This window comes from Protopterus annectens, chromosome 11.part0 (genome assembly GCF_019279795.1).
Source record: "Protopterus annectens isolate FY-2018-M chromosome 11.part0, PAN1.0, whole genome shotgun sequence".
In the NCBI taxonomy this organism is placed as follows: Eukaryota; Metazoa; Chordata; order Ceratodontiformes; family Protopteridae; genus Protopterus; species Protopterus annectens.
The window spans coordinates 220,300,189-220,588,546 of NC_056745.1; positions in this window are offsets into that span (position 1 = coordinate 220,300,189).

Here is a 288,358-nt window from a genome sequence, read left to right on the forward strand (position 1 = left end):
TGTAGCTGCCTACTTAATATAGCAAAACGCTTTATCAGTTATATTATTGTGTCTAAGAGATATAGCCATCTCAGTTTTAATATTTAATACTTAAACTGATATCTAGGCATACAAGAAAAGTAAAATGCTTTACCTTTCCAAACTGATATCTAGGCATACAAGAAAAGTAAAATGCTTTACCTTTCCAAGATGAAGAGCTTAGAAACTTCAGTGTCTGGAAAATGTGCTTATAATATATGATGCATCATGTTGATGATGCCAGAAGCAGACCAACAAGCAAGATAGAAAAAACAGAATGAAAGAGAATAACATTATTTTTCTTTGAATTTCTTGTTACTCTTATTTCCCTTTGTGGACTACCCATTCTTAACTACATGTCTTTTCAAGATTACTCAGACCAGCACATTTCTTCTTGCTTATTAAATAATTTATTTTTGAGAAAAGTCCAATGCTTCATCCAGTGTATTAAAATGTTTTTGTCCATCAGATAAGAAGATTCTAATTCTTGATGGGAATAAGATTTGAGTTTTTAAGTTTGATTTCTTCAGATGTTTTATTAACGGGACTCTGGCCTTCCTTTTAGCAATTACTGTGGGTATATAGTCATTGTCAAACCTGAATGTTCTCCCATTAAAGGTTATTGGAGTGTTGGACCAGGTTGTTCTCGGGACCAAATCCTTATCCTTTGTGGAAATGAATTTTAACAATTATAGATCTTGGTGGTGGTGATTTTTTTTTTTTTTTTTTTTGCGTTGTATTATATGAAAGAGATCTATGTGCCGTTTTTATCCTGAAAGAAAATGACTCGGGCAGATTCAGAGTTTTTGCAAGTGAAGTATTTAAGAAATGCAACATGTTGTTACCGTCTTTCTTCTCAGGGACACTATAGATTCTTATATTATTCCTCCTCCTTGATCTGCTATCAAGATCATCGACTTTTTCTAAAAGGAGTGCATTTTGTTTCAAAAGGAACTCAGCATTGCTCTCATTTTCAGTTAGTCTGTCATCCACATTCAATGACTCTTCCATAGAAATAATTTGGTCTGAATATTTTTAATAATTTCATTTAGCAGATCATTTTTTTCTTTTATGATATCCATTTTATTCTCCAACTTGTCTATTTTAACTAAAATGTATTGCATACTAAACACCAGAGACTGCATTTCTTTCTTCATTCCATTGTCCTGTGTGGAGGATTTCAAATGACTCATGACTTCACTTTAGCTGAAAAACTTCTGTCAGGAAATTTTTAATAAAATGTCCTCAGACTGTTTTTCTTTCTAAAAAGTCTTCGCTTCTCATTTGTTGTTATGTAATCAGTATTTTGAAGACCATTCTTTTATTAAAAAGTTAAAACTCTAGTCAAAAAAGCTGAAAAGAGGCAGAGCAAAATGTTATACTGTCAACTGCTTGGCATCTTAGCCACACCCCAAAATGAGTTTAATTCTGACAGCAAAAAGCATTACTATACTGCTACTCACAGACGCTTTATTAAAGATGGTTAGTCACTTGCCATTTATTTTCTTTTATACAGATGGTAAAGCTCTTGAACTAGTAAACTGCAGACATGACTGTCTTCTCTCCTCTAGCCAAAACATACATATGGTCACCTACAGTTGCTCAACTACCTAGCAGAGAACAAATTACTTTTCACAACACTGTATGGATTTAGACCAGGTCACAGCTCAGAAACAACATTAATAAGTTTCATAACTATTTTCATGAAAGACAAAATAGAGATGAAATGGTTGCATCCATATTTTAAGATTTATCCAAAGCATTAGATAAGGATTCCATCTTCTACTATTACTTGGACTCAATGAATTGGGCATTGCAAGCAGTGCAGACAATTTAAGAGTTACATTAGCCACCAGGTGAACAAACTGTCACCTCTTCAGCAAGTAATACTAGGTATGCTACAATGTTGTATATTGGGATCATTACTGCTTAACACATTTATAACCTCTACTTGTAGTCCAATCTGCAGATGATTCAACACTAATATATATGGCTTCTTCAGTCAAACAGTTCCAGGATGACCTATAGCACTACTTTACAAACTTTGAAAACTGTCTGGAGCAATCTAAATTATGACTAAAGCCAAATAAAATTAAACTGCTGGTATTTTCAGTCAAACTACTGCAACTTAAAAATATTATCAGGCAGTAATACTGTAGCTGATCTAGTGAAAAAATATAGTGCTATTAGGAATAGTAACTGAACATAGATTACAATATAATCAGCATAATAACCTTGATCTGACCAAGGCTTTTGATACCATTCCCCACTCAGGAATCATAGAAAAACTCACTAAGCTTGGCATCCACCCCTATATCACTAGGTGGGTTGCAAACTGGCTCACAGAAAGAACCCACAGTGTGAAAGTAGCTGACTCCAAGTCTATCTGCCAATTAGTCACGAGTGGAGTCCCACAGGGTTTGGTCTTGGGTCCTCTCCTGTTTGGTATCTACTTCTCTGAAGTCCAGGCCAACACGAAGGGACTCTGGCTGACAAAGTTCGCAGACGATTGCAAGTTGGGAGCTATTATTAACTCCCCAAGTGATGTTGACATCCTACAGAATGGCCTCACTCTGACCAATGACAGGTGTCAGAACCATGGCCTTAAGCTCAGTGCCAAAAAATGTGTTGTCATCCTCTTTGGGAAAACCCAGTTCCCATGAATTACCACATTGATGGTAGTCCATTGAACACAGAAGACGTTATAAGAGAACTGGGAACATAGGTTGACAGCAACCTCTCTTTTGATCACCAGATTGCCACTGTGGTCAGAAAGTCCTTCTATGTGGCACATCTCATTACTAAGGGTTTTGCATCCAGGAAGAAAGAGGTCATTGTCTCCCTCTACTCTTCCCTCATTAGGCCAATCATCGAGTACAATGCCCCATTTGGCATGTACCTCACTAGACACCTGCAACAACAGGCCGCAAAAGTATCTCACAAAGAGGATACTAGGCCTTAAACACTTGTCCTATATGGACAGACTCAAAAAACTCCAACTATTATCTGTCTCATATCGCCTGCTTAGAGGTGATCCCTGCTTGACTTACAAAGCCATGTCTGACCCAGCTCTATTAGAAATGCTACATCTAAAGAAATCCCAATCCCTCCACACCACATGCTCCAGAGACCTCAACCTCATTACCACAATTAACCAAACATGTTGAAGGGACAGGTTCATAACCCAGAGACTGCCCATGCTATGGAACAGACTTCCCGTACATGTCAAGCAGAGCACCTCACTGACCCTCTTCAAGAGAAATCTTGATGAGTGGATGGGAAACAGAAAACTCACCCAGAGGATAACACCAGTGGCTCTACTTGACAGAGGCACTGGGAACTAAGGTCGGGTGGCACTATGCCAGGGTAATCCTATGGCTAGGCTTGTAAAGGCCCCAGGGCCATTAGCCTCATACATACCTATGTAGATAAAAACATAAACTAGGACTTTTTTATAAAATCAAACATCTTCCTTTGGTCACAGCATGCATGTAAGAGTACATCTCTGACCTATCTCCTCCCTAATCTCCTTTATGTCTAAACAGTTTTGACAACCCTTCAATCCTCTCAGCTAGTCAAACTGGAACAGTCTTGATTAAAAAAATGCAAAGTTTGCAATTAACCACATTTACTGAGCACATCACTGTTGGCCAAAGGAGAAGAAGAGGGGAAAGGCATGCCCAAAATCAGAAAGAGAGGAGGAAGGTTAGGAGTGTAGTAGTGAGGATAGGAACTTTGAATGTTGACAGTATGACTGTTGTAGGGAGAGAGCTAGCTGATATGATGGAGAGAAGGAAGGCTGATATATTGTGTGTGCAAGAGACTAGATGGAAGGGGAGTAAGGCTAGGTGTTTAGGAAGTTGGCATGGTATGAATGGGAGGAGAAATTGGGTGGGGGTTATCCTGAAGGAACAGTATGCCAAGAGTGTTTTGGCTGTGAAAAGTGTCAGATAGAGTGATGTTTATGAAGCTGTGAATTGATGGTGTAATGATGAATGTTGTTAGTGCATACAAGTGCAAGTTGGGTGTGCGATGGATGAGAAAGAAAAATCTTGGAGTGAGTTGGATGAAGTGGTGGTGAGTGTACCCAAGGGTGAGAGACTGGTGATTGGAGCGAACTTCAGTGGGCATGTTGGTGAAGGGAACAGAGGGGATGAGGTAGTGATGGGCAGGTATGGTGTTAAGGAGAGGAATGCAGAAGGTCAAATGGTAGTGGATTTTGAGAAAAGAATGGACATGGCTGTGGTCAATATTTTAAGAAGAGAGTGGAGGATAGGGTGATGTAGAAGAGTGGAGGAAGATGCACACAGGTGGATTATATCCTATGCAGGAGGGCCAGTCTAAAGGAGATTGGAGACTGTAAAGTGGTGACAGGGGAAAGTGCAGTTAGGCCACATAGAATGGTGGTCTGTAGGATGATGTTGGTGATCTAGAAGAGGAGGACAAGTTTGACAGCAATGCCAAGGATCAAATGGTGGAAGCTGAAAAAGGGTGATTGTGGGGTGGAGTTCAGGGCAGAGTTAAAACAGGCACTGCAGGGCAGTGAAGAGTTACTGAATGGCTTGGTAACTACAGCAGAGATGGTAGGGGAGACTGCTAGAAAGATACTTGGTGTGACATCTGGACACAGGAAGGAGGACAAGGAGACCTGGTGGTGGAATGAGGAAGTACTGGAGAATATACAGAGGAAGAGGCTGGTGAAGAAGAAGTGGGATTGTCAGAGAGATGAAGAAAGTAGACAGGAGTATAAGGAGATGAGGAGCATGGCAAAGAGAGGTGGCGAAGGCTAAGGATAAGGCATATAGAGAGTTGTATGAAAGGTTGGACACTAAAGAGGGAGAAAAGGACCTGTACTGATTCCCAGCTCAGTCCCTCTGTCTAGCCAAAGATGTCCAGCAGGTAAGGGTGATAAAGGATAGTGAGGGAAACGTACTCACAAGTGAGGGGAGTGTGTTGAGCAGATGGAAAGAATACTTTGAGGGGCTGATGAATGAAGAGAATGAGAGAGAGAAAAGGTTGGATGATGTGGGGATAGTGAATCAGGAATTGAAACGGATTAGTAAGGAGGACGTAAGGGCAGCTATGAAGAGGATGAAGAATGGAAAGGCTGTTAGTCCAGATGACATACCAGCGGTAGCATGGAGGTCCTTGGGAGAAATGGCAGTGGAGTTTTTAACCAGATTGTTTAATGAAATCTTGGAAAGTCAGAGGATGCCTGAGGAGTGGAGAAAAAGTGATTTGGTACCTATTTTTAAGAATAAGGGTGATGTGCAGAGCTGTAGTAACTACAGAGGGATAAAACTGATCAGTCACAGCTTGGTTATGGGAAAGAGTAGTGGAAGCTAGGCTAAGAAGGGAGGTGATGACTGGTGATCAGCAGTATGGTTTCATGCCAGGAAAGAGCACTACAGCTGCGATGTTTGCTCTGAGAATGTTGATGGAGAAATATAGAGAAGGTCAGAAAGAGTTACATTGTGTCTTTGTGGACTTGGAGAAAGTATATGATAGGGTGCCTAGAGAGGAGTTGTGATATTGTATTAGGAAGTCAGGAGTGGCAGAGAAGTAAGTAAGTGTGGTACAGGATATGTACGAGGGTAGTGTGACAGTGGTGAAGTCTGCAGTGGGAGTGACAGATGCATTTAAGGTGGAGTTGGGATTACATCAAGGACCAGCTCTGAGCCCTTTCTTATTTGCAATGGTGCTGGACAGGTTGACAGATGAGATCAGACAGGAGGCCCCATGGACTATGATGTTTGCAGATGACATTGTGATCTGTAGTGAGAGTAGGGACCAGGTTGAGGAGACCCTGGAGAGGTGGACATATGCTCTAGAGAGGAGAGGAATGAAGGTCAGCAGGACTAAGACGGAATATATGTATGTGAATGAGAGGGAGGATAGAGGAATGGTGAGGATGCAGGGAGTAGAGTTGACAAAGGTGGATGAGTTTAAGTACTTGGGATCAACAGTGATTTGGGACAGACGGGTACCAGTAAGAGTGAAAGGGAAGATCTACAAGAGAGTCGTGAGACCAGCTATGTTATATGGGTTAGAGACAGTGGCATTGACAAAAAGGCAGGAGTCAGAGCTGGAAGTGAGAGATGTTAAAGATGTTAAGATTTGCACTGGGTGTTACAAGGATGAGCAGGATTAGGAATCAGTATATTAGAGGGTCAACTCAGGTTGGACGGTTTGGAGACAAAGTCAGAGAAGCAAGATTGCGTTGGTTTGGGCATGTGCTGAGGAGGGATGCTGGGTATATTGGGAAAAGGATGCTGAGGATGGAGCTGCCAGTAGAGGAAAAGAGGAAGGCCTAAGATAAGGTTTATGGATGTGGTGAGAGAGGACATGCAGGTGATTGGTGTGACAGAGCAAGATGCAGAGGACAGGAAGAAATGGAAACAGATGATTTGCTGTGGCGACCCCTAATGGGAACAGCCGAAAGAGAAGAAGAAGACTAAACACATCAATATGTGCCATTTCACTCTCTTATCTTGCTGGAGCAACCTAATCTATTAGCCTATACTCACATTAAGACTGCCAACAGCATGCTGCAAAGCCTGAACAGATGCCCTACCACTAGTCATCAATTAGACGGGTACTCACCCTACAGAGAATTGCATTCACCAAACTAACACTCAGTGCTTTCTAAATACTCTAATGGTGAATGCCTACACTCTGTATGCACTGCAAAACTGTCAAACTCTGTCCCAGTACACTTCTGAAGTATCCCATTTCATGTACAACTTAAAACTTCATTGAAGCTATACCTATAAGTAAAATAGTCCTGAACTTTCAACAGTTCCATTACAAAGCCCCCTTCTTCTAATCTTATCCTGGCTATAATTTAAAATCCCAGTGAAATCATACTACCAATTAAATGTTGTGCCTTTTTACCACCCCTATTACTAAGACCCCCTCCTTATCTATCCAAATCAAGTAAATATAATCAAATTCTCTTCTTTAAATGCCTCAAGGGAATAACTGGGTAAAAACAGTATGTGCATTAAAATTTCACTGTAACTATGTAAATACACTGTACAATAATGTTGAATGTTCTTTTGATGTATTTTACCATAATATGCTGTTAAAACGTCATAGTGTACTTACTGGATGATCACCTGTTAAGTTATATATGCTGTAGTTATATTTCATTGCCATGCTAAATGCCTGTGCATATTTATATAATCTGGAACTTTTCTCTTCAAACCTCTACTGGAAGAGGACTTTTTCCAGTCAGATCTTCCCAGTAATCAAAGGCAAATAATTTGACCGTCTATCCCATTTACTTGTAGCTTTTTCAAAGATAATCTAAAAGAATCAATCTAAAAGATATTCTAAAATATTTGTCACATGAGTATATATGTAGCAATCATCACATCCATCCCAGGGGTGAGGGGGTGGTCTGGTTCACTGCAAGACTGACAAGTGGTGGCAGCTGGCTGCCTTTGCATGCAGTACAGAGGACCAAGGTGGTTTGATATGACAAGCAGCTTGTCTACTGTAGCTGGATATACACGTGTGTGTGTGTGTGTGTGTGTGTGTGTGTGTGTGTGTGTGTGTGTGTGTGTGTGTGTGTGTGTGTGTGTGTGTGTGTGTGTGTGTGTGTGTATACTCAAGCGAATGCATTTGTGAGAGCGTTTGTGTATATGTGGCAGCACATACATACCAGTGGGCAAGTATCATAGGTCCTGCCTTAGTGGTCCTCTTATGAAGCTACCAAGGGAAGGTCATTTGTAAAACCTCCCGACTTTTACAAAACGACACTCATGATCACCTGCTGTTGTTTTCTGTCTCACCCATCTTCTAATGTCACTGGGAGAGAAATAAAATTGAGACAATGGGGGTGTAGATGCTTTTAGTGGTTATGGAACAACTAAAAAAAAGATGCAGCAAAAGAGATTTAACCACAATGACAGCAATCATATTTAAAAAAAGTTCTAATGTACAAATACAGATCCATGTTATTTACATCCCTGAATATGTAGCAGACATAAAACATATCCTCTCCCCTACCCTTTTTTTAAATCACAATATCAGTTTTCCAGAAGAATAAGATACGAATGAATTTATTGAAGTTTACTTACATTGTTCTAAAAGTTAAACAGCAGCTATTACTTCTTATGGGAGGAAAAGAAAACGAGCAAAATAAGGTTGTTGTCCAAAACTTTCAAACATATTTAAGTAGATAATAGCCAATCAAGCCAATGCTACTGCTATAAAAACTTTATAACCAAGTTCTGCTTAGCCAGCCTACTTACCTGTATTTTCAAGAACGTATCAGCCATTTATTCCTGCTTTATAATTCAAAAGCATTACCATGTTTGGCAGTTAATACAGAGGACTGAAGCTGTGACTTGTTAATGAGCTGACCCAAGTGACAAGGGTACTGGTTTTGAATCTTTCTACCCTCTTTGTTTATGGGATAATGATGAACAAGTCAGTTAAGCAAACAATATTTTGGGTAATTGGGTATTTGGGCTAGACGCCTCAATGGTATCCAGAACTGCATGCCTAATAACTACCTATGAGCCTATGTATCTGCCTATGCCATCCCAATGCCTTCCGAATTAATTTCACAGATTATCAGTAAATTTCATGTTTTGCGATTAGGTGAAACAATCTAAGACAGAACACATTTGATTTATTTGTTAAAAATGTCAGTAAGGCATTTAGATTATTATCTTCTATTGCTGCATAGCTTGTCTACTTATTATGTTGTAAGAAATCTTCCTGACGTAAACTGTTAAATCTTCATCACTGAATTAGTGCTGCTACAGGTTTTAGACATTTTTACATTATTTGCTTTCCCTGTTATGTGTTTCATATTATGAGTCGTGAAAGTGTAATTGAAAATGCTACAGTTCATTCTCCTGGCTGTGTAGGGCATCATTTAATCTTGCAACAACAGGGCAGAGAATTTTGATTGGGCATCTTATAACTGCTTTTAGAGATGGTTTCTTACTATCTTGTGCTTTACGCATAATGTGAAGAAATGAACGGTTTGTAACCAGAAAAGGTCAGCCTTATCTGCAGTGCTGTGGAAGAACGAAAGGCATTGATGTTTTTGAAGTATAATAGACCATGTGCTGCTATACACTGTGTGCCTTCAGTAGGTTGGCATTATGTAGTTTTATCATTATTACCTGCATTTACCATCTGTCATCTGCAGATATTTCTCTTCTTTACACTTCATAACACTCTAAAGGCTTATTGCCTGTGAAAAAGGTTCATGGCTATTCCAGTGTCTTTTTGAAGTGATTCCAGCTCTTTGTGTGTGTGTGTGTGTGTGTGTGTGTGTGTGTGTGTGTGTGTGTGTGTGTGTGTGTGTGTGTGTGTGTGTGTGTGTGTGTGTGTGTAAGGGTTCTGGGGGGGCTTTGTACTAGCTGTGAATACATTGGACCAAATTCAATTATTTGTGTCTTTCAATTATTCAATTCAATTATTCAAGTATTCAATTATTTGATACTTTTACTTAGCCATTTTTAAATCTGCTTTGAAGAATCTACTGGCAAGGAAAGGCCTTGTTTAGCCATTAAAGACATGACTGATTCTTTGCAGAGTCTGTGGAATGAAGTTGTGAATTATATCTCATTTGGTACTTTAAAATCCTATCTGAATTTGTTTATGGACAGTAAGTACTTCCAACAGATCAACAGCAAGAATTAAGACTGACGTCTAAAGCTGAATATGTGCTGTTGCCTGTAGCTTACTGTAAAATGTATCTCATTTGTTTGACCAGATGATGAACAGTTTGCCACCTTTGCCTCCCTGCACTTCATACAGTAGGAATGCACAATGGCTTAGTGTTGCGGGTCTGTTAGACCATACATACAGCAACACTTCTCTTCCTTTGCCATAGTTGACTTTCACTATCATCCATTCTGCACTGCTTAGTACTATAGCAACATTTCTCTTCCTGTAACATATTGTACTTGCTCCAACACTTCGTCTCCCCTACCATATCCAGCCTACACAGATACCACTCCCTCTCTGCAATACCACACTTGCACCACCATCATGCTTTCCTGCAATACCACACTTGCACCAGCATCACTGCTCCCTGCCATACAACACCATCACGCTTCCCTGCCATACAACACTTACACCAGCATCACTGCTCCGTGCAATACCAGATTTACACCAGCATCACGTTTCCCTGCCATACCACACTTACACCACCATCACGCTTCCCTGCCATACCACACTTACACCACCATCACGCTTCCCTGCCATACCACACTTACACCACCATCACGCTTCCCTGCCATACCACACTTACACCAGCATCACTTTTCCCTGCCATACAACACTTACACCAGCATCACTGCTCCCCTGCCATTGTTTTTCTTATATTAACTACTTGTAATTTGTATTACTATGACTTTTTCCATTTTGTATATTGTGGTGTGTTTTCATTATACTGTGTTTTAATTGTATTCTGTTTTCTACTATGCTCAACTGTCTGACTAGTTGCCCATCCTTTATGTTAATTTGACCACATGTTTCCTTCTCTCTCCTCTTTCATTGGCTGTTGTCAGTAGGAACAAAATTGTCATTTTGTGAAGTCACTCCCCTGCAGCTATTTAAATTTATTCACCCTCCCACTATATTCCATAGAGCCAGAAAACTAAGTGCCTACTACCTTCCAATCTATCTTGCTTTTTAAAATTAGTGGTTCTCTCCGTAGCTAAAGCTTGACTTACCCCTCTTTCATATCTAACTGCTTAGTGCACACTTCAAATCTTAGGATATTAAACCATTTTTTCCATCTTAACTTTAAAATCTGCAAATCATTGTAGAGTCCACATTCTGCCTTTCAGGAGTCATTTTGGAATCAGTACTTCTATTTTGCTCATGTGAGAGAAGGAGGATAGGGACATTATTTCCTGGAGGCTGCTGATCACCAGAAAGGCTGGTAACTGATTCATAGTTGTCAGCTTGGAATTTGTGCTTCTATTTTTCTCCTGATGAGCGAAAGAGCTGAGGGCATTGATTCCCGACCATCTCTAATTAGACCATGTCTGTTCTGGACCTTTCTGATTGGTCTGGTTGCTATTCAAGGCATCTCCCAGGAAAAGACTACAAAAAGCCTGCAGACCCTGCATCATCTGGGCAAGACTGCTGATTGCCAAAGAACCTGTGGCCTGCTTTTCATCTTAGGATTGGTGCTACTGCTTTGTCGTTAGTGAGTGAAAAAGCAAAGGGGCATTGCATCCCAACCATTAAGCTGTGGTAAGACCAGGTAGTAGCCAATTTGGTAAATCCCCACTAATCATCATTTCTGACAAAGCTAATTCTTTTTTCTTTTTAAGTAAGTACTGCTTGATTAGCTACTGTCTAACCTAGGTTTAGAGTGTCTCCCTAAATACTTCATAAATCATAACCTCGAGTGTTTGGCAGTGCCCTGTTTAGCTGCAGACACCTTCAGTTGACATTTTTTCTTGTAAAAACACCCTTGGAATTTCACCAATACCTAGCTGTACACAGGGCAGCTGGTTTGGAGTGACAAACACTGCAAACCAGATACCCCTGAATTTAATTTATATTATCACTGCAACCGTCTAACCAACTGAAAAGGACCTGTTGCCATAGATACTAACTTTCACAGTATCTCTGTTACCAGCTTGGTGTATACAGGCATCCTGAGGCAATGTAGTTATTTCCTCATGTACTGACAACCAGCTAATTCTCAAATGAACTAATGTATGTGAGAGACGTATTTCCACAATGTCACTGGAGGCAAAGCTCTCACATAAAAACACATCTGATGTCGGTCAGATTATCAGTAGTACATACACAGTACAAAGCAGACGCATAGACCCATGTATTGCTGAGGCAGTAGTGGTTTAGATTGTCTAACATTTGTAATATTGACCGTATGTCATACCAACAGAATTGATGGCAGAATCATTTGTCTCTGCCAGCATAACTATGTGGGAGGTAACAGAGCAGCTGGGAGTGGGGATTTGCCTTTACCCCACTGCTGTGCATTCTCAGAGTTGAAATATATATGTGTGTGTGTGTGTGTGTGTGTGTGTGTGTGTGTGTGTGTGTGTGTGTGTGTATATATACACACACACACACACACACACACATATATATATATATATATATCATTAGCAGGAGGTGTGGTGGGTGCAGAGGGGCTTGGCCCCTAAAAAAACATTAGTTGCTGTTTTATTTTTTTCAGTGTTTTGATGATTGATCTTTTTTGGATCAAGGTTTTGCAGTTTGATGTTTATACATCTGCTGAAACACTTAAATACAACTTTCCTGAACCCTAAAGACAACATAGATGAAGTACACATAACAAATGCCCTCAGCAGCCCAGAATGCACTCTTTCAAAACAACACCCCCATCAATACATACAGTCACAGCTCATGTAGCCTGCTCTTCTATGCCCACAAGGCAAATCACCACACAATCCAACTTTCTGGTCATCGGAGACTCCATTGCGCAAAGCACTGATGTCCTTCTCTTCAGGCTGAATAAGGAGAACGTCACAGTTTATTGCTTATCAGGGGCCAGGATCCACTACATTATGCACCCATTCAGGTCATTAGACCACAAGTACCAGTATAACTCCATCATACTCCATGTGGGTGTAAATGACCTGAGACATACCTCCGTAGACTGAATGAAGAGAGATATTGTAGATCTCTAAGAATGTGCTCCAGGCTGATATGAGTGTAGCACTGAGCAGCATGCTTCCTTCTCCAAAGATGATGCCACAATATGAACAGAAGATGACTGACTTTAATAACTGGCACGTTTTTGCTAGGGTTGGTCTGTACCTGTCCCCTCTAGGCTTTTGAATATTAGCTAAAACAGTGTACTCCCCCACAGTGCCTTTTTTAGTCAATGCCAAAGTGAAAATACTTCTGACACAGCAAATCAAAACCAAGAAAATCCAAAGGTGTTACTGCTCAATGCTAGGAGTCTAAAGAAGAAAATTAACTACTTGGAAGCTCTGTTCACTCTAGAGGAGATTGACATCTGTGCAGTCCCTGAGACATGGTTTAAAGCAGCGGACAGCACCCCACAGTGCAAGGCTATAATGCCTTTGACACATTTAGGCCAGGTACTACACAATAGTAGGGACTAAAGGCAGAGCTGTCTGAATATACATTAAAAATAAATATACCTCATTTTTGGTGAACTAGGACAAGTTCAACTCACAACACGCAAAATCCGATACCACTTCCTTGCGAGACATAAGTCCCCTCTATGACTCAAAAAAACACATAACATGTATTTAAGCTTACTGGAAACATGCACCATCCAACCAATACCATATTCTTGGATGACTTTAATTACTCCACTATTTACTGAGAGTCATATACGGCACTAAATGTGAAGAGACAGAGATTCCTGGATTTTGTAAACACAAACTCCCTGGACTAGATTCTGAGCAGGGGTGCAAACATACTTGATCTAGTCCTCACTAATATGGGAGTACACTGTACACCCCCTAGTATGATGTCCTCTATGGTAAGGTCAGACCACAAAACAGTCACCTAAGAAGTAAAAAAATAAAATCTGGAAACTGTGAGAACACTGCTTTCTATGCAGAACTGTATACAGAAACCCTATACAAGCATGTTAGTAGCTGCATAAAGACAGCTGTATCCAGCAAGAGCAAGTACAGAACAAACTCAAAAAACAAGCCACCCTGGTAGAATCGCAACATCAGTAGGCTGTATAACAGAAATTAGAAAATCATGGCAAAAATTAGGAGGTGTAGCACCCAGCAGGATAAAAGTGCTCTCATCAAACTAAACAAACAACTCCGTGGGCAAATAATGAGAAGATCTTTGCCTGGTATACAAGACATTGTCGGGCCCCGCCCTGATGGACTTCCTTCATCTCTTCAAAATAAATGGCACCAGAATTCCCAATTGTAAAGACTTAAAGCCTTGCTAGTGATATAAATAGGACCTGCTGAAGAGACAGGTATGTATCCCAGGCTACCCTTCTCTGGAACAGGGTCCCCATCTATGTGAAGCAGAGTTCCTCTCTAATCCAGTTCAAGTGTAACATGGACAACTGGATGGGGAACAGTAAATTCATCCCTTTTTTGGCACCTATGTCTCTAATTGACACAGGCAGTCTGTAAATGGTTTATATACCATGCTTACGTTTATAAAGGGTACCAGAACTTGTCAGAGATGTTGGATGGATGGCTAGGATTAAAAAGGTAGCAGTGATTATTAGCCTAGTGTACACTTGTGAACCTATACACAGTTGCACCAGCATCATTGTTTTCATGCCATACCATAGTCTACCCGTGTCATACCACACTTACACCAACATCAGTATTCTCCTGACATATAACAGTTAAATCAGCATCATTCTTCCTCTACCATAGCAGGTACACCAGCATCATTCTTTCCCAGCCATACCACAGTTGCACAATCACCACTCTTCACTTGTTTGTAGTAGATGGACACCGCCCTTCCCTCTGTACTACAGCATCCCTATCCTCACATGTTGTACCACATTTACACCACTCTTCCCCTCCCATGCTATAACTACGCCAACACCATACTCTCTTCTTGTACTACACTTACACCAGCACTACTCCTCTCCTCTCATAGCACACCTTATACCAATACCACTCCTTCCCTTGCATACCACATCTTACTCCAACACAACTGCTGTCCTGGAATACCGTACCTTACACCAACATGCTACCTCCCATACCACACCTACACCAACACCACTCATCTCCCATACCACACCTTACACCAGCAACTCTCTTACCTCCCATATTACACCTTGCACCAGCACCAGTTTTACCTCCTGTACCACACCTTGCACCAGCACCACTTTAACCTCCTGTACCACACCTTGCACCAGCACCACTTTAACCTCCTGTACCACACCTTGCACCAGCACCACTTTAACCTCCTGTACCACACCTTGCACCAGCACCACTTTAACCTCCTGTACCACACCTTGCACCAGCACCACTTTAACCTCCTGTACCACACCTTGCACCAGCACCACTTTAACCTCCTGTACCACACCTTGCACAAGCAGCACTCTTACCTCCCATATCACACCTTGCACCAGCACCACTTTAACCTCCTGTACCACACCTTGCACCAGCACCACTTTAACCTCCTGTACCACACCTTGCACCAGCACCACTCTTACCTCCCATACCACACCTTGCACCAGCACCACTCTTATCCCGTACTACACATTGTACCAACACCATCCCCCATCCTATATTAACACCTCAACTGACCCACTCCTCTCCAGCTGTACCACACTTGCACCAGCCTTGCCCTCCTGTATCCCTCTTGCATCAACACCAATCCTCTGTATTTCATTGTCTGAATAATGTAAGTACCTACTGACCTGGAAAAAGTAATCAGCATGTGATGTAATTGGACTATCTCTTCCATTTACAGAAGGTACACAATCCATATCCAGAATCATCTATGCTGCATTTTATAATTTACTCACCTCACCCTTCCATATACTGTCCCACTTTACCATTCCACACCTCTCTTGCTCTCTCTTGCTCTCTCTCTCTCTCTCTCTCTCTACATATGCAGTCTGTAAATCCACTAGTTTTTGAAGCAGCTAGTTTGTCTTCCTTGAGTGTTAGTCAGCTTTATGTATGGGTCTGTATTTGGATTAAGCAGTTTTGGTATGATATTCTATTTTATAGAAAGGTATCGAAATATAATCTATATCCTTTTATATGTGCATGATGCTTCACACAGCTGGAGGTTTACAGATGGTTCATACTCAGATATTGCATTTAAATAAAAGGAGCACAGAAAAGTGAGACCAAAGATGGTCTTTTTTTGGGCATGTGCTCACATCCATGCCTTTATGCAATAGCCTAGAAAAGGAAAGCCCACATTTGCTTTACTTTATTCCTTTTATTTTTTTTTTGTGTGCTCCTTTGCCTAGGTAAATAAGATTAATTCAAAATGTCTCTTTAGAGCAAGTCGCTTCTCCTATTTTTTACAGTGTTGCAGGGGCAAGAAGGACATGAAGATGGTGCTGGTTGATGCTCCTTTATACTATAAACGCATCAGCATTGTTAGGGGATGGAGTCCTTCGGGCCTGGAGGGGGAAGGTAAAAGCTCTGGTATTCTTACCAGCCATTAGCTTCTGTAGACAAGAATCCAGAGAGTCAGAACTGCAACAATGAATATACTAGAACATCTGTATTTGTGGTAAGTTACTATGCAGTTGCACTTTCCAAACAAAGTATAAGGAAAACCTGGAGGACATGGAAAAGCAAGGCCACATTCTTCCAAATGTTGGCTAGGAGTTCCAGATTCCTCAGTTCATTTAACTGGGACAAAACAAATTAATACCAGTGTGGTATATGTGTGGAAAACGGCAACAAGGAAATCTGAGGCCTGAGAGGAATGTGCAGTTGTGTTAAATCTTACTATAATAGCAGACGTCCTTCTCTTCACTGTTGCAGTATTCCTTAACAGTGATATGGAAGGACATTGTTTGATTATTTTTGTCTTTGGGCTGATGTGTGCTCTGGGAGTCTCATTGGATATCCTTCTACATCACTGTTGCAGTATTCTTCATGGAATGGATGTCCTGCCCAGGGCAGCCTGATACTCGACCAGTATGAAAAAAACTAAAAAAAAACATCTTCTGTGCGCCATACATAACGTTTATGCTCCCCACACAGAACATGGGACATAAAAGGGATATATGGATGCAACTACCTAGAACTGAATTGCCCCAGGAGACAAGTCACCACAGATCAAAGGAGTCCATGCTCATCCAGAAGGAAAAAATGCAGAACAAACAAGAGGGGGTTGGAGGGAGGAAATGAAAACTGCAACAGTGAAGAGAAGGGCATGTACTGTTATGGTAAGATTTTACACAACTGTACTATGTCCTTCTATAGGACTGTTGCAGAGTTCTTCATAGAAGGGAGAGTAAAAAAGCTCAAGAAATAGAATGGGAGGTGGAAGACTGAAAGAGCTCACAACAAATCCAAATAAAATTGTTTCAGCAAAACCTGCTCTGGCTCTATAAAGCATATACAACTTATAATGCACTGAAGACCCATGTAGCAGCTTCAAGGATGGAATTGGTTTCCAACCCTTGAAGAAGGCACCAGAAGAGGCAACAGCCCTAGTGGAATGAGCGCTAACAGAAGCAGACAGAGATTTACTGTGAAACAAATAACAGTAGGAAATCGCTTTATATATTCAGGAGGAGATTATTTGTTTAAAACTGGCCAAACCCATAGATCTGGGATGAAAGGAAACAAAACACAAATCAGACTTACAAATAGCCCTAGTTTTATCCATGTAGTACCTTAGCTATCTGTGCAAATCCAAGGTATGCAGGACCCTCTCACTACCAGACTTGTGGAGAACGGAACAAGCAAGGGAGTTGTACCAAATGATTCAAGGACAACTCATTTACTATCTTAGGCATAAAGGAAGAATTAGTATGAAGGGACAACCCTATCTCTGTGAAAAAAAAACAAAAAGGAGGAATGGCCATAAGGACTTGGAGCTCAGAAACCCTCTGAGCAGAAAAGTAAGAGCCAGAAACAAAACAGTCTTCCAGGTACAGTGCTGCAAAGATGCAGAATCTGCAGGCTCAAAAGGATCGTGAGTCAATTTTTCCAAAACAAAATGAAGGTCCTAAGGAGGAGGAATAGCTTTTCTTGGAGGCATAATATGCTAGACACCTTTAAGAAATTGTTTGCCCTCAAAACGAGAAGTCAAAGGAGGATTAAATGGCAGACTAGCAGAAATGATGGACAAATGGGCCTTCACAGATGAAATAGGCCTAGCCAGACTGGAGCAACTTACAAAATAAGAGGACCAGAGGGACCCCCACTGAAAAAGGGTCCTGGTTACAAGCATGGCACCAGACCAAAAATCTTTTCCATTTGGACATATAAAATTTTATGCTTGAGGGTTTCCTTGCCTCCTGTAAAAACCTGAGTACATCCTTAGGGTTTTGATCCCTTTCAGGCACCTCTTTTCTATCACTCACAGTGTCATTTGCAGAGTGGACAAGTGGAAATGGATAAGAGACCCCTTATCATGTGTGAGGAGAGGTGACCTCCTTACACAGGTGAGGTATATTGTGGGATTGCACCTGGCAGGATGCATTAAGAGGGGGAACCAGTGCTGTCTCGGCCAAAAGTGAGTCACTAGCAAGATTTTTGGGAAGCCCAGCTAAATCTTCTGCAGAACTCTTGAATGTAGAGGAAGGAAAGCATAAAGAAACTGCCCCTTCCTAGGAAAGGATACGCTGTCCATATTCCATGACAGATGGCATGGCACTCTGGAACAGAAAAGAGGAAGCTGCTGTTCAGAAGGGAGTCAGAAAGATCTACCTGAGGAATACCCCACCACTGGACAATGTTGAGAAACAGGTCTCTGTGAAGCATTCATTCCTGAGCCTGTGTTTTGGACCTGCTCAGAGAGTCTGCCACTAGATTGTGCTCTGAAGGAATATATACTGCCTGAAGAGTTAATTGTTAATTGAGAGCCACTTCCCAAGACTGAAGTGCCGTCCTGCAGAAGATGTAAGATGTTGTGCCCCTGCTTGTTGACATAGCACATCACCGTAGTGTTATCTGTGTATACCTTCAAGGAGCCTGTGCTCTCATCTCTTTGATGTTGATATGGTCTGACTTCTGATGGGCAGGCAAAAGACCCTGAATTTTCAGGTGAACAACAGAAGCCCCTCACCCCATAAGAAGGGACTGGAGGCTGAAAAGGACAACCTGGGTTGAGAGCAAACTGTTGAATCCATTCAAATTCCTTCTTAAGACAGGGAAGGAGAGGTACCCTGAAATCCAGAGGGTGATGATTCTGTAGCCAAACTGATTTGAGGTAACATTGAAGCTTCTGCATATGCAGTCTGGCAAGAATAAACACTGGAATAGAAGAGGCCGTGAATCTCGGGGTGGAAGAGTCTTGCCTGGCATGTCTGTAAGAGGAATAAGAGACTTGAAAGAAGGCTGTCAATACCTTTGGAGACAGAAGAGAGGCCAACATTGGCATCATCTGAATCCTGCATCCCAGATACACATGATCCGAGAGAAAGTCAGGACAGACTTTTGAAAGTTGAAAGTCGGGACAGACTTTTGAAAGTTGATAGTAAACCCAAGACTTTGAGGAAGAGAGATGGTGAACTACAGATCCTGTAACAATTGATTGGGAGGAGGTGCCTGAAGTAACAGGTCATCTAGATAAGGAAAAATCTGAATGTCTTGGAGCCTGCGGAAGGCAGTCATAGGAGCCAGGAATTTTGTGAATGCCCTTCGGGCAAAAGAGAGGCCAAAGTGCAAAGCAGAGAACTGAACATGAGAGGAAGACACAGAGGAAATGTAAAAACTTCCTGAAGAGAGCATGAGTAGGGATATGAAGGTAAACATTTTTCAGATCCAGGGACACAAGAAAAGCCTGGGATAATAAAAGAGGAAACAGAGTTTGAAGAGTAAGCATCTGAAGAGAAGTGATCTTGAGAAAGGTGTTTCACTGGGAGAGATCCAAAACAGATGTCCTGGTGCCCTCCTTTTGAGGAAACAGGAACATTGTGGAATAAAAATCCCTTCCCACTTGGGAAAGGGGGGACAGGTTGAATGGTTCCTTGGTTCTACAGGGACCCAAGAACCTCTGGGAAATGAGGAAGCTGCTCTAGAAGAGGCTGAGGAATCCCTGAAATAGGAGGAAGAGATTTCCATACCATGACAGAAAGAACCCAAGTGTCTGAAATGATGAGACACCAATTTGGAAGACAAAGGGAAAGCTGAAGGGACAAAGGAACCTAGTCTGAACAAAGCAAAGCAGGTTTATCAGGTAAAGGAGGCTTCTAGGCCACAGAAATCTGAGAAGCCATAGCAGAGGAGGCCCGCCTCCCACCTTTCCTATCCTTAGATGCTTGGCAGGGTTGCCTGTAAATAGAACTAGAAAAATAATTCCTCTGGAACTTAGGGATAGGAGAGGCAAAAATAGGTTTATGTTTAAGGTCTTGCAAGGCTTTGCCTTTCTCTTGAAGAGACTTGAACATGTCATCAGCAGCTGTCCCTTAATGTCTTCAGGTAGAGACTGGAGACAAAGCCAAGAATAATGCATCATGATAGATCCAAAAGCTGCAGCCCTAGAAGAGACATCAGCAGCATCATAGCTACAGTTAGAGTGGCGAACCACTTGAAAAGCAGAACCTAAAAAAGATGATAAGGCAGAGGGTTTGCCTTCAGATTCAGGGATGGCAGAGAGAACCTGACAAGCCTGAGTAATCAAGACCCCGAGCATACCTGGTCATGTGGGTCTGGTAATTAATAGCCGTAAAGGCCAAAGTAGAAGCAGTGTAAGCTTTCTTGCTGATCCTCTCAATTGCCCTACTGTTCTTACCAGAAGGCAAAAGGTTGGAAGGGGGGAGAAAGTTTGTCCAAAGAGACTGACACCACAGTAAGATCCAGCAGAAGGACATTTAAATAAATAACTGACCATCCTGAGTAATCTTAGAGAACATATTAGGTTTCTTTGGAGCAGAAGGCTGAGAATCAGGAGACTTGGAAGCAGCAATGAAAGTATCTAACAAGGCAGCAAACACTGGAGGTATTGCTGATGGTTTAGGAGTATCCACCTGAAGCAACTCATAATGTCTTTTCTGAATATCAGACACTTAAGAAGAATCCCACTTAAAGTACTCCATCATCCTAGCAGTTGTGTTCCTAAACAACAATTCCTCTAACGGAGACTCAAGGCTAACAGACTCCTCTTCATGTGAATCATAAGCCAAAGGTGAAGGCATCTGTGAATAACATGACAAAGACCCCTTGCCAGACACTGAATCCTTATCTGAGGAATCTGGTTCCCTAAGCAGTTTAGAAAGGGGAGAGGTCCAAGGAGGAACAGGTACTGAAACCCTTTGAGGAGGCTTTAGGGCCATTAAGGCGGAAAACAAGCCCTAAGTAAACTCTTGCCATTCCCTTTGGAGATCCATAGGATGGACTGAAATGTACTTCAGTTTTTGTCTTTTCTTAGAAAGGGCATCAGCCCTAACAAATAGTGGAGATGCCAACCCTTGGCGCGATTCAATAAGAGAACTCAGAATTTCCTCCCTGTCCAATATCTGCTGAATCCCTCTAGGAACCTCCAAAGATAGTCAACCATGGCTCCCCCTCAATGCCCAGAGCAGATGCCTGCAAAGCCTTCGAGGATGTGCAAAAGGATGGATCCATGCCAGCCTTTTGTGGGTTTGTGGCAGAGGAATCTAATGTAGATGCTGAACAACCTACAGAGCTATTGCCTGTTTATAGAGGGACATCTGATTTGAGGCCGGACAGCTGAAGAATCCATCCAAGACTTCTTGGCCTTCTTTTTACCTAGTGGGAGTATTTCTGGGTTAAAGAATTCTGCCATGGTACCCTAGGTTAACTGTTTTAACCCATTGGTTTTCAAGATAAATGGCCAGGGAAGATAAACAGCTTCAGAGTGTCTTGGGCATAAATGTCTTACAGATACTACAAGAGGTATGGTCATGGAAAGCACCCAAACAAAAAAGACACTGTGATGATCCTTATGGGGAATCTGCCTCCCACATTGACATTTTCTCTTCTTAGATGATCTGAACTCTAGGTAGTAAAATAAAAAATAAAAATAAAAAATAACCCCAATGGGACACTTATCTGGTATCCAATACAGCAACAAGGCATTCAGACCAACAGGCAAAAACAGAATTCTAGCTGGCGGCAAAAGACATTCTAGGTAGTTGTGTCAATACGTCCTTTTTATGCCCTATGTTCTGTAATGGGAGCATAACTTTCTTTAGGCTTTTTCATACTGGTCGAGCATCAGGCTGCTCTGGGCAGGACATCCCCTTCTATGAAGAATACTGCAACAGTGATGTAGAAGGACATCCAATGAGACTCCCAGAACAGGCAACAGCCCAAAGACAAAAATAATCAATGATGTCCTTCCATATCAGTGTTAAGGGATACTGCAACAGTGAAGAGAAGGACATCTGTTATGGTAAGTTCTTACACAACTGTGCAGCTGTACTGTATCAGGGATGTCACAGCCTTCTGGAGGAATGACAGCAGACTAAACCCTGAGCCTTTGTCATGGTGGAGGCATTTGGGGTTTGACTGTCCCCTTCACTTGCCAGCATGGATGTACATCACACAGGACAGGGTCATTCAGAATATGAATCAAGAAGTTATAAAATTCCCTTCCACACCCCATCTAAGTCGCACTTTATTCCCTGATGCCCAACCCCATGAAAATAGTTTAGCAACAAAAAAGAGGTCTCCAACTTGTTTTTGAAGAGACATCCAAGAATTGTCTACAGACTAAAGGGAATCTTGGTGTTAATTCCAGGTTAGTTTTGGTGTCAAAGAAAACAAAAGGCCACAGACCAATACTGCATAGTGATGATGCATGTGGTCCTTCCCTGTCTTCTCAAGGAGAAAGGTGGTGCTGTTTGGATCTACGTGATGCCTGCCTTACCAAAAGAATGGCCAAGGAGTCCAGGAGGTTTTTAAATTTCTGGGTAGGAGTCCTTTATCATCAGTTTTTGACTCTTCAGTTTTGTCTCACCTCTGCCTCCAAATGTGTGTTAGTAGTTGCAAGAGTCAAGTGTTTCCATACCTGGATGACTGCCTTCTGACCACACATTGACTTTAGTAGTGAAAACACAGGAGTCCCTTCTTCAGCTGTTTCTTACTTAGAACACAGTAAAAAGGATTAGTCCAGATAAACTCACTTTAGCTAGCAGATGTAGGAGACTCTTTCTCTCTTATGCCCTCCCGGTGGGAAGAAAACAGATGCCTTTTTGAGGTTTCAAGTGATTTATTCAGTTAAGCAGGTAGATGGACAACTGTATTTGTGTTTTTTAATCTGGACTAAGCCTTCATACTCTGTATCTTCTTAGTCCTGTCACTCTCTGGGTCACGTGTGAGATACCAGATCTGACTTGACCTTTTTTGATTACTCTTGTTTTTCTGTTTCATACTTGGGGGTATTATGGTGAACTCTGTAAAATCCCAGCAGGAATCCATCACAGAGTCTTACATTTGGTGGATGCATGCAGGACACACTATACTGTGAGGCTTGTCTTTTAGTAAACAGGATTACTCCGATGGAGTTGGCAGTGTTACAGAGCTCACCAAACAGTCCCAGCAGCACCTTGTTTCAGGCCTTATTGCAGTGGCTGTATAGGTGGAACTTCGTATATAGGTGGTGCTTCATGCCAGGTGTCACATAAGGATCCTGCAGTGAACTCTAAAGGTTCAGTGGTCTCAGCTGACCAATTCATTATCCTTTCAAGTGAGAATTTCCAAACTATGAAAAGCACACTTATCATGGTAGTTTTGGAATCCCAACATCACTTAGGGGGAATCTATTGACCTCACCCCTCCAATAATGGTCGTCACCCTGGATGTCTTTGCCCAGGGTGGAGGGGGTCATTGTTAAGAACAAGACAGTCCAAGATGCAGGATATCAGTTCAGAGGTATTCCTATCGGTTTTCTTTTCATTGAAGTAGACAGTGCATTGGTGCAATTGGAAAACTAGCCAAGACTCCTCACTGGTCTCATTGGCCGTGTACCTACTTAACTGCCTATAAACCTATGAAACTAACAAACCTAAAAATGGACATGCTTTTCAATTTGTACAACTTCCAAAGGGTTATATCCCATTTCCAATCTTTTGCCAGCTATATTTGGATACCTTTCTCAAATCCTCTGGTCCAGGTCTAAACTGCTTGCTCATTAAAGCTTACCTTGCTACCATTTCTAATATTCTTTTTCACTTGCCTCTTTAAAAGTTTTCAAAACTTTTCTCAGGACTATGTTCATGATTGCACTCCCATTCAAATGCCCTGCTCCTGCTATGAATTTATATTTCATGTCTAAAAATTTTTCTTTACTGCTTTTTGAACTTGCTTCTAAAGTGGATTTAAATAGTGCCCTGGAAGACCCCCTTACTTGCTGCAACCACTTGTGTTAGAGGAACATCTGTGTAACCCCGCCATTCCAGGATTTTCATGATAGGTTGTCATTTAGAGCAAATCTATCCTTCCTGACTAAGGTAGCCAAAGAAACACCTTTAATCGGTGCATTAATCTTCCTGTGCTTTTTTCAGTTATGCCAGAAGAGGTGAGCATCTGCTATGTTATATGGATGTAAATAATCAGCTTAGATTATATGTGGATGGAAATAATTCTGTAGGAAAGGATTCTCAATTGAATGTTCCCTTTTCATTGACTAAACTGGACTTCAGAATATCAAAGGTCACTTAGCGTAGGCGGCTTTCAGACTCTACCACATTTTCTTATGAATCACACAATAAAATATTGCCTACTGTGTGTACAGCACATGCAAACAGAGCAGTTGCTACCTGTCAGGCCTTCTTCAGGAAAGAATCCTTTGACATTTTAGCAGTTGTGTGGGATTCTCTGAATATTTTCAGAAAATGCTATCAGCTGGATGTAGTCTGTAGACCTCCATGTTCATTTGGGGTCACCGTCATCTGAGGTACCTTTGACTGATAACCACCAGGAAGATAAGCTTGGAACACTGTCGTGTTGGTTGAAGATGAAGCTGATCATGTCATGTATGAAAGTTAGGTGTGTACCATAACAATAGCTCTGAATTATTACACCCATATTTGGGGTATTCTGGTATTTAGCATTTGTTTATGTAAATTGTAATGTCCACACTCTGGGCCAGTAATCAAGGAGCCTGAATCATCACCACTGTCACTGTAGAGGGATGTTCACTTGGAACAAAAATAGATGCACACAATATTTCCAGATTCAGCTCTCTGCTTCAAATACAATTTCCATTAAGAGCACACAGGGAACACATTCAGTCCGGGCTGTTTTCTCTCTCTTTCTCTGTCTCTCCAGATCCAAAAAAAGACTGCACACTGGCACAGCTGTAGGGTTGGTTCCTCAGCCGAATCTCTCTCTCTAACACACACACACACACTTGGGGAAGTCTGGCACAGACTTGCTAGCTATGCCCCCTGCTGCCAAACACTCCAAAGCCAGCTACTCTAAGGCTCTTGCAAGTGTACCCATTTATACTGAGTGAAATTAAAATTAATATTAATACAAATGGTAGTGTTTTAACCAATGCAGTAAGGCTTTTAGGAATGTTCACAGAGTCATCAGACAAGATCTGAGTACTCTCAACGCTTAAAATATTCCCTAAAAGACCAGTCACAATGAAAACTTTCCATATATTTAATAATAATGAAAGAACATGAAAATATTAAATATCTATTTACAGTAAACACCAGAGTTTCAGACATGGGAAATATTAAAATAACACAGATGAATACATTCACACAGATACACAAAAACAGTACTTAACTAATCTCACTATATCTTCCTGACTGATCTAAAGAATTATTATCTTGCTGGAGCAAGACAAGATGGAGTAGAAGAGTGATCCTTTTATGTCAGGTTCCAAAAATAGAGTGCAATGAGACTTCAGTCTCATCTAGTATTAATCATCATTTTTGTCCTAGATTACAGAATGACATCACATGCATCTGGTCATCTGACGTCTGGTTCCCATGCTACCCCCATTGTTAGAAACTGCCAGGATTTAGCACATTTGTATATATGTATGAATAATACACACACAGAGTGTTGCTCAGATCTCTTGCAGCTTCTGGAAGTCATAAAACAACCTTCCAGAGTAGCAACAGATTTGAACAACACTCTGTGTTATTGGGTCTGTATTATATAAGCAAATGCTCAGCATTGCGAATGCTATATAATTGACCCAAATTCCACAAAAAGGCAAAATACCAAACAAACAGATCAGCAATTTTTTCCCCAAGGAAAAAAAATGCTGATCCATTAAAAAAAAAAAACACACAAAATAAAGTGGGAGGCTTTGCCCACCACCACCACCGCCCCCCTCTTAAATATACCAACTCCGAGATCGCACCACAGTGGAGGAAATGGCAAAGTCCTGAAAACAGCCCAGTGATTTTTTTTCCCCTAGGAAAAAATTGCTGTTCTGTGCTTTCATAATTTCACCATTTCACTGAAACAAGTTTGATAAAGCAGCGTTCACAATTTCAAGCGTTTGCTGACTTAATAGAAACCTGTATTATTGACACATATGTGATAAATCCTGGAGCTTGCAGATCAGGAAACTGCAGTTCAAGGCAATGTAAGTGAGTTTCAATAGAGTTGCATAGGCATAAACATTTAATTCACCAAATCTCTGCACCAAGACTGCATGCAGTGTAGGTAGTAGTCCTGGGGAGAGTTTGTGAGATTGCTGTATGACTGGTCCTGTTTTATGGTGTCATTTTTTGCCAAATCATTTAATGGGACACTAATCTTAATAAAATCTGCTGGATAGTTAATAGGTCTTTTGTCATGGTAACACCACAGTACTAATGGACGTTATCGACTTTTACCCGGGAGTGATTTGGTACTTCAGTCTTGGTTTCACTGAAGTTGAACGCCTTCATTATGTTATACTGATTCCCATTCCCTTGACATCAGACATTGTTGTGAGACTGGGGTAAAAGTGGGGGAAAGGAAGAAACTTACCATTTCACCTCCAGGCTTATTCACCATCTGAGTTAGTACATTTGGAAGGGCGGGGATATAGGGTTGCTTTTTTATGTTTAAAGATGACCTGAATGATCAGTTGGCTGTGACACATGGACACTGTACTATATCATGATAAAAGTCTCATTGATAATCCATTTTACCTCCAGCTGTAGGACTATACAGGAAGCCTGCTTACATTGACAAATGAAATTCATTTAGGCCACCTTAGGAGAAATGCTTGACAAGCTGTATATCACTGTAGAGTCTGGCATTTGCCATAGTAATCTAGTAATCATTAGATGTTTCAGAGTGTGGAAAAGAGTAAATGGGTCAACTGCTTTAAGTGTATGTATTGTACTAGACTACCAGTTCCTTGGATAAAGGAGACTGGTTGGGTGATCATTACAAATTTATATAAGCAATGACTTGTAATTATAACCTTTTGATACACCTCTGCAGTTTTTACTTGAATAGCTGGAGCATAAATGCATAATAATATATTAATATTTTTGTTCTATTTGTGTTTTATGAATCGACTGTTTTGTTAACTATAGTGCATAGACCATCACAAACATATTGAAATAAGTGGAAGTGAAAGACTGAAATTGTAAAAGCACTCTTAGTGTTAACAAAAATTATTGACAGACTTGTTCACTTTGTTGTGGTGAAATTGATGACTGGATGGTCCTGAGAATTCAGAAAAAGCCCCATTGCTTTCAGTAAGAGCTGGTTTCCCATTATGTTTTTTTAACCATGTTTCACAAACAATAACAGCATCAATCTTGTGTGAATTTGGTATATATTCCATAAAAAACTTTTACTAATGCTCATAGCAATATCAACCAGTGCAGATGCATCAAATCATGATATATGTGCATCATTAAATTTCTGGCCTGGATAAAATCCTGTTTGTTTTAGTAAAATATTGCAAACTATCTGCTGCGAAAATTATCTTCCCCTGTCTTGACAAGTGCACTCCATCCTGTCTACGTACATGTGTGAGCAGAATTAGGCTTGAATGTTTGACATACAGTGGATATAAAAACTGTACACACCCCTGTTAAAAGGCCAGGTTTTTGTGATATAAAAAATGAGACCACAATAAATCATTTCAAAACTTTTCCCACCGTTAATGTGACCTATAACCTGTACAATTCAATTGAAAAACAAACAAATCTGTTAGGGGGGGAAATATAAAAAATAAAAAACGTACAATAAGCTGGTTGCATATTAAAAAAAAAAACTTTCTAACACCAGTGTGAGCTAGGTTATCTAAGATGGCTGTAAGTTGCCTAACAGACAGTCCTTTCGAATGAGATCATGTGTACCAGCTTGAATAAAAATGCACTTGCTTAGATTAAGGCTTTCCAAGGGCGTACTCGCATCATGTATTTTTGTTCCTGGGAAACATAATACTATTCATTGCTCATTATCCTCCCTGAAAATGTAAGTATCATTTCTCTGAAAATTGACTCTCCAATTACTAGTATACAATTCTGACCAGATATGAAGAATTTCCCACTTCTAATTCAATAATGTCTGGTCTTTCATTAGTTACAAAGGAATGATCTTCATCACAATTGGTTTATTAGTCTCACTGTATTCACTGCTTATTTCATTTTCATTTGCAAGCATATAATTCTTATCCATCTGGCTTTGTATATCCACAGCTTGACCCATGTTGACAACTTATGTCTTTCTTTTCTTTTTTCTTACATTAATGTTCTTTAATCATTCCAAGGTTCAATTTTTGATTTCTTCCTTTTAGCCTGCCCTTAAGCCTTTTTTTCGACTTCCTCTGTTGGAAAATTATGTCATTTGATGTAGACATAATATTTTGAGATTGGACAATGTTATAATTATTTTTCCTCCTAATTATTTCTTTATCTATTTCTGTATTTCTTTATTATTTTTTTTAATTTTTTTATTTTCTTCTATGTGCTATGAATCCTCAATTGTATCCTGAATTCCAAAGTTGTCACTGGTAGTATCATGTTTAATAGGGGTCCAGTGATCTTTACTAGCAGTGGACACTTCCTTTCTTAAATAGGTTCTATTTGCACTTTGTCTAGCATTATTTATCTCATCAGCCCAGTCTTTGATATACGTAACAACAGTTTTCCAAGCTGCACCAATTACACAAGTGCTATCCACTTTAGTAAATCTACATCTGTAACTGGTAATAGAAAGCAAATCATCCAGCTTTTGATATGAGAAACATAAGTCTCCGGTGTTATCAGGTGCTCCCTTTATATACACACAACATTTAGTACAGTAGGTAAGATGTTTGTGCTTTAGCAAATCATTAAAGTCATGCTCATTTAAGGAATCCATTCTCAGCTGCAGATGATTAAAGAATTTTAAAAGAAAAGAAAATTAAAATAGTTGACCACAGAATTGAAATAAGTTAAAATAATTGGTGATTTGTTAATTTGCATGAGGAAATAATACAAACAATATGCAAATAAATATTAAATTCAGTACAATGAGCTAACTTTGTACAAGGGAAAGTAATTCATTGAGTAGTCACTCTGACTAGCCATACTGTGGCAGTTGCACTAAAATGATGGGTGTCCTTTATGTTGCCCACAAACGTATGCAGTAGCTTCTATTCACTATTGCAGCTCTTTATAACAGTAAAAATCAGAGTTAAAATGTTAAATAAATCTTCTCTTACCAAGCAGGTGGACAATAAATTATAAACCGATACTGGGCGTTTTCAGATGAGCTGTGGAGTATGTATGTATGAATGGATTTTGATTTTGTAGAGTGGGTTAGTCCCACTAAGGCTATCTCCTTTTATTAAATTTACTTTATTTAATTTAGTTGAGTGGGTCAATACTAGGCCTATTTCTTTATCTATTTCTGTATTTCTTTATTATTTTATTTGTTTTTGTTGAAGTGATTATTCCCATTTGACCTGTGGTCTATTTTCAGGAAACAGATGATGATGTGATGTTATTTTCTAAATTGCTTGTGTGTCAAAACAAGATAAGAAAAGCATTGGAAACTAAAGGAACTGTCAGCAAATGACTACAGTAATTAATTGTTTTAAGCTTTTTTCACCGTGTTAGGAGTAGAGCAGTGCATTTAATCAGATGATGTGTTATCTTTAATAATATGCCTAACTACTTAACTATGCAGTTCTTCTCCTTTATAATTAGGGATCTCTAAAACGTTTATATAATCTATTTTACAATATTTCTTTGTTGTTTTGCAAAATTATATTATTCTTTTTTTTCCATGCTGTATTTTTACCATTTTGTATGCTATCATATTTCTTAATAAACGGATTTTTAATTTGTCACTGTGTGTTCCATTTTTATTTAATTTCACTTGTTGAATCGCCTGTTGACTTTGTGTATGATTTATACATAGTATGTTTTTGCCATCTAACCAGGTTATAGGTAAAAGGGGTCCTTCATCTAGCCCATTTATTGGATAAATAGAACACAGAGGTGAAGTGATACCTTTTATAGAAACAGCACAAATTTTGCAGTAGATCCCACTCATATTTTCTGATGGTTCTTGAAACCGAATGGTTTTAGCAGACTATATGCTGAAATACATGTTGGTCCAAGTAAAACCTTTATATCACCTGTGTTATAGAATTTGTGGTAGTGAACAAGCTTAGCAGTTTTTTTTATATGTTTGCATTTTAAATTTAACCTTGTGAGTCCAAATTGTGGTTTAAAAGAATCTGCAAAGGATCACTTCACTTGCCTTCCTTTATAAAGTGATCCCTTTGGTCTGTGTAAGGTGCCTCCAACATTTCACAGTCTGATGGACAAACACCTTAGCCCCCCACACACACACACACACACACACACACACTCGCCAAATATGCTGCAACCTACTTGGATAATATTGTTAATATTGTCTGACAATTGGGAGAGTCATTTGCTCAAAGTCCAAACTGTTTTAAGCTCCCTATATTAAGTTGGATCGATGGCTAATACAGCTGTGTGCAAGTTATCAATATCAGAAGGCCACTACATGGGCTATGTGATAGGCCAAATGCTTGTGAAGCCACAAATGGAAAAACTGGAAGCAGTACAGAATTGGATGTCACAATTAAAAAGCAGATGAAAACCTTTATGACTCACTTCAGTAGACCTTCATAGGCTATGATAATGCCACTACACACATGTGCTTTAGCTCACTTCTCCTTGAAGACTTTGGAAAGGCCAAAACCAGAGAGAAGGTAAGAATAGCTACCCAGATGAAAGGTAACCACAAAAGTCTTCTTTAACTATGTTAGAAACCTCAGACATAATGTCCACCACTGCTTATAGCTAATAATAAATGAAACCAGCTACTGAGAGCTAGAAGATATAGCCCAACTACTTGCAGATAAATTTAGCTCAAATTTCACCTTTATCCCCCCTCCAACATTCCCAGATCACATACCTGCATCTCTCTCTTTCCGCTTTTCCCGGTTAGGGGTCGCCACAGCGGATCAGCTTGTCTGCTCATGATTGGCAGTGGAGTTTTTATGGTGTTGGGTAGCCAGCCCGGCACCCAACCTTCCACCAAAAGGCACACACATGCACTCACACCTAAGGACAATTTTAGCATGTCCAATCCACTTGCAGCATGTCTTTGGGTATGTGGGAGGAAACCGGAGCACCTGGAGGAAACCCACACAACCACCTGCATCTACACCCCTCATATCTCCCAAGAACAAGTTGTCAAGGCACAATCCAAGGCCAAGAACACTGCTTCTGTGGGGCAAGATAACCTACCAGGATGCCTACTGGTAGCCTGAAACAGGACCTGTCAAACCCACTATAGAAATGAATCGGTATCAGCCTCCAAGCAGGCTATGTGCCAAATGAATGGATGAGAGCAACGGTTATCCCCTTGTAAGGGCTGGGGTGTCAGATGACCTAGGAAATTATTGACCCGTAAGTATGGTGAGCGTCATCTGTAATACTATGGAAAAGATCTTTGTGGAATTAATAAACAAGGATATGGGTAACCCACAAATCCTTGACCCAAGGCAGTTCAGTTTTGTCAAGAACAAATCCTGCCTACCCAACCTGGTCAACTTCTTTGAGAAGGTTACCGAACCGATGGATGAGGGAAAATCAGTACACACACCACATAGCTAGATCCCGTTAAAGCATTTGATATCATCCACATTTGGGTGGTGTTAATAAATTCTCCCAGCTAAATGTCAATCTCTATTTCACTCAAGGGATTACAAATTGCCTCATAAATAAAACCCAGGAAATTAGAGTGAGTGGCTCCATCTCCTCTAAAAGACCTGTTACTAGTGGTGTACCACAGGAATCTGTCCTTGGGCCACTGCTCTTTGGCAAATACTTCTCGAAAGTCAAAGCTAATGTATAACAGTATCCTTCAGCAAGCATGATGTCCCCTGTAATTGAAACATTGATAAACTCCTGAAAATGAGTCCGGTAGATAAGGGACCTTGGAATCTATGTAGACAGTGAAATGTCCTTTGATCACTACATATCCAGTATTGTAAGAAAGTTCTTTTTCATAGCACAGTTGATTAGTAAGGGTATAATGTCCAGGTTCTGGGAGGTGATCATTCCATGGTAATCTACACTTATTAGGCCAATAATTGAGTATAATGGCACCTTTTTCACCAAAAAAATCAGTGGTCTAAATCATAAGAGCTACACTGATCATCTCAAAGCCTTGTCCCTTTTCTTGGTATCACGCAGGCTGCTAAGGCATGACCTCTGCCTCACGCACAAAGTCTCAACAGATGCGATCATATCTTGACCTGCTGCACATCCAGAAGTCCAATGGTGGCATAAAGACCCACTTAAGATCTTAATCTCATCTACAACATAAATAAATAGAACATGTCTGAAGGATAGATATGTAACACAGAGAATACCACTTATTTGGAATCCTCTTCCTCGCTGCATAAAACAAAGTACTTCTCTTATTCTATTCTAGTGTAATCTGGATAAAACTCTTCCTTGGAGTAGCACCTTTGTCCCTTATAGAAAGGGGTTGCATGTAAATGTTTCGATGCTCTGGGTTATTTAGTATTTAAATTACAAGGGCAAATACTTTATGGGCATACATGGCTAGGCTTTTAAAGAGCCTGTATGGTCAATAGCCTAACAAGAGCCAGTGATCCTATGAGTCAGATGGCATAGTGGTGAAGGGTTCATTTAACGAGATTAAAGTAGAAGCAAGCAACATCTTAAAGGTAATGAGGGGAAGCTGCATATATGAGTATTTAAAAAGCACTGCCTTAGTTCACAGTAGTAAGAGGAGGGTCTGGGAAAGGACTCTTGGTGGAGTTATGCAGACTAGAAGGAATGCGATTCAGGGGTTATCCCTCCAAGGGAAAGGGGCATGACCCTGGAGAGGAAAACACAGTTATACTCCATACTACTTTGATACAAGGTGAAGATCTTTTGTTCCTGGTTTTGGGAGGTGAGCTACTGCTGTCTAGAGGTCTTTGTAAGTACTTTTCATTTTGATAAGTACTCTCTCAGGAACAAATGAGTTTCATTCATGGTGATAGAACTGATTTTAAATAAGTTAGTTGATTTCCAAAATACTTCATTGACTGCTGAATATTTTGTCAATTAAATGTGTAGCCCTTAAACATTTTAAGAATGAAAACTAAAGTGCCTCTATTATTTGTAATACGTGGAAATTCATAAATGTATATGCCACACAGTTTCCATAATTCTTCTCATCTGTACAAGTATGCATTTAAATATTTATGGCAATATATTTCTGTTTTTATAGTAGATTACAGATCAGCACGGCTGCTGTGAGAAAGTAACTGCTGTCCAAGTGGAAGGGTCTTTAGTGGTTGCATTTGGTCTCCAGCCCCTGCCAAGAAGTTCTATTCTGCAGGGATACAATATTCTATTCTACCTTCTTCATGTTTACAGAGGACAGAAAACATGTGTATACTGCTTGGTCTTTCACTTGTGCATATAGCTCATAAATGTCACCCTGATTTAGGAATGGATAGGATTTAAGTGCCGGGGATAGAATCCACTCACTCTGCAGATTGTGTTGCACAAAAAGTTACGTTTAGTCTTCTGTTCCTGCACCGATTCCGTTTCTAATTAGCACTGTTCCATTTCATGTTGGAATCACATAAATGTCTTGCGTATGCTGTCAGCTTACTTCACTGTTTTTAAATACATGTTTAGTGAATGCTTCCTGGTTGGGTTTTTAAGGCATTGTACTTTTTTCCTCAGTTTGATCAAATGCGATGTGTTTGGTACAGTCTGACATTATTTTTGTGTTGTATTATGTTCTTATTACTTGTTCTATTGCACCAACACTCGTTTTTTGAGTTCTTTTTATTGTCATCTGACTGCCTCACCTTTGAAAACCAGTGGGGAACACATTTGATGCCTGCATTTTAATTCCTTACTTCTGTTAGATTTTCTCTGCCTGATGCCTTCCAGGAGCTGCCATGCATACTGGTTGATTAGTCATTTTTCTATTTTGAGTCTCAAGTCAGAATTACCCATGAAGATATACTTTGCTACTTTCCTGCTGTTGCCTCTGTGTAGCACTTATTTGCTCTTTCACAGTCATTTACCTTGTAGTTGGATTTAGGCCGTTTCTTTTTCCCTTGCAGCTGAAAGTGATTATCGATGCAGAGCAGCCGGAATATCTTCAGGCTTGCTTTTTCTCTTTTGGCTATCAGTGCTTTGACAGTAATGGACTGCATAAAAGTTGCACTAATAGCAGTAATTTACCACTCCAGAAACTAAGTGTTCAAAGGGTGAGCCAACAGCTTTGCTGTATGACACTATCCTTTCAGCTGTCATCGTCACAGACAAGTGATGATCGTCTGTTAGCAGAATACGTACAACGGTGAACTTCTAATTCTGCAGAAAATTGAAGACTTCATCACTTAAACTCCTCCTGCTATCCATTTTCACAGTGATTTGTACTTTCTGCAGAAACAAGATAACATAGGAGGAATGCACACCAAGACACCATTATCTTATGCTGCCACATTCACCACTGTACTTCAATAAAAGGAAGAGAGGGTGGTCCGCTTTTTATGAGCCAAGCTGTTGCTTCAGCTGCTCTAGATGTTATTAGAACATATGTGCTGTTTTATAATGCTGTCATGTTAATATAATATCTGAATATTATAGTGTAGCAGTAATGTCTGCATTTATTAAGTGCACTTTGCACCATTTTCTATGGATTTATCTCTCTGAAGTACTTGTTCGTATGCCTAGCTAACATAACCTTTGCAATAGAATAGTTGCTCCAACGTTAACAACTGGTTCTGGATTTGAAAAAAATGCATACTCTGGCTAAAGAAAAATGATCTCCTTGTTGTGAGGTCAAAAAAGTGATATTTTTCGTTAAGCCAGTTCTTGTTTCTGTTTCTTATGGGGGTGGGTTACTGATTATGATATATTGCAGTACTGAAACAAACTGTTCTTGGCATCTGTGGCAGTGAAGCAGTCATAATTTATATACTGTGAGAAGGTCTAGAGAGAAAATGAAAAACAATCCTGCTCCAGCGTAATTTTGTGACATTTGCAGGATTTCAGTTTTATCTTCTGGACAGACAACATTAGATGAAGGCACATCCACTTAATACAGAGCCTAACTGCTGATCATGCATCTAACTGGGCTACCTGTTGACAAGGGGACATATGGAGAATGCTTGCTGCCAATTGATCAGTTTATTGTTTTTTTACCGTAGCAGTAATGTATTGCTATGTTGCATCAATCATCCATTCATCACTCCAGTTCCTTTCATTGTGTTGTGTTATAATAGCAACTTCTTTTAAGAATCTTTGTCACTGTATCCTGGAAAAGAAATGCTATTAAGTGTATGCATTACATCAGTGCCATGGGTATTAATGCATTATATCAGTGCTATGGATACTAATGCATTATGTCAGTGCCACAAATATTAATGCATTATATCAGTGCCATGGGTGCTAATACATTGTCAGTGCCACGAATGTTTATGTATTATGTCAGTCTTAAAAATGTAATGCATTATATTAGTGCCATGAGTACTAATGCATTATGTCAGTGTCACAAATCTTAATGCATTACATCAGTGTCATGAGTACTAATGCATTATGTCAGTGTCATGAATCTTAGGGCATTACATAAGTGCCATGAGTACTAATGCATTATGTCAGTGCCATGAGTTTTGCCAATGCCACTAGTAGTAATTCCCTGGACCTAGAGTATGCATTTTGTCTCGCTGTCCTCCTAGGTTTCAGGTTATTGCACTATTTTGTACAATATCTCAAATTCATGATACCATATCAGATGCTAAACCGCAGTTACAATGACAGAAACAAATGGCATAATTAGCCAATGATTAACCATGGAAATGTAGTTCTTGCTGTTAACCATTGAATAATGATATAGTTAAGGCATTTTGGGTTAGTGTGTAATAACTGTCCTTTCACAGAGAAGAGCTAAAAAATACTTTGTAAAATTGCTCTACTGAGTCCAGCTTCTGACTCTGAAAATTAGAACATTAAATGTCTGTTAAATGTACTGTTATGTGACTTTCAGTATGTAAGTATGTTGTGTTAGAATTCCAGATGAGTAGCTTTCAGCCTTACTAAAAATAATTTTAAATTGTTGACTTTCTTCTGTGTCAATTTGTTGTCTTGGAGCTTTTCTCCTTAGCTGTCCTCTGACTCTGTCCAGTAGGACCTACTCATTTATCAAGTGTTGAATAAATATATTTTGTGAATGTCTCTTGTTTAGTCATAAACACCTCCGAATACTCATTTTAACAAATCATCCAGGTAGACTGCTAAGTAGGGCTACCTTGAAAGAGAGAATGTATTTTCCTGTCTCTAGAATGTAACTGATGTAAGAAGAAACAGTAGACTTGGTAGCTTAATTTGAGTCTTAGGGTGAAGTGATACCCACTGCTCAGGTAACTGTGATCTTCAGTGTGTTATGGGTGAGCTTGCTGCTAATTGTGGGGTACTTGGGAGGAAACTCAGCGCACCTTAATCAGGTGTTACTGTTCTGTGGACTGACCTTTGCAAATGATGGGGGCATCAGCTTCCTCAGTTAGAGAAGTTTAAATATTTTGAGATTGACCAGTGAATGGGTAAAGTGGTGGGAGTACTGCAAGCACTGTACCAGACTGTGGCATTAAAACAGGCACTGAGTTCAATGATACTTTCACCTTACCAGTCAGTCAGTGTCCCCAGCCTGACCTGTGGTAGTGAGGTTTGGATAGTGATCCACAGCATCAGATCATAGAGACAATGAAGAGAAATTAGGTTCTTTAACAGAGTAGCTGGACTCGCTCTCCATAAATTACTGATGACTTGGCAATCTAGAAAGATTTCAGAGTCCAGCCAGTGTTCTCCCAGCTTGAGAGGAGTCATTGATCTGGTTTGGGTACCTTGTGTGGATTACCCTTGGGTGCATCTCATATGAAGTGAACAAGGCATCGCCTGGGACATGTAAGCAGGTGGGGGTTATATATCTCTTCTACCATGGGAAAGTCTGAGGCTCACATAAGATGAATTGGAGACCAGAATTCTGGTGTGCTGTCTCAACTTGCTACCCCTATGACCCTCACCAGGAAAAGAGTTTTAGAAAAACAAATAGATGGAAGAATGGATACTCACTTCTGAAAGAACTGGTGTGCACTGAGAAGGAGTAAAGCACAGGACTGATAAAACAGCATGGATTTATGAGAGGAAAGTAATGTCTAATACATCTGGTTCTTTGTGTTGGCAGACCTGGGGGAGGTTATAGCCCTAGATTTGGATTTTCTAGATTATATAAGGCCTATAGTATAATCTTACACAAAATATGCATATGCAGGTTAAATATAGTGTATGCTTAATGTGGCAGGATGGAAATGGATGTCTGCATGTAGGATACAGAACATGTAAGTTGAGCCCATTGTACAGATTGGGGTGGTTAACGGTTGCATTCTGCAACTCATCATCTGCAGTTGTTCTTAGAAGGAATGGCTTTGCTGGTGCAGTGCAAGAAAAATGTACATCTGTTCAGAAGCATCATAGAGATTTAGCCAGGATTGATGTATGGAAGAATGGTGGAGGAGGATAAGAAAAAGTTAAGGCAAGGATGGAGGGAATGGTCAAAAATATGACAGCTTAGATTTCCCCTGAAGAATACAAAAGCAAGTGAAGGACACAAAAAATGGAAAGGTACCCTGGACACTCCTAGAATTAAAGGTGAAAAGAACAGCTGGAACATTGTTTGGCTGCATGGGGAGAAGTCATTGTAGAAAAAGAAAAAGTAAGATATCTATTCCATTGTATAGTATATATGACCATTTCTGGAGATCTAGTCCATTGTACAGTATATATGACCATTTATGGAGATCTATTCCATTGTATAGTATATATGAGCATTTCTGGAGATCTAGTCCATTGTATAGTATATATGACCATTTATGGAGATCTATTACATTGTATAGTATATATGAGCATTTCTGGAGATCTATTCCATTGTATAGTATATATGACCATTTCTGGAGATCTGTTCCATTGTATAGTATATATATGACCATTTCTGGAGAGCTATTCCATTGTATAGCATATATGACCATTTCTGGAGATCTATTCCACTGTATAGTATATATGACCATTTCTGGAGATCTATTCCATTGTATAGTATATATGACCATTTCTGGAGATCTGTTCCATTGTATAGTATATATGACCATTTTTGGAGAGCTATTCCATTGTATAGTATATATGACCATTTCTGGAGAGCTATTCCATTGTATAGTATATATGACCATTTCTGAAGATCTATTCCATTGTATAGTATATATGACCATTTCTGGAGATCTATTCCATTGTGTAGTATATATGACCATTTCTGGAGATCTATTCCATTGTATAGTATATATGACCATTTCTGGAGATCTATTCCATTGTATAGTATATATGACCATTTCTGGAGATCTATTCCATTGTATAGTATATATGACCATTTCTGGAGTACTGCATATAAGGTAAGTGACTGTTGAACAAAGATATGGACCTAGCAGAGACTTCCAGATGATTACAACTAAAATGAAAAGGGTTTATAAGAAAAACGTCAAAAAGCAACTGTGGAGTGCGCAACTATCTATAGAGAGAGGCAGATGAAGCATAGTGCAAACCTACTTGCTGGAATTACTAAAGTTCAAGAAAATAGAATCTTTCAGAAAAAGATACGCAAATAGGATAAAAAATTAGGACTGAAAAACTTTCCAAAGTAATGCAGATATTAAACCCAATCAGTAGTAAATGAAAATATAGTCACAGAATTCATGCATACTTCTTAACGGTCCCTGAATTTGCAGAATGTCCATTACGTTCCCTCATATTTTTGACCTAGCTGTCATACAATTTTGATTTTACAGTAAGTCACAAAGTTCTACAGTCTGTCAACAATACCAGACATTAATATTTTTGTGTTTTTTTGGTCAGATTTTGATGAAAAAATGTTTGATCCATTAACATTTTAAGTGAATTTCAGTAATATGTTAAAATTCTCCCTGATTTTGGGACTTTGTCTTCCCATTATTTTGGTTTTTGTCTTGATTCTTGAGCAAATAAATTGAGAGGTACAACTTCAAGCATGTACAAAGCAGTCACATGGTAGTGCCAATGAAAGGTAAGAAGTCTATTTTGTACACTTCAGTGTTTAATAAACTTAATTATATAATGCCAACTTGATTTGGCTAATTTAAGGCATCTTTGCAGAATTCTGTGGTATGATTCCATCTGTCAGACATTGCCTATTGACTTTAAACTGCATTTTTACAATCATAGATCTTTAATATAACTACTTAGCATTTAAGAGTGAAGATTTATCTGTTTAATGTAGATATGCCAAGAATTTATGCTAGGGTCAATTCAGAGTCAAGCCAAGCATCTGCCTTAGTACATTAATGGATTTGTTCATTTTCTAACCCACATGTCCTGATTACACTTGCAGTGGTAGTTTGACTTTCCAAGGCAATGTGGCAATAGGTCCAACCCCTCCCACTCATTATATTATGGAATATTATGATTATACTAGTCTTTAAAATCTTCATTGCACTGTGTTCAGTCCTCATATAAAGAGGGCAGTATTGGCTGAAATGTCTACAAGCCGGTTTAAATCTGTTATAAAGAAACAGCGTTATCCATTATTTACATTAAAGTGTACATGTAAGTAGGAGTGTGAGAGTAAAAAAAGAAGTTCACGTCTGGCTCAGTGCTGATTCTTAGTGCTGTAGTACATGAGGCATTACTGCTCTCTTTTAGGTTCATAGGTAGGTACTAGGCTATTGGCCCAAGGGCCTAAGTAAGCCTAGCCAACAGGGTTCCCTTGCTTATGCCACCCAAGAAGGTTATTTTCCTGTGCCCCCGTCGAGCAGAGCCACCAAAGTGATCCCCGGGGTGTATTTCCTATTTCACATTCACTTATCAAGATTTTTCTTGAAGAGTACTAATGAGGAACTTTGCTTGACATAGATGGGTAGCTTGTTCCAGAGTATGGGAAGTCTCTGGGACAGGAATCTGTCCCTCCAGCATGTCCTGTTTATTGTGTTGACAAGGTTTAGGTCCCTAGAGCATGTAGCTTGGAGGGATTGGGATTTCTTTAGGTGTAGCATGTCCAACAGCTCTGGGTTTGATATAGCTTTATATGTTAGGCAGAGATCACCTTGGAGTAGGCGATATGCTATGGAGTAAAGCTGGAGTTTTTTGAGACAGTCAGTGTAGGGCATCTGTTGAAGAAAATACAAAGATCAATTCACGTAAGGTTCAGCAAGGCATTCTTTATTACTTGCAGCAAGGAGACAAAGCATGTAGGTACAAGATTTGTCTGATTTTCAATAGCTCAGCCTGCTGCTTTTATACAGTTCTTTGCACGTACACAGCAGGTGCTGACCTACAAAACATTTCTCAAAATTCAGTTTGACAACTGGGCTTAACCTGTCAAACCCAGTTTCTGAGTAATGGTCCTTTAACTGTCTCTTCTTGACTCAACATTTATCTGTTGCTAGTGTGAGGCCCTAATCTCAACATTCCATAGCAAGAACAACAGACTTTCAGGCTTCAGCAGCTTTTACAGAGACCACCAGTATTTACACATTTTACATAGAATAAATGTATTAAATCTTAACCCTTTAGGTGCAGAATTGTACACTATACAATTTGTACATTTCTCTAACATTCTCCCTTTTAATACTTTATTCTTATTGTTAATGAGTCTAAAACAAGTCTATTTCATCTCTTGACCATTTCCATCCAGGTCCTTGCAGACAGAGAGTCATTCAGCTTAGGCTCAAGAAAACAATTCCTCCGCTTCCAGTTTTAGTAGTTCTTCATATTCAGTACTTTGTTGGTACAAGGTTTTTGTGACTGAGGCATCGATAGTGCTTTTTACCAGTCCACGCATGCAGGGGACGCAACAGCATCCACAAAACATCAATATCACTGCTCCAACGCAAATGGCGATCAACAAATTCATCAGGACACTGCCCCATCCCCCAAACCATCTCTGGAAAAAGTCTGTTAAAGGATTTTGACCTGGCTTGGTCAAGGCAGATACTTGCTGAATCACTTCGAGATGGCTATTTATTTCGTGTTCGTTGTCTGGAATGAATGAACAGCATTCCTCCTGGATTAAAGCGCAAGTACCTCCCTTCGCCACCAGGTTGAAATCGAGAGCCATACGATTTTGAAGCACTACTGCTCTCATAGCTGTCAGTTCATCTGTCACCAATTCTAGGGCAGAGAAGGTTGCCTTGCTCAATGTTTCAAGCAGCTTGGACAGCTTTCTCAGTTCCCAAATCGATTTTACTGCTCCATACTGAGGTATTATGCCGGCCCAAGATATGACATCACCGAGATCCATGTGCGCCAGTCCTTTGTCACTGACGTGAGCCAGGTCATGGTGATATATCCATGATGCATCTATCTGGCCTACTGGATTAGTAGGCTTTTTTACCTCTCAAACATTTCGGATCTTCCCTCGAGGTAAAGCCGTCGTATGTCTGATAGCTGGGACTAACTAACCCAGGAAGCAGCTGCCGGACCAGTTTCCCGGTAGCCATTTGTATGCTTTTCTTCCGCACACAAAATAACAATCTTTCACTTTAACAGTGATGTTGATAAACTCGAAGTGATCCCCAAAGTCCTGCAGTCCTCGGAACATTTTCCAATAGACAGTTTCCATTTCCTGGGCAAAGTTAGCTATAGAGTTTTTAACAAGTTTTCTTATAGATGAGAAATTTGCCACACAACCCGAATTGCCTGCAGTGCATTTATAAACCACTGTTTTGTTACAATGGCTCCACTCTACCCTAGTTTTACCAAGTTTTTGAAAACACACAGTTCCGTTTTGACGGAGGTACAGCTGTAAGGCGACCGCATTTGCAGACGTAATATTAGCCATGTTGTTCAACAAGCTTGTCCATGTGTCTGTAACATTTAGTGGAGATGCCATTAAAGGTAATCCTCCATGTGCAGTTGGTATAGCTGCACAGATCCAACAATTTGAAACATTAAGGGTATCTGCATATGCGTACTTGATAGCCTGATATGTGTCGAAGGCAGGATGCCATGCTGCACACTTGCTAGGTTCAGTAAATGTGGGGGAGAAGAGAAATGACCATAGCAGAAAAACAATGACCACAATAACAATTAATAAGATTACCACACAATATTTTTGTGGAGAAGGTTGTCGTTCCAGTACTCTATCTTCTCCGGTTCTCCCAAAAAGATGGAATTCAATTTTCTTCTCTGGTGCAATCATTTTCACATTTGGGATTTTTTTGATCTTATTCTCTTCCCTATAGGACCTTAGCACTGATGATTGCTTCACTGGGTTTGAGACGGATCAATTCCTATTGATCTGACCCCCCCTTTATAACCAGACTTTTGTGCTTAGGGTCCCTGTGGAGAGGTAAGATCTTTATCCAATTCGAATTTCTTCACTAACTTGCAGTGTGTCAGGTGGATCCACGAAGCTTGTTCTGCAATCTTGACTGCAGTCGGTGTCGACAGAAGCACCTGGTAGGGACCTTCCCACTTCGGTGATGCCCAGTTCTTCCTCTTTACGATTTTGATCCACACCCAGTCTCCTGGCGTCACTGTTACTTCCGGCGTCTTAGTCTGCTCTGAACCTGAAACAGAATTAGACTGCAACAGATGTTTAGAATTTAACAGTTTCTTCATATATTCAGCTAATGTAAGATCAGCTTCCTGGTCTGAAGGCATGAGAGGTTTCCACTGGGGTGTACAATATGCCCTCCAATACAGTTTCTCATATGGGGTCAGCCCTTTTGTTGAGGGAACTGTTCTCATGTTCAACAGTGCCAGGGGTAAACGGTACAGCCAGGTTTTCCCAGTTTCAGCCATTAGTTTCCTCAGTTTACTTTTAAGTATACCATTATGTATTTCGACCAACCCTACAGACTGAGGATGATAAGCACAGTGATTTTTTTAGAGAAATACCAAAAAACTTACTTAGCTGTTGTATAGTTTGGTTTACAAAGTGTGTTCCGTTGTCACTATATATTCTCTCCGGAATGCCAAACCTAGGGATAATTTCTTTCACAAGAACCTTTGCTACTGTAGCTGCATCTGGGTTCCTGGTTGGAAAAGCTTCCACCCACCTCGAGAACATATCTATAATGACAAGGCAGTACTTCTTGTTTTCACATTTATATAAAATCCATGCAAGTGGTGTGAAACGGGTATGGAGGTGTGGAGAAACTCCCTTGACTGGGCCGTACTGCTCCTTGTGCATGATATTGATTGCAAATCTGACATGCTAAACAACATTTTTTAGAGTAGTTTGAAAGTCCATATGCAGTGAACACCTGGTTCACTATCTGTACCATTCCCCCTGTTGAGACATGGCACTGCCCATGGCTCAATAATGCTGCATAACAAAAAAGATTAGATGGTAATATTGGTTTCCCTTCTTTTGAAATGTACAAACCGTCTCTGAAGACGGCCCCCTGCTTTAACCAACACCTTTTTTCTACCTGTGTGGTCAGTGATTGCATTGTTTGTAGCATGTCCAAATTTACACTTTCAGAGGGTTCTAAATCTTCTACAAGGTGTAAACAAGCTTCTGCGGCTGCTTGGTTTGCAGCAGCGTCAGCTCTTACATTACCATTTGAAATAGCATCCTGCTGTTTTGTGTGAGCTGCACATTTGCCGATAGCCAAACACTGAGGCAGTTGAATGGATTTTAAAAGATCTAATATGAGCTGTGCATGATTTATGGGTTTACCAGTTGATGTAATCATACATCGGTTTTTCCATTGCTGTGCAAACACATGCACCATGGAAAAAGCATATTGACTGTCAGTAAAAACATTTGCATGCTTACCTTTAGCTAAAATACATGCACGAGTGAGTGCAATCAATTCTGCCGCCTGTGTGGACAAATGTCATGGTAAGGGTTTTGCCTCGATAACCTCTGTGTCGGATACTACAGCATAGCCCACTAGGTTCTGTCCTGCTGGGTTCTTTTTCCATGAGCCATCTACATAATATGTTAGATCAACATCTGTCAAAGGTATATCTGTGAGTTCTTTTCTAGGTAATGTCGTCTGCTTGAGCTCCTGTGGGCAGTGATGTGTAGTATCATCTACAGGGGTAGGGAGTAGAGTTGACGGATTCAGGGTTGTGCATCGTTCGATTGTCATGTGAGGCTGGCTCAGCAAAACAGTCATGCAGGAGAGATGTCTAGCTGGGGAAAGATATGCTACCTTTTCTTGTAACAAAATAATTGCTACTGCATGAGGGACCCTAAGGGTGAGTGGATGAAACAAAACCACTGAGGCCGAAGCCTGCACTGCCATAGCAGCTGCAACAACCGCTTGAACACAATGGGGTAAGGACCATGCCACCAGATCTAACTGTGATGAATAGTAAGCAGTGGGATGTTGCTTATCCCCATGTTGTTGCATCAGGACTGATGTCATGTAGCCGTGCTTACAGTCTACAGTTTGAAAAAAGCGCTTGTGATATTTTGGTAACCCCAGGACAAAAGAGGACGCTATTAACTGTTTCAAGTTACAAAAGGCTAAATCTGCCTCCGATGTCCAAATCACCGGGTCCTGTGCTGCCATAGGCTTTCTGTATATGAGGTCAGACAAGGGTGCCACTTCCAAAGCATAGTTTGGAATCCAACTTCGACAGAAGTTAGTCGTACCCAAAAAGAACATCATTTCCTTTTTGGTAATGGGTTTTGGAGCCTGCAAAATAGCTATTTTTCTATCCTCATCCAAGGTTCTACCTCCATCAAATATTATATAGCCCAAATATCGGACCTGTTCTTTCCAAAGTTGCAATTTTTCCTTATTCACCTTGTGTCCCTCAGCAGCTAAAAATCGTAGCAATACTAGAGTGTCTTCTCGGCAAGCTTGTAAAGTGGGAGCTGCTAATAAGATATCATCTACATAAAGCAGGATTTGACTATTTTTCGGTGGGCTAAATCTTGCTAAGTTACTTGACATTTCTTGTGAGAATATCGTGGGGCTCTCACAATAACCCTGCGGTAGTCGAGTGTATGTGTATCTTTTACCCTGAAACGTAAATGCAAACCAGAATCTACTGTCCAGATGTATCGGAATTGAGAAAAATGCATTACTAATATCTACTACAGAAAAATATTTCTGACGGGGTTTTAACACATTTAAGAGTGTATGCGGATCAGGTACCGTAGGTGCCCTAGGTATTACTGCCTCATTTACAGCCTGCAGGTCTTGAACCATGTGCCACTCTCCATTTGCCTTTTTAGCTGGGAACAAAGGTGTGTTACATGGCGAATCAGAAGATTCAATTAACACACCACCTTTGTGGAGTGCAGCTATAATGGGCTTTATCCCTGCATCTGCATCTTTTCTCAGCAGGTATTGATGTTTTTAAGGTCTAAATGTTGATTTTGGTGTAATCACTACTGGTCCTGCCGTGTGAATAAGGCCTACATCTGATTTCCCTGTGGACCACAGTTTGTCTGGAATACCTTTCAGAGCATTCTCTTCCTCCTTTAACAGGAGTATTTGTCAAGTATTTTTGTGAAAATGCAGGTGTACTGCTGGCTTAGTTTGAGTTACCCAGTTCAATTTTTGTACTCCCTGCTCTGAGAGTTCCTCCCTGGTCTGTTTTTCCCATCTGGTAATCTTCCTGCCCAACTCTACCTATTTTGTGTTTCTGTCTTTAGTAAGGCTTACATGTGGTAGGAAGTCAGATTTGTAAAGTGCTATTATTTCTTTAGGCAGAGAGCAGCTGGCTGTGCTATTTCCCATTGTGTCCCAGTATAGGTTACGTAGCACTAGCCTTGCTGTGGGATATTTAAACAGCTTATCTCTGTAGTCTTCATCTGGCCCTTGTGTGTCACGAAAATACAGGGTGCAGTGCAGTAATGGCTGCTTCTTAATATCTAACAAGGGAAATTTACTAATGGCCAAATTCATTAATTCTTTGGTTACAGTCCCTGGGCCGGTAGTAACCAGGTCCTGACTGTACCAGTAAAAATATCACCTCTTGACTGCACTACGCAGGCATCATGCACTTCGCAGATGTCAGTCTGTCATTGTGCTTGCATCCCTTGTATAGTCGGAACCACCGCCATGCCAAATAACTGCATCAAGTCACTGCCTAGGAGATTTATTGGGCATTTTGCAGACACTACAATTTTGCTTCTCTATGTCAACCCTGTTACAGGATCTGTGATTACAATTTTGTGTGAGAGAGTCTCCCGGTATAGCTGCCCATTTGCAGCCTTAACAAATATGTAATCCGAAGACCGTGTACACTCCGGTAATTCGGAGGGATGTATCAGGGTCTGTGAAGCCCCAGAATCACACAAAAAGCTAACCTCTCTTCCTTCCACCAAAAGAGTGACTTCTGGCTTGGTATCTGCTAAAAAGAGTTCCAAGCACAGAAGTGCCAAGTCCAATACCTCATCACTTTTATTTTCATTGTCATCCCCTCCACCATCCTGTGCTTCCTCTATTTTTACTTCTACATTACCATTTATCCTGCTTTGTATTGGAAGCCTTCCCTGTGCTTCCTGACTATCATATAGTCAGTTATCACCTTCCTGTTCATCCGTCCTTGACCTATTATTCCTTTTGTAATCCCTTGCCATGTGACCTTTCTTCCTGCATTTAAAACATTCTCCCCTCTTTTTACATCCCTCAAAATCTTCTGACCGTTGGTCAGACCACCTACCTTCCCTATTTTTGCCCTTATTTCCAGGATGTACCATGTATACCTCAGCCCCATCTTCTAATGAAAATACCTGCATTTTCTTTTTCTTTTTGCTATTAAAGTGCCTCTCAGCATGCCTTGCATACTCAAGCAGTGGTTGCAATCTGCTTGTACGGTGATCTACCACGTGTTTTGTAATAAAACTACTAATAGGAGCCCTGCTCCCCTTCAGAAAGGCATTTTTAACTGTTGTTCATAGGGGGAGTCTGCTGCTTGGATGTCAGGGATTGGCATCCCACAATGATTATTAAAGCACTCTATGAGCCTAGCAAAATAGCAGTCAACTGATTCACCCTCTTGTTGAATACACTGGTTAATGCAGGTCCAGTCTGCCCGTTGGTCGCCACTTTTCAGAAATTCGGTTTGTAAGGTCTGTTACTTGGGCATTTAATCCTACGTCATTATGCGGAAGGGGTCTCCGCTGAGCGTCACGAGGATTCCAATTACCACAGACCGTGTGCCAGTCTGGACCTATAATTTGTCTTACCACTTTTTCTATCTCTTCTCCATTTAGGTTATAGCTTAACCTCATACCTTGCAGGCCCTCTGAGAATTTTTGAAAGTTGACCCTAGGGTGAGGAATACCCTCAGTGGCCTTCCGAATATCTTCGGGACTCCAGGGTCTATATACTAATAAAGTGGGGTCTTGGTTATCCTGACCTGCTCTGGGATTAGGTACCTCAATAAGAGGACAGAGTTCTTCTTCTCCACTAGTTGTGGCCTGGGTTTCACTAAACAATCAAAAGACTTCGAGATTTTTATCATCATCATCATCTGTGTTTTTTGTTTTTGACCTAGTCCCTATTGGACCCCTAACTTTTACTAGATTTATTTTTACGGAGTCCTCACCTCCTGTAACTACAGGATATAGAGGAGGCACTCTGTGTTGATTATTTGCCCCATATGCTGGTGGGAAAGGGGGTGCTGAAGCTAGTACTAGGTGATTATCCTCTTTATCTAAAAACATTGTTTTAGAGTTTTTTCTTTTTGGTCTCTTCGATTTGCTTCCTCCAGCCATCTGTGTGCCTGGGGAATCTCTAATTGCCGCTGTTTTTTAACTCGCCCCTTGGAATCTGCTTTTAATTGTTTTATCAGTTTGAGAAGCGAGGATTTATCTAAAATTTTCCGTCAAAATCATACTTAGTTACCCATTTTGTAAAATATCTAACATTATGTGCGCGCTGTCCCTGCATATATTTACCATCTTCTGTTAATGGTGGGTCTTTTGATGTTTTCGCACCACAGATATAATTACCCATTTGCTCACTACATAGTTACCTTTAGTAATTCTGCCCATTACCTTCAATTTTTACGTGTACCACGGATTTTGTTATAGTCTCTTCAGAATGACTGTCTAGCCTTCTACTATCCTGTTCACCCAGTCTGTGACAGAACTGCAGTTTTTCTCTGTCCCTGACTGAATAAAATACAGTCTAAGAGAAATGCATTTTCCTGTCCCTGACTAAATAAAATACAATCTACAGAAATGCATTTTCCTATCCCTGACTGAATAAAACAGAATAGCAAAAACCACCTTACCTGAGCCTACGTGATTGACCACTGATTCGCGGATACCCGTCCTTCAATCGCAGATCAGAAGGTGACTGGCCTCTTTTGATGACAATTCAGTCGGGGGTCTTTTATATTGCAGAAGAACTGATTTGGTTTCTTCCCCGTACGGTTTCAGCCACCTGGCCGTCTGATCCGAGGTGAAGAGAGGGATCCGGCTCGAAGGACCAATCTGTTATAGAAAAAGTGCTAATGAGGAACTTTGCTTGACATAGATGGTTAGCTTGTTCCAGAGTATGGGAAGTCTCTGGGACAGGAATCTACCCCTCCAGCATGTTCTGTGTATTGTGTTGACAAGGTTTAGGTCCCCCAGAGCATGTAGCTTGGAGGGATTAGGATTTCTTTAGGTGTAGCATGTCCAACAGCTCTGGGTTTGATATAGCTTTATATGTTAGGCAGAGATCACCTTGGAGTAGGCGATATGCTACGGAGTAAAGCTGGAGTTTTTTGAGACAGTCAGTGTAGGGCATCTGTTAAAGAAAATACAAAGATCAATTCCCGTAAGGTTCAGCAAGGCATTCTTTATTATTTGCAGCAAGGAGACAAAGCATGTAGGTACAAGGTTTGTCTGATTTTCAATAGCTCAGCCTGCTGCTTTTATACAGTTCTTTGCACGTACACAGCAGGTGCTTATCAGGTAGTTGCTGACCTACAAAACATTTCTCAAAATTCAGTTTGACAACTGGGCTTAACCTGTCAAACCCAGTTTCTGAGGTAATGGTCCTTTAACTGTCTCTTCTTGACACATGTATCAGTTGCTAGTGTGAGGCCCCTATCTCAACATTCCATAGCAAGAACAACAGAATTTCAGGCGTCAGCAGCTTTTACAGAGACCACCAGTATTTACACATTTTACATAGAATAAATGTATTAACTCTTAACCCTTTAGGTGCAGAATTGTACACTATACAATTTGTACATTTCTCTAACAGCATCTGTTTGAGGCCAGTAATCCTCTTTGTGAGGTACTTCTGTGGCCTTTCCAGCTGCTGCAGATATCTTGTGAGGTACATTCCAAAAAGGGCATTGTACTCTATAATGGGTCTAATGAGTATTGAGTAGAGGGGAACAATGGCCTCTTTTTATTTTCCTAGATGAGAACCCTTTTATGATGTGGTGTGCCACATAGAAGGATTTTCTGACTACTGTGGTGATGTGATTATCAAAGGAGAGATTACTGTCCACCTGGGTCCCTAGGTCACTTATCACACATTCAGCGGTAAGTAGACTGATGCATATGTGGTAGTTCATGTGTACAGAGTTTTTACCAAAGGGGATGACAGTGCACATTTTGGCATTGAGCTTGAGGCCATGGCTCTGACACCAGGCATCTGTCTCAGTGAGGCTCTTCACAACATGTAGGGGACTCAGCTATGGCTCCTAGTTTGCAGTCATCTGTGAACTTCGTTAGCCAAAGGCCTCCTGTCTTAACCTGTACTTCAGAGAAGTAGATACCAAACAGGAGAGGTCCCAGGACTGAACCCTGTGGTACTCCACTTGTCACTGGTTTGAAATCAGATTTGGAGTCTGCAACTTTTACAGTGTGGGTTCTGTCAGTGAGCCAATTGGCAACCCATCTTGTGATGTAGGAATTTATACCTAGTTTAGTGAGTTTAGCTATAATTCCAGAATGGGGGATGGTGTTGAAAGCCTTGGCAAGGTCAAGATAGGCTGTGTGAATCACCTTACCCTCATCTACAGCTTTGGTGACTGCTTCAAAGAAGTCGATCAGGTTCAGGAGGCATGATCTGCCTTTGACAAACTCAAACTGGATGGGGTCCAGAGTTTGCAGGTTACCAATGTCTTTGTTTATGAGTTCCATGATACGTTCCATGGCCTTACAGACTAGGCTCATCAGGCTAATAGGGTGATAGTTCCTGGGATCAGTGGTGGCTCCCCCTTTGTGGAGTGGGATAACTGTTGCTGTGCACCATTCAATGGGCACAAAACCTGATGTGAGACTATGATTGAACATGGTGCTTAGGTGGGGAGCCAGTTCATTCTGAAGTTGGTGTAAAGCGCAGCCTGGGATGTTGTCCGGTTCCATGGATGCTGTGTTTTTGGCTTTAGAGATTGCAGCTTTTACCTGCGTAGTTGTGATTACAGGGACTCTGCATTCTTCCTGTATAGATATGGGCCCTTTAGGGAGTGAGAGGGGAGTAAAGTTAGCACTGAACCTGTCTGCCAGGATGTTGGCAATAACAGTTGGTTCTGTAATTTTCATACCGTTGTGCTGTAACTCACAGCAGATCTGGGTGTTGCCATTAAAATTCTTGACATAGCTATAGAATGCTTTGTGGTTGTCCCTAGAATCAGTGGCAATTTTGTTTTCTTAGCTAGCTTTGGAGGATCTTATAAGGGATCTCAGCTTCTTACTGAGGCTGACCAGGAAATTGCTCCACTCATGGGATTTTAGTCCCTTTTGCAAAAGTTTCTTGCTTTTGTTGTAGAGTTTGTTTATGGCAGGGGACCACCAGATTGATTTCCATTTTTGGAGGATAGCATCTTGGTTCTGTTTGGGCTAGCATGATCCATGCACTCGTGTAACTGCTTATAGAGTGCATCTGTGTAAGATTTAGCAGTCACAACTGTATTGTCCATGTGCATGGGTGTCATGAAGTTCGCCACTTCTGTCTTAAGCATGAGGTTGGCTTTGGAGAAATTGTTTACTGTGATTTCCTTAATGGTGGTGGGGGCGGGATGTGAATATCTATGGTAAATTAGCTTATGGTTGGATCTGACCAACGAGGAGTTGACTTCAGGTGTGACACCGGTCACTCATGTTTGTAATGACTAGGTCTAGGATATTGTTGCCCCTGGTGGGGGTGTGGATAAGTTGACCCAGGGCATTGGAATTTATGAATTCCAGAAAGCGTTGAGCGAAGGAGTTGGTACATGAGTAGTTTTTCCAGTTAATGGTGGGGTAGTTGAAATTGCCCATTATTAGGGTGTTTGGTTGAACCCTAATATTTTCCAGTATATCAAAAAAAAGAGGAGTGGGAATCCTGGGGCATGGTGGTTGATCTGTAGCAAGCTACAATCTGGATTGCAGTTTTGCCCACAGTCTTTGCCAACTCATTTTCTCTAGTTAGTTGCACTTGGATAACCTCGGATGCATTATGCTGAGCAAGTAGCCTGGAGGTGTGGATATCCTTAATGAATATGGACACACCTCCACCTTTGGTGTTCCGGTCCAGGTTAGGTGGCCGAAATGTGCAGTATGAGTTATAGCATGGCAATCAAGGGGTGCTCTCTGGAGCCTTGAACCAGGTCTCAGTCACTACACAGATATTGAGGTTCTTCATTTTAAGGAGTGCCTCGAGGGAGTGCATTTTGAGGTTTAGACTTCTAGCATTGAGTAGCATTACCCTCAGTTTTTGCTTGCCTGTTCCTGTTACGGTGGTGAATTTGTCATTTGAACCCTGCCTAAAAAAGGCTATCTATAGGGGCAGCAAGAGCCTTAGCCAGTGTCCGGAATCACAGGGGTGACAGGTGCAATGAATGCAGTATCACTGACCTATGACTTTTTATGAAAGTTTTACACCCACCTAAGAAAATATTTCTGTATGTTTGCTTCGTTACTATATTTTGTAAACTATGTTGGTAACTTTATATGGTTTAAATATTCACCTTTTGTACCAGTAGACTGTTTCATGCTTGCATGTTTTAGGAATGCATTTTTGAATATCCCTTCTTGAATAATTTTATTAGTTTCCAAATGTTACTGAGTAGTACATATCTCATTTCTTTGTCTTATACCCTTCTGATTCTTCATAATACGAGTGTGAGGGTAAAAAAAGATGTTCATGTTGTGCTCTGTGCTGATTCTTAGTGCTTCTTGCAATTTTTGAACTCTTCTTTGTTACAGTCTAGTCATGTACAGTTGGAGTGACTGGTAGGTACTTGGAGTATGTTCTTTAGGTCTTCATATTTGATTTAAATGTTTCAATGGAAGGTCATGTGAGGAGTATTCCCATTTGAATGTTTGGAGGAGTTACACTGGCTAAAACCTATGATTAGCCAAATTAAGGTTTGGAATTTGATTTGTGGTATAATTTTCTCATATAGCCCTTGACTTTTGGGGAACTACATGACTTTGTGTATTCATTGGTTATTTAGAGGACAGTGAAGCACTTTGATGGATTACCCAGATGACTAATCTCACTCTGCTAGTTGCTTCATACCATAAAATCATCACTAATATATGTAGTGTCTCAGCTACTGATCCACCTTTTTAAATATTTAGTTTTAAATGTTTTTTAGTTAGAATTTGTTTTGGGAGAGAGACTGATTTGATATCTTCAACAGATTTTGTATATTTTCATTTGGGACTATAATATGAAAATTGGAAGATAGACTGATGCTACACATTTTTTTATAAAAGTAATAATATTGATGAAAAAGGGATTTACTGAAGGTATTTACATTTTGTAGCATTACTGTTTGCAGTTGGTCTATCCTTTTCCTACTGTAATCTTTTGTTTTAAGATAAACATTTCCAATACTCTCACCCTTTAAGATATTCCACTTTTGTGCTTCTGTGAGATAATTTAATTTGTCCTCCCTATATAACATTTCTCCTAGTTTGTCTGCCTGGTTGACTGCCCACATGTACAGTTTAAAGCTGGGGTAATGCCAGGCTAAATGAAGTAGTTAAAAATGTAACCCTTTTTTCTCTCTTGTGCGTATACAGATTGTTCTCATGGCTAGAAGAATGTGTGACTTCCTGTTCCTTGATATTCAGGAATACAGAAAGTGCATTATGAAGTGTTTTGGATCTCCAAACTTGCTTTCTCCTTTTATTAATGCAACAAGCAAAGATGAAAAGGAATGGTCTTTTTGCTGGGATGTATTTGCTATAATGGCTGAAGAACTTATTGGCCCTATATCATTAAATCATTAGGATGGATTCAAATAGAGGGAAACAGACATGAATATGTATTGGCAATCTTTCTATGACTAGTAAAATAATTAGCTTTACTGCTCATTTTCTCCAGCAACAAGACAATGATTTAATGGACATTGGATTGAGGAAAGACATTGTATGTAACTGTGGATACCATGCTATGCAAAAAGTGTACTAATAATTATTTTATAATATTTAGGACTAGTATTTCTGCAGTACACTCTAGCAAGGGAACACTGATACCTGGAGTTTAGTTTTTTTTGTATGCACCTCATCTGTCAATGTTCCTTTGAAGAACTTCAAAAAACTAATTAATGACCACAACAGCCTACATATATTTAATCTATATTTGCACTGTTTTATTTATTATTTAAGTAAGGTTCAGTTGTCAAGCTTTAAGGAATTGTGGCTGGCATTTAGTTATTTATTTTATTTATTTCCTTTTGTTTTATTTATTTATTGACATTTGATTACTGGGAAGGTTTGGGTAGAAGCCCATTTTCAGCAGAGGCACATGGAGAAAAGCTCAAAAATTATTACAAAACATTTTAAGAACAATACTTTTATAATCTTTAAAAATAAAACAAAAGCATCTGCAGTTTAAATAATTATAACAAATTAGACATAAAACACTGGATAAGAATTGTTACAAGTTATATGGCTGTTTTAGACAGTTTGTAGAAAAATTAAAAGTAACTTAGTCTAATACAAATAGGAATTGCAATAGGAAGTTAGAAAAAACAGGCTTATGGTATATTTAGAGAGAATGTTTGGAAAGAGAAGTAGATAGTAAGGAAATAAGTGAAGAGGGGAGAGTAAGGAGGTATAAGGATGAAAAGGTACTTGTTTATCCTGAATTATTTTTTTATTTATTATACTAATATTTATGCTTGGTTATTTATTTGAGAAGAGGGCAATGGCTATTTATACTGTTGGTTTACAAGCTGCATGGCATATGTCTCCCATTAGACTTCTAGGTCTACTACCAACAGAAGGAATATTAACTGATGTATATCATATTTGGCTTGATTTAAGAGCAAGCAAGCAACGGGAAGTCAATGGCTTTTTCCAGGAAGATGGCAGGCAGTACTACTGTGCCAGGAAGAAAGCTGTGGGGAATTGGAGAATTCTGTCAATCTTCCTACAAGTTTTGTGTGTGTGTGTGTATTTGAAAATAATACTTACTGTCAATAAAGGGGCACTGGAAGACATTGGTTCACTTGGAAAGTAATGAAGCATGGAGTGCTGGGCCTATGACTCAGCTCTGTAAGTAGCCTGTGTGCAGTCCAGGCTGAGTGTGGAATTTAGAAGCCCAAAACCTAGGACAGCAATGCATATCCCCTTTTTATGCCCTTGGGTCCAGGTTGTTGTTTGTAAATTAATTATTGAGATAACATTGAGTGTACTTTCTTTCTCTTACTTCACCCTTACTTGGCAGTGGTGAGATTCAAACCTGCCAACTGTGTGTAACATTGGTGGCTGTGATATCATTGTACCATTACATTTATTGACAGTGGTACCAGCTTAGCATCACATACAGAAGTGGAGTTCCTCAGGCAGAATTGTAGGTCAACTGTTCAAACCTTAGAAGAACTTTAATAACCACAACAATCCTTATAAGTTCTGTTTGTAATTATTAATGTAAGAAATCTGAGCTACTATGAGTATTTAATAAAAAAAATTCTTGCAGTAACATTTTTATTTAAAGTGAAATGTCATCATCAGAACACATACTCAGCAAAATGATTGGAACACTGCTATTCAAGTTAGTGAGAAATTTCTTTGATTAGATGCTGCAGATACTGTTTCAATAATCAATTTTGGCTTATGGCTTTAATTGTTAGGTAGGTGTTATCAGTGATTGACTTCCAATTAAAACTACAGTGGAAAATCTGAAATGGAGCAGTCCTGAGTCTCAACTAAATGCGTTAGTGAATGAATGAAACTGTCAGCATATGCAGCCAGCACTGTGACTTCATTTATTTTCTATCTGGTTTACTATGGCAAGCAATCATTTTCACTAGCATACAGACCTTTAACAGACCAAAATGCTTGGTTAATGATGTAAACTATTTACATTTAGGATCAGAAGGCTTATTTTTGGTTTGATACTCTTCGAAATGTTAAGGTAGATTCATTCACAGTCTAAGGGTAATTATACGCAAAAGACTTGATATAAAATAATTCTGAGGTCTTGTCATGAACTTCTAGTGTTTTCTCAATGGCTGAGCACAGCATGAGACAATTTCGGTACAACTGAATTAGTTCCCAAATTGCACTTATCTAGATACATAAGTACCAGCTTATAGATGATTCTGCAGTAGGCTGATAGCCTGTGCCGCAGCCACAGCACAAGAGTAATGTGCAAATAGTACTAGTACTCAGTACAGTGGGCATTATTGTGAAATAATGGCCTGTTAGGGGTACATAACATCAAGCCTTTTCATTCCCAGGTAGTGCCTAGCTGATTAATAATGTTCAACTGAGACTATAATATTGCCCTTAAAAACTGTCCCATACATAAATTTAATATATTTGTAATGCAGGATGAAACAAGCAACCTGAGACTCTGACAACAGACACTGGCGTTATGGGCATGGAATGTTACCTCTTTGATGAGGAAAGAATCCGAGTTGGTGTGGACGATAAAAGGTATTGCTAAATATAATTGGACTTCTGTCCACACAAATTTTGAACTATGGGGCTAATCTCAGACAGGAGTGATCCCTGTTTGTTTAGGCTGTTCTTGGTAAAGGCCTGATATGAGTATAGGTATTCTTGTGAGTCCGTGACTTAGCGATGTGCAGTTTAAGATTTCTTAGACAAGGGAATTGCCTTGTTGTGGCTGAGATGGAGTAAAACTATGAGAGTTGCTCATGGTTTGTTTTCAATAATATTTGAGAAGATGGGGCAGTGTTCAAGGGTGCACATCGTAACAGTATTGTCAACTTACTAGAAGAATTCAGTCATGGAAAATGATAGATATTTTAAGACACAATTTTTGGAATGAATGGCTTCCCAGTTCTGGACCTGAGTGGTGACTTGGGCTGCTGCTGTTTTTCTTTCGGCTTTTCCCGGTTAGGGGTCGCCACAGTGGAACTCCAGTCCACTAATGATTGGCAGTAGATTTTTTTATGAGTGCTGAAGTGCCAGCTCGACCCCAACCTTCAATGAAGGCATGCCCATTCTCACCACTCGACCACGGGGAGGACATGCAGACTCCACACAGAAGGTGCTCCAGCCGAGAATCGAACGGGAGAAACTCTTGCTGTGCAGTGACAGCGCTACCGTTGGGCTGCTGTACAAATTATGAATTGTCTGTAACAGTGTGTGTTAAAATGTAAGAATACACATGAGTATACCTGCTAACAGAATACATTTGTTTAACGGTTGATGATTGATTTTTATGGCTGTCTTATCAGAGTGAAAGCTGCATGTTTTTAACAGGCACACCAGTGAGTAGGGTTCTGTTGAAAACCTCAGCTGCTGAGAAAGCAGCAAGGAACTTTGGTCAGAGAGTGGTTAGGACTGCTGAAGACCTTAAGAAATGCTACTGATCACTTGTACTGAGAAGCTGACAAAGTGAATATGATGTTGTTCTAGGCAGTACTGTTAGAGGGCTATCCTAACTCGTATGAGGGGTACAAATAGACCAGAAAAGCCTCAGTGCAGTGATTGCTGAAGGAATACTTATTGTTTTTAGTGGCACCATAGGCAAAAAGTGTTGGGTGACTTCAAAGACATTCTAACAAATTGCAGGCACTTTAACATATTGTGCCACAGAGTCAGAGGAAATGCAGACTACTGATGGGAAGACTGACCGGATGTGGAAGAAACAGTTAATGGAACCAAACCTACTGACTGTCCTTCCTATCAGGAGGATGCTTCTGAAAACATCAAGAGGGGTAGATTCCTTTACTTGGCATGACTTACTGTGCTGCTGAGAGACCTCCATGGAGGTAAGGTTGCGGTTGTGGGTGTGATCCATCAGATCATGTTAATGCCACTGTAATTGGGGTAGTGTTGTTAATATACCTCTTTAGTGTTGCATGGAAACTTGGGACAGTATTGCTGGGATGGTGTATCTGAGATGGACCCATTTTTCAGAAAAAAGACCAAGGTGTGTTTTGCTACTTTCGGATCATCACATTTGTTAGAGAACAAGCCTTTGCTAATGTTTTGGAAAAAAGACCAGCTGATAGCAGTGCAAATGTAATCCAGGATGTGGAAAAGTGGGACAGTTCTTCAGCCCTGTGAAGAATTGTGAAATTTCTTAATTGTGAGTGCCCCAGCTGTCCTTAGCAAGAGTTTAAGTACTTAAGTAAGACATGCAAGAGAGTGATGAATGCATGATTAAAAGTGTATTTAAATACACTATTTTTTCTGTGTTGCTTTTGATAAAGATGTAGGTTATGGGGTTATATTTTTCACTGAAGGTGTAATTCTTCTAACTGGAATCTGCAGCTCAGTGATTTTGGACTTTTACATACTGATGAAGGAAATGTCTCTTTTGCCTTAAGAACATTGTTTATTCTGAACCCTACATTTGTACTTACCAGGCTGCATAAATATGTGAAGCATTCTATATGCTTTAATGCAGCGAGACTGCGGTAGCAGCTGCATCAGTTTTGTTCCTGATCATGGAGAACATTTAAGCCATTACTGAGTTTCTGCACATATGGCTGCTGGTGACACTTCAGTTCTGGCCTGTTTCCCTGGTGGACAGGAGGAGGTAGTAATGTGTAGTTACAGAAGACAGTGACAGAAAGTCTGGTGCAAGAGTCAGACTAAAGTACAGCGTATTTCATACTATATGGCACTTGGGTTATAGACTGCTGCAGGACAGGAGCATTTGTCATAAATCTGGAAGTCTTTCAGCAATTGAAAAATCAGTACTCCAGAGCATATATGATTTATTTATAGTGCATGGCCAAGTATTACAATCTGCCAGAACAGATCTGCAGTTTCACTTATTATGCAATCCTGACATCTTCATTTCCCTTGTTTTTTTTTTTCTTGTCTAGGCAGTCACTACAGTTTAACAAGGCCCATTTAACACTGCAAGTACCAATGTAACCCATGCAATACTCATGAAGCAGAGTTGCTGAACAGAAGCAGTCAGGATTTTAGTATTCGTGTTCTTTGGTTGTAAGAATCCTGTTGTTTTTTTTTTAAGTTGAAATATGTTAAAGAAGCACCTTCCTTTTATTTTGGCTAATTTTATTTTATGTTTGCTGCATTGTGTAATGTTATGCAAAGAATAATTTAATGAAACAGTGGAATCAATGTTAATTTTCTGGATGTTGCTAACATGACCATTCAAGCTTTGTTGTTGAAGTTATGATGTAAGCTATGAATCCTGCAATAGTCAGCTGTGCTCTCAGTATTCTGCCAACAATTGCCCTCTGTTTATTGAAGATACTGTATCACTGGCTAATTAGGAAGAACATACATTGACTGTTTTATTTTGTTGTGGTACAAGATGAAAGGCTCTATGGGGGCTTTCATATTCTAACATTTTTAAAGAGAGCTGAAAAATAAAAATTTTGTAGTTTGTGGTAGCTGTCCTGCTTCCAGTTCGTCTACCATTCTTGCAAGGACGATCTTGGAGCCGAAGTCAATACTCTGGGTGCTTCTTCCTGTATATGCTGAAGTCAACAGACGTCTCAGAAAAGGGAGATTATATAACGTCTTCTTACTAAACCATATGAGGCTTCAAAGCTATGCACCAGTAATCATCAGCCTTTCATAACGTATCACTGCCCTTATCAGACTTTCCTAATAAATTGCCAGAATTTCTTTTCACACCAGTAATCTTACTAGATTTTTCTTGCATTTTGTTACCCTCACCAACCTTTTCTTCCACATTATCAACCTCACCATATTTTTAGGTAACCTTCATACGCTTCCTTTCCTGTTACGGCTTTTATTATGTAATAATGTTTTCTACACTTGCATTAGTGATTTCAGTAATTATTTTTACCAAGATGTGATGTATCTAGCTGAATGTAGTCCCAGCACCTTTGTATCCCTTGCATTTTCATGTTGTCAAAACTGTCTTGTTCTGCTCATAGAAAATGTTTCTCTAATTAGTAGTAAAACTTAAATTGTTGTACATAACTCAGTCAGTGAGTAGATTCGGTAACCATATATGCTATTGTGCTGGTTGGTTTAGCAGGTACATTCCTATGAACATCATAGTTGGGACTGTAGCATCTATACAAGGGGCACTACACAGGCAGTGGGTGTCTCTCTAACTTGAATCTTGTACTGTATTCTTTCTTGTTTCTCAGCTTGTTCCTTTGTGCTAAAGCATGCATGCTGTCTAGGAAGTGAGTGCCATGTTTGTTGCACTGCATGCCATCTAGCATAACTACCATTTTCAGAAGTCACTGTTGTTTATAGTGGACAGATTAGGAACATGGTATGGAAAGTAACTGTCTTGGATGTCTTTACCCCAGAGGTTTTGCTATCATCAGTCAGTAATGTTGCTTATTTTACTGAGGGGGGATATGTCAGTAATTACCCATCTTCCTGACTGACCCCAACCTATTTCACAAAGCCAGTAGAGCAAGAGCAATAAATACAGTGCTGTGCTCCAGCTTTGATTTTTGACTATAGTTGTTATGCCTCAAAAATGTATTTTATTTATTTATTTATTTTTGTTATTTTGCATTTCCTCATGTAAGTGTGAGGAAAAAAATAGTTGCAGATTTTTGTACATCTTTCCTCTAGTCAAGTCTATTTTAATCATTCAGTTTAATGGTGTTTACAGTGCAATGTTTACATGCATGTTCACATATATGTTTGTTATTATTAGGTTTTCCCACACATTTGTCTTGGATACTGAACTTCCATAATGATTGGCTGTAGGAATCAGTACAGTACTTGCTGTAACAAATATTAAGTAAATAATTGCATTGCTATGGTTGATGTAGGTATTTATCGCTGATCGCTACACATTTAATTGAGACATAACATGACACTTAAGCAGCAGTGCCTGCTCTGTATAATAAGCAGTCAAGCTGCAGACATCACTGTCACGTTTTCTGCAACAGGACACGTGGTATACTTGGCTAATACTTTCCTGCATCACTGCCTGCATTTCACAATTTCCTGTCCACCTTTCCATGTTTCCTTTGTTGTTTCTGATAATGGTTTTCCTGGTATTTTCTTCCTTTTGTTTGCTGCGTACTTTTTTTTTTTTTTCATTCATCTCACATCTTAGACCATGTGGCCGCAGTTCCTTGGAAGGACTAAATTCCCTGATGACCATGTGACATATTATCAGAGTAGTTCCCTGCACTGAAACTCAGTAGCTATCTAGAAGAGTCAGTATTTTGAATTCTGGTTGGAAGCTTTTTTATAGCTGTCCATTGATAACTTTGTCTTTTCCATTGTGGTCTTTTCTGATGAGTCCCCTTCCCCCATATGAATGCTCATGCATTGTACCTTATGGTGTCCTGATAAGCCCCCTTCCCCCATATGAATGCTCATTCATTGTGCACCTTATGGTGTTCTGATAAGCCCCCTTCCCCATATGAATGCTCATTCATTGTGTACCTTATGGTGTTCTGATGAACCCCCTTCTGCTATATGAATGCTCATGCATTGTACTTTATGGTAAGATGGCTCATGACATAATATGGTAGTCTTGCTTACGCCGTTTCCTTTGGCCACCACAGTGACCTGTCTAATGTCCTTCCTCTATTTGCAGAGTATTTTCTGGAATGCCATGTTTGTTGCCTTTGTGTTTTTTTTTTTTTTTTCCTCTCTCCTTTTATGAAAGATATGATCACCAGGAATTTCCCTGCCCAGGGTGAGCTACAGACATGATCTCCTGAACCATTTCCTCTTTCCTCAGGAATTGGCTATGACCTATGCTCTCTTGAAAAATCAGATCATAGCATCAGCTTCACTTTCAAACATTACTGCAGAATGTACCCATCCCTGGGAAAACACTGACCTTCTGTTTGACCTAGCCAAGATTTTCAACTTCCTGTCTTTGATTTAGCAATGTAAGAGCTGCCTGACTACAGGAAAAGATTAAAGAACCCTGGGGTCAGGAGCTAAAGGATCCTGTTTTAATCTTGCTTTGTTCTTTTGAATATTTAGCATTTTATGATAAATTCTAGCCTTAATTGACCCAATGCTGATTGTCATACTAATCAAATTAACAGAACTGGCCTGTTTTTATACAGCAGCAGTCTATATACTACATGATACAGTAAATACACTGCATGGTAAATCAAAGATTTTTAAAAGCCTTATTCTCAGAGACTCACTACCACTTACAGCAGGGAAAAGGTGTTTGTAACCCTACTTTGTATGCTTTCCACAAGAGCCATAATTCTGAAATGTAATAGAGAATACGTTGGAGCAGCCCATAAGAGAAATAGCTAAAGAAAGTAACTTAAAATTGTTTTTCAGTCTCATCATGGTGTCGATTGAGGAGGTTAAATAGAATAGAAATGCCACTAAAGGGGGGAACAGCTATGCCTTGATTTAGTTATAGCTGACAACATAATGATTGTTTATAGGGAGAAAAATGCATTGTGGGATGAGAAAAGTTGTGACAAGCATGCAGCTGAGTTTAATTAGCACAGTAATGATTGAAATTAGGCATGATGGTTATGCCCTTCTTTGGCTGACATTCCATCCTTCCTTTTGTAGAACTGAACTGAGATTACGTAGGTTGCATGGCTTGTTCTTGTGTATTCTCATTTTGATGTTTGTAGCATGTAAGCAACAGTGCAGCTTTCTAAAATGAGAAAGGAAGAAAACTTGAGTTGTTAGACAAGTGGGAAGACGGAACGTCCATTATCAGTCATAACAATTGTCTCATATGTTTCACTATAATCCTGCAAACGTACCAGTTGTTGCAAATCACTGAAAGTGACAAAAAAGCTTCCCTTCTTGGGAGACCCAAAGGGTTGAAAAGTATTCCTTTTGAAATTCAGCCAAATCACCCCATCACTTCCTACTATCTACTATCAAAATGCACGTTTTGTCTTGTGTTCTACATAAAGTGTCACAATTATGCTATGTAGTATGTTCATAAAAACATTGTCTGAACTGATTTATTTTGTTGCATATGTCAGTGAAGAACAAGTTTTATTGTATCAGTTTTTTGTCTGGCTGTCTTGATGTCCATGTTTTAGATGAGATTATAGGTGACCCTAATGTACCATTGGTACCTATAGCAGAAAATGAACACTCACGCACACACACATATGCAGCTGAGTTTAATAATCATAACACTTTATGTAGCCCAGTGTATCAATGACATTTCCAGGCTTATAGTAAATCACGCCTGCATGAAGGAATAAGACAGAAGAAGAAACTGGTTTCAGTGTGCCACATGTTATGGCTGATTTTCTTTCAGTGTACTATAACAAATGTTAAATCTGTAAATTTAAGCTGCTCAAAATATCACTCGCTAGTTAAGTACAAACAGATGATTGGTAACTTGAAGAATAACCTTTCTCATTTTTGATTTTATAGCCTGATGTTAATAACTGCCATCCACTCTTTAAAAATGATCTTCAGCCTCTGTTCCATAATCATTAAGATTTCAATTCAATGGTTCTGTCTCTGTTTTTTTATCCCAAGAATTACAATTAATAAGATTGAAAGAGTTGTTTTGAATCTTGAAGCTACAATCTAGATTTATTGACCCAACCCATTAAAAAATAATTTATGTTCTGTCCATCTCCAAGATCAAGTTATCTGCATGTTTCAAAAATACTATGTAATTTGACATTGTCTTTTTTTTTTTGGCCTGAATTAAATAGTTGAGCAGTCTGCAAGAAAACTCTTTGGTAATTGTTAAGAACTGCATAATTATTTAGCCATATATTTTATTTTACTTCCATAGTAGTGTAAAATGAAATGAACTGTATGGGATTCAGTTATATGATGTAAATGTAAATGTTTCAGGCAGTCCTTATATAAACGTTTTCATAATTTTGTATTGACTTACTTGAGGCACAAGCTGTGGTTATAAACCATTTTGGATTCTTATATCTTATCTAGCTGACAAAACAAAGTTAGTCATCTTCCTGAAACTTAAGATTTCAGTTCTGACATATTTGTTTTCTGCAGATGTCTTGTGATTTCTTCTATACAGCTTACCTTCTCCACCAAGTGGAAAGTATCTTCGTTCACCTGCTTTATCAAAAACTTAGAATTCAGGTTGCAAACAATCCCATGGGTTTTGTATTTTTCTCATCAGTCTATAAATCTGCTTGTTTTCTCCTGTTTCTGTCATAATAATATTTTGCTCTGTGTTAGTTTCCTACAGCATTTCCTTTACAATGAGTTTCAGCCATCAGTACTGCAGGTGAAGTAGACAATCTCCTTTTCAACCTTCTACCCACTAGAGTTCCTGCGCTGAAGTGTCATTCCTAAACTACATAGGTTCATAGGCTAATTGGTTCTTACTAAGTTTATGGTGAAAAGAGACCATTGAAAAGCTCAGGGACAAGGTGGCAATCATCGGAGCTTTTGTGACACCTGTTCTCACAAATTTCTTCACTGTTTGTATAGGTCTTTTCCATGGATACATGCCAGTATCTTGTCGTGTGAATGTCGAGTGACATCATGTCAAAATGCAAACATCAACATCAGAATGTCGGCATGTAGGAGTAATGGAGAACCTAAAGTGTGTGATCTGGATATAGCGGGAATCAGGCAGTTGGCACCTTCTCTGCTGTAGTGTGATGTTAAGGAGAACCTAAAGTGTGTGATCTGGATATGGCAGGGATCAGGCAGTTGGCACCTTCCCTACTGTAGTGTGATCTTAAGGAGAACCTAAAGTGCGTGATCTGGATACAGCAGGGATCAGAGAGTTGGCACCTTCCCTACTGTAGTGTGATCTTAAGGAGAACCTAAAGTGTGTGATCTGGATATAGCGTGAATCAGGCAGTTGGCACCTTCTCTGCTGTAGTGTGATGTTAAGGAGAACCTAAAGTGCGTGATCTGGATATGGCAGGGATCAGGCAGTTGGCACCTTCCCTACTGTAGTGTGATCTTAAGGAGAACCTAAAGTGCGTGATCTGGATACAGCAGGGATCAGACAGTTGGCACCTTCCCTGCTGTAGTGTGATCTTAAGGAGAACCTAAAGTGTGTGATCTGGATACAGCAGGGATCAGACAGTTGGCACCTTCCCTGCTGTAGTGTGATCTTAGAGTTTTATAAATACATATATATAGTACGTGTATAAGATTTTGACACTTGGGACATCAGTGTCTTCTCAATGGACATTCCAAACGCCTGATAAAAAGTCATGAAACTCTTTTCCATGTGTCCATTTAGACTGAGGATATCAAAGACTGAACATTATATGCATTAACGCCCATTCATGCATAAATCATCTGAATTCCTGTCTTTTGTACTGCAGACCATGTCAAATATGAAAATATCAGGTACCCCCAGTCTCAAGAATATGGATGATCTTGCATTAATAATGCATGCACTTGTTACATCTGCATTCTGATTACTTCGAGGAACATGCAGTAGTAATACAGGTATGTGAGAAACATGGCTTCACTGAAATGGAACAAATGTGTATCCACTTTACACCATAGATGATACAAAACTGTTTACGGTAGAATCTCTCCCCTTTTACTGTTAGGTATGCATTGCAGATGCTACAGTTATAAATGTTCTATCTGAGTTGACACACTTGGCCAAACAATAGCACTTTACTATTCCCAGATGTGACTTGCAAACAATAGCACTTTACTATTCCCAGATGTGACTTGCATATCCTAGTAAACGTTTGTTTACTTATTTATAAACTATTCTTTTCTCAGCTTGGAACATTAAGATTTGGATAGAACTGATTTCTTCTTTCAAAGATAACGAGATTGCATTTTTTCTTTCTTTCTTTGGTGGTGATATCTGCTTTATTCATTCTTTCATTGTAATGTTTGTTAGTAACTGCATTCCTGTGTCAGAATTAGTACAATCCTAGAGCTATTTTACTTTTTCTTTTGGCATTGATAAGTTCTCAGTGCCCAAAGAGTCTCTGTTCCGTCATTCAATAACTCCTCGCACTTATCAGGTAAATATACTGCGCTCAGCATATCTGCTATTTGAAATACCTTCACTGGCTTGTGTAACATCTTTACATCATATGTAGGGTCATAGAATCATAGGAGGTTACTACACTAATGGCCCTGGGGCCCTTACAAGCCTAGCCAAGTTCCAATCCTTTTCTCCAGAGTGTCAATGTTTCAAGCCGAGCTTTTAAGTAACATTCTATGCAGTCTGAGAGGTGCATTGTACAAACACTTTCTGAACATTTCCCTACCGTTAGTCAAGCATGAAGTGGATGAAGTTACACCTTCTGTAGTACGCCTCCTTGAGCAGCAGCAGCACACTCAGCAATTGGAATCGCCATGCAGAATTACTGCCGGTGCAGTTTCCGCTGTTTGCCAGCTGTGATTCAAAACTCTAGAGCTTTCCACGTTTCTGTGCAGATGTGACTATGGAGCTAGTGTATTTATAAGTAAGGTAGGTAGAAGTCTTGCCACTGCAAAAAAATGCTGGTTTTCTTTGTTAAATACTAAATGAATCGTTGACTGTTTGGTTTTGTACAGTTATTGATTTGACTGGGTGCAGCATGAGTAGACATAGTGAATACCTTCCTGAATATGCTCTGCAAGGTTTAGTGGCCTATTTGTACCCGAACTTCTTTACCATGTGAGTGTTCAAGGAATTTCTCATATCCATGTGCTATTGTGAACAGTTTCTTTTCCACCTCAACATATGTCTTTTCTGTATGTGGAACTGCTCTCGATTTGTAAGGAAACTAGTCTTTTCTCTTGTAAAAGTCAGCCATTAAACCATTCTGATTGGTATCTGCTTGCAAAACTGATGGTTTATCTGCATCTTAATATTTTAATGTTGGAATGTCTGCTCATAGTTTATCAGCATCATCACCATCAACCCCTTTTTCCCATTTTTCTTCATGGGGTTGTCATCACCCATTGCCATCTGTCTCGATTGAGCGCCACTGTGCTACCCTTTTTGCCAGTCATGCCTGACTGTAACAGGTCTTCTCTAACACAAGCCATCCATCTATTTTCTGGATGCCTTCAGTTCCTCGTGCCTTCTGTCTGTCTGTCCTGAATCTTCTTCACCAGATTACCCTCTGCTTTCCTACATGTTTGTCTAAACCACTGTAATCTGTTCACGTTGACCTTTTCCAGAATTGGAGCTACTTCTGCTCTGAAGTCCTTATTTCTTGTTCTGTCCCAAAGTGTGCATTCTACCATCCATCTCAGGCACTTCATCTCCATCACCTCTAGCTTCTTCTACTGCACTGCCTTCATTACCCAGGTTTCTGTACATACAGTAGTACTGCTCGCACCGGTGTTTTGTACACCTTACTTTTCATCTTCCGTGGCATTCTTCTGTCGCACACTGCTGACACTCTATCATAAATTACAGAAAAGTGTAGAAGTGTAAATACAGTTTGTTGTAGTGTCATTTCTGATGAGATGATTTGCTAGGAAAGTGAGTTTAGAAGATTATGTGTGGACTGGCAGTGTCCCTGTCATGTTGCATCCCCAAATGTATTGATGTTTATATTTGTGCCTCATCACTGATTCAGTTTTCTTTTCTCCATGGTTGTGCAACTGTGAAGTGAGTATATATAATTAAGGGGGCTGTATGTTGTTATGTAGAATGTTATCTATTATTTATGATTCAGTGAAATGAGATTTCAGTCAAATGAGGCTCCATTCAAGTGGCTTATCATTGAAAGTGCTTTTTAATCAAATTGTTTCAACCGTGTGAGTTTCAATCAACTGCAGTTCTGACATCTAATAATAAACCCAGAACCAACTCTGGTAACCTACTGGTGGACAAAGACTGAACAATGTTCAACCCACTGACAATCAGAGTTTCTGCATAACAAATCCCAGTTGACAAGTGCCAGAACTGATTCACTTTTGGGACAATGTCACCCTTTCTTCCAGATGCTATGACCATGGAGTTGCCATACATAAGTTCATGGGTGTGAAGAGCTTTCCTCAAATGGAGGTGTAGGGGGTGCTTGCCTGTTTTTGACATTTTTGTTTTGTGTTTTTCTTTTTGTTTTTGTTTTTGACAACTGCAGTTTGGGACTTCCTATCCTGAGTGCATTTGCATTTGTCCACTCATAATAGAAGCCTTTAACTCATATTTTCCTGCTTTATCTAGCAGGTCCTGCAACTGCTGTCTGAGTGTACTCTTTTCTTCACTATCAAACCTGCTGTGGGCATAGGCTGAGATTATGAGTGGTGCGCTTTCTTTAAACTAAAGTCTGATTGCCCCGAGTCTGTCACAAATTCTGATGATATCCCTCACTGTCTTCTGATGACTCTCCCTTACCACAATTCCCACTCTAATCTGTTCTCCCACTGAGTAGTAAACTCTGGATCCCAAGTAGCTTTGCTGCACTGCTCTTCCACTTTTGTTTCCTGGATACAGAGGAAGTCCCTCATCCTCTTTTACATCATGGCATCCCCTTCCAAGAGATCTTTTATCAGTGAATGCATATCGAGTGTAGCAATCCTTAGTTCAGGTTTTCAATGTTTGATTAGTTTTACATTGAGTTTTCACTCAATTGAGCTATCCCAGGTAAACCAAACCAGCCAGTAGTTTATTGACCAAGAGCTGCTGGATTTTATGGCAGAAACCCACTTGCCAATAGGGGCACATAGATCTCTCCCACCATCAGTCTGGGTCCCTGACATAGGTTGGAGTAAGCTGGGTCCTCAACATGCTTATCACCAGCAAATACCCATGTCTATTTTTGATGATATTAGAAAACATGACCAGATCACCAAGACCCAGTTTTTATACTGTCGAGTGGCTAGCCCTGGTCATGTCTCCATACTTTTGACCATGAATTTAGTAAATTTACAAAAAAGGATATGGTGGATACAAGGAGCTATATTTGCCTATAACATAGAGAAAAACAGTTTCATATTCTTGTGACCATGTCTTCAGTTGTAAGTCGTGGATGATACTTTATTTTAATTAGTTTATTCAGACTTTGAGGATTAGTACACATGCAAATAGTAACCAAAGTATTCAGTCATTTATTTCACTAGTATTGCTTCTTACTGGTGGTTTTTCCAGTAGCATGGGTTCTTCTGAAAAATTAAAATTAAACATTTAACACAAGTTATATTAATAATTATAATTTAGACTTTGAATATAACCAGAAGACCTCTTTCTTTAGTACAGAAGATAATGACATCTCTACTTAATCAGCAACTAAAAATGCAGTATTTAAGAACATACATTGACTTAGCATAAGCCACTATCATTGTCAGTGTAGACAGCTCCAAAGGGAAGTTTATGTTGTTTACAAATATCAAATGGAACTTCACACTGAGATATTTAATTCTCATAGTTTCACTTTATCCCAACAAGATTATATCATTCTCGGGGAAAATCTACTCGAATCTATTGTAATACAAAACGAAACTAGCTTAATCAAGCTTTAAATGCTGTCTATAAACTTTTGTATGAAATATTGTTTCATATATCGGCCTCAGAACCTCTCCATTGACCCATCTCTGCAAAATAATGAAACATGTAGGGACTGTTGTAGCTCCTCTAACTTTCAAAGGCAAGCGCATTGCATAACTAATATATGTTATTCCTGCTTAATTAGAAAAATTTGTTTACAGCTAAAAGTCAAGTGTTTCACCTAGTACTTGAGTTCATATCTTGACTTGTAGAAATTGCAGCTTGCCTAAATCTGTAAGTATATCTGAAAAATACAGTGTCTACATTTCTTCAATTTGTTGTCCATACTACTACTGTCAGCAGTGTAAACATTGGCTCTAGGTGATTTAGTCTCATTGACTAAGCTTGATGTGACAACCCTACCCAGTGTAAAATTTGGAAAAAGGTGGGTGGGGGGGGGTGGATGACCATGGCCATAACTACACACAAAATGTTGCTTGTACATTAAGGAAAATGAGAATACAGTCAAGATTCAACTGGCAAACCATGGTGTGTGTGTGTGTGTGTGTGTGTGTGTGTGTGTGTGTGTGTGTGTGTGTGTGTGTGTGTATATATATATATATATATATATATATATATATATATATATATATATATATATAAACAAACAGAAGAGAAAATGACTACACTAACGAACACTTCTGAAATGAAAGCTGAAAAACTGACACATACTATTGAATGTAGCTTGGCGCTTTCATCCTTTAATAGTAGTAGGACTTCTTCAGAATTAAATTAAAAATAAATAATCCCACACTTTTATTAGAAACTTTAAAATCATAAACATTCTGTTAGAACTACATAAACCATTAACAACTTGTAAGTAAACTGGGTGTGGTTAAGTATACCATCGGAGTGCATATTTTATATTTTAATTTTCATTCAGACCTAGTGCGCATACATACATATATATATATATATATATATATATATATATATATATATACATACTCACTTGTTAGAAAGTATATTTAATAGTTTACTACATTCTACCAGAAATTAAGCTAAATACATCCATTCTGTATTTCTGGATCAGAGAAGCAATGTCTGCTGGCTAAATAATTGTATCATGTTTTGCTTGTATGTGATGTTCGTCTGATGGCACAATGGTGCATTGAGCAACATTGCTGCCTCATAGCAAGAGGTTCTGTAGTTTGGTTCTCGGATGGAATGCCATCTGCGTAAAGTCTGTGTGTTACCCCTGTGTCTTGGTGGAATTTCTCTGGGTACTCCAAAGACATGCAGTAGTCAGATTGGTGACTCTAAGTTGTCAGAAGGTGTGTGTGTGTGCGTGTGTGTGTGTGTGTGTGTGAGAGAGAGATATGGATGAAAGGTCTAGTAGTCTACTTCTGTTCCCTAATTAACTAGCAAACTCTTTGAAGGCAGCAGCTGTTCATAGCCTTGCTCAGCAGCATTAAATGGATGGGTATTCCGCTGGAAAACTTCCTAAGCTTGTGAATGAATTAGTTCATTTCTGCAGGACCTCATTCCTATGGCTTCAGACTGCATCTAAAATGTTGCCATGACATGCCCGAAAATATTGATTTACTTCAGGTATCACTGCTTGAAAAAACAAAGACTGAACTGTGTTACCTGATTGCTGAATAGGTTAAACAAGGTGTATATCGCTTTCTTGAGAATTTTTCCACCCTAAATCTGTAAAAGTGTTTTAAGAAAATATGTACTCTGCACCTGTACCTCATTTTCTCTGTTTTGCATTAATTCTCTATTTCTTTGCAACATCCTGACATACCAGCATAGTTCACCATCTTTCTCACATTTTCATACATCAGAGTATTGATGCCTTTCACTTCCACAACAGTTAATTTTTATATTTCTATTTGGAAGTATGCAAGTTCTTTTCATATGCTTATGTTTCATTTTATACTGCTTAAAATGCATGTCCCTAGCACTTTTTCTCCTCTTGAGTAAAAGTTGTACAGCTCTCCATGTTGTGCTTAACTTCTTTATTTTGCATATCCATTACTTTTACAACACATTTTGCCTTTATTACTCCTTTTATCTTGTTGTTTGTGTCGCATTTTATCTTGATCACCTATGCATTTTTTCTTCATTGATTGTACATTGTTTTAACTGTAAACTAATAATTTCATTTGCTCTGCACACATGCATTGTTTTTAATGACATCAGATGAGTTGGCCTTGAAAGCTTGCTCCTTATTTCATCATTTTTTTACACCACAGATTATGCTATTGCAAATTAGAGAACTATTGAGGTTACCTAATTCAATCTTTGGCTCTGTTATTTAGATCAGTAAGATGAGCATCTAAACTCTGTATTGTGCTAATGTGGAGAAAAAAACATCTAATTAATGCTAAGTTATTTCCAAGCTGGCAGTAATTAGTATTTGTTTTCCCCCTGTATGCCTCTGTTTTGTCTTTCACTTCATTAGTGAAAGTAAAATAGATACATATACCCATGTCTTCTTCCACAGCAGCATGCAAGGATGTAGCACACTGAACTGCTTCAGACATTTTGGCTAATCCACTTGAACTGCGGAATAAATTACGTTTCATGATCCAGACCTAGTTTTCAGCCAAATACTTTTGTAATGATATAAAGAGAAATAGTGGTTGATGCAAATAAGCCCTATTTCTAGTAATTATCATACAACTGTGTTTACAAACACACAAACTCTTGATAACGAGAGTATTTCATCATCTCTGCAGATTTTGTCAATTCTGGCAGAATGTTCTCCACTTTCTAAAATAATGCAGAACAAATATACTAATAGATTTGATGTAGCTTCATTGAGGTATGTATTCAGACTGATTTCTCTAGAATTTCTGTGTACCACATGACATGCAAGTCATTGTAGCAAATCCATTAACATTTAAAGCCATATACTCCATGTTCTTAATAATGCTCAGTGAACCCTTTTCACCAATGATCTGGGACAAAGGCACAGAATTATTTTTTTATAGCAGAGTATATAATTAAAAATACTAATAACCATTTCATTATAGAATATTACAAATGATGTACAAGTTTCATGTGAAACACAATATATACACTAACACGTGAATGATAATGACATTAATTGCAATGTGATGCAATAAAGTTGTTAGGAGTTTTAATGGGGGGTGTTTTGCAGGAATACAGTGTTTACATTTGGTGCGTATACTTATAACTTAAATTATAATGATATAATGTGAATAATGAATACAGCAGAAAAACTACTTTTAAATGATTTCTAGCTATTCAAAAGTGAGAAAAAAATGCTGTAAAGATTGGAAGAAGAGAAGGTACAGTACGCATTATTTTATCATATATATATATATATATATATATATGAAACAGTAAGTGGTCTCACATAGCTTCCTCAATTAGCTTGAGTCCTCATTTAAAAACATAAACTTTTTTTTGAATAAAATATATATATTTTTTTTATCACTTTTGTCCTACTCAGATGTCTAGGACTCCTTTGTAACGATTTGCTAATTAACCCTTATTAAATAAACTTTCATGGGTTACATGACTGCATATTTGAGTTTGTAATTAATAATTCTGGTGAGTTTGATTGAAACACAAAACCTCAACAAACTCACAGGTAATTACTATTAATCACCACTAAAATCATTTCAAAAAATTAATCACAAATATAAACCAATAGAGTACGTTTGCGATTATAAAAAGTAAGCTTTGTTCCCATGCCCTTCACCCCAGAAATTAAATATACTAGGTCTAGGGTCACACAAATGTGAAAAATGGGTAAAAACCCTTGAAATATATAAGTCGATATAATGAACCTTGACCATTACATAATTTGACAAACTGTACCAGTGATGGGGAAAAGCCACCATTTCATCATGCGATAAAGTGCATGCAGCAATAACCCGTATAGCACCCATGTATGTTTATGTATATATGTACATATATAAAATACTGCTAAGATTTTCTGGTAAGCAGATATAGTTATGTATATTACACAGGTGTTAGAAGGCATTACTGCAGAAATTGATAAGTACTTGTCTCCTGAAGGTATAGATTCCAGTTTGCTGAACATATTTTGCCAAACCCCTTTCCACCTTTTGCAAGGTGTGAAGAGATAGTCTAGATGCACTCAAAAACTATGCAATCAGTAAAATAAGCTAACATGAGACTGTAGTCTGGGATTCATTAATCAATTCCTGTTATCTGATTTATACTGATTACATATTGGCATTCATGTTAGCAGCTTGAAGTGCACAATACAGCGTGGAAATGTTTGTGTGTCTGCATCTTGTGAAGGACTGATGTTCCAGCCAGGAATGGTTCTGTCTGTCATGCAGTCATTAATCGGCAAGATTAGCTCCAGTTCTCCCACAAAAGCACTTTCACTGCATTCAAATATTATATTACCCTAGGTCTGCTGGCCAAAGGCAGCATGTTTTCATACCTTGACCTGATTTTTTTTCACACAACCTTTACTCCAAGCTTAAATGATTCAACCTGTGCTCACATCAGCTCTCAGTAATACCTTTTGGTCAAATAGCTTCAAAAAAGAGTCATAGGTGATGGTGACATTCACACTAAACCTAGTCCAAATAGCCATCACCCAGACAGAACAAGTACAATAAATCACATGAGCCAAACCCCAACATCTCCATACCATACTAGCTAACTATGTTGCATTACTGTTAATGCCATAGGATTGAGAAACAAAAATCACAGAGCTCCATGCATGGATTGCCCTTCAAAAACCTGGTATCCTAGCTGTAACAGAAACTTGGTTAAAACCAAACATTAGTGATACTGTGGTATATCCACTGGTCTATAATATAATAAGTAAGGTTATACCAAAAGAAAAGGCAACAGCATTACAATAACATACCCAAAGCACTATAATTTAACCCCATATAATGTTCCCACACCAGTAAGGCAGAACTCCTTTATTACCTTCCTGAAACTAAACAAACAAATATGTATTACTGTCCTGTATATTCCCCCAGGTAATAATAAACTGGACATCAACACCTATTCCACATGAAACAATAATGTTGGGGGGAGGGGGTGTTAACATAAATTTGCTTGATCTTTTATCAACTTCCTTCAAATCCAGTATAAACTTACTTGGCATTAAACAGTTCATAGAAAGTCCGATATACCATAGAAAAAATTCAAGTTCCATACTGTACTACATCTTAGCAACCCTCGTAAATTTCTCTCATCAGGTACTCTAACAAACTCTCTCGGTAGTCATCTCCCTTCCTTTACCAAGCAATGTATTCAAAACCTTCAAACAACTGCAAGTCTGTAAAACTATTTGTAGTCTATCTAACTTCACACATATTTCAGTACAATACAATACTCTATTCAATCAACTGTAATGTATCAAAAATGCTCTCCCTGGACAAAGCCGTAACAAAATTCAACTAACCTTCTTTAATATCCTAAATATTAGCACCTCCCAGAAATAAAATAATAAAAACAAATGATGTACCTGGTTAACCAACACTATAAGAAAACTCATGCAGGTTAGTGATAAAGCCTGGAAAAACTGACACAAATATAACTCCACAAAACCTCCAATAAACTTTCATAATCATGCAAAAAAAACTTTGACTAGAAAAAAAATTCTACAGTAAATTCTGGTCAACTATCACAGATGCTGCAGCCAGGATAAAAATACAGTCCCAAGCCATCCCCAAACAGTACCTCACTTGCCACTGCTATACAATGCAGAAACTGTTTTGTAGACAGTGTAGTCTCCATTACAAAGGATTTCAGTCTTTTTAATGCATGTCATGCACAACAACCAGAATCCTGTATTCCTACCTTCACCCTACAACTTCTATAAAATAACGCTCGAGCAAACTAAAAATCTGCTCCAGTACTTCAGCTGATACCGTACCTGGTGAACTTCTTAAAATGATAGCACAAGGGCTATAGTATTTACTGTGTCTATTCTTATAAATAGATGTGCTCAGGAATCCTGTGTCCCCAGATTATGGGAAAATCATACATTATCCTACTGCAGCATACATCTCACCCTGTTAGCCCAATAAATCTGGACAAAGCCTGACGTAATGGGAGTACAAAGACCCAAAGATAGGGACAGATTTTAAATATTGCTCTTATAAACTTGGAAAGTTGCTAGGATAATAGGATATGCATTAAAATGCACTTTCAAAAGGATATGAGGTCTAAAACTCAAATGTATGACATTATTTACTAATTTCATTCCTCAGATCATCCCAGTGATTTGCCAGGAAAACAAAAATTTTATGAGGAGCAGACTGAAATTTTGAGGCAAAAATCAGGACAGTTGAGAGTTATGCCCTCCATAAAGGTCGGAATTCAACAGACATTACAAATGTCAGACCAACAGCAATCCTATCCCCTCTTTCAAAAATATTACAAAAGTGCATTCATAAGCAACTTCTACATTAAATCTCTAAGGAACAACATCTAACTCATACCCAGCATGGTTCCCAGCCTTCTCATTGTACCAATATAACTCTAATAGCATTTTCTGACAGTCAATAAAACTAGAGATAGTGGTCAGTTAGTTTCTGCCTTATTCTTTGATCTATCAAAGGCCTTTAACATAGTCTGCCATTTTAAACTCTTGACACAAATGTTCTTACTTGGCTTAACTCTTGAACCCCTTAATTGGTCCAATAGTTACATCAAAGACAAATAACATTCAGTGAAAAGGTAGTCCTCATTGTATATCTTTCTTTCACTACTGGTGACACACAAGAATCAATCCTTGGTCGTCTCCTCTTTAATATTTTTACCGACCTTTCATGCACACCACGTGTTCCTCTAATACAGTATGCTGATGATGCATCACTTATATATGCATCTCTCAATGGGACACACCTTCAACAAAATACTCTGGAATATTTTATTCTACCAAAAAATGGTGGCAAAACATTCTACTCCTGCTCAAGCCCCTCCCCAAAAAAATGATTACTTTTCTTTCCCTGATCTGTATCCCATTAAGTGAGATGGTCACTGAAAAACCAATCAGTAAAAACAAAATGAAAACTCCAGCAAAGCTAGAACTTCCACTGAGTGACCTCCCAAACCTCTTGTATGAGAGGCACATGGGATATATGCAAATGACCCTTATGAACATCAGGTGTTTCAGCTAATTGGCGATTCTGAATGCCCATGACTTGTTTCGTCGTTTTAATGGACAATTTCAGGCCAATAAAGCCAAACCCCACTAGCTGTGGATATGCATATTTCAGCCTTATTATGACCTCATCAGCACACACAAGCAGAGTGTTTGACTAAGTATAAGAAACACAGGGCAGTTATACCCAGCTGATGTCCATTATCATTAGGGTCACTGCAAAAATATCCCAAACAACAAACTAAAACAATAAGTGAGAAGGTCACTGAAAAACCAGTCAGTAAAAACAAGATCTGTATCCCATGAAAAAAATAGCTTTAAAATATATTCCCATATTAACAGTGGCAAACTGACCACCCATACTAAATTATTAGGTATAGTAATTCAATGACACTCTCAGATTTGATTTCCACATACAAAATGCCATAAAAAACACTTCAAAAACTAGGTTTAATTTATAGAGCCAAAAAAATTCCTGACCTCACATCTAAAATTATCCTAGCCAATGCTTATCTCTTGCCTTCCTTTCCCCTTTCTATGGTGCTCCCATCCTCACAAAGCTCCAGACTTCACTTGCACAAAAACTTGAACAATGATATAGCAAAGTTAACAAATTTACAGCCAGTTCTCAAGACTGAACCCATCACTGTACTGTACTAAATGCGCTTAACTAGTTTGAATTACCCACTACTTAAAATACACACAGTTATTCACTGCATATGAATTTATTCATTACCCTACTTCCTGTCCTACAAATATACTCCCCTAAACACCCACTGTGATCCAATGACCAAACTCAACTCACAGCCCATAAAACACTTAAATCTGTAGGAGACTGCATATATTGCTGCTCTGTAACAAGAGCCTGGAATAGTATCCCTATAGCTATCATGACATATATTTCCCTTCAGTCTCAAAGTTTCATTAAAAGACTTCTTATTCAGCGGACAGCTCTGCTCATGCTCCACCCCATGGTAGTGATGTAATAGATATTTATTCACATTTCTAATCCTCTGTAGTATCTTCCCACTATCCTCCCTTTTATCACCACTTTATCTACACTACCTAACCTCTCACTCTTCTACTCCAATACCACCCTGTAGTATCTCCACTACTACCTCACTAGCAAATCTCTCACTTTACTTGTTTGTACAACAGTATCTCCATTGCTACTTTTATTATAAAACCTGTCACTCTGTTATTTATATTACCCTATGGTGTTTTCACTACTAACTCCCCTATTAGCTTTTATGCTATAAAATCATCAGCTTCTCAATCGTTATATTACCAGCATGATCTCTTTTCCTTGTGCTTGCTAAATGCTGCAGTTTGTGAATAAAACCAAAAGCTGCAGAGGAAGACCCATGTGTAAAAAACTTTAGTAATGAAACAAAATAACACCATTACTGAAGGAAATGCTGAGCTGATTTTATTATAGTGTGCACTTCCATCTTTCTAAAATAACCAAGACTTATTCACAGTTTGTTTCACTGTGGAAATCTTTACCTTGCTGTTTCAAATTTCTTTTACAAACATTATGAGCTGACCAGATTTGGATGATTGACTCCTATATTGTTGATGCAATTAGCAGACTCCTACTAGATGGTGTTATTTTATGTGAAATAATAAACAAAAAATCTTTAATAATTTCTGCTAACAGCTGCTTGACATTGGCATCAGCTAATTAGCTTTATGTCTTTGTGGAAAGGCACACTGCACTGCGTCATTGAAAACTAATAGCCAAATATAGCCAATTTCTTCTCCTTATTTTCCAGGATTGCAGATACCATTCTGAGGCGTGAGGGGTATCTTTGTCTTATAGAGTTATAACAGTAGAGTAGCGGACCTGTTCTAATTTTGATTTGTAGGCATTAAGAAGATGTTGCATCTGTGTACACACTCACTATACAAATCACATGTAAACAACATCACCACTGGTAATTTATGAGCAAAACTCCAATATTTTTGACTTGTACAGATCTTAAGAATTGGACTGCCTAAGTTAAAAATGCACATTTACATTTTTTTAAAACCATGTCCTATTGTACCATAGAATAGCAATGAACATCTTATCATGATAGTAGACTACAAGTGAAATATTTTCTCACACCCACATAAGAGCCACAAATATGACATACGAGATTGCAGAAGAAACTATTCCTGAGCAGTACTCCAGTTATAACAAATATAAGTACATAACAGTTTAAATGCTATACTTAGGACAAAAATGAAAGACAGCTCAATATTCTTGAAATTGTGATCAGTATTTTTAACAGCATACCACAACCTGTTTGCACATGACATAAATGTTTAAACTCAGATGCTCCTGTTTACCAGTGGCAAAAGGTTACATCATGTATTAGACAAGATAATTGTTGATGCCATTTATAAGCAACCGTCTTGTTTTCTTGCCTCTTATGTGAAACAGTCAAAAACCTAAATTGCCCAATGAGGGTAGATTTCTTCTTACCACCCCTTCTGCAGCATCGATAAATTTAGCCCAAATTGGTTAGATGGGGGCACTGCCAAATAACACATTCTGTAGTTTGCTTGGCATGGACTGTAGTACTAGAAACATTCTGAAGTTAACACTCCTCAGTCATTGAATGCTACAGTGTTGATATAGGTTCATAGGTGTGTACTAGGCTAATGGCCCTGGAACCTTTACAAGCCTAGCCCATGGGATTACCCTGGCATCATGCCACCCAACCTTAGTTCCCAGTGCTTCTGTCGAGTAAAGCCACTGGAGTGATCCCTGGGGTGAATTTTCTATTTCCCATCCACTCATCAAGATTTATGCTGAAGGGGGCCAGTGAGGTGCTCTGCTTAACATGTATGGGAAGTCTGTCCCATAGCATGGGGTTATGAACCTGTCCCTCCAGCATGTTCTGTTGATTGTGGTAATGAGGTTGAGGGCTCTGGCGCATGTGCTGCGGAGGGATAGGGATTTCTTTAGATGTAGCATTTCTAACAGAGCTGGATCAGACATGGCTTTGTAAGTCAAGCAGAGATCACTCTAAGTAGGCAATATGAGACAGAGAATAGTTGAGTTTTTTTAATCTGTCCTTTATAGGACAAATGTTTAAGGCCTAGGATCCTCTTTGTGAGGTACTTTTGTGGCCTCTCCAGTTGTTGCAGGTGTTTAGTGAGGTACATGCCAAATGGGCATTGTACTCGATGATTGGCCCAATGAGGGAAGAGTAGAGGAAGACAATGACCTCTTTCTTATAAATGAATATGCTTATACTGAGTGAAAGCTATGGGAGGGGCATATGCAAGACACCTCCCATCAAAAAATGTTTGCAGTCAAGTATAGTCTGGTACGATATTAGATGTGTTTATCCATTAAAATTTAAAGTGCATTTACAACTTTCAGTGTAGACTCAGCTTTGGTTGTTTCTTTGAAAAATATAAAAAGTAAACAACTCATTCATATGGCTGTTCTATCATAGCAGCTTATAGATACAAAACCTTCTTGAAGTGGAATGTGAAACTAACAGTTCGTAAGCTAATTATGGCTCTGATGTTGTTTTGTGACCACTTTGTGCAATAATAATAACACAATTTCAATAGCAAGTTAAAAAATCCAAGTATTAATGGATAGCCTTTAAAAAGGGATGTGTGTGGAGATTTATAAATGAAAATTATATTGAAAATGAAACGTCCTTAAATAATTGTCATGCACTTTGTTGTCATGTTTGATGAAGAAGGTGATTTAGTTGGGTTTTTTTTATGTTTTAGTTGTAAAGTAGCAATTCACTTTGTCTACCAAGAGGTGATCTCTGCTTGACTTACAAAGCCACGTCTGACCCAGTTCTGTTAGAAATGCTACATCTAAAGAAATCCTAATCCCTCCACACCACACACTCCAGAGACCTCAACCCCATTACCACAATCAACAGAACATGCTGGAGGGACAGGTTCATAACCCAGAGACTGCCCATGCTCTGGAACAGACTTCCCATACATGTCAAGCAGAGCACCTCACTGGCCCCTCTTCAAGAGAAATCTTAATGAGTGGATGGGAAATAGAATGTTCACCCCAGAGATCACTCCAGTGGCTCTACTTGATAGAGGCACTGAGAACTAACATCGGGCGGCACGATGCCAGGGCACTTATATGGGCTAAGCTTGTAAAGGCTCCAGGGCCATTAGCCTAGTACACACCTATGAACCTATGAAAAGATCTTCCATATTTCTTGTAGTTCACAGACGCAAAAGAAAATTCTGTACTTTTCAGGAGAAAAAAGGAACATACTAGGAAAAGAATTTAGTAATTTAGGATGGTACATCTCCAAAATTCTGACGAAAAGGGAAGTCAGAAATGAGACTGGGTACATTATTAGTTGTAGATCAAGAAAGTTACACATTTCAAGTAAAGGCATAGTTTAGACTGTGGGGAATTCATGAAATTAGAGAGACATACATCTATGGGTGGTCATGGTGGTGCAGCAGTTAATGTTGCCACGTCACAGCAAGAGGTTCTCTGGTTTGATCCTTGGCTGGGGTGCCTTCTGTGCGGAGTCTGCATTTCCTCCCTGTGGATGTTCATTGTGTTTCACTGTTACAGTCATTACTCTTGGGTTATCCTGCTGGCAGGCTACCCTCAGTCGGCCAGAATTCCAAAGTCTAGGTCCGGCGTCGGTTGCTGTCACCTCTTCCCTGATGTCAGTGCGCCAGGGGTATAAAAGATGCAGCCGACGCCATTTTCTTCAGTTTTTCTTGCTGAGCGGTGCCTGAAGCAAAAGCAGTTCACAAGTGCTGGTCGGCCGACTCCTGTGATTTTCAAATCCGAATTTCAGAACCGAAGTCTTCATTAAAGCCAGTTTGGGAAACTTTTTTCTTGCTCCAGACCGACGTCAGAAAAAGTTAACAATTGTATTTCTTGTGGGAAGCAAATACCTCATAAGGATTTTCACTCTTACTATATTCCTTGCCTAGGCCCTGATCACAACGTTGCTAGCTGTCGGTTTTGTGCTAGATTTAACCAACGCACTATTAAGCATTGGTTTGATTTTGCATTTCATTACTTTGGCCGAAGATTTAATTATATAATGCTGTCGGAACAGCCGACGACCGGAGTTTATAAAAAACGCAAGGACAAGGAAAAGGATAGGCATCCGAGGTCCAAACCGATGAGGCCTCTGCTAGGCCAGTCGCAGGTTCGCCGGTTCTCAGTGAGGCGCTTTCGCAGCCCCTGGCGCCCGCTGCCTCATAGCCAGAGGCCGCTTCCGACTCCCACGTGGAGCCTACTGGGCCTCTGTATACTCAAGGTATTGGACACTCAGAAATCATTACCTCAGATGGGTCTGGAGCCGCTGAGCAGGCATCGGCTTCTGAAGGTGTCTTCAGACCTACATAACTATATATTAAGCCATCTTCAGCTTCAAAGACTAAATCAGCTCTAAAGACAAAGAAACAAGTACAGCATTCTCCTACACAGTCTACCATGCCTAAAAAACAGATGCTCAAAATGGCCGAAGACATAATTACTTTGATCAGGGGCTCCCATCCCCCACCTGATAAGAGGCCTAGGCAAGAGACAGAGTATTATTCTTCTGATCAAGTTTCTATTTCCTCTGATTCCTCTTCTGAACAGGACTATTCCATGCTTCCCTATGAGGATTCTTATGCTGAAGAATCCATTCCTTCAGCCTCTCCTCCTGAGGATTATTCTTTTGGGGGAAACCCTGCATACCATGAGGGAGCATTTCCACTGGGAGAGCCAAGATTATTCTGAATCTAAGAAAAGGCTCAGAGACTTTCTGCTACTTCCTCAGCACAGACCCCTTACTATTCCACTTGTTTTAGACATTGTAGATGATGTATTTTCAGAGTCTGGCCTGTCCCCTGACTCTTTACTCCCTGCACCTGCCAAGCCAGACAGATACTACAGGGTTCTATATTCTCATAAATTCCTATATAAAAACCCTGCTGCTGATCCAGAAACTATATCTCAGGATCCCAAAGGGGTTAAAGCCTCCACTGCAAAAAACCCTGTCCCCTCTGATAGGGATTCTAGGGCTCTAGACAGATGGGGGAAAAAAGTATACACTTCTGCTACCTTGATTGTAAGGGCTTTAAATTGTCAGTATCATATGCTTAAATATCAGCAATATTTAATGTCACTGCTTAAACAGAAATTGTTGACAAATAGTGAATGTTCCGAGAACAAGGAATTTCAGGTTTTATTGCATGCAGCTGAACAAGTGGGAAAGCATACTTTGCAATGTGGTTATGATTCACTGGAGGCCTCGTGCAGGGCCGCTGTCACAGGTTCTGTTATTAGACGGCATGCTTGGTTAAAGGAACATAATCTGCCTGACCATGTTAAAGCAAAATTATTAGATGCACCATTGCAGCATGATACTTTGTCTGGTACTAAAGCAGAAGAGGTTTTGAAAAAAATAGAGGATAAAGCAAAATCCATGCAGACAGTCAAGGATTTCTTACAGGTACAGCCACCCGGGTTTAGCAGGAACTGGCCTTCTAAAAATCGGTCCTTTCCAGTGTCAGATAGACCACAAAGAGGCAGATACAGATGTCCCAGAGGCAGATCTCAGCCCCAAAGCTCATACAGGCCTAAACAATGGGGTGCTCCTACCTCCAAAAGCGGAGAAGACAAATCACAACCTTACAGGAAATGAATGGCTTTCCTCTGCCCGATCCAAGCACTTTTCTTTTGGCAGCCCCCTTACGGGGAAAACTAGCACTTTTTTCATCAAATTGGCAAATGATTACCCAAGACAAATGGGTCCTGAACATAGTGTCCTAAGGCTACAGGTTCCATTTTCACACTCTACCAAGGTCAAAAGGTATGCCAGACCTGCCGCACAATCAGTGGGCAGAGGCACAAAAACTAATTACACCCCTCATGTACATGAGGGCCATTCAGCAAGTACCACAACAAGAGCAGGGGCAAGGAATTTACTCCAGACTTTTCCTAGTACCCAGGAAGGACAGAACCTGGAGGCGAATACTGGACCTGTCTATACTAAATACGTTTCTGGAAGTTCCAAAATTCAAGATGTTGATTCTACAGCAGCTACTGCCCATGCTGGGCAAGAAGGCTTGGCTCGTAACTTTGGACCTAAAAGAGGCATACCTGCATGTCCCACTCAGACAATCTTGCAGAAGATACCGCAGATTCATAGCTGGCTCAATGCATTGCCAATTCTCTGCACTGCCCTTTGGCTTATCTACTGTGCCCTGGGTCTTCACAAAGTGCCTGGCACCAGTAATTGCATTTTGCAGACAAAGAGGAATTCAAATATATCCCTACCTGGACGACTGCCTAATTCAAGCAGAGAACAAAGACATCTGGTGTTTGTAAAAAGATTATTCATTGGCCTAGGGTACACAGTAAATGAAAAGAAATCAAAACTAGTGCCCTCTCAAGAGATAATATTCCTGGGTGCAAGCTTAAATACAACTGCCCAGATGGCTTATCTCATGCCAGACAAACAAAAGCAACTGACTTCTTACTTCAAGAAATTGGCAACAAAAACCCACTTATCTGCAAGGAAAATCCTGCAGGCCCTGGATTTCATGGCATCCTGCATTCTACTAATACCATGTGCCAGACTGCATATGAGGAAACTACAATGGTATCTGAAAAGTGTTTGGACTCAACATTGCCACAGCCTGGAGACAGTAATTGCACTCATTCCCTGCCTGCAACAGGAGTTTCGATAGTGGGCAGAAGCCTGTCACCACAACAAGGGTCTGCCATTCAGTTTACCCACAACCAGACAGACACTGACAACGGATGCATCAGATTATGCCTGGGGGGCCCATATGGCAGGAAAATGTATTCAGGGCACATGGCCTGCAAACCAGATGCATCTTCACATCAATCAAAAAGAGATGCTAGCTGTTCAAAATACCCTGACAGCTTTCAAGGACTTGCTTCATCCAGGACAACTACTGATAAAGACAGACAATACTACGGTCATGTGGTACATAAACAAACAGGGAGGTACCCATTCCTACCCTCTCTGCAGACAAGCAATGACCTTATGGGACACAGCATTGGCTTTTCAAATTCACCTGCAAGCACAATTCCTGCCAGGAAAAACAAATACTCTGGCAGACGAACTAAGCAGAAACCTCATGGATCCCCATGAATGGAAACTGGATCCACAAGTCATCAGCGTGATAATAAGGAAATGGGGATGCCCAGACATAGATCTATTTGCCTCCCCTCACAACTGCCAATTGCAGAGATTTTGCACAAGGACTTATCACAAGCAAGCATGGAAAGTGGATGCCCTATCCTTCAGCTAGAAAAATCTAACAGTATATGCCTTTCCTCCACTGCTTCTCCTTCCTCGGGTACTCCTAAAGGTCAGACAAGAGAAGCCAAAAATGATACTGATTGCACCAGACTGGCCACACCAGCACTGGTACCCAGTCCTAAAGAGCTTGTCTCGAGGTCCAGCATGGATATTGCCTCGAACTTCTCACTTGCTGACCCAATAAAACAATCAGATCCTGCACAGCCAAATCAGGACCTTAAATCTGGCAGCATGGCGGATAATGTAACCATTCAGAACACTCCTCTTTCAGAAGCTGTTATGGATGTTATCTTGGAGGCCAGGAGGTCCAGTACCAGAAAATCTTATGCAGAAAAATGGAAGAGATTCTGTGCTTGGAACCAGGAACAAGGCATTGACACGTGTGTACCAAATATACCTCAGATTTTACAATACCTAACTGAGATGCTGAACAAAGGCCTTTCTTTCTCATCAATTAAGATTCATGCCTCTGCCATTTCAGCCCATTACAATACGGAACCACCTATCTTTTCTTATCCTTTAATAAGGCAATACCTCAGAGGGGCCAAAAACATTAGGTCTCAAAGGAGAGCACCAATTCCGGCCTGGGACCTAAATTATGTTTTGGAAAAACTCACACTGCCTCCTTTCGAGCCAGCTTCAACAGCAGATGTAAAATTTTTATCCTAGAAAACAGCTCTATTCCTAGCAATCACCTCTGCAAGGCATGTCTCGGAGTTACAAGCACTCATGGCTGTGGAACCTTTTATCATTTTTCATCCAGACAGGGTTTCTCTGAGGACAAATCCTACATTCATGCCTAAGGTGGTATCCAGTATAGCCCTCAACCAAACCATTCACTTGCCTACCTTTTATCCAAATCCACAGAACAAGGGTGAGAAAATTCTGCATTCTTTGGACATACACAGGCAGTTACATTTCTACTTGGACAGAACTAAAGCTTTCAGAAAAACTGAGCAACTTTTAATGTCATATGCTGCAGGATCACAAGGAAAGGCTATCTCAAAATAGACTATAAATGGATAGGCCATTGCATCCGTTTCTGCTATTTTCAACATGGTAAATCAGTGCCTAAGGGCATTAGGCCTCATTCCACCAGAGCAGCAGCCTTCCTCAGAGGAGTACCAACCAGCCTTCCTCAGAGGAGTACGAACCAAAGATATCTTAGAGGCTGCTACTTGGAGTTCAGTGCACACTTTCACAAAGCACTACCACTTACCTCTTTACTCTAAGTCCAGAGCAGGCTTTGCCACTGCAGTTCTGCAGGGCCTCATAGCCTCTCCTAATCCTATTTAGCCCAGCCACCCATCCTCCGCTTTGGGATTCAACCCAAGAGTAATGACTGTAACAGTGAAACACGATGAACATAGTACAGTTGTGTACCTACCATAAATGTAGATGTTTGAGTGTATTCACTGTTGCAGTCCAGGTTACCCACCCACCACCTCCCTTCTCTTTGCTGGGACTTTTCTGCACTTCTCTATACTATACAACTTATTTGTTGTATTTGCTTGTAGACAAAGGGAATGTTATTTTTGTGCATGTATTTTTATTGGCATATTTTTTCAGCCTACCAATTTGGGGGCACCTGACATCTGGGGCAAGAAAAACTGAAGAAAATGGTGTCGGCTGCATCTTTTATACCCCTGGCGCACTGTCAGGGAAGAGGCGACAGCAACCATAGCCGGACCTAGACTTTGGAATTCTGGCCGACTGAGGGTAGCCTGCCAGCAGGATAACCCAAGAGTAATGACTGCAACAGTGAATACACTCGAACATCTACATTTATGGTAGATACACAACTGTACTTTGTGTGGGTTTCCTCTGGGTGCTCCAGTTTCCTCCCACGTCCCAAAGACATGTTGTAGGTGGATTGGACACTAAATTGGCCCTAGGCATGAGTGTGTGCATGTGTGTGTGCCTTCTGTGGAAGGTTGGGTGCTGGGCTGGCAACTCAACACCATAAAACTCCACTGCCAATCATGAGCGGACAGGTGATCCACTATGGTGACCCCTAACTTGGAAAAGCCAAAAGAAGAAGAAGAATCAAGTAAAAATAGGTCTTTGGAACAACAAAGATGTGTTTCACTGCACAGATATACCATAGGCTCTTTAAACATTGTGTAGTGTCCTGGGTTGTAACTTCTTTCACTGCACCACTTCCAGCTCCTATGTACATTGAGAATAATGTGATATTATCAAATGAGGACATCTGTTGCATTCAAGGTGTGCAGTAGTTTACATGTTTCAGTTATTTGCCACACATTATTAGCAAGTGTCACAGGTGTAGATTGCAGAGCAGGTGTTAAACATATTTTATAGGTTGCAGCCTTTTAATGTTGCTTCCAGATTTTAATCCAACAAAACAAAACCAAAGCGACCACCATAGCTAAGGCTTCCAATTTTAATAAAACAGAGACATCTGTATAAAAAAACATACAGAAAGATAAGCATTTTCATGTAGTTGACTATGCTTCCAGATTTTATATAAGGTTACACTGTATCTTAATGCATCTTTTATTATCAAACAATAACAAAGTACTCCCAACAGAGTTAACGCCTCACCACGGAAAATGAAGAAAGTAGTAAGTCCAACAACAGCACCACGTATGAGGCGACCAGGCTCACTTGAATTATCCGGAATACTCAGAGAGTGTATAAAAGCAAAGATCTTTTATTCACATAAATCCAACAGGTTAGAGCTTTCACGTATTGCTTCCTCAGACCTTGAAAATTCAAATGCTACAGTTGCACTCTTTAAAAACTGCAACAGTCAAGGGCGAGCCCTTCATTTAACCATTTAAAAGGAAACAGCTTAATTTTCTACCTGCTGCCAGATAAGACAATCTAAAACAATATATACTTATTGTTTTAGATTGTGTTATCTGGCAGCAGGTAGAAAATGAAGCTGTTTCCTTGTTGGATACATACAACATAATACATGTTACATATGTTGAGTGATAGTAATTATTACCGTATTATATCTAAAGAGAAGGTTGATAATATCAAGTATGGGGTTTACATGGCAGTAACTGATTTAGTTAACAGTCATTTAATATCGCCAGATATGGGTACATTTTTGGAAGTTGAACATCCTATGATTCCAGTTATTCAAGGCCTGCCAAAAATTCACAAGAATGGTGTAAACCCCCCCCCTCCCATGAGACCAATAGTCTCTGGGAGGGGTTGGTGCACAGAACCATTTTCTCTCTATGTAGAGAAGCATCTAAGACCAATAGTTAATTGTAGTAAAACTTTACTTAAAGATACTAAGCAGTTTTTGGCAGATCTTTGAGTTTAATAGGATGTATGAGTTGAAACCTTATATACTTTTTGTGACATTAGATGTTCAGTCGCTGTTCACCATTATTCCCAATAATGTGGGTATTGAATCAGTCAAGAAATATCTGGTGAAACACAGTGACTATGGAGAACATAAGATAGATCTTTTATGTTTGTTTCTAGAAATTATTCTGGAAAACAATGTATTTGTATTTGAGGACAAGTTCTTCATACAGCGTGATGGTGTGGCTATGGGCACCTCGTGTGCCAATAGCTACACCAACATCTTCTTAGCTGCTTGGGAGGAAGACATGTTATTTGTTGAGAATTGGTTCAAGAGGTGTGTACCTTTTTATTGTCGTTTTGTGGACGATGTGTTCCTCATTTGGGATGGACCCACAGATGAACTAAGTGTATAGGTTAGATGAACAATATGACTGAATATTTAAGATTCACCTTGAAGTACTCATCTCATAGGCTGGAATATTTGGATGTGTATGTAGAAAGGGTTATGGGCATGCATATAAATACTGGTGTCTAGAGGAAGGAATCTTATAAGAACACACTCCTCCATAGACACAGTATGCACCCACAGTATATTTTTAAAAATATCATAAACGGTCAAGGGATGAGGATCTCTCGCCTTAATGCCACAGATGCTGGTTTTAAATCTGAGTTGGATATGTTTAGGGATAGATTGTGAGTACGTGGGTACAAGGAGGAAGAGATAAAGGTAGGCCTTAAGGATATGGACATCTACAGATAAGAGAGAGCTGCCCCATACTTTTCTGGTAATAACAGTAATGCTAGAACCAATAGAGAAAAACAGTCTGGTATTAGGATACCGATGTATTACACAATGGACAATGGTGCCATTATAGACATTATCAACTGTCATTGGCGTGTCCTAACCACAGATTCAGTCATCAGAGAAATTGTAGGGGACACTCCGACATCACTTTAAATTTATGGTCATAGACTATGTGCAGCCCATAATTAGGGAGGGTAACATCAGGAGTAATACGGAGAGGAAGGAAACCAATTGGATAGTAAGGCTGAGAGCTGATAAAGGCTATGGCCTTAGTGAGAGAGCCTCTATCAAACCTATTTTGAGATCTAGGAGTTTGGTTGTTTCACATTAACCTTATAAATACACTGAGGGGATGTTTAGCCTTTTTCACCTTTGTCATATATATAGATTTGTGATGATATATGTGATCAGGGCGACACAATAATGTTTTAATGCAGAAGTGAGGTTGGAAATGAATGCAGCTTTGTTTTTTTAGATAGGATGAGATATGAGTTTGTGTCCATGTCTCCCTTTTGAGTCCATGACGTTTATGGATAGTGAAATATGTACATTTATGTTCTGTCTAGAAACTGTTTTGTAGGATGTATATATCCTTTGATTGCTCTGAAATTTTACATTTTTTTATATTTAGATAGAATGGCTAATATAGAATGGCTAATATAGAATGGCTAATATGTGAGCTGATTCACTCTGAATGTTTTAGGTAGAATAGTTTTAATTTTAATTTTGAATGTATACTTAATGACAGCATGTGTAGTGCTTCATTTAAGGTTTTGATTATGTATTATGTCTGTTACAATGACAGTTTTTTAGTGTCAATGTTCAGGGATAAAGTATGTATATTTATTGTTTTATATTGTGTTATCTGGTAGCAGGTAGAAAATTAAGCTGTTTCCCTTTAAATGGTTAAGTGAAGGGCTCGCCCTTGACTGTTGCAGTATTTAAGGAGTGTGACTGTAGCATTTGAATTTTCATGGTCTGAGGAAGCAATACGTGAAAGCTCTAACCTGTCAGATTTGCGTGAATAAAAGATGTTTGCTTTTATACACACACTGAGTATTCTGGATAATTCAAGTGAGCCTGGTCGCCTCATACGTGGTGCTGTTGTTGGTCTTACTAGCATCTTTTATTATATTTGGTGGACAGTTTTAACAAACAAAGTAGAGGAAGGCATTGGAGTTTTATAACTGGTATCCTTGTGTTTGTAGTTAAGTGAAAGGCATTATAGGGCAAGTTATCTGATCATTTGCCCTTAAATGATCCCCCAAAAGCCACCAGAAGCACAAAGCTGCTATATTGAGCAAGTTATGTGCAGTGGGCAGTGCATGAGGAGGAGATGATTAAGATGCATGTAGAAAATAGCCTTACGAAATTTAATACAAAGCCTCCACAATGAAATAAAAAAACAAATGAAAGAATCACAAACCAGTGACCTCCAAAAACTGTTTATTGCTCCTGACGTCTCGGCTGCAAACCTTCAAGGAAGATAAAAACATGAGCAACCTCCCATGTATATATATTGTAACTAATCATCCAATAAAACAATTAAAACATATTAAAACCCTTAAAGCAAAAGAATTTTATTTAGAGCAAAATTTTCCAGGTTAGCTCTGAATTCATACATTTAGGACTTAAGAATATCAAACTTAAGGATGTAAAGAGCTTCTTTATGAAGCAACCTACTTTTCATACAAGAATCTAGGGGAACCTTATCAATTCTTTCCAGAATTGTGCCCAGTAAACCTAAAGCAGAACTTTGATGTGAATTCTGAAAGTGTACCGCCACTGAACTAGATTCTTTGACATTAATTATGTCCCTAATATGTTTCAACAATCTTTAAAAGCTCTCTTTGATTTAATAATGCCTTTTGTATTGCATTTAAAACTACCCTTAACATTAAATCTCCTTCCATTAATGTATTCAAAACTATTGGTAACATATTTACAAGGTTTGCACTTTCCACAAACCTGAGTACCAAAACAGGGAATAATAGGGTCTAAATTAACTGGGAGCATAACAAATTTTCTTTTAACCAACATATTTTTTAAACTTCTCCCCATTTTATAAGACACTTTGAGTTGCTTAGGGAGCCATGGATGTATTTATATTTTAGACTGCAAAAAATTACAGTAATATTTTACTAAGTTGATCAAAATATCACTAAAACAACTATATACAGTTGTAAAATATATATCTGTTTCAGAATTAAGTTGTGTTTATATCGACAAGACCTGACTCTATTCCCACTCAACTTACTATTAGCTTTAAATACTGCTTTAGAAATGGTCTGTTTATTATACTCTCTACACTGAAACTTTTTGGCTGTAGATTTTTACGTGCCGTGTTGCTGGCCCTGACGCACAACCTTCAACGAAGGTACGCCCATTCATGCATATCTCCACACAGAAGATGCTCTAGCTGACAATCGAACAGGACATTGTCTTACCGTGAGGCGACAATGCTACCACAGCACTACCACCGCAACATACTACTAGTTTTCATAATTTCTTCCTTAAGTTCAGATTCAATATTACACAATCTATGAATCCGTATTATCTCACCATAGGGTAAAGCTTATATGGTGTGTGGTGGATGACAACTCGTAGCTTACAAAATTTAATAAGCTGATAGCTTAAGGAATTGAAAGAGCAACCAAATAACCTTGCATAAAGGCTACTGCACTAAAAGGACCATACCGTACTGACCATATACAGACATATACACTGCAGCAATGCCTGCACAGTCTTGGGTGAGGCAGTTTGTCAACTATTAACATGCAAGGTTTATATGGTGAAGGAAAACAGATGTTTAGAAAAATGTCTTGTATTAGATAAATGTTAGAGGGACGGGAAGTGGTTAAGTGTTTACTGCATATACCTGTTGAGTCTGTTACTCACCTTATGTTTTTGGGGATAGTAAAGCAGGACACAGAAGGAAAGGTGATACTCAAGTCATGCTTCCAGGTCTCCAGTAGTGACAAGGAATTAGGACGATAGCATGAACACATAATTACCTATATTCACTTGAATGATCTGCGTCTGCGATATCATTTTCCTTGGCATCTCCCTGCGAAATGCTAAATGCATTTTTTATATTAAAACTTCAGGTTTTCTTAACATTTCAAATCAGATTTTTCACATATCATTTCTTACTCCTCGACAGATGAAATGTGTAACTGTCTTTCTGCAATTCTGTCTAGAAATGATATTTCACAGTTGGCTAAAAAAATCGTAAAGCTACTTCAGCTTCATAGTGAAGGGTGGCTGAGCCCTAATTGCAACCCAGATGACATGAATCCATCCATTAAATAGAGGAGTTTCCCAGAGGAGAGTAGGTGCGACTGGCACATTTCAGCATGTCCATCCCAGAGGGAGCAGGGCAAACACCTGTGGAAGTGAGAGTGTATTTTTTTTATCACACACTGTTGAATACTGAGATGGGTGTGCCTGCAAATTCACCTGTGCACAGTAGCCACATTTGACCCTCTAGGGAGATATTTTGAGTTGCCTATATGCTGTGCTGCCACAGGGATGTGACAGGGATAGGTGCAATGTTATGCACACACACTGGGTGACTGCATGATGATGGCTCAGATACACACACACACACACACACACACACACACACAGACACACATACACACACACACTGGGTGACTGCATGATGGCTCAGAGTATTGATACTAATATACACACACACACACACATGTACACACACATACACACATTGGATGACTGCATGATTATGGGTCATAGTATCAGTACTAATGTATACACACACACACACACACACACACACACACACACTGGGTGACTGCATGATGGCTCAGAGTATTGATACTAATACGCACACACAAACACACACACACACACACACACACACACTGGATGACTGTATGATGATGGTTCATACTATCAATACTAATGTACACACAGACACACATACACTGGGTGACTAATGTGCACACACAACCATACGCGCACACACACACACACACACACACTGGGTGACTTCATGATGATGGCTTATAGTAGCAATACTAATGTACACACACACACATACACACTCTCTCACTCACACACGCACACATACACACTCTCTCTCTCTCACACACACATACACACTCTCACACACACACACACACACACACACACACACACACACACACACACACACACACACACACACACACACACACACACACACACACACACACACACACTGGGTGACTACATGATGATGGCTCATAGTATCAATACTAATGTATACACAAACACACACACACACACACACACACACACACACACACACACACACACACACACACACTGGGTGACTGCATGATGATGGCTCAGAGTATTGATACTAATGTGCACACACACACACACACACACACACACACACATACTGGGTGACTACATGATGATGGCTCAGAGTATCAATACTAGTAAGCTAATTTGTGATGGCTCTTGATGATCCCTCTCCTGAAGTGATGCAGCCAAAGAACAATTAGCAGGTAAGCAATGATCTGTCATTTTATTACATTTCTCAAAATGTTTGGAGATTTTAATACCATAACAGCAATGACCCAGTTTTAAGTCAGGGCATAATTCAAGTTCATGAAATCAGTGCTGTTTGAAGAGGTTGAAGGTCAACACATACAGGAAAAAAGACAAAGTTTTAAGTGTTTAATTAATTTAACAGGATATTACAAAAGTTCTGAATATGTGATCTTCTTTCACTGTATATGTATGTATACATTATGTGTGTGTATGTGTGCGCGCGTGTCTATATGTGTTTGTGTGTGTGTGTATATATATATATCTATATATATATATATATATATATATAAAATGTTTTTTGGTAGTGGGAAAGAATGTCAAAATATCAGCGATTTTATCCTTTCAAGTAAACAACTTTCTCTCTGTTTTCTTGCAGTAACTGGCAATCACTTTGAAACTGAGTTAATGTTTAACACAGTTACTGGTAGATAGTACTCTAGTCTTTATTCTAGATGGTGTAGGATTTTCTAACTTTAAGGAATGGTTCGCCAACAAGGATGATTTATACTTGATAAGATGAGACTTGATTCTATCTAGGAAGTTAGTGGTCAAAACTTTGACTTTTATTTTCCACCCAAAGAAAAGTCAAAGACCAGAATTTCATGAATGATTCTACCCATATCTCGCGGATATCCTTTCTTTTGCAGGAGATCCCTAATTTTGCTTTACATTTTTGTCTTGTCCCTCATAAAATTTTTCATTTTCTGATGAATTACTTAGGATTACAGTCTGTCAGTAATGATTGCAATATATTAGTTAGTGTGCCATAATTTTCACTGTTCTGAAACCACATGTTGATGTAAAACCAGTTGATCTGATGTCTTTTCCGTCCATTCCACAACAGATGGGTCTCTTGATCTGACCTCAAATTTGGCTTTGGCCACTTTTATATTTCAGGATGCACAGCCCAAATTAACCCGTTTTGACAAATCTTTTCTTTGCATTGTGTGCTGTCAGGCTGCCCCCTCCCCTTACCCATAATCCCCTTCTGTACATAACATTACTTCAGATGTAATTTTCTGTTCGTAGAGAACAGACGTGGTCTTTTCTGCTCAGGTTTGCTTCAGCTAAGTATTATCTTTTTCATTTTATTGCTACTACTATTGTGTTTTATCTTACACAAAAAGTTTTTTTTTTTTTTTGTGTGTGTGTGTGTAAATGGATTTTTTTCATTTTCTGGTAAATTACTGTGAATTGTACTCTGTCAGTAATGCCATATATGAGAATTCCATACTTTTTATGGTTCAGAGAACACATGTTTTAAAGTCAGTTCCCTATTAACTTTTTATGCAAATTAAAGTAATACTTAACAACTGTATCTGATTTTAGACTGTTGCCCTCCCACTACCACCACCACCACCATCACCATTATATTTAACTTTGTCCAGAATTCGTGAGCAGAGGACACATAGCCTAGGGAAAGGAGCACACCCTATCCCCCAAAGGATATACAGCTTCAAGGATAGAATATCTAAGTAACAAAGATGTTTGGGGCACAGATCCCCCATACGTGTGTTTATGAATGGGCTTGCCCTGGCAAAAAAAAAAAAACTATATATATATATATATATATATATATATATATATATATATATATAATATGCACACACACGCGCACACACACACACACATATATTATATAGACACACACACACACACACACACACACACACACACACACACACACACACACACACATATATATATATTTTCTTTCTAAGCATAAAGATTTTTCATTTTTAGCTGTTTTCCCCATCTTTAGAACAAGTCCGTGTCTTTAACTGATGATCTTAATACAATTCCAAATGATCGGATATGGGGATCATGTCTATGGATATCATGGATATCAAACTTCATCTTCAGTTTGAAGATTAAATTGCGTGTTATCAAACCAACCAGCAGCAAGAACGTATTACAAATAATATTAATTTAAACTATATGACAGAAAAACTCTAATAAAGACTGGAGACAGCAAATCTGTCCAGAGAAAACGTGCATTTCTTAAGAAGGCCACCTTTGTTGTAGCACAGTGATAGCGAACCTTTTGGGTTCACCGTGTCAAAAGCTCCTGACTCAAAATTATTCACTGCACTTCACATGAGCAACGAATGTAAAAGCAGTGTCTCTGGTAACTCAGGTGTTGGTAATCGCTGACGTGTCACCCAAAAATTCATAGCATGTGTCACCTTTGTCACGCATGTCACAGGTTCACCATCACTGTTTTAGCATTTCATATTACTGCCTTACAGCTCTCAGATTTCTTAATTTCTCAGTTTCTGCCTACTATATGCAATGTACATGTATGGGTTTTTCCAAGGTGGTGTTCGTTTCCTTTCATATGCCAAAGACATATAAAAGGTGAAAGGGTGATTGTTCATATTCCCCATGTCTGTGTTGTGTGAGCCATGTGCGAGTGAAACTAACATCTTCAAAGTATTGATTAAGTTGGTTAGTTAAGAGAGTCTAGTAGTGTGAGAAACTGAGATGGGGTGACTTTTGAAGATGTGCACCATAATGTTCTTCTTGCAAAACTTGGAAGAGTTTTGGTTACTTTTGAAGGCCTAGAAACATGTCCTTCTTGCCTTGAATAGTTGTGGTGCATGAATTACAAAGCAGCTGGTAAACTCACTGATACTGAATTATTGGATTGGTGCTATACTAGGGAAGCGGTGAATGGGTTTTCTCAAATGTGACCTCTCCATGGTTTAAAGCAGTCGGTAGAGTAAATGTTTTGAAAACTGAAAACATGGAAGATGTGGACAACAGCTAATCAGAAAATAGCTGCAAGTGTTTCTATTTCTTTTATTTGATATAAAATGTGTCATATTTATTTAATAAAATACTTTCTCTGAGGAAAGAGTTTATTTTACTGTTTTCTGAGACAGAAAAAAAAACATCAAATGTTTAGGAAGTGAGGAAATACAAGCCTGCTTTGCTTGGGACAGGAGTATGTCCCTAACTGTTATACCATCAACCTGGGTATGACCACTTTGAGGGTCAGGAAGGAGGAGTACCAAGCTGACAAGGGCTCACGTTTTCCTTTTGAGAAACAGGTAGCGTGGTTTAGGGGGCTGTCTGATGGCACCCTCCTGCAGCGAAAAGGTTTACTGAAACAAGTTAATTTAAGGCAATAGGGGAAACACAGAAAATGCTCATAGTTGAGGGATGTGTGGGATTTTTTGTAAGAGAAAGTAGGCAGAAATGAATAAACTTGTGGAATGTGTTTCATTGCTCCCTTTTAATGTTAAAACTTGAAAAGGCTGGCACATAGTATTGTTTAATGAGAAAACAGCTTTAATACAGTCGGTACTGACCCTTTATTTGTACATACGTGTATGACTATTAAAGAATGTTTTAATAAAACTGATACTGACTTTACAAAAAAAAATTATACATGTGTTACAAAAAGGAATATGATAGTGAAGTATGGTGCTGTTAGATGTAGAAATTGCAGCATATGAAAATTAGTTGTTGAAATTGATCACTACACGCCTCACAGACTGGCCGAGTATATTATATTGAAGCATAAGGCATATGTCACACTGCTAGAGTAGACTATGTTACTATGGTCACATATCATTCTTTATACTCAAGTAAAACCTTTAAAATGTATTGTGAGTATGTATTAGAATGTGGGCTTGCAGGGAGAACTTGGGATGAGACCAATACAGGAGCTAAGTATTACAAAAATAGGAAGAGAATGTATGATTTTATGCATTTTTTGTTAGAAATGGTAAAGAATCATTAGTAAAATGCTGCAGTATTCTGTTAAGCAGTAATGCTCACTAACAGATTTTTTTTTTTGCGTGTCCTGTCCCTCACAGTGAAGTCACTGCACTCCCCTAATAACCATTCATTTCTTCATACCATCATGGGCAACACCACACATCACCCTGTGGAGAGGGTCTACCCTTTCCAGGAGGATTTGTTTTATTATAGCCCTCTTGTTCATAAGCCTTCAGTAATGGCTGATAGGTAGCACGGGTCACAAATCTATCATGCATGGCAGTTGAGATTTTTTTTTTTTGCACTCTGTCATACTAACATGGCATTCTGTTTCCTAAGTGAACTCTGCAGTGCTTGTAGTCTCACTGCTTGGTGGGTGCATGCTCCTGCATGCCTGCAGCTCATCTACAGAACATGAATAGTCCTTTTCAAGCATGGCGTGCTCTCCAAGTCTCTGTTGCACTGGAGCTGCAATGGCAATGGTCTGCACAGTGGAGCTCCTTGTTGGGGGGGGGGGGTGCATATTAGTCTCTCAAGGATGGATGCACTGGCACCTGCACTTGCATACCCCTGTTCATTCTTCTAGCCATAAGGTTCACCAGCTTTTGGGCTCACTAGGCAGTCCTGGGTTCCTATCGCACATCCCCCCTTTAACTGTCTACCTGTAAGCCCCACCCTCTCATGGGCTTACTAGTCAGTTCTAGGTTCCTAGCATACTTTCTGCATTTGACTCCCCCACCTGGAAGCTCCATGACCTCTTGGGTTCACTAGTCATTCTTGGGTTCCTAGAATTACAGATGGGACTTTGTCTCAGTTTGCTATGGAATTTCCAGTGACAGACTGTGTCTGTATACCTGCCCTGAAAATGTTTTAAATGCTGTACTTCAACATAACTGAAAACAGAACTGTTAAAATTGAGTATATGTGACTATTGATTACATTTGTGGACTGGTGATTATTTGTAAACTGGTTAATACATTATTGTACTTAAGAAATTCTCATTTTAATGCTATTTGAAAAAATGATTTGATTCCCAAAATTTACCAAAATTTAGTATTTTCTTACTTTTTTATTGCAATATAAATGTGTGTTTTATATATATATATATATAATCGCTGTATGTGTGTGCATGTGTTTGTGTGTGCATATGTCTATACATATTAGATCTTTGTAGTCTAGCCCCACTCCTGGCTGCTGAGTATTCCCTGTCGGTAGCGTTTGCGTGTGCAACCCTTCTGCCAGTGCAAACCCCCCAGCTTCAGTGTCCTGCTATCTCCGTGAGGCCCAGTGATAATCCTGACTTCTGTAAAGTGTCTGATACCTCCTCCTGAGCTTGGAAAGAGTCTTGTCTTCCTTATGCTGTACTGCCTTGAGAAGCAGGAATAGTTATTTGGAAGTATGTACAAAATACTCCTACCTTCTTAACTGCAACAAACTCCTGTCTTATTTTGTTTAAGTGAATGCTCCCTGCAGGACTATCAGCAGCCATAGTCTCTTATTATATTACATCCTGCCTGCCAGAGTTAACCCCCCCCCAATTGTCTCTTATAGTCACATTCCCTATACCCTCCTTAGCCTCTCTCCTACCCCCCCTGCTTGTAAATTATATTTTATTCTTCTCACCTCTCCCATCCCCTAATCTCTCTAAACCCCCCTTTGGGTAGACTCTACTTACATTACCTGGAATGACCGTTAGAGGGCAGTAGTACTACCTTATTACCCATTAGTTACTTTGCTCCCATAATTCAGCCTTTAAACCATATTTTGTTTCCCTCTTACCTCTGTTACTCCTGTACCTATTTCTTTGCCGCTGAATCCACCCTTAGTCAGCTCTCCTTTCCCTCTGCTATTTTAGTCCTTGACCTCCTAGATACCTCACTTTGGACTTACCTCCCAACTTACTGATTATTTTCCCTCAAAACCTGTCTTCACAATTTGTCTTGTTTAGCTTTTCACCTCTTCTCTCTCTGTCCTCTCCCTTACTACCCCTCTTCTCTCGTACATCCTCCCTTCTCCTCCCCTCCCCCACTTAGTACCTATATGCACATGCCTGCCCAGCCCCTCCTCCCCTTCTTTTAACTTCCACCCCCGATCCCAAACTTATAAATCCACTCCATCTTTCAGTGCTCCATCTTTGTAGGCTAGCCCCACTCCTGGCTGCTGAGTATTCCCTCTCGGTAGCGTTTGCGGTAAGTTTTGTTTTGTACCTTTACCTCTGCCTTTGTCTCTCTATAAAACAAAGTTAACTAAGAGGGTAATTCCCTCTTTCACTTGCAGTTTTGTATTTTTGTTGATGTTGTGTTTAACTACATTTTACGGCATTAGTGCATGTGGTTTCCCTATTCCTTACAGGTTGTAAGGACGCTGTGTGTTAAATCAAAAGCAATGTTTAATAGTACTATACTGCCTGCATTGCATAAACTGAGGGATAAAAGTGTCTTGGGTCATTTTACCTCTCCTTTCCCATATATTATGACTCTAACCCATATTTAATGTCTCAGCAAGTGATAGTGCAGTAATTGCGAGTGTTCTTTTACTGTATGGTGAATGCTGACTCTGTTTTGTAACTACTTTTTATTACCTTGCTATCCCAGTATCCATTTAAGGTCATATCTGATTAGATATAGGGACTCGTTTGCGCGCTTTTCTTTACTTCGCTTGAGTGCTGAACGAGTACTGTATCTGCTTCTATTTCCCTTATTTCCTACAATTAAGATATAAATTGGCTTATTTTTAACACCATTATTCATTTATGCGGTATTTCCTAATGATGAACAAGCAGTGTTTAAGTAATGGAACAGATACTTTCACCCTAAATCTCCTAATTACTTTTGCCTTAGAACTAAATTAAATAGAAAACCAGTGCTCGTTTGTGCCCTACAATTAAATTAAATAGAAGAACAACAAGGTTTTTTTTTAACCCTTATTAGCGTTGTGCTTGAGCAACTTGTAACTCAGCACAGCAGGATCCTCGTAGGCAAGCAGTCTCCCAGCTGTTACAATATTTCTTTTAACAAGTCCTAAGAAACTCTTCCCCCTCAGCGCTTCACCCCTCAGGATATGCTGCAGTCTGGCATCTATTTTCTAATGGCTGTTTAACTGAATCGCTTCTTAGCGGTCTTGCCTAGACATGGCTGAGTTCTACTCATAATTTACAGGTTAGATTATTTAATGTTTGTCTTTATGAGCCATTGTTCTTAAATTCTGTGCTACCACTTTGTCTATCTAGACTACTGTTAAAGTGCCAGGACTTGCATATATATAGGTTATTTTGTATATTTTCACCTAGAGTATGCCTAGTTACATTATATTCTATCTGGCTTTTTGTCGCTGATAATTTAGATACTGTCTAATTGCCATTCTAAAATCTACTCAATGATTGATTATGGTTATTTAGATATTGATATTTAGATATGTTTATTTAGTTTTTGCCTAACTGCTACTCTGAAGTCTTTTGCATACAGTGTATATAACTATATCAGAGTAATACTGCTGTTGCTTTAATTATACATGGGTATCCATTGAGCAGTTTTTTTAACCTTTTCCTTTCTACTTCCTTTAAGCGTGCAACCCTCCTGCCAGTGCAAACCCCCAAGCTTCAGTGTCCTGCTATCTCCGTGAGGCCCAGTGATAATCCTGACTTCTGTAAAGTGTCTGATACCTCCTCCTGAGCTTGGAAAGAGTCTTGTCTTCCTTATGTTGTGCTGCCTTGAAAAGCAGGAATAGTTATTTGGAAGTATGTAGAAAATACTCCTACCTTCTTAACTGCAACAAACTCCTGTCTTATTTTGTTTAAGTGAATGCTCCCTGCAGGACTATCAGCAGCCATAGTCTCTTATTATATTACATCCTGCCTGCCAGAGTTAACCCCCCCCCCCAAAACTGTCTCTTATAGTCACATTCCCTATACCTTCCTTAGCCTCTCTCCTAAAACTCTCCCCCCTGCATGTAAATTATATTTTATTCTTCTCACCTCTCCCATCCCCTAATCTCTCTAAAACCCCCTTTGGGTAGACTCTACTTACATTACCTGGAATGACCGTTAGAGGGCAGTAGTACTACCTTATTACCCATTAGTTACTTTGCTCCCATAATTCAGCCTTTAAACCATATTTTGTCTCCCTCTTACCTCTGTTACTCCTGTACCTATTTATTTGTCTCTGAATCCACCCTTAGTCAGCTCTCCTTTCCTTCTGCTATTTTAGTCCTTGACCTCCTAGATACCTCACTTTGGACTTGCCTCCCAACTTACTGATTATTTTACCTCAAAACCTGTCTTCTTGTCTGAACCCACTCAATTCACCCTGCGAGCTCACTCTGCTCCCCTACCTGACCCCCAAATCTCACCCACCCCCAGTGGTCCTACACTTATACTTCCTAAACCACACCCTCTCTCCCATCTGACCAATTGCTCCAACCACTTACTCCACTTAGCTACTCCCTCCTCTTCTAACTCTCTCAAGTGTCTCTACTTAAAGTGCTTTTCCATACCTTATAGCATTAGAGTTCCCTCTCCTTAAAGTCTCTCCCACACTTACTAGTTCTTTATCTTATCCCAGCCTACCTCCATTGTATTTGTATAGGTATTCATAACAAAATGCAGACTACAACAAAAGTTATCCTAACCAACTTAATACTCTTATCCACACTTTTACCTGCCCTCATCTCAGCCTATCTCCTAACCTGTTTTGAAAAGGTGGATTGCTTCCACCTTAACTACTCTCCAAAACAAACCACCAGTCACGATATCTCCCTCACCCATATTCACATAAACATCATCTCCACTTCCTGCTATCTGCTAGCTCAATTCCATCGATGCACACATATTAAGTACAATAACCTCTTAGTAAGAAAAGTGAAACATCAAACTAGCTAGTCATACAACCCAGTTTCTAAGTTAAAGAACCCCACCTTAAAGGATTGTGACATCCACCCTAATCCCAGCCCAACCAATGCCTCTACAGTAAATATTCACTGCACCACACCCTCAAACCTTCCAACCCAGACCAGACTCTCCATCTCCTTACTAATAGGACATCTCAATATCTGCAGTATTAACAACAAAGTTGCCCATCTCCATGCCCTCCTTGATATTCACTCCTTTTACCTTACAGAAACTTGGTTAAAACCTGGACCTAAGGGTAATAAAATAATCCCCCCAGGCTGTAACATATTGAGACAAGACCGCTTAATATGTAAGGGTGGGGGAGCAGCACTCCTATTTAAAAATGGCCTACAGATCTCCTCTATAACTTATAACCCACCTCTGGGATAGTAAGGCTGAAGTACTTATCTCTAGACTTCAAATGAACCCTAACAAATCTTTTTACGTCATCTGTATCTACCTACCCCCTGGCAATAACAGCAATACAATAGAAGATATTCTTAGCTGGGTGTCCTCAACTTACCCACACGAAACAATAATACTAGGTGACCAACACTGACTGGAAAACTGTCAATACTAAAAATCCTTCCTCACATATTAATCTTTATGGCTTTATTCAAACTATCACCTCAACAACCAGAATTAACAAACCAACCAAAAAAGAGAACACCTTAGACTGGATACTTATTAATAAACATCCACAGACTTACAATGGAGGAACACTACCAGATGATCTAAGTGATCATACTCTAACTTACATTATAAGACAAAAGAATATTTCTAACACCCCTACTTATAGGATCTCACGAACCAAGAAACACTTTAACCCTGTACTATTCCAAAATGAACTAAATGCCCGTGACTGGAAACCTCTAAAAAGTCTCCCACTTGAAGAGGCTGTTAAATATTTTAACTCTAAATTTCTAGCAATCCTCGATGAGCACGCACCTAAACGATCTATTAGAATGAAGTCCAAACCAGCCCCCTGGCTTTCAAAAGAAACCAGACAGAAAATTCTACTTGGGAATAAATCATGGGCTAAGTGGAGAGCTAACAGAACTTCCCCTGAACAACAAACTTTTAGACAGTTGAGAAATATAACAAAAAAAGCTATACTCACTGACAAAAAGAACTACTATTGTAAACTACAGCAAATGCACCAAAATAATCCATAGAAATTTTGGACTAGCATAAATAAACTCCTTCACCCTGGCCACTCTAGCACACCATCCCCTCAACGTGTTGATCATAATACCCCACATCAAACTGCCGACAACTTCAACAGCTACTTCACAGAGACCATACAATCTCTAGCCAGTCAGCTTTCCACTGACAACACAAGTCTCCCTACCTCTATACCTGGATCTTTACCAGTATTCCAATTTCAACCCATCTTAAGCCTTGTACTCCTTCAGCAGACCAGTTACCTTCTGAATATTTGCAAAAAGCAGCCAAAGTAGTTGCCTTTCCTATATCCTTCCTGATAAACAGAACCATTAATGAGGGAACCATCCCAGACATCTGGAAAATCTCCCACATTATCCCCCTAAATGAAGGTGGTAAATCTAACAATTACTCTAACTACAGGCCGATAGCTCTACTATCCCCGTTAGCAAAAGTCATGGAAAAATGCATTCGCCACCAGCTATTAGACCACTTAACTAATCACAACATACTGGCTAACTGCCAGCATGGCTTTAGGCCATTTCATAGTACCACCACTGCTCTCCTATCTTTCACAGATTCCATTAATAGAAACCATAATAACAACATCCTCTCTCCATCGATCTTTCAAAAGCTTTTGATATGGTAAACCACCCCCTGCTTATAAATACACTTGAATCACTTTCTCTAGATACCCTAGCTATACGATGGTTTAAGTCCTGCCTCAACAATAGGCAACAGGCAGTTCTCTGGGAGAACAAACTATCATCCCACCTGCCAGTCACCCTTGGAGTCCTTCAGGGCTCCATTTTAGGACCTCTTCTTTTTTCATTATTCATCAATAACCTTCGTGTAGCAATCCCTCAAGCCACCAGTATACAATATGCCGATGATTCCATGCTTATATGTTCTGCCAACTCCATTTCTGAACTGCATTCACTAACTCAAAGTATTCAACTCAGTAGAAGCTTGGTTCTTGAAACGCTGCCTCCTTTTGAACGCAAAAAAACTAAGCTCCTACTCTTTACACCTACCAGTAGGTCCTCTCCTATAGACTTCTCAGTCAAATCCAACAACGGCACCCTTATATCCCCCGACTCTACCACCAAATTGTTAGGAGTCACAATCGACAATAACCTTAACTTCAACAGGCATATAAATAACACCATACAAACAGTAAATAGAAAAATGGGCTCCTTATATAGAATCAAACCCTTCTCAACTCCAACAGCTAGAACCACTGTTGCCCACTCTCATTTAATCTCAACTCTTCTTTACGCCTCAGCTGTTTACACTAACCTAAAAAAAAACAATCTTCTCAAACTAGCAAGCTCCTAGAACAACATTGCCAGATTTGCCACTGGTAATACGTTTCGAACTCACCACTGTCAGAATCGAAAGCAGCTAGATTGGCTTGAACTACAAAACATTCTGATTTTTTCCCAACTTACCATTGCCCATAAGATCATTTACCAACCAAAAAATACTCCTATACTCTCCAACCTTATTACCCCCTGTAATAATCTCAATTCTCTACACTCTTCTAGCAAACTGCTTGCTAGCATAAGCAAGTCCAATAACTTGGCAGGTGACTCCCTTTTCTCCAACACTGCTGGAAAAAACTGGAACCTTCTACCAACTGATCTAACTCTACTACCTTCACTGTCATTCTTTAAGCAAAAGCTCAAAAGACATCTTAAAACACACTGGTTATGCCCTTGCAGTAACCCTGACTAATTTTCAGCCTTCCCTGCTTCTGTCTCCACACTGCCTCTTGTTACCTAATTTTATACTGCTTACCCCTCTGTAAGCAGAAACTGTCACTAGTAAGATTAATATAACTTCCAGTATTTATTTAATCTATCAAGGTACTTTAAATTATCTCAGATATCATGTTGTAAAATGACTTGTATTATCCTTTATATCAATCTTTCTTAGTGTAAGTACTTCTCATTAAGATTCCTTTTTATGTATTTTAATTTCCTTTCTACTTTCTTTGTTATATAACTGCATATGATATTTTTTTATGCTACTTTTGGAGCTTTTCTCCCCAGGCCTCTACCGAAAGTGGAAATGTATCCAGTTAGACTAGCCTGGTAAACAAATGTAAAATAAATAAATAAATATATATATATTTGTATGTAATATCTACATACACACACACATACATTCGTATACCAAATACATATATTTGTATATAAATACATATATTTGTATATAATTATCTGTGGTGTGTTATGTACCTCTGCAGATTTTTTTACTGTGTGATTTTGAGATCTAGTTAAGTAAATCATTTGTTTTCTGTTTATTGATTTGTAACTCACTGCAGGTAGTTCAAAGGTTAGCTTTCGTGTCTCTCACTACTTGGTTCTCCAGTTTGGTTCTGTGCTGGGGTACCTTCTGTATACAAGCCTGCACACCCTTGTGTTTTTTTGCAGGTAATGTGGTTTTCTGTCACATTCCAAAAATGTTCAGTAGGATGAATTGGCAGTCTTCTAAACTACCTATAATGTGTGTGTGTGTGTGTGTGTGTGTGTGTGTGTGTGTGTGTGTGTGTGTGTGTGTGTGTGTGTGTGTGTGTGTGTGTGTGTGTGTGTTTCTACAGATGATTTTGTTCCTCATTTGTGATTGGGTTCTGTACCTTGTGTCCACTGAGTGTTCGCTCAGGCACTGCTTCCAATTACCCTGCATTACCATGAGTAAGTAATCGGAGACAGAATGAATGACATCATTATTAATACTGTGCGACACGATAGGGGATGCAGTCTTCATCATGCATACTGATTAAAAGCCCTAGAGCAGCAAAGCACAGATGCTGTCCATTAATCATGTCGTATAAACATAATATTGCTTTGCATGAATGTTCCAATAATGGAGTTTTAGTCATGGATGAGTCTTAAGATTATGAAGTGGTTATTTGTCACATTCTGTTGTATGAGCCATGCCCTCTGGTTTGCATGTAACAGAAGAACAGAGACTTGAATGCTTGTGTGCTGATCAAGTTTGTATATTATGCATGTAAATTATGTGTTCTGTTGTAGTCACTAGCCTTATTTGTATTAATTGATATATAAAATATGTACATAAAAATAGCAGAATCATTTTGTTTCTTTTGTAAGCACAGTTTTCAAGTCCACTACTGTCAGACTGCATGCATCAAACTGCTTTACATGATTTATCTAGTTGTCTCCGCTGTGTCTTTTGGTGCTATTTGCATGTCCATGAGTTTTAGGGAATGTGTATTTGGCAGTGTTGCACCATGGGAGTTTAGGCTGTGGTTATTGAGCAGTGTTGTGTGCCATGGGGCTGTAAGAATGGATTACTGGCCAGTGTTGTATGCCATGGGACTTTAGGAATGGACTACTGGGCAGTGTTGTGTGTCATGGGACTGTAGGTATGGGCTACTGAGCAGTGTTGTGTGCCATAGGACTGTAGGAATGGACTATTCAGCGGTGTTGTGTGCCATGGGACTTTAGGAATGGACTACTGGGCAGTGTTGTGTGCTATGGGCTTTAGGAATGGACTGCTGGGCAGTGTTCTGTGCCATGGAGCTTTAGGAACTGACTACTGGGCAGTGCCATGGGGCTTTAGGAATTGACTACTGGGCAGTGTTGTATGCCATATGTTTTTAGGGACTACATATAAGGCATTGTGAAGTTCTTTTAAGAGTTACTGCTTTATGATTTTACAGAGGAAATGTGTTCATTAAAGGCTTAGTATGAGATGATTGGTTTGTGGCTATTATAAAAACACAATAGTCTGTCACAAGATGAAAGCACTTAATTTGTTGGTTTAAGTTATAAAACCTTTGGACATACAGTACTTGCCCTTTGTTCTTGGTGAATATCCCTACAAGGTTTTCATAATTTTGTTTATTGGTTTTACTGTTGAAGTATAGTTCAGCACTGTATTGTGAAGTTTGCTTAAAACCTTTACTTTGTGAATTTGTTTATACTGTTCTACTTTCAGCTGTAGAATATTAGGATACAAAAATAATTTTGTTTTATTTCACTGCCATTTCTCTTTTTCCATACTTGTGTGACAGTGGAGTTAATGTACTTGCATAAAGGATGGCAGGTGCTCAGGACAGATTGTTTTGTGTGACTAGTTATGTTTGTGTTGCTCTGATATTAGTTTTTTTTTTCTGTGCACTGCATTTCTGTCCCAGAAGTCTCATTATGAACCCAAAACAGGCATCTGGCATATTGAGCAGCCTTAAAAAAATCAGTAAATCACACACACACACAGACAGACACAAAAACACTTAGAAATAATAGGATCCTTTCTGTACCATAGCAGATTAATGCCCATGGAGTAGTATGACAGTAAATACAAATCAGAAGGGAATATTCTTGCATTACTTAACATGTGTCCAGTGTTGAGGGGTAAGATTACCAGGTAGCCATGACAGCAAACAGTGGTAATGTGAGGAACAGATGGCACTAAATTATGAGCAACTTTTAATTCCCATATACAAGCTGTTCTGTTTGATTTAGAAATCTGCCATCAACAACTCAGCACATGTCAGCAGGCATTTCATTACAGGGCACTATACATATTGTCTAAAATATCATCTATTTATTCGTCTTTTAATTACTGGAAAAGTCCAACTAAGCAAAAAAAGTCCCCTTTTAATGGAGGCCTGGGGAGAAAAGTACCAGAGAGAGGAATACGATTTGAGGTCATAGAAAAGATTTTAAGTACTGTATACACATGTAGTAAAACAGTTTAAAAAAAGTAAACAGTATAACGTGACTAGTAACTACTATATACCGCTATAAAAAAAGTAAACAGTATAACGTGACTAGTAACTACTATATACCGCTATAAAAAAAGTAAACAGTATAACGTGACTAGTAACTACTATATACAGCTATAAAAAAAGTAAACAGTATAACGTGACTAGTAACTACTATATACCGCTATAAAAAAAGTAAACAGTATAACGTGACTAGTAACTACTATATACAGCTATAAAAAAGTAAACAGTATAACGTGACTAGTAACTACTATATACAGCTATAAAAAAAGTAAACAGTATAACGTGACTAGTAACTACTATATACAGCTATAATAATATGGCATTACAGTTTATCTAACGGCAGTGAGGTTGAGCAGCTTCTCTAATGAAACATGTAGCTGAAGTTTGCTATCAAGTAATAGAAGCTGGTGAAGTGAACCAAGACTGTAAAATGAGAATATTCGTTATTAGCAGCAGCAGGAAGAAAGAATTTGTGTAAAGGAAGGCATCTTGGAAAAAGACAAAGGTTAAAAGAGAGGAAAAATGACATAATTATTAGTTTAGGAAAAGAGATTAGTGTTGAGAGATTAGTGTTGGGCCTTGGGAATTTTTATCTTATTGGAGGTAGAGACAGGGAAACAGTAAGAGCAGAATGTACTAAAAAGCCGTAGGTAATGCAAAGTTGGTTATATTCTGTATAAGAAGTATGGAGTGGTGAATTGTGGTGATTATTATATTGTGTATTTATCCCAGATTTGAAAAGGAGCACCTTCTGGAGTCTGTTAAATATTGATTTAGTCCAGATTTGAATGAGGGGAAATCATCTGTTTGTCTAAGAGGAAGGTATAATGAGCTCCAAACTTTGGCCACACATCTAGAGTATAGGGAATATCCATCTGAATGTCATAATTTGTGAATATTAGAGTGATTTATGTTCTGATCACAATGGTCTTGTAGGTGGAGATATACAGAGGATGTTGGTCAAAGCAGAGTATTGAAGGGCTTCTGGATGATGGTATGGGTTGTGAGAAACTGTTCATAGATGAGATATGTAATTCATTCTAATCATTTAAGATGTATAGGGTGAGACATTGGTGTATTCTGTACAGTTTGCAGGCAGCAAATTTAGCTACTTTATTGTAGCATGCTTCAATTTTGAGTTTTAGTGTATTCTGAAGATAAGTCAAAGGCTGGCTGGGGTTGGCATACAGTAGAGAAGGTCATCGGTAGTGTCAGTGGATATTCACCTTTGGTGCAGAAGGCTGTGGGTTCTATTCCCATACCAAGTAGATCAATTGCTGACACTACTGTGCACTCTTGAGTGTGCTGTCCTTCAGATGAGATGTTAAACTGAGGCCCATCTGCCTGAGTTGATGGTAGCTCAGGTGGTTGTAAAAGATCCCACAGCAGTTATTGAAAAGAGTAGGGGAGGTTCCCTGATTCCCTAGCCAAATTTACCATAGTAGTTTAAATATCACCTTGGGTCTGTCCTGAAAAGAGGCTACCAGCCTAGTGGAGTGACCCAATCAAGAAAGAATAAATAAATGCTGGCAAGAGTTTTCAATGTTTCTGGAAAGGTAATTTTTGGCCAGTACTATATCCTCAGATTTTGGTCTATTTAATTTTGTTGTATAAGCAGGTCAAATTTTAGGTTGTCCCAAATTATCATTCCAAGTAGCCTGGTTTGGGAAATAATCCCTAATGGGGTGATGCAGGAGGAGTTTATTTTAAAATTAGCTTTGTTCTGGATGAGGGATTTGGGGAGAAATAAAGTAGTTTTGCTTTATGGGGTCCAGTATAAGCTATTTATTGTGCAGCCTAGATGCTAAGGAGTTGAACATTTCCTGGGTTATCTGGTGAGGGTGGAGAAGGTTGTCATCAGGCTTATGAGGACTGAATCGCCTATATATTGAATTAAAGAGGCATGCTAACTTGCAGTTTGAAGGTTGCTAATAATAATTTTAAAGAGAAGAGCAATGGAACCTTGAGGTACACCAGTTAAGACAGGCAAGAGATTGAGGTTTGCCACTTTATAATTGAAATGTATCTGACAGATAGCTATGGAGCCATTGTAGAAAATGCTGAAAATATTCTAATAAGGACAGCTGGCTTTTGACAAATCTAGAAACCCAGCAGCAGCAAGTTGTCCCTAGATTGGTTAATAACATTTTTAAAGGTGAGGAGGGCTGTAGTTGTACTGTGGCTAAATTTCAGCAGACAGTTCATTACAGAGCATTGTAAATCATAGCTCTCAACTGTCCAGATTTTCACAGAATGTCCAGATTTTTACTCTTTTTGGTCTGTTTGTCATAAAATTTGTGGTTTTCTGGCAAATCACTGAGGAGTGAAGTCAGTAAATAATGGCACACATTTGTGTTTCATATCTTTCAGAAAATGCATGCTAACATAAATCCTGTTATTTTAGCAGCTTTCTAAATTTATAGGTGCAATATTTAAAATCTGTCCCTATTTTTGGGAACTTTGTCCCCCCATTATTTTAGGCTTTGTCCAGATTTCTTGTCTTAAGAAGTTAAGAGTTATGCTGTAAATATTTTCTACAAGTACCTTAGTCCACTGTATGACAGATGCTCAACAGTTTAGTGCCCTGCCAACTTGTTCTCTTTGTTGATTGAGGGGGATTGATGAGAACAGCTTTCACAAACATTTCAATTAATTTTGTGTTTGTAAAATGAGCAGTCATATTAAGAGCTTATGCAAACACATAGTTAACACAATTTTTCATGAAATTCCTAGATGTTGCACCATCACATTATTAAACTTTTCTGTAAGCTTAACTTCTCCGCTAATATATAACAATGTTTTACTCAGATAAATGAAGACTTCCTAACTGTGTTGCATGTATGCTAAAAGAAAGCGAACTGCAGAGACATGCGAAAGATTAAACCCATGGCTGTCCATCAGGAAACTATTCACAAACTTCAGCAAAAAGCTTCATTAGATAATTCCTTTTTTTGGTACTTTTAAATGATTGCATGTTTAAGGTTCATAAAGCCATTGCAGAATAGGTTGACAAATGCTCATGATTACTTACAGCTTTGATACATCCAATGTTCTTCCCAGCAGAGTTGAAGCCAGTGGTCAAAGTGAACTTCATGAGTGGGCAGGGGGTGCAACTCTTTAGTACTAGATGTGCTGGTGGCCCGTTCCTGTCTGCTTTTTTCATATTCTTTACATATTTAAAAGTGATGTTTGTCAGGATCTTATAACATTCTGGCAAGTAATTTACCATATAATGCTTTGCCATATTTAAAGTTAATCTACAGCAGAAATCATAAGAAACTACACAGTAGGTTGAAGTGTATAAATAAGAATCCATTGTTTTGTGACATCCCATCTGTGAACTTAGTAAATGTAGTGATATGTAGGACATTACAAGTGTTGTACAAACTGCCATCCACGTTACATGAAATTACTACCAGCAGTATAGTAAGGCATGCTATAGTGGTTAAATAATGATGTGACTTGTAAATTAGGTAGTAGCCCAAAAATTAATTTATGTATACCTGCCTCATCCTTAACCACTTAAGTGTATGTACAGAGTCACATATTTAACCACTGAGTGTATATATCCAGTCACATGTTTAATCACTGAGTGTATGTATGCAGTCACATGTTTAACCACTGAGTGTATGTATGCAGTCACATGTTTAACCACTGAGTGTATGTATGCCGTCACATTTTTAACCAGTGAGGAGATGTATTTCTTGTCTTATTTTAACCATCAAGTGGGTGCATGTCTTTTTCCAATGACTGCATCATACCCTGCTGCATCTTTAACTTCTGAATGAATACATGCCAATGAAATCATACACCAGTCAATGGGTATATATATATAACAGGGAACTAGCAAGTTCTGCAAGCTTTTATTATGATCATAAGATGACTTCAAAGATACAGTTATGGCCTAACATCAGCAATCTTTCACCATCTTAATTCTCATGTATTCATGAAAAGCATTTATTTATTTAATTCTGTTGTATACACATTAATCAGTTGCATTACCATGAGTCCAACCTCTCAACCTGTAGACATTGAAATTAGGAACAAAGGCCCTTGAAAAGTGAAAACGTCCAACTAGAAATATTTTATTTTATTTATTTATTTTACATTTGTTGACCGGGCTAGTCCAGCTGGATATATGTCCATTTTCAGTGGAGGCCCGGGGAGAAAAGCTCCAACGAAATTTACAAATAATGCACAGTAATGGTACAAACAAGTTAAAATTAGTAAAACATTAAGACGGAACATAAAATCTTTAGAGAGAGGCAAGTTAAAACAAAGTTTTAACATATATTTGCTATACAGATTCTAAGATATAAGTTTCTAATATGGAAAAATTAGAAAAAAGTAGTAAAAAAATTTTTTTTTTTTTATTACATATCTCTCTAGTATGTTATGTGAGGAGGAGTTTAGGAGGGAAGGATACAAGACAGGTTAGTCTGGGTTGTTACAGGAGCAAAGCCAGTGCTTGTTAAGATGTGTCTTTAGCTGTTTTTTAAAGAGTGGAGGACTAGACAAAGATGAGATATCAGATGGTAGTTTGTTCCACATTTGTCCAACAGAGTTAGAAAAAAGGCTATTGCCTGCAGAGTTATTGGGTAATGTAGTATTAACCAGTAGTTTGTTTGCAGAGCGTAGCTGTTTCAAGTTATTATATGGTGTAATGAGGTTGGAGAGAACAGGTGTTTTAGCAGGCTGATAAAGAATTTTGTGAGCAGTTAAGAGCTGTTGATAAGTCAGCCTGTTAGGAAGTTGGGCATCTAATTAGCCTAAAATCTGAACACAAAATAGCACATGACTCTTCCGACTTCCAGAAGGAATGTGGGACAATACACAAACATATTTCAAAAACAGAGTGTGACAAAAATGATGGAAAAATATAAGACTACCATAGCCTTTGCAAAATCTGTAAACTTTAAAGATTAAATTTATCGCAAATTTCTACCACACAAAGGCATTTATGTTTGCCTAAGAAAAAAGGGAATGTAAGATGTGTCCCCTCTTTAGTTACGCTATTGTTGCCATTAGTGTGTTGGTCATGTAGTGTGGTCTTCTGTGTATTAGACAGCTTCAAAAATCACGTGTGATGAGAATTCGTAAAATTGAGTGAAGGGGTAAACCAAGATTGAAAATAGGGACATATCTCCAAAAATAGGTACATGGTGTGCAGGGATAAACCAGGCATTAAAACAGGAACACTCCCCCAAAAATAGGAACAGTTGAAAGAGCTGCCATGAAGCCATTTTTTACATTTGTCAAATAATCTGATCAAAACTATCATCTTAACCCAGTGATTTTTTTTCCGTCTGCCTTTTCTCCCAACTTTCTTTTCTAGCTCTGTCATTTTCCTAATGTCACTTTCTATTGGATGAGAGTCAACCTATAAACAGCTATTGGGGGTGTTTCTATTTATGATGTAACCTGTACATCTCAGGGATATGTATGCTCCACATCACTGTGGGGGAAGCACAATGGTTTTCCTGTGCCAGTGCATGCTTCTGTGTGCTAGATGGCTTCAAAAATCACATGTGGTGAGGAGGATTCAGAAACTTATGTGATGGGAATGAGGAAGGAAAGCAGTATTCCTTTAAGGAAGAAAAGCAGTATTCCTCTAAGGAAGGAAAGCAGTATTCCTCTAAGGAAGGAAAGCAGTATTCCTCTAAGGAAGGAAAGCAGTATTCCTTTAAGGAAGGAAAGCAGTATTCCTTTAAGGAAGGAAAGCAGTATTCCTCTAAGGAAGGAAAGCAGTATTCATTTAAGGAGTGTTTAACTGGTGGATAAAATGTCAATACTCAGCCTTAGAAGGCACCACCTACTTACAGAAGGCAAAACAGGTCAGACCCAGTATGAATTTATGGGCACTCATCCAGTTGTAAAGATCTGTCTTAAAAGAAGCAAGGTCTTATATGTAATGATCATTCCAGATATGCGAGAAGCAATGAGTAAAAAAAAAAAAGTGCCCCCTTCGGCATGTCTTATGTATTTGTTGATGCAGATTCATGTTTTTGAGAGTCAGTGGATCTGTAAGTGTCAGGAGATCAAAGAGGACTGGGTCCTTATTAACATGGAGTGCTAGACACAAATCACTGTGCATGACTCTATGACAGGCCGTATACATAGACAGAGCATCAGGCCTGTTTTGGTAGCGGAGGGTCTTTAGTCCAGCACTATGTTTAGTTAGGAACCTCACAGTCTTTCTAGATGAGTGATGTTTTTGGATAGATGCATACTTAAAGGGACATTAAATTCTGCAGTTAGTCTTTTCAGGGTAGAATATAAAGGAATGATAACTTTTTTTGACCTGGGTGAGATACTTTTGGTTATTAAATGAGCTAGGAAGAAGGATTTTCTGACTACTCTTTCTATGTGGTGCTCAAAGGATATGGAGTTGTGTATGAAGGTGGTAGTCTAATGACTGTATCAGTCTGGAGTGAGGTGTTGTCTACAATGTAACCTGCTGAGAATTATTTACCAAAGGTGACAATAACACTTAATTTAAGCCATTTCTAACGTACTATAAATTTGTATGGTTTAGCCCTTAATATAGTAGCACAGTATTAGATGCTGAATGAATGGCAATACCCAGCTTGCAGTCACTGGTAAATTTAGTTAGTCATATGTTTGTATGTGTGGTATGGAGATCCAAGAAGCTGTCAAATAGAAGGATCACATTAACTGAACCTTGAGGAATGCCACTAGCCTCCTTTTGCTTTCTGAGGATGCATCTGCACCTTTAATAACATGTCTTCCATTTGCCAGCTGTGTTGCCATCCATCTTATTATAGCATAACAGTTTATGTTTAGGCCTTTAAGGTTATTTACCACTCCACCATGGGGATAGTGTAAATGAACTTAGCCAGATCTGGGTACACCTTATAAACTTCATGCCTGCTACGTACAACTTTAGTAACTTTCTCAAAGAAGTTTAAATAACTGCGCTGTTATCTCCCTTTGACAAAACCATATTATTACATGTCTATGAGAATATGATTTTCTATATTGGAGCTTATGAGATCAGGTATAATATGTCATGTCTTTTGTAAGTTAGGCTTGTTAAGACTATGGATCTATAATGTATCTGAATGCCCCCTATCTCGCCTCAGAAACATGCCAGGTGGCTATACTTAAGCTGAATAGTTTTAGGAGATGTTCAGAGAGGACATGTTTCAAACAGTTGATTAAGCAGCCTAGTATACTGTCTGGTTCTATAGATGTAGTATTTTTAGTTTTAGTGAATACAGTTAGGACATGTTCTTTAATAATCTTAGGAGAAGGAAGTGAATCAGAAAATAAAGACACTTCATTGGCTGTTTCTGTTGTGAAGTTGAGAGTAAATTCATTTACTAGTATATTGATGATGTCTTTAGAGTCAGACTAGGTAATACCATTATAAATTAGATTGGGTTTGATTGAATACAATTCTAAATTGATTTGTTTGAATGCTTGTTAGCCAAGATGGTAGGCTGATCCAACATGGATACAATTTGTGTGCACGTTTTGTGTCAGAACAGTATAATGGCGATATAATACAGAAGGAGAAGCACAAGAACAAACATGTATACAAAGTACATGAACCAAGACACAGGACTGCATGATGCATTGAAACAATACATGAATAAAGGTGAGCAGGAACAGCAGTAATACTATGCAGAGCCTGGAAGGTGCAACAGCACGCCAGAACAGCAACAATGGTGAAATGTATAAAGTTAGTGCAATCTGTAGGTGATGATGTCTTTGCAACACTTTGAATGCTGAAGTATTTGACTAGAAGGCAATACTAAAGCTAAAGAATACTGGAATGTTGTTCTGCAATGCTGAGAAATCAAGAAGTGTAGTCCTTTATATAAATATCATATGGTAGCCTAGATGCTGCAGGCTATGTTAAGTTTATGCTTTTCAAGTTTATAAACGTACACAATGTCTACACTTGTATGTGTGTGTATATGCATGTGTGTGTGTATGTATGTATGTATATATATATATATATATATATATATATATATATATATATATGGGTCTACTCTTAAATTTCAAACTTTCACAAGTTCAAATTTCTTAATTTCTTATGATTAAGACCATAAAAATCAAACTTGTGAAAGTTGAAACTATTTAAACGGAGATCGACGTACAGCGAGGGACAGTATATTTACCATTTTCCTCACTGTAGTGGGATCTTGGAATTGGTATATTTAATTAGCAGGGGGTGTGGGGGTTGCACACATAACATAAAATACATTTTTTTAATTTAAATTTCTAACTTTTGCAAGTTCAATCTTATGGACTCAACCATAAGAAATTCTAACTTATGATGTTTTGAAATTTAGAAGTAGACCCATATGTAGACACACACACACACACACACACACACACACACACACACGCACGTGCACACACACATATGCACGTGCACACACATGCCCACATGCACACACATGCACACACACGCACGTGCACACACACGCACACACACACACACACACACACACACACACACACACACACACACACACAGAGTCTTTGTGCACCTACTCATACTGATTTCGTCATAATAACACTTGGAAGAATTCCTTATATTGTTGTTCATGTTAGAATGTTTGTATTTATTTTTTCTTAACCAAGTAACTTAAAATGAGTCTAAAGTCTTAGGAGGAAAGGTAATTTTAACTCCTATAAAATCTTAGGGGGAAAGGTAATTTTAACTCCAATAGTAAGAAACTATAAATCTACTTGCTAGCAAGTTTTTATTATAATTTAATACAGTCAGGATTGTAGACTACAGTTGCATATGTATCAGGTGCAAATATAACAAAACTGTCACTGTAATAATAATATCGAAGCAAAAAACAACAGATGAAAATTGGGTCATCATTTCGGACTGGTACCAGTCTTACCAGTTCAAGCCTTAACGAACTTCAGTAAAGCAGAGGTTACAAAAATAAAAACCTATTGCGCAGTACTCGGACACATCATGGATTCCGTATGGAGTTGCAGCATTAAGATCTGAAGAAGTTCATAGGTTTTGTAAGCAAGTTTGAGGGTTAGTTATAGAGAAGCCTCATATTCTGTGTCCCTACCAGTGAGAGTACAAGCTTCCCCTTTCTTAGTCTGCCTGGATGATCTCCCACCCCCATATAGGCTCTTACTTTGACAGATCTGTAGTTTGATTCCACAAAACCAGGGAATAAATGGGCCTTCATCTGCAGCTTGAGAGGCATGTTTAGTTTACAGAGAGAGTAAAAGATCCAGAAACATTGAACCCACATATCTTCTTGTGTTTTGAGTCGTTAGGCAGTGTTTTATGCAAAGAGTTTCAAATAGTAAGGGTCTCGATAATGCTTTGTATGTCAGACCTCCATCTCCTAAAAGAAGGTGATAAGTTGCAGAGAAAAGAGAAATTTGATGCAGTCGTTACTTATAAGACTGGCATTTAAGCCCTAGTAGCCTCTTTCTAAGGTTTCTTCCTACCCTTTTCAGTTGCACAGAGCAGTTTACAGCATTCTGTAACTGATTTAATAAAAGCTGTATACAGAGAGGCAGCTTCCTACCTGGCATGGCTGTCAACAGCATGACAAAGTAGTTGGGCAGTGCCATATGCTTTGCAGACATGTGCAGCTACATGGGTATCAATAAACTCCAAGGCCTTCTAATATTTTCTCAGCTTTTAGTTGTTGCTCATTAGTAATGTATAAAGCAGTTTTTTTTTATTGTCAAATCCCAGAATACTGCATTTTTTAAACATTGAAGGTGAGGCTATTTTTACTGTGCATTTCTTGTGTACTGTTAAATGCCATTTAAAGGGAAATGGTGTCACTGGAGTTTAGGACATTGCACCAAGTTTGCATTTAGCTGCATATTTGGTAAGCCAGACACTGGAGTCAGTTTTGACATCTGAAAAAAAGGTGACAAAAAGAAGTAACCCCAGGACAAAGTCTTGAGGGACTTCACTGGTGATGGGGGTTGGTGCTGGTGATAGGAGCCCTTATGTTATCTGTTGTGTATGACCATGTACCCAGTTATAGACTCAAGTTATAATAGCTTCTTTACCATTAGGTATCTGTGGGCAGAAATAAGTTGCATGGATGGATAAATCATTATTCAGGGCAGCAGTCACATTGAGTTTAAGCATACAAAAATTATGTTTCACAAAACAATTCCAAATTTAAATCATGTAGGAGGTTTAATTTGTCCATCTAAATAAGGATTTTTTTCTACTACCTTTCATAATATGCATATACAGCTGATTAGTTTTGTACTTATTGTGGGTGGCCGCAATGGTGCAGCAGTTAGCATTGCCACCTCACAGCAAGAGGTTCTCTGGTTTGATCCTCGGCTGGGGTGCCTTCTGTGTAGAGTATTATGTCCTCCCTGTCATCTCGTGGGTTTCCTCCGGGTGCTCTGGTTTCCTCCCACATCCCAAAGACATGCTGTAGGTGGATTGGACACTTTAAATTGGCCCTAAGCATGAGTGCGTGGGTGAGTGTGCCTTCTGTGGAAGGTTGGGGGCTGGGCTGGCAACTAGACGCCGTAAAACATCACTGTCAATCATGAGTGGACAGGTGATCCACTGTGGCTACCCCTAACTGGGAAAAGCCAAAAGAAGAAGAATAAGTCTTGTACTGATTGTAACTTGACAAAAATACCATAAGAAGACATATTATTGTAAGTAATAAAGTAGTAAAGAATTTTTGACAAAACATTTTAAATTGGTCACAGAATGGGGGAGTCTTCTATTAAATGCAAGGTGGCACAAATGCCCTCAGAACTAGCATGGAGATGACAATTCTGTGATCCAATCTGCAATTAAGAATTAACAATAAATTAAAGCAATATCAGCAAATCATGAAGCCAAGTTAACTGTGGTAGAAGGGCAGATAAATATTCAAAAACAAGAACTTGTTGGGCACCATTCCATTGCCAGGCAACACTCCGTGTAAATCCAAGAGCTACAGACAATCTTGTTCAGACACAAAATCAACATGGAAGACCTCAAAAACCTAGCAAGATGGTAATATAAAAATACTTAACCAAAATTTTGGTCAGAAGAGGTCATAATGTAATCAGATTTAACGATGACTATGCTGCTGAAACTTTAGAAAAATGCAGAGAATTTTGTTCAGATATCAAAGCTCATCTTTCATATTCTACTATTTCATTTTTTAGGGAAAAGAACTTTTAATACTGTACAGGAGGCAAGAAATTTTCGTTCAACCAGTGAGTTACTTCATTCTCAGGATCCTATAGATTCTTCTACAAGTAAGATGAAAAGATCACCAGAAAATTTTGAACTAAGAGTCACATCCAAGAAATAAAAAACTTAGTCTACAGATCTTTGATTGAAAAACAAAGAAGTGACTGTTATATATACTATACACTCTACACTCTATACTCTAGTCATCTTCTCTATACCTTTTTTATTATTGTTGACACTCTATACTCTAGTCATCTTCTCTATACTTTTTTTATTATTGTTGCTAATTAAACATATTTAATAACAGATAGAAGAAAGAAGAGTGAATAAATGTGCAGTTTTCTATTCATAACAACCAATCATTAAAACAGTTGTTTAAATATTAGGTAAACACTTATAGTTAAACAGACTTGAGAAGTATTGGAGCTGATTCCAATAATGCTAACCTTGCCAACCCTGTCGGTAACAAACTTTTTAGTCTTTCCTGATAAAACTTGTGTATTAATATAAACTTGAAAAATAAAAATAAAACTGTATAAGCAAGTTTCAGGTAAAATGATCTTTTAATCCAGTGAATAGGTAGGTGAGGGCATAGTTATTGTACAATACAGTGTGGGATTTTATACTTTAAGCCATTGTTAAAAGCATTCATGTTAATGTACATTTGCTAACCCTTTTTTAGGTTTGCTTCCATCTTTATTCAACCAGTAAACTGGAAAAAAAACAGTGTCAAAACACAGAAAATGACTTCTTACCAAAAAGATGAGCTGGGATGGCTAGGTGTGCCGTTGAAATGATGGGGGTGGGGGGGAAATGCGTGGGAGATAGCAGAATTTCCATATTTACAGAATTTGAACAAGGGATAACCAATGAGCGAGGAATGTGGTGTCGTGCAAGTGTGGGAGTTGCGGCAAAAGGTGGGAGGGAACATTAGTGGGAGGGATTGGTGGACCACAAAAAGTTGGCCAGTAGTAGCATGGACAATCAAGGGGCATGTAAAATTGGAGTGGGGTGGGGAGAGAAAGAAATGATTGGTGGTAGTCAGACAGAAGGGTGGACAGAAGGGTGGAATTTAAGCATGGGCGAGCGAGTGCAGAATCAAGCCTATGGTGGGAGATCCATAACCTAAAATTCAACTAACCAGAGCCAAGCTCTTGCTGTTTAACTATATGTGGGATAGAGTGTAAAAAAGTGTTTTCACTGTCTGTCTTAATTCTGTGTGGTTTTAAGCTCTTGTGAGAGGTAATTATGCCATAGTAAATCTAACTTTCAGTAGTAATTCCTGGGGAATTTTGGTTTCTCTGGGACAACGCTTTCTTTTAATGTGCTTCAATGGGTCTACCAAAAACTGCTAAAATGAACAGTAGTTAAATACAGTGAAACAGGACGATCCTGTAAACAAATTGGTAAAGTGCTTCAACAGGTGAGGCTTATCTTGGGTTTAATCAACCGGTCCTATTATGCTTCCAGTTTGAATAAAAAATATAACATAAGAGACTTCATTATGTAGATCTTAAGCAAACTTTTTTCATTAAATGTGGAGTTTCATATATTTAGGTAACATTCTATATTTTTTTTTCTAGTACGTACTATCAAAAGAAGTTCGAGTAGAGCTGGAATGGTTGTGTGCACAGTAGGAGTAAGGGGGTGGGGATGAAAAATGAAATGAAGAATTCCAGCCAATGAACGTGGATTGAGGAGTGGTTTGGGGATGTGGGAGTGGCAAGCTGGTTTGGGGTGGGGGCAGATTGGAATAGATGGTGTGATTGGAAAAGTTGAACTTGTCTACTTTTGGTAATGTGGAGTGGTGTGAAGGGCAGATTGGTCAAACTAAGGAGTGTGTGTAAGAGGGGGCGTAAATGGCTTGGAAAGTGGTGGTGCTATTTGGGCGCGAAGTGAAATAAAAGGCGAAAATGAATAACTTGTAAAAGGGATAACCTGAAATGAGCTTATAAAATACAAAATTAAGTAGGACTATATGTTAAAAACCTTTCATTGTGTGTAGCAATAAGCTCTTACTAGAAGAGATATAGTAATAGAGAGTTGTGGCTCTCATTTATGATAAGAATTAGCTTTTAGTGGGAATTTTATTGTTGAGTAAGTTAGTATACTTACTTGTGGTCAAAACTAAACTGGCGTTGGACAGAGCTACATTTCCAAATGTTTTGATTTATTTGAAGAATGATTTTTATTATTATTTTCATACTTGTGTTGTTTTTGAATGCCTATGTTACGATTGTTTTTTTCTCAAAACCTGACCCTCATATTCGGAATGCAGGTTTGATAGTTCGCATGCATTGAAGAAAATATATTTTTTACAGATAAATCTCTTCCTATTTTCTATGTTCATAACAAAATTCTGGCACTATTTGAATTCTAATGCTGGTAGTATCATTTTTACTTATTGAGTTCATAGTAAATGGAGATTGGTGAACATTATGCTTAGTTGCTTTCTTCTGAGCTAGATCTGTTGCTGCATTGTTCAGATGGTTTGTGCCGTAATGCTGAGGTTGCTGGTTGGATTTGTTCATGCACAGATTCATAGAGGTTTTGTAGTTGGGCATGCTTGCTGAAGTATGTTGTCGGCAATGTATTTTATGTGAATGATAAGTATTCATTTAGGTGATGTTGATTTTTGTGATGTACTTGCAGTGAATGTAGCTTAGGATTGATTATATTGTTTAAATGATATGGTTTAAAATGGATGTTTATATTAATCTAATTTGTGATGGTTTGCTGAGAATCCAGGGCTCTGCCACAAAGTAGTGAGGTATTGGACAACAATACAGATGTCTTTTTGTTGTTTTATAGATGAGATGAAGGTAATAATCAATTCATATTTGGATTTCTAATTAATGGAAGAATGCCATGGTACTTGTTCTATCATTTCTGTGGTTTACAAACTGGCATAGCAGTAAGAGGCACATAGCAATGACATTGTATAGGTGTTTTAATTTTACTTCCTCTCCCTGTTCTCTTAAAGATGATTTGCAATAGGGAAAATGACATAATGTACTTTTAGCTTGATGTAAAGATATTTGAATTTTGTTTATATTATATAAACAATTACATTATTAATATACTTAAATGAATGGTATAGCTTGCTGAAAACCTAGTTGTTTAGTCACATAGTTCATCTTTTAGATGCAAATTTTGATTTCGTCAGCAGAATGATGAGAAAGACAAGTGAAATAGACAGCTTTACATCTGCTGTAGTGAAGCTGTACCATTGCCAGACTTTATATAAATTAATAAGAGATGCTGACAGAATATACTGTGTTGTTGTTTCATTAATTTAATATTTATATAGTTAAACTCTAGGTTAGTGGAGATTTCATTATTTCCTATTTCAGTCCTTTTGATGACATACTGTTATCCTGTTAGAACACAGAGTGTTATGTGTGTAATGTATTATTATTATGGAGCTTTTCTCCCCGGGCCTCCACTGAAAATGGGCTTTCGGGCCCAGTGGACTTCCCCGGTTATCAAACTGGAAATAAATAAATAAATATTGGTATTTTAGTATGGAAATGCATAGAAAATTAGCATGTTTTTATAACTGAATTATAACTCTGAATCCTTTTATTATATACATATGGAGAATTGTGTGGGTTACTTAGTTTGTTGAAATAGTGTATTTGCTGGGATTGATATCCTTTTATTTCAGTGCACCGGATAGTTAATATGTGTTCACCATTTACATATCATATAAGTTATGTAAAGAAAATATATTTTTAAAATGAAGCTCTTCATGACCAGTTCAAATGGTGCAAAGATTTAGAACTTGACCATATCCCAGGAGACTTGACTTGGTTCAACAGTTTAGACTTTAGATTTAGCCAACAAGGGATGATGGACAAGCTTCTTTTAGCTTAAAGGTGAGAGAGATGGCTAATTAAATTGCTATATTTTCTAGAGGTAGGGAATATATTGCAAATGTCCATACTAGAAGTGGACTTTACTCATTTAGTAATTTGTATAGTAAAATTTTTAGAATGAAAATTTTATTTTGTTGTCTTAATGGAAATTTCATTTAGATTCCAAACATGAACACACATAGATACTATAGCATTTGGTTCATTTTTATAAATTTATTGAAAAAACTTTTCGTGTAGTTATATATGTAGCATTTTAGTTATTGTAAAACGGTTTCAATGAGTTTTATTCAGTATCTATCACCTTAAGAGATAAATAAGTTTTCTCTTCTTGGCTGTTAGAAGGGTGGTAGAAAGTATCTTAATGCTATTTAGCATGGTTAACCTGGGAATCAAATTGGATTTCATGTGGGACATATGTTATTTTTGTTTATATATGTCCTATTGTGTGCTTTAATGGTTTTATATTCTGAATGCATATTTCAATTAAAGATTATTTGTTGTTTCCTGTTAAAATAAACTTTTAGCAGGTGAACTTTAGTTTAATTGAGTTACTAGGAGAATATATTAAAATCAAACCGCTCTGGTGATCTTTATTTAAAAAAACTGATATATTTGAAGACATTATGTTTATATAGATTGAAACATTTTATCAACAAATGTCAATGGTCTTAATAATTAAAATAAGTAATATATTTAAATATAGTAACTCAAATCTAGCCCACATTGTATATCTACAGGAAATTCTTATTTTGAAAATGATAAAGAATGTTTGAGGTTTTCTCAGTTTGAAGTTTTAGCACAATCTACTTGTAAGTCTAAAAGAAGAGGTGCATCAATTTTAAAGAAAAAATATATTTATTCACAAGGTATTGTTCAAAAAGAAGAAGCAGGATGGCTTATTTACTATGGTTGTCTTGGAATTTAATAATAAAATTTGGACTATGGTTAATCTTTATGGGTTCCCAGGTATAAGAGGTAAAATACCAAATATTTTTACAATATTTTAAGTAATATGAAGGGAGTTTTTTATAATAGAATGCAGAATGTTTAATTGTACTTTAAAAAACAAGATACAAATACTAATAGACATCCTAGAATCTCTGCCTCTGCTAAAGCTCTTAAGAATAGGATGGAAACTAGCAGGTTTTGTGATACTTGTATATTAAAAGATACACATTCACTTATTTGTTTTCACTATTCAGATTTGTTTGTATTTATTCAAGAACTGATAAATTCATTATTTCACAAGAGTTAAAATCAAAAGTAAAAAATTTTAAGTTAATCTCTTGCTCTTTCTCCAGTCATAATTATTTATTTATTTAAGTTGCTATAATTCCTAAAAGTACTAACAACTCCTAGGATCCCTGCTTATTGAACCAACTTAGAAGATTAAAAAATGGTTAATAGAAGAAAATTATTTTTTCTTTGTAATTGTAAAGAAGTAAATATTTTGATGCTATAGGATTCTCTTAAAGCATACTTACATGGTAGAATAATGACTTTGTGTAAGAAAAATACATGATAAAAAGTCAATAGACTTACAAGAAAACTTGCAAATAAGGAATTTCAAAAAGGAAGCACATATATTTTTAGCTAGATAGAAAGATGGATGAAGGATATAACACGTTTATTATACAAGTCAGAAATATGATTTGAAAGATTAAATACTTCTATATATGCAATAACGAGATGTGCACAATCAATGAGCTAAACTCCATTTTAGATCTAAGCACATAAGGGAATTAAAAATAAGAGGAATGAAGTATCTAAGACTGATATTGAAGGTATATTATCTGAATGTAGAATTTATTGTAATAGTTTAAATACACTTAACAATGAAGAGAATTCAGCTACCTTTGATATTAAGAAGTATTAATTTAAAAATCTGGACATTTAATAAACTTTCAGGTGGTAATACAATTAATCTCACTAAACTAATTTCCACAGAAAAAGACAGTTGGAAATTAAAGAACTTAAAATTAAATGATTTAATACCCAAGTTGTATAAATCTTTTCCATAAAAATTTATGAAAGACAGATATTTATTTTAATTAGAAATTGAAAAAACTAAATTATGCCAACAGTTTGTAAATATTCCTTGGTTACTGCAGTATTAAAAAGTGATAAGGATCCCACAGATTGTGAAGCTTATAGACCTATTTCTTTACCACACATTGATTATATATTTTTTGTCCCTATTAGCAGATAAATTGAAATCTTATTCCATCTCTGCTAGATAAAGACTGAACCAGGTTCAGTCATTTAATACAATCACAGGATATTACTAAAATATTAACTGTAATTGACTTAGTACAATAAATATGTGGCAGCTTTGATAAGCTTAAACATGGAAAAGATTTTTGATTCTATTAAATTGCAGTATTTATTTGAATTATTTTAATTTTATAATTTTCCTCAAGAATTTATCAGATTAATTAATTAATTAAAATATTTTCCAGTAATAAAGCATGTGTAAAATTATGATTTTTAATCAGATTTTTAAGGTAAAGAAAGGAACTAAACACAATTGCCCCCTTTCTCCTTTGTTTGCTTTAGGAATTGACATATTGGCCACAATTTTTAGAGCTAAATCAGATGTTCAGAGTTTCAAGTTCTGACAGAATTATTTTTCAGAACTAATGCTATTTTCTGATGGCATATTATTAACCATATCTAATTTGGACAAGTAATTTCAGGCAATCTGGAAAAACATCAAGTTATTTGAGAACATTTCTGGTGCACATTTTAACAACAACAAAAATAAATAAATACGTTATTAAAATCTACCATTGTTAATAGGTTCATAGTTGTTTACTAGGCTAATGACCACAAGGGCCTTTTAAGCCTAGCCATACATCCCAAATCTCTGACAAGTTCTGGTACCCTTGATAAATGTAAGTAGAGACTCTGGAGGTGAAACATTTGCAAGCAAGGTCCTGGGAAATGAACAATAGTAGTCTGTGACTATTAGAGACATAGGTGTCAAACAGGGATGAATTTCCTGTTCCCCATCCAACTGTCCAAGTTACACTTGAATTGGTTTAGGGAGGAACTTTGCTTTACATGGATAGGAAGCCTGTTTCCTAGAAGAGAAAGTCTCTGGGATACATATCTCTCTCTCCAGCAGGTCCTATTTATATTACAGGCAAAGTTTACATCTTTAGAATGGGTAATTCTGGTGCTGTTTGTTTTGAAAATATACAGGAGGTCCATCAGAATGGGATCTGACAATACCTTGCATGTCAGGCATAGATCTTCCCTCAAGAGCCTGTAGGAGACAAAGTACAAGGATAAGGCCTTGAGGCAGTCTGCATAGGACATGCTCCTTATGCCCTGTATTCTTTTAGTAAGGAGGCTCTGTGGATGTTCCAGTGATGTAGGTACATACCTAAGGGGGCATTGTACTCAGTGATAGGTCTGATGAATGCTGAAAACAGTGGAACAATGACTTTCTTGGAACTTTTTCCCCAAGTTGCACAACACAAAATGATTTTGTCACTACTGTAGATACATGCTGGTCAAAGGCTAGATTACTGTCCTAGATTGCTACTTCACAATATTTTATAGAGGAAGCACATGGACTGGTTTATTTAGGAATTATTTTAAGGAAATCTTTGGAGGAAAATATAAACAGGAATTATGAAGAAATTTTAGATGAAAAAAATAAGCTAGTGCTTATATGGCATAAGCAAATTTGTTCATTTAAAGAGAGACTTTGACTCATTAAAATGGTTCTGCTTCCTAAGATACTTTGTATCATCCAAACCACTGCTCTTCCCCCATAAGAGCTCAAATCAAATCATTTAATAATATATTTTTGGAATATTTATGGTTCCCCCCCCCCAAACAAAAAAGCTAGAATAGCATATAAACATTGTATAATACTTTGGAGTAGAAAAGGAATTAAATTATCTGATTTGAAAATGTATATTAAAGCTGCTTAATTGAAGGTAATTGTACATTGGTTAGATGATGAGAGAGTTGTAGAGATGGAGGATTAATTATACAATTAGGTGGTGGTAGATGATGAGATGAAAAGGGGAACATCACAGCAGGTATCCCGGAACAAAAATTCTGCATTTAGAAATGGCAAAGGGACTGTAAAAACTGATAAGAATGTAGAAGAGCAAGTCAAGAAAGGGAATGCTAAGAAAAAATGATTTGATACGACATCCCATATGTAACAGATTGCCATAAAGGAGGCAACAGATCTCTGTGTACATGTAATAACAAACAAGACCCAGTTTACCATACCAAACCCACCTTTGCAGGAAATACCACAACTACAGCAAGCTCTGATAAGTAAAGAATGACCTGAGAATTTCTAGAACTGGTCTCGGCTGAGCATGAGGAATGATCTGTTAGTAGAGGAGGAGCCAGTGTATTGGCATAAAGGGATACAGCCCTGACTTTGTGTCTGGTGACGCAGGGTAAATTAGCAGGTAAAAATTCCATCTCTCCTTTTCTCAGCACCACTACCGGATCTATTTGGACCACTCCTGTTATAATATTCATAAACAATTTCCACTCATCTTTGCCTCAAGGATCTGTTATTCAATGCACAGATGACTCTACTATTGTCTGCTGTGCCAACTCCATCTCTGATGTACTACAACTAACTCAAAAGGCCTTCTCCCCTACTGAATTCTGGATGTACAACAACCATCTAGCTCTGAACCCAAATAAAAACAAAGTCACTCTATTCACCCGTAAGAAAACCCCCTTAAATAAAACTGAGTTCACCATCCATTCTCATAGTAAGACTATAATTGAAATCATTAACCACACAAAGCTCCTTGGAATTGCTATTGAAGGACACATGAAATTTGACCTGCATATACAACACAACATTCACAAAACACATCATAAACCTGGAATCCTCTACAGACATAATCACTTCCTAAGCCCATCCACAAACCTAACCCTAGCCACAATTTACTTATTACCCTCCATCCTCTCTGGTGCCCCTATACTCACCAACATCCAAAGCTCTTCAAAATCCAAACTTGAGACATGCTACAGTAAAATTGGAAAATTTCCAACTAATTCTAAATACTCGACCCATCATTGCACTGCTTGTAAGTCACTGAAATGGCTAGAACTACCAAACTGTCTCTTATTTGCAACTAACCACAACTCACAAAATGCTCTTTAAACCCCTAGATTGTCCTGCCCTGAGTTCTATATTAAGCTGCTACCACCCAAACAGGCCCCTTAGATCAGGGGATCAGAAGCTCTTGCAGGTTCACAAACCTAACCTCCCACCTAGTCAGCTTCTTTATTCGTGCTCTGTAGCCAAACACTGGAATGCTCTACCTCTATCAGTTAGAGCAACTCAAAATCCTGCCTCTTTCAGGACTTCCCTTCACAACCACAAACCTCAAGCTGGAAGTGTACCTGCACCAAGTCCCCTAGAATATGTATACTAGGTTTACTATCAAAAGATTGAAATTTATTTGGTCTAACGTTCATATGGTCGACAAATAAACATGAAGTAGTTCATTTGGTCGACAGACAGTGCTGTCGACCTTATGTTGACAACAGGCAAGGAATTATCCTTGTCAGCACTGTTGTGCGATCCTGGAGTTGTAATATATAAGTAGCGGGGGTGTGGGGGGTGCAAGAGCGCAGCCACCCTTCAAGACCACTAGTGTTAGTTTGAGTTGTGACATTTTGGTGTCGATATCATGACCTGTCGATGTAATGATTTCGACCAAATGAACGTCGACCAAATGAATTTCAATCTTTTGATAGTAAACCTGTATACTATGCTATTTCTTATCAAACTTATATTATGTGGTGAGAAAGTACTACTGTAGAAAAACATGATAGAGAAATTATACAATGTAAACCTTTATTTATACTAAGTGACTGTTCAGACTATACTACTCTACATTTCTCTTATGGTTTTTGCTATTTATTTTGTACATATGTTTTCTTTGTAATTCAAATTTTTGTAACTCAGTTTATTAAATGTATGTACTGTGGAGCTTTTCTCTCCGGGCCTCCATTGAAAATGGGTTCTCTATCGCCCAGTGAACTTTCCCGGTAAACAAAATGCAGATAATGAAATAAATAAGGTATTAAATGTTTTGTGCCAGCCTAATGATAACAGGTTCTATGATTTTGATATTGTTTTATAAGCCTGAAGATGGTAGATCAGTCAAACTTTTTTGTAGAATAGTTGTGAAAGTAATATTGTTTATATGAATGGAGAATGTGTGTTTTTGTTTTAAACTGTTGAAGATATGGATGAAGGTGATGTCTTTATAAACAAACAAAACTGACATTTTTGAGAACACTCGAGAACATGTAATACAACAGCATTTGAAACTTAAAAAAGTTTAGTTATTTAAAAAATGTTGTAGAACACTGAAAACTGCCCATACTACAGTAAATACTAATTAGCTGTGCTTCTGAAATGCTTTCTGGAATGGAGCCAGCACTATGGATCTTTGGCTGCAAACAGTGAAGCAAAAACAGTCTTGTGTTGCTGTTATAAAATATGCTTAGTTCATCTGTTCTCATGTTACATTTGCTGATAAACTGAAGTATGGCTATGCTGACTAAAGCAGACGACAAGGTAGAACTAGTTTTCCTTTTATTTCTCTAGCCTGTACCTGTTTCATCTTGTATTACTTGCAGTTTTTACGATTTGATATCAGTACAGTTAGTGTTCTATAGAATTTAGTATACAGTCAGGAATAGGCTTTGCATTATATAAGCAGTTGCAACAAGAAATGAAAATGTTTCCTGGCTTTGAAAAGTTTTGTCAGCAGTGTGGGGCATAGTGCTTTGTATTTTGCTGTCTCGATTTCATGAACTGCTTATGTAACCTTTGTTTCAGGTGACTGGTACCATTGTGAATGACATAGCTTTAAAGTTGTAACAAACTCTGAACAGTTGACACTTTTTCATAAGTTCTGTAGAGCATCAAGGTTAATTTGTAATCCGTTTGGCATTTGTTTGTATTAAAGTATTGAGTAGGTGGCACTTTGGGTGAAAAAACAGATATTTGAAATACCGCCCTTAAACTTAACAGTAAAACAGAGCAGTCGCCACAGGAACTTTTGACAGACATGTTATTTTGGTATTCATTTGTACATATTGTCTGCATCAGATTCATTACAGTGTCTGGAAAGTTCCATCTGTTAAAGTTGCAGACTTAAAAGTAAATCAGTGCAAATTACAAACAGTGGATAACATTGTGTTAAGAACTGGCTAAATAAAGCAGGTATCCTGCCTTGGTGTTTGCACCAGTTTTGGAGGCTGCCCTTTTGTTTCATAACTGGTTTGGATGTGTTTCTAAACAGCAGTAGAAACAGCAATAGAGAGAGTACCAGTGCTCTACACAGGAACCATTAGTTCTCTGTAATATAATACAGCTGTTGGTTTGAAAGGTCACAGCATACGTAGCGCTATGTTTAATTTGTCCCATCAGTGACTCTTTCTACTTTTGACTGTCATCCAAGAGTCTGTGTATTTTTATATCCCTATTATGGGTCCCCCAAACACAAGGAAAGTGGAACTAGGCTTTCAGTTGCCCATCTGCCATTGTTACATTATCTGTTTGTGTTCCTGACACTAGGGCACTGAGACTGATTTTTGGAGAGGATATTTTTATATAGCAAAATTTGCCGTTACTTAACATGTAACTACACTGCAATTCTACGGGATTGTACCTTTGAACTGGTGTTTGCATTCAAAAAACAACGTCTGCCACATTATGGTGTTTCTCACAAATATCACATCCAGCTCAGATAAAAGGGCCAAATTCTGTAAATGATTTTCCTCTAAGATCATTTCAGCTGATGGCAGCATGAGTTTCACCAAGTAGTGATCCCTTAAGATAAGAACCCAAGCGGATCATTTTTAACCATGCTTGAGGCATTAAGCAGAAAAAAACAAATAAACCTGGGCAGTCAGAAATGATGCATACTGTAAGTAAACATCAGTATTATTACCTTTCACTAATTAACAGTTTTCTGTGCGGTTTCACATCAGAAATAGTGTAGCATTCTAGAGGTCCCATATCACAAAGGGCTTAAAGTCCAGCCGAGCTATGTTTGACTAGTGGTATGGGCACTTGTAGGTGCAATGAATGGCAGAGAGGGTGGAAATGAGTGTCCAGTGTTGGATCAAAAGTCTTGGGGGAAGGAGGCAGCCTAAGTTTGCTGCAGTATAGCAGATCCCATTTACACCTAAGTTTGCTGTAGTATAGCAGACCCCATCTACATTGACGTTTGCTGGAGTATAGCCGATCCCATTTACACCTAGGTTTGCTGCAGTATAGCCGATCCCATTTACACCTATGTTTGCTGCAGTATAGCAGATCCCATTTACACCTAAGTTTGCTGCAGTATAGCAGAGCCCATCTACACCTAAGTCTGCTGCAGTATATGAGGGTGTATATTACAACGTCGAATGATAAAAAGAGCGAACTCTCTTTTATCGAACACTAAAAGTTGAAAGCACTTAATGCCAAGCACACGGAACAGCTATTTTTTTCCAGGGGAAAAAAAATCACTGGGCCATTTTTGGGATTTGCCATTTGTCCACTGTGGTGCAATCTCAGAGTTGGCATATTTAAGTACGGGGGTGTGGGTGGCACAACCCCCCACATGGGGTGGGGGAGTCTCCCACTTTATTTTGTGCTTGGATTTTTTTTTTTTTTTTGCAGAGCAGCAATTTTTTTCCCTGGGAAAAATCACTGTTCCATGTGTTTGACATTTATTGCTTTCAATTTTTAGTGTTTGATGTAAGAGCATTTGCTGTTTTTATTGTTTGACGCCGTGATATAGACCCATATATGTTGCTCCTTTACTGTAACTAAACTAGGGAATAATCTCCCTCAGTCAATAAGATCTATCAGCAGTGCCCCTCTCTTCAAGAAATCCCTGAAACAACTCCTCATGACTCTATGGCAATGCAACTGTACTAAGGATGTAGTTCCTATAACGTAAGCCCCCCCCCCTTTTTTTCTTCCCTCTTTCCTATCCCTGTCTTGCACTATATATCCCTATCCATGTACTCTCCCACCCTGAAAGGCTTCCCTCTTACATTTACTAGCAAAAGAAATGCTATACCTTTAGCTCTTATCACAAGACTGTGTTATTCAAATCCTAATCTTCACTTAAGGTTTAACCTCCCGGCATTTGGCGTAAACAGACTACCAACAGAGTACTATCTTACACATGGAATAGATTATACACCAAGCTCTTCCCATCTCCAACTGGACCCACTGCTCATTGGTGTTGTTACTACCCATGATCTACCTCTCTAAGGACTATTGTTGCATGTTGCTCAGATATTACTATCTCATACTCCTACAATGTATTTTGCTTTATTGAATTTGTACTTTGCTGCTCATATCTTATGTATTTGATTTGTGTATTTTGCTTTATTGAATTTGTACTTTGCTACTCAAATGTTATGCAGTGCTTTATACTAGATATATATATATATATATATATATATATATATAAATATATATAAAATGTTTATTCCATATGATTCTATATTTGTACTGTTATGCCATGTCTGGAGCTTTTCTCCCCGTGCCTCCAGTGAAAATAGGCTCACCTTAGGCAAGTGGACTATCCCGGTAAACAAATGCAAATAAATAAAGTATGGCAGACCCCATTTACAGTGGAGACCTGTGGAGAAAAAGCTCTAGATATATACAATTTACTATTAGCAGTTCAACAACATAAATCTAATCTTTATAGACACAGACATGAGTATACTCTTATAAATACATGAAATACTTTGACAATGAAGAAAAATGGCTGCATATAAACTGCAAGTTAACAATAGTTGGAAAAAGTCTATATACAATGTTTACAGTTGTATTTTTTAGTAATGGTGTGTCATTTAATGATCTAAGATGATGTAAGCAAAAAACAAGAGCAGAGCAGCATAGTGTGTTTATCAAACACCGAATATGGATTCAGGTTTGTGCTTAGGGTTACCACCTGTCCCACTTTGTGAGGGACAGTCCCTCTTTGGGCAGTTGTGTCCTGCAAAAAAATTGAAAAAATGGCAAATGTCCTGAGATTTTAGGACAAACATATTTCCTATATTTTATGTAATAGTTGCATAAAAAAGTTATTCTGTTTCTGAAACACCTAAATGTTATAAGAAACAGAATAAGCAACTAAAATGCTACAAGAATAAGCATTTATTTAGGAAAAAAGTGAAGTTCTGTCCTTTGTACTGGCCATGGGTATGTTTTGCCTTGCAAAATCTGACGTTTGTACAAAAAATGCCCCACTTTGGGCATTTGAAAAGGTGGCAACCCTATTTGTGCCACTGGTGAGCATAGACTAGCAGCCAAATGGACAGTAAACTTGATGTTCATTTTATTTTCAGTTAACAAGCAGAAGACATACAAACCAAGCCCAGAGACAGGGCAGGTGAGGTACAGGATATGTGTTAAACTAATAAATAGTGTGTATGGATATTAGATGTACCAAATGTAAGACAGAAGAGCACACAACTTGGGTGATATGGACTTCAAGCAGATTTTAATACAAAATAAATTAAAATATAAATGTTATGGTATTTCTCACTGTTTGGAAGTAACACCCAGATAAAAGGGCCAATGTTTATTTTAATTTATTTTGTATTAAAGTTTGCTTAAAGTCAGTATGGCCTAAGTTATGTGTTTATGAAAATCCTATTAGATTTGGTTACAAAGGTGGTATTAAGTTATGTAGTTGGACAGAAGAACCTCTGATTAGCTAAATTCACATTGCTAGATTCCATACTTTTAGCTATAGTGGTTATTTGTTTTAGGGATAATGCTCCACAGATGTTCATCGTGCATACAGCTGCAGTCATAACAGATGGGTTATCCTGCCGTCAGGCGGGTCTTCGGTCGGCCGAATTCCAAAGTCTAGGTCCGGCGTCGGTTGTCGTCGCTTCTTCCCTGACGTCAATGCAGCAGGGGTATAAAAGAGGCAGCTGACGCCATTTTCTTCAGTCTTTCTTGCCGCGCGGTGCCCGAAGCAGAAGCAGTTTGCAAGTGCCGGTCGGCCAGCTCCTGAGATTTACGAAAGTATTTCAGCCAAAGTCTTCTTGAAAGCTAAGTACCCCATTGGGGAAACTTTTCTTGCCTCAGACCGATGTCAGACAAAGTTAATAATTGCATTTCATGTGGGAAGCAAATACCGCATAAGGATTTCCACTCTTTCTGTATACCTTGCTTATGCCCAGACCACGACGTCTCGGCCTGCCGTTTTTGTACTAGATTCAGTAAGCGCACTATTAAGCATCAGGCGGAGTTCGCCCTTCACTTTTTTGGCAAAAAATTTAATTATATTATGTCGTCGGATACTCCGACTCCAGTTTTGAGTAAAAAACGCAAAGATAAGGACCGACATACGAGGTCCGCGCCACCTACTGAAACCACGCTAAGGCCGACTACCGGTTCTCCGGTACTCAGCGAGGCACCTACGCAGCCCCTGAGTACCGATGACAATGCATTACCAATGTCTTCAGTACCAGAGGTCGCAGGCTCCTCGGCCCCCATTCCTACTACATACTCCGACACCACTCCTGGCGGGGAAACTCAGAATTTAGACAGGCCTGCCATTTCTCAAGGGGTCTTCAGGCCTTCCTCCTTCTCTATTAAAGCCTTCACTAAATCTAAAGCAGCCATGAAAACCAAAAAACAGGTTCCTCAGACCCCCTCTCAAGGCACCATGCCTGAAAAACAGATGCTTAAAATGGCTGAGGATTTGATTACTCTTATCAGGGGTTCTCAACCCCCATCTGACAAAAGGCCCAGACTAGAGGAAGACTACCCTTTCTCAGATCAAGCTTCTATTACCTCAGAACTATCTGAGGACCAGGATTATGCCTATTCTCCATTCGAAGACTCTGATGCAGAGGAGTCTATTCCCTCGGTCTCCCCTCCTGAGGACTTCTCTTTTGGGGAAACCCTGCATACACTGAGGGAACACTTTCACTGGGAAGGCCAAGATTACTCAGATTCCAAGAAAAGGCTCAGGGAATTTCTTCTGCTCCCCCAGCATAGGCCTCTGGCTATCCCTCCTGTTTTAGATATATTGGATGATGCGTACACAGAAGCCAGCCTTAATCCAGATTCTTTGCCTCCAGCTCCTGTTAAACCAGACAGGTATTACCGGGTTCCTGATTCTCACCAGTTCCTATATAAAAGCCATACTGCTGACCCAGAAACAGTTTCACAGGGTCCCAAGGGAATTAAGGCCTCTACTGCTAAAAACCCATTGCCTTCAGAGAGAGATTCCAGAGCTTTAGAAAGGTGGGGGAAAAAGGTGTACACCTCAGCCACTTTAACCATGAGGGCATTAAACTGTCAGTTCCATATGTTAAAGTATCAACAGTTTTTGATATCTCAGCTGAAAAGCAAGATGACACAACCAGACCAACCAGATTTAAAAGAGTTGCAGGATTTGTTGCATGGTGCAGAGCAAGTGGGTAAACATACCTTGCAGTGTGGTTTTGATGCTTTAGAGGCCTCATGTAGAGCTACTGTTATGGGTTCTGTTATACGTAGGCATGCTTGGCTCGAAGAGCAAACCTTACCAGATCATGTCAAAGCTAAATTATTAGATGCACCTTTTCAAAAAGTTGTATTGTTTGGTGTTAAAGCTGAGGAGGTGCTAAAGAAAATGGAGGAAAAAGCGAAATCAATGCAAACAGTGAAAGATTTCCTGCAGGTACAGCCTCCACATTTCAGCAGAAACTGGCCTTCAAAAAATTGGTCCTTTCCAGCCACGGACAGACCTCAAAAGGGCAGATACAGGCACCCAAGGGGTAGAGGGCAACCTCAAGGATCTTTCAGAGCCAGACAGTGGCAAGCACCAACCCCAAGAGGTGGAGAAGATAGATCACAGTCTTTTAGAAAACAGACACAATGACTTCCCCCTACACCTGCCAAGCAAAGCTTTAATGGCAGCACCTTTGGGTGGAAAACTGGCATTATTCTCAAAAAATTGGCATATTGTTACAAAAGACAAATGGATTCTGGACATTATAGACAGAGGCTACAGGTTCCACTTTCACACCCTTCCAAAAATAAGAGGCATGCCAAACCTGCCACAACATCAAAGGGCAGAGGCACAAAAACAAGTTTCAGCTCTCATGGACATGAAAGCAATTCAAGAGGTACCTGCAAAAGAACAAGGTCAAGGGTTTTGTTCCAGACTATTCCTGGTACCAAGGAAAGACAGATTGGAGACGTATCTTAGACCTATCCATCCTAAACACATATCTACAGGTGCCAAAATTTAAGACGCTCACATTACAGCAGCTTCTTCCCATGCTGGGCAGGGAGTCTTGGCTGGTAACACTGGACCTCAAGGAGGCATACCTGCATGTCCCTATCAGACAAGATTGCAGAAGATACCTCAGATTTCTTGCAGGTTCAACCCATTACCAATTCTCTGCATTGCCCTTTGGCTTATCTACTGCGCCCAGAGTGTTTACGAAATGCCTGGCATCAGTAATCGCCTTCTGCAGACTACAAGGGATACAAATCTACCCATATCTGGACGACTGCCTGATCCAAGCGGACAGCAAGGACATACTACTGCAGCACCTGGCGTTTGTAATAAAACTGTTGAACTTCCTGGGATACACAGTCAACAAAAAGAAGTCAAAACTAATACCCTCTCAACAAATAATTTTCCTGGGTGCCAGCTTGGATACAACCACCCAGATGGCCTACCTCACGCCAGACAAACAAGGGCAACTGTCTCAGTACTTCAGCAAAATGGCAACTTTCACCAGGCTGACTGCAAGGAAAGTCCTGCAGGCTCTGGGATTCATGGCATCTTGCATCCTACTAATCCCATGTGCAAAGCTGCATATGAGGAAACTTCAATGGTACCTGAAAAACTTATGGTCTCAACACAGCCACAGCTTGGAAGCAATTATACCACTCATTCCATGCCTTCAAAAGGAATTTTTGTGGTGGACTCAAGCTTGCCAAAGAAACACAGGTTTTCCATTCTGTGTACCTCAAGCAACTCAAATCATCACTACAGACGCCTCAGACTATGCCTGGGGAGCACACATGACAGATCAGTGCATTCAGGGAAAATGGACCCGAAAAGAGAAGCACCTTCACATCAACCAAAAGGAAATGCTAGCCGTGCAAAAGGCCATTTTGACCTTCAAGACCTACTACATCAAGGTCAGCTATTGATAAGGACAGACAACACCACAGTGATGTGGTGCATAAACAAACAGGGGGGAACTCATTCATACCCCCTGTGCAGGCAAGCCATGACCCTATGGAACACAGCACTGGAACTGCAAATTCAAATACAGGCACAATTCCTGCCAGGGAAGGAAAACACACTGGCAGACAACCTAAGCAGAAATATGACAGATCCACACGAATGGAAGTTGTATCCTCAAGTTTTCACAAAGATAACTCCGGCATGGAGACAGCCAGACATAGATCTCTTTGCTACCCATAGAAATTGCCAGTTGAAAAAATTTTGTTCAAGGACCTACCATCCACAGGCCAGGAAAGTGGATGCACTTTCCTTCAATTGGGCAACATTGACAGTCTATGCCTTCCCACCTCTTCCTCTGCTGCCCAAAGTTCTATTAAAAGCCAGAGCAGAGAGGCCAGAAATGATTCTCATTGCTCCAGACTGGCCAAGACAACATTGGTATCCGCTCCTGAGGAGCCTGACACATTCCCCACCATGGATCCTACCTCTAGTCCCTCTTCTGTTGTCCCAGCCCAACTACAAAACCCTTCACAGCCATCTCAAAACTCTAAATCTAGCTGCATGGAGAATTCCTTGATTTCCCAACAGTTTCTCCTCTCCAAGGAGGTGCAGGATGTCATCTTGGAGGCCAGAAGACCTTCTACTAGAAAGGGCCTACTCCACCAAATGGAAACGATTTTGTGCCTGGAATCAAGAAAGGGGACAGAATCCTTGGGTAATAACTATACCTCAAATTTTACAGTACCTAGCTGAGATGTTAAACAATGGACTTTCCTTCTCCTCCATCAAGATCCACGCTTCAGCCATTTCTGCACAATACAACACAGATCCTCCTTTATTCTCTCACCCTCTCTTAAGGCAGTTCCTCAGAGGGGCAAAGAATATAAAACCCCCAAGGAAACCACCAGTCCCTGCTTGGGACCTCAACTTCGTATTGGAAAAGCTGACCCTTCCTCCCTTTGAGCCAGCTTCTTCAACAGAGTTACAGTACTTGTCATGGAAAACAGCCTTTCTTCTGGCTATCACCTCAGCACACAGGGTTTCGGAGCTACAGACCCTCATGGCTGTGCAACCATTCATCATTTTCCATCAGGACAGAGTTTCCTTATGAACCAACCCTACCTTTATGCCAAAGGTAGTATCCAGTGTAGCTTTGAATCAGACTATCCACTTTCCTACCTTTTATCCTAATCCACAAAACAAAGGGGAAAGACTACTACATTCCTTGGACATTCACAGACAACTTCGTTACTATTTGGACAGAACAAAGCCATTCAGGAAATCTGAGCAACTCTTTGTGTCCTATGCTGTAGGTGCTCAGGGAAAGGCTATTTCCAAACAGACAATTTCAAAATGGATAGCCCACTGCATACACTTTTGTTACTCATTTCATGGAAAAACTGTGCCTGCATGCATCAGATCCCACTCCACCAGAGCCACAGCTACCTCTGCAGCCTTCCTCAGGGGGGGTCCCTACCAAGGACATTTTGGAAGCAGCCACCTGGAGTTCAGTGCAGACTTTCTCCAAGCACTATCACCTCCCACTATACTCAAAATCTAGAGCGGGCTTTGCCACAGCAGTCCTGCAGGGCATCCTAGCCCCTCCTAGTTCCACTTAGTGCCTACCACCCTTACTTAGCTTTGGGATTCTACCCATCTGTTATGACTGCAGCTGTATGCACGATGAACATAGTACAGTTTTGTACCTACCATAAATGTAGATGTTCGAGTGCTCATACAGCTGCAGTCCAGGTTTCCCTCCCTCCATCCCCTCTTAGGACAGGCCTTATGACAAACACTTTTCATATAACCTTTTTGGGGTATTCTTTTATGGTGTATTTGCTTGCAACTACTGTTTTTGATTTATCAACATTGCATCTTTGCATAACATTATGTTTGCCTTCCTTCTGGGGGCACCTGACATCTGGGGCAAGAAAAACTGAAGAAAATGGCGTCGGCTGCCTCTTTTATACCCCTGCCGCATTGACGTCAGGGAAGAAGCGATGACAACCGACGCCGGACCTAGACTTTGGAATTCGGCCGACCGAGGACCCGCCTGATGGCAGGATAACCCATCTGTTATGACTGCAGCTGTATGAGCACTCGAACATCTACATTTATGGTAGGTACAAAACTGTACTGTTCTTTTCTTCCTCTAAGACTGTGGTAGTTGTAGACAGTCTTGTCCTTCACTGACTGCTTCCTCCAGTGTCAAGGATGCTAATCAAATCCCAGTTGCCTGGGTAACTGTCAGGGAAAGGGCTCCCTCTCTGTGAACTACTGAACCAAGCAAGTTGAGACATTGATGAATTGTCATTTCTTGTCAGTGCTGTCATCTGTCATTTTCTTTCTATCTTCGGCAGAGTTGATGTAACTAAGTTGATGTAACTAATATTTTGTTTTGCAATCATTTTGCAGCTTTAAGTATAATGTTTAGATCATTTTTAACAACATTTTTATTTTTTTCATAGTATGTCATTAATTATCACTTTTGGTTTTACAATGTCTTTATCCTAAAACTTAAGTATCTTTTTGATTGTTAAACCAAAAAATGGAATAACAGTGCACAGAGCCCAACCTAAAACAATGGAGGGTTCAAAGATAGTTTAAATAGTTTTAGATTATTGGGCATTCTATATGTTGTTTTAGATTCATATAGTTTAAGTAGTTAATTGTCTTAATTGCCACTTATTAAATTTCATTGATAAATTGTATTTAAATGAAGGGGAATAGTGGAAAGTGTGTTGTATCTGAGGAAGTCCCAAACGTTTATGGATGAAAAATGTGGTGATTGTTAAGCATTTAATAATATTTGATTTATTTTTTATGATGGTTTATTAAAGTTTTTTTAATTTTCTACATTTGTGGCATCTTAGTTCCTACATCTCTCTCTTTATTTTGTGTGCATCTTTTTGATTATAGTATGTCACTTTTGAACTTAATAGTTTCACTGTTGTATATATTTGGTAGTTTGATGACTCACTGTGTTTTGTTTTGCAATCCCTACCCAACCCTGTGCAGACCCTGACAGCCCTTCTGGCTTCCACTCCCACCCAACAATTGATCCCCTATTACTCCTTTCTAACTGTATACCCCATGATCTGACCCTTTGCCAGCTGGGCCTCCAGACTTCTTGGGAAGTCAGCCTTGTAATAACTCTGTATTGGCTCTGGGAAGCAAAGGATCCAAGGGTAGCTGTGTGCATGGAGTTGAAAGCCATCATAAATGTGTTAGGCTGGTCAAGGCCTCTGCCTTTGACAGTGGCTGATAAAGTGATAATAGGACATCATCAACCCCTTGTTTTAAAGTGAAATGATCTGTTGATGGTCAGCATCAGAAGTCACACTGGCATCTGGGTTCCCTTGACCCTTCCCACCCAGGATAGCAGAGCTGACAGTTAGTTAATGTTTCCTCTTCCCACCTCCACTGTCCCTACTAGCACTAGCAGCCCCAGTCCCTTCATGATCTCTTTTTGCTAGTGGCACAGATGGGAACCCTGCCTTTGTGCTATTAGATCAGGTGATTAAGTGTATTTTGTCTGGTGACATGGATGTTGGCAATCTGTGCCATGATAAGTTGTTATGCTACCTATTTAGAAGTACATTAAAATGATGTTTAGATGAGAAAATGAGAACCACTGGAAAAAGTAACTCAAACAATGGTACGCAATGCCTGAGACAGTCAAAAAAAAAAAAAAAAAGAAAAGAAAAGAATGAAAGAAAATCACAATACTGGTATTAGAAGACATGTCTACTCTCAACAATTATAATCCAATTTGCATTATTCTGAAACGTATGACAAATAGACTCATGGGTGAAATTAAAATGCATTTTATTTAAATACTTTTCAAAATAAGGTTAGTACCTCAGCAACAGCCTTCCTGGTTCAAGTAAAAGAATTTTAATCTTACCCATGGTTATATCTGTCATATGTCTGAGGTTTAAAATTAAAGCTAATTTAATTTCACACATTGTAAATGAACAGAGGGACAAAGCCACAGATTTTATTTTCTAGTGGTTGTATTCATATGGGTACACAGAGCATTCTGTGAGAAGAAACAGAATTGTATTAGCATTGCATCACCCTAAAACTGTTATGGGGTAAGCAATTAGGGAAAACTGCAAATCATTTAGACTGATGCAGTGGCATCCGAACTGCTGAGGAGCTGAAAATATGATTAAAAACCAAATCATTCCAGTTTCTGTGTACAAAAAACACTTGCTATTATATTCTGTCAGTGTGTTAAAGTTACGTTATTTAGTCTCCCTTTTAGAACATCATTCATCCATTTGCAGTACCCAGTTTATCCATTTGATAGTCACAGGGCAGTGCAGTCCCTGCTAAGAAGCAGGTAAAAGGCAGTAACCACTCCGGTTTGGGATGTCAGGACATGCACACTGACACATCTATTGCTGTTTAAACACCAGTAGTCACATTTCTTGTATCTTTCGGATGTGGGGGAACTGGTACACCTGACAAAAGGCTGCATGGATACAAAGTGGGCATGTAAACTTGGCATTCCAACTAGGAGCCAAACCAGAGAACAAAATGCTGTGAGGCGACAAAACACCATGTGGTATCTTTTGTAAATGTTAATAAGCTGAAGGTTATTTGTATGCTTGCTGGAAGCAGAGTTGTAAGACTTCTACACTGTATCACTTTTCTCATTTCATTTTGTACATGACTTCTTGGAGCATCAGTCTAGTACGTTGGTTTCGAAAAAAGTAACGCGGTAGTAGATAACCTTACCTGTGTATCCTCAACTGTGAGTTGTTAACATTTCTCTGGAGGAACTAACTACAGCACTTTGTTTTAAATTGTACTGAATAATTATTTTTTTCTTCACAAGTGTGTGGAGGGCTGTGTGCCTGGGTAAGATGGCATAAACTTGATGCAAGTAGGTTTACAGGAAAAGAAATGTGGAGTAAAATATTGTAGTGCTGGAAAGCCAAAGGCCTGTACCTTTATACCACTGTATATGGCCATAACTTTAAAGTAAACTAGTTTTACAGACACTTCATCAGATCTGCCTTGTGTCCCTGTTATATGTTGAATAGAACAAGGGAGGCTTTGTACAAATGCTTATATAAAAATCTATACTCGGAATACTGAAAACCTATGTTTATCAGTCTTCCATTTTACCCTTATAGTTGCAGCCTACAAATTACCAATATCTCTGCTTTCCTCAAAATGTGAGTTTTGTGTTTTGAGTACGAATGTTGTGCTGCACATTTTGGAATCATTATTTTATTGTCTTAGATGGTTGTTACCTGTGGGGTGATTTCTAATTACTAATATGTTGACATATTATTTTTGTGCAGTTATCTAAAAAATGTCAATAAAACAAATTCTTGACTATAAGAACATGAAATATGCAATTGTCTTAAACTGTAATGCATTTATTTGTGAGACATTTACCTGTGAAATTGAGAATTCCCATTTTTTATAACTTCTTCTTTTGGCTTTTCCTGGTTAGGGGTCGCCACAGTGGACCACCTGTCCACTCATGATAGGCAGTGGAGTTTTGCGGTGTCGAGTTGCCAGCCCAACCTTCCACAGAAAGCACACACATGCACGCATTCACGCCTAGGGCCAAAAACTGAAATACTAAAAATATCTGATTTTTCTAAGAGAAAATGTTTCATGTACTAGGTCATCCATTTGTTATACAAACGACCAAGACTTGTATTATGTTTGTTTATAATTGTTTGTTCATAAAGGGGGGCACATTGAGTGTCGCCTGTTATAACATCAGCTTAAATCTTGTGAAATCAGTTAAGTTCCCAACAATAATTTAATATAGTAACATAAGCTATTCAGTATAAGCAGTCATATTTTGTCATTAAGCTTGAAATATTTTTGCAGACTATACACTCAAAGATTTTGTATGTCAGATGCAGATCAAACTGTACTTTTGTCACCATGAAACAAGATTTTGCAGTTGTTCAGTAAAAATGCCCTTTCAACCAGAATATGAATAAAACCCCTTATTTTACACAATATATACGTGTGTGTGTGTGTGTGTGTGTGTGTGTGTGTGTGTGTGTGTGTATATATATATATATATATATATATATATATATATATATATATATATAATATGTGTGTGTTGTGTGTGTGTGCATGTATGCATACACATACAAGCTTATTATGAGAAAATATTGAAAAACAAGCAGTTGTTAAAATATAGATTACATTTGATAAGCATACCCTTGTAACTTTTGGAGACCTCTTGTTTTCAGCACATACTTATAACATACTGACACATACTTTTACATTAACCCTTGTGAGTTGCAGCTGCCTTTTCTCAAACCCATGTCATAGTTTGTTTAATTGAATTTTAGTGGTATACAGGCACAAGTAAGCATATTCTGTGTATTGTAATTAGTTGTTGTACACGTCTTATGACTCAGTGTCATCGGAAAAGCTGAGGCCTGTCACCTGCTACAGAAATAATAAGCATACAGCAGCTGTAAAATCTTTGGAAAGAGGAAATATCTCAGGGGGAACCATTCCATTTTAGGGAAATGGACTCTAGTTTTCAGGCTTTATATCTCATCAGGATATTCTGTATCTCTCTTCTTTGCATTTTATTTTACTGTGCAGCTTCAAGGCTGTGGAAAAGTGGCTGTGATACCCAGTTAACCTTTGCTTCCCAACCTTTATCCTGTTGAAGCATGTTCTGTCTCATAATGTGGTATGCGTATTTGTTTGTGTATTATTTTTATTTAACTAAGTTAGGTAGGCAAGTCCTAGGATCTGAAGCAATGATCTTAGCAAACCTGGATAAAACCAGCATTGTGAAAATATAATAATGTTACACACACGATTAAACAAACATTGGCTGATGTAATTGTATAATATGTAAAAGTCAAGTTACAAAGAAACAGTATATAAATTAAACAAGCTGTCAACAACTGTTTAGAATTAAAAAGTCACTACAATGTCAGAGAACATTTTCTTTCTCAGTGCTGGAAACAGTGTATCACAACTGTCCACAGCTTAGATGCAATACTTTTAGGATTAAATGTGTAAGGTAATCAACTAAGATATTTATAGAATATTAATAGTGATAGCCATTTTTTTGTCACAGCTTTAAATTCTGTTACTCAACAGCCACTCTGAAGAATACAATTAATTGTATATGTAACTGTTTAGTACAAGTATCCTTAATAAATGGATAAAGTAATACGCCAAGATATTTTGGAATGTGTTATCAGTGACCACATTTAAAGCTGTGACCAGAGAGCTGTTACAGAACAGTCAATATAAAGCAGAGAATTAGTTGTATGTACAACTGTTTAGTATAATCATTGCAAAAAATAAAGTTACATGATGCATTTACCAAAACAGTAGAACTTGAGTTTCAGATAAAGGTAGAACTAGCATGTACCTTCTTGTTCATCTTAGCTAGAAGCCTCAGAGTAAATATTGTAACTCATGACAGACAAATTTATAGAGTCAGTGGCAGATTAGTAATAGTGATAAATTTTTTTATAAAAAGTTGTAGGACTGAATACTGTAGTAAGTAACAAAACTGTATATACCCAAAACTCCTATACACATGGTGTGAGAACAGCATTTGCAGCTAGCTCCTTAGCATAGAGGTATGTAACTTTGACACGGCTACATCCCAGACAGCCTGGATAGTGTGTGATTATTTGTACTCCATGTAAACAAGCATGGCCCCATCAGGGAACTTACATGGTGGCATCCCAGGATTGAGATCTTGGATGGTTGCACTTCCTGGAATGACAGTAAACTCAGAAGTCCTTCCTAATCCTGTCTCAGACTGGTGTCTTTATCAACACGGAATTGATGGTCATTCCTGTCTTTGACAACCTAGATGAGTTTGCAGCAGAAAGTCAAACCAGACACCTTCCTGTATTTTTGGATGGCCACTGATATCTTCATGCAATGATTTGGTGGTCAGAGGATTTCAAGACTCACAGCGGACTGTGAGCTATCTTTGGTTGCTAAACTGCTATATTGTCATGAAGCTTTTTCTAAACTGAGATGCTTCTCATCGGATCCTGGAATGATGAGCAGTCCCTTCTTTAAGTGTGTTTCCTATTCCCACATCCAAACCCATTGCATATTCTGAAAACAAATACTGAAGTGAAGGTGTGGGGAGGTCACCTTGGTTCCTCTACTGTCCCATTATAATGGCTCCTCAATGGAAAGTAGCCCAAATGGAGCAGAAGGCAGCCTTACTGGCCCTGAAGGCCTTAGAAGGGGAAGCTATTTCTGAAGTTCTTATTAATTTCCTTTTATCTGTCTGTTCTGCAGTATGTAAACATGCCAATGGGTACATGGTCAAACAGTCATATCATCTCTGCAGAGAGCCATTGTGCATCTGGCAGTTATCCTGTCCTGCTTGCCACTTGGGAGAATTCATTACTCAAGATCTTCTGCTTACTGCATAATTATAAGGGAAGTCTGCAGTGAATACATTCTACATCCTGTGGCAAGAGAGATTCTACATACCTTCCCACCATTCCTGCTGATATTTTGTTTCATCTCAAAGTGCAAAGGTGGAAGGTCAAAACTAATTCTCATTACCCCATGGTGCCTGAGAAGCTGACATTGTAGGCTGTCTGTCCTGTACTAAAACAGGAAACGTTTCCATTTTGAGTAATGGTTGGGGGAACCCCTACATTACAAGTAGCAACTATTTCTAGGTTTGGGTTTGGATCTGATTTTAGAGCCTGTGTTACCACCAGATATTCTGACAAGGGTGATAAAAGTGACCTTGACTGCCAAGTAGCCATCTGCCTGCCAGGCTTTCTCTACCAAATGGAAAAAAAAGTTTTCTGTCTTTCCAACAGTAGTTTCTCTGCTCAATCAGTTTTTCTCTTTAACTTTGAACTCTTTTTCTGGGATCTTGTTTGGTTAATTATAATCCATTGTAATCATCTAATACTGCAGATGAATCTCTAAATTCAAACAGTGTAGCTATACTATGGGACTTCATCCAGATACCACTGAAATCCATTTAAAGCCTAACTAAAACTTCACCTTTCAAATCAATGGATCTGTTCCTGTACATCTCCAGGATAAATACCACTGTTCTCCTTAGCTTGCCATATCATCAAACCATTTCTCTTCATTCAGAATCTTTTAACCCCACAACCAGTCTTGACCAATAGCTACATAGTTTTACCACATTCCCAGATGTATACTTTTTGTGACACTGCTTACCCCAACTCTGCATTCTAATATAAACCTTATGATAGCATTATATATATATATATATATATATATATATATATATATATATATACACATATAAACACACACACACACACACACACAATTGTCTCTGAACCTGCTTTACACCCCAGAACCTGCTTTACACCCCAGAACCTGCTTTACACCCCACCTCTTAACTACGATATTAGCATTCTCTGCTCTATCTAGTTCTTTCCCTCATTTCTTTCTTTGAATTTCTAATCAGTAATCGCATCATCTTCTATCTGACAAACCCACTAATAACACCTCTACAAATGGTCAATATTCAACATCTATTAATGCATAACAATCTTTTATACTGTAATAGTTACCTCTCCTTTTATGCAAATATAATTTAATTAGCAAATGTACGTGTAATTTGTAATGCATATTAGTTAATGTCGGTTCATGTATATTGCTGAATGTCTGTTTAAAAATGTTTGTAATGTGTTGGAGAATTTCTCCCCAGGCCTTCACTGAAAAACAAAAGCAAAATAATAAATAAATAAATGGTCAGAGTACAAGTTTCAGTTGTTTCTGCCTTAGTGTGAATTTTAGAAGAAAGGATTGTGCCCAAACATTGCTTGATTAAGAGTTCCTAAAAGGACTTCTACTTGTCCATCTAGGTTTGAATAATTTCTCCTCTTAATAGGGTCTCAGTTATATGATAAACTGTTTTGCTTTTTCCTGTTCAAAGCAGATAGTTTTGAAGAATTGTAGTCTAGAAAATACTTTTCTAGTGGCCATGGCCTCTGTTCTGCAGTTGTCAGAGCTGCAGGCCAGAATGTGTTGGAATTTTATATTTTCTTTTTTTTTAATCAGGTGCCCATAGTGTCATTTCTTCCTAAAGTTAGCTTCTGAATAATCGCTGAACCAATCCATAATTTCCCTATTTTCTTTAATGAAGCAGAAATAGAGCAGAAAGAGCTCTTTATACCATAGATCTGCACCCTAGCGCAAGAATTCCTTAAAGGAGGTTCATGAATTTAAGAAGAGAGAACGTAATTTCCTTTGTTACAAGGAGAGAAGGGTTATCTGCCTCCAGACAAAGCCTTTCCAAGTAGATTGAGTGATTGATTTAACTAGTTTATTTATTAATCTATCTGAATACATAGCTATCCTTGCTGACCAGGTTAATACCTTTTCAGGGGAAACCCAAGGTAGTATTTATACTACTATGGGAAAATTTGTCCAGGGCAATGAGGAACTTCACCTATTCTTTGGAGCTGCTAGATGGCACTGGAGGGCTCCTACAACAACAAGAAAGAGGCCTAATGGAAGCAGTAGCATGGAGGAGGAGGAGAAAAAAGCTACAGAGAGTTTGGAGATGAAAAGTGAGAATCTGGAAATTATTTTTTGATATGGAGCTTCAGAATGTAAACAGATTCCTGTGTAGTGGATGTTATAAATGAGCAGAGTTTAGATGTCTCCATGGAGAAGGAAGTGAGTTTGTTAAAGTGGTGCAGATTACAGTACTGGTGTCAGGAGGGCTTGCAGATGATGACCTGTTCAAAATAATTGAACAGGATGATCCAGGTGTCAGTTACGCTGCTTCATGGGGTGAGATGGCAGATTAATGTTTTGGGAAGTGCTGAGGATGGTAATGTGGAAAAGTAACCAGGTGATGTGGCAGCAGAGAATGCAGCAGTTAAAACCTATTCAGTAGTACCATAAAGTAAAAGAAAAAAGCCGCAACAAACTGAGAAGATGCCTGGTTTTGTGGCAGCAGATAATGCAGTAACTAAAACAAATGTAGCAGTGACAGCAGGCAAAAAATGAGAGCAGCAACAAACTAAGCAAAACTGCTTTTAAAAAGAAGACCGACTGTTAGAATATGAAGAAAACCGTGACACTGTAGTGTACAGATATTGTGTATGGGACAATTTAGTAACTCATCCTGGTTTTATAGCTCAAGACATTTGGTCTTTTATACATATTGGGACAGAGGCTTTCTGTGATTTTAACATTTGAAATTGATGCTCTGATAATGAAATATGTTAAACTGTGTGACAAAAAGGACATTTATCCATGGAACAATTATTTGTTTTCTGGTAGTTACTTAAATGTGAAAAAAATGTTACTTTGCAGTATAGAACTGATGAACTGGAAGAATAAGATGATAAAATCCATGAAACTGTTGATAATATTGTGAAAGTTAGAAATGAGAGAAATATAGAATGGATGGTGGAGGTTGGAAGTTGTTTTGAAATGTGAAAAAAAGTGTTATTTTGGTGGCTAATCATAGGAGAGCATTGAGATACACTGGCCAGCCTAAATCATGTTTCTTTTGTAGGGACTTTTCTCATTTAATTAATAATTGGGATGAGGTACGATATAACCGTTTGGGTAGAAGGGACATACAGCTAGAAAGGTGTGTGCCAATATGCAGGTTGTATAAATTTGAACATTATTATTAACATTGTAAGAAGAATATGGATATATAATTATAGCTTTATATTGATATATAATTAGCAAGGAGAGAGAGAGAATGTGTTTCATCAAATATTAGATTATCTGGTGGTCTGGTGGACTTTCTTTTTATATTTTACCCTTAAAATTAAAGGGAGAGTTGTAAAAAATACATAAAGTGATAAAATGGTAAATTAGCTGAATGGAACTAAATTCGGTGGATTTACAGAAGGGGCACTTGGATCAGAAGTTGATTATTGTATATTATCAGAAGGCTTGGGGAGTAGAAAACAGTGATACAGTTGTGCCAGGTTTTCCAAACCTTTTAGCAGTATGGATGGAGGCGATGAAAGAAAGTCTGTATAGTCAAATAGGTAAGAGAATAAAAAAAAATAAATGAGAAAGTAAGGGATGAAACTGGAGAGTGGGAAGTATTGCAGTCATAAAATGAAGGACTTCTATTAAAACTGGTCTGAATGGTGGACTGAATTTAAAAAGAAGTGTAAAACGTGTTTTTTTCCAGTGGTGTAAGAAAGGATGATAAAATGAAGTTTGAGAAAATGTATGGAAATGCATTGGAGAATTTAAAGAATTAATGTAAAAGGGTGTTACGATATGAAAAAAAAATGTATAGAAAAAGATGAGAAAAAATTAAGGGGGCAGAGCCTAGATGGCTAACTGAGAGCACTGAATTTTTGAGAGTTCCATAAACTAGTATAATAATATAGAAAAATGTTATTATTTTCAAGTTTAAAACATCAGAAATATATAGATGAACTACTAAACTACATAAATATCAATTTTGGTGGAGATGTACAAATATTTTCCTGTCAAGTAACTTGGAGATATATTGAGTCACTGAATATGAACAACTCAAGGAATTCTTATCCAGATACTGCTTTGAAAAAATAACTGCAATTGATGACATCTAACTTACAGGAACTATCTTTGAAGAAGGATGGCTTTAAAAATTACTTAGAAAACCTCAAATAAAATTCTCAAAAACAGACTGATACTCTTAAGGAGCTATTAAAGCAACACCATACAAAAACAACAAATATAGAGACTTCTCTAAATGACACTGAAGGGAGACTCAAAGTGGAAGAATTCCAAAAGGAATTTATGCTTAAACAGAAAACATGGCTGCTTAACAAAATAGATGACGTAGAAAACAGGAAACGGAGAAAAAACATAAGGATCTTTGGTCTGCCTGAAAACACTGAAGGAGAAGACATTATTTCATTCTTAACAACCTGAATTCCTGAATTTTTAGACTTGAAAGAAAAAAATTAAGGTATCGCAGGAGAGAAGGGAGGAGGTATCTGCATATCTGGGTAAAATAGTAAAGGGAAATAGTATAATAAGGGAAGTAATATAAAAGGAAAGGTAAAAAGAACATGAGAAAATTGCAAGTGTTATATTGATTGTATAATACAAATGTCAGCTATAATAGCATAGAATGTAATTTCTGGTATACTGTAAGTCTTGTATATTTCTTGTATAATTTCTTGCATAAGCTTTGTATAATCTCTGTATGTACAGCTTTTCTCCCCGGAACTCCGCTGAAAATGGGTCTTATCCCAGTCTGACTTTCCCAGTAAACAAATGTAAAATAAAAATAAATAAATTATAGTACAGCATGTAGAAAATAAATAGAATAGAAAAAAAATGGAAAATTAGAAAGAATGGAAAGCAAAAAACTTCCCAGAATGTGTTAAAGAAGAATTTAAAGAATAAATTATTATTAGCGAATTATATGGAATACTTAGGAAAGTAAATATTGATTCAGTATCAGATGGTATAGAGTGTGGAATGTACAAGAAATTAATGGTTTGACAAAGAGAGTATTTTATAAATGTACTGAAAGTCGCGGTGGTACAGTGGTAGCGTTGTTGCCTCACAGCAAGAGGTTCTCCTGTTCGATTCTCGGCTGGAGTGCCTTCTGTGTGGAGTCTGCATGTCCTCCCTGTGGTTGAGTGGCCTCCGAAAGACATGCGTGAATGGGCGTGCCTTTGCTGAAAGTTGGGCGTCGGGCTGGCAGCTCGGCACCATAAAAATCTACTGCCAATCATTAGCAGACTGGAGTTCTGCTGTGGCAACCCCTAACTGGGAAAAGCCGAAAAGACAAACGACAACTACTGAATGAATGGTTGAAGGAAGGGTTTGTTTATGAAGAGTTATGTAGTGGGATATTAAAATTTATATGGGAAAAAGATGAGAAGAATGAAATAAAAAATTGGAGACCCATCACACTAGATAATGCAGATTATATTTTTATGAGAATGATGCAGAGGAGAATGGAAGGAAAGAAAAATGACTCGTATTATGAAAGAAATTATATATGGTATAAAATAGAAGGGATGTCAAGAATTGTTGCTGGTTGTGAGAGGAATTGCGGATGATATAAATAAGAGAGAGGATGTGAAACTTATGGTGGGTGATATTAGCAAGTCATTTGATTCAGTAGGAAATGATGCCTTCCAGGATGTTGTGGAGAAGTATGGAAAAGGTAACCGAAATAGGATAGTGTGTATAAGCCAGCATATCAAAATACCAGGGTAAGAGTGTTAGTGAATGGGTGGCTGACTAAAGAAATATGTAGGACGTGTGGTATATGGTATAAGACAATGTCAAATACATTGAATATCATTTGCATTGGTAACGAATGTGATAGTGAGTGAAGAGGCTTATAAAATGAAAGATGCTAGAGATGTGATGCAAAAGGAGGTGGCGATACTGGTAATTTTGACATGTGTAGACAGTTTAGTTGTAGTTGTTAAAAACAAAACATGGATGAGGGAGGTGCTGGTTTGTCTGAAGGGATGTTTAAAGGAAATGAGAATGACCTTAAATAAAGGTAAAAATAAGGGTTTGGGTGATGTGGGGAAACTGTGGATGTGTATTTTTCATTGAATGAAGCATCTTTGCTAGGGATAAATTTGGGGCAAAATGATGTGGTTATAATGCAATGGGAAGGTCCAATAAAAGAAATGAAAGAAAAATGTCTTCTGTGGAGGAGGTATAGATTAGCATTCAGGAAAAGGATTTATTTGCTGAATTCTGTATTAATGGATGAAGTAGCACATATTTCAAATGTTTATATGATCCCTGAAAAATCTGAAAAGGAAATTGCAGTTGTTATTTTCTTTCATACGAGGGTTCAAGATTAAACAAAGTGGAAAGAGATGTGTTGAAGTGTGTAAAGATGAAGGGGGTTGGAATTACTAAATCCAGTTTTTTGTTCGCTGCTTTAAACTTGTATAGAGTATTTAAGTGGGTAAAGGAAGAGAATGAGAAATTAATAGTGAGAATGTTTAAGTGCAAGTACAAAGGTTCTTGGAGATGAGAATAAGAAAAACAAATTGTAAATAAAGAAATGAAAAATTATCAACAAAAAGTACTAACATGGAAAATAAAAATTGATGATATAGAGAAAGAGACAAGTTGGCATAATGGTTAAAGTCTTCTCCTCCCATGCACAAGGTACAAGGTTTGATGCTGGTCTCTGATAATGGCTGTTTGGAGTTTGCATGTTCTCCCTTCATCTCTGTGGAGTTCCTCCTACCTCCCACCTCTGAAAAACATGTTGAGTTTTTCCATCTCAAACTCACCAATGAATGGGGCTGTGAGCAGCAATACAAACTCTACATGGTGTCCTATGGGGAAACGAGTTGTACAGACAAACTGCTTAGGGCATCTACTGTGATGCACAGTGTCCTCAGGATAGGAGAACATGAATCGCAGACTGCATGCCGTGACAGGGCTAGTCACTCACCAGTGTAAAATATGGCTGTAGGTGATTTGGTCATGTTCACTAATGTCACCAAATGGGCATGTGTATTTGCCAGTGATGTGCGTTGAGGACTCAAGCTACTCCAGTCTACACCAGGGGCCCATGCCAACAGTGAGAGGAGGGGTATGTGTCTCCCTTTAAACCCTGCAACCCTGGGCCAATAAGCTACTATCCGACCAGTGTCTAGTTGCCCATTCTGGGTTACCTTGGATAGCTCTGTTGAGTGAAAAGCTGGATATAAAATCAATCAACCTACCAAACACAAACTGAGAATTGATACACTTAATGTAGGTTCACTGACGGGATGCATCTTGGAAGTGGGTGATATGATGATACGGAGAAGGCTGGACATCCTATGTATCCAAGAGATAAGATGGAAGGGTAGTGCAGTGAAGTCACTTGGCTTGAGATCCAGAGTCTACTCTTCAGGAGGAGGACAGGATAGAAATAGTGTGGGAATTGTGGTGAGAGAGAGGCTTCAGAATGCAGTGAGGGATATCATCAGAAGTAATGACAGACTCATGGCAATCAGACTCCAGTGTAAAGATAGGTTGAGATTATGAATACGGACCTATGTCCCAGAGCAGGATTGCGATAGTGAGGAGAAGAAAGCATTCAGACAGCAGTTGCGGGGCATAGTAGATAAAGCAGGACAACATGAATTTTGGTGTTGGTAATGGGTGACTTGAATGCACATATCGGGAAAGACGGAACAGGATATGAGGATTGCGTGGGTCTACATGGATGGGGCAACAGGAAAAAGGAGAGGCCATTCTAGACTTCTGTTTGGCAAATGGCTTAATAGTGGCCAACACATGGTTCAGAAAGAGAGACAGTTACAAGATCATACACAGGAGTGGCCAACATGCAACTCTGGTAGATGTGCTCTGAATAAGGAAAGGGCACTGGGATAGAATAAGAAACTGAAACAGCTGACCCACAGCATAAACCACTGTTTGCCACAATCACCTGCAAGCAGTGGTTAAAGAAGGCTCTAAGGTCAACAGAGACCTGGCTATGGAGAAAAAAGCACATTAGTTGAAGGAATTACTCAGGGCTGTAGCACCTGAAGAAGAGGAGGATATTAAGTGGAGTTGAAGTAGAATAGTAGCTCCTCAAAACATTATGTGTGAGGACTGCAGAACAGATATGTGGCCAAGCCAAATATGGAAATAAGGTACATAAGGAAAGCTTGTGGTGTAATGCAGAAGTCAAGAAAGAAAAAAAAAGAGTGCAGGAAAAAGTGGGAGATAGAAAAGATTGACCAGGCTAGGTAGGAATACTGGTTTTCTAACAAAGAAACTAAGAAAGGAATTGCAATAGCAAAGAACAGCAAAGAACAGGACATCAGAGGCGCTCTACCAGCTTCTGGAAAGTGACTCTGTAGGTGGTACAAAGAAACTGTATCAGGTTGCAAGACATAAACAGAAAGATAAAGAAAACAGACAACCTTACAAAAGGGATGCTGGCAACAACCTGCTCAAAGGCAGATGGAAGGAGTATTTCTAGCAGCTTCTGAATAAAGAAAACTCCACAGAAGCTGTACTGCCCCAGACACAGCCTATGATGAGAGAAGAAGAGGAGCCCACCCTAGAAGAAGTAAGAACAGCACGAAGGAAGATGAAGTCAGGGAAAGCAGCAGGCTCAGATGAGGTCACAGCAGATATGACAAAGATGCTGTGTAATATGGGGAGAAAATGGGTCCTAAGGGTACTGATAGCAGTGTGGGGAGAAAGGCGTATCCCACATGACTGGTGAATAAGCATACTCATGCCAGTGTACAAGAGCAAAGGTGACCGCCACAAATGTGGGTAGTACAGAGGTATCAAACTCCTGTCACATTGCATGAAATTCTGGAGAGGGTGACTGATAATGGATATGCAGAGTAGTAGAATATAAGATAGGAGATGATCAGTTTGGATTCAGATCAGGATGTAGCACAACTGACCCATTGTTTGCAGTGAGACAGATAGTTTAGAAGAAGGTAGAGATGAGAAAAGATTCCAACTGGGCATTCCTAGACTTAGAAAAAGCATATGACAAGGTCCCAAGAAAGCTGATTTGGGCAGTACTGCAGTGGTTTGAAGTCCCAGAAACACTAGTAGAATTAGTGCAGGCTATGTACAAGGACCCACACTATTAATGAACTACATTACCAAACAGGTCAGAGGGGAGAGATTAACAACGTTACTGTATGCAGATGATGTGGCATTACAAGCAGACTCTGAGCAAGAACTTCAGCAAAGGATAGGGGAATGGAATGCAAAACTGAAGGCACGTGGAATGAAACCGAGTACAGATAAGACAGTAGTAAAGACAGCAAATTGGGGAAATCAGAAGAAGCTGAGAAATTAGATAGAAAGGAAGACAGTGGAACAGGTAAACAGCTTCAGGTATCTTGGAGGGGTGGTTGAGGAGAACGGAAGTCTGAATGAAGAGGTCAAAGCTGGAATCAGAGGGGCTGAAGAGAACTAGCATAGTTCTGTCAGGTATACCGAATGCCAAAGAAGCTGAAAGGTAAGGTGTACAAAACAGTGGTTGACCAGTGCTACTGTAGGGTACAGAAACCAGGGCAGTAAAGGCAGAGCAGATGAGGAAGCTAGGGGTGATGGAAATGAAGTGCCTGAGAATGGTGGTAGGATAGGGCGGACAGACAAAGAAGAAGAGTAGAAAGCAGAGTGGGACCATTTGCAGAAAAGATCAAAGAAAACAGATTACAGTGGTTCAGACAGGTGCAGAAAAGGTGAAGACAATGTGATGAGGAAGATTCAGGACAAAGGAAGAAAGTAAAAGTTAATGAGGATGTCCAGCAAAGAGGTAGATGGACTGCATGAGAGAAGATCTGTGACAGTAAGGCATGAGTGCTGGAGAAGACAGAAGTGTGGCATTGAATCGAGAGAGATGGCGACAGTTAACATGATACCCTGACCCCATGTAGAAAATGGGAAAAAGGAGTTTGATGATAAAGATAGAAGATGTGATGTAACAATGTGATGAAACCACATTATTATGGAAATCCATGAGAAATTTAAACAGAAGAAGTGATTACAGGCATTAAAATAAGTTAACAGTAAAGGGGAATATGCCATATAAAAAAAATTGTGGGGAGGAAGAGACAACAAAGCATGCTTTTTTTAATTTAAAAAAGTGGTGAAACTCTGGAAAATGTTGTGTAAAGGAAACTTTGAGAATATTCATAACATAAGCAATATAAATCTATATGGTTTACTATCATTACCTTGAAGTGCACTTCGTTGTTTCTTCATGCCTCCAAACTTAATTGTCGAAAGTGAAACCATTTTCACATCCCTGTGTCGAACCATGTTAATACCGATGGTTCGACATTCGTTGTTATGGAAATGTGGCCATTGGATTTCATGTGCCATTCAATGGTCGGTGATGCTGGTTCACTGCATTGCCATTCAAGTTTTAACTTCACTGTACCACCAGTCGGCAAAGTGCACTTCAAGGTAATGATTATATATATATATATATATATATATATATATATATATAGAGAGAGAGAGAGAGAGAGATGTGTATGTATATATATATATATATATATATATATATATATATATATATATATATATGTATATATACTATGAATATGATCATGCATGGATATTAAAAGAACAGGAAAGAATATGTGAGAAGGGTAGATAAGAACTTATTTTATGTAATATTGGTTATTTGGAATGAAAGAATGAATGAAATGTTTAATGGGAAATGGATTTTGGCAGATATATTGCAAAAATTAGATTACGGTTGTGGAAGAAGGAGTAGGGATTGATTATGATATAATAGCAGTGAGGATAATATAAGACAATGATAAATGGTAAAAAAATAGGTGTGTGTGTATATATGTGCCTGTACATGTGTACATTTTGTAAAAATTCAAATATGTAATTAATGTTTTTATGTTGTGTTAAAGAACCCCTACCTCTTTTCTACAGGTTTTGTGATGTCTTCCACATTTGTCTGAGATACCACCAACTCAAGAAAATGTGGCATTGGTTTAACACCTCATCCAAAAGGTGACACACTCAGGAGTGCATTGCAGTGTCAGCAATTGATATGCCAGGTGTGGGAACAGAACCCACAGATTTCTGCTCCAAAGGCAAATGTGCTACCTGCTGTGCCACTGACACTGGATAGACAGCAGTCTTGTCTTTTGTCATCAGACCACTATTCAACCACTGGAAAGTGCTGTTACTAAAGGCTGCTCAACAATTGGCATGTTTTTGCTGTTTACTTCAAGAATGGCTCCTTTGTAGACATCAGTACAACACAGCCACTTGTCCCTCAGCTCCTATATTTGCCAAGAAATATTGGCATGATTGCAGTTTTAGGGGTTACAGCTTTTTTTTGTACTTTAGACCTCATCTTTCTGAGCTTTTGTATTTATGAGCTTTTGCCCCTTTGACTGCTGCCCAGCTGCTTCCACTCTGGTGAATTTCCTACTTGGACATCATCTCAGTTATAAACTTACCATATCTCATATCTTACCATATCAGTTGATCTATGATAAGACCCTCCATTATGCAGCTAAAATACATTCATTCATCCTCTTGTACTTGGACAGTAAGTTAATCCATCCATCCTTAGCTGTTTGAGTTTCTTGGAAGTCAGGCAAGTATGTGTGTGTGCGTGTGTATGTATATATGTATGCGTGTGTATATATATATATATATCTAGAGAGAGAGAGAAAGAGAAAAAAAAATATATATATATATGTAGGTGTGTGTCTGTGTGTGTGTGTATATATATATATATATATATATATATATATATATATATATATATATATATATATATATATATATATATATATATATATATATATATATATATATATATACATATATATATATATATATATATATATATATATATATATATATATTTATATATATATATATATATATATATATATATATATATATATATATATATATATATATATATATATATATATATATATATATACACACACACACACACACACACACACACACACACACACACACACATAGCAACTCTAGTTAGTGTCCCTGGACTAGCTAAGTTCTGTCTGGATGTTGTAGCCCTGCTCTGTTCGCTCCACTCACTTCGCTCTCCTCCCACCCATACCATTACCTTTATACCTATCCATACAACCACATGCCCTCACTTCCTCCCAAATCCCTCACCCCTCTACTTCCTGTTCTCATACTACCTCCCTTCTTTGTTCCTCCCCACACTTACCTACTATCCACTATCAAAGACTTCTATACCTTACCCGCACCCCTTCCTCTCATCCTCTGTTCTACATCCCATAAAGTGACATGTCTCTTACAACTCAAACTATACTCTTACCTTCTCTACTCCTTATACTCTATCACCTCAACTGCTATCACTCACAGTTACCTACTCCCTATTTCCATCCCTCAAACACCACTCTTAACTCGAGTACTACACCACAACCCTATCTACTAATTTGTCCATCCATCATCCCCCCACCACTCCCATTCCTAAAATAAAAATATCTCCCCCCTCTCCTTTAAAACAAACAAAAAAAAAAACTCTACTTACTCAAATTAAAAGCCCATTACAAACCTCTACTTCTATCTGGTGGCATTCATCCTAACCCAGGCCCTACAGACACTACCCTGAACAATAACCCCCTGTATCTAAACCTGCCAACCCCTCCAACCCACAAAAACAAGTACAATTCTGCTCTATCAACATCAGGAGCCTTGTAAATAAAGTTCAAGAACTCCATGCTTGGATAGCTAACTGTACTCCTGACATAGTTACCCTAAATGAAACATGGTTAAACCCACACCATATGGACAGTGACATCATCCCTCCTGGCTAGAATATCCTTAGATTAGATCGACCTAAAAGAAAAGGAGGAGGAGTCTCCATACTCTACTCCAGTTGTCTCTCCCAAATCAATCCCAAACTAGACTTACCCTCCTTCTCACCAGCTGAACTCCTACTCGCCAATTTCAAACTTAACACTTTCAACACCATAACTGTCACAGCAATCTATATTCCCCTTGTGATAATGTTAACATACTTGAGAACAACCTGTCTCACCTCTCACATACCATTCTCAATTAAATAATTATACTGGGAGATGTAAATATTGATTGGCTTACAATTCAAGCTCCCAAAACTACTTTCTGTATAAACCTACATGGGTTTGAACAGCTAATCACAACCCCAACCTACATTAATAAATCTCACCTACCTAGCTCTCTTCTAGACTGGATATTGGTCTCCCACCCTCAAAGCTATCATAACTCCCAAACCCTTCCAAATGCCCTCAGCGACCACTGCCCTATAACAGTTACCAGACATACTCCCCACCTTATCAAACCTAACAAATTTATTACCACCCACTCACTTTCTTATTTCTGTCCTAACTTCTTTATTCACCAACTCTCCAAAATTAACTGGTCTTACTTCACCACTCTTCCTTTAGATGAAGCTGTCCACTCCTTCAACACTACATTCCAAAACATTCTTAATTCCCTTGTTCCTCTTTGTGTTGCTCGCCGGCTCACTAAATCTGCCAGAACCCTCATGAAAGACCGGGATAGGATTGGAAAATGTGGACTAAAACTAGGACCCCTTCTCTTCTTCAGAAATATAAAGGACTCAGAAATAAAATAAAATAAAATAAAATCATCCATAATGACAAAATAAACTTCTATGCCAATCCTCCCTCTACTCTTAAATCAGACCCAAAGAAATTCTGGAGCTCTGTTAAACAGACTCTTCATCCAGGAAACCCTTCCATTCCTAACCCATGTCCCAATGCAACACCTGAAGACATAGCCAACAAATTTAACAATCATTTTATAAACTCAATAACCTTCATAATAAACTCCCCCCCCCAGAAACAATACTAGCACCCCCACAAACTCTATACCTCTTCCAAACCCTCCTAACTCCTCTGTAAAAGCAGTATCAACTAACTATGTAAAGTCATTACTCTCTAAACTTAAACCTTGCTCCCCGTCTGTTGACAAGCTACCCTCTTACTTCCTGCAGACCGCCTCTGAACCTCTTGCCTATCCTGTATCCATCTTAATCAACCGATCCATTTCTGAATCCTGTGTCCCCACTGTATGGAAGAATTTCTTTACTCTACCCATTCACAAAGGGGGAAACTCCTCAGACATATCCAACTTCAGACCAATTGACATACTTTCTCCACTCAGAAATCCTAAAGAAATGCATTCACAAGCAGGTAATGCATTACCTTCACCAGGAAAACCTTCTCACACCCACACAGCATGGTTTTCGTCCCAAGCATAGTACAACTACTGCACTCATATAATTCATCAACATAGTCTCCCTAGCTCGTGATAACAATAAACTTGTCTCATGCCTATTCCTTGACCTTTCTAAAGCATTTGACACTGCCTCTCACCCACTCCTTCTAGATAAACCCACTAACTTACATTTCTCTCCCCCTACTATCTCCTGGTTCTCCAGCTATCTCTCTACTCACCAGCAATCAGTTATATGGCTTTCTGCACTATCCTCCCCTCTCACTGTACAAATGGGAGACCCCCAAGGGTCCATACTTGGACCACTACTCTCTAATATTTTCACGAACTTGCTCTACTCCTCTTATCCCCGTTCATCTCTTGTGCAATATGCTGATGACTCATCTGTTATAACCATTGCTGACAACCCAACTGACCTCCACTCAACTACCCAGTCATCCTTCCACACCATTGAGATTTGGCTTAGTGATAACAAACTAATACTTAATCCAAAAAAACTAAGCTTCTACCCTTCCTCCCTAAAAACATCACCACACTCAAAAGTACTTTTACCATCTTATCCTGCAACAACACTATCATCTCAGCTGAATCTGGTACTAAATTGCTAGGTGTTACAATAGATGATCATCTTAAGTTTGATCTCCATATTACTAACTTGGTAAAAAGAACTCATCAGAAACTTGGACACCTTTTCCGTAGCAAGAAATACTTAACTAACACTGCCCGAATAACTCTCTCCCAGGCTTTATTACTCCCAACACTCCTGTACAGCTGCCACATATTCACAAACCTAAATTCTACACTTATTTCCAAGCTTGAAGCTTGTCAGATTTGCAGCTAACCAAACCTACAAGTCACACCACTGCTTAGCACTACAGCAACTAGACAGGCTAGAATCCCCTCAGCTGCTCCAACTATACCAACTACAGATCATCCACTCTATCCTCTATCTACCCTCCTTCTGCCCCAGCCTCTCCACTAACATATCCAAATATTCCCCTGCTAGGACGCTACGCAGCACAAATCAAGAATTATTCGACATATACAAACCCAAAACCAAAATAGGCTGCCTTCTCTATAACTATAACCTAGCTACATCCTGGAAACAACTCCCCTTGGAAATAAAATCCCTCCAGCATAACAAAAGTTTCAAATTAGCCACAAGGAAATACCTAAAAACTAAGTGGTCTTGCTACTGTAGCCAACCACCCTGAAACCATCCTTTCACCTATTTCACCACCTCACTCAATGTATCTCTAACACTATTCCCCTTCCTCTTCTGCCTCTTCCCTTCCTCTGTCTCCAACCACTCTTAATTCTTAGTCTCAAAACAACCTACCTGTCTAGTCTGTCTCCTATACTCTACCTCCCCTACATCTCCTACTAGCCATTCTTACTTTCCTTTCTTGTTTCCAAACTTCTATGCAACTAGGTCCTACCCACTTTAAATAAGCATCTGCCTATTAACTCATTTTGTTCTAAGCAGTTTAAATAATATTGTAACTAGTCACATTTTCTTCTGCTAATTGTTTAAAAACCTTGTTTGTAACAACTCACATAATTGTCTGCCAATTGTTAATACTCTGTATAATTGAATTGCCCGAGAAGCTTTTTTTCTCTCCAGGTCTCTGCTTGGACGATCCTATAGCTGATTGTTACTACTATGTTACTAACATTTAATAAATTGTTTTCTGGTCCTGAGGAGCTTTTCTCCCCGGGTCTCTGCTGAAAATGAGCCAAAAGCTCAGCCAGACTAACCTGGTTAACAAATGTAAAATAATTAAAGAAATATACATACAGTGGGTATAAAAAGTTTACACACCCTGTTAAAATGCCAGTTTTTTGTGATAAAAAAATGAGACCACAATAAATCATTTCAAAACTTTTCCCATCTTTTAATGTGACCTATAACATGTACAATTCAATATAAAATAAAAAATGTACAATAAGCTGGCTGCATAAGTGTGCACACCCTTAAACTAATACTTTATTGAAGCACATTTTGATTTAATTACAGCATTCAGTCTTCTTGGGTAGGAGTCTATCAGCATGGCACATCTTGACTTGGCAATATTTGCCCACTCTTCCTTGCAAAAGCGCTCCAAATCTGTCAGATTGCGAGGGCACCTCTTGCGCACAGCCCTCTTCAGGTCACCCCGTAGATTTTCCATTGGATTTTAGGTCTGGCCTCTGGCTAGGCCATTCCAAAACTTTAATTTTCTTCTGGTGAAGCCATTCTTTTGTTGATTTGGATGTATGCCTGGGGTCATTGTCGTGTTGAAAGGTGCAATTCTTCTTCATCTTCAGCTTTCTAGCAGACGCCTAAAGGTTTTGGACCAAAAGTGACTGGTATTTGGAACTGTTCATAATTCCATCCACCTTGACTAAAGCCCCAGTTCCAGCTGAAGAAAAGCAACCCCAAAGTAAGATACTGCCACCACCATGCTTCACTGTGGGGATGGTGTTCTTTTAGTGATGTGAAGTGTTTTTGCACCAAAGGTACCTTTTGGAATTGTAGCCAAACAGTTCAAACTTGGTCTCATCAGACCATAACACATTTTCCCACATGCTAATGGTAGACTTGATGTATTGTTTTGCAAATTTTAGCTGGGCCTGGATGTTTTTCTGTGTAAGTATTCTATCTTGCAACCCTACCCAATAGCCCAGACATATAGAAAATACAAGAGATTGTTGTCACATGTAGTACACAACCAGTACTTGTCAGAAATTCCTCCAGCTCCTTCAGTGTTGCTGTAGGTCTCTTGGCAGCCTCCCTGAGCAGTTTTCATCTTGTCTCTTCATCAATTTTGGAAGCACATCCAGTTCTTTGCAACGTCACTGTTGTCCCATATTTTCTCCACTTTTTGATGACTGTCTTCACTGTGTTCCATGGTATATCCAATGCTGTGGAAATTTTTTTGTAGTCTTCACCTGACTGATCCCTTTCAACAATAAGATCCCTTTGATGCTTTGTAAGCTCTCTGTGAACCATCGCTTTTGTTACAGCAGTCAACTGAGTAAATGTCAGGAAAATCCTGCTAGGACAGCTGAACTTTATTAGGAGTTAGAGTCTCTTTAATTGATGTCAGGTGTGTACCCAAGAAGACTGAATGCTGTAATTAAATCAAGAGTCTTCAACAAAGTATTAGTTTATGGGTGTGCACACTTATGCAACCAGCTTATTGTACGTTTTTTATTTTTTATATTTTTCCCCAACATATTTGTTTTTCAATTGAATTGTAAGGTCATATGTCACATTAAAAGTGGAAAAAGTTTTGAAATGATTTATTGTAGTGTCATTTTTTTTGTATCACAAAAAACTGGCATTTTAACAGGGGTGTTTAAACTTTTTATAGCCACTGTATGTATATATGTATATGTGTATGTATGTGTATATATATATATACATATATATATATATATATATATATATATATATATATATATATATATATATATATATATATATATATATAGGTTTACTATTGAAATTTTGAATGAGCTTCAGTCGACCGGTAAAAAATGCCGACCAAAATGCTGAATACGAAATTCCGAATAGTAAACCAAAGCAAAAATGAATACATCGACCACCGTGGTTTGATGTATTTGACATAGCATGAGGCGACGTCACTCACTATGTTGAACTCTACAGTCAATGGTATGTTGCTTCTACTATTTTGCAGGGGGATGCTATGCCCCCCTGCCCCCCACACCTCCTGCATATTAAATATACCAACTCCGAGATCGCACTACAGTGAGGAAATGGGCTAATTCCCTGTTCCTCACTGAAGTGAGATCTCCCTGCACAATGTCGAACCCAAATCGACCTACAACTCGTTCGCTGTAGTATAAAGATATAATATATATATATATATATTTATTTGTAAACATGACCGGTATCAAATCTCCATTTTTTTTATTAATTTGCATTAAGCGTGCTAGCTCAGTGGGTGGAGTGAATGATGGGCTCAAGAACTAGTTATACTTTTCCGCTGAAGCATTAAGTTCAAGGCATGTACCAGTATAGAGAACGTGCACCCTGCAAGGAAGCAAAATGCCGTACTGGAATAGGGAAGAGAACAGACCGAATGACGGACCCACCAGGGGGGGCTCCCTTGCAATCAGCTGATGCAGTATGGATGCAGGGGGGGACCCTCCCTGGTGAGTCTGTCATTGAGAGGGTTCCTTTTCAAATCAACTGATACAGTGCAGATGCATCTGTTACATGCATTAAGAAGTAGAAAACATGGTTCAGTTAAAGAATTTGTATAGACAGTAAGTAAAATGCAGTTTTGTGATCATATGTTAATACTCTGTGTAATATTAATAACCCTTTGTTACTTTAAGTTAAATTAATTTTCTTTAAAATGAAAACATTGGTGACTTTGTCAGATGTCATTTTGTTTTTCAGCAAAGGGTGCTGTATTCTGTAATGTACCCCTTCTCTACATAATATGGTATTATATTGTCATTTGATTTTATCTGTGTACTTTCACCCTCGACTTTGTCAGCACAATGTAACTTTCTTCAATGTATCCCCTTTGGTTTTGTTAGTTACAAGACTTTCATAGCAGCTGTAATGCTTTGATTGGAAGCCATGACCTAAATCCTAAATAGCTATGATTTCTAAGGGCTCAAAATGTCTTAGCTAGAGGTATCCCTCCCCTGCTTATTCATGCTGTCAGCCTAAGGTATCAGGTTCCCTGGTATTCATGTCTGTAGTACTCACTGGTGAGTAACAGGGTGGCCACTGTGGTGCAGCAGTTAGCATTCTTGCCTCAATGCAAGAGGTTCTCTGGTTCGATCCTCAGCTGGGGTGCCTTCTGTGCGGAGTCTGCATGTCCTCTCTGTGGCCGCGTGGGTTCACTCCAGGTGCTCTGGTTTCCTCCCACATCTCAAAGACATGCTGTAGGTGGATCGGACACTCTAAATTGGCCCTAGGCATGAATGTGTGCGTGTGTGTGCCTTCCGTGGAAGATTGGGCACAGGGCTGGCAACTTGAGACCGTAAAACTCCACTGCCAATCATGAGCGGACAGGTGATCCACTGTGGAGACGCTAACTGGGAAAAGCCAAAAGAGGAAGAACTCACTGGTGAGTAACAGCTCAAAGTGACACAGCTTATCACCATGGATTATATGGTACAGCAAGATTGTTGAAAAATCCCTAAAGGAAATACTGTGAGATTTCAGGAAATACAAAATGGTGCACAGACAGCCGGCAAAATCAGTACAGACAAGAAACAAGGGGAGAACAACTTTAAATCAAGCTTTTTTTCTCTGATGCATTGCAAGTCAGATTAATAAGGTATCATGAAACTCCCTTCATTGTGCGTTTGTTTATGTTTTGATATTTGTTGGTCTGCATGTGATATTTTTAATATGAAAAAAACCCTTGTATTCTTCAAAAACCTAAAGCCTAATAAGAGTTAATGTTTAATAGCAAAAGAAAAGTTAGAGTTTGAAGTCACAGATCATAATTTCCAGTTTATCGGATGGAAATGATTGAATGTTATCTAACCATAATAATTGTTGTTTTTTTAAGTCCAACATCAGGTATGCAGTGTTTATGTTAGGCCTTTAACATTTCTTACAGCAATAAGCACTAATATCTAGGGCAAATAATAAACAACAAACCTTTTATGTTTTTTTTTTTTGATACATTCAGGTATTCAAGATTTTTAGACATCCCGATCTCCAGTATTTTATTCTTGTAATGTTATGGTCTCAGAATTATGGGTTTCAGCCATTCAGCTAGTATGTTGGTGATAGTTAAAGCAAGATGAAAAGAACAGTTGTTTACACTTACCATAAATGTAGATGTTCCAGTGTATTCACTGTTGCAGTCATCACACTTGGGTTATCTGCCTGCAGGTAGCCCTCAGTTGGTCCGAATACCAGAGACTTAGTATTTCTGCGTCGGTAGCTGTCACTCCAGAACTGACGTCAGGTCATCAGGGGTATAAAAACCAGAATACTGAAGGGTGAGACAGGTCTAATATACAGAATACAGAAGAGTGAGACAGGTCAGATTTATAGTATACAGAATACTGAACAGTGAGACAGGGCTAATATACAGAATACAGAAATATGAGCTCAATCTGATATACAGAAATGTGAAACAAGGCTGATATACAGGGTACATAAGCATGGGATGGGGCTGTTATACATAACACAGAAGTGTGAGGCCAGGCTGATATATAGGCTACAGAAGTGAGAGATGTGGCTGAAATACAGGACACAGTAGAATGAGACAGAGTTAGTATATGGATTATTGGAACACGAGACAGGGATGATAAGAGTACAGAAACATGAGACTGGTCTGATGTATGGAATACAGAATGATGACTAGTCACATCAGCAGCCTTTGCATATTGCACTAAGGGTGTGCCTGAGTAGGGCAGCAGTTGAATATCTTATCTTTCAAAATGGCTGGAAACCATCAAAATATTCTAAAATGCGTGGTTCTGGTCTGGGTTTCAAAGTTCAGTGCAAAGGGGGATTGCAGGATGAAAAACATTGTTTAATATGCAGTACACATAAGAGGATAAACCAACACTGCAACATTTGAAGAAGCACTGCCTCAAGCCACATATATTGACACAGTTCACATGCATGCATACACCAGTCAGTATAACATGTTGCCCAGAATCCATGTATTCTTGAGAACCACACCACCCAGTACCCACTAACCAATAACCAAATCTATAATTGTGATAAATGCACCTTGCACTTGTGTATAGTTTCTTCATCTAATGCACTTCACCTCAACCACCCACCAGTTGCCAACATTGCTAGCCATCCTTCTCTTCTAGATTGCATTCACATACCCAGCCAACCCCCCCCAAAAAAAATCACCTACACATCTGTATAGTCTCAGCCGTGTTAGTTGAGCTCCCTCATGTGTCTGAAAGAGCCCTATTGAACTGTTGAACTGTGTCTTACAAAGGCAGTGTAGCCAGCAGTAGTTTCAGGTTTTGCCTTGTATGCTTATTATGTTTGATGCAGAGCATTTCAAAAACAACAATAGCTATGAAAGTAATGACATGCAAGTCACATTGCAAAATGTTTCATTATGCAGGTAGATTGAAGTGTTGACATTTGCCGTATTTGTAGAGTCCTGTTAATGTAAGATGAGTAAAATTGGCAAGTAAATAAAGGGAATCACTTCTATTAAACTGTTATGTGGGCTTTGAAAGTACAATATTAAGTGTAACATTTTACAGCAGGACACTGGATAGCAGTGTCTCCCTGTACGGTGTCATTTTATATTAGCAGCACTGCTGCATTCTGTAGACATGTATACATGTCCTGTATCTTTGCTATAGAAACTGCACTTTAACTAGGGTTGCATTCAAATTATAGTATTGTGGTCACTTAAATTCTTTGTGCCAAACAGTCACTAAGTTACTGCTCCATGATATGAGCTTTGGTCCTGGATAGAAGCCCCTTCTCAGTGAAAGTAATATTTAAACTTTCACACTTAGTGGTTACCCTTTGTAGACTTGTACAAACATTGTCAATGAATGGAAATCCTTCCACGTAACCCATACCATAACTTCATTTCATTGCATAGCAGTGCAAAGGGTAGACTACAAGAGAAGGGAGATGCATGTAAATTGTCATATCTTTGTGTATGTATTTTTACGATTACATTAAATGGAAAGAAATGTAATTGTTTTTTTTTTGTGATGAGAAGAACTTGTCATTCTGATGGAATTGTCCTTTTAACTATCCAAGCTAAGATTTCTGCCTTAATTCATTAGGCATATCAGCCACAGATACAGGAAGGTGCAGTCTAATAATGCATTATGTTTTTGATGCGATTTATTTTATGATTACAACCTGACTGCAGCTATAGAAAGCCATTACAGAAAATGTTATTATGTCTCCTAGTTAATTTAATACTGCTGTTTTAATAAGCCTTGTGATGGATTACTCAGCATGTGCTGTGCCATTGTTAAATGCACTTTGCTTCTGCTTATTCATCACGTGTATCTCTTATTCTGAAACTTCCAGAATCTTAACATTCTAAATGTTGCATTAATTGTGCAAGCTTATTTTCTGGTCAATGACAATTGAATGTTGCATATGCTGTTAGGCAGTTCAGAGATCTGGTATCTTGCTCCACTTATTAGAAGCTGGAAATATGTATTTAAGAGGATTATTTTTGCAACAACAGTGCTTGTGAAAATGTTAATGTTTATAATGCAATATAATGACTGAACGTGTTGATCTTGTCTTTCTGTACTTTGTTTTTTGTACGTCAGTTCATCTGTCTTTGATCATTGTTTTCTGTGGAGCTTTCTCCCACCTGCCCCTCCTCTGAAACTGGATACTGCTCAGTTGTGCTATCTAGTTAATAAAACATAATTAACTAAATGCTCATGCAGTGAATGAAGTTTAGTTCTGTTACCATACAATGAGTTAGTGGGTAGGTGGCAGCCAGTAAAATCACTATTAAAATTTTAAAAAGCAGCAGTAATTTAGTCATGATACAGTAAATAAATCAATGTCTATATTCTTTTCAGAGGTATAATGAAACTCTGAACCTAAATATCTATAGCTATGAAAATGTGTGTGTGTGTGTGTGTGTGTGTATGTATCTTTAAAGCAGGCACAGCGGATCAAATAAGTGGTTGTTTTTATTTTCTCTGGCCAATGGTATACTTGATCCATGGCTACAGTACAGTGCTACAAGACATACAACCAAATATAAATTGCACATTTTGATGTAAAACAGCAAAGCAGCTCAGTACATATAACCCAATCCCTGGCCATCAAGACCAGAACTGTATGCTATTTAGTAATGATACATTTCTGTGAGCAAGCACAACAAAAGAAAAAAGTGGGAATTTTATTCCCCATTATTTAAGATGTGCTTGGCCATAAATTCAGAGCCTCAAAACATCCCAACCAGACAGAAAAAAGTAACCAGAAACATTGGTCATTTATGTATTATTTTTATTTATTGACATTTGTTTGCTGGGAAAGTCCACCGAGCTAAACATAGCTCATTTTCAGTGGTGGCCCGGGGAGAAAAGCTCCAATGTACAAATACAACAAGGTCATTACATTTTTCCTGTTTACAAGAGTCTCCAGAATGTAAACATTGGCAATAATGTGATACAATTTGCTACATAAGATTTAGGAATAAAATGAAACAAATTACAATAAGCAGATGATGCAAAAGTCAACCAGTTAAAAAAATAATCAAATATCAGAAGGAATAAAGCAAAGTCTATTGATATGAGAGTGGGGCAGGTGTAGGTTATATATCTGATATTAAGTCTATAATGAAGAAGAAAGCCGAGATAAAAAGCTAGATAATTTACAAGAAGTTAAGGTTAGAGGTAAGAGTGCCTAAAATGAGGAAGCAAGGGTTTTAGTAATGATTGCTAGGTTAGAAGGATCCTTAGAGTAGAAGAAAAGTATGGTTTAGGAGATTAGATAGTCAATGCTGGGTCTAAGGTCCAGGGAAAGGGAGTTAGGCGATAGTGCTATACAAGGAGGAGCAGTTGCAGATCCAGTTGAAGAAAAAATGTTCATGGATGGCAGTCTTGAATTTGATAGGCTGTTTTTCAGAGCAGATGAAGGAGGGGAGATTATTCCAAAGTCTAGCTATAGTCCAGGAGTTTACTTGCTGGTAGATTAGATTTGTGGACGTAGTTTTTGATTTTCTGAGCGTAATGACCTAGTATGGACATATAGAGAGAATAAGGAGCTGAGTGCAGGGTAGTCTTGTGGTTTGTAAATTAGTCTATGAGAGGTAGTTAGTTGAAGGTGTAGTAAGTAATGAAGGAATTCGAGCCAATGAAGATTTTTTAAGGCTGTACAGTGATGAGTTGAATGGCAACAGTTAGAAGCAAATTTGGCAATTTTGTTGTAACAAGACTCTACTGCAGATTAGTTAATAAGGGAGCACCATAGGTTAGGGAGGGAAGAAGGTAGGAGAGTGAAAGGGCTTGTTTGGTTGTAGAGGAAAAGAATTTATTATGACTGTAGAGGAGTCCAAGCTTTTTATGGATTTTAGAGATATTAGATTGGATATGCAAATCAAACTTTAGGTTGTCATGTATAATGACATCTAAGAGTTTGGTACTAGTTAGAAGTTCAAGTTTTATTGAATTAAAGAAAGAATGTTAAAGTCTTGTGTGATGATAGAGGTATTTTTTGGGGGGGAGAACAACATGAGTTTATTTTTTTGGCATTTAAGGAGAGATGATTTTTGTGGAGCCAAGTTTCAAAAGTAGAGAAAGCTGTTTGAGTCATTAGTTGAAGGATATCAGGGTTTGGTGCAGAGCAGACTATGGTTGAGTCGTCTGCATATTGGAATAAAAAGGAATGTGGTATGGCTTGGTGTAGGTTATTAATGAATATGTTAAATAGAAAGGGACCAATGATTGAACTTTGTGTGACACTTGTAGGGTTCTGGAGGTAGGGAGAGAGAGAGTGTTACCATTTGACTGCATGTTGCCTATTGGAGAGTTAGCATTTGAACCAGTTAATAGATTGAGAGGATAGTCCTAGGGAAGAAAGTTTAGAGAGAAGGATAGAATGGGATATAATAACAAATGCTTAAGAAAGATCTAGAAAGAAAGTAGATGCAATGTGTTTCTCATGGTTTCTTTTGCAGTTTTGTAAAGCCAAGGGGCATGATTGGATTTGGTTCTGGTGGATGTAATAGGTGCCAGACTGTGGAGAATGCTAAGAAAGTGTTGTTGAAATACAGAAGGGCATCATCTAGTGGTAAGATTTTAAGACAGTGCCAATTATGGGTACTAAGAATAGCATTGAATTTGTGGGGGCAGAATTTTGATAAATTCTGTGTGATTCAAATATTATGGGATTTTAAGAGAGATGCACAGTTACGGATGGTGTATGCTGGAAGATGATCACTAAAAGAATTTGCAAGGGTGCCGGCAACTGGATATTTAGAGGTATCTGAGACCAGGATCCAGTCTAGAATTGAGCCATTGTTAGTTCTGAAGTTCTATCTAGTAGTAGAAGTAATAAGTTGAGTAAAGTGGAATAAGTTAATTCTATTAGGGGATTGGATAGAGGAAGTGGTAGCCCAGTCTATGTTCATGTCACCTAAAATAATGGTTTAATTTTTTTTTTATTGAGAGGGTGATCCAACAAAGAATGTTTCCTAGAACTGGGATATTATTCCCAGGTGGAATATAGATGACTATAATACAGAGATTTTTAGTTGTTAAAGTCAAGGAAAGGAATTAAGATCTCAGTGTTATGGAATTGAGGAATAGGATTAGAAAAAGTGGATAAGTTAAAGGTTTTAGGGTAAATTAAGGCTAGACCACCTCCTTTTTTATGTTGTCTGTCAGCCCTGAGTACATTGAAGTAAGGAGGAAGGAATTCAGATTCCTGGATGTTGATTTTCAGCCAGGTTTCAGTAGCTGCTATGATGTGTGTATTATTTTGGGTTAGCCAGGCATGAAAGTCAGAGGTTTTATTGCAGATGCTTTGAAAGTTAATGGTTGTTAAATGGAGGCTTTTAAAGAAGGAGTGACCAGGGTTAGGGTGTATGTCACCTGAACTTATAAGCAAGGAGATGAAGAGAATAAATTTGTATTTGTATTGAGTCTTTCAGCATTCAGAGAAAGAGGGAAGGAAGCTGTTCTAGACTACTGTGTTTGAAAGATAGTGAATAGTTAGTAGCAAGTATTGGGTTTACTGCAAAGGAGAGGAGAATATTGGTAGAGGCTAGGAGAGATTAAGGAGTGGTAGTGTTCTCTAGGATTCAATTATGATAGAGTTGGGTTGAATCTAAAAGTTGGGGAGTATGGGCCAAGTGTTGTGAGGTTAGAGAGGAGTAGCAAGGCTATAGTAAAAGGGAACAGGTATTTTAGGGATGTGGCCGGGGGGGGGGGCATAGTGAGAGGTAATCTATGGGAATAAGAATAGGATCTAGTGGGAAGATAGATGAAGAAAATAGTTTTGAGAAATGGATTTGAGGGGGATAAAAGTGGCTTGTTATTGATTGGTGGGTGTAGAAGGAAGAGGGATTGACAATGAGGGAATGTGAGTGTAGGAGGAAGAGAGTGTGGCTAGGGGAGGAAGTGGGAGTGGTAAGGAGAGGATAAATGTAATTGGTCTAGGGGTGTTTGGGAAAGGGGGTAGGGTAGAGTAGGGAAGCAAAGTGAGCCTGGAGCAAAGTGAAGGGTGAATGGAGGGGTCTAGACCTGAATTCAAGATACCCCACCAAAAACAGTGTAACAGTCTAAGTGAGTTAAAGGTCAATAGGCAGCAAAATTCAGACGAATGTGTGAAAAAAAAACTAGAGCATAAGGGCTATCAAGGGAGTACAAGTGAAGGGAAAGGTTCAGTTGACTTTTAAAGCCTAAATGGATAGGCAGCCATGGAGATGCACAGCACTAAAATTGCAGGGAACCTACATAAGTGGGAAGGTTAAAACTTAATGGGATTAATGGTTACAGAGTTAAACCACATACATCAGTGTCTTTTACAGTGTCTTGTCAGCCCAATCTCGTGTCTGTAAAAGGAAAGCAGGAGTAGGGGTTGAATTCAGGATGCAGGCAAGTGTGTTGGCAGAAATTACAATAAGATCCAGGGAGAGTGGCCAGGGATCAGTACCTACAGAAAGGGGAGAAAATCAGGGGGGCAACAATATATTCAAGAACTGGCTTATTCAATCCTTTTAAGTATAGAGAACAAAACACAGAAATAAAACAGAATAATATATAAACACATACACACACAGTATGGGTCCACTTTCAAATTTTGAGAATCCAAAACTTCAACCCCCTAAATACAGAAGCCCAGAGAATCAGAGTTTTGGAATCTCAAAACTTGAAAAAATAAAAACAACTGTCTAAAACAATAAAAGTTCAGGTCACACCCCCTGCTACGTATATATAACAACTCCAAGATCGCACTACAGTGAAGAGAACAGTATAGCTCCTGTTCTGCACTGTACAGAGATCTCCATTGAAAAGTTTAGAGTTTCCGAAACTTCGATCCTCTAGGTTTTGATATTTAGAGGTTCGAAGTTTTGAATTTTCGAAATATGAAAGTGGACCCATATATATATATATATATATATATATATATATATATATATATATATATATATATATTCTACAGCTTGCTTCATAAATGTCAAATGCTGCCCATGTGAAATGTAAAAAAATGCATCTTTTCCATGAAGTGTAGTAAAGTGAAACTTTTCTCACTGCAGCACAAAAATGTGTCTTGTGTTTTCAGAACCTTTCTAGAACCTAGGCAGAGCAGCATAGTTGCTGATTCAGTCAGCATTTTCATAGCTTTTTAACATGTTTGGTTGCCATGCAAGCTGTCACTTTGTGTTTCATTAGTCCTTTTAACTCTGGCAGTCAAACGCTTCAAAGAGAGTGAGGCACTCACACTGGGTGGACATTGTTGAAGTTTTGCAGCTTGGATCATAAATGCAAATAGCTGCATAAAGGGAATCAAAGTTCTCAGTGTGAAAATGAAATTGCCTATTGCTGCTTTCTGATGAACCCAGAAGTACAGGTAAAACTCTTATTCATGGTTTAAAACAGGCCACTAGCCTATTGGGACTAATCGGCTGACAGTAGATAAGTAACATATAAAAATAAACTTGTCACCTGTAATACGAGGCAAGGTAGGGGTGAAGGAAAAATGCCATGCATACTGATTGTTCAAGGTGGTATAAATGCACCCCGTAACCAAAGTTGTCTCTCTACAGAATGTTTTATTTATATTTATCATGTACTCGTTATATAGAACCCTAAATGATGGAGCAGAAGTGCTCATAAATCTTCTCATTGAAAAAAATACTTCAATATTTTTTGTGACCCACACTTCTGTTAATTATATACCAACTTTGAGATTGCACTACAATGGGAGAAAGGCAAATTCCCCTATCCCCACTGCACTATGACCTTGTGCAGTAAAAAAAAAAAAAAAACTGTTATGCGCCATCAGATGATTTTCAACCACATGTGCAAAGAAAATAGATGTAAAACCAATAATGACATATTATAATTTACAGGCAGTTAAGTTAACACACACACACACACACACTGTACATAAAAGGGATAACATGCTGGAGAATGTATTGTGCCCATATTTCTGCAAACACATTCTTCCTCTTAGCTCCGGGCAAAACCAAAATTTATCAAGGGACAAAGATCAAAATCAAAGACAGGTTTTAAATATTGTTATAAACTCAAAGTTGTTACAGCCATGGGTTTTGCATTGGCATACATTTTGTTAAGGATATGAAGTATGAATCTCAAATGTCTGTCATTATTTAGTAGCTAAAATCCTCAGTGATTTGCCAAAAATAAACATTTTTTTTTTATGTAGAACAGGCCAAATGCATGAGGCAAAATCAGGGGCATTGTGTGAAGTCTGGGACAGTTGAGAGAGGTATGCCAGGGTGTTGAGTGTTGCTTATGAGACATGAGCCCAGTAGGTGCATTACAAACGTGTGTGTGTGTGTGTGTGTGTGTGTGTGTGTGTGTGTGTGTGTGTGTGTGTGTGTGTGTGGTAATAATGGTTTAACATACAATCCACCATAAGTCATTACACTTAAGAAGCTGCACTCTTTTACACAAAGTAATAAGTGGTTTGCCCTGACAACATGGGATGACTTCTAAAATGGCACCTAGATTCATGCAGGTTTGGAATCGCTCTGCCTGGGACATAATGATGTAACCCAAAGAAGCAAGAGAGTTTCAGTTAATTTCATATGCAGTCATCCTGGCATTTGGGAGTCAATACATTGCAGATGTAAGCTGTTCGTCATTGCTGAAATAACAACTACACTTAATAGGATGGTCTAATAAATTGTGAAACAGGTACACAACATATTTATTTATAGTTCAATGAAATCTAATATCCTGTCCTTTTACCTGTGGTGTGTAAATAGTAAACATGTAAATTAAGTCAGTAGTGGAAGATTTAGACTGGTATTCATAGTCTGGGACTTCAGTTACACAGATATGCAAATAAGGTTGTTGAGTGATGAATATGGAAAAGTGAAGCATTTTTTAAAAACGCGCATTATGAAATTGCGAATCACTTCTCAAAATCATAAGTTGTTGCTATTGTGGCTTTTTCTTTTTTTCATATCTTGTGTAAAAGCAGCTGAGCACAGCAGGGCTTACATGATTTCAGACTGCACAGCAGCAAGATTGATTTTTTAAGAAAGAAAAGGGGTCGTCATTTTATTTATATAGGGAATTCCATTTTATGGACAGTTTCATTGAAAAATATAAGGGGGTGATAGGACAGAGTGAAAAAGAGAAGACAAAACAAAGAGTTGACCACTCAAGGGAAACATCAAGAAAGTTTGGGCTGGAGGAAGTGGGAGAGGATGGGCGCAATGTTTCCAATGGGGGCTAGACCCACCTTATTTTTCTGATTTTTTTCTTTTATAAAAACTGTGAAAAAATAATAAAAGCAATTTTTTTTTTTTACTTGCATTCCCCACAACCCCCCCGTTAATTAAAAATGCCAACTCCGAGATTGCACTACAGTGAGGAAAACAGTAAATTTCTCATTCCCCACTGTACGTCGATTTGCATTTAAGCCAGCCATAAGAAATTTGAAGATGTCCTTCAAGAATGCAACTGCAGTCCTGACATATGGGTTGTCCTGCTTCAGGCAGCCCTTCGGTCGGCCAGATTCCAAAGTCTGGGTCCGGCGTCGGCTGATGTCGCCTCCTCCCCGACGTCAGAGCAGCTGGGGTATAAAAGCATCAGCCGACGCCATCTTCTTCAGTCTTTCTTGCCGCGTGGTGCCCGAAGCAGAAGCAGTTCGCAAGTGCCGGTTGGCCAGCTCCTGTGTTTTCAGATACCGAAGTCATCAAAAAGCTAAGTACCCCGTTGGGGAACCTTTTCTTGACTCAGCCGATGTCAGACAAAACTGAAAAAGTTAATAATTGTTTGTCTTGTGGTAAACAAATACCTCATAAGGACTTCCATTCTTACTGCCTTCCCTGCCTCGGCCCAGACCACGACGTCTCAGCCTGTGCTGCCTGTGCTTGCTTCAATAAGCGCACACTTAGGCGCCGGGCAGAATTTGCTGAAGACTTTTTTTGGGAAAATTACTCCTATATCATGCCGTCGGAACTTTCGACAGCACATGTTTCCAAAAAACGGAAGGAACGGGACCGACCTTTGCGGCCCGCGACTTCCACCGACACCACGCCTAAGCCTACCGCGAGTGCATCGGTCTCTTCAGAGGCGGTAATTCAACAGCTCCAGGCCAATGACACCGCTTTACCGCACACTTCGGTCTCAGAGGCTACCCTGGTGCCAGTTGTTGTTTTCTCTCCTGAAACCGAAGCCCAAGATTTGCCTGACACCATACCAGTGGACAATGTTACTCCAGCACGTGGGGCAGCTAGGCCTCCTGTGTCTATGTCCATCAAGGCCTACACACGTGCTAAGGCTGCCAGCCAGGGTAAGTCTCACCCTCCTAAATCTTTTTCACAGGGTCCCACTTCAGATAAACAGATCATGACTTTAGCTGCAGATCTAATTTCTTTAATCAGGGGCTCTCAGGCTCATCCAGACAGAGGTTCTCAGTCGCCTTCAGACAAAAGGCCTAGGTTTGAGCAGACTGATACCCTTTCCTCAGATGAAGCCTCTGGTGAGTCAGGCCTTTCAGATTCCCAGGAAGAACCCTTCCCGGCCTACGAGGATTCTGATGCAGATGAATCCATTCCCTCTGCCTCTCCTCCTGAGGATATTTCTTTCGGGGAAATTCTCCACTCCATGAGAGAGCATTTTCAGTGGCAGGGCCAGGATTTCTCTGACTCCAGGAAAAGGCTTCGGACTTTCCTTAAGTTACCCCAGCACAGGCCTTTAGCTATACCCCCAGTGTTAGATGTATTGGATGATGTGTACTCAGACTCCAGTGCTTCTCCTGATTCTCTCCCTCCTGCTCCTGTCAAGCCAGACAGATATTACAGGGTTCCTGAATCTCATAAACATCTCTTTAAGGCCCACTCTGTTGATCTAGAAACTATTTCTCAGGGGCCCAAAGGAGTGGCCACTTCCATGGCCAAAAATCCTTTGCCCGCAGACAGGGAATCTAGGTCCCTGGAGAGGTGGGGTAAAAAAGTTTATACCTCTACCACCCTTGCCATGAGGGCTCTTAACTGTCTATTTCATATGTTTCAGTATCAGGATTTCCTGATGGATGATTTGCAGAAAAAGGTAGCCTCTCCTGAGCCTTTAGATAGAAAGGCTTTGCAGGATTTGGTTCATAACACTCAGCAGGTTAGCAATCATTTTCTTCAGTGTGGTTATGATGCATTGGAAGCTTCATGTAGGGCAGCTATGACAGGGGCCATCATACGTAGACATGCTTGGTTGAAGGAACAGTCATTGCCAGATCATGTTAAAGTAAAGCTTCTAGGTGCACCTCTGGAAAAAGACAAGCTATTTGGTGCTAATGCACAGGGTGTGTTGAAATCAATTGAGGAAAAGGCTAAATCAGTACAAACAGTCAAAGGTTTCCTCCAGGTTCAGCAGGAATTGGCCTTCGAAGAATTGGTCCTTACCAGACACTGACAAGTTTCAAAGGGGAAAAAACAGGCGTGCTCGAGGTAGAGGGCAATACCGAGGCTCCTACAGGGGCCACCAATGGCAACCAACTAATCAGAGAAGTGGCGCAGGGACTCCTACTGCTCCACAGGGACAATCACAATGACTTGACTTTGACACCGCCGACTAAGGCTCAAAGAGAAGCACCTTTAGGTGGAAAGTTATCCTTATTTTCAAAAAATTGGCACGTTTTTACAAAGGACGGATGGATTTTGAACATAATAGACAAAGGTTACAGGTTCCACTTCCATACCTTACCAACAAGACAAGGCATGCCAAACCTGCCACACAATCAAAGGGCAGAGGCACTCATACAAGTTTCAAAGCTGTTACAAATCAAAGCAATAGAAAAGGTTCCTCCTCAGGAACAAGGCCAGGGATTCTACTCAAGACTCTTCCTTGTTCCAAGAAAAGAAAGGCAATGGAGACCTATACTGGACTTGTCCACTCTAAACACTTTTCTCATTGTGCCAAAATTCAAAATGCTGATGTTACAGCAACTTCTTCCCATTCTGGGCAAGGGGTCTTGGCTGGTTACTCTGGACCTCAAGGAGGCATACCTGCATGTCCCAATCAGACACAGCTGCAGAAGATACCTCAGATTTCTTGCAGGGTCAGAGCATTATCAATTCTCAGCATTGCCTTTTGCCTTATCTACTGCACCCAGAGTATTCACGAAATGCCTGGCATCAGTGATTGCACATTGCAGACTTCAGGGGATACAAATATACCCTTATCTGGACAACTGCCTTATACAAGCGGACAGCCAGCAAGCCTTGATAAGAAATGTGGACTATGTCATTCACTTACTACAGGCTTTGGGATACACAGTCAACATTCAAAAATCAAGACTACTGCCATCCCAACAAATAATTTTTCTAGGAGCCAAACTGGACACAAACTCACAAATGGCCTTCCTCACAGAAGAAAAACAGGAACAATTACCAGATTACTTCAAAAGCCTAGCAAAGCACACCCAGATGACTGCAAGGAAAATCCTGCAGGCCCTGGGTTTCATGGCATCTTGCATTCTCCTGATTCCACTGGCAAGACTACACATGAGAAAACTACAATGGTACCTAAAAAGTTTATGGTCTCAACACAGCCATGACTTAGAAGCAATTATTCCACTCATTCCATGTCTACAAAAGGAATTTTTGTGGTGGGCACAAGCAAGCCAGCTAAACAAAGGCATGCCCTTCAACAAACCTCAAACAAGCCAAACCATTACAACAGATGCCTCAGATCATGGATGGGGGGCGCACATGGAGGGCAGATGCATTCAAGGGCAATGGGCACCCCGAGAATTGCATCTGCACATCAATCAAAAAGAGATGCTGGCAGTGATTCATGCAATCGAGGCCTTCGGAAAATTTCTTCAGCAAGGTCATCTACTAATAAAGACAGACAACACCACTGTTATGTGGTACATAAACAAACAGGGAGGCACCCATTCTTACCCCCTTTGCAGACTAACAATGTCTCTCTGGGAAAAGTCCCTGGAACTGAACATACAGTTGCAATCCCAGTTTGTTCCAGGCAAGGACAATGTTCTGGCGGACAGTCTAAGCAGAAACATTATGGACCCACACGAATGGATGTTGCATCCAAACATTTTTTCACAAATAACTCACGCATGGGGAAGGCTGGACATAGATCTCTTTGCCTCACACCACAATCATCATCTGAAAAAGTTCTGCTCAAGGACACACCATCCTCAAGCCTGGAGAATAGATGCTCTCTCCTTCAGCTGGAATTCTCTAACAATCTATGCATTCCCACCTCTACCATTAATGACCAAGGTGTTACTGAAGATCAAAGCAGAACAACCGAAAGGCATTTTGATAGCTCCAGACTGGCCAAGACAGCACTGGTACCCATTACTAAGGAGCATATCTCGCACCAAGCCATGGCCCCAGCCTCTATGGCCTCTGCTTATAACTCAGCACAATTACAGGACTGTTCATCCAAACCTGCAAACATTGCAACTGACAGCTTGGAGGGTTCCATGACTTCTACCCATATATCTCTCTCCAAAAAAGTTCAGGAGATCCTACTGGAAGCACGCAGGCCTTCCACCAGAAAAACTTATTCAGCCAAATGGAAGAGGTTCAACATCTGGAATGCCAACAAGGGTCAGGATGCATCAGTAATGAACATACCACAGATTCTAGAATACTTGGCAGAAATGCTTCACAATGGCCTTTCATATTCTTCCATAAAAATACACGCTTCAGCAATTTCAGCAAAATACAACTGTAATCCACCTGTGTTTTCACATCCTTTGCTAAGACAGTTTCTAAGAGGGATAAAGAATATCAAACCTCCAAGAAAACCACCAGTGCCTGCATGGGACCTCAATTTCGTCTTGGAAAAATTAACTCTTCCCCCTTTTGAGCCAGCAGCATCTTCAGAATTGCAAATTCTCTCCTGGAAAACAGTTTTCCTGTTGGCAATTACTTCAGCAAGAAGAGTCTCGGAGATACAGGCCCTCATGGCAGTACCTCCTTTTCTCATTTTCCATCAGGACAGAGTCTCTCTAAGAACCAATCCTTCATTCATGCCAAAAGTGATATCCAGGGTTTCTCTAAATCAAGCAATTCACCTGCCCACTTTCTTTCCCAATCCTCAAAATAAAGGAGAAAAGCTTCTGCACACTTTGGACATACACAGACAATTGTGCTATTACTTGGATAGAGCAAAGGCCAACAGAAAGTCTGACCAACTATTTGTAGCCTACGCTCCTGGAGTACAAGGAAAGGCAATTTCCAAACAATTTCAAAATGGATTGGAAACTGCATCAGATTCTGCTACTCTTTCCATGGAAAAGGTGTGCCAGCCAATATCAGGCCACACTCCACCAGAGCTACAGCCACCTCCACAGCCTTTTTAAGAGGGGTGGCTACAAAGGACATTCTAGAAGCTGCTACATGGAGCTCCGTGCATACATTTTCCAAACATTACAACCTGCCTTTATATTCCAGATCCCGAGCAGGCTTTGCTTCTGCAGTCCTGCAGGGCATTTTAGCTACACCATCCTTATCTTAGATCCTACCTCCCCCAGCTTGGCTATGGTATTCAACCCATATGTCAGGACTGCAGTTGCATTCTTGAAGGACATAGTACAGTTTTGTACCTACCATAAATGTAGATGTCCGATAGATATGCAACTGCAGTCAGGTTTTCCCTCCCTCCTACCCCTCTGTAATTATCTTTTTTGGGTCCACTCCCCCTTTTTCAAATTAGCTGGGGATATCATTTATGGTGTATCTGTTTATTACTGTTGTGCATGTCTGGAATTTTATCCATCCTCTAAATTTAGCCTTCCTTGGAGGGCACCTGGCATCTGGGGCAAGAGACACTGAAGAAGATGGCGTCGGCTGATGCTTTTATACCCCAGCCGCTCTGACGTCGGAGAGGAGGCGACATCAGCCGACACCGGACCCAGACTTTGGAATCCGGCCGACCGAAGGGCTGCCTGAGGCAGGACAACCCATATGTCAGGACTGCAGTTGCATATCTATCGGACATCTACATTTATGGTAGGTACAAAACTGTACTTTTTCAAACTTCGAGCTTTAAAAGTAGACCCTTGACATCACCTTGACCAACCCCTTTTTGCAACCATGCTTATTAGAGCAGGTATTGATATTACTGACAAGTTTGTTGTAACCATGACTGCTTTGTCACATATTGATTTTTCTTAAAGGAAAACACTTAGTTGTCCTTTCCATGTGTCATAAATTCTTTTTAAATCTATGGCTAATAACTACCATTGTAAATGCTTATTAATAAAAATATTTTTTTGTACCCTAACAGCAATGTGTGTCATACAGGTTTTTTGTAGGGCAGGAGGGAAATAAATCAATATAAATGTGATTTTTTACTTTTATGACTTTACAATATATTTCAGTTGCTGGAGTATGACAGATAGTGTTGTCTGGGCAAGCATTAACCTTCAGATTGCTGTCAAACTGATACTTAAATGACTCCATTTTGAATGTTTCAACTGTATTCTTATTTTTGCCAATTTAGGGCAATCTATGTTCTTCCGCGGAAAGCTTGGGATAGTTGTGGAGTGCTGCAGAGTTCAAAAATGTCTACAGCAATCCATGTTTCTTTGAAATAAGTTCATGTACTGTAAGATGCATGTTCATAATCGTTGAAATGCTGAATTTTGATGATATGCCTCAGGACCGGTTTGTGTACTACTACGATTCATAGACATCCATATAAATTAACCTAATTCGCACATAACATGTGTACATGGCCCTGAATTTTTTCATTAGGTTGAGCGTCACCATATTAATTTGGGAATAGCTGAGATAGGCGGCAAATGTATTGGGGTACTTCAGACTTATCAAAGTAAAGAAAACTTTAAAAATAATCATCATTTTGTAAGAGACACTTCAACAATTATTTTAATATTGCTATAAAGGTCGCCTACAATGACTTTTGCTGTATGCTGTGCATATATTGATACCACTGCATAAGTGGCAAATTTGGTCATTCTGAATTTGCATCTGATGACATGAGCTGTAGAATACATCAATAACTACAGAAAATGAACATTACAGAAGTGAAGTGTAGTGATTGTGCATACATGGGGAAAAATGCTTGTTTTTACTAGCACTGTTTCAATGTGCAAAGTACAGGAATACTCGTGTGATGAATGTGATGTTTTGGTGCTGACAATAAGGAAAAAGTATATAATGGCAGACAATAGGGCAAGGTTGTTTTTTTTCTGAGAACTGTAATTGAAGGAACCATAGTTAACATGACACTGCAATTTGCATAGATGTATTGAGATACTTACTCACTTATATATTCATATACACGTGTATATTCATATATGTAGTTATATGTGTTTGTCTTGCACTGTGGGTAGCAGGAATAGCTGGCCAGATGTTTGTACTTCAACAGCTGATGTCATCCAAACATTAATGCCACAAATATATGACTGTAGCCTTTTTTCTTTTTTTTTCTTCGTGTAGTACTGATGGGAAATAAGGGATCAAAGCACAAAAAGGATAACTTTAGCCATAAGCAAAATTCTGTCCTCATAGCAGCACTTAGAACATACAGGAAACTTCTTTGGTAAAGGGGCACCAGACAAGCCAAGAGGAACAAAGTTGAGAATCAACTAGTTGTTGAAATCAATGTAGTTGAAGGCAGAAATGGAGCTCTGGCACAGTGAAAGAAAGGGGCAAATGACACAGTAGCACGTGCTAGAAGCAAGGCTAGGCAGAATGTAATTTCCTGTACCACTAGGGGGAGGGCTATCCAAATCCTATTCAGTTAATGCCACATGATGAATACCATCTGTCCATCCGTGGGGATGACTATGATACAGATGATGGTGTAACAGGAATAATTAGAGGTTGTGTGGACACTGTTCTGTCTTACCAGTGTCTGCAGCAACAGTTACATTCATCAGTTCATGAAGGTTCTTTTAAAATGTATAACTGTTTTAGACAAAAATTAATGCATACAAATAATGTAATTAAACACATCACAATTCATTATTATTACATGAGCTTTATACATCAGCAAATAATGACAATGAAGGCAGCCTGCTTGGTAAGTGTGCCACTCACCCCCTTGTAAGCATACTCTACCATGCAATATTACATTGTTGTTAATGTTTTATAACAACTTATTTTTTCACCCCCTTGTAAGCATACTCTACCATGCAATATTGCTTTGTTGTTAATGTTTTATAACAACTTATTTTTACAGTCAGCATCAGAAACAAACAATTCAGCTATACCATTAAATATGGATAAAGCCAGCAGCAAAATGGGTGCTGCTTCTGCTGATAACATAGTTATGTGAATGAGGCAGCGCATCACAAAGTCAGAAACAAGCTGACGTTCTCCTCATACTTGTACAGCAAGAATACCCCTGCATCTCTACACCAGTACCTCCACACACACAAGAACACATTGAGGATGATGGCAGACATTCTGAGGCCACAGTGTCCATAGTGGCATGATTACAAAGGGGTGCCAGATGCAGGAATTATTTACAACTACCCGAGGAAACACATAAAGCATTGGTTGCCCAACAAGAAATGTGCTCTGACATTGTTTGACCTTTTTCAGCCGACTCTAAGATGCAAGTCCACCAGGGTATGTGTGTTGATTTCCAGCACTACTTTGCAAGGACATGGATAATGTCATGGTATCACGGATGTGTAGTATGACAGCACACCAAGCAAGTCAAGCAGGACTCAAGTCTTATGAGGGGTAGGCGATGAGGTCCTATCCAGAAACATGAGGGGAGATCACATCATGCTACTATTGCTTCTCAAGAGTGCAATGTCAGTAGTTACAGTGAACAATCCCAACACATTTCACACAGGTCATGTCAATGGTTATCTACAGCTAGCAGAACCTCACGTTCCAGGTCATGCAGCAGTGTCAGGTCAGTGAGAGTAGGATCACCTTCATCAAGTAGATCAGAACATCAAACTAACTCACCTTACAGTTCCTATGGAAGCCCACCCTCCAAATAATCTGCACCACCATCAGGCCTATCACTAGGAAAAGTGTATGAGTAATTTGATCTGGAACTCCTGTGAATTACACTCATTGACAGATGTTTCTGTTTAGTTGGAATGGAGCTTTGTTATAGGGTGATTTGTATATATATATATATATATATATATGTATATATATATATATATATATATATATATATATATTCACTTCTTCATACAGCTATTAGTTATGCCATATTGTGAATATGAATCATTTACAGAACTTTCTGTTTACTTGGAATGGGGTGGGTAGGGGTTCTGTATAGTATTAGTTACTTGAATAAACACTGGACAAAAAAAACAATAATACATGGATTACCATTCCTTCTGGAGGCAGTCACCTAAAACATCAAAATAGTAATGAACAAACATTTCAAGCGAAATATGTCATAAAGAAATGATGCATTAAAATAAACATCCTGCCATGTAAGCTCAACGTCTGTCACTACACCCTCCTCACTTCCCAAATGATGCCAGTGTCTGATCGGAGTTTATTTTGTATGACACTATAAATACAATCTGATGTGCAGTACAACAGAATACAGTTAAAAAGAAATGGCATATATATATATATATATATATATATATAAGTGAAGAAATATTTAAAGCTAAAGTTATTCATTACAGAGGTACATTAGTTAAGTTATTTCTTGATTTGATGCCTTTCAGCTTCACTGAACATTAATTGGTGAGAAGTCAGGTATGTCAACCACCTGGCTGTTATTCAAACTGGTAGTAATATAAAAATATTTTAAGATGAAAGAGAATGTCAAATGAACTGTGACAGCAGACCATGCACTTCAACGTATAGCCCACAGCATACCTTTCAACTTCTTAACACAAGAAATCTGGACAAAGCCAAAAATAATGGGGGGGGGGGGCAAAGGCCCAAAAAAGAGGACAGTTTTTAAATATTACCTGTATAAACTTAGAAAGTTGCTAGAGTAAAATGCTTTGTGTTAGCATGCATTTTCTGAAGGATATAAACAATGAACCTTACATTTCTGTCATTTGGTGAACTCATTCATCACTGTCTGGCCAGAAAACCACAAATGTTATGAGCAAAAGACCAAAAAATAAGGTAAAAATCTGGACATTCTGGGAAAATCTGGATAGTTAATAGCTATGTCCCACAGATATCACTGCATGCATCAGTTATACTCTTGTGTTTTTTTTTTATATATATACAAGAAAGGAAATACTAACTTGAATGTACTAGTCCATAGTTCTGGACTAGACACTGCCTTTTCACCTGTGCAGCTGCATGCTGTGCATGAGCCAGCCACATGGGATCCCTTACTACTGCTGCCAAATGGTCACCATTAGTCATAGTGGGACTAGAACTCAGAGCTGCAGTGACAGCATCGGGCACGTCACCACCAGAATGGTGCATGATCGTATTATTCAAAATGCAACAAGCAGCAAACATCCTACATACAGTAACTGGATCATACAGAAGGGCACACCAGACCTATCCAGGCACCTGAAACAGCTCTTCATGAGGCCAAAGACCCTCTCATAGACAATAAGGGGCTGGGACAAGGGATATGTTATATGTCTCTTCCAGAAGGATTTCTTACTGGAGTTAAGAGCCATGGCTCCAGTGAATATCCAGCATCAACTGTAAAAGAAAAAAAAAAGAAAGGGGACAAAAACAAAAAACTAAATGTTACTCCACAGCAATAACGTTTAACATGAATAACTGCTTAAATAACATAAAAAATTCAACTTGCAAACAAGATGACCACTGAGCATCCTACCATGATGGAAGAGGCAATAGTGTGCCAAATACATGAATCATGTGCACTGCCAGAATGCTGAGCAGAGACTTGGTGATGCACCCCATGCATCACACACTACCTGACAATTAATGGAATGGTAGCCCTTGCTATTGTGGTACTGCTCCCCATGTGGACTAGGAAGAGACCTAATTGCAACATGGGTGCAACCTGTCATATAGAGTACCTCAGGAAAATGTGCCAACCCATAAAAGGCACACACAGTCATGCCTTGGTCCTGAAGTGAAACCAGGAAATAGATGCAATAATACACACATACCAAACATATATCCACAAACTTTTCAGTATCTTCAAGGGAGAAGCCTATGAGATGTCCAACATGTCCCCAGTCTGTTTCCAGTAGGTCCCCATAGCAAGTATAATGAGGGCTCTACATACTTTGGTGTCCACAGGAATAGGAAGTCCACACATTCCTCCAGTGCCCCTATGGGGGTCAAACAGTACCACTAAGACCCTTACAACTTTCCTGTCTACTGTAAACCTATCAAGGTTTTCCTGATTATCAAAGTTATAATGGGTAATCCTTTGCTTATATTTTTGCCTTCTTGGAGGGTGAGCACCACTGGGCTCAAGTGATTTCGACTAGGTCAAGACAAGCAACTCAGGCCTAGAAATAGCAAAGCTTGCTGCAATTGATAGCATTTTTACCAATTGCAACTCTAACAGATTTAGCGATGCTAATCTTTATATAACGTATCTTCGACCAGCTGTGAAAAGCAGGAAAAATTGATGTTGAATAGCAAATGGTGTAAAATAGACTTCATTAGCATATAAGATTTACAGCACTTCTCATTACCATCTCTGTATTGGCTCATTTGCATAAGTACATTCGAGTTCATCATGCATTGGTGTAAATAGTGTAAAATAGACTTCATTAGCATACAAGATTTACAGCACTCCTCATTACCATCTCTGTATTTGCTCATTTGCATAAGTACATTCGACTTCATCATGCAATGGTGTAAATGGCCTCTATGAATCGCAGCTCATTTGCACTTGATTGTATATGCCCCCGACAGCCTTAATGTAACTAACTATAAGTACCGGCTTTAATCAGGGAGCAGAGACACTGGAAAGTGTATTTAAAAGCCTTTCTTAAGGGATTACTGGATTATATGCTTGTTTAGGTCCTAAAATAATAAAAGCAAATTGCATAAATGCATGTCACATTCTGTGATGGAACTATTTGCTTTAAGGGTGCCTTTTCAGGAATTAAGATGCTGCCTTTAGAAACTTCATTTCATACATTGCAATAACGTACATGAACTTGGCTCCAGTACACTCCTTTTTACTTTCATTATTGTTTATACAGCTTGGGACTCAGACGGGTGTGGTGTTACACATGGGAACTCAGCAAAAGAATTACTCTGACCTTTGCAACCTCCATCAGATGGAACAGTATGGCTGAACAGCGGCATTAACTGACTACAAATGTCTCAGCATTGTACATTGCAGCTTTAAGGGATGCAAGGCTTTCTTTCTTTCTTTCCTGTGCACTAATCTTCTATCACAGTACCAAATTAGTGTGTTAGACCCCTTGTTGATTACTGAACTTTGTTGACTAATTACTTCATATGACACACGTGTGACCACATGGTCACAAATTTCTCAAGGCTTCTTTAAATGACCTTTGACAACAACTTACGCTTTTATTTGGTTCTAAACCGGATTTTTTTATGGTTTCAGTGGAACGAGGTGCTTTTTATTGTTGGGGAAGTTTGCTTAGTGATGTGAACATACTCTTATTTTAAAGAGCATGTTTATGATTTACAGTTTGTGATGCCACATAGTTTTGACAAATTACCAAATATTTTTGTTTTGCAGACAACAATGGCATAATGAAGACACAGTGTAACCTTTTATACATTATTCTAAGAGATGCATGGCAGTATAGTGAAGATAATATGAAGCAAAAAAAATAAGATAAGGAACTTGTGGAACATAACTGTTTTTGAAACATTTTTGTTATAATTGGGCATTACATACACATTTAATTTTTATATAGGAATTTTGGTATTAGTCATTCTTACTACAAGTTTACATCATACTTTGTGGTGCCGTTGTGGTTAATGCTAATTATTATACTCAACCTTCTTTTCCCTATGGGACACTGAAAATGAGCACTATGCTGTTGGACTTTCCCAGTCAACAAACAAAACTACAAGTCAATAAATATCTTTATACAAAGCTTGTTTCTGTCAGTGTTAGATCTGATTATATGTTCCTTTAGTCACCAAAAACAGTACCTTGTCTGCGTGTGCATGTGAATGTTTGTGTGTGTGTTTGTGTGTGCGTGTTTCTATATAGATATAAATTAAAAAGAAAAAAAAAAACAAATATATATATATATATATATATATATATATATATATATATATATGGGGTCTACTTCATCTGACCTAAATTTCATTTGACTGACACCCATTTGACCGACACCCAATTGACGTAAATTTCATTTGACCTAAAACTCATTTAACTGACTCCCATTTCACCTTTACCTTGCCATATGCTACTCTACACACTGCCACTACTGCTGGGAATGCAGAATCATTTGCCAAATCACTTCAGATACTTCCCATAAAAATGTAAATAGAAAAACCCATATTTAAAAACACTACAACTACTTTCTACTTGACTATCAGAATTCTAACAGTCAGCACTATAAGTTACAGTACTTCTTTTTATCACAGGTGAAAGGAAAACCCACAACAAGTCTATGTCTTACATGTCAGTGAAATGGAAGTTAGTCAAATGAGTTTTAGGTCAAATGAAATTTTAAGTCAATTTGGGTGTCGGTCATATAGGTGTCAGTCAAATATAATTTAGGTCAAGTGAAGTAGACCTATATGTGTATATATATATATATATATATATATATATATATATATATATATATATATATGGGTCTACTTCATAATGTCGAAGACCCACATACTCGAATTACATAACATCAAGATGATAATAGCAAAAAACCTGTTTGCTTGAAATCGTAAAATAATGAAACCCAGAACATCAAACTTTTCAGGCTACCACAAGTCCGGTTTTCACTTAAAGGAACACTGCTCCATTTAAATACAGCCTGCACTAAATATGTATCAGAGGTTTGACATGGAGATTGTGGTACAGTGAGGATCTGGAAATTTACCCTTTTTTCACTGTAGTGCAATTTCGTAGTTGGTATATATAAGTTAGAGGGGGTATGGGGGAGTAGTGGGGCTTGCTCCCCTGCAAAAAACGCTGATAATTCTTTAGTGTAGGCTGTATTTAAATGGTGCAGTGTTTCTATAAGTGAAAACTGGACTTCTTGTGATAGATTGAAAAGTTTAAAGTTCCAGGTTTCGTTAATTTGATTTCTAGTAAACGGGTTTCCACTACTATCATCTCGATGATATGTAATTCAAGTATGTGGATCTTTGATGTTCTGAAGTATATCCATATATATATATATATATATATATATATATCAGTTTGTCAGATCATCATATTTTAAAAACACTAAGTTTATACTGTCAAAACCGTGTGTTCGAATTTCTGAAAACTCAAAAGATTTGCACAGAAATTGTGGTACAGAGGATATTGGGGAATTTACCCTCTTCTCCAGTGTAGTGTGATCTCTGCATTGGTGTATATAATTTGTAGGAAAGTTAAACATATGGTCTTGACCATATGAAGTTCAAGTTTCTGAAAACTTGATCATCTGACATAAGCATACACATATAAGTCTGACAGAAATTCAAAGTATCAAAACTTGTATCACCTGTCATAGCACTAAAATAGTTCAAATCACAAAATTTAAAAAAAAAAAAACAAAATCTGGGTTTTGCAGGGAACAAGCCCCCCTGTACCCCCACACTCCATCCTAATTATATATACCAGTTCCAAAATCCCTTTACAGTGTGGAAAGGGTTTATTTCCCAATCCTCACTATACTACAGTCTCAGTCATAAAAACGCCATTATGTGCAGTCAGTTGATCTTCAATCAGCTGTACCGTCTGTATTGAAAAGTTGCTGCCTCAAAGTGTTGAAGGTAACCCATATATATATATATATATATATATATATGTGTGTGTGTGCATATATATATATATATATATATATATATATATATATATATATATATATATATATACACACACACACACACATATATATATATATGTATGCACAGAATATAGAGCTTTTGTTGATTCTTAACCAGTTTTTTTATATTTTGTCTAATTTGTTAGTTATTTAAACTGCAGATGTTTTTGTTTTATTTTTGAAGATTGTAAAATTATTGTTCTTAAAATGTTTTCTAATAATTTGGAACTTTTCTGCCCGGGTCGTCACTCAAAATGGATTCTAACCATTTGAACTTTCCCAGTAATCAAATGTCAATAAATAAATAAATATAGATTCATAGCTAAACATTAAAGTGTTGACTGTTTTCCTAAATGATCAAAGGTGACCTGTTGATTACTGCAATAATAAAAAAAAGGGGTTTTGGAGGGATACATGCACCACCCCACCCTCCACGCCACTGTGACTTCATATATTCTCTGAGGTTACTCAGTTCTCAAAGAAAAGGGGAAGCGGCCTACATCAGTAATCTCTGCGTTCTCATTAAAGAATCATTTGACACTTACTTAAATATCTGTTTCCTCAAGCTAATGAGCAGTTTTTCATACATCAGTAATGTTTCAGTATGAGCATACAGTTTAAACATGTACATACATATGTGTTTGGGCGCACACACACACACACACACACACACACACACACGTGCGCCGCGTGCAAGTATGCTCAATGGTCAAGGTGTTTTTAGTCCAACACAGGACTCTGTCACATTTCATTGACTCCTGATTAGTCAGTCTGTAAGTACTATGAGGACGGGATCCCCCCACATATGTACTTTGCAAGACCATGGGTAGTATCTCTCCTAGTGATCACAGTACACTCACTGAAGTATAGTGCACCAGTGTTCATTAATGATCATACAGAAAGCCCATAATGTGTAGGATGTATATATACAGGGTATAAAGTGTAGTGGATGTAGACTAAGAAACAAAGACAACAGAATGAACAAAAACTGAGGAAGTAACTTGGTACCAAAGTAAACAAATCGAACAATGTTTCTTCCAGGTATCTGATGAAGTCTGATAGATAAAAGTATTCATTACATAGAATAAAGTGGACAATTTAAAGCTCAAAGAAGGATTGCTTCATGTTTTTATTACTTTATTCTGAGAATATGTACATTCTTCTTTGGTTAGCTGTCCAGCTGAAACACATCTACAAGGAATACTACAATGGATTACTTCAAATAAAAAGGCTTTTCCTTGCCTTTTTAATAGTTGACGTAAGGAGATAAATCCAATGTAACAGCTGCAGGAGAAAGGTGAATATGAAATTAGCAGCAGTAAGCAAAGGAGCATGCTATGCAAAACAATTGTAAAGGTTTGGTTGACTGACTGACCTAGCAGTGCTTTAGCAAAATGTTTAGGTTTTTAATTATTGTGTCTTTGAGATATTTGAACACCTCAGATAATTAAATATAGCTAATTGGGGTGCAGGCAGATGGTCAGATTTGCTACTTTTATAAATATAAAGTTTCACTGCAACACTCATGTCCATGCATTCTTATTCTAATAGCTGATAGCTGTTGTCTAATTAGTCATCTTTAAGATGGTCAGAGTTTATTATGTAATGGGTACTGATGAGGTAGGAAGGAGTTTTCTGAAGTTCTGTGTTGAGCAGAATAAAGTACATTATCTGGAAGCAGATTTACTGAAGGCACTACCACAGGCAGAACTGCTACTAGATTGAGAATAGAAATGATGTTAAGACTAATGGATCAATGTGAGTAGAAGGCTTTACTGAGGCTAAGTAACCACATTTATAATTATGGATGACAGCATCCAAAAAAGATTTCATACAGGCAATTCTTTGACATAGAATAACAACAAGGAATTCTTGAAGTCTATGGAGTTGAGTTTGCATGCAATAATTATGTAAGTATTAAAGAAAGGAATGCATGAAGGAAAAGGTGGCATTGTAAATGACATCTCAGAACTTAAGCATACATATAGAGACTGCATGAGATCAGAGACCTAGCACATAATGGAGTCTCTGGTGGAGCATGTGAGGGAAAGTAAAGTCTGAATGGAATCTGGCCTAAGTTAGGTCAAGTTCTGTAAGAGGTTCTTTTGGTAAAATTGACAGACTAGCTTTGATATGTGGATACTTCTTGAAATTTAGGGTGGGATCCAGAATAACCCTTCAGAGATATAAAAAGGAAACACAGTTGAATAGGGAGCCACTAGACAGGTGTACAAGAATAATGGGATGGTAACTGAACATGAAAGAGGAATCAAAGAAGCAGCTTGTTTTAGTCCCATATTTGTGCTGACCATTATCACATAACGTAGCTTTTTGCTGAAGCAAATTCTGTAATAAGTACCTGCTCAGTATCCTCGTCTGTAGGAAACTGAAAGGAGGAGGAAATTATTGAACACGTAGCAGAAACCCAGCTTGAGGGGCTGTAATTTGCATATAGAAGGAATATGAGTGGTTGCAAAATGCAGTCCATGGTGAAATATCCCACATAATCAGGAAGGGGATACTAAATTATTTTTAAGAATGTTATACCTATCCATTATGCAGTTAGTGAACCAAGGTGCCGGAGAATACATTAAGAGCAAATAGCTTGTAGTGACAGAAAAAGATAGGATGATACAGCAGCAAGGATGCCTTTATCAGATCCACTTTGCCCACATCAGGGAGAAAGCCAGCCATAATAAGTAGAGAAGAAGGTGCCATGTTCAGTCAGCTAGAGTAGAAGGTGCAGAAACCACACTTTCCTGCAGCAGGCTATGGGCAGGAAAGGGTGGCCTATAATTAAATTGTAAGGAATACTTGCAGCCCTTTCTTATAATATACTGGGGATACATCAACTTATTCTCACATACTAAAGAAAATCACAGATCATAAAAGAGAAGTGAGGAGAGATTTTAAATGCATGTTACATCAGGAGAAGGTGGGGGGACACCATCTTCAGAACTTGGGTGGACTTTCAGGTCCTGTTAGTCTGATGACTGAGATGGCAGTTAGAAATTCCAGTTGTCAGTTTTTTAGTGTTGGAGGGAAGACCTGTGGCATACAACTTAACCCTGGCCAATTTCTTATCACAAATCATTCACTACCACCACCACACTCACGTGACATCATTTCTTCAAAACCTTCAAATTTTCACAACTAGCACTTTTTGCTCTGACAAAAAATTACTAAAACATTGCTGTTTTTAATCCTGAAAGCCTAAAAAAGAAATGGGCAGGTCTAGAAACTACACAAATAACCTTCAAACAATTCCCAAAAGTATCTATAAACTTGGCTTACTATTGAAAAAAACACACATAATTGGATTAACTGATACCTAGTTGAAGGACAACTACTGTGCCTCCCATTTCATTGCTTGCCAATACTGTGTTTATTTTGACAATAGATCAGGTGAGAGGTATGGTGGAGGTGTGGCTGCACTCTTAATTAAAACCAGGAACTGCTGAGTAAGAGCATGGAGTATAACAAGTGAGCAAATAGCAAAAAACTCGACTTTAATATAAATGGTGAGTGCTTTTGCAGTATATAATACTCCTTTGTTAGAACAATGTAAAACAAAACAAGCAAAAACAATTTAAAAAGCACATGGCCCAATCAAATTCTTAAGTTAAAATCACATGAGACAAATCATTCATTCGTTCTTTTTTGTCAATCAGGAAATATTTCTATAACCGATAAAATCACTTACACAAACCCAGCCTCCAAAAGCTAGCAACATGATTGGTGTATCAGCAACCAATCATGTAACAGAGATAAACATCAATGAAATCATTTCTAGATGCGAAGCCCCCAGAATTGATGCCGTTATGGGTGTGATTTCAAAACAGGCTTCAATGAAACCCTTTCATTCAAGCCTGGTTCAGCAAATGCTTTTAAATGTAGAATCCATTCCTTTTCCACTCATTCAGTTTTATTTTTCAAGTCACCTTCTCTTTCATTACATTCAACAGGTCAGTTATTTAAAGGCAGTTACATACAATGGTGGGAGGTTCCATGTGAGCTGATTGGAGGAGAATCTGGGAGATGGAAAAACAAGAAGTCAGTCCCAAAGCTTAGAGGCATACCTCCCAACTGTCCTGAATTACTCGGTTTTTACCAAGTTTTGGGGTCCAAATGAAAGGGTGCCACGATTCCCGAGTGGCACCCTTCATTTCCGATTTTTGTTGCTTTTGTTTTTTTTATTTTTTTAATTTTTGTGCTGTCGGAGAGACGTCATTATGCACGTGATGACGTCAGTGCCGTCAGTGCTACCAGCCAGTCGAATTGAGCTCAAGGAGCTCACGTCATCATTTCCGGCTAGCTATGAGCAGGCGGGAATTTAACAGCAGCAGCACTAATGGCAGTTTCTGTGCTTTGCTGCCGAGAAAGAAGAATGCTGGCTGGCTGGTTTTGTATATGCTGCCGAGGGAGATGCTGGCTTTTGAGAATGCTGCCGACTCCGAGGGAGGTGCTGGCTTTTGAGAATGCTGCCATTTTTGGACGGAAGAACGAGACTCGAGAGAGGGACTTTGAGAGGCGCCGGGCTGCTGGGCACTGCTAGCTTTTGAGAATGTTAGTGTTTTCATTAGAGAGGGACTTTGCTTTTGCTGCCATTTCTGGATGGAAGAACTGCTGGGCTGGCTTTGCTGCTGAGAGAGGGACTTTTGCTGAACTGCCGAGAAGAATGCTGCCGGACAGAAGAACTGCTGGCTTTGCTGCCTAGGTAAGGAACTTTTCCTTTTTGTGCAAGTAATTAGCAATAACAGAAAATTGCCAGCCTTGATGTTTGCCATAAGTGCATCATAGAATAAATCAAAATATAATTGAAAAGGCTAAATAACAGCCTTTCCTAAATAACAAGTAAATTACCCAAAACAGTAAATGTGATATTTAAATGATATTTGTGACCTAATTCCTTTGCCTCATTTATTTTGTTGGCATAATACCCTTACAAACTCTGCAGATTGAAGATTTGTTTACTAAAAAACATATGACTTTGTTATTGATCTGATAAGTGGCTTGCGGAGAAGAATCAAAGTATCTGGTTATCTATTGGTAATACCCTGCTAAATAAAAATAAAAAGAAGGCCAAATCCATTTCTTAAAATTGAGATCTATTTTTCTGGGTACTCCAGTTTTCTTCCACATGCAAAAGATATGCTGTAGGGTGTGTGTGTGTGCGTATGTGTGTGTGTGTGTGTGTGTGTGTGTGTGTGTGTGTGTGTGTGTGTGTGTGTGTGTGAGAATGCCCCCAAATGTAACCTGGTGGCTAGAGGTATTTAAGCTCAAACCCTGTAAAGAACCTAAAGTCCCTAGCCACCACCATTTCTCAGCTTTGTCTAGATTTTTGTGCTATGAGTTGAGAGCTATGGACAACAGAATTTTTATTCCCCCATTATTGGCTTTGTTTGTCCAGGTTTTTTGTTCTAAGAGTTGAGAGCTATGGTGAGAGGTGAGAATGAATGTGTATTCCTCTATTATTGGCTTTGTTTGCCCATTTTCTTTGTGCTAAGAGGTTGAGAGCTATGGTGAGAAGTGAGAACTGAATTCACTAAATGATAGCCATTAAGTTTCAGTCTTCCTATTTTTTCAAACTGGTGATTTAGCATAGTGGTATATTGCACTGACTGTAGTGTGTAGTGCTCTGGATTCAAGACTTGCCAGTAACATGCATGGTGGTAACACAACATTTTATTCTAGTAACTTTCCAAAATTATGCAAGCAATGTTTAACATGTGTCCCTGGTTTTTGACCCCCCCCCCAACAACAAAAAACCTGAAATTGAAAATAAGTGTGAGGAGCTGTGCAAGCTGCCTATGGCTTACACACTACTGTCATTCTGTTTATAGTTTGGGTGTGGAATTAGACTTTTATGATGGAAATGTTCTGAATTGGGCAGTTTTGTAATTATTGGTTCATACGTTTTCTTTGCCTACAGTACAGCCTACTGGAAAAATGTTCATTCAAGCAATAAATTTAAAATGTGCTCTGTCTAACAAGTGTTCTGTATTATACAAGGAATATCGGCTGGGGTGTCTTCTGTGCGGAGTCTGCATGTCCTCCTTGTGGTTGTGGGTTTCTTCCGGTTGCTCCGGTTTCCTCCCACATCCCCAAAGACATGCTGCAAGTGGATTGGAATTTCTAAAATTGGCCCTAGGCATGAATGCATGCATATTTGTGCCTTCTGTGGAAGGTTAGGTGCCAGGCTGGCAACTCGATACAGTAAAACTCCACTGCCAATCATGAGCAGACAAGGTGATCCGCTGTGGCGAACCCTAACAGGGAAAAGCCAAAAGAGAGAGAATAACTAAATAAAGTCAGGAAGGTGTATCAAAGAAAAGAACACATATGTTTCTTGTTTTGTGTGCAAGGGGCCAATAATTTGAAAACAGTCCAAAGGTAATCTTTATCCACCACTGGCCAGATGCATTTTCTTTGGATGTGGTGCAGGTTTCAATGATTGGGAGTTTCAAGGGCAGAGAAGTTTTAATGCCAAGTCTATTTTCATTGTGAGACAGTATTACTTTATCAGATGTCTGTTAGTGTTTGTGCATTGATGTGCTGGAAAATGTAAAATTAAAATCCAAAAAAATCATTGTAGAAGTAAAGCAGTATGCACACATTTAGTGTTTATGGTAAATGGGGCGAAATAACCAGGTATTGGGACATTGGAATGGCTGCAGGGGGCCTCTGGTGCCATATTTTGGTTGTCTGTTCTTCAGTTTGTGTTCGAATGTTGGTATCTCACAATTCCATTGGTGTGGGTGGGGTTATGTAACTATGTATGCAAATTAGATGTTAATCAGCGTACAGATTTGTACCTATTTTTCATGGCCCTTGTCCAGATTTTTGATGTTTCCAGGTTGAGAGGTATGCTTAGAGGTCAGTGCTTTATTTGAATATTCCTGAAAGACATGTGGGGGTTTACTAGGTCAGCAGCCTGTGGAACGTCATTCTTAATTAAAAGGTTTGCCTGTGCTCAAAACGATCTAAGATTATTATGTTTATTAAAAGTGTTTGCATGCTCTGTAATTCAGCACTTGCTAGATTTTATACCATGGACACAGTAAGCCCATGCAAAAAGCTGTGAGGTCTCAAACTTTATTACTTTTTACTGTTTTTCCTCCTACTTGTACAAATCAATGAGCTCTACAAAAGTTGGGCACTGTGACTTAATTTCCACTGTATGCTATTTCTCTAGATGCATGTACTGTTCAAAAATGGGAATCACCTAATGTAGCTTTAAATGACTACCTCCCCTGCATATAAAAGGGGCTGGTCACATTAATCATATAAAATTAGCATTTCATATGTCAGGAGATAATGAGCCCCATAAAAAGTGGACACCACCTCTCATTTTACGTGTGATAGACTGGAAAATGTTCTGTAATAAAGCTTTCATAATTTGCTCCAAGGAATATGAGCTCCACTGATGCAGACACAGGCTCTCATTTTACATGGGTTACAAGACAGACTAATAAAGTCTGGTGATAGATGTGACACCCATGCCCTGGCCCAGCAATCAAGGAGCCTCAATCCTCACCACTACACCAGTGAGGGGCATCCATATAGGGAAAGGATAATAAATACACACACAATAAAGTACAAATTCCCTTAAGAGCACACACAGATCACAGTCAGTCTGGGGCTGGTTTCTCCCTTTCTCTCCAGGTCCCCAATAAGACTCCCCACTGGCACAGATATAGGATCCAGATCTCAGCCTAGTGGAATGGCTACAACTTCCAGCACCCTCTCTGTCCAAGCAGTGCTTCATGTCACTTCCCAACTAGCTGAAACACACACACTTTGAGAAAAGAATTATATACAACCACACAGACACTCCTGGGGAAGGCTGGCATAGGTTTTCCAGCTGTGCCCTTTTCTTCCCAGTCTAAAAGGTAGTACCAGCTGCCACCACCCACTAATATTTATCAACTACTCAAAGGCCCTTAAAAGGGTGTCCAATTATTACCATGCAATATTATTATCCAATGGTAAGTGTGACTGAACAGTCAAAGCTGATTAGAGTGACTTGGTACAGTATCACTATATATATATGCAATGTACTCTAGAGCTTAAATTAACTCTACATAAAACACTCACAGTTGAAAGGTTTAAGAATAATAAATAAAAACACAAGACAGTACTTCTTACTACACAGTGCTAGTCAAGAGTTCAGAGATCAAAGAGAAATACTTAATATAGCAGCAAAAGTTCTGACATAAAAGAAAAGCAAACTAGTCTAATCTTCCTATTTCCTATCTATATCTAAGAAAAAACACAGTTCTAAATAAACTTACATAAAGAGCAAAGCAGTGCTGGTGATGTTGGATGTTCTCGAGACAAAATGTTCTGAGCTCTCTGATTCTTTCTCTTTAAATTGATAATACAGAGCTGCTTCACATTACATCATTCTTCACATTTCTCTGGTGTTCCCAGTGTAACAGAAACTGCATTTACATTCTTTAAACCTGGTCAGAAACCAGAGCAATATTGGACATTTATGCATGCAAATTATAGCCATTAACTCTGGTCTTAAAACAATGGGCAGGATGCCTCCCTCTTGACATATCGGCTCCAAAGTTTGACATCAAAGACAGTCATAAAATGCTTGACTTAGCTTTCTTACAGCAGAGTGCACTGTTGTTACATTTTGTTTTGCAGGTCAATATCCAATGCAGTCTTTTCACATTTAAGAGAACAAGCCTGTGGCTTACATTAATATTTACAAATGACAGAATTATCTACAAAATTCTATCTGGCTAGGCTGGCAGCCTTTACCTATCTTCACAATAGACTTGTAAAAGCAGACATTTTCAATTATCAAAGTGCAAACCACTCTATTAGATGGACCTGATGAAGCTCAGGCAAAAGTGTTATCTTAAATATAGTTCTATAGTTATAGCTCATACTGTGTTGTCATGCTTTGTTTGTTTGCAGTTAAAAATAAAAATAAAACCTTTTAATTAAGAATGAGACCCACTGGCTGCTGAACTGGTAAACCCTCACAGGTCTTTCAGGAATATTCAAATAAGGGACTAACCTCTAAGCTTTGGGATTGACTCTTTGTTTTTCCATCTCCCAGATTTTTATCCAATCAGCTCCCATGGAACCTTCCACCATTGTCTATATCTGCCTTTAAATAACTGACCTGTTGAATGTAATGTATTATAACAACAACACTCATCCATCTAGGTCTATGTTAATAACACCAAAGAGGCGTTTAAATAAATGCATCTTCACCGACACTTAAACACAGAACGCACTAAAGCACAAATAGTCAAAACAGTGAATTCTTTCCCTTGGAAAGAATTTGTTTGCACACTCACACACACACACACACACACACACACACACACACACACACACACACACACACACACATAACTATAGGGGGGCTTCACCCCCCCACACCCCCCAACGTGGGGGTACACCCCCCTAACTAAATATACCAACTCCTAGATTGCACTACAGTGGAGAAAAGGGTAACACTGTGTAGTCAGCTAACTACACCTTTGACCTGCAAAGTATTCATTGAATCACTTGAATGTGTTTCGATGAATACGTGTCGCTCATTTGGTGTTCAGTATTACGTTTCGACATTGTAACATAGACTCTGTCCATCTACCTTCTTAACTGAATAAACTTGAAAACTTCAACAAGGGGCCTTTATTCCTCCCACAAAGAGGGTATCAGAGAGAGAGGGTCTCTTGGATCTGCTAGCTGAAGTGATTTTATCTGGACCAGTCCTTTATACTCTGTTTCTTGGTAGTCTTCTGCCTCTGGGTCAGAGGTAGGTCTCATACTTCACTCAAGCCCTCTGGATTGCCTAAGATTTCTCACCCTCTTACATCCATAGCAAGCATCTAGTAATATACTAATCCTTAATTAGAATGTGGCCTTCTCTTGTAACTCTACACGCCACCTCAAATATACACAAAATATAAACAATTACATTCTTTAGATTTGTGTTGCTAACCAACTGCCAAGTCTCAGAAAAATTCAAATGGTTACTTGTCACTCAAAGAGCAAATGGGAGTCACCTATTTTCAAAGTTTTGAAAATGGGATACTATTCCTAACAAGAAAACTATAAATTAAGCAACAGAATTATAACTTTGTAAGGTGCCTTCACAATTATTAAACCCTGTTTCAAAACCACCATAGGTAAAAAAAAGCCCTTTCTAAAGTGTGCCCAGAAATTTGAAATCAACTCTCAGCAGAAGTAAGACAACAAAACACACTAGAAAACTTTAAAAGCAAGTTAAAAGAGCTTGTTTAGTGACTCTAAATGTTCACGATTTCAGGGCAGTGGCTAATTTCAGATTTCTTGCATTAATTAATATATCAGTTCTACTTAAAATGTAATCATTTGCTCAAAGCTTGAAAACTTCACATTTTACCCTTTATTATTTAAAAATGTGTATTAATTTGTATTCTTTAATTTGACTACATGCTTCTAAACTTTTATTTCAAGTTGTTTACAGAAGTAAAATTTTACTTTAATTGATTCTAGCGATGCTTGTATTGAAGTTGAAAAAGATTTCCTTAACCACTAGGGTATTTCTGTAATTCCAGGGCTAGTGGATAGAGTGGGAAAAGGAAAGGTAGAATTTGGTAAGATGTTTACAATACAAAGAGTTTTAAATAACTTATTTTGCATTTTGTTGTTTTGTTATTGCTGGCTATACCTGTCCATCCCTCATTGTTTACTTACCTTTTGCAATCAGAAGGGCAGGTAATAGCTTATGCTTTTCTATGTTGTGGCGCTGACTCTCTGGTCATTAGACCAAGGTAAATAACTTGAGTGGCACTAGTCAAACTGAAAGCCGTGCTTCCAGTTAATGCAGGTAGCTACTGTAGTAAACATATATATGTATATATATATATATATATATATATATATATATATATATATATGTATATATATATATATATATATATATATATATGTATATATATATATATATATATATATATATATGTATATATATATATATATATGTATGTGTATATATATATATATATATGTATATATGTATATATAAATGTATATGTGTGTATATATATATATATATATATATATATATATATATATATATATATGTGTGTGTATATATATATATGTATGTGTATATATATATATATATATATATATATATATATATATATGTATGTGTGTGTATATATGTATGTATGTGTATATATATATATATATATATATATATATATATATATATATGTATATGTATGTGTGTGTATATATGTATGTATGTGTATATATAAATATATATATATATATATATATATATATATATATATAAATGTTTACAAAGCTTCCCATGCTTTGGAACAAGATCCCAGTTCATATTAGGCAGAGCCCCTCACTGACTCTCTTCAACAGAAATCTTGATAAGTGGATGGGAGATTGTATGTTTACCCCAGGGGTCACATCTGTGGCACTGCTAGACAGGGGCACAGTAAACTAATTCTGTTATATAAGGGGACCTTCATTGTGTCACTACTAGACAGAGGCACAGTATTCTAAATTTATTCTGTACATTTTTGTACCATTTCATGGGGTGGAAAAAGCCACATCACTATGGCTAGGCTTACAAATGCCCCAGGGCAGATAGCCTAGTACTAAACTATGAAACTATGTGTATGTGTGTATATATATATATATATATATATATATATATATGTATATATAAATATATATATATATATATATGTGTATATGTGTATATACTGGTATGACCCTGACCTTGAGCAGCATCTTACCCTCACCTAGAATGATGCCACAGTACAAAGACAAAATGATCGATTTTAACAATTGGCTAAAATGTTGGTGTCATTCAAAGGGGATCCAGTGTCTGTCAGCCTAGGATGACATGCTCGACAAGCCACGTTGCTTCGCTAGGGACAGCTTGCACCTGTCACCACTGGGCTTTCGGATATTGGCAAAGGCTCTTGCCACCCCATAGTGCCTTTTAGGCAAGGCTCAAAAGTCAAACCCACCCCCATAGACAGCACAAGGAACAAGAAACTAAGGGTAATGCTGCTAAACACCAGAAGTCTTAACCTCAAGATGCACGCACTCAAAGCTCTCCTCAGTATGGAGAACATCGATATCTTTGCAGTGACAGAAACCTGGTTCAAGGCTCCAGAGAGCACCCCAGCACTACCAGGCTATACCTCATATCATGCTTTTCAGCCCCAAAACCCGGACCGAACCACAAAAGGAGGGGAGTTTCCATATTTATCAAGGATATCCACACCTCCAGGATAGTGGCATTGCAACGGCATCGGAGACCATCCATGTGCAACTAACAGTGGGCAAGACTGCTTTTCAGTTTATAGCATCCTACAGACCACCCTCTCAAAGTCAGGAATCCCACTCAGCTTTCCTGAAAACATTGGAGAACATGAAGATCTCCGAACACCATTATATTGGGCGACTTCAACTACCCAAACATTGACTGGGAGCACTACTCAAGCCCCAGCACCTTAGCCCAAAGGTTCCTGGAAATTATAAACTTAAATGCTATGGAACAACTAGTCACCACTCCCACAAGAGGGACAACATACTAGACCTGATCATTACCAACATGGGGACTCTATGCTCCACACCAGAAGTATATCCCTCATTGGTAAGATCAGACCATAAATTAATTTCACTGGATGTCCACATCCCGACCCCACCCCCAGCCCAGAAAACCACAGTGAAAAACTTCTCAAAAGCGAACTTCTCACTTCTCAAAACTGAAGTGGAATCCTTCAAGGCCCCAGGGCCAGTGGAAACTACTGCCCAAACTGCAGAATCCTATATAAACGCATTCTACGGACATCTCCAGGAATGTATGGATCATGCTATCCCAAACAAAAACAAGACCCAATCATCCAAAGGCAGGCGTCCAGTCTGATGGACCCCTGCCATAAATAAACTGTACAACAGAAGGAGGAAGCTACTACATGATAGAGCAAAATCCTTAATAGGGAAGGCATCTCTGATCAGTACTAGCAAAAAATTACGATCCCTCATAAAATCCTCCAAGGCCAGCTTCGAGAGAAAAATTGCACAGGACACCAAAGACAATCATAAGGCTTTTTTCAGTTATGTTAGAAACCTGGGATGCAACTCCCAGACTTGTTCTGAGTTGATTCTAATACACTGAACCCACAGACATCGCCAATATCCTGGCAGACAGGTTCAGTGCAAACTTCTCCCCCCAAAAGAGCAAGTATCTATCCCGGCAGAGGGCTGCCTCCCAAACATCTCTGATGCTCAGGTGAAGGCTGCCCTCTCCAAAGCAAAAACACACTGCTTCCATGGGACCAGATGGTGTCCCAGGTTGCGTCCTACATGAACTCCAAGAGGAACTAATCCCTCAAATAAAACAGCTATACAATCTCAGCCTCACTACAGGATATGTGCCCACAGAATGGCGTACAGCAACAGTGGTCCCACTCCACAAAGGTGGAGCCTCTACGGACCCTGGAAACTATCGCCCCATAAGCCTGACTAGCTTAGTCTGCAAGGCTATGAAGAGGATCATCATGGAGCTCATAAACAAAGACATTGGGGACCTACAGACACTAGATCCTACCCAGTTCGGCTTTGTCAAGGGCAGATCCTGCCTTTTGAACCTGGTTGACTTCTTCGAAACAGTCACCAAAGCCATAGATGAAGAAAAGGTAGTCCACACAGCCTATCTAGACCTTGCAAAGGCATTTGACACAATACCCCACTCTGGCATCATAGATAAGCTATCCAGCTTAAATATAAACCCCTATGTCACAAGATGGGTCGCAAACTGGCTCAAAGACAGAACCCACAGAGTGAGAGTTGCTGGAGCCATGTCAGACTCGAAACTGGTCACAAGTGGCGTCCCACAGGGTTCTGTCCTGGGACCACTCTTGTTCGGTATATACTTTTCGGAGGTACAGGCAAACGTGGGAGGACTATGGCTCACCAAGTTCGCAGGCGACTGCAAACTGGGCGCCATAATCAACTCTCCAGCTGACACAAACATCCTTCAAAAAGGTCTCACAGAGACAGATAACTGGTGCCAGCGCCATGGTTTAAAGCTAAATGCCAAAAAATGTATAGTCATACCCTTTGGCCAAACAATGTGCCCACAAATTACCACATAGGCGGAAACCCATTAAGTACAGAGAAAGTTATTAGGGACCTGGGGACCCAAGTTGATAGCAATCTCTCCTTTGAAAACCACATTGCCAAAGTGGTTAGAAAGACCTTCTACATAGCCCACCTCATCATGAAGGGTTTCACATCTAGATCAAGAGAGGTAATTGTGCCTTTATTCATCCCTCATCAGGCCCATCATAGAATACAATGCCCCTTTTGGGATGTACCTTACCCGACACCTGCAGCAATTAGAAAGACCCCAAAAGTATCTCACCAAGAGGATCAAGGGTCTCAAGCAGATGCCATATGCTGCTCGGTTAAAAAAACTCCAGCTCTACTCAGTTGCATACCGCCTACTTCGGTGATCTATGCCTGACATACAAAGCTATGTCAAATCCAGAATTAATGGACATGCTCCACCTCAGTAAATCTAAATCCCTTAGAGCCACATGCTCGAGGGACTTGAACCTCAGCACAGAAATAAATAGAACTTGCTGGAGGGACAGGTTCATAACCCAGAGGCTCCCTTCGCTCTGGAATAGAATTCCAGTTCATGTGAGGCAGAGCACCTCACTGAATCTCTTCAAGAAGAATCTCGATAGGTGGATGTGGGATCATAGGTTTGTCCCAGGGATTACTCCTGTGTCACTATTAGACAGAGGCACAGTAAACTAAACCTTAAAAAGGGCACAGTATACTCAAATCAAGGGGTGGCGTAAGCCATACAGAATCGGGCTAGGCTTATAATTGCCCCAGGGCAGATAGCCTAGTATGAACCTATGAACCTATAAAGCAACAGTGCAGAGGCAAAAAACAACCAAGTACTTTCAAAAAATGGCTAGCACAGTATTCGGTGCAATATTATTTATTTAATAATAAAAAAAATCCAGATAATGGCAAACCGGTTTTGGCCAACAGCCTTCCTCAGTGCCAAAAAAGTGAAAAAATACATAAGCAAACTTACACATTATATCTTTTATCTGGTTATGGGCAATTTTCTTTGAAAGGCTTACCTCTAGTGGGTTGTTTTCCCTGTGGATGCTTTATGGCTTGCAAACATGTCATGAAAATTAAACCATTTTCATCAGCTAAATACGTCTTGATATCAAATGTTTCAATAATTGTGTTTCTGAATGGGTTATATATTTAGCAGAATGTACTTGTTCTGCTTTTTATATAGGGCAAACTTCTAGACAGTTTAGGTTGTGTATTTTTGAACATCTAAGTGATGTCAGGAATAAGAGAATGTTAAATGCCTTATTTAAACATGTTTTACAACATCCTACAGCTATTTTTAGATTTACAACCATAGATTGATTGTTTCAAGGGACCAAATAAACTTGGATGGCATGATTTATTAACTAAAAAAGAGTGCCTTTGGATTGTGAGCTTGGGGGCATTGTTTCCTTCAGGTTTAAATGTTGTATTTTGACTGGTTTGAAAAAGGCAGTGTGTATCTTTTTTCAGATATAATGTGTAAGTCTGCTTATGTATTTTTTCACTGTTTTGGCACTGAGGAAGGCTGTTGGCCCAAACCAGTTTGCCTTTGATGTATTTATTGCCATTATCTGGATTTATTTATCATTAAATGATTAATATTGCACTGAATACTGTACTGGACATTTTTTGAAAGTAAATTTTCTATTTCCCATCCATAGATCTAAGTTGCACTTGAATATGGACAGGGATTAACTTTGCTTTATGTAGATGGGGAGTCTGTTCCACCACAGCGGTATCCTCAGTGAGATATACCTGTCTCTCCAAACCATTCTGTTGATGTTGCAGAGGTTTACATCCCTAGCCGTAGTATTTCTGATGTCATTTGAATTGCTGATGTGCAGTAAATTGCTCAGTAATGGGTCAGAGGTTGTCTTGCATGCCAGACACAGGTCACCTCTTAGCAGTCTGTAGGATGCAGAGTATAGTGACAGTTCTTTGAGTCAGTCCATGTAGGACATGTTGTTTAAGCCTTGTATCCTTTTAGTAAGGTATCTCTGTGGGAGTTCCAGTTGTTGCATGTGGCTGGACAGATACGTGCCAAAGGAGCATTATATTCAATGATTAATGAGGGCTGAGTGAAGAGTGATAATGACATCCTTAGATCTAGACACTATCCCTTTGTTTAGAACCTGTGTAATATGGAAGAACTTGCTTACAACAATAGACACGTTAGTGAAATATTAGGTCACTGTCCACAAAAGTTCCCAAAGCTCAAACAACTGAGCCAGCTCTTGGGGCATATGGTCAGTGTGGTAGTTCATGGGGTATATGACTTCCCAAAGGATACAGTAATGCATTTTTTGGCATTTAGCTTCAGTCCGTGATTTTACTGCAGTGGTGATGCTGCGGTAGCGTTGTCGCCTCACAGTTAGACGTTGCCCGTTCGATTCTCAGTTAGAGCGTCTTCTGTGTGGCGACATGCGTGAACGGGCGTTCCTTCATTGAAGGTTGTGCATTAGGCCTGGCAAGCCAGCATGTAAAACTCTACTGCCAATCATTAGCGGACCAGAGTACCGCTGTGGTGACCCCTAACTGGGAAAAGCTGAAAGACACAAACAAACAACGCTTCAGTCCATGATTTTGGCACCAGTTATTTAAGATACAATTTCCTGTAGGATGGCTGTCATTTGAGGATTCAGTGACTGCTCCTAGCTTGCATTCATCTGTAAAACTTAGTCAATCAGAATCCTTTGGTACTGGCTTTTACTTCAGAAAAGTAGATGCCAAACAGGGGAGTCACAGAACCCTGAGTGCTTCCACTGGTGATTGGTCTCTTTGTGGAGGTAACTTCCCCTATTTTGATTATCTGCATCCTCTTTGTGAGCCATCTATAGACTGACAGAGGGGTTTATTCCTAGGTTATTTAGCTTTTCTACTATACCTGAGTAGGGAATTGTGTCAAAAGCTTTGGCCAGGTCATGGTATGTGCCATTTGCTTTCATCCATTGCTTTAGTGGCCTTTTCAAGGAAATCTACCGGGTTGAGTTAGCATGACCTGACCTTGATGAATCCAAGCTGAGACGGGTCCAGTGTTTGGCTGCTCCCTATGACCTGACTTGATTAATTCCATGACAGGTCTTTCCATGACTTTCTATATAAGGCTGCTCAGACTTATGGGTCTATAATTTGCCTAGGTCTGTGGGAGGTCCTTCTTTATGTGGTGGAATGACTGTTGGTTGCTCTCCATTCACTTGGTACAAAACCTGTATGGGGGCTGAGACTGAAATGTGTTAGGGGCAACGGAGCCCGCAGGCAGGTGCAAGGGGGTGCACTTGCATCCCCCTGGAATCGTCTGGCCGGGAAATTAATTTTATTTTAATTAAAATTTTTTTTTTTTTTAAAGAAAGGGCATTCCTGTTTAAGAACGCCCTTTGCATCCCGTTTTAGGCGCCGGAACCATAGGGCGAGGAGGAGGGAAGCACCCTCCCACTTTTACAGCTGCAAGACCTGACTCGTGCATGTGCCGCACGCTACGTAATTTAAAACACAAAAGTGCGCGGAAAAAAAAAACGATCGCATCAGTTCCTGGTAGCCACACTAAGTCAACTCTCACGGGTCAGTAAGTTCCATTTCATTTAATTTCTGTATGTAGACTGAGCTGTGATCTATTTCATTTCCTTATGCAGAGATGTGCTCCGTTTCATTTAAGGGGTGTAAGCTCTGTTTCATTTCTAAATGCAGACGTTTCATTATGCAGAGCTGTGCTCCGTTTCATTTAAGCAGGCTGTTTCATTTTATTATCAAGAGTTAGTTTCTGAATTTTAAATAACAGCCTGTACTGAGAATTTATTACACAGTAGAAAGGGAAGTACTTAAGTCCATTATATTGGCTACTTCTATACTTTGTTAGTTTCTGAATTTTAAATAACACAGCCTGTACTGAAAATTTATTACACAGTAGAAAGGGAAGTACTTAAGTCCATTATATTGGCTACTTCTATACTTTGTGGTCAGAATTATATGTGTTTATATATATGAACACTTCTATGAAGATCATCTTGAGTGGATCCTGCTTTTTTCATAGCACATCAAGGCTGTGTGTTTTAACTGGCACATGCTGTCTAGTGAAGTGTGGCAGCTAAATGTAGTAAGGGATCTGGGAGTACAGCATGATGCAGAGTGGGTGGGTTGCATGAACTAAGAACTGTATTAGCTTGCTTCTTTTATTAACTTGAAACGTTGCAATGTATTATAAGATGTGAAAGGTAGAGTGAAAGTTTAGATATTAACAGCTTAAATGTTGACAAAATATCTAAAGTTCAAAATATCAACAGTTAAAAATATCTAAAGAAAAAATATCTATAAAATTGAAGTTACACCAGGGAAGAGTATATGGCCTTTCCTCACTGTTGCACCACTTCGAAGATGGTATATATAATTAGCAGGGGAAGTGGGAGTGCAACCAAATACTGGTTTGAGATGTGATTAGGTTTTATTAATGTTTTGTGCTTAGATTGCTTTTAACTGTTGGTATTTCATATATTAGATATTTATGTAGATATTTAGATGTTTCGGTCTGTTGCCATGCACCCATATATATGTCGACTGATTTCTATCTCACATCTTGCTATTTTTTATGTGGATTTTTCTCACATTGATTCCTTAATTGTGCACATGCTCAAAAATAAGTATTTCATTTCTACAAAGGGAAAGGTGGGCTCCTGATTAAAAGTCATTGATGAGGTCTGCACCTGTCATCTGCCCATCTTCACATGTGAAATCTAAGTAGCCCAGCTGATGTAAGCAGTGTGGCTCATCAAATTCTATATATCTTATAATATATTGGTGATGGGATGTTACATTTTAGATGCATTAACATTGAAGTGTGGCCAGAATGTGGTGTTTCCAAAAAATAGTTTTAGAAATGATGTGCATTTAGTTCTGTAATAGGTAGACATGTATGCAGCCTTTTTTATTCTTAATTCTCTGATTTCAATTATCCTTGCACAGTTTCATATAGCAGAAAAAAGTAGTCCAACATTTATGATTGTGAAACCACACCTTCAGTGTTAAGAAATAAACTGCTGCATACTCTGACCATACTATTAAAGTCTGGCAGGATTGCTTACAGCGGCCAGCCCACTGGTGCAGAGGTAAGGTGTTTGCCTTGCTGGACCGGACACAAGCAATAGATTAGTGAGGTCAGGCACTATGGAAACAGGAAATGAGGAAGAGGTGCCTGCTTGCAATCCCAGGTCAAAGTCTCATGAAGTACCACTTTAGGAGTGATAAGTAGTGTTAGCTAGAGGTCAGCTTCCACAGAGCATCAAAGGTAGGCATCCTATCAGGGTGGTATCATAAAGGAAACTTCTTTGGATTTAGTCTTGAGATCTAGAGCATAATATATTATCTGAAGGTTTACAACCAACTATAATAGTGGAGCAAATTGTATTCTCTTGAAAAACAAACATTTTTCATTGAAATAAAATATTAACTTTGTTTTATTAACTGGACTAAATGTTAAATATTTACTAACTGAATTTAGTATGATACGAGTAGGAATAAGGAATTTGATTTCATATGGTTTCACTACTCATCCTGAACACACACACACCAATAAATTCATATGGTTGCTCTTAGTTAAAATTCATAGACATATAACTTTACTTAACAAATTTTATAAAGGCTAATGTAAGAGGTTCTGAAATACATGCATAAGTTTATATGAAGTCCTGTAAAATATATCTGTAGGTGACTATAGAAATACATTACTTTTCAAACAATACATTTTATTCCCTATTTGAAAAAAAAATGGCATTTGATGTATACTAGGCCACCTAGTATACATCGTGGTACAGTAGGTATCTAAAAGTGTATGTTATGAAATTGCAGGCAAAGTACTTATTTCATTACATAAAGCACCCATGGGGCTATAAATGAAATGTTTGACTAATGTTACTTTGCATTTCAATTTCTTCCCAAGAAATTCTGTAGCTCATGCTGTTTTCATAATATTTTAGCAAAGTAATGTTCTAAACTATTTTCAATTATCTCCAGTGATTCCATTATTCTGTTTTGCTCTCAGCACTTCAGGTTTGGCACAAACGGTGGTAGTTAAGAAGCTGAGTCGCACTGTGAAGAAAGTACATAGATAATATTATTCAGCTCTTTAATTAGACCTATTTGTAGTTATTGATCTACTACTTAGTTTTCATTGGTAGTGTAATTTGTCCATTGGTAGTAAGTCACTTTTTTATTTTAAAAACAGTCTGGGTTTGAATAACGGTACAAATATATATTTGTCCTGTGTCATCAAGAAGGTACTTTGTCAGAAGCAGGTGCAGAGTCTAGCAATGTTCTAAGTTCATGACAGCAATATGTATAATCCGCTCCTATTTATTTTAGGCTTTGTCCAGATTTCTTGCACTAAGAGGTTGAGGTGTGTGTGTGAGAGAGAGTGAAATGCCCTAGTTAGAGTTAGCAGGCGGGTTTTATTTTCAAGTGCATTTTCAAGGAATTGTGAGCTTCAAGGGAAGAGAAATTTACTGCTGCTCATGCTAAGCCTGCTTAAAATGTGCAACTGTTTTGTTTAGCAAATGGTATAACTATTGTGGTATAGAATTTTTAAAGCAGCACAGCAGGTAGCATACTTGCATCTTGATACAGAAGGCTATAGGTTCTACTCCCACAACATGTAGATTTGTATTTTAAGGAGGTGGAGTGCTGCAGTCCTGAGTATGTCCTCCTTTGGATGAGATGCCTAATAACTATGAACTTGTTTTTCAGCTTGCCACCCATTCCCTATTGCAATATACCAGCTTACCATTTTTTTTAATATAACGTAGGCAATTTATTTTTCAAGGGCAGCAGGCAGTGAATTTGTAGATGAAACACTGAAATATAAAGTTGTTTTCTAGCAACAACCTCTTCACTGGTTTCAGATCTCTTTAATGTGGAATTATTCAGATGAGTTTTACTTCTGAAAAGATTCTGCATATTGATTGATATTGGTGGATTGTATGACAGAAGTTTGAGTAGAGTGGCCCTTTATGGTTGAAATGTTCTGAATTGGGCAGGTTGTCGTTATTGGTTCATATAATTTGTTTCATTGTTTAAAGGAAAAATGTTCAGAACTATAAATTTAAAACACGCTCTAACAAGTGGTGCTGTATTATACAAGGGATATAATTCAATTATTATATAGTATAATTAATGCAGTCAGGAAGGTGAATCAAATAAATTTTGCATGGTTCTAAAACTGTGTGCAAGGAGCCTAAGATTTGAAAACAGCCCAAAGGTAAACTTACCCTGCCACTGGCCAGATGCATTTTCTTTGAATGCGGGTTTCAATGTTGTTTCAGTGAATGTGGGTTTCAAAGGTAGAGAAGTTTTAATGCTAAGTCTGTTTTCATTGTAAGACTATTGCTTTGTTTAGGTTTTGTAAATGTCTATCAGTGTTTGTGCTATAAAATTTGAAATAAAAGTTGTAAATGAAATCCAAATATCTGTAACCATTGTAGAAGTAAAGCATAAAACAGTATGCACACTGAGAGATTTGAACAGTGTCTATGACAAATGGGGAGAAATAGCCAAGTAATGGGACACCGGAATGGCTCCGTGGGTGGGGGGTGGGGCTGAGTGGGTGGGGACAGTAGAGGGGGTGGGGCTGCATGGGCGGGGCTTGGGTTTGCACACACATACCCCTGCAAAAAATCCTGTGGGCTCCCTTGATTAGGAGTGTGGCTAAATCATTGATCAAGGAACACAGAAGGCCAGTGAGAGTTCTGTGAAGATGGAGGTAACTTAAAAGTCTAGGCCGAGCACATAGAATTAAAAACACAAAGTTTGCAGCATGACTGAGTCATCCTTTACTAAAGAATCAGAACAAAAATATGGTTTCAAAATAGTGTTTTGAATCCCTTAATAAAAACAAGAATATCTTATTGTAGCCATGTAACTCAGAAACTCGTTTTTTAGAATTGAATTATGAAATATTCATTTGATCTACTTAATGCACAGATCCAGTCTGTTCCTCTTACTTGTACACCTCATTCAGAAATGTTTTAACCTAAGTTGTGCATAACTTTGCACTATCAAACTTTCTAGCACTTCTGAGTAGGGCATTTATGATGGGTTGATACTTTGCAGACCACAGAAGACCTAATTTATCTTTTAATCTAAAAATCTTATCGTATTCTTGTTTTTGTTCAGTTTTGGTTTGCCCTGAATAAACTAGTTGTAGATTGTTCCAGAAAAGTCTCGTATAAAATGGTATAGTTTGCACAAGCACAACTCTCTTTATTAATTCATTCCCTCCAATGGATCTCTTTTGAGTTTGCACTCTAAATATCCTTGGGCATGGCCTAAGCCTTTTAAAAAATGAAGTTATTGCCTCACACATTTTATAAGTCACAGTCACCACAGCAAATTTGAATTATGTAATTTGGTATAAACCGCTTATGATATCTCAGTAGGCATTCAAGTAACTAACATTCTGTCAGCACCATTTTCTTCATACAGCTGTGAGCTTTCATATGAGGTTAAGCAGTTCTGTCTGTCACTTAATCATTGAAATGTTTAGAGAAATATGGTTATTACCATACAATTAAGTAGAATACAAATAATATTCAATATCTCTTTGCACTAGACAGACATCAAATATTAATACAGTCACGTTTGTCACTGCTATGATGAAATCTTCTAATACCTTGTATGTAGCAAGGTTTTGGAATTATTAATGGAAGTATATACAAGCAGTAAGTGATGCCTAGAGGCAACAGTAGCAGGTAACTGCAGAAACACCTGGAGTTATCACTAGGCTGTGATGAGTTAAAACAAGTAGCATATTGGTAGAAGGAAGAACACAAACGTACAGCTTCATGACAGAGCTGTCTTGAAAACTTAAGTTCCGTTGTCTTTATTTTTGCAATAACTAAAGCTTTACCATTCTATTTAAATATGTGATACACATTTTAAGAGAAGACTGGATTATCTGAGCTGACAGATTTTTTTCCCCTAAGACATTGGAGCCTAACAATTCATATCAGGAACTGCTGTGTTTGGCAATTGTTCAATAAATGCTGCGTTAGATTCCAGTAAACATAAAGCCATGCAGAACTAAACATGTTTGTTTGAATTTTGAGTTCACTGAATAAATACGATTACCCACCTTTGGCTTTTTTAACCTCACTGCAGTAGGTAGTGAAGGTAGTGTTTTAGACCACCTACAGAAAATACCTTTAACAATTTTCATTTTCCCCCCAAGTCTTTGAACTTGGGTCTGTTGATGTTTGTAAGAGAATTGGACTCCTCATTTAGATTGTCTGTTTTTATTCAGATTAAAGCAAAGGGGATGTGACAAAATCTTGACATTTCTTTTAAGCAGATTGGCTGGGTGAAAGAAATCCACATTTATTGGTTCTTTTGTAGAGTTTCATAGTTTCTTGAATATCTGCTGTTGTGCTTCCTAGAAACAACAGATACTAGATAATACAAAATGCATATTTTTATACTTTTTCTAATTTTCTGTCTATTGATAATGGATGATTATTGCTACAAGACATGTTTGTCCAGCAGCCTTTGTTTCCATTTCTATAGCTGCAGTAATAGGGAGACATATGGAGGGATTTGTGAAGGCACTACAATGTGTACGCCTCTGTATACACGTCATAGCACCTTTTTGGGATTTAGCAACTGCTCTAACACTGAATGCTAATGAGGCAGTCTGAGGAAGAGGCATATGCTAACTATGATTCGGAGACATGCAGATTAGCCTATAATGAGTTCTTACCTCATCAAGGCTAACATGTCTCTGAATCACAAACTACATTGTCATGAGAGAAGGGGCACAGCTTGCACTAGGCCCTTTAATGACTTCCTGGGATAGCTGCAAAAGGGTGTAGTGTCACATGGCATATGGGAGGGTATTTTAGGAAGAAAACAATTGAAGATATAGAAATTGTTAGCCAACCAGAATCAGGTATTGTGATAATGTTCCAGAAGGTTCAGTTGACAATAAGAAGTCAGTACAATGGGATTTAACTTGGCAATGACTGGAAATATATCCCTTTGTACAACATACCACTAGACCTCCTTCAAGATAGAACAGTTTATATTTTTACAAATCTCCACAGCAGGAGACTAGTTGAATTTTGTTCTATGCTTAGCTGTCATTTTAATCTTATAACGATGTACACATGCTTTATCAAACTGAGATAACATCATGTCCTTGTACCCATGGCCATAACAAGAACAGGGTCATACTTTACATCATAGTACATAAAATAAGTTGGGTAAAGCCTATTTGGCCAGGTGACTGCAGGAGGTCTGACAGTCATTGCTGTAGCTAAAATATCAGATGATCAAACATAGTGCAGGTAATGGAGGAACTGTGGAACCATTAAGACATGCATGTTAACGGCCTGTGATCCTAAAGAGGGTTCTGTGGGAATGAGTGTTGACAGCTGTGGCTGGGGAAGAAAGGGTTATGTTGTAGGGACTTGTTAACATGTGCACCTGTATCAGGTAGCAGAGAGACAGAAGTCTGCAAGTCAAAATCTCATTCAAGGTCCCTCAGTTAAGGAAACCATTTACAAAAATTAGGCATAGAAACCACTGTGATGCAAAAGATCTGAGAACATTCACACTAGTGACTTGCACACCATAGTCGCAAGATATAACTAAGAATGTAGCATTATTTTGTAGAGCAGAGCATGTAGAACACTTCCATGATTACATGGATGCTGCATTTATATAAATCATGCTTGTGTATTTCGTTTGCATGTACACCAGCTGGATATACCACCTAATTAGCATAAGTCCATGACTAAAAATACACTGAACAGCAACTTTAGTCTCAGCATATTTGTTAATGTTTACTGTGAAGTCATGCATAAGAAGTACAGGCTGATGTCTGCAAGAATGGTCTGTTTCTAAAAAGTAGTAATCCTAGGTTAAGCAGAAGATGGATGAAATGTACTGTCCACCAGCAGTTCAGAAGAAAGCATTGTGCTAATCAGAATGATTACCTAAGTGATTGTATGAGGAAAATATCAACAATAAAGGCTGAACAGTGTTTCTACGTAACAGAGATATTCAGAGTCATCATTTTATGAAAGAATCAAAAGGTACGTGTTTAGTACAAGGATAGATTTGCTTGGAGAAATCCATCTTTGTTGACCTTTAGGGTTCTGTATGCAATGCATAATCTGCTCAGGAGGTATAACTTTCAATGGCTACCTCCACAAGTCCCCATTACCATGGTACCCTATGTCTCTCTCCTTTATTTTGCAGCCAGAATATATTTCCCTACCCTAGCCAGGGGATAGGTTGGTTAATGCAAAGCAAATTCAGCTTTATGGTAAGTATCTAACTTTCATATCTGCCATGCAGCTTTCATAAATGCGAAGGAGAATTCAGTCTTTGTTAACGTTTATGACCGAGTCCCTAGCTAATCTTATCGGGTGTCTGGTCAACAGAGATATATCCGTGATTACTGTGCCACCAAATGGAGATCTAGACCAGGAAGACGTGTTCACTGTTGACCAGTTTTGGCTGCACAGATCTCATCCAAGATTACCCTATGGAAAAGCATCACTTTAATTGCCACAGCTCTAGTACAATGACCTTTAGGCAGCTTTGATAATTCCTTCTGCTTCTGCTAGACAAAGGAACTACAGTTTGACAGACAGTGAGCCAGACAGAGGTAAGTGCCTTTTTGCCCTTGATTGCAGGAGGTAGGAGACAAACAACTGAGTATCCTTCTTAATATCTTTAGTTCCATGCACAGAATACCTGAGTCTCCTTTGTTAGAATAATCAGCATCAGAAATTCAACAGCCGGGTTACGGTTTGACTCATTTGCTACTTTTGGTGTAAATGAAGGGCTGATACTAAAGGACATCCTTTCCCTGTGAAAGTTCAGGTCTGGGGAGTTGACAAACAATGACAGTAGCATAAATCACAGCTACCAGGAAGTATGTTTTCATATTCAAAGGTTCAGATGTCTGGAGGATGTTGACTCAAATGGAGCAAGGGTTAGTTCTAGCAGAGCAATGTTTAGATAGCATGGGAGAGCAGGTTCCATGACAGGAGGATGCTGGTGACAGGAACCATTCAGGAAGGTCTTGCAGACTTTAACAGAAGCTAACAAAGACAGATGCCATACTGCAGGACAGTTCAGTATAGCAGGCAGGTGTACCTTAACTAATGAATACCTGTGGCCCAAGTCCAGACTCCCAACAAATATGTTAGAAATGGAAGCTGAGAATGGATCAGTGTTGTGTTGTGCAGCCCATATTCACAATTTCTTCATTTATCCCGGTACATTTTCAGGGTGAAATAGTTCTGATCAGATGACACAATATCCACCACCGTATGTGAAAATCATTGGTCCCTGACTATTAGTGAAGGTGGATAAGACAAACTGACAGTTTTTACAGCTTGACAGTTTTGGCATACCTTCCTGGATAGGTAAGACAACAAATCATTCACTAAAAGAAGTCTGTGAGGAGTTCCCACATGACATATCCATAGCAGTAGGAGTCATACTTGTCTAGGGTAATGCATGGTTATTAAAATGACCTTGGTCCTGTGGAATCTGGCCTTCTGAATGAACTGTATCATTACAGGAACTGTGGCCAGTGTTGCACTAATGCATCCCTGTTCTGCCTTTTCGGAGGAGGGATGAGGAAAGAAAACCTCCGACACTTCAGCACTTCCTGGAGATACAAACCAATCTCAGAATGGGACTCTCCATGTCACAGAAAGTATCCTAGCAGTGACCAAGGCAAGTGACCAGTCATGGGACATGACAGTAAAAAAAAGGTGAGTTGAAATTGTTGACTCCCATACTCATTGCCTCCTGACACTGTGGATACAACCTTGTACCCATCCGTTTTTTGATGCACCAGACTACAGTCATATTGTTTGAATGAATGACACTGACCAATCTCCAAGCAAGCCACAGATACTACTGGAGCTGGTTCAAGTGGAAAACCTAGTGGTCTTGCCTAGTCCCCAGTTTTCACCATCGCAGTTTGATTCCTTACATTTCTGCAGTAGGACTGGCCGTTTCATGTAGCAAGCCAAATTTCACTTATTTCTTTATTTACATATGGCCCAGTGTACTCATTTCTATGACAGACAGTATTTCAGTAAACAGTAACACAAACAGTTGTTTATATTACCACTTTACAGGTAATGTTTACAATGATGCAGTTGAAAGGTACAGATATAAAAAATATCAATATCTAAAGTAACTGAATATGTGAGTATACAACAACAATAAAAAATGCACATTTCAGTTTGTCACACCATTACATTTTTGCAGATTTCAAGTCAGGTAACCAAAATGATTGTCTGGTTGAATGGTGGTACCACCTGTGGAAAACTGACAGTGTCACAGTTGGTAATCAGAGGGAGTGCAGAGGTCATTTAAAGAGATCTTACTGTGGAAGATACAAAATGTCATTTGAAGAAGAACATTTTGGGTTATCCAGGCATGTATAGCAATGAGGGTGTTAAGTAAGGCATGGATTTTTGGCAGGAAAGTAATAATGGTTGGAATACTTTTCCAAAGTTTTGGGGACTTAGACTGAGGAAATGTCGCCACTAAAGTGAGTATGTATGTAAGGGCTATTAACGTAGATTTAGTTAACCAAAGTCCAAAGAGTGCTTCGTTCTTTCTGAAAAAAAGTGTAGAAATTAGAATGCAGAAACTTGAAAAGCCATGCACAGGTAAATAGAGTGGTACTAAGGTTTCAGGGAGCTGCCTTGTATTTGCTGCTTGGAGATGGTGCTTCTGTCTCCTAAGAGCAGTAGACTATGCAGTTACTATCCATAGTACCTTGCATTGGTCATGTCATGTCATATGACTGTTTACATCAGCATTTGCTGACACATAAGGAACTGCATTGCTGAACATCACGTCAGTCTTGCAGTGTGATGCATGTTCAAAACTTTTTGCCGTTTTGAAAACGTATGTGGCTACATTTCTTCACTGTGTTTGCATGGGTTTTCTCCAGGATCTTCAGTTTCTTCCCACATTAAAGTGACATGCAATAGGTGGACTGAACACTCTAAATTGGCCATAGGTAGGAATACCCTTGGCAGGGCTAGCCATCCAACAGTGTGACCATTGGCTCTGGATGATTGTCACTGTTGAAGTGGCACTCCAACCTGATGTGCAAAAATGGGAAAAAGGAGTTGTGGATGGAAAGATGTGGCTAAATTAACTGATGTAATCAATGTGGTACAATGGGGTCATGTCCTTCATCCACTGATTGCCAATATTTTAAGGTGCACTTAGTAATGGCTCCTTGTCTGGTAATCTTGTGTGTATGCATGCATTCAATTTACAGCCTTGTTTTAATATGTGTAGCTTCTTAATATGTGAACTATAAATGAGAGCAATAGCTGTATGTTTCATTTCTCGTATAACCTTATTAAAAAGACTAAAAAATATATCAAAATAGGTGAAATAATGCTACCTTAGAAATACTTATGCTTGGCTGTACTAAAGAAAATTGTTAATGAAAATATAAGACAGTAACTGTAGTGAATGCTTTCAGGTGAAGAGCTAAACCTGGGTGTTGTTTAAGCCTAATTTTTACTTAAAGCATAAAGTGCCATTGAAGTTTACATAATGGACAAATCCTATATCAGTACCCTGTTGAGGAACAAACTTTTTCCAGCAAGGTTTTAATATACATCTGTTGCCTAGTAAAATAAAACAAATCCACTGATTCATTGCAGAATATTACACTGCCATGACGCACAGACTGAGAAAACAAAATGGCCACCATCTTTTGTATCCTCACTAAATGTGGCTTTTACCAACTGCATATGCTACAGCAAGTTTGAAACATTAGGCAGAGGAACTGTTTTACATCAAAAATATAAACATTTGCGTATATTAAGTAATGAGTTATCTGTTGATTTTTTTTTTTTAGCTGCCATAATATCATCCAAGATGGGCATTATTACAGAAATAATGGACCTTTCTGGGGTGTTGAGGCCTCCATCTGCATTTTCAGGTCTCATAACACCTCTGGGCAGTCTGTTATTTCCCTGATAATGTCCACATTTCTGTAATACATAGATTCAATTGCACTTTTTTGGAGCTGCAGGGTTATAAGAGCATTTTGTCTAAGTTTCTTCTAGTCACAGACTGCTATGGTCCTTTTAACAGATACACATATTCCATTTCACAATCATCAAAACAGGAGTGTTCATTTCACTCAAATTAAAAAAAAAAAATCTGGAAGCACTCCCATCTCCCAACAAAGCCATACTTAATCTATTAAACTCCAGTTACAAAGGTCACACATTTTAGAGAAGGAATTTCCCTATCCGGTGACCTAATTAAAAAAGTGTTTTTTCTGTCCAACATGATTCTAACAGAAGCTGCCACATGGTATATAGATTAACAAGACACACTTTCATGAATCTATTGAAATATTAAAGAAATTAAACTTTAAAAGGTATACAACTATATAATATATCTATAAATATGTTGTTGACATACATGGATATAATAGTGAACATAACTCAGATGGTTTGAGTTTGACCAATGGCTGAGGCACCTGTTTGAGCTGGCCTGGGGTAGAAGGGGGAATGAAGAAGCATAAGCCTGATCTCCTTCATTTGGGGGAGGGGCATATGTTGTTGAACAAACATGGTAGAATTTCTGGTAGAAACTGGACATCACACAGAGGTGCTTGTCTACAAAGGAGGTAAGGTGAGTTGCATCATTGTGCAGAAGCATCACATGCATTGCAAGGGCCATTTCTGCATCAACCCTTTGGACACAGATGGGCATGCAAGGAAAGTCAGGGCTTAAAGGGAAAAAATAAACCTCTTTCTAAGTGATAAACTCCTCCCGGGGAAGCAAACAGGTCAAGTGACCAGGGAGTAAGCTATATGGTCTGAAAAGGACAAGGAAAAAAATCATTAGTCCTTGAGAACATGACCCAAAATATGACATAGATGGAGTTTCTATATAGATGTCTTGTAAACCCATGTCTAACTTAAAAGTCTACAGACATTCTTGTTAAAGTACATTCAGTAGTATAGTTAGTAAACCATTTTGTAGTATATTTAGTAAACTGTCGTGAGTAGCACAATAAATACAAACACCACTTCCCAAAGTATTGTTTGTCATGGAATTTACTTTCTGTATGAGTCATGCTAGTCTTGCAAACTTGAAATAAGTTTAATGTTCCTGTTTTATATTTAAATATGACGAATCTTTGATAGTGTATCCTAGATTACATATTGACTTGTGACAACAGGCCCCTGGGCTAACAGGATGTCCTTATTTCTTGCTTCCTGCTTTGTTTGCTTCTGTTAACAGATTCACTCATTTTAATCCTTAACTATCTGTCCCACTTTGACAGGGATATGGCATTTACTGCCGCCTTGGACAGCTTGATTAAAGGGTAACATCTCCGCATTGCATAGATGACTGGGTCAGAGTAAGAATTAAGAGGTAAGAGTCTGCTCTTCTTTCTTGGGAGTGGGCAAGGGGCTGAATAGTCTCTGACATGCTCCTTCTTGGTCCTAGAATCTTCAGTGGAGAAAAGGGATACACTGGGATGTCACTGGGGCAGTTTCTTTGGAGGTACTTTTGAAAGGGTGTTGTGCCTTGTGAATGTGAGGCCATGTACCTGCCCAGGGAGCTATTGAGCTCTGTTGCAGATCACTCCCAGAGCTGATTGAAAAGATCCTGTGCAAAAGGCTGCAGTTTTAGTGACACTGTAAGTGGATGTCACATGTCCACAGTACAATGTCGGCAGTGCCCCATAGTAAGATGTCGGCAGTGCCCCACTGTCCCATTGCTCATCCTGCTATGGATACAGCTGGAATGGCTCAGTTAACAGAGATGGCAGAGTGGGAGTTGAACAAACTTAACTGTAAATAAATAAAAAATGAAGAATGTAATTACAGAATATCAAATATCAGTCCAATTTGAAACGGCAGTTAAGGAAGCTGATTGGGTAGGACTGACACCATTAGTAATTGTGTATTGTGTTTGAATTTGCGCAGATTTTGGCATTGGTTGCAAATGTGTTGCCATGCAGATCTATCTCTAGAATTTGCTTTTGTATCATTAGAATAAAATGTATTTTTTAGCATGTATACTCAGTGCATTCTATGCATTTCTGTTTTCAAAAGACTAGTTTTACCCAAAGTGCAAGTCACAATTCCCCCTTTTGTAATTGTCTAGAGTGCTGCTCTTGGGTGCATACAGGTAGATGCGACTCAGTTAGAAAGAAGGCTTTCTTTCTCCAGAGGCAATATAACTCCTTCGAAAATTAGAGTATTGCAGATCTGGAGAGCTGTGTTTGTTATTGTCTGATTTTATTTTATTTATTTTTGAAGGAGAAGCTTTTTCTCCTCCTGCTGCCTGTCAAACAGCTGTCAACCCCATCTCAGCCACTTGATCCATTTATTCTTCCCATTACCTGGAGTGAGAGGTGCCATCATTGAGGCAGCTATCAGGGGTTTTCCTGTTTTAGCCCTAACCCCCCCAGAGCACACCCAGTAATGTAAGCCAGGGTTCATTATGAATTATTCCCAGTAATGTAATTCAGTGCTCAGCTTGTAGTATGCATTAGCGATGGCATGTCACGCAGTTCTTAACTGACATAACTCTTTAAGACTGCCTTCCTCTCACATAGTCTCTGGTCTTTATTGGAGACTCTATCATAGGACTATGTACTACGGATGTATACACACATACACACACACACACACACACACACACACACACACACACACACACACACACACACACACACACTCCTTTCAGAAAAAATCACGCCAAAGATGTGACATCAGGCTTCTGCTTCACATACCAGCTGGCACCCTAGCCATTAACTGATTTCATATCACTGTGGTCACAGTCAGGGCTTTATCCCTGTGCTAATGGAGCTGGCTTATTTGTGTCTTTTGTCAAGTTAAATAAGTTGGAGTTATTCAGAAGAAATACCAACCCCTCGTGAAGATTTAATTAGGGAGCTCTGCATATTGTGCTTTGTCACTCTTTTTCATGGAATGTGTTTTCACCCTAACAAACTGGCATTACTGTGACATCATGACAGATGTGTGGTAAGCACAGCATATACAAGATTTATTTTACTTTATTTTTGTTTTAATGTTTGTTTTTTTGTTTTTATTTTTTTTTTACTGGGATAGTGTGATTGTGTTTAACATAATCCCATTTCAACAGAGGCCAGGGAGAAAAACTCCATATATTGTACAATTATTAAAGAAATCATGAAAGTTTAAACAAATATTGGAGAATTATATACAGTATAAGGTTATGCTTAAGAGAGATTAAACAAAAACAGTTTAGATGTTATGCACAGTACAATAATCCATATATAACGTATGTATCTCTGGCTTATATGAATTAAATATTTATACAGAGTATTTGGTGTAGTAAAATCATTTTTTGTGAAACAAATTACTACTAAGAGGATAGTAATAGTAAGAAAAGAGATGGCTGAGTGAGAGTAGGAAGGAATTATTGTAATGAGAAATCAGAAGTGAGAAAAGGAATACAGTCAGGATTTGTTCTAGGGATGCATAGAGATGAAATATATTGGTGTTATGGCAGTCGGCCTGGTGTGTTGCAGAAGATCATTGCTACTGTATACATATACATAACAAATACTGTATACATATACATACATACTGTATACAAATACATAAATACAGTATACATATACATAACAAATACTGTATACATATACATAACACATACTGTATACAAATACATAAATACTGTATACATATACATAACACATACTGTATACAAATACATAACAAATACTGTATACATATACATAACACATACTGTATACAAATACATAACAAATACTGTATACATATACATAACACATACTGTATACAAATACATAACAAATACTGTATACATATACATAGCACATACTGTATACATATACGTAACACATACTGTAGACATATACATAACAAATACTGTATACATATACATAGCACATACTGTATACATATACGTAACACATACTGTATACATATACGTAACAAATACTGTATACATATACATAACACATACTGTATACATATACATAACAAATACTGTATACATAACACATACTGTATACAAATACATAACAAATACTGTATACATATACATAACAAATACTGTATACATATACATAAAACATACTGTATACAAATACATAACAAATACTGTATACATATATGTAACACATACTGTATACATATACAAAATAAGTACTGTATGCATGTTTGTGTCTTTCGGCTTTTCTCGGTTAGGGGTCGCCACAGCGGAACTCCGGTCCACTAATGATTGGCAGTTGATTTTTACGTACCGGCTTGCCAGGCCTGATGCACAACCTTCAACGAAGGTACGCCCATTCACGCATGTCTCCACGCAGAAGACGCTCTAGCTGAGAATCGAACTGGACAGCGTCTTACTGTGAGGCGACAATGCTACCGCAGCACCACCACCGCAGGTAATAAATACTGTATACATATACATGATAAATACTGTATACATATACATATCACATACTGTATACATATATATATCACATACTGTATACATATACATAACACATACTGTATATATATACATAACACATCCTGTATACATATACGTAACACATACTGTATACATATGCATAACATACTGTGTACATATAGCTCAACCTTCTGAAGAAAGAATCAGGTAAAGTACCTGAAAATGTGGGATATCTGGCTAAAATCAGGGTCACCTACTTAGCATAAACTAATCATAATCATTGTTGAGCAATACAAAGTTACAGACAAGCTGGGCACAAATAAGTTTTATTTGTGTTTATTATTGTATTTAACACCTATATTTACAGGAGCAAAAATTTGACTGCCCCAAACAAACCCTTTCCCATACAACAAAGCAAAATCACACTGCCCTATCAGAAACGAAGGAGAGACACCTATAAAATGTAAGGATGAGATTAGCTGCCTTATTAAGAAAATAAATCACAGTCAAGCACCAAGCAGTGCTTTTGTTATGTGAATCCCTCCATCCAGCCATTGACTAACTTTAAGGCATTTCATTGAATAAACAACTCAAAAAACTTTAATTAATAATACTGTCACTTACTTCCTTAATCTCTTCCTTCCCGTTCTGTAAGATACTCAGAGAAGAACCAAAGGTAACCCCTATTCCTTGTCAATCAGTGGATTCTGCAGCTATAAAACATAGGAAACTGTGGGGATACTTTCCACATCCACTCATATCCATAATATCATGACATTTTAGAAGAATACAAAAGCTGCAACAATTAATAGCTAAAGATTAAATATTTATAAAATTTCAAACTACTACATTAAATATCTTAAGCCATTTTGCAGGAATAGAATTCTCTTCAATGTTGAAATCTGTTCAGTAATTTTCTTGTTACTTTCTGCAGCAGTAATCTTTCAATCATCCTCCATGGCCAAGACTCAAAATACTTCCGCAACTATTTCTTTCCAGGTTCTTTAGTAGATAACAACCAAGTGCTTTTCTCTTTGTACCTCCATATTATCTCCAGAAAGTAGGTGGAATGAACTGCGTCAAACTTCATGCCCGGGGGGGGGTTTACACTGTGAGGTTAGTTTCACACTGTAATTTTTTAACATTACTGCATCATCATATCCAGGTCATTTAAAAGCAGCTTTCCAAAATATCAAGACTAACTTTTGCCACCCCCTCAGAATGCTACACACACAAATGTGCAAGTATAAAACATTTATTTTAGTTGTTAAGCAATGGTGGTACAGCGGTAGTGTTGTTGCCTCACAACAAGAGGTTCTCCTGTTCGATTCTCAGCTGGAGTGCCTTCTGTGTAGAGTCTGCATGTCCTCCTCGCGGTCAAGTGGCCTCTGAAAGACATGCATGAATGGGCGTGTCTTCACTGAAGGTTGGTCGTTTGGCTGGCAACTCGGCACTATAAAAATCTATTTTCAATCATTGGCAGACCGAAGTTCCGCTGTGGCAACCCCTAACCGGGAAAAGCCAAAAAGAAAGGTCTGTAATACAGAAACCTCAGTATTCCATCTCTCCTGAAGTAGTGTCAAATACACTTCCAAAGCACATGCATAAAAGTAATGCTTTTCTTAATATTCATGCTCTTATGTTATCAGCTTTTCTAGAAACAGTTGGCATACATATCTACCAAATCACGTATTGTCTGAGAAAGCAGATTTGTCATAAATTCAACATGCACAAAACAACTAGAATCTGAATGAATTGCAAAGCTATAAGGTAATATGTGGCTTGTGTAAATTAAATGAAAACATCTTCCATACAGAGTGTCAGAATATAGTAAAAGGGTCTTCCCTGGTGCAACAAATCTACACTCGCAATGTCTTAGTAAGCCTTTCCTTTTCAAGAGCTTATGCCCTTTACTGCTAATTATTTTAAGTATGTGAATTGATAAAATGTGTAATATCCTGTACTCCTGTCACCTGTTAATGGAAGGCTAGAAGTATAAATTGCTTTCAGGCTTTTCCAACAAACCTGGATCAGAATCTGCCCTGACATTCCCTAAGTCTGAAGGACTGAGGTGGCATCACTGTGCTCCGTAATCAGCCTTTACCAACCCTTCTGTGCACACTGTATGCTGACAGCTTAGTATAGATGCACAAATGCAGTAGTAAACATGGAAAAGAAACTAGAGCTGGAGCGCAGTAGTTACTCGTAGTTTCCAGTACCCACACAGGGTTACTATAAGTGTAGAGTAAACAGAACTATTGAAAAAATGGGTGAGCAAAACAAATGCCAAAAATGATTATGTGCACTCTTCAGTCATGATTTAGATGGAACAGCTAAGCCAGAGGATGTCAACCCCAAATTGAAAAAAAGCAAAAACAAACTTCATTGCTTCCTGTCAGACCTGACACAGAACTGGGGATTCTGGACTCTTGGAATACAAATCAGGATTCTAGGACAACATGCCAATTTAGTGTTTGAATCGGGACCCAAGCAAATTGGGACACTTAAAAACTATGACTGTCTTGTCTGTGAATGCAGTGCAAAAAACAATTGATGTGTAGCCAGCTTGGTAGCAAAAAGGGATAAAGCCCTGGCTATAACCAAAAGTGGCCCAAGTTTGATTATTGGAGTTGGTGCTTGATGAGCTGGTAGAGAGTATGGACATGCCCATCGCAGGGTGTGGGTGCAAGCTGGGCAGATACCTCAGACAATAGTAAAGGCCAGGATTAAGGGAGTAGATCACTGGGTGGAGAGGAGTGGGTGCACTTAGAGAGGTTTGGCCACCCTATGTCCTGGGACAGGCATGTTCTAACAGACCACATCTCATGATTGATCCTACTTACATAGATGCATTGGGTCATGGGGCAAGGGGTAGATCTCATCAATGATCCTTGTCACCAGTAGCTACCAGCTCTACCCCTTGCCTGGCCCATGGCTCCTATGTGGGTCTCAGTCTGGGGTAATACCGGTAAGATACGTGACTTCCTCATTGTCTTACTTCCCATCAGACATTTCAGGGTGAAGCCGCATGCCATAACAGTTATTCCAGGCAGCTGATGATCAGATGTGACAAGGAATCAAGTAAAAAAAAAAAAAAAAAAAAAAAAAAGTGTTTCTGAAAAGGAGCCACTGACAGGTCAGACCTCGGCCTTAACATTGTGTTCTGTTTTTCTTTCTTTTTTTCTAGCTAGGGTACTCATCCAGGGAGCCCACACTGAACTGCTAGTTATTTGCTTATTTATAATTGCAGGCCAGGCAGACATTTTCATTTGTTTTTTTCCAAAGTCCCCTTTGCAGCTGAGCAGAGTTGTTCCTGATTCTATTTCCGCTGCTTCAAGCTTTCTCTTGACACAGCAGTGAGAAGCATGAATTCATGACAATAGTTATCCATCCATGCATTACCGATCCTTTAACCTAATTAGCTCCCTGTGTTTTCCTGGGATGACATCATTGCTGTCGCATGCTCACTTCACCAGGTACTGTAGTATCTTTAGAGTTGTTTATGTTGGGTTTAAGCCAAGTTTCAGTCACAGCAAGACTATCAGGCTTATGTTTGGTAACCCAGACATGTAGTTCAGCAATTTTATTTCTTATACTTCTTACATTTATGACAGCAAAAGTTAGATTGCTTGGCTTGTGGGGTTGACCATTACATGTGATGTATTGATTCTAATTTCTTTTAAGCACTGTGCCATTTCATTGTGTGACAGTTTCTGCACTCCCTTAACTCCCAGCAGTTTGTGTCCTGTCAGCAGGGCTGTGTGGATCACAGGATATAATGTCTACCAGCAGGGATGTGTGGATCACAAGATATCATCTCTACAAGCAAGGCTGTGTTAACAGGATGATATCTTTACCAGCAGGGCCGTGTGGATCCCAGCCTATCATCTCTACTGGCAGGGCCATGTGACTCACAGGATATAACCTCTGCCAGCAGGGCCGTGTGGATCACAGGATATCATCTCTACTGGTAGGGCCATGTGGATCACAGGATATCACCTCTACCAGCAGGGCCATGTGGATCACAGGATATCACCTCTACCAGCAGGGCTGGGTGGATCACAGGATATCATCTGTACTGGTAGGGCCATGTGGATCATATGATATCACCTCTACCAGCAGGGCCATGTGGATCACAGGATATCAGCTCTACTGACAGGGCTGGGTGGATCACAGGATATCATCTCTACTGGTAGGGCCATGTGGATCACATGATATCACCTTTATCAGCAGGGCCATGTGGATCACAGGATATCACCTCTACCAGCAGGGCTGGGTGGATCACAGGATATCACCTCTACCAGCAGTGCCATGTGGATCACAGGATATCATCTCTACTGGTAGGGCCATATGGATCACAAAATATCACCTCTACCAGCAGGGTTGGGTGGATCACAGGATATCACCTTTACTGGCAGGGCTGGGTGGATCACAGGATATCATCTCTATTGGTAGGGCTATGTGGATCACAGGATAATCACTCTACCAGCAGGGCTGGGTGGATCACAGGATATCACCGGTACCAGCAGGGCTGGATGGATCACAGGATATCACCTCTACTGGCAGGGCTGGGTGGATCACAGGATATCATCTCTACTGGTAGGGCCACGTGGATCACAGGCTATCATCTCTACCAGCAGGGCTGGGTGGATCTCAGGATATCACCTCTACAATCAGGGCTGGGTGGATCACAGGATATCACCTCTACCAGCAGGGCTGGGTGGATCACAGGATATCACCTCTACCAGCAGAGCCATGTTTATCACAGGATATCATCTTCCTACTCTACAGGTGTAAACAATTAGGCAAGAGCAACTGTTATGGACCTTTTTTACTCGAGAATGCTGACTACAGTTGCTTGCAGCCTCAGAGACCAGAATTTTAAGTCACAGATGCTCCCTTTTCCTCATAATGTTTGTTTTTTTTTTCCTTTTAAGCAGACTGTGCAGCACTTTCTCCTGTTGCAATGTTCTGTTAGTCAGCTGTGTGCAAAGTACATTTTTTTTTTAAATTTCAGGAGTGGCTGATTCAGAGCCTTAAGCAGTAGTGGCATTATATAATTCTGAAGTGTGATAGGAGATTAAATTTTGTCAAAGGCTGAAGTACCTATCTGCCTCAGCTGCAGTGGGGCAGACACCACTGTGACATGTATCATTTAGCAGGAAAGCATCAGGTAGAAAGACAGACTGAGCTGATGCATCCCTAACTGTCAGTGCAGTGCCCGTCTGTGTCTCTGCAAATCATCTTTAATTGTGTAATGCAAACACATGTACAATATAGGTTGGCCAACACGGAGTGAAGAACTAGTCAACACCAAAGTAACCTAAAAATATTTACGTTCAATGGATTTTCTTTGCAAATGTGCCTTTAGATTAGTGGGTAATATATACAAAGGATCCTAAAGACAGAGGAAAGTATTTCCTTTGTATAGCTTACTACTTGATTGATGGCTGATTTCTATCACATCTCAGCATGCATACTTAAACAATGAAGTGCCTGCACATAAAATGTATACGTGTAGTGTGTTATGGAATCATATTATGTTGCAATAGCATACTTCATAAGTACTTGACGTGCTAACGGATATCTGTGTGGGTGACTACAGCAGGTGAGCTTTGTCTCCAAAATATGGAATTCAGTTCCTCTACCTCTCAGACAAATAGATGATGTTCACATTTTTAAATCAAAAGTAAAGCACCACTAAAAATCCTGCCTTTTTTATAGGACAGCTGTAGGATAAAACCTACTGTATTTACTCCTACTCCTGTGCATAAATATCCCTTCCCTACCTCCTCAAATACCACATAAACAATCATCTAGTGATAGCTTGAATGGCTCCTTCTTGTAAACTACTAAAATTAGTAAATGGTTCATTGGTTCATTTACTGCTAAAATTAGTAAATGGTTCATTGGTTCATTTACTGTTATTAAATAAAATCCTGTATGTAATTTGGAAATGGCACAAAAAATACCCTCAGGTTTAACCTTCTGTTGTAGTAAAGTTATACTATATTTGCCATATATCTGTTGGATAACATATGCATTACTTTAATCGCATGACTTATGTATGTATTTTTCTCTATTTTTCTTCTGTTTCTGTAAATATTTTACGTTGCTGTTTTTCTAGTGTAGACTGTGCAGCTTTTTTTCCCTGGGCCTCCTGAGTAAGGGTTTCCAATACCCTGTCAGAATTTCCCTGGTAACAAATGCAAAATAAAACAAATTAATTAATTGCTTAGTATCTAGCTGTCCATATCCCACAGGCTATTTTGCCAAGGTAGCTATACCTGTCCAACCTACAGTGAAGTCGTAGATACCCTACTTGCAAAATACAGTAGTTCAGAATTGCAAATAGACATAAATACAGACTCATGAAGTGCTTATAGATTGGCCCTGGTTGAAAGACTTCCCAGATTACTGAATCTCTCACAGAAAAACTAGTTAGTATACTCCGTCTGTATGTGTATATACTGACACTACCTACCACGTCTTGTATGTGTAAGGCCTTCATTTTAATTGCAGGTTGGGGCAGTTAATTACTGCCCTGATTTTATGGAATCTTTCTTGTATGATAAAACTTGCCAAAAAACAAATGCATTTATATCCATCTCACAGGGTTAGGTATACTTTTCACACATGCATGTATATGGTAACTGGTTTGACCTTAATCCGATGATGGAAGAATTGTCTAAAACTCTAAAGAAACATCCAAATCATACCTCTCAGTTTCTTTGCTCAAGAATTCTGGTCAAAGCGTAATGAAGGGCAGTGCAAAGGCTCAAAATTAGGGACGATTTTCAAATATTACTGCAATTTACATAAAAAGTTAATAGAATAACACGTTTTGCACTGGTGTGCATTTTCTGAACAATAAGAATTATGATACTTTAACATCTAGCATTACAGACCAAGTGGAATCCTCAATGGTTTACAAAGAAAACAAATATTAAAACAGGAAAAATATGGAAATCAGGGATGTTTTGCAAGATCGGGGCAAGTGAAAGGTGTGCTTCAAATATGTGTCTTCTGTGATCCAGTCACACGTAGGCTGTCTCTCCAGAATAATTTTGTATACGATAAAGAAAATGTTGAATGACTCAAGGTAAACAAACTAACAAATAAATAAAACTTGTCCCTGTACAACTAAGGAATTTTTGCAGCAATCATTTTAACATTGCAATTTCTTAATGACTGGTTCCAAGTAGAGTGTGCCTTGAAGAAGTCATGAGAGAAACTGTTGTCTTAAAAAAAAACGATACTCAATGATATCCTCTGATGCTTTGGATCTAAGCAGTGCAGAACGTCATTTTGCACTGAGATTTTGTGTCTGAGCATTTCATCTGCAGACAGTTAGAAAAGCTGAGTGACTTATTGGGTATTTGTTGTAACTGACTTAAATCCTAGAAAAGGTGCTTTGTAAAGACACAACACACAGTGTAGCGTTTCTGAGTGAACAGACAGCATAAGCAATGCACCAGGGATATTCTTGAATACAGAATGTGTACAGTTAGTGGTAGCCTTTATGAATCCCTATCTTAAAAAAAATAAAAAAGTAAGACCCTCCTGAAAATGTTATTGAATCTGCCTTTACTCACTCAATTGTAGATTGTGTATTTGAAAAATAATTAGCAGATGATAGACTGGCAATGCACACTTACCTCATCTACTGATTTTTGTGTTAGAAAAGACAAATTTGGAGGACAGTAGATTTTGGTTTTAGAATTGTACCATATGGATGATGCAAGGGAGCTGATTTAGCTAGCTCATTGATTGTACTGTGTAAAATGACCCCTAAGTGTGCATTACTAAATACACTCACGTATGTCTATATGTTAAATCTTTCTACCTTGTTTTACAACTGTTTAATGTTAATCAACTCTGGGTGATGCATCTGACAGGTTTTCCAGTGATATTTCTACATGGGAGATGCAAACATCAATAGCGTCTCTAGTTTATAATTTTACATAGTGAACTTATAAGTGGCAGACCTATGACTAGTGAGTTCACTTGATCAAATTATAAGCTGAGAACATATTGCATACACATAATGCTTTCTACTAGATTCTTGCAACGTAGCTTTCTAGAAAAAAATATAGTGAGTTGATCAGGTCCTTGAATCAGATTTACTGGTCAAATGTGGCTTTTCGACTGCAGTGATGGGAAATTGACATAGAATAAGGTTATGTCACACTAAGATGTGGCAGTTACCGTAGATAAATCTAGATTATCTGTTAACTACCTACCATGAGAATAAATATAATGCCCTCCCTAGAGGTCATAGCAATAACAATGTAATACTTGGCGTACTATACCACATAGTTATCTTTTTATAACATCAAAAGCTGAAAAGGGCAAAAGTTAACAAAACAGAAATGCATAACATCGAAACACCAGCTGTGAATGTCAAACAGACCTTTCTTTTGTGAAACCAGGAAGCAGATGAATGGAGATTGTGGTACAGTGAGGATCAAGAAATTCACCCATTTCCCCAGTGTAGTACTATCTCGGAGTTGGTATATAAAAGTTGCAGGGGGTGTGGGAGGCACAGGGGCACTTGCTCCCCTGCAAAAACTTAAAAAAAATGTATTGCAGGTTAACAGAACAGTACCTTTAATATTTTATTTGATCGATTGTAAGGCATAATGTGTTTTGTGTCTGCTGTAATATTTCCCATAAATCAGAGGTTAGTTTAAAGGGACATATCTGTATTTCTAGTGACTTTTTTTACATTGTAGAACACTATTGGATTGAACGTGCTTGTTTCAAAGTTCTGCATTTCAGTTTTTATAACATTTGTCCTTTTCAGCTTTCGTTGTTTTCATCCCGGTCTTTTAAATTCCAGTTTTGTGTTTTTTTGATAATGTGATAGGGATCCATATAGATATAGATAAAATGGATGGATCTGTAGCTATCAGGAAGAAATAATAGCCATCATATTTTTTTCTGAATCGCAACTGTAACTGATATGGCAATTTTTATTCGATGTTGACACAACCAACTTCAGTCTTGCTGGAGAAGACGTAGAAGTTGTCAATAACTTCAGTCTTCTTGTGTAAGTTATTACTATTAAATCAGCAAGTAGCCTGGAAATTCAACAGCTTCTATGTATCAGAAGAGCAGCTATGCAGAGTTTGGAAAATGTGTTTATAGAAACGAGTCTCCACATGAAGATCAGGTTAGTTCACGCCAACATTTTCTCAACAGCATCATATGGTCACCAAAGTTGGATTATCAAAAAGAAAGACAGTCAAGAAAATCAGACATGAACATGTCACTGTCAACATTTTTTCCAGGCTCTGTGAACATCGGAAACTATTTAGAAAAACTGTCTATAAAGTCACCATAAGTCAAAGTCGACTCAGCGGCACCTAACAACTATACATGCACAGAAATACATACATATGTATAACTGTACTCAGAACTTTGCATATCAGATTGTTAAACCCAAACATTTGCGCTGCAGTTACATCTCGACTTGTTGTCCAGTTTGCATGAAAACTGAAGTGTGGTGTAAGAGCAGTAAACGTAAGTGTAGTAAATTTGGTGAGAAATGGATGGGTGCATTGCATGTCACAGTACATATTCTGTGACTCTCATCAGGAAGGAATATTAGCTCTCATATTTTTTCAGACTCAGAAATGTAACTGTCATGTTAATTTTTTTTATTGGATGTTTGGAGAGTTCTGATGATCTATCTTTTGAAATCCACATGAAAAGTTACTGCACTATTCAAATGTTACAATTGATCTGAACAGAAGAATGCAATGGATTAATTTTTCTTAATATAATGTGTTATTGAATGATGTGTACTTTAAATGCCATACTGCCACATTTGAAGTTACGTCTTGATCTAACATATTTTATTTATTTATTAATAACTAACTTTGAATAATGACAGCAGAGACAATAGCTGTCCTGAGATGCCATACGTGTGACATGACTGTCAACTCAACTACTTTGGCTACCCAGTGCAATGCTGTTCTGGTTTTGGCAAACTTCCACATTGGTATATTTGCAGGGGGAGGTATAAGTCTGCAGTTGACAGAAAAACTTCTGTCTACTCCATTTAATTTAATCTGATTTACTTCCTAAATGTCAAAACGAAACTGCTGTAATTGCAGTTTATTCAGTTTTGTAACAGCTAACATAACATCTCAGAATTACCATGTGCTACCCTACAGCAGTTTTTTGCCGAAGGACAAAAAAATGAAAGTGATCCTATATGCATAATGTTTGTAGTGACTTAAATGTTTCAGATGATAAGCTGTTTAGAGAGATAACGAATATATATGAATTTTCCTTGATGCATGTTGCTGTCCATGGCTATTCAGTAAACTGTCAGACTCAGACTTTCACACAGTTACCTTTAATATATGAGAAACTCATGCATGTCTACTGGCATTCTATGTGCAACAATCCTTCTCCAAATAGTGATGCATTCATGTGTTTGTGCTTTCACAGGATATTTATTCAGATTTCCTCTATATCATATATGAGCCACTGGGTATTTTCAAAATGTCCCACACACTATAATGAAACTAAGCTAAAAACTGAGGCATACGATAAAGACATAAAGCTTTAAACATGCACACAAATGCAGCCAGTGTATCCCCAAGTTTCAGTTGATGCTAAATAGCTGTATAATATACTAAAAAATGTAAAATTAATAAAAAAAGGGAACATAACTCTCAACTCTCCAGATTTTTGTCTCAGATTTTTGGTCTGTTTCTCATAAAATTTGCAATTTTGGGCAAATCACTAAGGATTGAAGTCACTAAATAATGACATACATCTGAGTTTCAAGTTTCATATTCTTCAGAAAATGCATGCTAACACAAATCCTGTTATTCTAGCAATTTTCTAAGTTTTTAAGACTAATATTTAAAATCTGCCCTATTTTTAGCTATTTGTCCCCCCATTATTTTAGGCTTTGTTCAGATATATTGCAGAAACAGATTGACAGATATGAAAGAGAGTTATAGATGATGGAACAAGATACAGTGGATATAAAAAAGGGTCTATATTACAACCACGAAAGTCCTAAACAGCAAATACAGAATCATTGACACATATTACCTGAACCGCGAATACACTGAATACCCTAAACTGCGAAATTCAAAATCTCGAACCATCATAGTTGTCCAACCCCACCGCGCGCTACATACTACCTACCCAAACAAAATAAATAAACCACATACATACACTAACCAAAACCCTACTTTTAACCCTACACTAAACCTTACATACATTACTATCTATGCACTTACCTTAACCCGCACCCTAACCCTAAGGTCCGTAACTGTCGCACACTTAACCTTACAAAGCTATAACCAAACAAAATAAATAACCTACACACAAACATTTAACAAAACCCTACTTCTAACCCTACACTAAACCTTACATACATTACTATTTATACACTTACCTTAACCCGCACCCTAAACCTAAGGTCCGTAACTATCGCACACTTACCTTACGGAGCTATACCGCAGAAGGGCCAACCATGACGATTCGACATTTCTGATTTTGCGCTTCAGGACGATCGGTGTTTTCGTGTTTCGATGTATACGTGTCGATGTTTCCATATTCGGGTAAGTGGACCTTCGCGATTTTAATAGGGAACCTATAAAAAGTGTACACACCCCTGTTAAAATGCCAGGTTTTTGTGATATAGAAAAATGAGACCACAATAAATTATTTCAAAACTTTTCCACCTTTAATGTGACCTATAACCTGTAGAATTCAATTGACAAACAAATACTGTAATTAAAGCAAAAGGTGCTTCAACAAACTATTGGTTTAAGGGTATGCACACTTATGCAACCAGCTTATTGTACGCTTTTTATTTTTTATATGTCATAGGTTATAGGTCACATTAAAGGTGGGAAAAGTTTTGAAATAATTTATTGTGGTCTCATTTTACTATATCACAAAAACCTGACATTTTAACAGGGATGTGTACACTTTTTATATCCACTGTTATAATGTTGATCTTACACCAGTTAAATGTATTGTTATTTGCTAGGTATTGTTTGTTGAAAGTTGTGGAAATTTTGCTCAGAGCTAATGCCAGATGGGATGAAATTCTACATTTTTGTTGCACAGAGAATATGTAGACATTGCTTCTTGTCTTCTGCAGCCATGCATTTGCAAAGATTGTAAACTAATTATCAAAACTTTACAAATTGGATGATGCATAACTTTATTTATGGAAGATATCTTTTGCATATACTACAGTTCTGATGATTTTAAAATGGGGGTCTTGGGATGACATCCACACGGACTTGCCTTTGAGGTTAATAAGTGTATTATTTTGTCACATTATGTAAAATATGTTGTTGATTTTACCTACTTGAACTGTATGAGTTTGGAGATGTTGAGTTCTGGACACCTTTATAAGTAGGTCTTTCTCAGGATCATCTGACTCCAAGTATAATGAATGAATAAATACATTAATAAGGACTCTCTGACTAAATGGGTTTCAGTTTATTCTATTTCATTTTGGCAGATTCATTTTGGCAGATGGGTTTATGTGCTGATTACAAGTGGTTTTTTTTTTTTTTTTTTGCACAATCTAAAACAGATGTTGTAATTAAATGTATAATCCTATGTGACGGAGTCCCATTTGGCAGTAGGTGAAGAGCATGGTCGTAATACATCACTGTTAAAAATAAAATAAGCTCAAATCTATGACAAATCAAGTGATCTCAGTGCTATATATTTGGTTAAGTTGATGCTACTTTTTAAATGTAGCATGCCAGAAATGTTGTACACTGCTTTAAGTGCACTTGTATCTTTGCTTGAATGGTTACAATTACAATGGTTCTTTTTGAAGAGCTTACAGTACATGTCGGGACCTGCCTGGTTTGCTCAGAATGAAGTCCATTCCTCACACTGCCCAGCAATGAGTTAATCTGCTGTAGTTTGTGGATTGACTTACATTCACTGTCACAGTTGCTGTGCTTAGGAAATGCAGAGTAATGGGGTAGACACTACAGATAGCTTTATCCCTTAGCTAACACCTCATGCATGAAAGCATGAATGAACTCATCCCTGAGCTAACAACACAGGCACCACAGTCTACAGAAATTCATCTATAAGCTAACAGCACAGATACTGTAGCATGGCACAGCTCATCCTTGAGCAAACAGTACAGTCTCTGTAGCATGGTGGAATTCATCCCTGAACTAACATGTACGGTCCTACAGTATGACATCACTAATCTATGGGTACAGTTTCCAGAGTGAGCTGGAATTCATTACTGAGCTAACAAAACAGGCACCTCAGTGTGGTGAAGTTCATCCATGAGCTGACAGCACATGCACCATAGTGTGGTGGAACTCATCACTGAGCTAACAGAACAGGCACCATAGTGTCATGGAACTCCTCACTGAGCAAACAGAACAGGGGCCACAGTGTGGTGGAGGTCATCCCTGCGCTAAGATGCAAGTCCCTACAACACGGCAGCACTAATCCCTGAGATAAGATTACAGTTGCCAGAGTATGCTGGCACTCATTACTGAGCTAAAAGAGCAGGTACCTCACTGTGGTTAAACTCATCCCCGAGCTAACAGCACAGGCACCACAATGTAGGGGAACTCACCCCTGAGCTGATAGGCATACAGTATGGCAAAAATAATCCCTGACCTAAGAGTTTAACTGCCATAATGTGGGTAGAACTCATCCCTCAGCTAAAAGCACAGGCACTGTAGTGTGGTGGAGGTCATCCCTGAGCTAACAGCACAGGCACCATAGTGTTATGGAACTCATTACTGAGCTAACAGAACAGGGACCACAGTGTGGTGGAGGTCATCCCTGAGCTAAGATGCAAGTCCCTACAACACGGCAGCACTAATCCCTGATATAAGATTACAGTTGCCAGAGTGTGCTGGAACCCATAACTGAGCTAAAAGAGCAGGCACCTCACTGTGGTTAAACTCATCCCCGAGCTAACAGCACAGGCACCACAATGTAGGAGAACTCACCCCTGAGCTGATAGGCATACAGTATGGCAAAATGAATCCCTGACCTAAGAGTTCAACTGCTATAGTGTGGTGGAACTCACCCCTGAGCTAATGGCACAGGCACCACAGAGTGGTGAAGGTCATCCCTGAGATAACGCAGGCATGGCAGTGTGGTGGAGGTCATCCCTGAGCTAACACCACAGGCAGCACAATGTGGAGTAGGCAATCCCTAAGCTAATGGCGCAGGCACCACAGTGTGGTGAAGGTCATCCCTGAGATAACGCAGGCATGGCAGTGTGGTGGGGGTCATCCCTGAGCTAACACCACAGGCAGCACAATGTGGAGTAGGCAATCCCTAAGCTAATGGCGCAGGCACCACAGTGTGGTGGAGGTCATCTCTGAGCTAAGATGTTCAGCCCTACAGCGTATAGCATCACTAATCCTTGAGCTAAGAGTACAGTTGCTAGAATGTGGCAGAACTCATTACCAAAGAACTCATCCCTGAGCTAACAACACAGGAACCTCAGTGTGGAGAAATTCATCTGTGAGCTAACAGCATAGGTACTGTAGCATGGCAGAGCTCATCCCTGAACAAACAGCACAGGCTCTTTAGTGTGGTGGAAATCTATCCCTGAACTGAGATGTACAGTTCTACAGTATGGCAGCACTAGTCTATGATCACAATTTCCAGAGTGTGGTGGAACTCATTACTGAGCTAACAGAACAGAAACCTCAGTGTGGTGAAACTCATCCCTGAGCTAATGGCGCAGGCACCGTAATGTGGTACAACTCATTCTAGAGCTAATAGCACAGGTACTGCAATGTGGTATAACTTATCCCTGAGATAATAGAACAGGCACCACAGTGTTCATAAGTTCATAGGTGTATACAGTGCTAACAACCACTAGGTCCCTTATAAGCCTAGCCTTGCAACCCAAATGTGACCCACAAATTTAATTTATACTGGCAGTTATTTCCTGACTGCATCTGTCCATCAGAGACATAAATACTAGACCAGGGGTGAATTTCCAATGAGGAATACTGCTTCTAATGGATAGGGAGCCTGCTCCACAGAATGGGAATTCTCTGAGAAACATATATGTCTTTCCAGCATGTCCTATGTCACAAGTAAAATTTAGAACTTTTAATCTAGTAGTTCTGATGCTATGCCCCGTATGCAAGGCAAAGACAAAGATCCCCTCTCAGAGGTCTGCATAATAGTGAGTAAAGAGACAGGGCCCCAAGGGGATCAGTGTAGGACACTGTGTTTACTTTCTTTATCCTTCTTGTAAGGAACCCCTTGTGGAAGTTCCATTTGCCGTACATGTCCATTCAGGCACATACATAAGGGGGCACCACACTCCATGAGCCTGATGAGGGTAGAGCACAGTGGTATAATGACTTTTCTGGACCTATTTGCCATGCCCTTGCTTATAAATTGAACAACATAGAAGGATCTCTCTACTACCTTGGAAACATCTTGGTTGAAGGCCTGGCCATTATCCACATGAGCTCCAGGATCCCTGACTAATGAATCAACTCTTAGGAGTGTCTTATCAGTGTGCAGTGAAAATAATCACTGAGCTAACAGAACAATCAGTGAAATGAGGTAGAACTCCTCCCTTAGCTAAGAGCACAGGTTTCTCAGTGTGGAAGAAGTCATCCCTGAAATAACAGAACAAGCACCACAGTGAGATGGAACACATCCTTGAGCTAACAGCACAGGTACTGCAGGATTGTGGACCTCATCTTTTAGCTAAAACACAGGTACCAGAGTGTGGTAGAACTCCTCTCTGAGCTAACAGTTTATGTACTGCAGTACTGCAACATGGAAGAACTCATCCCTGAGCTAAAACACCGGCACTACAGCATGGTGGAGCTTATCTTTGAGGTAACAGCACAGGTGTGAAGGAACTCATCCCTGAGCTAAGATGATGGGCATACAGCATGGCAGAACTAATACCCGACTAAGGAGTACAGGTGCCACAGCATGGTAGAACCTCTGCCTGACCTAGCATTACAGAAAATATAGCATGGCAAAATATGGATTGTGCAGCATGGCAGAACTCAGCCCTGAACTAAGAAAGCAGGCATGCAGCACAGTGGTACTTATTCCTGAAGTAATTGGACTGGCTTTGCAATGTAGTGGAACATGTCATTGTACTAGCAATGCGGGAGGTACAGCTTAGTGGTACTTATTTCTGAAGTAATTGGACTGGCATTGCAATGTAGTGGAACATGTAATTGTACTAGCAGTGCGGGAGGTACAGGTCAGTGGTACTTATTCCTGAAGTAATTGGACTGGCATTGCAATGTAGTGGAACATGTCATTGTACTAGCAGTGCAGGAGGTACAGGTCAGTGGTACTTATTTCTGAAGTAATTGGACTGGCATTGCAATGTAGTGGAACATGTCATTGTACTAGCAGTGCAGGAGGTACAGCTCAGTGGTACTTATTCCTGAAGTAATTGGACTGGCATTGCAATGTAGTGGAACATGCCATTGTACTAGCAGTGCAGGAGGTACAGCTCAGTGGTACTTATTCCTGAAGTAATTGGACTGGCATTGCAATGTAGTGGAACATGCCATTGTATTAGCAGTGCAGGAGGTACAGCTCAGTGGTACTTATTCCTGAAGTAATTGGACTGGCTTTGCAATGTAGTGGAACATGTCATTGTACTAGCAATGCAGGAGGTACAGCACAGTGGTACTTATTCCTGAAGTAATTGGACTGGCATTGCAATGTAGTGGAACATGTCATTGTACTAGCAATGCGGGAGGTACAGCTCAGTGGTACTTATTCCTGAAGTAATTGGACTGGCATTGCAATGTAGTGGAACATGTCATTGTACTAGCAATGTAGGAGGTACAGCTCAGTGGTACTTATTCCTGAAGTAATTGGACTGGCTTTGCAATGTAGTGGAACATGTCATTGTACTAGCAATGCAGGAGGTGCAGCATGCGATGCTCTACCAACTTATTCCTTATGACTACATGTAAGAGGACTGCAACTTTCATATAAGATTACAATTTAAATAAAAGTTTATATTTTGACTTTATTACAGCAGCCTTACTGATCCTTTATGGTTGTTAATCTTAAGATGTTGACAGTTCCCACAAAAGGGTAAAAGTAGCAACTAATTTCTTTCAATGTTAGAGTAAATGTACCTTGGCCAAGTTATAAATTAAATTTTATTTGCAGCTATTTAGTTATTTTATGGACACATGCATGCATAATAATGCAACCTCTAATCACTGATCTCATCAACCTTTCGCAATGTGTTTGTCATTTTGATGGTCACCTTCTGCCAGAACTATAAAAGTTGTCGCTGTCTATCTACTCTATGCCATGATATCACTGGCATGCCAGAACAACATCTACAGACATTCTGTCAAAATTGCAAATGAAACATCAGTCATGGAAGGTTATGTCATTTGATATATACAACATTCTGTAGATTCTGAAGAGTATGGTGTATACTGATTTTTCGTTTAGCTCTTCTGAGAGCATTTCTCTTACTGGCGACAAATATCAGCTCCTGTCAGTTAGCTAGGATCACACAATTATAGAAAAAGTGGTTCAAAAATACTAAATATAAACATTTATTTCTGACACCTGATAATTTAATGCTTTGAGATAATTTGTAATATTTTTGTAAATGGTTTTATTTTTACTACCTCGTTGCCTGCTTTTTACTGAAAATAGAATAACATTCTAAATGCTATGAATTGTTTTACCTTTTTTTCCTACTTGCGTGCTTATGTGTTCCTAAAAATACTTCACATAAAGATTTTGTTCTGACTGCTGTTAATATGTTTTGAAGAAAAATCATACACTTTTTATAATCAGATTCTTTACTTTCTGACTGCTTACATGCTACTGAAAATGTATTGCCTGAAGGTTTATTCCTGACAGCTATGAATTTGTTTTGCATCTTCATCTTCAAGTCCTGTTTGCATGCAGAACTGGAGAAAATGGTTTTATAAGTCTTTTAAATTTTATTTTTGAACCTAGAGATAGTCAGTGGATTTGCAGTCAGTGAATAGTAAATGGCATTCCTGGTTTATTAATTTCCCATGACTTGCTGCATTGCGTTAAGTGGATTACAAAGAATCACTGAGATTCAGAAATGCATAACTCGCTGTGCAGTTTTGTTCTTAGCAGTAATGCACAGTGTGTTAAGTCTGAAAGATTTAGAGACCACTATATCGCTACACCAGTTTGAAGGTAGTGTAGCTTGTTAAAGGGTCTCCTGATGAAGGCTGCATGTAAATACGACAGTCCAGTGGAGCAGCTCATGCAAGTTAGCCATGTGCTCCTCCCTGGAAATGTTACCGCTATCCAGATATTACATTACAGCAATTTGAAGAACAGTTCTACCACACTAATGTACAGCAGTATAAAAAAATGTTCTTTTGGTGGTGTACACCCCTTTACTTCTCTTAGTAAGAGTGGGAATATTATTACTGCAACAGATGACTTCTGCCACATGTGTGTGTTTGCAAGCATATACATACACATATACGGGTCTACTTCAGAACATCAAAATCCCAGAATGTCAACTCCCACATCGTCGAGATGAAATCAATGAAAACTCAATTCAGCGAAAGACATGATCGATAATTCTATTCCTAGGGTAAGTAATCACTCACACAAAAAGTCACAAAAATAAAACTGCACCATCCCCAAATGATCCCCACCCCCCAACTAAATATGCCAACTTTGAGATCGCACTACAGTTGGGAAAAGGGCAAAGTTCACCTTGTTGGCCAACAGATTACTTACCCTGGGAATAGATTCACTGATCTGGTCTTTTGCTGAAGTGAGTTTTCATTGATTTTGTCTTGATGATGTGTGATTCAATATTGTGGCCTTTGATATTTTTGGGTATAGACACACACACACACACACACACACACCACCAGTGACTTGTTACTTGTTTGTCTTCTCCATTTTTCAATATTGAATGTTTATTTCTTTAGCCAAGTTAGTATAATTAAAATTTTTTTTGTTTATTTGTGGTGACGCATTTTAAGTTCTTATCTCTAAATCATGGCAGTAGAATTTGTTTAACGATAAGTACTTTATTTTTTCCACCATCGTATATGCAGAAGTCTGAAACTGAATAAATGCTGTTGTGGTAGACAAGCTGCATGATTTGCCATTTTTGCTTTGAAGTCTAATAATGTATTTGGAGATTCTAAACATTTTAATAAGGCTATCAAGTTAAGGAGGCAAAACTCTCTTACACTGAGCAGAAGCTTGAAAAAGTGATCGGCTTATTTTCCCAAATTCTGCTTTCCTCCTAAATTAAGTTTAACCATAAACTAGTCAATCTTGTTTTTATATCTCACTGTGTCATACCTCAAAACTGTCAAGATTTTTACAGAATGTGCAAATTTATGCATCCTGTTTTTCATTTATTCCTCATAAAAGTTGTATTTTTCTGGTAACTCATTGAGGGCTAATGTCAGTAAATAATGAGGAACACACTGATTTCAGACTTCATGTCCTTCAGAAAATGCATGCTAATGCAAAACCCATTATTCAAGCAACTATTTAAAATTTATAAGAGCAATATGTAAGTTTGTCCCTGGTTTTGAGCCTTTGCCCCCAATTTTTTTTGGCTTTGCTCAGATTTCATATGATTACAGGTTGAGAGGTGTGCACTGTGTACACAATTTTTTGGTTAGTGGTTCATTTCAACATTCCTTTGTCCCACATCTGTCTTTAAACTCTTTGGAAGGATTAGATGAATTTGGGCAACAAGCCATCACCCACAGTGTGGCGTTTTGAAGCTGTGTCACAAGAGCTGCAGTGAAGTATTGCAATAACAACTTGATGGGATCACAAAGCCTAACTACAGCAGAATGCGGCTGGGTGTGGATGATTTGATGTTTTGGAGTCACTCTTGGAGTCTTACACTTGTATTTTGAGTAGTATCCCATTCCTACTGGAAGTGACAGTTGTTACTGGCTGTAAGATTTACTGAGTTACAGAAGGATTTCTGATAACTTGATTGTTTTGTGTTTTATTATTTAAAAGCAAGCAAAATTAGTTAGTACTTGGAAAACATTGTGTATTTAGTGTAGTTACCTGATTAATTAAATGTAAGATGGCAAAACAATGTTAACGTGGTGTGTGTGTGTGTGTGTGTGTGTGTGTGTGTGTGTGTGTGTGTGTGTGTGTGTGTGTGTGTGTGTGTGAGAGAGAGAGATGGGGTCATTTCAAGTGTCTCTGTGAAATGTGCCTATGACAATGAGATACAAAAGGATAAAAGCAGCACTAGTTTTCTGGAGTAACCCACATTCTCAGTGACACACTATGTAAATATTTATATATTATTATTATTATTTTTTTTAATGCTACCTGAACATCTGTACTTTAGTCATGTATATGTATAGGGATGGGGAGAGTTTAAAAACAGAGACATGCAGGAGTGCTATAGATAATGGTGTAATCCATGTGTGTCATATAGTACACAGGATCATAGTGCAGTGATATCTGTAGAAGGCTGCAGAAAATGCATGTTCATAAAGACAGAGAGCTTGATGAGCTTATATATGCAGGATGTTTATTGCCAAAAGGGAAATGCTTTTGCCTAGAAGAAGTACTCCAATGAGCTCTGAAGAAGACAGGAGACAATTTGTTTACTTACAAAAAAAATCTGTGGACAGAAAACGCCAGCAACATACTTTGGAGTAAGCAGGCAAGATTTGGTGTGACTTAGACATAGCAAAATGTATTACTTTATGTATTTGCAAAATATTGCTGAATCCTACTGAGCATGTGCCATAGATATCTGTAAAAGGTAAAAGTGTCTGTTTTAATGTGGAACATAGCATGTGATATTCTTTGTTGAAGTTAAGTGTTAGTCATTTTGCCCATTTGTGGCACAACATGAGAAGTAATATTTCATAGTTTATGCTACATACGTCTGTGATTTCACAGTATCTTTAAGGTGCTTTATTTTTGGTGCATTATTCTGGACACATTCTGGCTTATGCTATAGACCCAAAAAGGGTGACCCTTTGTATATTATTTAGTGTAGAGGAGGCCTACCCAAACGTAGACCTCAAGGCCCATAACGCTTTTATGTCGGGCCCAGCTCTACTGATAAAACTGCCATGAATTTCACTAACAATGAACTAGTGATGTTCTTCGTGTTTCACTGTTGCAGTCATCACATTTGGGTTATCTGCCTGCAGGTAGCCCTCAGTCGGCCCGAATACCAGAGTCTTGGGATTTCTGCATCAAATGTTGTTGCTTCTTCCATGATGTCAGGTCGTCAGGGGTATAAAACAGGCAGCCGATGCCATTACATCAGTCTTTCTTGCCGAGAAGGAGCCCAAAGCAGAAGCAGTTCGCAAGTGCCGGTCAGTCGCTACCTGAAATTTTCGTTTTTCGAGTTTCAAACCTGAAGTCTTCTAAAGCTAAGTACCCCATTGGGGATTCTTTTTTCTTCCTCTAACTGATGTCAGAAAAAGTTTACAATTGTCTTGCCTGTGGAAAGCAAATACCTCACAGAGATTTTCATTCTTACTGCATCACCTGTTTAGGCCCAGGCCACGATGTCCCTCGCTGTCGGTTTTGTGCCTTGTTTAATGCCTGAAGCATCCATCATCGGGCTATTTTTGTCGCTAAATTCTTTCACTCTCGTTCTCCATATTCCGAAATGGCTTCGATAAGCCATCCGACTACCGATCTTCCAAAAAAGCATAAAGATAAAGAGAGAGACAGACTGCATAGTTCCAAAACTGCCGAAGACACTTCTGTTGAGCTAGTCGCCAATCTGCCAGTACTCAGTGAGGTGCCTTTGGAGCCCCTGATGCCTACTTCTACAGATTCGCAGGCCTCTTCTGAAACCCATTCAGAGTCCGGTATGCCGCAAGATACTTCTTTGACTATGGAACTTGCGGATGTCCCTACCTTAGATGGGTCCGGAGCCTCTGTGCAGGCACCGGCTTCTGAGGGTGTATTCTGACCTAACAATGTTCGCATTAAACCGACAACTTCATTTTCAGCTAAAACTACCGAGTTTCTCAGGCCCAGAGTATGTACTAAGCCTCGAAAACCGATGACCAAAGCAAATGCTCAAGCTCCCATGCCACAAAAACAAATGCTTAGAATGGCTGAAGACCTTATCACCCTAATTAGGGGAAGCCAGCCTTCCCCTGCTAAGAGACAAAGGATTGAGTTTCTTTCTGATTCTACAGACCAGGACTCCGATGACTCTAACCCTTCTGATTAAAAGGACATACCCTTATCAACCTTTGAGGATTCAGATGCAGAGGAATCCATTCCCTCTGCCTCCCCTCCAGAGGATTTTTCTTTTGGTGAAACCTTGCATAGTTTAAGAGAGCATTTCCACTGGGAATGCCAGGACTATCCTCAGGCCAAAAAGAGACTCGGAGAATTTTTAGAGTTGCCTCAGTACAAGCCTCTAGCTATACCTCCTGTCCTGGATGTTGTAGATGATGTCTTCATGGAATCCAGTCATACTCCAAACACTTTACCACCAGCCCCTAGAAAACCTGACAGGTACTACAGAGTACCTGATTCTCACAAATTTCTCTTTAAGAATTCTACTGCGGATCCAGAAACCATTTCCCAGGGACCTAAAGGTATTAAGGCTACTACAGCCAAAAACCCTACTCCTTCAGACATGGATTTCAGAGCTTTAGACAGATGGGGTAAGAAGGTATATACCTCTGTAACTCTTGCCATCCAGGCATTGAACTGCCACTTTCACATGTTGAAGTACCAGCAACATATTATGGAACTAATTAAACAAAACATGGTGTTTCCAGATTGTGCAGAAAATAAAGATTTACAAGAGTTAATGCATTCAGCAAACCAAGTTAGTAAGCATACTTTGCAGTGTGGCTTTGATGCCCTAGAAGCATCTTGCAGGGCCGCAGTCACTGGTTCTGTACTGAGAAGACATGCTTGGCTGAAGGAACAAACCTTGTCAGACAATGTCAAATCAAAATTACTAGACGCTCCTTTAAATCAGAACCATTTGTTTGGCATCAAAGCAGAAGAGGTTCTTAAAAAGATGGAAGAAAAAGCTAAATCTATGCAAACTGTTAAAGAATTCTTATAAGTGCAGCCACCTAGATTCAGTAGGCATTGGCCTTCTAAAAACTGGTCCTTTCCAGCCCCTTCCAGGCCTTCTCAGTCCAAAAATAGGGGAACCAGACCACCAAGACTACAGTCTCAGGGTATGCAGAGATCTAAACAATGGAGTGTTCCCACCTCAAAAACAGGGAGTGGTAAGCCACCCCCTTATGGAAAAAGTTCACAATGACTTTTCAATTATCCTTCCCAGCTCTGCCTAACTACCTGCGCCCCAGGAGGAAAACTTGCCCTTCATGCTAAAAACTGGATGTCTATTACTCAGGACCGATGGGTTCTAAGCATTGTATCCCAGGGGTACAGATTCTACTTCCATTCACTGCCAAGCCCAAGGGGGTTTCCAGACCTTCCTCCAAACCAGTGGGCAGAGGCTGAAACGCAAGTACATTCCTTGCTCAATATCAGGGCCATTCAACCTGTTCCAGTAAAACAAAGGGGGCAGGGTTTCTACTCCAGACTGTTCCTGGTGCCCAGAAAAAAGGGCTCTTTGGGCCCTATCCTGGTTCTATCAATTCTCAACACTTTTCTGGTGGTCCCAAAATTCAAAATGCTTACCCTGCAACAGCTTCTCCCTATGCTAGCCAATGATGCCTGGTTAGTCACCCTAGACTTAAAAGAGGCTTATCTGCACATCCCCATAAGGGAGTCTTGCAAGAAATATCTACACTTCGGGGCAGGCTCTATGCACTGTCAGTTCTCTGCACTTCCCTTTGGCTTATCTGCTGTGCCCAGAGTATTCACAAAGTGCCTGGCTCCAGCCACTGCATACTGCAGGCAGAGAAATATCCAAATTTTCCCATACTTGGACGATTGCCTGATTCAGGAGAACAGTCAGTAATTGTTACTTCAGCACTTGGCATTTATAAAAAGACTCCTATCTTCATTGGGGTGCACCATCAATGAAAAGAAATCACAACTGGTGCCCAGTCAAAAAATTGTATTCCTGGGAGCAAGCTTAAGCACAGCTTCCCAGATGGCATTTCTCACTCCAGAAAAACAGGTCTATTTGAACAACTACTTCAAACAAATGGCCACCAAACCCAGCTGTCTGCAAGGAAAATACTGCAAGCCCTAGGGTTCATGGCCTCATGCATTCTGCTAATTCCATATGCAAGACTGCATATGAGGAAACTTCAGTGGTACTTCAAAGGTCTTTGTTGTCAACATTCTCAGGACCTGGAAACAGTCATTCCTATCATACCTTGTCTAAGGCCAGAGTTCCTTTGGTGGGCCGAAGCATGCAACCACAACAAGAGACTGCCTTTCACTCAACCCCTCACCGTCCAAACCCTGACTACAGATGCATCAGACTGTGCATTGGGGGCTCACATGGCAGGCAAATGCATTCAGGGCAAGTGGAGCCCAGGACAAATCCTCCTGCACATCAATCAAAAAGAGATGCACATCAATCAAAAAGAGATGTTAGCTGTACAGTATGCTCTGACAGCCTTCAAATACCTAATCCTTCTAGGACAGCTACTGATAAAAACAGGCAACACCATAGTTGTGTGGTACATGAACAAGCAGGGGGGAACCCATTCTTACCCGCTCTGTAGGTTAGCCATGGCCCTGTGGAACACAGCCTTGAGCAACCATGTGCATCTACAAGCTCAATACCTGCCAGGCAAACAGAATTCACTAGCAGACGACTTAAGCAGAAATCTCCTGGAGACACATGAGTGGAAAATGAAGCCCAACACCTTCAACCTTGTAATCCAGAGGTGGGGGACACCAGAGGTGGACCTCTTTGCCTCCCCCAAGAACTATCAGTTGAGCAAATATTACACCAGGAACCCTCACAGCGGGGCCTGGAGGGTGGATACCTTATCTTTCAAATGGGAAAAACCTCTCAATTTATGCCTTTCTACTTCTGCCCCTCCTCTCAAAGGTACTACTCAAGATCAGACAGGACAGCCCAAGGGCAATTCTTATTGCCCCAGACTGGTCATGCCAGCACTGGTACCCACTCTTATGCAGTCTGACAACAGTGCCACTCCGGCACCTTCATCAGACACCTTCCCTGCTGTCTCAGCAGGAGGGACAGGTTTTGCATCCACAGCTGCAAACCCTAAACCTTGCAGCCTGGCTTATCCCTTGAATACTCCACCAGCAACCCTCAGTAAACAGGTGCTGGACGTCATTCTTGAGGCCAGAAGGCCTACTACTAGGAAATCCTATGCTGAAAAGTGCTCAGTCTCAAGGAAAGAATACAGCTATGCCCTCCTTACCTCAAATCCTTGATTACCTAGCAGAGCTACTCCACAGAGGCCTATCCTTCTCCTCCATTAAGATTCATGCCTCTGCCATCTCACCTCATTATAATACTGAGCCACCTCTATTCTCTCACCCTCTCATCAAACAGTTCCTGAGAGGGGCTAACAACTTAAGGCTCCCTAAGAGAGCATCCACCATTGCCTGGGACCTTAACCTTGTACTGGAAAAGCTCACGCTTCCCCCTTTTGAACCTGTGGCTTCAGCAGAGTTAAAATTCCTTTCTTGGAAATCAGTCTTGCTTTTAACCATAACCTCAGCTAGAAGAATGTCTGAGTTACAGGCAGTAATGGCTGTGGAACCCTTCATTATTTTCCATGCTGACAGGGTTTCCCTTAGGACTAACCCGTCCTTTATGTCTAAGTGTGGCTCTAAATCATGCCATCCATTTGCCAACCTTCTTTCCTAATTCTCAGAATAAAGGGGAAAGGATCCTGCACTCCTTGGATGTGCACAGACAGCTCAGGTTCTACCTTGACAGGACTAAACCTTTCAGAAAATCTGACCAGCTGCTATTCAGCTTTGCTACAAGGGCAGAGGGCAAGGCCATTTCAAAGCAAACTATTTCCAAATGGATAACACACTGCATCCATTTCTGCTACAAGCACCATGGAAAACTTACCCCACAGGGGATCAGAACACATTCCACTAGGGCTACTTCCACCTCTACAGCATTTTTCAGGGGAGTCCCTACCAGGGACATTCTGGAAGCTGCAACCTGGAGTTCTGTACACACCTTCACCAAGCATTACCACTTACCTATTTTTTCTTAATCTAGAGCTAGATTTGCTACAGCAGTCTTACAGGTCCTGCTAGCCAGTCCTAACTCCTCTTGACTGCTTCCACCCTTCCTCAGCTTTGGGAATCAATCCATGTGATGACTGCAACAGTGAAACGTAAAGAACATAGTACAGTTGTGTACACTTACCATAAATGTAGATGTATTCACTGTTGCAGTCCTGGTTTCCCTCCCTCCAGCCCCCTGTTTTTCTCTATCCTTTCTACCTATCCTCTGTATGGCCAGTTTTTATGGCAGTGGTATTTACTTTTTACTGGTGGTGTTCCACATCATGCACTAGCTTCCTATTTGGGGGGCTCCTGACATCTGGGGCAAGAAAAACTGATGTAATGGTGTTGGCTGCCTTTTTTATACCCCTGATGACCTGACATCATGGAAGAAATGACAACATCCAATGCAGAAATCCCAAGACTCTGGTATTCAGGCCGGCTGAGGGCTACCTGCAGGCAGATAACCCAAGTGTGATGACTACAACAGTGAATAAACTCGAACATCTACATTTATGGTAAGTGTACACAACTGTACTTTTTTGTTCTTTTGTTTTCTTGGTGAGTATTGCTAAAGTCTGTGAGTTGTGTGTGTGTTTCTTCTGGGTTGTGGGCTGAAAAACATCCAGCCCACCCACTGTAGTACTCATTTAATTAATCAGTCACTGATTTATCTCCTTATTCATTCACTCACTAATTCATGCATTCCATTTGTTAACCAGAAGCATAAAAAATGTACCATTTCAAGCCTAAAAACTACTTAATATCTGCATATTATGCAGTATTTGAACACAATGTTAGCATAAATTTAAGATAGATTATATATAATTAGGCCGCATTCAGCGAGAGTAAACTTCAATAGAATGTGCAAGACAAAGAAGTAAAATATTTACAGACCACGCAATTCTTTAAATTGTAGGTTTGGTGGGCTGTAACATTACATCAATGAAATTAGTTAAAATAATGAATGTACTGTAGACGTATTGTTTCATTATTTTGCAATATTGTAGTGACTGAGTAAAAGGGAATGATGTTGAGAATGGGTGAACTGAGAGGTGATACGTAGAAAAAAATAAACTGGTTCATCTTAGTTTGAAGTATATAATAGCAAGAAAACACTGGGCTTGTAGAAGATGAATGCCAAATCAGTGACAATAGACACAGTCTGTAAGATGTTCTAGAACTTTGACTTATGACTATATTCATATATTTTTTTCTGTGCTCCTTATAATTTTAACTGTTCTTATGTGCTAGTTGTCCATTGCAACCCATAATGGGCCTGAAATTGGTTAATTTGATAAGTGCTCTGTTCTGGTAAAAAAAAAAATATATATAGGTACTTTTCCGTTATTGGGGCAACATTTCAAACATGGTTGCTGAGGTCAGAATCCAGTCACTTGTCATGTCTTTTTAGTCTTATTATAACCATATGTTTGTATAACTATTTTACTGCTTAATAATTTAAAAAGGAGATGATATTTCTAATTTTTACATACACCTCATTAAAAGACATGAAAAGGCACTTGATTTCAACTTAACGATTGTGTTTAAAATGTGACTGTTGATTCCTACATCACACTCACATTTACCGTATTATTCACAAAGTGATTTATTAAGCCTAGTTGGTACTCATTTAAAATTCTGGTATTTCCACTACATTTCCATGAATATAACATAATTATGATTGTACAGATTCATGTCTTTAGCCCATTTTGGCACTTGGCAGTTTAACTACAGATCCTCTAAGCTGCGCAGCAACAAGCCACAAGCAAAAGCCGTCACTCAATAATATTTGTAACACACTCACGCCATTGAATGGCTCATTAGCCCAACATGTATGTTAGTATTCAAGGTGTAGTAAAGGACTGTAAAGAAATGATCCGGAAATGTAAGCACTTTACTTTCCACTGAACAAATCGACAGACTATCCAGGGCTCATTGACACAGTACAGAAAGGGCCACGCAAAAGCTGTCACTCAATAAAATTTGTAACACACTCGCGCCTTGTAACGGAATTATCCACAAATGTAAGCACTGTATTTTTTATCTGAAGAGACGACTTTCTAAGTCTTGTTGATACAAATTTTTTCATTTCCGCATTGGCGAGCCATAGCAATAAACTAGATTACATCACAAGTATTGAGCAACCAGGCGGGCTGTTTGCCACTATTATTTTTTTTTTATTTTTCAAGGCAAAATCTGTTAATGGTTTAAGTGTATAAAATATGCTATGAGAACTGACTGGGTAAATGATGTTCACAGTCCTCTAAATACATTACTTTGTTAAAGCTATACCTTAACGCACATTTATACTTTAAAAATGTTTTTCAGTAAAAAAAAATGTTATGAATTAAGGCTGTGAGTAATTTAATAACCAACGGTGGAACAACAAAACTAACTCAATCAACATCGTCTCGTAACTAACATTTTTCAGTCTATATGTCCTGGTACGATTGTTGCCCCGTTAATGGAAAAGTACCAAAAATATGAATTAATTCATATGCAGGTAAGGTAAATTAAAAATCTGAGCTGGAATGGAGTTCAGACCACTAGGCCTTAATTAACAAAATTTGAAAAATGCCAACTCTAGTTATCTAGAGGGATAAAAGCCTGACCACAAACCACGTGACATGAGTTTGTTAGTAGCTTTACCCTTGAAAGAACTGGCAGGGGAAGATGGACATACCCATTCTAGTGGAGAACAGTGGGCACAGCAGGATGCATATAGCTGCAGTTCCTCTGAGGATGGGTACCATCATGGTGTGCAACCCAAGGGTCAGGGATTTCAGCGGGAGGAGGCGTACCAGGTTCCCTCTGTGATGCAAGAAGTTTGTGTCTTTGTCCAGTGAAACTGGGCCATAGAAATGCTCTAATTGTTGGGATGCCAGCAAGGCAAAGCTTTTCTTATGACTGCTTATATCATGGCCCCACCACATCTCTTTCATGTTCCCTTCCTCCACTGTAATTGAGTCATTTCTTAGTACAAGAGAGCAATGGGCAGTGTCTACATGAGAAATGGTAGGCAGACATGAGAGCAATAGGCACCTAGAAAAAAATAATCTTGAGAAGTAAACTTTGCAAAGCAAATATTGATGAATACAGCTCAAATAATAATAATAAAATATCCATATACATGCGTACTTTTATATCTTAATTGGTATTCTTCCATATTTAAAATGTAATATTGATCACCCTCATGCTTGAATATGCCATTGGAAAAAAAATTTAGACTATATGGTCTCACAGTAAACCATAAAACTATTGCTACTGAGCAAGTTTATCATAAAATAGTCTAGAATCATTACAGCAAACTGATTAGCAGTACCCAAACTGACTTTATATTGATTTTTGTTCTGTCTGCTGCCTCTTAGAAAATTTAGGTTCATAGGTAGGTACTAGGTTATCTACCCGAGGGCATTTATAAGCCTAGCCAGAGTGTGTGGGCTTTTGTCACCCCATTGATTAATTAACTGATCCTCTGTCAAGCAGAGCCAATGAAGTGATCCCAGGGGTGTATTTTCTGTTACCCATCCATTCGTCAAGGTTTCTCTTGAAGAGTGTTAGTGAGGGGCTCTGCCTGATGTAATTTGTTCCAAAGCATGGGGAGTCTCTGTGACAGGAATCTATCTCTCCAGCATGTTCTATTTATTGTTGTGGCGATGTTTAGCTCACTAGAGCGTGTGGCTCGCAGTGACTTGGATTTCTGTAGGTGGAGCATGTCCATCAATTCTGAGTTGGACATGGCTTTGTAAGTCAGGCAGAGATCACCTCTGAGTAAGCGATATGCCACTGAGTACAGCCGGAGTTTTTTCAGTCGGGCTGCATAGGACATATGTTTGAGACCAGTAATCCTCTTGGTGAGGTACTTTTGTGGTCTTTCCAGCTATTGGGAGTGTCTTGTGAGGTGCATCCCAAATGGGGCATTGTACTCTATGATGGGTCTAATGAGTGACGAGTAGAGGGGCACTATAACCTCTTTATTTCTAAATGCGAACCCTTTAGTAATTAGATGGGCCACATAGAAGGATTTCCTAACTACTTTGGCAATATGATTGTCAAAGGAGAGATTACTATCTACCTGGGTCCCCAGATCTCCTATTACCTCTTCTGTATTAAGGGGGCTGCCACCTATGTGGTAATTCATGGGTGTTTTTCCCAAACTGGATGACTATACATTTTTTGGCATTTAGCTTGAGCCCATGACTTTGACACCAGGTGTCTGTCTCAGTAAGGCCCTTTTGAAGGATGTCCGTGTCAGCTGGAGAGTCAATTATGGCTCCCAGTTTGCAGTCATCGGCGAACTTGGTTAGCCATAGTCCTCCTGTGTTTGCCTGTACTTCTGAGAAGTATATGCCAAACAGTAGGGGTCCCAGGACTGAGCCTTGTGGGACACCACTTGTGACTGGTTTAGAGTCGGACCTGGAGCCAGCTATTCTTACCGTGTGAGTTCTGTCTGTAAGCCAGTTGGCAACCCATCTCGTGACATAGGGGTTTATGTTCAGGCTGGTGAGTTTTTCTGTAATACCAGAGTGGAGAATGGTGTCGAAAGCCTTGGCGAGGTCAAGGTAGGCTGTGTAAACCACCATTCCCTCGTCTATGGCCTTGGTGACTGTCTCAAAGTCAACCAGGTTTAGTAGGCATGATCTGCCCTTAACAAAGCCAAACTGGGTTGGGTCAAGTGTTTGGAGGTTCCCATTGTCTTTGTTAATGAGTTCCATGATGATGCGCTCCATAGCCTTGCAGACCAGGCTAATCAGGCTTATGGGGCGGTAGTTACCATGGTCAGTTTTGGCCCCTCCTTTGTGGAGTGGAATAACCATTGCTGTGCGCCATTCTATGGGCATGTAGCCTGTGGAGAGGCTGAGGTTGAAGACGCAGCCTGGGACACCATCTGGTCCCATTGATGCTGTGTTTTTGGCTTTTGAAAGGTCTGTTTTCATCTGTGCTTCTGTGATTTTTGGGACACTACACTTTTCCGGTATTGTTGTGGGCCCTTTTGGAGGTGAGAGGGGGGTGAAGTTTGCACTGACTCTATCTGCCAGGATGTTGGCAATATCAGTAGGTTCAGTATATTTTGTGCTATTTTGCACTAGTTCAGTGCATATCTCAGTGCATATCTGCGAGTTGCCACTTAGATTTTCAACATAGCTAAAGAAGGCTTTGTGGTTATCTTTTGAATCCTTGGCTATTTTTCTTTCAAAGTTAGCCTTGGATGATTTCATGAGGGACCTCAGTTTCTTACTGACACTGAGCAGGGATGTCTTTCCTTCTTGGGATTTGCTTTTAGTTTCTGGTTTCCTTCTCTTAGAGGAGTAAGTCTTGGTTTTTCTAGGGATGGCACGATCCATGCATCCTTGTAGGTGCTCATAAAGTGCATTTGTAAAGGTTTCTGCATTTTGGGCAGCGTTATCCTTTAACGTGGGGGCTGTGAAACTTACCACCTCTGTCTTAAGTAAGGTGAAGTTTGCTTTAGAAAAGTTTTTTACTGTGGCTTCCTTAGTTGAGGGTGGTGGTGGGGTGTGGACATCCAGAGTGATTAGTTTATGGTCCGATCTAACCAGTGACGGCTTGACCTCCGGTGTGTAACACCTGTCGCCCATGTTGGTGATGACCAGGTCCAGTATGTTTTCACCTCTGGTAAGGAAGTTTACCAGCTGATCCAGGGCATTTGAGTTGATGAATTTCAGGAAGCACTGGACCTGGGAATTTGTACTAGAGTAGTTTTCCCAGTGAATGGTAGGGTAATTGAAATCGCCCAATATCAGGGTGTTTGGTAGGACCTTCATGGTTTCCAGTGTCTCCAGAAAGGTGGAGTGGTGGTCCTGGGTCATGGAGAGTGATCTGTAGCAGGCCACAACTTGCATTGCAGATTTGCCCGATGTTAGTTACTTATGGATGATCTCAGAGGTATCATGCTGTGCCACTAACCTCGAGGTGTAGGTATCCTTGATGAATATGGCTACGCCCCCTCCTTTTGTGTATCGGTCCGTGTTCTGTGGCTGAAACGTGTGGTATGAGTTGTAGCTCGGTAGTGCTGGGGTGCTCTCTGGAGCCTTGAACCAGGTTTCAGTTACTGCACAGATCTCAACGTTCTCCATACTGAGGAGCACTTCTTGCACGTGCATTTTCAGATTTAAACTCCTGGCATTGAGTAGCATAACCCTCAGTTTTTTGTTAATTGTGCTGTTTACGGAGGTGGGTTTGACTTTTGAGCCTTGCCTAAAAAAGGCACTATGGGGGCAGCAAGAGCCTTGGCCAGTATTCGAAAGCCCAGGGGTGACAGGTGCAAACCATCTCTTGCGAAGCAACGTGGTGTGTCGAGCATGTCGTCCCAGGCTGACAAGACACTGGATCCCCTTTGAATGACACCAGAAGCTTAGCCAATTGTTGAAATTTATCCTTTTTTTCTTTATACTGAGGTATCATTCTTGGTGAGGGCAGGATGCTACTCAGGGTCAGAGTCATACCAGCCTGGGCTACATGATCAGAGAGCTCTTCCATATCTCTTTTCATGTAGTCCAGGAAGGTACGCCTCAGGTCATTCACACCAACATGAAGACAGAGTCATATTTGTACTTGTTCTGGAGTGACCTGAGTGCTTGTATTGTGTGGCAGATTCTGGCTCCTAACAGGCAGCTAGCAGTAACCTTCTGCTTGTCCAGCCTAGTGAGTGGGACATCAGTGTGCCTGACTATAGAGTCACCTATTACTAGTGTGTTAGGTATGTTATTTCACCTTAAGGGCTGTGATTGTGTGGCACACTGATTTTGTGTTTTATGTGTTGTCTAGTTTGTGACGGGAAGTGCAGGTTGTTTGGGTGTCTGCTTTGGAGGTCTCTGATGCTTTTGCAGGTTTTTATTTAGAGCCTCCGAGTATGATTTTGTGTATTTATGTGTATTTTTTGCCAGTGCTGTTTTAGTAGGTCTGTGTGTGGCTGGAGTTGTGGTGCAAGTGTTAACCTTCTCCTCTTGACTGTCTGTTCCAGTCTTGGGTGGAGACAGCTTAGCTTCTAGTTTGGCTGTATAATTGCATCTCTCGCATATATTAGTGTTTTGTGGTAGGAGGAGAAGGTTGTCTGTGTACATGAGGCAGTTGTAACATTGCTTCAGGATACCCAGATTCACCAGCTGGACTGGAGTGTACCTGAAGTTGCCCTTTGGTCATGCCTGAATAGTAGGGTGAGCTGCTTAGTCGCTTGGTTGGTGAGGGGTGAATAAAGAGCCTTGCCCTGCTGGGTAATCTGTCAGGGTATATTAGTGCTTGCTATTAGGTCTGAGCAAGTGCTGGGCTGTAAGATGCTTTTTGAGTGCTTAGGTTGAGAGTTAGAACTAGTTTCAAGGGAAAAACTGAAGAGGAGACTTAGTGGAGCCAGGAATAATTTGACCGTAGCTAACTGGCACTGCCCGCTGTGCAAAACCGTGCAAACACTGTTTTTATAGTAGGGAAATGAAAGAGATAGAAATTAGCCCAAAATGGCCAATAAACTACTAACTTCTGGGCTGCAACCACTCCTCCAGGGACAGATAGGTTGCTCAAAGCTCCCATCTCTCACAGGTGAACAGAGAAGCTTCCTTCTATCCAAGTAAGGTATGGGCAACTCAGAAACTAGTATCACAGCCCTGAATTCAGCACTAGCCTGAAAACTGGACTTTACTAGCTTAGAAAGGTGGGAAACAAGGAATATTTTTTTTTTTTTAAGATAAGGCAAAAACAGTAAAAAATGCACTTAAAACAGCTTTAAACTACTACAAACAATCAGAAAAGGCTATCACACTTTAGTGTGTAGCCTACAACAGTTAAACAAATTATTTAAACAAAAAACAACTTTTTTAAAAGTGTTGGCAGTCAAATAAGTACAATATGTGAAAAAAACAAGCTTTTAAATCACAATAAATGCTAGAAAGTCTGCGTTTAGGTGGAAAACAGTTAAATACAGCAAGAAAGTACAGAAAACTGATAATCAGTCCAAAGTCTCTCTCCTAAGCTAGAAGGCTTGTATCAGTTTAATGCTTTCTAGTGCTACCCAGTAGGTTAATTACAGGAAAGATGGTAAACAAGTGCAGATGTGGACTTTTAAACCAGAAAGCTGAAAGAGATGGACAAACTGTCTAAATGGTCAATAAACTACAATTTCTGGGCCAAGAAACTCTCATGTCGTGGTAGACAGGCTACCTAGTGCTTACCACTCCCACTGATAAGCTAGAAGGCTTTCCTCCAACACAGAAAGGCTTGCGGGGCTCAGAAGCTTACCAACAGTCCTGGATACAGCAACTCTGAATCTGGACTAGGCTAGTTACAGGAAAGATGGGAAACATGTGCAAGTGCGGCTTTTAAACCAGAACGCTGAAAGAGATGGAAAAAAACTGCCCAAACGGCCAATAGCTACAATTTCTGGGCCAGGAACCACTCCTCTTGTGGTAGATATGCTACCTAATGCTTACCACTCCCACTGATAAGCTAGAAGGCTTCCCTCCAGCACAGAAAGGCTTGGGGGGCTCAGAAGCATACAGAGAGTCCTGGAATACAGCAAATCAGTACCTGGACTGGACTAGTTACAGGAAAGGTGGGGAACAAGAACAAATATAGGCTTTTAAGCCAGCAAGTTGAAAGAGATGGAAAACTGCCCAAACAGCCAAATAAACTACAATTTCTGGGCCACAACTCACTCTTCCCGTGTAGGATAGGCTACCCAGTGCTTACCACTCCCACTGAGAAGCTAGAAGGCTTTCCTCCAGCACAGAAAGGCTTGGGGATCAGAAACTTACTAACAATCCTGGATACAGCAACTCTGTAACTGGACGAGGCTAGTTATAGGAAAGGTGGGAAACAGGCACAAGTGCGGCTTTCAAGCCAGAAAGTTGAAAGAGATGGAAAAAAAACTGCCCAAACAGCCAAATAAACTACAATTTCTGGTCCAGGGACCACTCCTCTTGTGGTAGATAGGCTACCTGATGCTTACCATTCCCACTGATGAGCTAGAAGGCTACTCTCCAACACAGAAGGGCTTGGGGGTCTCAGAAGCTTACCAACAGTTCTGGATACAGCAAATCTGTACCTGGATTACACTAGTTATAGGAAAGGTGGGGACCAAATGCAAAACAGGCTTTTAACTAGAAAGAGATGGAAAAAACTGCCAAAGCCAATGAAACTACAATTTCAGGCCAAAACCCACTCTTCCCATGGTAGATAGGCTACCTAGTGCTTACCACTCCCACTGATAAGCTATAAGGCTTCCCTCCAACACAGAAAGGCTTGGGGGGGCTCAGAAGCTTACCAACAGTCCTGGATACAGCAAGTCTGTATCTGGACTTGACTAGTTACAGGAAAGGCAGGAAACGAGCTTAGAATTTTTTTTTGTTACAGAAAAGCAACTAAAACAGCAGTAAATACAATTCAAACTGTAGTGCAGGCCAGCACACCCGAGCATGTAGCAACACTACGGCAAATACAGTTCAAATAAATGCGATTAAACTAACAAATGACTAAAAAACAAGTGCAGAAGGCAGTAAATTAGAAGGCTACTAACAAGCAGTAATAAGTGCAGAGTAAGAGCAACTGAACAGATAGCATGCTGAAGAGCAACTAAGACAGTTACAGTAAGAGCAGATGAATACGATATATATATATATATATATATATATATATATATATATATATATATATATATATATATATAAATAATTTTTTTTTTTTTTTTTTGAGGGAGGAACAGAGCAGGATTAGGAGGACACATGGGTTGTCCTTCCCAAATGCTCTCTTTGTACACAGTAGGAGTGTCTGAAAATCAGAATATGATCTCACTGCATTCAGTTGAGTGAGCAGATGAGATGGGCCCAGAAGGAGTATCCAAATACAAATCTACAAGAGGGGCGAGCAATTTCAAACCCACCAACATTAATACCAAAACAAGAACAGGGAGGGTGGGAGAGGAACTAACTGTAGAGAGACAGCCACAACTTCAGTTGAGTTAATATTCAGTGAAAAACACAAATAAATAAAATACAGTACTATATGCAAAAGAGCAGATAAGTGTACTTAAATTCACTTATACATCCAGCTGATTTCAGGTAGATGTTAGCAGGCCAAAGCTCTGTATTAATCACTAAAAGAAAAAAAGAAGCTTCACATTTGTTAACTTCATTTTGTTAACTGAATTTGTCCCACAAATTGGCTTCACTGTAGGCACGACTTAGAGAAGAAAGCCTAGTACAAAGCTGGAGAGACTTTTATTTTCTTATTAGAATGACTAAGCAAATAGTAGGAGAATATGTAATCTCTACCCAGAGGGCAACCACAAGCCAGAACTGAACCTGGAACATGGAGATGGAAAGCAGCAAACTAGTCACAAGAGCAGTAGCAACTCACCCTTAGTAAGTGCTACCTATTCACACCTCATCACGTTTAGCATGTTTGCTCTCCTGTGTATAAACGGACTTGCTTTTGTAAGCCTGATCACTGTCTGCCAGGTCTCACAAGTAGACCACATGGCTGTGAACTTCCAGCATAAACATAGTATGTATATTTTTGGAAACCGGACGGCTGCGGTGGTGTAGTGGTTCGCGTTGTCACCTCACACCAAGAGGCTCTCCGGTTCGATCTTAGGGTGGGGTGTCTTCTGTGCGGAGTCTGCATGTCCTCCCTGTGGTCATATGGGTTTCCTCCAGGCACTCCAGTTTCCTCCCACATCCCCAGAGACATGCTGCAAGTGGATTGGACATGCTAAAATTGGCCCTAGGCGTGAGTGCGTGTGCCGTCCGTGGAAGGTTGTGCGCCGGGCTGGCAACTCGACACCGTAAAACTCCACTGTCAATCATGAGCGGAGAAGGTGATCCCCTGTGACGACCCCTAACCGGGAAAAGCCGAAAGAGAGAGTGTGATATCTTTGGAAACCCATGGATTAAGTCTTCCTAAATATCTTCTGTAATGTGAGCTGTCTGTCCCAAATTTCTGCATGTGAGTGAATTCCAAAATAGTTTTAAAAAGAAATAAAAAAAGTGTTAGAAGTGTGATACATAAAATGCTCCTGCAATTTATTTGACTTCAGTTGTTTTCATTTGATTTAATGGTTGTTTCAGTATTACGGGCTTCTGAAACTAGATGCAATATTTCTTACATCAAACATTTGGACATTTTCTTTCCTCCTACAAAAACACTTCTTTGACAGACTGTTTAATCACCTGTAATGAAGTGTCGCACTAATTGTACAACAGTAATATAGAGTGAAACGTTTATCTGTGGTCCCAGTGCAGTCATCAAGTTGCTGAGACAAATTTAAATAAGATTAATAGTTTATGGAACTTGCAGTATCATGCTGTAAAGCAGTCATGCATTGATTAAAACTGGCTCTCTTGGCCATGTGGCTGACACTTTTATTTCCCATAATAAATGGTCGATATATATTGATCATGAGCTAGAAAGCTAAAGAAAAAACATTGTACCTCATAAATGCTAAGTGCTGACTTTATATATATATATATATATATATATATATATATATATATATATATATATATATACACACATATATGAGCCTTAAACTAAAAACAGAATGAAAATCTAGAACTGAATTCTGTGCTCTTCCCCTGATAATAATCTCCCTATACACAGACAAGCCTTGGAGGCATGCCTTTTTTTTTCTTTTTTCCTATTTCTTTAAATCTGATTCTTTACTGACAGTTGAAGTTCAGTGTCCTTTTCATCTGGTAAATCTTCCTATTACCTAGTCAAGAATGTTGATGTAGAGAAGGCATTTTCTTGTCATGTGGGAGGTACATTTTGAGTGGAACTGAACAGAGTTCTGTAGTCATGCATTCTGTCATGTTTACATGATCGACATTCTTTAAAACTTTTATTAAACTGATGGGAAAAAACTATAAAAACAGAGAACAATTTATATTATTTCATGATTAAGGAAACATTTTTAGGGCAAAAGCAAAACAGATGTGTTCAAATGTTTCTGCATTCTGTCTTAGTTCCATGATCGACATTCCTTGAAACATGTGTTAAACTAATGGAACAAAAGTATAAAAGCAGAGAATAATTGATATCATTTCATGATTAAGGAAACATACCTAGAAAAAAGTTTTTGTTCATATTTTTAGGTGAAATGTTCTTCCCCACTAATCTTTCTGTGCATTACCAGAGTCAGGTAGGACCGCTGAGACGTAAATTAGTTCAGGAAGGTATTTTTAAATGCATGTTTTTTTCTAAAATGTTTATAAAGAAAATGTGCATAATTTCAGTAAACCTATAAAGGGTGCTCTTTGAGCAAGTTTCATTATTTTCCCAAGGCAGAAGATGTTTACATATTTGATTCAAGTTCAGCACCTTTTGGTTTATGATATAGACAAGATGGACAATCCTCCTTGTTTGATTGCTTATGTTTAATATGGGAAGGGAGGCTTACTGAAAAATAATAGTGATCTGTAATTATATGTGAAATCACTAGTGTACAACTGATGGACATTCTTGGAGTTGGTGTGTGTGTGTATATATATATATATATATATATATATATATATATATATATATACACACACACACATACATATGTAAATATATATATATATATATATATATATATATATATATATATATATATATATATATATATAAATATATATATATATATGGGTGCAGTCCCGCTGCAGGATGCAGAAGCGCTTGCCCCCTGCAAAAATGTTTTTTGTAGTTTAGAATGCTGTTTGCATTTCCGTACTGGTCCTCATTTGTGATTGCAGTTTTATGACTCAACAGCTTGTTAGGTAGACTTGGTAAGTCCAAAGGGATGTTCATTTATTGAATTAATCATTTGTTTGCAAGATAGTTGAAAACTGATCCAGCAGTTCTTTTTTCAGCCATTCCTTGGCACACACTGGTAAGTACAAAGGCTATATGCAACATACTTCAGTAGTCCGCTTAAGCATTTGACAGCGCAGTGGTGCAGCAGTAGCATTGCCACCTCACAGCAAGAGGTTCTCCGGTTCGATTCTTTCTTTGAGTGACTTTTGTGCGGAGTCTGCATGTCCTCCCTGCATTCGTGTGGGTTTCCTCCAGGTGCTCCGGTTTCCTCCCACATTACAAAGACATGTATCTGAACATTTTTCCCTGGGTCTCCGCTGAAAATCAGCTTCGTTCCAAGTCAAACTTTCCCGGTTAACAAATGTTAAATAAATAAATAAAATTGTGGCTGTGGGAAATAAGAGGCAAGTGAAATAAAAACTATGCAGGCTCAGTAACAACATGGAAGGCGCATGCTGACGATAAATGGAAACTGGGCTTGAAACAGCAGTGCTAACCACTTTGCCACCATGCCTTACATTATAAGCTGCAGTTTCCTTTTATAGTGTTCATTTCTCCCACATTGTTACTGTTTTTTTGAGGTTAGCAGCAGTCAAAAGCAAGTTATTGCTCAGTGGGTATAATGGATTTGTTACAGAGGTAAACTAAATCTAAATTTCTTAACTCAGCCCCACAATATTCAAACTGTAACTGAGGGAATCAAACCTAAGTTTACAGGAGTACTGGTGGAGTAAAGTGATACAGCTCTGACTAAAACTATGGCCCATGAGACCCCAAGTATGCTCTTCCTGGGGGGGGGGGGCAAAGTGGACACGGCCAATTTCTGCCACAGTCCTGTGGAGGAAAGTTGGTAATGTAGATGTGGGATCTAGTGGTAGTGTTAGATTCCTTAATCCATTGCCTGATGGTAACCTTCAATGCAGCTCTGGAAAAGCATGTTTTCACATGGGGAAGGCATTGTGGGACCCTACAGGTATGTGGTTTGCATGTCTTCAGTGCCCAGGGCTGAAGTTGGGCCATTACAAATGCCATCATTGCTTGGATGCCGATGGGTGTATAAAGCACTCTTGTGGTTACCTGAATTCTGCCCCCCAACACCTCTTGCCATTCCTTTGTTTCCAGTGTCCCAGGTGGGGGAACAAATGGGCTATGTCCATTTGGAATATGACTTGAAGGCCAGCAGGCATGGGGCAAACATCACACAGAAAAAAACTAGGACTACAAGATGAATTTCATTAATGTTTCATGGTATTAATCCTTTAAGCTATAATACCGTATTTTGTATGTGGAGTTTCAAGTTTTTGATACGTGTTAATGCTTTGATTTCTGTTATTGAATAAAAGAACATGATAGCTCTATTGTATTCAGTAGTTCATGAATATAAGCTGTGATTTTATTTTAGACTATGTGTGCATTTGCAGAAGTCAATAATTTCACTATTTGGATAATATCAAGTAATGACTATAAATTGCTAATTAAAATATGCATGAGAGAAGCTTACCAGGTACATAACAAGTCCCTGGATTAGAGTTCTGTGTATGCAGCTAGACAAGCAGGCTGACAAAGGAAGGGGTGTTGTAGCATTCTAGTTTTATCAAAGCACGTCACCAGAAGGAAAGTGACACCACCTAATTTCTGTCTGAATTCCTTATGCTGCTTCTGGAAAGGCTGGAGCTGGACTGGCAGGGAAACAAACAATTCATCAGAAGCAAATAAACAGCCTGAAAACAAACAGTTTTAAGGTGTGTCATTTGTACACTCTGTGGAGTATATTTTCGTAATCCTAGTTGTATGTAATCCAGTTGTCAGTACCTGGGATGCTATTTTCACTTTATAGTACAGGAACAATATGATCGTTTCATGTCAGAGTGATAGGTGCAGTGACAGAATGGAGCTCTTTCCTTATGCTGCTGTTAGTTTGGAAGTGTGGGACACTAACATGAACACAAGATGTTAAAAAAAAGAGTTGTTTATCCAAATGGATCAGCTGTTTTATCAAAGCCCTTGTTTATTTCAAAGAATAGAATTGTTTATTTGCATGCTTACTTCTGATGAATAGCTGAATGCAGTTAACCAAAGATTATTTATTTTAGGCATGAAACGTAAAATTTGTATGGTGGAGAGATGGTGCAAAGTCCAGGGGAGTTAGTTATTACAAGACACACTGCAGGTGCATAAGATTTAAGAGACAGCTAAACAAAAGTGAGTGAATTCCCAGACAAAAACATTTGTATTCTCTATGCTGGCTTTGTGATGCAGAGGGATAAAGATCTGACTGTGCTCTGGGCTTAATTAGCAAAGTGGTTGCTGCTGGAATAGCTTTGCTGGTGACAGATAGAAGTAAACAGCTGTGTATGGCTTGCCTATATTTCTTTGAGAGAAAGCCTGAAATTGTATTTTATATGCTCAGGGATGTGAAAACATGAGGCCAATCAAAGAGTGCCTAGACAAAATGCCTGGGCAAAGATGATGTGCAGAAATGCAAGTTCATATTATCCAGTAAGAAGAGGGCTATAATATCTTCCAAAATATAAAAAAAATCTACTCCCCCTCCCTACACACAAACACTGGGATAACTGAGTTCCCCGGCTCATAAATTCCTAGAACTGGCCCTGATTTTTTTATTTCTGCTTTTAATTTCATTATCATCCAGCTGTCCTTTCATTCTTAAGATACTTTATCCTCCATTCACCTGCCTTTGCCTTGAGTGTATGTATTGGGCTGCAGCTCTCACTGTATAATTTGTAAATATTGTACCATTTTAAATGCTCTTTTTCTGTTTCCTCTCCATTTTATTCATGTTATTCTGCTGATGTGGCTCTCAAAGCTGTGTGCAATACTATAGAGCTACTTTTACAACTTTTATTTGTACGAGATTACATGTTGTAGTCCATTACCGATGCCATTTTCTAACAGTTCAAATAGTCCACATTTTCTTCCTTGCAGCTTTGCACATTGGCTACTTTAAGATTGTCTGACATTATTTCCAAGTTAGACCACTCATAGGATGCCACCCAGCTGAATACAGTTTGATATATGATCACATTGTTCTTTGCCCAGCTACCTACCTATAATATCACAATGTTTTCTAAATGTATTGGTATCTTACTTAGAAAATCCAGCACTGTTCAAATAGTAGTTTAGTAGTGATTCATGAAAGAGGTTTGTGCTTTCCACCATGTCATTACTTATACTGTTATGACTGTGATCCCGAATGTTTGTTTTTTTTTGCAGCCTGATTTGTACAGATACAAATGAGATCTCCACCAAAAGAAGTGACCCAGCACCTTCTGCCAGGGTAAATGAAAAGGGAAAAAAGTTATCAGAAGAAATTTTAATGCATTAATCAGTTTCTTCCTGTGTTTTTTTTTTTTTTTTTTTTTTTTTGAGGACACATAGCATGAATCATATTGCATGATTTTGCACAAAAGAATAGCTCAGCAGGAGCAATACAATTTCCACAGCAGTCTTTTAGTTAGCATTTCTCAACACACAGCTTGAAGTAACCCCTTGCAAAAGTGAATTTGCCAGCATTTCTTCATCTTTACATTCTTTAAGATGATGTAGCACTTTTTAACTCAATCTTTTTGGCAGAATAAACAGTCTCTTACCTCCTTCAGTTTTAAACGCATGTATATATCTACAAACTGAGAAACATTTGCACAGTACTGATTAGAGAACATCCTCCTCTGAAGCTGTCGAAATGCCAATTTAACAATGCCCATGTCATAGAAATACGTCAAATCACAGTTAGGCTAACCAGTTGCAGTAGTACAGGAGTTAAAGCCCTGACTGTACCAAGGTGATCTAGGATCGATTAGGGGCTCACGTGCCTGACAGAGCTGATAGGGAGGTAGCCAGAAGACTTGCCAATGCACTCAGAAGATGGGTTAGGATCATTATAAATATCCTCACGATAAGACCCTTGTTCTGTGGCACAAGGGATGGATTCCTGACTGTATCCCAAGTGACTGGCATTTGACCAGCAGCCATGGACCTGGAGAAGTCAGGCAAGGAGGGGGTGAGGTGAAAGGACATGGCCAGCTTGCCTCTCCGGGGCAAGGGGTTGTGTTTTCTCAGAAGCACACTGGGTAGTGCAAAGTTCCTGGTTGAGAAAGGGAAGTGGGGCAGGGGTGCTAAACAGGAATGCCTCTTGCAGAACTGAGGAGACTCCCTCTGCTGTAATCCCATTGAATACCCCTCCTCTGTGCTTCACTGGGCACATATGCTAGGAACAAGGGAAACTAAAAGTGAGAAATCTTCAACCAGCGCTGAGGGCTTTCTGAATAATGGGTCCTCCTGGTCAAATCTCATCCTGGTAATGGGGGCGTGAATGTTCTGCTTGGTCGTGGAGGGGGCTAGTGATCAACGGACAGTGGTGGCAAAAGGATGCCAGCAAAGACACAAGCAACCTTCATATTTGCCTGAGTAGTACCTCCAGATGACTCTTGCCTCCATTTTTATGGAGGAATCCCAACCACAGAGGAACAAATGGGCTCAAGTCCAGCTAGGGGAGGCTTAATGGGTGCAAGCATGGGGGCAGGGCAAAGAACACCTAGAAAAAAAAGAATGTCACTGTTTAACTCCCCAACTATGTGATTTAGATGGTCACTTCTCAGGCAAACCAGGATTGGGCACTGCAGAACATGGTAAGGAATGATGAGGTAAGAACCCACTCAGTCTCTTGGGAATGGGATTAAAGAGCACATGTGTGAGCTACAGACTGTACACTGACTCATAGTGAAGACTGGAGATTGCTAGACATGCTCTGCATTCACTGACGTAGTCATGCCTTCACTGATGTGCCAAACAAACCCCATAAGATTTATGAGTGTCAAGCTTGTTGTACACAGTATGTGTGATGGGCTAGAAGAGTTGTAAAATGACAAGTAGTACTTTCATGCATATTGTGTTGCCCATGCACTATAGTAACAAGTCAGTTCTTAAGGATATGAGGTTAATTGTAATTTAGATTAAAACATGGTGAGTACAGTTACCTCAGTTTTGTAGAAAATGTCAAGACACGTTTGCAAATGTAATCTGTATCCTACTTGGCCACATAAGGAGTAAGAGATACAGCCAAGGAAAACATTTTCTATAGTTTAGGAAGGGAAGATTAAAAAGCTTAGCATCTGTTAACTTAGCTGATGCAATGAGAGAGGATATTTCCTTGTAATCAATATCTGTTTGGGGATTAAATATGTTGAAGATATGCATGACAGTTGGAAATGTAATGCAATACCGATATAATTCAAGGAATTCATAGTGCTGAACCTGGGTTCTAGTAGCAGCCTGGGAATTTGTGTTTTGTTTGAAAGGGTAAGCAGACAGTGGTGAATCTACCTTTTTCATGGAAGGCTATGCAGAAATAGATGGTTTGTACCATAATCTTTGTCTGTCCAGTAGATCTGTCAGGCAAGCATAGTTAATTAAGGGTGCATAAAAGCTTCAAGCTTGTGAAAGTATCTTGTGTCATCCATCTTGATGCTCAAACATGGGGGGGGGGTAGTACTGCATTATAAATATACCTCTATGCTACAGTGGGACTATGTTTTGCACCTCCCATCCAATGACAAACAAAATGGGCCAGCTGCAGGCACTAAGTAGGTCTTCCAAGGCATCTGTAGGAAGACCAGAAATCATTAAAAAGATGAAGAATCTATAACCAGTAGGCTAAAGATTTTTAGGTTTGGGAAAAGTCACAGGCAACACTTAGACATTTTCGGTAGCAGATAAGAGTAAATAATTTACAAGCAAAACAAGTAAACTGTTGTCAGATTAGAAACAAGGGAGACTGGTAGCAATCCTGCCAGGGTGGTTACAGTAAAATGCAATCTTGTTACACTGAAGAATACATCTGCTGTACATGCAGTGCAAGGGAAGAGAAATGAAGAAAGATAGCAACAAGAGAAATGGAATGAATCATTGAAGGTCATCTCCTTCTTTGTACTCTGTCATCTTCCATTCATTGTGTAAGTTGCAGCCATTGCCCTAATTTATGTCACAGTGTAGAGGTAATGTCACACAAGGCGATACCTGTGTAGTACAGTCTATAATACATTTGATCTGTAGCCTTTTCCTTGTTTGGGTCACTTCCAGGGCAGACAATGCATGAAGTTTATTCACTTTATAACATGCTGAATTCATTTAAAGGGACTGCCATCTAGCATTATCAAAAAAAAATCTTGCTTTGTTGTATTTTAGGGGAGAAATTCGTTTGTAAGCTGTCTAACTTGTAAAACAAAGTTTAACACCAGATAACCACATCCCTATCAGCTGGCAAAGTCTCATCTCTGTATATTAACCAGACGTATAACGCATGAACATGTCATTTCTTAACCAGGTTAGTCCAACTGAGCCAGTGGCACATTTTCAGTGGAGACCCGAGGAGAAAAGCTCCAACTTACTGTACAGTACAATACAATTTGTGAAACATTACAAAAGAAATTGTATACATTACAGGCAATACATATTTTGTACAGACTAGAATGAAAAATAAATTACAGGCTTAGAAAAATGTTCTGTAGTAATTACAGGCAGAACTACAAATGGGTATACACAGTTGAGGTTACACATTAGAATTAGATTAGTATTATGTAAGAAGATGTATGTAGGTGAGAGACAAATATAATTGGTATTGCTGCTGTCTTCAGAGCACAAGAAATTATTGTAAGAAGTGGACAGAGTCATAACTTACAGAAAGAAGTAAATGAAGACAACTTAGGTAGCAATATGAGAGATAGCAAGGAGGTATAAGTGGAGGGAATGGGGGGGTATTCAGTGGGATCTTGGCAATGGTACGCACTGGCATTTAGGAGATAATTTTTGAGTTCAGATGTAGAGAGATTTGTGCTAGTAATGGTTAGATGTTAGGGAAGGAGCTTGTTCCAAGCCTGAGACACACTGTTTTTATAGAGAAGTTTGCCAATATTTTTGTTGGGTTTGTAGGTGTCAAGTAGGTTCTGGTCTGAGCTGCAGAGAGTGCGGGAGGAGGGTATAAAGGGATATTAGGGAGGAGAGAGAGGGACAGGCTAAGGGTTCAGAAAGTAAAGAGTGTGTGAGTTGCAACTTGGAGAGAAACATGTACTGGGGAAATCCAGCCAGTGAAGCTGTTTTAAAGCAAGGCAGTGATGTGATTTGTAAGGTTGGTTACTGGCAAATCTTGTAATACTGTAATAGGTTTGATGGTGTTTATCTAAAAGGGTGGATTGTAGATGAGTAAAGATAGGAGAGGCATTTAGTAGACAAGGAAGGAGGAAAGCCTGAGCTAGAGTTTGTTTGGAGTAAGGGGCTAGGTATTGTTTATGTCTGCAGAGTAAGCCGCATTTCTGATTTGTCTTTTTGATACAGTGCTGTATATGGGTATCAAATTTTAATTGGTCATTAATTATAATACCAAGGAGCTTTGTAAGTGGGTCAGCTTGAATAATGGTGTTATCAAGAGAAGAAATAGTGAAGGTGGTTGTGAGGTAAGAGAGCGATTTGGGACGAAAGAGAGAAGTTTGGTTTTCTTAGGGTTAAGTATCGGTTGTCGGTCGGTCATTTTTCTACAGACAAAGTATTTTGAGTGCTAAAGAGGAGGTTGGAAATGTTAGAACAGGAGATAAGAGTGGAGTCATCCGTGTATTCTATCAGGGTGGAGGGTGTACAGGAATTGTGTAGTTGGTTGGTTAAAACATTAAAGAGTAGCGGGCGAAGAATGGAGCCTTGAGGGACCCCATTATGAATGGGTAAGAAAGGGGAGCAGATGGAGTGCCATCATACCAACTGTTGTCTGTTACTGAGATAGCTAGAGAGACATTTAATAGTAGAGGGATAGATTGAGATCAGTTAGTTTAGCAAGAAGTTTAGAATCGGAGACTGTATCAGAAGCTTTTGAGAGGTCAAGAAAGAGGCAAGAAACAAGCAGATTTTTGTCTCTGGCTTCAACAATAGTATGAGTAAAGGACAGAAGGGCAGTGGATATGTTATGATGGGGTCTGAATCCATGTTGAGTAGGGGTTAGGAGGTTTTCATTTATTAGGTATTTAAGTAGCAGTTTGTGTATGCATTTTTCAAGGAGTTTAGATAGTGGAGAGAGGATGGCAATAGGTCTGTAGCTGGATAGTTCATTGCTGTTGCCTCCCTTGTATAATGGAATGGTGTAAAAAGATGTCCATATGTCTGGGACAGTGGACTCCTATATAGATCTATTAATCAAAATGGAAACAGGGTAGGCTATTGAGTGAGCAGCAAATTTAAGAAAGAGGGGAGGAAGGTTGTTGGAGGAGGGGAAGAATGGTTTTAATTTAAGCAGAAGAGGATTTTATGTAAGAAGTCAGGTTGGGGTTTAATATGAAAGAGGAATTACCAGTAGTACTGGGAGTGATATGTGTGAGTTTATGATTTTGACCATTTTGCGTTAGTTTGCGAATAGATTCTATGAAATAAGAGTTAAGAAGAGTGGCAGTTTCGAAGGGAGTTTTCTCAGGGTAGGGGGTTGGGGTGGTAGGGTTACCTTGGGTGTAGGGTTTTATTAATAGAGGGTCAGAATTTTGGGGGGTTAGAGCTATGGGTGAGTTGGGCATTATAACAGAATTTTTGTTATACTTGTCAATGTGATTTTTGTAAGGTTATGAAGTTCTTTATATTTTTGGTGAAGAGAAGTAGAGTTTGTTTCAGTCCATTGTTTTCAGGTATGAACTCTTTTTTTAATAAGAGAGAGGGTGTGTTTTGAGAGGCAAGAGGTGTGGGATGTTTTGATTCTAACTTTTCTAAGAGGTGACAGAGTGTCAAGGATGGCAAGGAAAGTACAAATGAAATATAGGACTGAATCATTTAGGGGGATGTATTTCAGAATGGACCAATTTATGGAATTGAGCATGTTGTTGGTGGTATCATTATTAAAAGAGGAGAGGTTGTGACATTCACTGTAGAGATGCACCTTGGGTACCTGAATAGACTGTCTCTGTACTCAGGAAGGTGGTCACTTAGGGAGTCTGGTAAGGTAGTAGGGGGTTTTTTTCAATAATTTTTATTTATTTTTACATCCAGGCAAAACAGTAAATGACAAAAAGCAGATAAATGGAAAATATATGAATAATAAACAATTGTTATACATTGAGTAATGCGAGAAGAGGTTGATCAATCAAGCAATACTATTTACACTATGTACAAAATGCTTTCAAAATTCAGCATAGCAAAAACTGATAAAATCAAAAGTTTTACAAGAGTCATTATAAGTACAGTATTATAGAGGAAAAGAAAAGTACTTGTGAGGGTTAAAGATGTGAGACGTTGTGTAAAGGCTCCTGGTCATAGTGAGGTATTAACATTATGGTAGGTTATGCAAGAATGATAATATAGATTTGTTCCCATAGAATCCTAGATTTAATATTTTTGTCTCTTTTATTAATTATTATTTTATGGGCTAATAAATGTTTAGTCACCATCAATCTGAAGTTCTCCCATGAGCTATTAGTTGAATCAAGCCAATCGGTAGCTATATAGAGTTTCATTAAGAGAAAAATGTTGATCAGGGTAATTGCTTGACTTCTAGAGATGTTATTTGGAGGAATATGTAGTAGAGTAAATTCCCAAGTAAGTGTGGTAATTTGGTAGCCTGTCTTTTGTAATTGGAGTTTAAGGGAGTTCCAAAGTTTAAATACACATTTACAGCTCCAAAAGAGATGGAGTAGGTCGGCAGTTTGGTCTTTGCAGTGTGGGCAGAGGGGGGTTTCATAGGGTTAAATTTATGTAGAGTAGCAGGAGTGAAATGCGCGTTGTTATAGATCATAAGTTGAGTAAAAGCCAGTTTCTGGAGGGATATGGATTTAATTGTTAAGTTAATTGCCTGATTCAATTGCTGGTTATCAATGGGAGATATAATTTTCCTCCAATATTGCGAAACAAGGGTATAATCCTGGAATTTAATGTCTTTGATCATTTTGTATGTAAGTGTAGTAAATTTTTTTGTTGAGAGAATAGTCTTCCAAAGTAAGTTAGAAGTTGCTATATCTTCATTGTTTATGGTAGTACCGTGGAGGTAACTGGTACATAGTTCTTTAATCTGTCTCAGGATCAGAAAATAAGATTTGGGAAGGTTCAATTGGTTCCTTATTTCTTGCACAGAGCAATTTAAGTATGGAAATATGTCTTGGATAGTTGTGTTTAATAGGCGGGGCAAGTAGTTTAGGTTTAAAGTTTGGTTATTTATTTTAAGATTAGGGTTTTTATGTAAGGGTTGTAGTGTCATTATAGCTTGTATAAGGTTTAGAGATTTGAAGAGCTTTTGTGTTAGTTTAATGGAGTGTGTGAGAGGTTCTATTAGGTTACAAGATTTCATTGAAACGTTATTTAGGAAAGGTAAAGCTTTGGGGTTGATGTCCAGGCTTTTGATATGATTATAGTATATTCTTATCCAGTTTGGGTACCAAGCATTATCCTTTGGGTTGTAATCAGCTATTCGTAAAACTCTATTGGTATTTATAATTAAGTAGTGTGTCTCAATGTTTGGGAGGACTAGGCCACTTTTATTTTTAGGGGTTGTTCATTTGTCATAAGAGATTCTGTTTCTTTTAGGTTCCCAGATGAATTTAGCAAGCTCAGTGTGTATTTGTTTAAAGAAGTTATTGGGTATAATTATCTGGGAATTCATGAAAATGTATAGTAATCTGGGTAGGACATATGGAAACTTTGGCCAACAACGGTCATTTTAAGTTTTTTCATCTATTGAGGTCTACCGAGATGTCTATCCATTTTTGCTTTACATTGTTTAAATAGAAGTCTTTGTTGTTTGTAGAGAAAGTGATGCCTAAGTAGTTAATTGTTTTTTCAGTTTTCAATTTCCCTATTAGTGGTAGAAGAGAGAATGGTTTAGTTTTTTTTTTGAGATTTAATTTGTAATTTGATATCACCGAGAAGTGATCAATAGTGGATAGTAATTTGTTTACATCCGAGATTGGTGTGGTAGAATAAATATTTAGATCATCAGCAAAAGCCGATAAGATTTTAGTATTGTAAATTATTGGGGGGGGTTATGGTATATATTTTGTTTTATATTTAGGAAGAGAGGCTCTAGGTATAGGTTAAAAAGTAAGGGAGATAAAGGGCATCCTTGATGAGTTCCATTTTTAATAAAGATCCTATTTGACCAGGTTTTCTTAATATATAAAGATGTATAGGGATTCTTATATAATATTTGTAGGATTTTAATAAACCTTTGGGATATACTAAAGTAAGCAAGGTTTGAAATAAAAAAATCTAAATTTACTCTGTCAAAGGCTTTATGGGCATCAATGACTAGTGCATATAAATTTAGATTACTTTGGTTTGCATATGATATTAGCGTATTAAGTGTTAATGTATTGTCGCTCGTTTGCCTAAATGTAAAACCCGACTGTTCGGGGGAAATAATTTTACCCATTATGTTTTTCAGTCTGTTTGCTAGTATGGATGTTAATATTTTGGTGTCGATATTTAATAATGATATGGGTCTATAGATATCCGGGTTTTTAGGGTCTGCTTTTTCTTTAGGTATAAAAATAGTTTGGGATGCATTAAAATTTATATCCTTGATTCCATTATTTATTATATAGTTCAGTATGTGAAATAGAATTTGGGCTAGGATGGGGTAAAATATTTTATAAAACTCTGTAGTGAGCCCATCTGGATCAGGGGCTTTATGTGATTTCATTTGTTGAATTGTTGAGGTTATTTCATCAATAGAGATGAGCTCGCTTAATTTTTCTTGTTGATTTGAATCTAATTTTGGGAAATTTATATTTTGGAAAAAGTGTGATCTAACCTCCTTTGAGGGTGGGGTTGTTTGTTCTCCATATGTTTGTGTATATATTTGTTCGAATGTCTTAATAATGTCTTCATTTTTAGTATAATGATTGTTTTGGTATACTATTTCAGAAATTTGAGGGGTGGATTTCGTTTGGTTTATAATTCTGGCCAGAGCTCGGGAAGGTGTTTGGACTTCATTAGCATAGTTAGCTAGCATTTTAGTTTCATAAAATGATAGTTTATTGTTATGTAAAAGGTAAAGATCCTTCTGACGTTTCAAGATTTTGGTTTCTGTTTGAGTATTAAAGTTAGTTATTAGATCTTGTTCAAGTAGTTGTATTTTGGTTTCCAAGTCCTGTTCTTCTTTAAGTTGAATTTTTTTATAGTAAGCTGCTTTTTTAATAAATATTCCCCTAATTTGCACTTTAGTTGCCACCCATTCAATATCCAGAGGTATTTGAGAATTCAAAATATTTGAGAGGGTTGACTTGAGAATAGATTTAACTTCATCAATTATCTCTTTTTTGTTTAAGAGATTGGGGTTCAGGGACCAATTGTAACCTCTTTTTGTTAAATAGTTTTTAAGGTTTCCAATAATATTTAGAGTAATTTTGGAGTGGTCTGAGAGGTATGTAGTGTGTATGAACAATTTTGGCTCTAATGAAATGAGTGTCTCAGATATTAAAAAGAAGTCTATTCTCGACGACATTTTGTGACAGTTGGAGTAGAATGTAAATTTACTAGTTTTATTTGGATTGTCTCCATATTTAAAGGGATCATATAATTTGTAATCGTGTTTAAGTTCATTTAAAGCTAGTGATGCTTGTTTGTTATGTGGTATAGTTATGCTTGACTTGTCCTGGATTTTGGTACGTGTTCCAATCCCCACCTAGAATCATATAATGGTTTTGGAATTGGTTCAGAATAGGGTATAATGATGCAAAGAAAGATTGTTGATTATTACAAGGGGCATATATATTTAGTAATAAAATAGGTTTAGGAAGATTTGGAGTTGAGAGAGTTACATGGCACCATCTGCCCTCTTTGTCAGCTTTGGTTTCCAGAATTTTGTGTTGATATTGTTTCATAATTATGATAGCTACCGCCGCACTGTTGGTTTTACCTTCAGAAGCTATAATTTCCCTTATCCATTTTTTTACTTCTAATTTCTGACCATTGATCAATGGTTAGATGAGTCTCCTGGACTAGTATGAAAGTTTTCTTTTCTTTTTGTTTTGGAGCTCTTTGATGTTCCATGAATTAAATTCCCACATTGAGGCAATTGATGTGTCTATAAAGTAAGGGTTGAGTGTTGTATAGCTTTAGCTTATATTTTAATGAGGTCAGACTGAGAAAGCACCTTATTATTCCCGTCCCATCCCTAACCACTACCCCCATGGACCAGGAATAAAGCAGGGAATAACTAGTTATTGAATTTGCAGATCTATAGATCAATATAGTATTTACATATTGAGTTTTGACATTTAAGTAAAAGACGAAGACGAGTAACCATGCATGAGTTTTAACAACATTGACAAAGCTTAACAAACTGATTCCCTAAAAAGCACTACTAATATATCCTTTTTTCTTCAACAAGTTTTGATATACAGAAGTTATCACATCAGAAGTAGTATGTCCTAGAAGATTAACAGTAGAAGAGATCAACCTCAAAAGTCAAAATTAGAACCAATATTTATAGATCTTATAACTGTAAGGCTATAAGAATTAAGTATTTATTTATATTCTTAGTCTGCTTAATCTTATTATTTCTTCAATTAAATCAACTGAAATGGTCATTTACAACAAAGGGTAGTAGGGTTTTTATACAGGTTATGGTCACATGTTAGAATCCAATCCAAGGTGTAGCTATTGCTATTATTTTTGATGAAGCGAGTGGATGTAGTAATTAGTTGATGAAGGCCATAAAGGTTGATGTTGAGGGGAGGGCTAGTAGTAGATAGTTTTTGCCAGTCAATATTAATGTCTCCTAATAGGATGGTTTCATGGGGAATATGGAGTGACATCCATGAGAGGATAGATTCAAGGATGGGAAATGTTTCCTGGTGGAATATAGATAGCAGCAATGACAAATTTTGGGGGGAGTTTAAGTAGTTTAGCTGGGTGGAAATTTGGGTGGGTTATGGGTAGGAGTGATAAACTGAGGTGCTTGGAGTACATGATTGCAACTCCACCACCTTTTCTGGTGACTTTGTCTTGATGTTGATGTTGTAGTGGGGGGGGCAGGATTTCAGTGTTGGAGATATGAGGTTTTAACCAAGCTTCAGATAGGGTTAGGATTTGTGAGGAGTAGAGGGTTATCCAGGAATGTAGTTCTGAAGTTTTGTTAAGTAGGCTTTGTATATTAATTGAGTATATAGCAATGTGTTTGGTACGGAGGTTGGGGGGGTGGCAAGGAAGACATTTGTAGTTGGTGGCAGATAAGATGGTAGAAGAATTTGTTGGGGAGGGAGGATCTGGATTGGGGTGGATATCCCCATCAAGTAGAAGTGTTTTTGAGAGTGGGGTGGTTTTGAAAGGTAGTGACATAAAGTTTTGAACCTTAGTTTAGGGCATATGTGTGTGTGTAAAGACTTTGTGCTTGTGAAGTTGCGTATTGGAGATATTGAAGAGGACATGGTGCTTTTTTGTAACATCTTTGACTAACACTTGAACATTGTGTTTTTTTTATACATAATTTTTTGTGTGCTGTCATTATGTTTGCCCAAGACAAATTTAATATAGAAAATTCTCAATGTCCTAACTGCTACTGTTACTTCTTTGCAAGGAACAGAATAGTTTATCTGGATACAGTTACTTCTTTGCAAGGAACAGAATAGTTTATCTGGATACAGTGCGGAGTGTTAGTGAGACACAGCCTGGTTGTGCAGAAATTAAAGATACAATGTGCATATCATGGACTCGCACTAGCTGATGTCCCATATGGGTGACACAAAAATGACTAACACATTAAATTCAGCCCTTTAGAACTGGATTAGGATGTCCATCTGAGACAGCACAAAAATCATTAAAAATATTATCTGACACATTGGTTGACAGTGAAAGTGCATCTCACCCCTCTGCCATTGGTTGCTTTATTACCTTTACAAAACATACTTTCCGTATTAACTTCAGTTTAACGTGGGTTTTTAAATATACTTGGTTGCTTGGTGGAAACTACTGTAAAAACAGATCACATAAACATAAGCTGTGTTATGTAGTCTGCTGTATTTCATTCCTGCCACAGTTTAAAAAGTGAAAGTATGATACCCACATGATGAGATGGTTTTTGGAATCAGCCATTTTGTCAGGTGCAAAGTTACTGATACTCCCTTGTTGATGCCAGAGCACCCCAAACGGTTGTAAACTGTTACGCAATTACTGTGTATTCTTTAAAAGATTATTCCCATGTACCTTATGGTAAATTTGCAAAGATACGTTAAAAAGCTGTATAAACTGAAATTGTTTTCACTGAAGATGCAGGAAAAGACGTCAAATGTGAAAAAGCTGTATACAACCTTTACCTGTTTTATCAGTAAAGATGTAGAAAAGATGTGAAATGTGACAAACTGCAGAGAACGATTTTTTTGTAGAAATGCAGCAGAGCTTCTAAAAATAGAAATGTTTCAAACACACACACACACACACACACACACACACACACACACACACACACACACACACACATTAATAGTACTTTGTTATCTTTAGACTTCAATTTCTATTCAAAAATGACCTTATTTGGGGTTCTAGTGGCTATCAAAACTCTGCTTTAGGAAAAGTTATTTCAATATAAATGTTTACCCCAATAGGAAATAATGGCCTAGGGCTCCCCTAACATGCAGAGAAGGAGAGGGTCATGTAAGAAGGACTGTGCTGAGTACTTGTCAGTATTGAATCATTCCAGGACATCTGTCTGGTGTTTACTCAAGTAAAGTGACTCACTCCTTGAAAATCAGCTCATCAGTAATTCCACTCAGTCTGTGCTTTCCTTTTGGAGTATTTGATGAGCTTTTAAGTAACCTGGGTAAATACACATCTATATGTTTTGCCTGATTGGGTGGCCACGGTGGTGCAGCGGTTAGCGTTGCCGCCTCACAGCAAGATGTTCTCTGGTTCGATTCTCGGCTGGAGTGCCATCTGTGTGAAGTCTGCATGTCCTCCTTGTGGTCGCGTGGGTTTCCTACGGGTGCTCCGGTTTCCTCCCACATCCCAAAGACATGCAGTAGATGTATTGGACACACTAAATTGGTCCTAGGTGTGAGTGTGTGCATGTGTGTGCCTTCTGTGGAAGGTTGGGCGCTGGGCTGGCAACTCGACACTGTAAAACTCCACTGCCAATCATGAGCGGACAGGTGATCCGCTGTGGCGACCCCTAACCGTGAAAAGCTGAAAGAAGAAGAAGATGTTTTGCCTGTTTGTTTTTTTTTTTTACAACTGCTAAACAGTCATAATAGTCCGATACAGATAGAGTTTTTTCTTAAGTCGTGTGTGTGTTCAAATCCATCCACTATGCAGGAGAGTATGGTTTGTATATTTCAGCCTAACGTCAGTGTAAAGAGGTTTATTTTTCAATTTCAAAAGCTTGCGGCTGGAGAACTAATAATGTTGTCATCCATCTTTTTAAAGAGAGACCATATGACATGGGTACCATAAGTTAATTGTAAGGCTGGTTCATTTTAAGAATATATAGTAATTATGTCCTGGGTGTGAGAAACTGCCCTGCGGTGGCAGAGGATTACTTTAAAAGTAAAAAAAAAAAAAAAAAGAGTAATGGCATTGAAATGGGTATTAGCCCCTCCTGGATTATATACAGATGTCTGCATATTTGTGTGAGTGAATGGTGAGTAGTCTACCAAATTAGTTACTATTGCTAAAATAGCTGTGAAAGGATCTGGCAGCCAGAGTGTCAAACAGTCACAGCCCTTAAGGCCAAACACAATGCCAGACACACTAGTCATTGGTGACTCCATAGTCAGACACACTGACGTCCCGCTCACCAGACTGAGTAAGGAGAAGGTCACAGTAAGCTGCCTGTCGGGCGCTAGAATCCGCCACATAACGCAAGCACTCAGGTCTCTCAACAGCAGGTACAAATATAACTCAGTCATTGTCCACACTGGTGTAAACGACCTGAGACGTACCTCCTTGGACTACATGAAAAGAGACATTGAGGAGCTCTCTGATTATGTAGCCCAGGCAGGTATGACCCTGACCTTGAGCAGTATCCTACCTTCACCAAGAATGATGCCACAATACAGAGATAAGATGATCAGCTTTAACAATTGGCTTAAACACTGGTGTCATTCAAAGGGGATCCAGTGTCTGTCTGCCTGGGATGACATGCTGGACAAGCCACGCTGCTTCGCAAGGGACGGCTTGCACCTGTCACCCCTGGGATTCCGGATATTGGCAAAGGCTCTTGCCACCCCCATAGTGCCTTTTTTAGGCAAGGCTCAAATTCTAAACCTACCACCCTAGAACACAAAAAAGCAAAAAAACTAAGGGTAATGCTGCTCAATGCCAGAAGTCTAAATCTCAAAATGCACGCACTCGAGGCCCTTCTCAGTATGGAGAACATCGATGCCTGTGCTGTGACAGAAACCTGGTTCAAGGCTCCCGAGAGCACCCCAGCGCTATCAGGTTTTACCTCATATCATGCGTTCCGGCCCCAAAATCCGGACAATACCAAGAAAGGAGGAGGGGTATCCATATTCATCAAGGACACCCACACCTCAAGACTGGTGGCAACGCACGATGCATCGGAGACCATCCAGGTGCAATTAACCATAGGCAAGACTGCTCTGCAAATTGTAGCATGTTACAGGCCACCTTCACAAACTCAGGAACCTCACATGGCCTTCCTGAAAACACTACAGGGGATAAATGTATCACCAAACACCATCATACTAGGTGACTTCAATTACCCTAATATAGACTGGGAACACTACTCAAGCCCAAACACCCTAGCCCAAAAGTTCCTGGAATTCATAAACTCAAATGCCATGGAACAACTAGTCACCATCCCCACAAGAGGAGACAACATACTTGATCTCATCATCACGAACATGGGAGCACAATGTTCAACACCGGAGGTGTACCCCTCACTGGTGAGATCAGACCACAAACTAATCTCGCTGGAGGTCCTCATCCCACCCCCACCTGAAATAAAAAAGACCACAGTAAAGAACTTCTCCAAAGCCGACTTCACACTTCTAAAGACTAGTGTGGTCTCCTTTAAAGCCCCCGAGCCAGCGGAAAACAGTACTCAAGCCGCTGAATCACTTACAAATGCCTTCTACCAGCACCTACAGGACTGCATGGATAAGGCAATCCCAAGCAAAACAAAGACTCTTTGTACCAAAGGCAAGCGTCCAGTCTGGTGGACCCCAGCCATAAACAAACTCTACAACAAAAGGAGGAAGCTACTACAAGATAGAGCAAAATCCTTAAAAGGTAAGACACCCTTGATCACTATAAGTAAAAAACTAAGAGCTCTCATAAAATCTTCCAAAGCAAATTTCGAGAGAAAAATAGCTAAAGACTCAAAAGACAATCATAAGGCCTTCTTTAGCTATGTTAGAAACCTGGGAAGAAACTCCCAGATATGCTCAGAGCTAGTTCAAAATGATGTGAAGATTACTGATCCTACAGACATTGCCAACATACTGGCTGACAGGTTCAGTGCAAACTTCTCCCCCCCCCCAAAAGGAGAGATATCTATACCAAACGATTGCAGCCCCCCAAACATCTCCAGCCCAAGTGAGAACTGCTCTCTCCAAAGCAAAAACACAGCATCCATGGGACCTGATGGTGTCCCCAGCTGTGTGCTCCATGAACTCAATGAGGAATTAAACCCACAGCTAGGACAGCTGTTTAATCAAAGTCTTACCTCTGGATACGCACTCCAGGAGTGGCGCACTGCAACTGTGGTACCACTCCACAAAGGCGGTGCCTCCACCGACCCTGGAAATTACCGCCCATTAGCTTGACAAGCCTTATCTGCAAAGCCATGGAGAGGATCATAATGGAACTCATAAATAAAGACATAGGGAATTTGCAGACTTTGGATCCAACCCAGTTTGGCTTTGTCAAAGGCAGATCATGCCTTTAAATTTGGTTGACTTTTTCGAAACAGTCACCAAAGCCATTGATGAGGAAAGGCAGTCCATACAGCCTACCTCGATCTGGCTAAGGCCTTCGATACAATACCCCACTCGGGTATCATTGAAAAACTCATCAGCTTAAATGTCAACCCATACATCACAAGATGGGTTGCAAACTGGCTGAGTGACAGAACCCACAGGGTCAGAGTTGCTGGCGCCATGTCAGACTCAAAGCCTGTCACAAGTGGTGTCCCACTGGGCTCAGTCCTGGGCCCACTCTTGTTTGGCATCTACTTCTCCAGTACAAGCAAACACAGGAGGGTTATGGCTGACAAAGTTTGCAGATGACTGCAAACTGGGCAATAGTAGAAAACACATCTGACACAGATATCCTTCAGAAGGGTCTCACAGAAATGGATAACTGGTGCCAGAGCCACGGCCTAAAGTTAAATGCCAAAAAATGCATAGTCATACCCTTCGGGAAAAACAAGGTTACCCCTAGCTACCAAATAGGTGGCAATCCACTGAGCGCAGAAGAAGTTATCAGGGACCTGGGGACCCAGGTTGATAGTAGTCTGTCATTCGACACCCATGTAGCTAAAGTAGTTAGGAAGACCTTCTACATTGCCCACCTTATCATGAAGGGTTTCTCATCTAGATCAAGGGAGGTCATAGTCTCCCTTTACTCATCACTCATCAGACCAATGATTGAGTACAATGCCCCATTCAGAATGTATCTGACCCGACACTTGCAGCAGCTGGAGAGGCCACAAAAGTTCCTCACCAAAAGGATAAAGGGTCTCAAAAATCTGTCCTATGCTGCCCGACTGAAAGAACTCCAGCTCTACTCAGTCGCTTACCGCTTGCTCAGAGGTGACCTTTGCCTAACATACAAGGCCATGTCAAACCCAGATTTGATGAATATGCTACACCTCAAAAAATCCAGATTCATCAGAGCCACAAGGGCGGGAGACTTAAACCTTGACACGACTATTAATAGGACGTGCTGGAGGGATAGATTCATCACCCAAAGACTCCCTATGCTGTGGAACAAAATCCCGGTACATGTGAGGCAGAGCACCTCGCTGGCCTTGTTCAAGAGAAATCTGGACCAATGGATGGGAGATCGCAGATATACCCCAGGGATTACCTCAGTGTCATTGCTCGACAGAGGCATAGCAAAATAATGGGTTTAGTTCCCCATACTAAAGGGGTGGCGTAAGCCGCAAAACAATGGGCTAGGCTTGTAAATGCCCTCGGGCAGATAGCCTAGTATGAACCTATGAACCTATGAACCTAAGAGGAGGATGAATTTCTGGGAAGCCAGTGTTCATAACTCTGCTCTTCAGCTTTACATTTTGAAGCTTGTTTCAGTGGTGCTGTTACTGGTTAGAAGCTAAGGCAAAGGTGGTCATTGGGGTATGCTCTCAAGTGCAAGCGCCTTGTGCCTGTATGTATGTGTGTACATATTACCTCACACATATATAATATACTGTTTGTCAGTAGTATGATTTGTAGGGCCATCCCTGATAAATGCAAGGGAAGTTTATTAAAATATACTAATAGGACACAGATATAGAAAGGAGAAGGATGTTTGATGCAGCTGGCCAAGTCTGAAAGCAATAGGTAGTAACTATGCAGTTATTGATGTAATAATGAACCTGTCTTATAATCAGCTGTATCTATGCAGTTATTGATGTAATAATGAACCTGTCTTATAATCAGCTGTATCTATGCAGTTATTGATGTAATAATGAACCTGTCTTATAATCAGCTGTATCTATGCAGTTATTGATGTAATAATGAACCTGTCTTATAATCAGCTGTATCTATGCAGTTATTGATGTAATAATGAACCTGTCTTATAATCAGCTGTATCTATGCAGTTATTGATGTAATAATGAACCTGTCTTATAATCAGCTGTATCTATGCAGTTATTGATGTAATAATGAACCTGTCTTATAATCAGCTGTATCTATGCAGTTATTGATGTAATAATGAACCTGTCTTATAATCAGCTGCATCTATGCAGTTATTGATGTAATAATGAACCTGTCTTATAATCAGCTGTATCTATGCAGTTATTGATGTAATAATGAACCTGTCTTATAATCAGCTGTATCTATGCAGTTATTGATGTAATAATGAACCCGTCTTATAATCAGCTGTATCTATGCAGTTATTGATGTAATAATGAACCCGTCTTATAATCAGCTGTATCTATGCAGTTATTGATGTAATAATGAACCTGTCTTATAATCAGCTGTATCTATGCAGTTATTGATGTAATAATGAACCTGTCTTATAATCAGCTGTATCTATGCAGATATTGATGTAATAATGTACCTGTCTTATAATCAGCTGTATCTATGCAGATACTGATGTAATAATGAACCTGTCTTATAATCAGCTGTATCTATGCAGTTATTGATGTAATAATGAACCTGTCTTATAATCAGCTGCATCTATGCAGTTATTGATGTAATAATGAACCTGTCTTATAATCAGCTGTATGTATGCAGTTATTGATGTAATAATGAACCTGTCTTATAATCAGCTGTATCTATGCAGTTATTGATGTAATAATGAACCTGTCTTATAATCAGCTGTATCTATGCAGTTATTGATGTAATAATGAACCTGTCTTATAATCAGCTGTATCTATGCAGTTATTGATGTAATAATGAACCTGTCTTATAATCAGCTGCATCTATGCAGTTATTGATGTAATAATGAACCTGTCTTATAATCAGCTGCATCTATGCAGTTATTGATGTAATAATGAACCTGTCTTATAATCAGCTGTATCTATGCAGTTATTGATGTAATAATGAACCCGTCTTATAATCAGCTGTATCTATGCAGTTATTGATGTAATAATGAACCCGTCTTATAATCAGCTGTATCTATGCAGTTATTGATGTAATAATGAACCCGTCTTATAATCAGCTGTATCTATGCAGTTATTGATGTAATAATGAACCTGTCTTATAATCAGCTGTATATATGCAGTTATTGATGTAATAATGAACCTGTCTTATAATCAGCTGTATCTATGCAGTTATTGATGTAATAATGAACCTGTCTTATAATCAGCTGTATCTATGCAGTTATTGATGTAATAATGAACCTGTCTTATAATCAGCTGTATCTATGCAGTTATTGATGTAATAATGAACCTGTCTTATAACCAGCTGTATCTATGCAGTTATTGATGTAATAATGAACCTGTCTTATAATCAGCTGTATCTATGCAGTTATTGATATAATAATGAACCTGTCTTATAATCAGCTGCATCTATGCAGTTATTGATGTAATAATGAACCTGTCTTATAATCAGCTGCATCTATGCAGTTATTGATGTAATAATGAATCTGTCTTATAATCAGCTGTATCTATGCAGTTATTGATGTAATAATGAACCTGTCTTATAATCAGCTGTATCTATGCAGTTATTGATGTAATAACGAACCTGTCTTATACTCAGCTGTATCAGAGGCAAAGAATTCAAAATAAAAATGAAACTATTTGCTGTATTTCTAAAATAGACATTTCTAAGTGACCTCTGCAGAATGTGTGTGCATTTCCCAGAATGGGGTTAACTGATGTTGCATCTGGACTACCTCTTTATGCTACTTCTACTGTGCAAAATGTGTTGGATCCATTGGAAAACAGCATATTGATGTTGATGCATTTTGACTTGATGCAGTGTTTTGCTGAAGATTTATCTTCAAGAAACATATCCAGGCTATGGCAAGTCATAGAGCTGGTTATAATCTATCTTCACTGTTAAAAAACTGCAGAAATGCAAAGGGCAAGAACTTTCTCTTACATTTGTATCTGTCTTATATGAGTGTTGTCTTTGTCCTTTAGATGGGAATCATTGATTTAGAAATGATTATTAATCCTTGATGAGGCAAGCCATAATAACTATTGGTACCATGAAGGAATGACCAGGAGGCAAAGCATAAAATATTGAAAACTAGAAAGAGATTGGAATAGTGGTTTGGAGTGGTATAAAGTGCTTCTCTACAGATGTAGATGTATCTCTTTTATTTCCTTTTAATAGCAAACAGAATATGGTGATTTGTCTATCTATTGTCTAAAATCTTGACTTTTCTTAACAAAATTGTTTTCAAAGTATTTTATGCCCTTTTATTCCTTTGCATTCGTTGACCATATGAGGCACCACCACCTCATTCCGCTTTCATTTACTGTCTCTGCCATGGAGTGAGCATCAATCATGCAGCCGTCAGAGGCTGGGGACCTCTCTACTGTTTTCTGCAGGTTCCCGCTAGCATTCATAGGTTAGATGTACAATGGGAGGAGTATGTCACTTGCTTTCATGGGTGAAGTAATTTGCAGGTAGCCCTTATCCCTTAGAAGCAGACACATCTTGCTTTGTAATGAAACTATTCATATTGCTAGACTTTTTGTCAGCTGAAGAATTCATTATAAGAGAAAATTTATGAAGATATGTATTTAAAAGAATTTTGTACTACGTGTGATGATTACTTGTCTTCATCAGGCAACCTCTCTTACTCTAGCTTCTAAAGTGTAGAACAGAACAAAAACTTTCTTGTATTGTCCATAGTCATCCATGGCCATTTATCCTTCACCAGACTGATGCATTTTCTGACACAACCTCTTGCTGAAAAACATAACGATGTTTAAGCAGGATTACAATGTGCATGTACCACTATGGGTGCTATGTACCATTTTTTTCTAGACTACCTAGAAAATTCCACATTGATCTGGTCAAGAGTGACTTTTTAACTCTGGTATTTTGTTTACGCTGAATTCACAAAGCATACCTCTCAACCTGCAGACATTGAAAATAGGTACAAAGACCCTTGAAAACTAAGTACCTCCAGCCAAAAATTCGAACATCTAATTAACATAAAATGTGAATACCACATAGAACATAACTCTTCCTGCCTATGGTAAGAATGTGGGGTGCTACTCGGAAACATATGTTTAAAAAACAAAGTTGACAAAAGTGATGGGGAAAAAGCTCATTCTCAGAGACGGTGACAAATTTGTAGACTTTAATGAACTGCATTACAAAATTCTACCACGCAAGATCATTTATTTTTGCTTCCTAAAAAGGAAGAAGTAAGATGTGTGTCCTCTTTTTTTAAATTATTGGTCATGTAATATGGTTTTCTATGTACTAGTCAACTTCAAAAATCACACGTGATGAGACGGATTCAGAAAATTATGTGAAGGGGTATATAAAGATTGAACATAGGGCATACACGTTACAACTAAAAACAGGGACATGCTGTGAGGGAAAAATCCGATCTGAAAATATGACTGTTCCTCCAAACCAGGGACAGCTGAGAGCTCTGACACAAAGTCACTACTTGCAGATGTTAATTTTCACACAAGCATTGCTTCAGTAAGATCTGTGATTTTGTTCCAAGGAATGTTTGAAAATAAAAAATAAATCCACCAACACTGAATAGCCGATGACGGTTTAATGCTCCAAGATACACAAACAATCTCAGTTGCACCGAACAACTAACCACGGCAAAAGCGTTTAGTTGTTTGGTGCAACTGAGATTGTTTGTGTATCTTGGAGCATTAAACCGTCATCGGCTATTCAGTGTTGGTGGATTTATTTTTTATTTTCAAACAGTTCTGGTTTAGGGTCATTGACCCATTTGTGTTGGTTTTTTGTTCCAAGGAAGTTGAAGATGAAAAAAACATTACATTCCACCTCCCACAGTGAGGAACAAACCTGCCCATTTATGTCACAAAATGGGTGTGGTAAGGAGTTGGTAGGACAAGTGGTAAAGAAAGGCGCGGGGTGGAGTAGGTGGGGCAAGAGGTGTGACTTTCTTTTTTTTTGTATTCGAAAGGTGGCAATGCTACACAGCACTTGACTGAATGGGGACTGCAAAATTAATGCATTTAACTTCTAGTGACTTCATACATGTGAAGGAAGGTAATAGTCCAACTGTAATAAACATTTTGTCTTCCCATAAGAAATTTATGCCCCTCACATTTTTAGCTCCATTCTTTTCAGTGGTTTATCCATCTGCATAACATTTGATGCAAAATGGTATGGTGTTTAATATTGGTTATTTTAAAAAAGGAATAGTTTAATGTAATATTTAGAATAAAATGTATTGGAAAATTCTGCAAAATAGTGATTTGTTTTGCATGTTTGTAACTGCATAGTTAGATGTCGAATGACTGCAGCTGTTCCAACATGTGAGTGGTAATTACCTTGTATTAGTAATATATTTGTCTAAAAAGTATCTTTTTAAAAATAAATGGTCATCCTACAGCAGGAACAGCATGGTCCCCCAAAATATAGCTGACCAAAACTTGCAGTGTCCTTTGCTTAACTGCCCAGTTGTCAGACTAATCAAATTGCCTGTCATCATAGAGCTTTTGTTGTGTTTTGGGTGGGAAACTATTATCTGCGTTAAATATGAATCCACAGCAAATAGATTGCTCCCTTTATTTTCTTGAGCAGACAACATCTGAAACCAGTATGGATACGCATGTTGTCACCACTGGAAAGGCTTCTTTACATACTTGTCTCAAGATGTACCTGCTTGTGCAGGAAGGGCTGTGTCATACTTAATATGTTTTTTTAATTTGGTGGTGCATTTCTTGTAACAGATGTACAGCATATTCAAGACCCCATGGAAATGACATGAAGATATGCTAAAAATAAGTGAGCAAAAAAAAAAAGAGCAGCCAACTATGGAGCTTATCCAACAGGCAGAAAATGGGTAGATCTAGAGCGGCAGGTATTCCTTGTCTGCCATGACAGTCTGGGTTTTTATCATTCTAGGCTGAGTTTTCCTGACTCAGTAAACAACAGGTCATGTTATTCCTCCTAACCCCATAAAATCTGAATGTAGTTATTCACTTACTCTCTGTCACTTTCTCAATGTGAAAAAAAATCCTTCTATTTTTGCATGTGACAGTTTTTTTCTAAACTTGGGCAAAGCTGATTAGTAACATGTACATTATGTTGATCCTCTTTAAGTATGAGAAATGAGTAAGAGCCAAACACATTCTTGTTTTTTATTTACTCGGTTTGAAAAGAGGTCTAGGCACATTAAGAATAGCTGTAATTAGATGATTCATGTTACTTAGACTAGAAAAAAAACAGCATCTTACCTCTACAAGTATAAAGAATGTAGGTACTCTCCTGTTCAGAAAAACACTTAGTGTCAAACGGGTTCATCAGATAGAAAGTATAGATTGAATTTGAAGTGCTTGTCTTAAGCCAAAGATATGCAGACTTTTCAGCACTCTGTCTTAAACTGAAATTCAATATGTATAAACCTGCATTAATGCTAAATAAAATACATGCATCATAAATTAAACAGTTAGTGCTTTTAGTACTTCAGACAAGGAGTACTGCACATAAAAATGATTCTGTCTTCAGTGCTTTAACAACATTCAGTAGCTTCAGACTTTTATTTTTATATTACTTATCAGGAGCGGCCT